The sequence below is a fragment of the Eublepharis macularius genome, chromosome 10 (assembly GCF_028583425.1).
Source record: "Eublepharis macularius isolate TG4126 chromosome 10, MPM_Emac_v1.0, whole genome shotgun sequence".
Lineage (NCBI taxonomy): Eukaryota > Metazoa > Chordata > Lepidosauria > Squamata > Eublepharidae > Eublepharis > Eublepharis macularius.
The window spans coordinates 53,636,041-53,897,842 of record NC_072799.1 but is presented as its reverse complement, the minus strand read 5'-3'; the positions used below and the strand labels follow the sequence as shown (position 1 = coordinate 53,897,842).

Here is a 261,802-nt window from a genome sequence, read left to right as displayed (position 1 = left end):
ATGTCAGATTTGTGTCCATTTATTCTTTTGTGCAGAGGCTGGCTGGTTTGTCCTATGTACAGAGCAAAAGGGCATTGTTGACACATAAGGGCATATATCATATTGGAGAATGAACAGCTGTAAGAGCCAGAGATTGTGTAGTTGACAACATTGGGTCCTGTAATTGTATTTTCTGGATTGATGTGTGGGCAGAGTTGGCATCTGGGTTTGTTGCAGGGTCTGGTTCCTGTGTTGGTGACTCTGTTACCAAGTTTATGGTTGTTTGTGAGAAGTTGTTTAAAGTTGGGAGGTTGACTGTAGGCAAGGAGAGGTCTTCACCCAGAGCTTGTGAGAGAGAGGCATCGTTTTCCAGGATGGGCTGTAGATCGGTGATGATATGTTGAATAGGTTTGAGCTGGAAACTACAGGTAACAACCAGTGGTGTTCTGGATCTAAAGAAATCCTGTACTCCTGACTGAGGTGCCTAGTCAACACATAGCCGTGTGTGTTTGCTTCTCTTTCTGTCTCTTCTGGAATGTAAACTGCACTTATTTTACATAGACACCCACCTGTCCCTTTCCTTCAGCCAAGGAGGACGATCATCTCCTCCAAGGCCAGAAACAGCTGTAGTTATTAAGGAACATTACCATTATATTGTCATGGGCTCGGATTTATATTTATATTTATATTTATATTTTATTTTATTTTATTTTATTTTATTTTATTTTATTTTATTTTATTTTATTTTATTTTATTTATGCATTTACTTCATTTATATCCCACTTTTCTTCCCAATGAGGACACAAAGCAACTTACATCATTCTCCTCCATTTTATCCTCACAACAACCTTGTGAGGTAGGTTAGGCTGAGAGTGTATGACTGGCCCAAGGTCATCCAGTGAACTTCCATAGTAGAGCAGGGAATCGAACCTGGATCTTCCAGATCCTAGTCCAACATTTTTATCACTACACCATACCTTTCCACCCAATTAGGCAGCAAAGAAATAAAAAGTCATTACACACATTAATTTGCACCAAGAATGAGATTTTAGGCCAAGACCCTAGGGTAGAACCATTCTCTGTAAATTTAAATCTCATAAAAATATATAGGAAGGCATATGCACAAAATAAATAATGGCCATGGTTTGTAAACAAGCATAGTGAATTATTTGCAGCCTTAGCTAACATAAATGGCCTCAGTCCAGAAATCTTGGAGTACAGCAGAAATATACGTGCTGGCTAGTCGTTCAAGGCTCACGCCTGAAGAAGGGTGGAACTGATGATCAGCTTTGTCACCTATAATCATCTGTTATGTGGAAGGGAAAGTGGTATTGGATTCAGCCCAGTCCCCACCTTTCTTCTCTTTCCATAACAGATTATAAGAGCTGTCCGAGCTGACCGTATTTATCATTTTATTTGCCAGCATCTGTGCAGTGCTGAAGTACAGTATCCACACCAAGGTGCTGGAGGTTGGATTCCTACCTCCACATTCTAATCCAAGCAGAGAATATGCAGGAACGAAAATATGTTTCTGCTCATGGGTAGCTTTGCTAAATGGTAAATGAAAGGTATGATTTCAAGCTCATATCTGTTACAATGATATTTCATTGGTTGTGGATACAATGTAGACTATTAAAACACTAGAAAATTGCCCAGGTTTATAATTAATTGTAAATTATATAAGTCTGTTTCAGGGCCTTGGAAGAAAGCTAATGGGTCAGATCCAGCCATCTTTTCCATACAATTTCACCTAATTTCTCTTCTTACTGCAGCTCCCATTACACGTGACTTTTGAACAAGCAGATCCTGTGATTCCCCATGTAGCCTGTTTTGATTGTCAAAGGGGATTCGTATTTCCTTTTTCAGCAGCAGAAAAGCTGGTTTGATCTAACGAATCCATTGTCTGATCAGTGGCCTATTACCAGAAATCCTTCAGTCATGTTTTCAATTATTGAATCTAATATACTATTCAACTATCCTTTTCCCTCCCAAAATTGATTATCTGCGCTACCAATCACTTAGATTATCTTGTAAACTGCACATTATTTATCTTGTTTTTAATATCTTCAAAATAGAATTGACTTTAAACAAAGCAATATATTGAATTTTTGATTAAAATACTATAGGTTACATTTTTTGTATGACTTTAAAAAAATCAGGTTTTTGCTTTGTTTTTGTTAGACTTGTCTTATGAAAAATATAATATTTTCTGTTATATGTTATGTAAGGAGGGACAGTGGCCTCTTGTCAGATCTCAGAAGCTCAATAGGTGTTACCCAAAGAGCAGGTCTCCTTGTGAGCAGGGGGAATTAGCAACAAGGAGAAGCTTGTGAGAGGGGGATAACTGGGATCTTTTGCGCCAATGTATACGAGGATCCCTTCCTCCTGAAAACCCTTTCAATAAGCAGGCAGATGTTCCATTCAAAAGGGTTTTTTTATTTAAAATACTACAGATCATTGCACACAAAACACACAGCACACACACAGAGCTAACTAGAAAAAAAACAGGGAGGAAAGTTGGAGAGAGTTGCAGAGTTGGCCTTATAGTTACCAGGTCCAGAAGACTGAGGGTGTCCAAGGGAGAGCAGCTTCAGTCACAGTACTTCATGGCAAGAGGGAGAAGGGCTCAGACATGCCATCTGAGGGCATGTGGAGGGTCCAGAACACACACACTGAGCACACGGCAGAACAGTTGGATATACTGTGTAACATGCCCTGAGGCAGGACTCAGAGTCTCTTCCCTAAAACAATGCCTTAATGGTTCTTCCCAGGGTGGGACAAAGGATTGGGAAATTGTCTCCAGGGTGAGACAATAAGGCTGGCAAACCGTCTCCAAGGTGGGACAATGAACTAGGAAGGTTTGATTTGGTCTTCCTGAGAGGAACTATAGGTGTAAAATTATGATTTGATGACCCACAATGGCTGGATGGGTAAAGCTATAGTAGGAGAGTGGGTAAAGGGTAAAATTGGCAAGGTGTGTGAATGGATTCATTCAAGTACTTCTGGAGATCTCCATTGTTCTATGATTATGCACAAACTCTGGGGTGTGGGGCTAAGGGCCAAACTACAAGTGACACCTGACACTAGTTGAACACGTCAGCTTCCCTCAAGTTTTGATGGGAAATGTAGGCGTCCTGGTCTTGCAGCTTGGCTCTCCGACTGCTGTCCAATGGACTTTTCAACTGTCACTTGTCCAACATTCCGCCAAGCTGCCTACATTTCCCATCAAAACTTGAGGGAAGCTGACAAGTGTCCAACTAGTGTCAGGCGTCACTTGTAGTTTGGCCCAATGTCTTACTTCACTTCTCAAATTCCAGTACTTTTCCATCTCCTGCCTAGCCAGGTAGCTTGTCTGTGTTTTAAACACATGAGTAGAGAGGCTTATGATATTGCCATATTCATGAGCCTTAATATCATGAGGGCAAGTATGACCACTTACATAGGGTCTACTCCTGTAAGTACTTGAATGGGTGGCCGCCAAAGAAGACTGGGGTGCTCTGCAGAAGAAGGCAATAGCAAACCACCTCTGCTAATCTCTTGCCTTGAAAAACCCCTGTTGGGGTTCTTTTAAGTTGGTTGCAACTTGACAGCACACACACGCGCACGCACACACAAGCACACACACGCACACATCATGTAATTAGTTTTGTTTACTGTCACTATACTTAAACATATGACAATCAAAATAAACTCTGTTTAAAAAGCCATGGAGCTTTCAGTGAGTCCATGACAAGTCACCTGCTCAGCTTACTGCTTTCATTTTTAAGGGGGTAAAATAAGGTAAGGGAAGTCTTGGAACTAGACAAGAATTACAAGCTAATCCAAACAAAAATATTGAATAAAGACAGTATCAGGAGGACACAATGGGCATGTGGACATCTTTGTATGCAATGAGCTGCTTTTTCATTTCAACTGAAGGGCCATCTCCAGAATCAAAAATGAATGTGGAAGTCTTCAGTGACACAGCAAAGCATACACAGGACTTTGTCTCAGGGCAGCTAAATATTTGCCCACCACTGTTCTATAAATATAGATTTTTTAAAAGTTCCATGCCCAAACCACGGCGGGTTTGTTTTGCAAAGTATTTCTCACTTAAATATTGCAAATACAACAATTTCTCTTCAAATTACCAATTTTTCACAAAGTTTGTTCCCTTCAAAATATCAAGATATTTTCCGATCTCTACAGGGACTTGGTATATTTGCTTAACATTCATAGTAAGTGTCTTTCTGACTTCCTTTGCTCATGTTATTCTCAACATGAATCTCTTATAACTAGAGCTGAAGAACTAGTATGGCTGGTACTTGTAATGCTGAGTTTCTTTTCCAAAACGTCCTCCTTGTCCAATGAGGTTTTGAGATACAATTTTTGTTAAACTATTATAAAATTAATTTAATTAATTCATTAATTTATTTTTAATTTAATTTGATCAGTTGTCAAGCAGCAACTCAGTACCTTTACTGGATCGCCAGGGGATTTGGATAGTGAGATATAGAGCAGTGTGTGAGTGTGTGTGTGTGTTATGTGCCATCAAGTCGTCTCCGACCTATGGCAACCCTATGGATGAAAGACCTCCAAACTGTCCTATCGTTAACAGACTTGCTCAGATCCTGCAAACTGGAGGATGTGGCTTCTTTTATTGAGTCAAGCCATCTCATTTTAGGTCTTCCTCTTTTCCTGCTGCCTTCCACTTTTCCTAGCATTACTGACTTTTCCAGAGAATCTTGTCTTCTCATGATGTGACCAAAGTACGATAGCCTCAGTTTTGTCATTTTAGCTTCTAGGGAGAATTCAGCCTTGATTTGATCTAGTACCCACTTATTTGTCTTTTTGGCTGTCCATGGTATCTGCAAAACTCTCCTCCAGCACCACACTTCAAATGAATCAATTTTCTTCCTGTCAGCTTCTTCACCGTCCAACTTTCATATCCATACATAGTAATGGGCAATACCATAGTGTGGATTATCTTGATCTTGGTTCCCAGAGAGACATCTTTATCTTTAAGGATCTTATCTAGCTCCCTCACAGCTGCTCTTCCAAGTCTCAATCTTCTTCTGATTTCTTCACTGCAGTCTCTCTGTTGGTTGATGATTGAACCAAGGAATAGAGCTAGAGCAGAGTACCATCTGCATATTGATGACATCCAGTTCCATACCTACAAATAATTTATCCTGAAGGCTTTACATAGAAGTTGAATAACATAGGGGATAAGATTGCACCTTGTGGAACCCTACAAGATAATTCCCACACTGAAGATAGCTGATCTCCAACAGGAACCCTTTGAGTCTGTTTGATGAGAAACAACTTAAACCAATCCAAGGCCCTTCCCCCAATACCTGCTTCTGCCTCCAAATGCCTCAGCAGGATGGCATGGTCTGCTGTATCGAAGATTGCAGATAGATCCAGGAAAAGTAGCAATGAAGCATGGCCTTTATCTATATTCAGGCAGAGGTCATCTAGAGCCACAGAGCCATCTCTGTTCCATAGCCTGGCATAAACCAGCCTGAAAAGGGTCTAGACTAGAGCACAAGAGCTGTCCAATAAGGCCTTGAGCTGGTCAGTTACTGCTCCCTTAATCATTTTGCCCAGAAAGGGCAGGTTAGAGACTGGCAATAATTGACTACATCATTTTTGTTTAAGGATGGTTTTTAAAGTAGGGATGGATGACTGCCTCTTTGAGTGGCTGGGAGAAGGTATCCTGAGTTAGTAACTTGAATGCTGGGCGGTAATGTTATTGGCCGAAACTTTTTAAAAGCATGTTCATGTGTCAATGAATTCAGATGAGTATTGATCACATGCTTAAATTTCTGTTAAAATTGATGTGACATCAGAGTGCTATATTTACCTTACATTTTGACTCAAGATTTTATAAATATCTATCCTATGTTTATTTTTCAAGTATGGATTGCTTTACGGTCATTTCCATTCACAATAGCTTTGGGAAAGCATTCACTTACAGCACAATCCTATGTATGCCTACTCAGAAGTAAGCCCTACAACATTCAGTGGTACTTACAAACCAATTTTGCATAACATTGCACCTTTATATTCCCATTTCACAGGTGGAGAACTGAGGCTGAGAAAAATTGAATTGCTGAAAGATGAGTTGATAGTTCAGGCAGAGCTTTGAATCTTTTATGTTTCATTTTCTTTTTGGAAAGTCATTTCCAATCAATTTATTGAAGGCAGGTAAGCATTACCAGAGGCCTGAATGGTGCAAGACAGAGACTGATACATTATTTATATTTTTATTGCTGCTCAAAAAGAATTTTCCCATCAGATTCCTTAATAGTGTGTATAATAGTTGAATACTGTTAAAGCCATTTCCTAGAGGCTACATAAGGTTTTTGTGTTTTGTTTTATATGTGATCTAAAGATGAAGAAACAGGTTAAATTATTGTATGTCATTTCTTTTCAGACTGGAGGGCTAAAGTCAAAGGCAAAGGGTAATGATTTACTGCATGAACAAGTTTAAAATGTATGCACTAATATATTATATTGCAGTGTATATTCACGCTATAGTCCTCTGGCTCTTAAACCTCTCTCTCTCTCTCTCTCTCGCTCTCTCTCTGTGTATATATATATATATATTTAAACATCTCTCAGAATTCAGAAATATCCCATGCAAAATTGCCTGAACCAGATAATAACAGAGTTAAGAGAAAACACGCGCACACAATTTTAATGTAACCTCACTGCCACTGTGTATCTTTCTCCTTCAAACACAAAAGCAGAGTTCTTATCTCCATATTTTCGTAATGAATGCTCCCCAAGCACAGGCTACTGTGGCAGATTTACAACCTTTGAGCAAGAGAACTGACAGGCATTTTAATATGAAAGGAGATATGGTGTCTTTAATGTACAGTGATGTCACTTCTAACAAGGTGTATGTGGGGAGAGTGTATTGGTGGGGCTTTTAAATTTGTTGTTGTTGTTGTTGTTGTTGTTGTTGTTGTTGCACAACTACAGTCACCAAAATGAACCTGCTTGCTATGCCAATGACCTTTTTTACCAGAGAAAGGTCACAAATAATTGATCTTTTCCAAAGAGAGCAATTCTGCTTATCCAGGTGGAAGGAACACTCTGAGGTAAGAAGACGAGTAGATGTGCATGAACTGCAGGATGCTGAAGTCAAGAATACTCTACAGAACTAACCTTGGGAGCATCCAAAAGCAAAACATGATACCAAACTGATAAAGGATATCCTTGAAAGAGAGTTTAAATGAAAATCCGATTGCTTGTTGACCGTCTATTCCCCCCCACCCCATTTCAATATCCTTGTTTGGATCTATGAACTTGAAAGTGAAATGGCTGATTATCCTCTGAGAAGGCAAAATACAGATATCTATAATATTTTCATTTGTAAAACATGGTTAAAAGATTTAGACTCTAATGGTCTTTTTATTTACCCAGAAAGGTGGGGGACTTAAGCGTAATTGCAATAATACTGCAGTGCAGACTTACCTTCTTTTTAGTAGGGAAACTTTTCATACCTCTGTATTTACAGATGACTGTGGGAGCAATTCTAGAAGGGCGTACTCAGAAATAAGTTCCATGTTATAAAATATGGTTTACTCCCAGGAAATTGTACCTTTGTTCTGGCATTCAAAAAAACTAGGGATGTTCTTTCTGTCATTGTGATATTATATAACAGGCTAAGTATAATATAAAAGAGGCAATAAAATTATGAAAAAAATCAGTCTCAGATCTTTCTGTACGATAGTGCAAAATCTCTATGATCTTTCAGAGAGATGAGACACAGCAAAATGGATATAAGTATATGGTTTCCTGTGACAGTCCTATTGCAAAGAGAGAATTAAACCGTAAAGAGAGTTAAACACTGCTAAGCCCATTGACTTCAATGGACTCAAGGCCAAATTATTTTTGTGCTATCAAGTCACAGCCAACTTATGTCAACCCTGTTGGGTTTTCAAGGCAGAAGATGTTCAGAAGTGGTTTGCCATTGGCTGCCTCTGAGTAATGACCCTAGACTTTCTGGGTGTCTCCCATCCAAATACTGACCAGGACCAACCCCGCTTTGGTTCCGAGACCTGAGAAGATCAGGTTATCCAGTTCAGGAAAGGTAATCAGATATGTCAGGCTTAAGAGAATTTACAAAACAAAGATTAATTTATAGTTTAATTCTAAACATAGCTACATCTCTCTAAGATAATTAACTTCAATTGCTTTAGAATGGTGTAAGTCTGTTCAGGATTGAATAGTGTGGTGTTTGTTTGTTTGTTTGTTTTTGTTTGTTTTTGTTTGTTTGTTTTAGTTCCTCATAATCCCTACTGTGCCACAGAACCTTGCTAGGAGACCTTGGGCCAGTTACACGTTCTCGGCCTATTTGAGGTAGGTTATGATATGAAAGAATGACTGGAACAAGGTTACCCACTGACTTCCTTGTTTCCACCCCAAATCTTTTATGTTCAAGTCCAGCACTTTAACCATTGTACACATGTCCTTTAATGACCTTTTATGCCACTAATTTATAGGAAGGTCTGTCCTTCGCGGAAAGATAGCTTCTTTTTTCAAACTGATCTGCTATTCTTGAAGATTGCTTGATCAATTTGACTGAAATATAACCAAGCAGTATAAACTTCCTCTCTTGAAAAGAGAGAACTTGCTGTCTAAAAATGACTCGTCTTTCTTCAGTGAGTTTTATATTTTCCTAACTCATCTCCCTACCTGTGCTTTTGTACCTTCCAAAATCATGAACACTCTTGAAATTATGGGAGATAAATTACTGTTACTCCTGGAATTTCGGGAATGTTTACATCATTTTGGATATCCCTGAGCTAAAACAAAACAGCTAATTACAAGTGTAATTACAGCTTGGCTATATCTGGATGAACACTCGTATAATTGTCCTGGATTTTGGAGTTTAGTCATCCAGAGACGGCCCCACAGTATGGCTCGAACAGCTCTCCACCTCCCCCCTATACCCAGATGACACTGACCTGGGGTCCAGCCAGGAGATGCCCGGGCTTGCCAGGTCAGTCTTGGAAGAACAATGGCGAGAACTGGCCCAACAACCAATGAAGGGAGAGCACTGAGGGAGTATGCTGACAGGGAAGCTAGGCCACCTGAGGGGCAGCAAGACTTGGCAGCCTGGGGGAAAGTCCCACTGGGGCCCCAACAGCGCAGGTGCCTGCCCCCGTCAAGCAAGTGCAGCTTCAGCCTGCCACCAGCCTCTGACAGGAATGTGGCAGGACCTGCACTGCCCAGATGGTGCAGCAGTCTTGGTGGCTGGTGCTCCTGGCCTCCACTCAAGGACATGGCAGGTGTCCTGCAACAGTCAGCAGGCCACAACCACTTCCAGCCCTTGACAGGCTATGGCCAGCAAGGGGCTGTACGGCAGGGGCAGGAGGCAGCCCCCAATAGTTAGTGAGGACCAGCAGGGGCAGGGGCAATTTTATTGACAGAGGACAGTAGTAAGCATAATCTTAAAATAATAGTGGAAAGATATTTTTCAAGAGAATTTGGATGTTTCTATTTTACACACTCTTCATTGGGAAGCAATGAAAGTGGTGGTGAGGAGATCATGCATTAGGAATTTATTGATATTTAAAAAACAAAGAAGAAAATAAATTAATGATATGGAAGCTGAAATTGGTAGTTTAACAGAAATATATAAAAACAGAGAATAAAAATTGCTGGAGAGGTTGTGGTGAATTAGGCATGTTTCTACATATGTGGTGATCTTGTCCAGTTATAGAAAATTTTTGGAAATTAATATTTACAGAGGTTGTTAAAATAACCTGGGAACAAATAATACCTACTGTTGAATTAACTCTGTTCAATTTATTTGCCAATGAAAACTCCCAATGTAAACAAAAGACACATTAATTTTCTTTTAGTTGTAGCTAGGATACTCATTGCTCAGTGTTGGAAAAATACTAAAGAGATTTCCTTGGATAGGTGGTGCAGTAAATTAAGAAATATAACAGCACTTGAAAAATTAACAAACAAGATTAGATTAATTAGAGAAAAAAGAAAAATAATTTCAAGATAATTTGGAATAGATTCATAGTTTATTTAATGGAATTTCCGGAATATAGCTCTTTTAAAAACATTCTTTAATTGGATAGAAACCCGTATCTGAAAATTTGACTAAGGTATTGAATAATGATATTAGAGGATATTATCATTCAGAAATGTATTTAATATTTTATGTTAATTTATAGCTATTGGATGGATGCTCCCTCTCTCTTCTTTGTCTTTTCTTTTTTGTGTTTGGTAACAAATTATATAAAATGATGGCATTAACTATTGATTGGATAGGAGGTTATCAGATTATTGTGGGGGGGATTGGTGCAGTATTTGTTGTTGAGTGTATAATATAAAACAATTTTAAAAATTAAAAATAAAGTATTTCTGTAGTACAGAAGTGATCTTTGATGGTAGTGTAAACCTTTTGATGGAGTCAAGGACGCAGCAATACACAAGTCACACAAACAAAAAAGAGAAGGTCTTCTTGAGATATAAGCCTGGGTAAGGTAGAGAAATAGCCCTATGGTACAGAATCAAGGTTGACTCAGCCTTCTGTCCTTCTGAGGTCGGTAAAATGAGTACCCAGTTTCCTGGGGGTAAAGTGTAAATGATTGGGGAAGGCAATGGCAAACCACTCCACAACAAAAAGTCTGCCAAAAAACCGTTGTGATGTGACATCCTCCCATGGGTCAGTAATGACTCGGTGCTTACCTAAGGTAGAGAAAACCTGAAGTTCTGTGTGAATGAAAATTTTTAAAGTGTTGGTTGAGACTAGAGCCCTCCTGAGATACATGTTTAAGGTAATGTAAGGAAGAGCTGAATTTACAGTCCAAAGCCAAAGGTTTAAGAAAAGGTTTAAAACAACAGGGCAAATTATTACAATATATTCATTTCAAAATGGTTTCTGTCCTACTTTCTATCCCACATTAACAACAGTCCTAGGGGGCCAGTGTGCCAGAAAGCCAATGTGGCACAGTCATTAGAAGGTCAGACTAGGATCTGGGAGATCTGAGTTCAAGTCCCTACTCTGCCATGAAACTCACTGGATGACTTTGAGCCAGTCATTCTTTCTCAGCCTAACCAACTTTATAGGGTTGTTGGGAGGCAAATATCAAGGAGAGAACCGTGTACATCACCATGTGTCCTTTGGAGGAAGGGCAGGATAAAATGGACTTCACAGATAGAAGAGAGGCTACATTTCCCAGTGTAATGCAATGTTTGTAATTTCTCAATATAATGTTTGAAATTGTTTAATTTCAATGGGACCCTAAGAATATTTTCAGGTGAATTGTATTCCACACAAGCTGCAGATACATTCAGAAACTATATATTCAGTGTGCTGAATCTGTTTGGCAATTAGGGTGTCTGTGTTGACAAAAAATGCAGAAAAAATGGTAAAACACAGCTTCAGAAGAACATATTATTAGCATTAACCTTAGCACTAGGTCATACATCATCCCTTCTAATAAATGATGTTAGGGCTATTCTGACAAGCTTATTCCAAGCAGAAGAGTAACGTAACCTTTACTGTCTAATTATGCCAGGAGGCATATATGAACTGCAACAGGCTAGACAAGCTCAACCCTATATCATAAAGAATAATTTGATTTCCATTCTGTTCCCCTCTCTGGCCTTTGAATTTCCTGCCAGCAGCAAGAGTACAATCCTATATATGTTTGCTGAGAAGTGAAGTTCTACCAAGTTCTTAATCTGAAGGAGGTTTCCACTGGATTACCATTCTAGAATACACGATCATGTAGTGAGGATTTTAAAAGACAAGGTTAGGTTAACAAACAAAAAGATACATGCACTCAAACACCTGCCCAGTGCAGAGAGAAATGTTTTACAATAGGGACTGAAAGGTCAGGAGCCCTGTATAGGTATGGCCCAACTCCGGCAGGCTGACAATCACCTTGCATGACCTCAGCACATGTAGAATAATTATTGTTTATAACGAGGTCATCAAGCAATGGATTATATTTACAGAGGTGAACTGTGCTTTGATCCCATTCATATCAGCATGCTCATTGATTAAAGAATTGACTCTTGATGACTTAAGCTGATCACATCATCTCCTACATTTCAGCCATTGGGAAGTCTTCCTTTATTTTTTAATCTCCCTTGTAAAATGTTCCCTTCCCACTGGCCCCATGTGGGTGGTATGTACATCTGAGTGTGCTCATGCACACATATTCTCTCTGACCTTACAAGAAGACTGAAGTCATGGGTCAACGTCTTTTAAGTATACAAACTTATAGGAGGAGTAGCTTGCATGGAAGTCACTGCAATGAGGCAACAAGTCCCTGCCACTAATTAATTACTATGGCCCATTAAACTGTTGCAGATTAGTTTGGCTCTATGTTGTATTGCTTTGATTTTTCAGTAAGGTTTTGTTATGTCTATTCTGGCAATAAACAGAGAGTACAGTGTTACCCAAATAGGAGGTCTCCTTAATTAGTTGGGGGAATTAGCATTAAAGAGGTAGCAAGAGGGCGTAACTGGGATTCTTCACCTATGTCTATGGAGATTATTCCCTTAGCGAACTCTCAAATAAACAGGCAGATGTTCAACAGGAAAGAGTTTTTTTTAATTAACAGAGAAATAAAAGGCAGGCATACAGAAAACCACAAACGTTGTACACACAGCGAAGTAACTAAGCTAACTAAAAAAACAGTGAGGAAATGGGAAAGCAGTTTCAGGAGAAGGGTGATAATTACCAGTCTTGAAGAGGAGGGAGTCCACAGAGAAGCAGCAAAACAACCAGCGTTTCATGGAGGGAAGAAGCCCAAATGGATTGGAGGTGCATGGACGAGTACCAAGGCACAGAACACACTGAGCACATGGCTAGGAAGCCTAATTATAGGGCAAAATGTTCCCTGGGTCAATGCTGATGCCTTGCTCCCCAAAACAATGACTTAATGGTTTGTCTAGAGGTAGAACAATTGGGAGAGGTTTGATATTGACTATCTGGGATTGTCTATAGGTGAAAAGATTGCTAGATGACCTGGTAGGTACCGTATGGGAAGGCTACCAGGTGTGCTGAATAGCTTTGGTTAGGACAGATGGATGAGAGGAAGCAAAGGAATCTCATTGATGAGATCAGGCGGGGAGTTTTCTCAGGAAGCCTCGTTATCTCTGTTTCTCACCTGGGGCATGGAGGCCATCAGTCATCCCTCCTCTGCCTCACATCTTGGTAATGTTCCAGTCTCCAGGCCAGGGGCATCTGCTTCTGATCAATGCCGTCCATTGCCTAGGCAGTGCCTATGACTGATGGCAAGGGGTATATGGTATTCCATATACATGAACTGCCCTTTCAGTGTGGGGAGGGGTCTGACTGCTAACAATTGTACATATGCAGATGAGCATCACTCCCTCTGAATTGCTCTCATTGAGCACCTGATCAGAACTGTCAGCAATGTGTTGGGTTCTCTAACAACAAGTTCTGATATTATATAAGATAAAATCCTGCAACTCAACGAGGCTCGCCAGCCTCTAGTTGGCGCTTGGAGATCTCCCAAAATTAAAACTGATCTCCATGCCAGGCTTCCTCTGGAGAAAATGGCTGCTTTGGCGGGTGGAATCTATGGTGTTATGCCCTGCTGACGTTCCTGTTCCCAGGCTTCACCCCCACATCTCCAGGAATTTCCTAACCTGGAGTTCACCACTTTAAGCACTACCTTTAATTTGGTGCAATTAAATGTAAGTATTAATAAAAGCAATGCATTGTTTTCCTACTAGGACAATATGCTGAAGGAAGGAATTATAGTAAAGGTTTACAAAGCAATAGGAACTAATTTAGTCTAGTAGAAGTAGTGATGAAAAGCAAAAGAGAATTCGTATTTTCTTTCATTGGTATAATTGTGTCCATGTGTCCATGTATATTCCTATCATGATATATAGCTATGGCATCATGTTTGCAAATCAGTAAAAATGGAGGGAAATCTGGTATAGTAAGAGGGTCCGTTCTTTCCTTTCTTCTCCCAGTAAATAGAATGCATTCTAGGGCAAGTGTTTCTTTTTAGCATGCTGATAACTAAGCGAGACACTAGCCTTCCTAGCTTGTCGTGATCTCTTTTTGGTCATCAGCAATTGATTCTAAAGGCTGCTTATTTTCTGTAGTGCTAGGATCGCTTTGTGTTACAAAGCATCACAGAGACGCCTGTCCACCCAGTCCCAATAGTGACAGCTATATTTCAGATACCCTTCTTAATCATTCATATCCAAACGGGAAAAGGCCTTTGAACTGCCTGGAAGGGACAGCATGATTGGCAGAAAGTACAGTAGAAGCCTGTCTTCCACTAAAACTTTGGTGGTGTGTTCAGCATAAAATCCATTTTGATCAATGCCATCCATGCATAACTATCAATAATAAAAGCAACTGAAGGCAGAAAAGATCTACTGTTTTATATCACAAAGTAGATCTTGTTAACACAAAATCTTTGGTCTTGGATGTTGGGCAAACAGGCCAATGGAAAAAAGTGAAAACCACTTTTTATGCCTGCTTTTAATGTAATTGCCCAGTATGTTAAACCCATTTTACTGTATATTTGGTTAATTTGAAATATTGACTTAAGCATTTGCTTGTATAGCTCTGGTCTGTAATGCAGACAACTATACATCTAAATGGGCAGTTTTTGCCTTAGATCATCCTTCAGAACACCCCCTGAGAGAGGTGCTTTATTCTGTTCCATATCAATACCCAATTTCAAGCTGCATGCTTGGTGGTAATAATACATTGCTTCTTTTACAAAAGTCAATAAATGGCCTGCATTGCATAAAATTTATTTATCAGCTTGGCTGATTATACTGGGAACAGAAACACCCTGAGATGCAGCTCTGCTTGTACCATTTGGTGCCTAGATCCAATATATATATATATATATTAATCTAAAATTCATAGAAATCTAATGATTTGATGTTCTGTTTCACAGATTGTTGGCTAAAGATTTTCAAAGATTAGTTATGAGTGAATTTTAGACTTGAGTTCAGAATTGCTCAACAAAAATGAGCATGAATAACCCATTTATTTATGTAGCCAGCAAAACATTCAATGTATTTGGCAACAGACTAAATGTTTGAAAAACCAAAAAGTACCATGCCAACAGAAGGGATATGTGCAAGAAACCAATTGTGATCATTGAGGTTTGTAAAGTAGGGAATCCTGTAATATTGGAAATTGAGGGACTTGGCTGAAGGGTATGCTCTTGGGGAGAAAGGGGAATTTGATTTTATGGTCCCAGTTTCATCAACTGAAAGATGGAGTTAGTCATGCATGCGTAGATATATTACTGTATTTTGTCGATGGAGAAAATGGAAACTAAGACGTCATGTCTGATTTTATAAATGTGATCCTGAGCCATATCTTTATGGGAAATATAATCCACAACTTTGCCTCAGCCAGCAGCTTCTGTTATATTCAGGAGTAAGATAACAGCAAGCTTGGTATTTCATTTTGAAGTTAATATCCCTGCCTCTTGTAATGGAGAAACCAGAATAGGATGAACATTGCAACAGATTTAAACATCTATAGTTAATTTTTTGTTAAAAGATGAATTGCCATGACCCAAGAATCTGTGAGACGATATGCACAGTGGAGCCATTCTCTTCCATATACAGTCGGGAGCTCCCACATGTTCCCACACCAATTTCTAGGACTTTAACATGGGAAGGCCGCATCTGCATATTTTTGCACTATCATTGCACTATAGCAATGTTTCGTATCTGGATTATCCTGTGTGGACAAGCATATGGTTGTGAATTATTGCTATAGCATCAATGACACCATATTATCACGTGGTCTGTAGACGCAGCCTAAGATTCTGGCCATATTTTGTTTTGTTTTTTAAATGATATATGATCAATAATTTCAAACAATAAATTAAGTGGCAAAAATGCAGCAACTTTCCTCCCTCTAATCTGGATAATGAAGTCGAGGGTGACAAAGAGCAGTGAAAAACAGGTCTTCTGACGGCTTCATTTTTGACTAATTAGAAGTCTGCAAAAAAAATGTTTTGGCTCAGCTCTCAAATGCAGCAGCAAGCATCCACGCTTGGTTCAAGTTCAGTTTGTTCTGGTGAATCAGCTCAGCTGTAGTGTTTCCTTTGATAAGTGTTGTGGCCATGAACTTTTCATCAATTATGGCTATGAACTTTTTCACTCAGTCTGGGTGCTTGTATATATTCTGAAGCAGTTGTTCCCTAGTTCCGTGAGAATGGGGGTGGGGGAATGGAAGAGGTGGAACAAGTTCATCTTTGCCTACACCTACGATTGACTCATTACAACTCCTTTCTGTCACTCTGCCCTTACCCCTTTGGGTCTGTTTTATGCCCCACCTCAGTTTAATGCAAGCTCAGCACAACCCTTCTCAAGCCACATTCAGCTTCAATAATTACTTTGCCATTTAAACTTTGTGGACAATCATACCTAAAAGTCACTCAAATCCTGATCCCCTAGGCAGGCAAGAATTAAATACAAGGGGGGGAAAGTGAAAGGATTAGAAGAGGAAACCAACAGTAGGGTCTGTGTTTAACTTCAGCCAAAGGATAACCACACTTAAAAACAAAAACAGGAAAAAAACCCAGAAAAGACAATAATGTGAAATAAAGTAGATTGAACAATTACTAGAAATGGAAGGGGAATAGTGGACTGGATCCAGACTAAATTGGGAATTTCCACTGATTCCCTCTCCTCACTGAAATCTCCCTTCACTTTGTTCATCCAGGTTCCGTATCCCCCAGGAGTAGAACTCCATGGAGACCACAAAGCTGCAATGGGACACTGAAGTTAGGAACGTTCCATTCCACTGGTGGAAACTTTAGTCTGAATCCAACCTAGCAGCAGGAACAAAGAAAAGTATGAATATCTCATAGAACATTTCACATCAAATTACATCCTTCCAAATGTCACAATAAAATCCATGCATGGGTGCCACAATGCTATGTCATGCAGGCATATTGAAATTTATATTGTTATGAATTTGACATTTGCATTGGTCACAAGAAGCAACCTAGTGCTGAAAAAATGTTTACACTAATAATAATATTTAGCATTTAAATGGAACTTGGGAGTACTTGGAGCGCTTCATATGCTTCATCTCAAGTGAAAGTGTTCAGCTTGTACATGATACAGTCGTTTCCAGAGCAAGACTTTCTGATCCTGTGCAATAACCAGATTAAACTAACCATTAGGCACTATTTAAAAAAATTAAGAACTGATGCCTCTGGTCTTTTTTCAGCAGGAAGCTCCTTATGCCTCCGCTCCTTTAGCTTGCTCAGCAATTTCCTCTGGATAGATTTTTTTGCATCAGGTTCAGCAGCAGCTCTGTGGAAAAAAAGCTTACTCAGAGGCAACAGACAAGCAAACACTGCAGCTCGCAGAAAAGGGGACAGAAGGGGGAAGGAAAGCTCATTTTAAGTTAATCTGAAAGCTTTGGGGAAAAATGGTAAGAGGATTTCAGTCAGACGGTTCAATGAAACAAAAGTGAAGGCGATCTGTGATCAGGTCACTCAGTAATGCAGTCATGGGTGGATTATATGGAAGTAAAGTCAATGGATTTGAATGGGTGCTCCAAAAGTAATAATGAAATGCCGTCGTTATCTACCTGTTTCTGCCAATCAAAACATTATCTGACAAACAGATATGTGGTTGCATCCTGCGAGCCTTTTGGATTACAGCTGGTGACGAACTGATGTATTCTATTATAATTAGTGTTTCGAATCCAGTCAAATTATGGATTTTTCAAATCAGCAACACATGGTGACAGTCTTTACCAGTCAATTTCTTTTTGAGTATTTTAAAACTGTTCCTTGAAAACAGGCCAAGTGCCCAGATTCCCTGGGACACGTGAGTAATCGCTGCTGTGTCCATGCCCTGTGCCCTGTCAAGTAGACAACAGAATCCATGTGGTTGGGTTAATTAAGAGATCTTGGGCCCTTCCTGTTCATTTCAGTAGGATTTGGGTGAAGATGTTCCTACTAGACTGTTCCTTGTCTTGAGATCCCTGAAATATCTTTTTAAATGTTTTTAAAAAATTCTAAACAATAAAGGGGGTACAGAAAAGAAAAATAAGGAAAAATAGGAACACACATTACACTAAGGGAAGATTGTGTTGGACTTTTTGCAAGTGTCCTATGCTCAGTCATGAAAGAGTTAAATTGTTATTCTGTTTGTTTAATCAGATAGCTAGTTAGCATAGGACTATTTAGGCTTTGAGAGACGTTCCCACCAGAGAAAGTGGGTGTCTTTAGTCTTAATGAGAGAATCTAGGATTGTCTATTGGATGAGCCAGTTTATTGGGGAGCAATTAGCTAGCAACATATACTAAGGTTTTATTGCTCTTTGTTCAGTCGTCTGCTACTACAGTCCACTTCTACTGCTTCACTAGACCATGCAGTCTAAGCTTTTCTCTCTCTAGGACCTAGTTGAAACTATCAAGATGTAGTCAGAAACTGTTTGTTGTTTTTCCTACCAAATGTACCCTTTTTACTCTATTATGTAGTAAAGTATTTTTATAGAGCTAGAATTAGAGATGGGCACGAACTGCATTACGAACTTCAAAAACCCACGAAATTGGCGATCGCCAATTGTCCTTGTCCAACGAACTAGCGTTTGGAAGAAGCCTGGTTCAGTGCTTTCGGCCGCGGTTCAGGAAGCCAGACAGTCAGGCGCCAGCAATCAATTCCCCTGGAAATGGAGCCGGGGGAATGCCTGAACTCTGTCTGCGCTCCTTCTGTCACCCTGGAAACCCCTAATGGAAGCCCAGCTTACCTTGATCAGCAGGTCTTCCTTCCAACCACGGAGCTGCAAAGCGGTTACAAGTTGGGAGAAGACACCCAGGGGAGGGAGGGGGGAGGGGGTATTCTGTAGCCATGGGCACTCCAATCTCATCTCTGCAAACCCTGATAGGCAGCTCTGACGGCCAAACACAGACCTCTGGCATTGCTCAATGGGACCTGTGCTTATAAATAGCCGTGGGCTCCCAGGCTGGGTTTCATTTTCAGCGAGCAGTGGAGTGGGACAGAGCTCTTGCTTGCCACTTGCTAGCCTTTGGGGAGAGAGACTGAGAGTATAATTCATCTTGGATTTGGGGGATAGGGATCTATCTCCTCTGGTGCCAGGGCTGCTGCCAGGCCCTAGGGCTAAGCTCAGTGGCACCTCGGCTGAGGGCTCACATTAGTGCCTGATCTGTTCAGGTCTGTGGGAGTGGTGGGCTAGGGCTCTAGTCCCTCCCTCCCTCTGGTGCCAGGGCTGCTGCCAGGCCCTGGGGCCAAGCTCAGTGGGTACCTGGGCTGAGGGCTCACACAATGATTCTTATTATTATCACAATCCTTATCATTTTAATTCTTATTCTTATTATTACTATTATTATTCTTAGTCTCTGTACCTGTTCTGTCCAGGCATCTTGGTGTGCTGGACTATGGCTGTGGCCCCACCCTCTGGTTCCAGTGCTGCTGCCAGGCCCTGGGGCCAAGCTCGGTGGGCACCTTGGCTGAGGGCTCAGTGCCTGAATTGGTGGTCAGGCATCTTGGTGTGCTGGGCTAGGGCTCTAGCCTCAGCCTCTGGTTCCAGGGCTGCTGCCAGGCCCTGGGGCCAAGCTCAGTGGGCACCGCAGCGGAGGGCACACAGAGTCATCTCCTTTCCTGTCCTCCTTAATTCTAGTTTGGTGGCAGAATGAGTCTTCCTCTTGTGTTGGCCGCCAAGGGTGGTTGTGGGGTGGTGCGATGGCAGTCCTCCTGGTTCAGTTGTGGTTCAGTTAAATGTTTTTCGTTCGTGCCCATGTCTAGCTAGAATCACAGAAGTCTGTCTACTTATTTCCATTGTGCTTTTATCAAACTCTGCAACTCTGCAAACTTATATCTAATTGCTGTGTAACCGCCAACAGTTTGATATACCCATTACATAGATTATTTAGAGTACAATAACCATATATCATTTAGATATCATATTCAAATTCATAACAACCATTCTCAGAGACATTTCCTCTCTCTTTTACTATGTCTCACTATTAAATCAAATATTAAAAATACTATATTGTATTATAAAATATTTTCTTACCTCCAAACTAATTGTATAAAACATATCATGGTCTGTACATTTTTAATACTAGCAATACTATACTATAATGCAACAAATTGTGCTAACTATACTAAAATAGTTAAATTAAATAATGTATGTTTCTGTTTTGGAAAATTTGAGATTTAAACAATATTTTTATAAACTGTTAATCTGAGCTACTATCCAAATTTACATTATTTACATTATTTATTCCTATCTTTTATTTCTCATCTTTGAGCAGAACCACAAGTGACAAAAGGCACAGATTGGACACTTGCCTGCTTCCCTCAAGTTTTGATGGGAAATGTAGGCAGCTTGGCGGAATGTTGGACAAGTGACAGTTGAAAAGTCCATTGGACAGCAGTCAGAGAGCGAAGCTGCGAGACCAGGATGCCTACATTTCCCATCAAAACTTGAGGGAAGCTGACAAGTGTCCAATCTGTGCCTTTTGTCACTTATGGTTCTGCTCTTAATCTACTCTAGGCAAAGTAGTTTTCCCATTTCTTTTTGAATTTTCTGATAGGTCTTCTATTTATATAATTTGTTATTTTTGCAATTGCCACATATTCTACCATTTTATCTTTCCAGCTTTCTCAGGTTGGGCATTCTTCGTCTTTCCATTTACTTGCCATACTACCCTTGCTGCTGTTAGCATATACCTCAAAGATTCATGTAGTATTTTTTCAATATTATCTGGCATTATTTCCAACAGCATAATCTGGTTTCATTGCAAAATCTGTTTTAAGATCTTTTGAATCGCCACATGTATTTCTTTCCATTTTTTTTGGTTTTTTGCATGCCCACCACATGTGGTAAAAGGTGCCTTCTACTTCTTTACACTTCCAACGCATCCTTCTTATCCTTTTTTGCAATATCTTTTGGAGTTATATACCACTGATAGAACATCTTGTGCCCATTTTCTCTTAATGATTGGTTTTCAGTAAATTTTATACCCTTCATCTATAAATTTTCCCATGTCCAAAATTCTGAATCCATTTTGACATACACATTTTAACTTGTTCTGTTTCTGTGTCATATTGAAGTAGAAATTTATAAATTTGCCCCAACATGTGGTCTTTCCGCTGAATGATTATCTTTTCAAAATCTGTTAGATCTCTTAATCAGCCTTTGTGATCTTTGACTGCTCCCTTTAGTCTGGAAATTGCCTGAAGATATACCAGCCATTGTATCTTCTTCTTTCTTCATTAACTGATTGCCACGCTTTTATTTTTCCTTTTTTAAAATCAAATCTTCATAAATTATGAATTCATTAGTTTTCCTCGTATGTTTATCGCAGAAGGCATCTATTGGTGACATTATTGGTGATATGGGTGGACTAATCCTCATTCTCACGGAATCCTAGATTTTAAGCAGACTGTCTCTAATTACATGACTTGTGTGTTATATTTTTAGCCTTTTCTTTAGCCAGAGATAATTATGTAGCCCTTCTGTCAGATCTGCCACTTCTGTCTTTATTAACCTATCATTTGGATGAGACCCTGAAATATGTCGACACCTTCCAAGAAGTCAGAAACTGGCCAGTTTGGTACAGTCTTTTCTTTGCACCACGGATATTGACATTGTGCTTTACCTTATGAAAGAATCATTTGCAGCAACTGGATCACGCTATGATGGAAAGGAATCTCATTCAATGGATCCTTCTATTTATTTTACATGGCTTTCCTGTTTTGTCAGTAATTTGCATAGTACACTTGGATTTGGTATTCAGAAAAATGGGTACAATCACTTACCCATGTTTTATATGACAATGTTCAGTGTATCTTACAGCACTTGTATCAATGGCACAGGGCTTTTTTCCTGGTGGCATGCACTGGTATGCAGTACCTGCACCTTTTTGGATGGTGGGTTTAGGCCTCCAAGGTGAAGGACATCATGAGTACTAGCAGCTCTTTTTTTAAAAAAAAGAAAAAAAGCACTGCTTGTATCTGTATGGCACAACCTGCCTATCGGGATTAGGTTGCATCTCATTGGAGAGAAACAACTTATTATCAATACTTGAAATAGCCATTTCAGTTTATTTCAGTTGTACCCCTTCCTTTCTGGTGAAAAAAATCTCTTCTTTCTTGTGATATTGGCATTATTACTAGTTCAACAGCAGCCTAGAAAGTACGACCACTTCTGCAAACATGAATCTAGTAGGCTCACCTTTCTGGTTTCATTCTCCTCTTTCATCATTCTTCCAATAGCTTTTTGCTCTTTTTTTTAAAAAAATATTTATTTTAGGGGGGAAATAATCACAAGCAAAATTATCAATCTTTTTTTAAAACTATGTAGCCAAAACAGGGCATGCAATAGTTCTCAGGTTCAAGGTTTTTTTAAAAAAGAGAGAAAGAAAAAAAATCAATATCTAAAGGTAGAATATTCATAAAAATGTAAAAATGAAAATGCTGATGCCCCATGCTCCAGAATACGTTTGTAAGAATTTGCATTCCACTGAAATGAACAAGATTTCCCTGCTTGATAGCATGTTTGGGTTGCTAATCCAGTGCAACACACCATAAAGAGACTCATTTGAATGTATTACATATTAATATCCACATACTATTTCTCAGAAATCGTAGAAGACCAAAATCAAAATCCACATAATACTTTACTAGCCCAGGGCCCATCTGGATGAAAGTCCTTATTTATTTTCATTTTCCAGTTGTAGCAATAATATAAATCAACAGCATTCCTGAGCGACCAGGGTATGATGTAGGAGAGGATACAGGCCGGTACTGAAGGAGCTCTCATGCTAGTAACCTCTCTGCTACCCTTGGTGGGTTCCAGCAGGCACATCTGGCTAAGAAAGAACAGGTTATTTCATAGAGTAGGTAGAACATCTAGGGAGTTGTACATAACTGCATTCAAAATGGATGAAGAGGGATGCATACAAGTGCATGAAGTGTATTTATTATTATACCCACCTTTTCCCCTAATGGGGTCCCCTAATGGGGACCCAAAGTAGCTTACATAGTTTTCATCTCCTTAATTTTATCCTCACAACAACCCTTTGAGGTTGGTTAGGCTGAAGGTATATGGCTGGCCCATGGTCACTCAGCAAGATTTCCAGCAGAGAGCCAAACTACATGAGACACCAGGCATGTATTCTTCACATGTCGGGTTCCGCAAGGTTCCTGGATAGCGTAGTCTTACAAAGAACAGCCACTCAATGCAATTCTCTGCCGAGGGAAGAGTGATGGGAGGGATTCTCTCTCTTGCAAAAAGCCTCGACTCTGGTTTTCCTCTGGGAGCTTGTGGGGTGGGGGGAGAATATAACAGGTGACAGGAAATCCAGGCCCTAGATTTCCTGCCCCGTGTTATGTCCCTCCCCTACCCCCCTCTGTACATTAACAAATCTATTTGAAGAACATTTTGGGGTGGATTTTTGAGCACCCCCAAAATCCTCAACAAGGGATCAGCCATTTCCCATGTTCATTCTTGCTAAGCAGGAGGTGCAGAAAAGTCTGGGCAGAGAAAACAGCAAGTAGTATGGGGGAGGGGTGGTGGTGGTGGTGTTATGAAGCTAGCCGGAAACCAGAGATTTATTGAGTTTGTAGGGAGAAGAGAAGGTACAGGAGGCAGTGTAATCCTCACACTGGAACACAGACCCTTTTGAAAGCATCTCAGAGCAGATGGCTGCCTTGGGTCCCCACTGTTCTGAACTAGATTGTAGAACAAAAACAGAGTCCAGCTTGGAATATAAGTGTGTTCTTGCCCACAACAAGCAGTCTGTCTATGCCCCTGCAACATGCCCATTTTACAGGGAGCTCAATGGAATTCTTTGAGAGGATGCCAGTGTGAAGCCTAATCAGTTATCCAGAAATCTTCTGGACGTTCCCTGTGATCTCAGACAATCTAGCATCAAACTGGAGAAGGTTCAGAAGAGTTATTTACTCAGGAGATGGTAACTATGGATCAACAGCAGCTGAGAGCCCCTTCTCCTATGATTCAAGGTAAGGAAATGTTTGCCCATTGCAGAACACCTCATATTGTATTCTGTTATGGGTCCTAACCATGTGCCCTTCTCTGTTCCCCTCTAGCCATGGTGGAGAACTGTGAAACTACCATGTCCCTGGAGGGGAGTCTCGATGCTGTCACAGATTACCAGCATTATAGATTATGGTGAGCCCTCCCTCATTTTCAGGTTTTAATTTAATTTAATGGGGGTGGGTAATGCTATTTTGCCTAATGACCACTTAGTTTGTTCCCAACATTTCTATTTTTCCCAATGACAGATCAAATTAAGTGTTTGGGCAGTTGACCATTTCACAGCATTACAACAACTGTGGTACCTACTGCAGTACTGATTAATTAAACAGTCACCTGATATATAACAAAGATTACTGTATTGTGCCTTCTGTGATGCTATGAAGCCATAAGACTCAACATCAATAAAGCTGATGTTGAGGGGGATGCCTTAATTAGAAAATAATTAAAAGGATAGCAGATTTGAGAATGACGTCCAGAAGCACAGTTCTGGAATTACATCAGGAAATTGCTCAACACAAGTGGGGGCAAAAGTCAAAAACTACAGTAAGTGTGGAAACGGCCTAAGACCTTATAGTTAGAGATAATGGGGATTGAGGTTGGGAACTTCTGGATGCCAGTCACTGAGCCTCTGCCATTGCCCTCCTATTGCCATGTGCACATTTCTGTGTACCTAACTATACTTTATGTTTCCCCAGAGACATTTCTCAGTCAGGTGGGGATGTATGTCCTGAAGTTCTACACATCTTAAGGATGGGGTAGGGGGTGCTTATTCAGACCACGATCGTGGTGTGCAGAGAAAAGGAGCTTAGACCTTTGCCTTGTGGCATTTTCCCAGTCTTAACTGGCCTTGTTTGTGCAATTTGTCCCGTTGAGGAAACATAATATGTAGCTCCTTGGTTCTAGAGTTGCCAACCTCCAGGTGGGTCCTGAAGGTCTCCCAGAAATCTCGCAAACTACATATGTCATTTTTCCTGGAGATAATGGCTGCTCTTGAGGGTGGACTCTGTGGCATTTTATCCTGCTGAGCCCCCCCCCCCCCCGCCAATCCTGTCCTCCCCAGGCTCTCCCACCACATCGGCAGAAATTTCCCAATCCAGAGTTGGCAACCCTAGTACTCCTTTAGTGTGCAGTGGGGCAAATACCACCTTCTCTGGGGCTGTTTCAGGTTGGGAAAATGGCATGGAGCAAAGTTTGAAGCCTCCTTTCTCTGTGTATCATGGTCCCAATCCGAATCAGACTGGCACATCACCTGAGAAACATGGAATATCACAACATTCCTCTCCATCTGGCTTGGGGATGTCACAGAATCACAGAGTTGGAAGGGGCCATACAGACCTTCTAGCCCAACCCCCTGCCCAATGCAGGATGAGCTTAAAGCATCTCTGACAAATATTCATCCAGCCTCTTCTTGAAAACTGCCAGTGAAGGGGAGCTCACCACTCCCTAGGCAGCTGATTCCACCTTTGAACTACTCTGACCGTGAAAACGTTTTTCCTAATATCCAGCCGGTACCTTTCTGCATGTAATTTAAGCCTGTTGCTTCGGGTCCTATCCTCTGCTGCCAACTGGAACAGCTCCTTGCCCTCCTCCAAATGACAGCCTTTCAAATATTTAAAGAGAGAAATCATGTTCCCCCTCAATCTCCTCTTTCTGAAGGCCTTCAGCCTTTCCTCATAGGGCTCAGTCTCCAGACCCCTGATCACCCTCGTCGCTCTCCTCTGCACCCTCTCGATTTTGTCCACTTCCTTTTTGACGTGAGGCCTCCAGAACTGCACATTGTACTCCAAGTGTGGCCTGACCAAGGTAGTATAGAGGGACTATGACCTCCTGTGATTTCGATGCAATGGCCCTTTTCATACAACTCAAGACTGAGTTTGCCTTTTTTGCCACCGCATCACACTGACTGCTCATATTTAGTTTACAGTCCATTCTTATCCCAAGATCTCTTTCACTACAGTCCACTCTTACCCCAAGATCTCTTTCCAGTCCTCTGGAAGAAGATAACCTGTAGTTAGGCCCTAATTAGTCAAACAGATAAACAGGAACCCTGAACTGGGATCCTTCTTTCGAGTGCTCAACATTTGGGATGATGTTTGTTTGGCTATGCTGTCTGTAGCTGTCACTCAACTTGTCCTTAAGTCTGTTATAAGACAACTAACCTGCTTGTTGTAGTTGTTTGCTGACATTCCCTTTATTGTGAGTTTTTAAAAAAATACTAAGTACAGTGATACTCCATTAGTGTTCAATTCAGTGGCACAATTACAATGACTCTGAAGTGAAGGGACTGCCAATTCAGTCATTACTTTAAAAGTCATTGTTAGCACTTTTAAGTGCACTATGCAAATTGCTAATGCACATCTTATCCAGGGTCAGAGTTTATTTTAGGCCATACATCTGAAAACTAGTTAGATCTGTGCATCAGATATTCACAGTTGCATCTTCTGGAGGGACAACTGATTCTTCCATCTGCACTAACCACTAAACAGTACATGACAGAATGAGCCCTTGGTATGCGTGTCGTGTCCCTTTCTTATTCTCCTTGATCCCTACACTTGTGTAGATTTGAACCTTTCTGTATTATGCGATAGACCAGAGGTCACACATGTTTCTCTGCTTTAAATAATACATCTCTATGAAGTCTTAGTATATTAACTGTTGGAAAATTTGTTTCTGTCATTTTAATATTTTATCATTTTTGTCCTAAGTAGATGACCTTAACTGGTTGCAGTTCATTTCATTTCTTTTCTACTTAAATATTTTAAAAGACCCAAAGTACAAATATCAATCATGCAGTGTATAAGAAAAATGCCTAACTTGAGTTTTGGGTTATTTAATTATAATTGTCAAGACAGGTTTAAATTATTTCTTCTCTTTTTCTTCTCTCTGCTCGGTTTTTATTCTCTTGCCACACGCTTTTCAGCCTTTCTGCTCATTTCTTACACTCTCAAAAATAAATCTCACCTACCAGTCATAGCATCCTTCACCCAAAACTACCAACCTGCTTCCTCTGACTTTCCCCCTGGTTCTAGCATCTTGTGTGGTCAAGAAGACCTATAGCAAAGAATGGGAAGATAGCGTACACAGAGGCTCAGAAAGAAATACAGGCTAAGGATCCTGTCTCACTTTGTGGTAGTAAGAGTGCTTGTTTCATTTATCTTGGGTCTTCCCTACAGGAGCTATTTCCAAATAGCAGGCAAATAGCAGGCACCAAGAAGGCCTTGGTGCCTGCTTTTGTGGCAGGTGTTTTGTGGCAGGAACACCTGCCACAAAAGCAGGCACCAAGGCCTTCTTTTTCAAGGTGCTTACGTAGTGAAAACTCCCGTCCACAGAAATCCCTAAGACAACTGATTTATTTAGGAAATGTGTATGCTGCCTTGTCAGAGACCTGCTTGAGATGGCTTACAAAATGAAACAATACAATGAAATCTTAAAACAAAGAGCACAAAATCAAGACATAAAGATAAGCCAGGGTATAAAAACAGCACAAAACCACACAGGAGCTTAAAATGGCACATCCTCAGGTTAGAAGGAGAACCTAAAAACAGCTTTAAAAGGAGGACCCCCTATAGTTAAAACCTTGGTAAAAACTTTTTGTTTGTTTATTTTATTTACTTTGGATTTTTATTCCGCCCTCCCCATGTTTTCCTCTTGTACCTAAAGGAAAGTAAGGTGGAAACTAGGTTAGTTTCTAGGGGGAAGGCATTATAAAGGTGAGGTGCTACCACTGAAAAAGTCCTGTCTTTGGTCACCACTCATCTCACTTCTGAAGTCAGGGGCATAGTGAGCAGAACTTGAAAAGAAGATCCTAACTGGAAGGCTTGACAGTACAGGAGGAGGCAGTCCTTAAGGTATCGAAAGTAAGAGCCACCACTTTGAATTGCGCCTGGAAACAGGTGGGTTTTTCAGTGTAGAACTTCCAGCACAGGGCTGGTGCATGTTCTGTCTCCAGCCCCGAACAATATCTCGGCCACCACATTTTGGACCTTTTGAAGTTTCCAGATACTTTTCATGAGAAGTGCATTACAGTAATTTAACCTGGATGTGATCAGAGCATGGATCACCATGGTCAGATCACACTTTTTGAGGAATGGTCAAAGTTAATAAAAGATGATACGTGCCCTGAGGGAGATCTGAGCTTCCAGCAATAGGCCAGCTGAAACTTGCCCAGCCCAACTGTTCAAGGTGGTTGATTATGATGATCTGTTGACACCTTGATCTGACCTGCTTGTAGAAAATAATTTGATTCAATGAAGTTTTTACAAGATGTTTTTCAATCTGGCCTGGCTAAGATGCCAGTTTATATACAGATTGGTTGTCAGAAGTATCAAAAGCTCCTCCTTGTCAATTTTCTATGGATCGTTTTGGACTGATCTCCCTACTGAAATGGAGAAGGTTCTTGGGTTGTGAAGGCCACCACCTGGAAATTGGATCCTTGCCCATCTTGGTTAATTAAATCTTGCAAGCCTAATTTAGCAGTGCCACTGGCTTGAATGATAAACTCTGATTGAAGGGAACTGCTAAAAGCTCTGAAGGAAGCTGATGACTTTTTATAAATACAAATAGTGTGTTTATAAATATAGTGTCAGACTGGGATCTGGGACAGACTCAGGTTCAAATCCCCATTCTGCCAAGGAAGCTTGGTGACCTTGGGCCAGTCGCACACTCTCAGCCTAACCTACCTCACTGGGTGTTGTGAGGATAAAATAGGAGAGAAAGGCAGGGTAGAAATGAAGTAAATAAAAATTACAAATAAAATTATAAAGGAGAACACAATGAGGTAATGTTCATTAAAATTGGATTTCATTTATTACATTTTAGGAATGAGAAAGATGCAAAAAGTGATGCTGCAAATCCATACACTGTTTTCAATGCTGTGACTTATAGAGCAGTATTTTAAATTCGTGGAAAATCTTGCCGTTGCCTGCCTGATTCCTTGACTGTTTTGTTTGATTTTTATCCCTGGAATAGTGTAATGAGGAATAGCATGATGTATGTAATGGCAACAGAGCCAGCAGCGCTATTTCTTAAACCACCTTTTTTTATTCATCTACTTTCCAAAGTAAATAATTCCACGATCGCTTCAATGTCAGAATAAATATTTGTGTTATCAGTGTTTTCAAATTAGGCTTAAACAATCCTTTCAGTGTTTGCACGTTACTCAGCAATGGCTTTCCATTTACCTGTTGAAAATCTCCAGTGTTTGCAGAATATGGACTACATTGCTCTGTGGCTCCTTTCACTTATTTATTTGGATTGATTTCTGGCCTTTCTGTATCCAAATGCTTGGGGGTGTGTAACAATGCTGAAATCATAAAGCCCATGGGAATCATTAAAACCATCATTATTATACCCTCCCATCATTCTGGTACCAAAAGCCAACTAAGACAGCCTGTTGCAAATACTCTGGAAAATGTTCCACCTTTGGTTAGTCTGTCTCCAGGGAAAAGTGTTGGAAGAGGAGGATTCAGCACTGTCCCTTTCCTCAGGACAAACCAAAGAGTTAGAAAGGTAGAGTGGTCAGGGCACTCTGTTTACTGTTTACTGCTCTGACTGTCCTTTAATACGTAGATTGCTATTATCAGGATTTCCTCCTTTGACTTTCTCCCTCTCACTTCTTCTCTTCTTGGCATTGTTCCAGGCAACACCTCTCTCCTTCTTCTCCCTCCATCTTGGCAGCATGGATGCAAGACTTGTCCTAGCATCCATGTCCATCCTTAGACTAGATAGGCAGTTAGGATCTATCTCTCCTCCTTTCCTATCAGAGAATGGAGTTCCTGCAATAAAGAACTCTTTATTTCTTTTCTAAATAGAAAGCAAGTGTATGATTTATTATTTTCTCTCCTGCACACACACCAGCCAGCAGAATGAGCTCAAAACCACCTATAATCATACTTCCTATTCCAAACAATAGACTCTGCTAATTGAATCCTTTAATTAGGTTTCTGGGGCCTACAGAACGATTTATTTATCAAAAGACTACTCCACAATGGAGGGCCCCTTCTGAAAATGTTTGTTTGCAAGCACTTGAAATTTACACATGCTTTGCCGGAAGTCCTTCAACAAGACAGCTTAGAAGGCCACACGAGTTTAGCTTCACCAGTAGAACTGATCAGGCATCTGATGAAGAGAACTTGATTCTCGAAAGCTTATGCTATAATAAAATTGGTTAGTCTTAAAGGTGCTACTGGACTCTTTTTGATTTTGCTACTACAGACTAACATGGCTAACTCCTCTGGATCTATGACCAGTAGAACTGGCTTTGTCTCCTTCAGACCATTCCCTGGGCTTAACAAACAACAGGTTAGTCTTGATCTAGGGTTCAAGCCCCACCTAGGGTTGACAGTCTTCCACTAGGGGCAGGGGATCTCCCACTCCCCCTCTCCACCCCCTGCACCCCGCTTACCTGGCCAGCTGGGGAGGAACGCATCTCCTGGGGGCGTGCTTCTGGAAAACTCTGCGTGTTCCTGTGGGCCCAATTTGGGCCCGAATCAGGCCACTGCAGAGCCTGATTTGGGTCCAAATTAAGCCGGATTGGGCCCAAATTGGGGCCCCGTGGAGCGTGGTAGCACTCCAGCGCTCTGCAGCAGCCTGATCTGGCCCGATTCAGGCCCCTGGGGAGCACAGGAGCACTCTCAGGGGCAGCTGCAACCCGTGTGATGATGTCACTTTCTGGAAGTGATGTCATCACACAGGCTGGGAATGCATGGGGAAAGGTAAGTGCTGGGTCCCCCACCTCCTGCTGGGAGGACAGGGGAACCTGGCAACCCTAAACTCACCTTTGCCATGAATGTACATGGTGAGAGTAAGCCCCTACCTTGAGCTCAGTCTCCTATCCTTAAAATGGGGATAACTGGCCTAACTGAGATGGTTATTACAAAGTTTGATACAATTGAAAGTACTGTGGTGGTGATTTTTTAAAAATTATAGTACACCTTTCTCATTGGGCCTCAAGGGGGATTACAAGTATGATACACACTGTTCAGTCAATTGGCAAACAGACTGCAAAATACGACAACAGCACAGAGTTTTGTTGTAGCATTTACATCACCTGCATGACATAAGCAAGGGCACCTTTTAATTGATCAAAAGGGTTTACTTCCAGTAATCTATCAATGAATCAATTAACAGTTGCAAAGTTACTAAGAACACATGTAAAGTTCTTTGAAACCTTGAAATGCACGGTATAAATGTTAAGTGTTTTATTAGCCAAAGATTGCTCCCAGTATCTATTTGAACATGCAGAACATGCAAAGTGTCTAGTTAATACGAAACAGATGCAAAGTACTTTTGCTAGTGCATTTTGTTTTTCAAATATCTGCTCTATCTTGACCTTAAATTGTTTATGTAGTCTTCTTGCTTCAGTTTACTGCCTGTAATCATGGCTCTGAACACCTCACTAGTCCATGGGAAGGGATTTTATTCAGGCTTTCAACTTTTGGACTTTGAATGGTCTTGGACTTTGAATTGTCTTTTGATATCAGCTTGTCTACGAACTTTCAGATTTTTGCTTGTAGTAGGAAGAACTCTTTTGATGCAGTGTGTTGTTGCTGTTATTAACATATGCAAACAGTACCCACATAGCAGAGGGTAGAACAGACCCATACTTTTGACAGGAGTTCAGTAAGGGACATGGCACTAAAGCTGTGAGGAATTATCTGTTAGGCACAGGACACTTTCTGTTAATCTACAGGTGACCGATCAATACACCAGCCACTCACATTTGTTTCTGCACTGAATATACCTAAAGCCCCTGTGTCAGGATTTTAATAAATAATAAACGGATGTGATTCTCTTTTGGTGTATCATGTGGACAGAGAAAGACAGAATAGTTGAAGTCAAATCCCAGTCTTCAGATGAAGTCCATGTGCAGAGTTGACTGGGAACTGTGGCATCTTTGTACATGCAGTTACGGATCATTAGTGCAGGACAATTCAATTAGCCTTTGGTCATATTCTATCATGAGTCTGTGAAGTAATTTTGGAATACTTTAGGGACTGTTGTCAAAAGAACAGAATCTTCTAAATCTATTTAGTGTCTTGCTGGGGCAGAGCCTTTTTAAAAATGTGTCACAATTTAACCTATATTTATGACACATCATGAAAATGCAACTGAAGGTACTCCATGGCTGTGGGTCTCCTTTGGCCTGTCCACTGATGCCTCTAGCAGGACACGTTTTATTAAAGTGCAAAAAGCAAGCATCAAGATCTGTAGGGAAAGCCATGTTACTGAAAGGGTCTTGATTTTACTGAAGCATAGCAAATAAGTTATTTGAAATTAGTATGGGGGGCATCACATTGAGTCAGAGTCACAATCAGTTTAATAGCCATGATTACCTGTGAATCAAGCAACTTTTTTGGGGGCCTATCTACCATCTGCCTTGAATGTCTCTCAAACAGCTTGGCAGCTGTGTAGTAGCTATGGTGATGGAGTTTAGTTTCTTAGCTTTGTGGGGGCTTTTGCATCTGAGCAGTCAGCAAGATTACTCAACCCAGGGTCATGAATGGGTCAGGTAATTAAAGGACATGACTCCTCTAAGGCTCCACAAAAATGTACATGCATGAAATAATGTTGATAACTCAGAATTAAATGGACATCATGAACATCAAGCAGTAAGACTTGAATATAGTATTTGTTTATAATCAATGGCTGACTCATTGACTTGCCTGCTCTTGATTTATGCAATTGACTGCCAAGCTGTGTGCAGCAACAACATGTCTGTGGGGAAGGGCAAGGAGGGAAAGTAGGGTACCTTTCACACTCGGGTTTTAAAGTGTGTCTGTACCTGTTCCGCATCTCATGTTTGCAGGGGGTTCACACTTGCAAGCTAGTCATGGGATGCGGTGCTGCTCTTTCCCCCCATTACCCGATTCTTCTCCCTGCGGACATATCACGATGTTAATTTTTAATCAACTGCTCAGTCAGGGCTGGCCTGATTAATGCCAGTGTGAACACCTTTGCAGCACTCCCCCCCTCTCATTTTCTCTGGGAGCTGATTGGTTTGTGTGGAATTAACCACACTCACCCAAGTCAGCTCTCTGAACTCCTTTTCCACCATTTTTTTCCACTCTGCAGCCCTCCCGGGCAAACTGAGTGGGCTCGCCACAGCTCAGCTGGGGCAGCCACTCTCCTCTGCAGCCCTCCTGTCAACCACCCGCCCCACCCCACCCCACTTTTCCAAGTGGTAAGGCAGGACTTCCACTTGCACGTCACTTTTTTAAAAACTTTGAGCATGTGTGGTAATGTTTCAACGTTACTACATCTTCTGACCAACAAGGCCTGGGAGGGCTGCGGAGCAGAAGAGTGGCTGCCCCAGCCGAGCCTGACTCAGTGCATTTCAGCTGAGCTGGGGCTGGGTACAAGTCTGCTCCCCCTCCCACCGTGCCTTACCCCTGGGAAGGGAAGTCCTGCCTTACCCCTTGGAAGAGTGGGGTGGGGGCGGGTGGTTGAAGGGTGGGTATGGGGGGGCCTTGTTGATTAGAAGATGTAGTAACATTGAAACATGCTCAAAGTTTTAAAAAATGGTGACGTGCACTTGAAAGCCCCTAAACACCACAACCAACTCAGGGCTTCGAAGTAAGTATGAAATGAAACACGGGACACCAATTCAAAGCTTCAGCTGAAGTATGAAATGCACAGGTGCAAAGCTAAAGCTACAGCAATTGCAGCAACTGCTCAGAAATGGCACATTAAACCTGTGAGTGTGAAAAGTACCTAGGATTCCCATCAGGCTGAGAATTCATGTGTGTGAAGCACTGCCAACTGAACTGCTCTGTGATGAACTGTCTGAATATGTGAAAAGTAACCCAAGTAAGAGCTCTAACTTGTTCACAAACAGTTGAACTGTTCAGTAAAAAATCAGCTCCCAGCTCACAACTGGCAAACCATGTGAGCTGAAACATTAGGTATTTGAACATCCTAGAACTGATGCAGATGAGTTCCTTTAGCCTCCCACTGTTATGTCACACTGGACCATTGCAAGCAAGTTCCTCTCAGACTTTTACTGATCTTCCTTCTGTTCAGTGTCTGCCTCGAACCCACAACCATGTATGTACAACACCACCTGCACAGAGTCAGGAAGGATATGTTCTTTTGGTTGTTGTGGGTTTTCCGGGCTGTATTGCCGTGGTCTTGGCATTGTAGTTCCTGACGTTTCGCCAGCAGCTGTGGCTGGCATCTTCAGAGGTGTAGCACCAAAAGACAGAGATCTCTCAGTGTTTTTGCCATATATCAAAGGAATTACTGATCAGATGGGAAAGCTTATGAAAAAGCATAACCTTCAAGCAGTATTCAGACCCACCCGAAAAATACAACAGATGCTACGATCAGCAAAAGACAGTAGAGACCCCCTCACCTCTGCAGGAGTATACCGTATACCCTGCAGCTGTGGACAAGTTTACATCGGGACCACAAAGCGTAGCATCCAGACAAGAATAAAAGAACATGAAAGACACTGCAGACTTGGACAACCTGAAAAATCAGCAGTGGCTGAACATAGCCTAACTCAATCAGGGCACAGTATCTTATTCCAGGACACCAAAATACTGGACAACACTTCCAACTACTTTGTCAGACTGCACAGGGAAGCCATTGAAATTCACAAGCATAAGCAAAACTTCAACAGGAAAGAAGAAACCTTAAGAATGAACAGAGCATGGTTTCCAGTTCTGAAAAACACCAGGCTAACAAAACACTCTATACCCGACAATAGCCCTGCAGAGAAGATTAGCACATCAAGCACCAATCCATATGCAAAAGAACCTCCTCAGGATACAGTGAAGCCTCCCGCCATTAGCATTCCACACCCTGGGAAACTCTTACAGGATGACTCAGCTCAACCCCACCCCTCCTGAGTAGATATAAATGACCTGCCAACATCCTTTCCACACTGTGACACTGAGAGATCTCTGTCTTTTGGTGCTACACCTCTGAAGATGCCAGCCACAGCTGCTGGCGAAACGTCAGGAACTACAATGCCAAGACCACGGCAATACAGCCCGGAAAACCCACAACAACCATCGTTCTCCGACTGTGAAAGCCTTCGACAATACATCGATATGTTCTTTTGAAAGCTTGGGAGCTCTGACTCTTGGAATCTCACTGGACACGAATATTGCTCTTAATAACAACAACAACAACATTCGATTTATATACTGCCCTTCAGGACAACTTAATAACCACTCAGAACGGTTTACATGGTATGTTATTATTATCCCCACAACAAAACACCCTTTGAGGTGAGTGGGGCTGAGAGAGCTCCTAGAAGCTGTGACTGGCCCAAGGTCACCCAGCTGGCTTCAAGTGGAGGAGTAGGGAATCAAACCCGGTTCTCCAGATTAGAGTCCCGCACTCTTAACCATTACACCAAACTGGCTCTACTACAGAACAACATGACTACCCACCTGAAACTATAGCACAGAGTCAATATTTCATAGGTGACCTCACTTTAACATCCCATCTGATAAAAATACATTTGCATCCAAATGTAGAACTATGTTAGCAAAATACCTAGAACAAAGGAAAATTATACGAAAAGGCACTACTGCAGGACTTGTGAAATTAGTTACTGTAAGTGCTGTACACAGAGAAACATTCCATAACTCTTGTCGGGGTTACGCCCAAAGCAGGACCTATCACTCAGCGTTTATTAAAGTTGGGCATGTGTGCCCCCTCCCTTAACACCTTACTTTTGTTATGATTGGTCCTAGCGATTCCAGTATAAAGGTGGGAGTGACATTCATTTACCAAACATTCTTTAATTACAAACCATTTACATTTCCCCATAGAGTTTAATCAGATCTACTGATAATGCAAGTTATTTCTTCAGAAGCCCCCCTCAGTGGCTTCTGTCTTTGGTCATACTAGAGCGGAACCCAGTAACTGACTTTTGTGTACATATTATACAGAGAACCAGCTGAACTGTACCAAAACAAAATATAAACTATTTCTAGCTTGTATTTCTACTTCTAGGTGAACGGTATGTTCGTTTTTTACCTTCTAGCTTGCCCAGCACATCAAGGGCTGGATTTTCTCACAAAAAGGGTCAAACCAGATATGTCTTAGAAATCCATGATTAGGAACTCTAATCTTAGGCTTTAAAAAAAAAAGCTAATTACCCACAGGGCTGCTTTGAAGATTGGGAAGGGTTTAACCCTTTCCTCTCTTCAACTATTTGAATTAATAGTCTGAAGCTACAAATAGAGAGAGACATTAAAAGAGGAAGCATTTTCACTGAAGTATTTTTGTCCCTGGTGAGCAATCATGATTCTGTTCAAAGCTCCTTGTTAGAATCCCAGCTTTTTATCCCTAAAATTGTCCCTAAGATTGGCATTCACCTAAAATCTGGATAAAAGTAGTTTCCATTTCTCCTTTGTGACCCAGAACTCAACTCCAAGGCTTCTCCAAAACCAGTTCACACCAGTTATACTGTTTCTACAGACAAACAAATATCCCTGTAACCTTTTCAGGATGTGGGCCAGACAATGACTTCATCTTTGCTTTTCATATGCAGCCTTCTTGTCCACCTGCTCTGTCAGGGAAGCTTAACATTTGTGAGGTAGTAGCTAGAAATTCAGGGAAGGGTGCATGCCAAGAGCACGGAGTGGACAGATATATACCCTTGTAAAGATGGCTTTGAAATCTTTGAAGTATAAAAAGGAATATAAGGAGAAATTCTGACTGACATATTCATCCCCTCTACTTTAAAGGTGGTGACCAGCATGCAAGACAGTCCCCAAGTACATGTCAAAAACTGCAAGTGACCCAATCATCCACAGGCTACTGTGTAGTCATGGTCTTAAAAACTGATAGCTGGGTGGGAGAGATATTGGGTTTTAGTTAAGGCACGTTAACTAAACAAACTGCATGCAGAAAGCTCTCATCCAAGTTAGAGTACCAATAACTGTTTATTTATCTAAAGAAATATATTTACATAAGTTTAGTGGAGAGAAAGAACTAGTAACTGATCTAACTAGCTAGGATGGCTTTAGATTGAAAGTAGGCCATCTCTCTCAGGAGGAGACACCATGCTGCCTCTCTTTCTGCATGCAGGGAAGAAGAGAAAGAGGAGGAGGAGAGAAGGGACGGAAGGAAGTTCCCTTGGCAGAAAGGAAACTGATAGCAGCCTATCTGACTCTATGGTTATTGCCTTCCTTCTTCTCTGCTGGCAGTCTAGGGTTACCATTGCCCCACTGGGGGCAGGGGATCCCCTGCTCCTACCCTTCTTCCCCCCGCACCCAATTCCTTGGGTGGCGGGGGTGTGCTCCCCCGGGGCGCACCCCCCCCCGAGCCGAGCGGTGCCATGTGACCTGAGGCAAGCTGCATGCCCCGAGCTTAGCCACGCTGCACTGTGCGCTCCAAGCCGAGCCAAGCCAAACCATGCAGTTCAGCTTGGGGCACACAGCGTACCTCGGCTCAGGGTGCACAGTGAGGCTTGACTCAGGTCGTGCGGTACAGCTCAGCTTGGGGCGTGCGGTGTGGCTTGGCTCAGTGGGCAGCGGCGGCGGCAGCAGCAAGAGCAGGCCGCTCTTGCCACCACCACTGCCGCCGGTGCTGGCTCTCGCCTCTTGCTGCCATGGCCCCTGAGATCAAGCAAGCGAGCAAGTGAGAGGGCGGGTGGATGGACGGCGGTGGCGGCAAGCAGTCGCCATGAGAGCTGGTGGCAGCAACAAGGGCCCCCTTTGACCCAGGTCCCCCTTTGACCCCATGTGATGACTTCACTCATGGCAGTGATGTCAAGACATGAGCCGGGAGCATGCGCTCATTGTGCACGCACTCAGAGAGAGGAAGCCAGGGTAAATACCGGATCTCAATCCCCCGCCAGGAGACTACAGGGACCTGGGGATCCCATGTTGAGGGACTCCAGGTCCCTGGCAAACCTATGGCAGTCCTAAAGGCCTGAGCAAGAGACATCACCAGTCCCTTCTTCCAACAAGAGAGAGTATCAACTTCCCAGCTAGTTGTGCCTAAATAGAGACGGCATTGTTGTCCAGAGTGAGGGGAACAGAATGATGACCATTTAAGCCAGTGAAAGTGGGTTAAATTTCTTTAAAAGAATTGACCATTCAACATTCTGAAAAATAGGTGTGTGTGTGGGGGAGGTATTTTGATGAATATGCCACGTTGATGGCTAATGCACTGTTTGCATGAGGTAATCATTCCCTCCATTGTATATTATATATCATAATAATATTCGATTTATATACCGCCCTTCAGGACAACAACGCCCACTCAGAGTGGTTTACAAAGTATGTCATTATTATCCCCACAACAAAACACCCTGTGAGGTGGGTGGGACTGAGAGAGCTCCTAGAAGCTGGCTTCACCCAGCTGGCTTCAAGTGAAGGAGTGGGGAATCAAACCCAGTTCTCCAGATTAGACTCCTGCACTCTTAACCACTACACCAAACTGGCTCTCTTCTTTTTGAACTCTGTGTTTCTTTCAACTCTATGGCCTTTACACGATCATAATCCATCTTTTTGTACCTTTACAATTTAATATATTCAGTGAAATGTTAAAAGGGGAACTACTTTTGGGGAAAGAATGGCTAGATTTATGGACAGAGTATTTAGAGATCTGATAGAACAGAGTTGAAATCCAGTGCAAACCTGATTAACTATTCAAATGATCTTCTTGGATAGAGTTCAAAGCTAGTCCAATTAAACATACAATCCTGGCCACTGAACTATAGAATAACAGGTCTGGCATGAAAGGTATTGAATCAAAATCTTGAGGTTAAAGGCTTGATCCAATGCCTAGTAATCAATGGCAGCTTTTAAATAATTACATTGAACTGATGCATTTCAGGGCAATGAAAGTCCACACACACATGCACCCTGAAGTCCTGCCCTACAGTAATGATTTTATGACTATGTTTTAGATGCTGTTGTTGTCTGTAAGTTTATCAAACAACTGTAACAGACGGCCTCTCAACATCCATTCTACTTAGAATGCATTTTAAAATTCTTCAAGGACACATTTTCTTATGCTTTGCCTTCTAATTCAAATTGTGGCCAAGACAAAACTTAGTTAATGGCTGCTGAGAAATCACAATAGTATGTAAATCAAAGACTGAAAGGACTCCATGTTATCAGGCAGGTAGACTGCTATAAGCCAGTTTGGTGTAGTGGTTAAGAGTGGAAAGACTCTAATCTGGAGAACCAGGTTTGATTTCCCACTCCTCCACTTGAAGCCAGCTGGGTGACCCTAGGTCAGTCACAGGCAGCTTCCTGGTGCTCTCCCCAGCCACATCACAGGGTGTTTGTTGTGGTGATAATAATAACATACTTTGTAAACCGCTCTGAGTGGGTGTTAAGTTGCCTTGAAGTATATAAATTGAATGTATATAAATCAAATGTTGTTGTTGTTGTTATAAAACTGCTCACAGAAAACAAATAAAACTGACCTTTATTGGATTTGTTCAGAGATCAGTAAGTATAATTTCAAGCTGATCCCCCCCACTGAATATATATAAAAATGAATGAATATGAAAGTTATATTTATTTCACATCACAGAAGCAAGTATCTAGTTTTGAAATGGTAAATTATTGTATACATGGAAAACTTAGAACAGTATTGGCAAGTTTTGAAGGCCATCATATGATATGGGTTTCAAAGAAAGATACAGAGATGGTTTACCATTGCCTGCATCTACATATCAACCCTGGATTTCATTGGTGGTCTCCCCTCCGAGTACTAACCAGAGTTAAATCTGCTTAGTTTCCAATAAGATCAGGCTAGCCTGGGCCATCCAGGGTAGGGCCCTTCTGCTGTCATGACTAGGGGTGTGCACTTCGGGTATCCGATTCAGGTTAAAAACCCAAATCAGGCCCAATTCGCAAATATTCGGTATTTCCGAATCAAGGCCAGCATGCTGGCCCTGATTCGGAAATACCGAAGCGGGTATTTCCAAAATGATTTGGATCGCTTTGGAAATATTTGGAATTCAAAGAATCACCAATTTGCTAGCCGTTTGCATTTGCAAACAGCTCGCAAATTTCTGCAGGAAGCAAAAGCTTCCTGCTGGTTCTTTGAAGAGGGAAGGGGGGAGAAGGGGGGAGGGACTCACTACTTCCTCCTCACCCCTCCCATCTTGCTAGAAAAGGCTGGAATCTTTGCTTTGCAAGCTGCTTACATTGCAATGCAATGCAATGCAAAGCAAGCAGCCAGAGATTCCCACCTAAATTTCAAGTTGGGAGGGGTGAGGAGGGATGAGTGATAGATTAGGAGTACAAGGGGGAGGAGGGAGGGGATTGGGCAAGGGAGGGGGAGTTAGGAGTGTCCAATCCCACTACTGCATCCTCCTTCCAGCCAATGGATTCTCTGGAAGGAGATGCAGCAGGGGATTTAAAATAGAGGCTGCACTTTGGGCCAGCTTCTGTTCCTGCTGGAGAGAGACTATGAGAGAGAGAGACTGCTTTTTCTCACTGTCTCTGCCTTGGCCTGACCTTCCTGGACTGGACTGGAGTGATCTTCTGCCTTCTGCTGTGGATCAACTGACTCAGTGCTGGACATCAGGAGAGGACTGGTAGGAGAGATTTTTTATTTAGGGGAGAGGTGGGGAGGAAGGGAAGTGACTGTGTTTGTTTAACTTGATGCTGGGCCACCCTGCTTGCCTCTGGTTAAAATGTTTTGCTGTGACAATGGCTTTGTCTTCGGAGTGGGTCTTGCTCTTAAGGCCTGGATTATTTTCATTTTTTTCACTTTTTGGGCCAGGGCAGCATTTAACTGGAAGATGGGCCACTGCTTGTATGTTTACTCTGTTTGACTGTGTGGCCTACCTTTGCACAGTGGGCCTGGGCCTTACTGGGTCACACCAATGCCAGCCAAGGTCTGGATTTCCCCCTCACTTTTGGGGGGAGTGCAGTTTATGGATTACTATACTAACCTCCCACCATTCTGTTCTTGGTCTAGAGAGACTGGAGACTCTTGGTGCTGTGGCTTGCAGAGGCTCTCGCCTGCAGCTAAGAAGGAGAGGACTTTCCTTGGAGGATTCCTGCCTGCCTGCCTGCCTGACCATTGCTGGACTGCAGGACTGACTGCAGGACTGGTGAGAGAGTCTGTGACTTGCTGGGTTTTCCATTTGGGTGGGGAAAGGGGTAGGTTTTTGCTTGTTTGGGTGGGGGGAGTTACATATTCCACACACCACATACACACACACAACAGAATAGTTTTCCTTTTAAATAGTGTCTTTAGAAGGTAGGCCAGTTGTAGGCCTTCAGTGACTACTTGCCCTCTACTTAACTGATAGAGAACCAAGGGTAGTTTATTTAACCCAGTAAATAGGGATCGGTAGGAAAAGCAGTAGTTAGAGTTAGGTTATCTTAAAAAAAATACACACACACACACACACACACACATACACATATATATTTACACACATATGCTGGGCATACTAGTTTTGTAATAGGCTAAGGCTTTCCTTTTATATTGGGCTTTAGGGCCAGCTCAATTCCTGAAGAGGAATTCAGCTGTTCAGTAGGTTTAGGTTCCCAAACATAAATAGGGTTGTCTGAAAAGACATTTGACTGACCACCTCCAGTAGTGATAGACCCACAAGAAGCACAGATTTAGAAATAGGTAGATAGCTCTTGAAAACAAAGTTTACCTTTGTTTACCTTTTGTTATAATTCCCCCCCCCCCAAAAAAAACTTATCTACAGGAGTAGTCAGTGTAGATTCCAGGAGGGGAAAGAATGGCTGATAGGAAAGCTGAGAGGGGCCCTGGGGGAAAGGCCAGAGGTAAATCTAGAGGGGTGGAGAGGGAAGGGGACTGCTGCAGCGGCCCCCTCATCTGAGTGGAGGAGGCCCTCCCCTGTGCTGCTGTTCACCAGCCTGGCTTCTGGTGACAGGAAGAGGGTTCGCAAGGCCCTCTTTCCTGAGGCAGCTGCTGGAGGGCCACCCCCACCACAGGTGTCTGAGGCAGGGGCTGGCACTGGGCAGGGGCCTGCTGCTGAGGCTCCACCTCCTCCAGTGGTTGAGACCCAGCTGCTGGAGGAGGGGCAGCATGTGGTGTCTCCTGGGATGGACGTGGGGCACATGACTTCCCCTGTGCTCCCACTCACCCCAAGAACCTGTAGGACGTTGGAGGAACTGCCGGAGGAACCCCTAGCTGGGCGGTCCTCCCCTGTTTATATTGAGGCCAGCAGCAGGCCTCTCATGGCTGTGCAGGAGGAGAGGGTGCTGGAAGAAGAGGAAGAGACTGTGGTGGAAGAGCCCACATCTCAGCCCCTTCAGCCTCATCCATCCCCAACTGCCCAGCCGAGTGGGACACGGTGTGTCCAGCCTGAGCACCTCACAGAAGGTGTCTCATGGGGGGCCTGTGAGTGCCTCCCCTGGGAGTCATGGGGCCCCCATCACTTCCAAAATCTGGAATCACTTCCAGAGAATGGAGGACCCCCGATTTGCCCAGTGCCTGCATTGTAGGCAGCGTATCAGCCGTGGTGAGATGTGAACCATCTCTCCGTGTCTGGAATGAGGAACCACCTGAAGAGGCAACACCAGACGGTGCTTCTTCAGGGGGAGAGTTCAAGTGGCATCACACGGCTGCCAGCTAGCCAGAAGGAGGCAGGCTCCTCTGGTGCTCTCCCCCCATGGGTTTCTATAGGGCAGGGATGCCAAGCCTCTCTGACGGAGATGCTTGGTAGGCAGGGCCCTAGTGTGCCCAGAGAGGGGATCCAGAAGGTGAGCCGGTGCCTCATGTGCCACATCATCAATATGGCTGCTGTAGACGGTAGACCGTTCTCCATAGTGGATGAATTCGGCTTCTCAGGGCTGCTCCAAGATTTCTTTCCCTGGTATGCTGTCCCTGCTTGCATGATGTTGAGCAGATCAGTGGTGCCCTCGTTTTACAGGAGTGCCAGGGACCCATGAAGGCACGGGGAGAACTGATTCGTTTTCGTTTTCGCAGCCATGTCGGACGCTCCTCTCGGCAGGTCCGAGAAGAAGCGGCCGAGCCACCTGGCTGGGCGGCTGATCTGTAAAGGTTAGCCCCCAGACTCTCAGGCAGGGAGTCTGAGTCCGGGGCGCGGCGGGAAGAGCCCTCTGACAGATCGAGGCAGGGGGTAAATCGCCCGTTTGTCCCTATGGAGGCCGGCAGACGAGCGCGGCACCAAGTGTGCTGCCGGGCTATGGAAAACGGCAAGGAACAGGATTAGGCGAAAGCCTGGAAGTAAGCGATTCCCTTCTGTTACTACAAGCGTATATGAGGAGTGGTGGGGTCTGAAGGTTAGAAGACTCGGATTTCCCCCCCCTCATAAAGTCTCGGAAGATTGGCGGTTTCCCCCCCCCCCCTAAAATGGCAGCGAAAAAGCAGAGTCCTGCGCTTGGCAAGTCAGTTACGGCGGCCTTGCAGAGGGGCGAGACGCTTGAGGAACTGGTTAAAAGAGCGGTTATGGAAGCCATAAAACCCTTTGTTGACAAGCTGAATGAAACAGATCAAAGGGTGGGCTTAACTGAAAGCGATGTGAAAGCCATTAAAGAAGCAGCGGGGGGGGGCAGAGAAGTCTGCCCGGGAAAGTGCGTCACTTACGAGAGCAACGAACAGGGAATTAAAGTTGGTGGAAAACCAGCTGATCGGACTGCAAGTGGAGCGAACACAAACCATTTTGCGTCTCCAGAATGTTAAAGAGGAGGAAAACGAAGATTTGTGGGATCTCGCCTCGGAACTTTTAGCGACACCCGCGAGGGCAACTAAAGAAGAAGTGAAAAGCGCCATTTTGGGAGCCCGTCGGGCATCTTCAAAATATGCAATAAAGCGGCAGCTGCCTCGCGAGATTGTTATCGAGTTTTCATCTAGGAGGGTCCGGGACAGTATCCTATATAACTCATACAATACGGAATTGGACTTTCTGGGAAATAAAGTCAAGATATTGAAGGACGTTCCATTTTTAGTTCGGAAGAGAAGATTTAAGTACAAGAAATTGGCTGCTCTTTTGAGGGAATGTGACATAAAGTACAAATGGCTACTCCCGGAAGGAATCGGGTTTAGTTATAAAGATCAAGCTTACAAGATTAATTCGGCAGATCAGCTAGGGGATTTTGTGGATAAAAATCCAGAATTTGGACCAGACACCAAGCAAAAAGAAGAGGATCCGAAGCCTGAAGGGAGGGGGGAGGCAATGAGCGCTCCGGCGGTAGCTGTGCAGAGGAAATTGCATCCGAGGCCCAGGGGAGGGAAAAAGATTTAATTTGAACTGTAATTTGTAATTTGTATGATCAACCACTCCGTCATTATTTTATTAAGCTATTTTTTTTATTATGGCAGTATGAAGGGAAAGCATTGAAATGTAGCGTCTAGTGTTTGTAGGTTACCTTCCCCTTTTCTCCACCCCCTCCCTTTTTCTTTTTTTTTCTCCCTTCTTTCCCTTCCCTTGTGTTATTGTAGTCTTTTGTAGTTACTGTTATTGTAGTTATTAATAAAAAAAAATAAAAATATATATATATAAAAAAAAAGGCACGGGGAGAACTGTGCACTTCATGTCCGACATCTGGACCTGCCCAAGTGTGCAGCAAGCGTACCTCTTGCTTACTGCACACTGGTGGGAACCCGAGGACCTTCTGGGTGGGGGGGGGAGGTGTCTGGAGTTAGGTAGGGAAGTATGAGAGACCACCAGGCTGGCTACCGCAAGGCCTTGCTCCACGCCAAGGTTCTCGATGTGTTGCACGTGGCGGCTAACATCGTTGCCACCCTGAGGAGACAGTCAGAAAAGTGAGTAGGCCACGGCCCCACCACCATGGGATGCATGGTGACAGACAGTGGCAGCAACATGAGGGCAGCAGCGCATCAAGTGAGCCAAGAGCGCATTTACTGTGTGGCCCACAAACTTCACCTAGTGGTGAGAGACGCACTTGGGTCGGGCTCCACTGCAGAACCCCGTGATCCCGCAGCTCGTGACTTCCAGTAACTCCTCCAGAAATGTCGGAGGCTCGTGAGTCACTTCTCATGCAGCATGACAGCCACTCACAAACTGCGCCAGAAGCAGGCCAGGACAGGTGTGCCGGAGCAAATACTGTTCTCGAACGTTTCCACTCACTGGAACACCACCTGTGCCATGCTTGAGCGCTTGGTGGAGCAGCAGGCCACACTCCACACGTGGCTCTCCAAGAGAGGTGGTGCGAGTCAGGTGGGTGAGTTCAGCCAGGAGGATTGGCTCACCGTCACCCAGACAGTGCAGGTCCTGAAGCCCTTCAAGGACTTCACTATGGCAGTCTTGTCAGACACGATGACCCTGGGTCTGGTCATTCCTCTGGTACACATGCTCCAGAGGTCTCTGGCCCCCTTTGTGGACCCAGATGCACCTCATGCTGACACTGTTCCAGCAGTGTGCATGCTGGTGAGAAGGCTGCAGCAGGGCATAGCTGCCAGGCTAACGCCTCTCACGCAGAACGAGTCATACATGTTGGCAACCATGTGCAACCCGTGCATTAAAGGCACTTTTGCCGAGCAGGATGGGAACCTCACCCAAGCCAGAGATGCCCTCTGTGCATGGGTGAGGCACAGGCAGGCCAAGAGGGGATGCCTGTCATCAGAGGGGACAGGAGAGGGGCCCTGCTGTGCGGGTCCCTGTCATACCCCCTCTGAGCAGGCTCCCACCATGGCCACTGCCAGAATGTACATGGAGATGAAGATGCTCCAGCAGCCCCTCGGCCCCTCAGGGATCGTAAGTCGTGTGAGAGAGGATTCGGCGAAGGCAGTGGTCAGGGACTACCTTGAGGAGTCCTGCGAGTTACTGTCCACCGATCCGCTCAGCTACTGGACCAAGAAGGAGGTGGTCTGGCCGGACCTCTCCTTCAAGGTGCAGCAGCTGCTCTCATGCCCTCCGACGAGCATGGAGAGCGAGCACGTCTTTTCCCATGCAGGCGACATTGTCAGCCCACATCGCTCTTGCCTTCTCCCATGGAGAGTTGAGCAGTTGACCTTCCTGAAGGTCAACTCTCGGCTCTTCAATTTCTCCAGACTGGACTTCCAGAGTGAATGAGATGAGCCCTCCTTGTGGCCTGTATCCTCTGGGGAATCGCGATCTTCCCTAAACAGACCTGTAGAAGTAGGTAAAAATGGCCAGCAGAAGGTGAGTGGAACTCAGTGGCAAAGGGAATGCACCCTGCAATTTGGGTCCATTCCCCCCAAACAGGAATAAAAAAACTGAACCAAAACTGTGACAGACCCTATGGGACCAAATTTATTCTGAAAAACAATAACATGCCCCAGAAATGTTGATTGCCACTGGAGGGAGAAACAGGTTAGATAGGGACTGGTTATGTTAGGGATACTTTGCACCTGTATACTGTTTACTGTTTTTTGATGTTTTCCAATGCTGTTTAATGTTTTCTAATGTTATTGCATGCTGTTAAAATGTTCATGTTGAAGGGGTGGGGGTGGGGGTGGGGGCAGGTGAGGACAATGCAAGAGGCCAGCTGATGATGAAGGCAACATCACTGTGTCTCACAGATGTTTGCCGGTACAGACTGAACCTGGCGGGGGGGGGGGGAGACCTCTGTAACTGTGCTCTGAAAATGCCATTGTGTTGTGCTTGTGGCTGTGCACAGTTCTGCTCTGTGGGGTTTCCCCACTGGCTGAACTGAGAGCACAGCTGCAGGAAATGACAATGGTTCTGCTGGACCAAGTTGAAAGAGTTTCCCCCCTTTCATTATGGTTTGGGAGGGGTGGATACTTGCCCTCATGCTGTGCTAAGAAATAAAGTGGTATGGAAAGAAACTGTGTTGTGTGTGGTTTCTGTTATTATGACCCTGGTTTCTGGAATAAAGCCTTTCAACCTAGAACTTCAGTTGCCTTGAGGTGAGGATACAGAGGTTTGCCCCCCATGGCATGATTACCTAAAGTGATAGATTCTCTGATGTGAAGTGAGCCATGATAAAATTGTGTGGGAGACTACTGTGATGCCCTGTGTTGTGCCCTCATGCTGTGTAACCTAAGGGTGTGAAAGAAATAAAGTTTTTGGCCTGCAATTGTGCTTTTGTGATTCTCTGATGTGAAATGAGCCATGGTAAAATTATGTAGGAGACTGCTGTGATGTTCTGTGTTGTGCCCTCATGCTGTGTAACCAAAGGCCGTGAAACAAAGTTTTTTGCCTGCAATTGTGTTTTTGTGATTCTCTGATGTGAAGTGAGTTGTGTTATTTTTGTGTGGGAGACTGCTGTGATGCCCTGTGTTTTGCCCTCCTGCTGGGTAACCTAAAGCACTGAAAGAAATAAAGTATTTTTGACAGCAAATGTGTTTTTGTGATTCTCTGATGTGAAGTGAGCTGTGGTACTATTGTGTGGGAGACTGCTGTTGTGATGTGTTACAATACTTTGCCTTTACAGCTGTCATTTGAAAGTTAGAAAATAATTTTTTAAAAACTTTATTAAATGTGTGCTTGTGTGTTGTTCTCTGGTGTGCAGGTTAGTTCTCATCATAGGGAACAATGGGGAGTGGCTGGACAGCCTGCTTGAGGGGGGGGGGTAAATTTGGGGAGGGTGTCTGTGATTCAGGAATGCTTTCCCAGGGACAAGCTTGCACTCAGGAATGTGCCCTCCAATGTGGCACCCCTGGCCTGTGCATAATTGCCCCGGGAAAGACAGTTTAAAAGTTCCCATCATAGGTAGCAATGGGGAGTGGCTATGGCCAGCCTGCTCTGGGGGTGGCAGGGAACTTTGGGGAGCATGTCTTTTGGTCTGTGGGGATGTTGGGCGGTAGATTTAAAGGGGGGTTAGGCCTGTGGCTGTAGATGCCACATTCCATGTGTTCTTGCTGTGGAAGTCTAGATTTTCCCATAACAAGAGCTAATGGAGAGTGGCTGGCCAGTAACTGCAGGGGAGTTTAGGTTTGGGGTGTGTGTGTGGTTCTTCTGTGATGGGTTGCTTGGGTGTTTGTGTTGTGGCCAGACTGTGGCTGTGGCCATTCGCAGCACCAATCCATGTGTTTCGGCTGTGTGGATGGAAGTCTTCCACACAGTAGAAAGAAATTGCATGGTGTGGGTCTGGGAGAACCACCTTTGGGGGGCCAAATGCAATCTCCATGAATCTCGGGGGAAGGTGGGAAGGTGCTTGCAAAATGCCACCCCAAGCCAGAAAAGCCTGCTCTTTTTTCCCCGTAGAGAGTTTAGTGAGTGGGGGAGGAAAGGAGCACCTTCTTTGGGGGTTCATCACATGGCCCCCCAAAGTGCAATCTGCCATAAACTTGGGGGAGGGTGGGAGGACAGGTAGGAGCAGGTCCCCTGAAAGTTGGGTGCATTTTGCTTGCAAAATGCCACTCCAAGCCAACTAGAAAGGTTGCTTGTTTTTCCCTATAGGGAATAATGGAGAGCGGAGGAGGATGGGGTACCTTCTTTGGGGGGCCATAATATGGCCCCCAAAGGCCAATCTTTCTGAAACTGGGGGGGGGGGGAGTTAGAGAATAGTTAGGAGAAGGTACTCACCAAGTTTGGTTTGCTTCCTAAAGAAAATGCCCCCCTCCCAGGCTCCCAGAAAGCCAGGAGCATTTCCCCCATAGAGAATAATGGCTGAATCTTTAAGAAACAAACCTGAATTTTTCCGAATCGGGTATTCCAAAGCAGATTGCCACTTCGGAATTCCCTTTATTCTGAATCGGTTTTCTGATTCGGGTAAATCCCAATCAGGAAACCCGAATCAGGCTGGCCCTGCACACCCCCAGTCATGACCAGCTAACAACTATAATCCAAAATCCGGGCTGCTGACATGAAGTTTCACAGTTCCAGTCTTGTGTTTCACAAGTGCCTACATTTTGTCTGTTAGAATGTTGCCCCCACCCCCCAAAATCCGTCTTTGTAATCAGTCTTTGTAATATCAAGTAAGATATCAGAACTGCACCCTCATCTTGTCTGTTTCCAGTGACACACACAGCACTTACTTCCCTAAGTCTAATAAGAACCAAGGGTTCCCAAAGTTAGAAAGACAACAGTGCATGTATCACTCTGTCTAATAGTAAAATGGCTGGCCTATACATGTATGTTGAAAGCCACAGGACTGGGCTATTCAGGGATGTGGTATATTTTTTGCATACTTGGGGAGTCCCCCCAAGTAAGCAGAAAAATATGACTTTGCAAATCAACCAAATAAAAACATTCTTTTTTTAAAAAAAACCCAGCCTGATGAGTGAAAATGCACCAGAAAGGACAGACTGGTGTGAACAGGTGAGTGTCAGTTAAAGAGAAAAGGGGGAGACATTTGGGGTGAGTGGGATGAGATTTTTCCAGACTTCTCCCTCAATGATTCCCCATAGCACCCAGTTGGTAACACTATTAATATTGGAGGCATTATCAACATCTTTCTGTACTGCGAGAAGCCAAACATTTCTGGAAACAGACAGAAATATCTGAGTGTCTCATCTCCACCAAGGGAGATTTGGATGCCTCATCTGTTAACTGAATGTAGTAGCCCACATGCATATACTCATACAAGTGTGATTAATTAGCTATGGAAAGACTTCAGTCATTCAGTTATATTAGGCTACCATGTTAATATGTTGTTCCTTGTACATTAAAAACATCAATTTGAGTCATCAGGCTATATGACCTCCAGACCAAGACTGAATGAGAGTTCAAACCAGTAGTGTCTTGCCAAAGAGCATTGGAATACGTCTTGACACACTGAATGGGACCCTGCCTAGACCAACCCACCTCTGGAAGGTGTCCTTTTAAAGAAACTGGCCTGTTTGGCCAAGGAAAAGTTAGGCCTAAGGGCAAGAACTTGGATGCATTATGGGAAAGAGTTGCTAGTATGAGAACGAATCCACAGTTTTTCAAAACTGGTGCTGTAATGAAAGTCTTCAAGGTTAGTGGGGAGGCAAGAGTGACATTATTGCAGAACTTCAACTTCCCATGTCATTGCCGAGCCCTGATTTTTTGATGAAATCACCATAGGTTGCTAGGCAAAGGGGCATAAAATGTAAAAAAACAGTAATGGATTTTGTTCTTGGCCTTAGCTTCTGGTTACAGTCCTTGGCTTTTGCCTTTAGCTTCTGTGTCCTTATGAGTCCTCGTTGAGGCCCTTATGGATTACAACTGCATTTGATACCTTGGACTCTGAACCTGGTTGCTGACTAAGAATGCTGTGTTATACCTGCAAGTTACCATTACGGCTTAGAATGGCAAAAGACTCTACCAGTATGTATAGTGTAGGTTTTAGTTAGCTTTATTGTTTTACTTATCCTTTTGCACACTTTCTAAAATATAACTTTTTATGCACAATTTTAATAAACAAAAATATTCTTCATAACTGTGTGGTGTCCCTTTGATTCCTGGTTTCAACTTAAACTGGTGCCCAGGTCGGTTAGCTCCACTACCTTTGTAACTTTCGGTGGGAGGCTCAACGGAGCTGACTCACAGGTAACATCTAGTAACTCCAGAGGCTCTGTGCTAGGAGTAATTGTGGGAAATGGCGGCAGCTCTACCCCTGCTGTGTTCAGAGATTCTCTGTTAGGACCGGGATTTTAACACCCTGGTTCTGCTGACCTCCCCTGAGCAATGGGCTTCCTTTGGGTTCCCTTTACAGCCTTGTTCTGAGAGAGAGACAACATCCTCCAAGTGCTCCATTCTGGTAATGTGGTACTTCTGTTCCAGCAATGATATAGTGGTGTCATCTGCATTCAGAGTGAGACTTACAAATACGAGGTGGTACCATTCAAGAGGTGGCACCATTTTGGAAAGCGTAGTCTCCATTAAAATATGCCATCCAGTTATTCAATAAAAGCCAGACAAGAGCACTCTTGAAACTACTTTCTTCAGAAATACTAAGATGACACTAGTCTCCTTAATACCATAGCTCTAGACTTGAAAACCTCCAGTTTGTACATCTCTTTTAAACCTTTGTAAACATACTAAGGGCAACTACCATTAACCTCTAGGTCATCGTGAAACTGACTGTATTCCATTGCATTATTTTTACTTTATAGCAGCACAATTCTTACTTACTCATAACCATTTGGAACCAAGTAACATTGACCTCTGGATGGTCTGAAGAGCACATTGTATCTCATTATAATAATCTCAGCTCTATTCTTTACTCAACATTAATTATTTTCCATTCTAAAACATTTTGTGTTGCATGACAGCACAACTTTAGCCTATCATTAGCTGTGGGTCATTTTACTCCAACCTTCTTATTCTCAGTTATGAAGCGATTCTTTCTTACCATCTAGAATAGAGTCATTCTAGTTTACATTTTTACCACCTGTGAATGATGCTAATTAAATGTTTCTAAACACCTTCAAGGCATCATCACAGCATAGAAAGATGGTGCTTTTTCTTTTCTTGTTTTAATTCCAAGCAATTTAAGGAAAGGTTATTATGGAAGTTCAAAACCAAGTTGCATATGCACCTGCTCTCCCTCCTAGCTAGATCTGACACCAAATTTCATCTCAGGCAATATTTGAAAGGCCCTGGCCTAGCAGCCCATCTGTAGAAGTTTCAATGGAAGGCTGAAGAACTGTGATAAAATAAACAATATTTCTCTGGACACTTTTGCTTTCTAGTGCTAACTTAATCCCCTTTAAAACCCACATTCTATGAATGTGTTATTGTAAATAGCAAGGAGTCCTGGAAAATAGCAGCAGGAGTCATGGGAATTTGATTTAAAGCAACAGTGAGACAACTATTTTTGGTCAGGTACTTGGACTTTGGGACTTTTAAAGCCAGTCTGTGTAGATATTAAAGAACAAGGTTTTAAACTGCTCTGTGCTTTCGATGGTACTTAATACTAACCAGACAAAAACATGTAACTGGAATGGGCTCAATGTTTATGTTGAAAAAGATGGGGTCAAAAGGGAACTTGCCTGCTTCGTTGTTGTGTCAAACCCCAACATTCAGTACTTTTGATCTAGAATTCTACTGTATGTAATTTCATGGATCCACTTCTTTTACAGAAACGGTTTACTAATGTGGTTATGCCTAAACTACACAAAAAAGTCAGCTTCTACTCAAATAGCAGCACAATGAAAGAATAGGGGTCTGTCTTCATTTTGGAATTGATTCACCAGGGTATGAGACATGCTGTTTATGGGTAAGATCTCCATGCGGTGTGGGCCTCTCATTTCCGGTAGTGAGAACCAGCCTCTCTAAGAAGCAGCTCAATACCCCTTTCTTTGGTGTTATGAATGCTGATGAATAGCATAAACCAATTCAGAACTCACTTTTTTTATAAGATCCTTTACACTTTTAAAAATAAATGTGGGTTATTATGATGTTTTAAAAATTAAAATTAATTACTCCCCTTCCCTTCTCCCTTTCAGTTCTAGTCTGGTCCATTGCAGCCACTTTTCTTGTTCTCCCATTTCGGTCTAGCCTTGTTTGGCTTTACTCCAAAGTCCTGTTCCTGATTCTTCCCTCTCCAGTTTGTCCAGTCAGCTGACCAATTTTCTAGCCCTCACCAGAACATATTTTCTCCCCACTGCTCTATCTCCATTTCTTCTGCTTGGGGGACCATACATACATCCACAGATGGGTTCAACTTGGACTAGTCATTGGGTAGAAATACACATTATAATACACATAAAATACACATTACCTAGGGATGCTCAAGTGAACCTCATTTCATGTGTCCCCTCTGCAACTTTCCAAATGCTTGCACAGTCACACTTCAGTTTGCTCCATGTGAATACATTCATGCATTTGATATCAGTTCTTCCTCAACTGCTAAAAGTATCTCAGTTTCCCCCACCTCCCACCTCCACTCATTGAAATGCAGATCTTGACACTTTCTCACAGCTTAAAGAAATGCTAATTGGCAAGTCAAAGGAACCTACAGTACTTCTTCTCACAGTGAAAACAGAGCTGAATTGGCACTCTGTTCTCAGGGCAAACTTGCAGATGCATCAATCACATACAGGAAGCTCCGTGAAAATGGCATGCATGTGTGCCAAGCAAAAACAACCTGCATGTGAATTGAGGACCAGACATAAAATCCTGCTCTTGAGCGTCGCCAGGTAATTCACATTGTGTTTTTCCACTCATTGGGGGACACATCTAGCTAAACATGACTGCTTCCGCTGGAACTGATTGAATTACATTCCCAGTTTTATGTAACCTTTTGAAATCTGCCTTTGCTTCTTGTCTTTCTGTCAATCACTATAGCCAATAAAGATTGATTTAGTCCAACTTAGGGTCTATTTCTCATATTTTTCTAAATACCAACCCAACTGTGTGCAGATTTAAGGAACCATATGAAAAGGCCCTACACATGTATGCCCCTCAGACAGCCCTGCTAACAGACCTTATCAGATCATTAATCTATCAAGGTCAATACTGTCTACTCTGACTGGTAGCAGGTCTCCCAAGTCTCGAGTAGAGATCTTTCACATCACCTGATTCTTTTAACCAGGGCTTTTTTTCTGGGGAAAGGGTGGTGGAACTCAGTGGGTTGCCCTTGGAGAAAATGGTCACATGGCCGGTGGCCCCGCCCCCTGATCTCCAGACACTCTGCGGCGTGGAGGGCAATCTCAACTCCCCTCTGTCTGGAGATCAGGGGGCGGGGCCACCGGCCATGTGACCATTTTCAAGAGGTTCCGGAACTCCGTTCCCCCGCATTCCCCCTGAAAAAAGCCCTGCTTTTAACTGGAACAGCTAGGAGTGAACTTGGGACCATTAGCATGCCTAGCAGAAGCTCAGCCATGGAGTCAGGGCCCCACTCCAAACAAATGATCCTTAAAACAGCTGATAAAGTAAAAACATCAAGCACATAACAACTAATGGTAATAATAATAAATATGAATAACATACAAATTACAATTAACCTGCAAGAGACAACATAAGACTAGAAGCACAACAATCAAAAATTAAAACATTTTATTTAAGTCTTCTTAACTGCCCTTCTTAAAAAAACCCAGCGGCTTGGATCTAGCAAGCTTCCTTTGGGAAGGCATTTTCATAGAAGAACCTGGGGGCCTGAGAACTAGTTCTCAAAACCCAGGGTGGGGAAGCTATGAGAGAAATCATTCCCTTAAATACTCCAGCTAACAAATAAACTTAGGTTTACTTAATCTATATGCCTGTGACAAGGTGTTTTTATTACACAAGTATATTGCTGGGGAAAAATCACTATATTTTTGCTTCAGAAACATGAGGAGGCACTGTATGATTTAGCCCCTTGACACGTTTCTTTTGTTTTGAAGAAAAGTGTTTCCTTTTACGTGGAAGAAGAAATGGTTCTTGTTACATACTTAGGCTCAGTTAACAAATAAACATTCCAGCTAGGATATGGCAATGAATGTTACCACAGGGCCTAAGTGCTCCAATCTAGTAACCAAAGAAAATTTATTTTTGTAGTATTCATGGCTTAACCTGAGTCAGGGCTGAGCCATAGAACCTATTGTGAATGCCAGGACTTGGCCTTGGAACATATGAGCAATAATTTTGAGGAGGCTCGGAATACTTTCCCCTCTACAGACAGAACCACCACAACAGTTTGCATATCTAGAATTAGATTCTTCCAGACAGGCACAAGTCCCGGAAATGTTCCACTTTAGAAATTAAACATTGATCGTGTCTTTTTTCTCCCTTATAATAAATAGTACTCATGCTCAGTTATGGATCTACACATTAATTAGAAAAAAGAGTTAGGATGGGTTTTTGGAAGGCGACTATTGTAATTTTAAGAAATGTGAACTTTAGGAGTGAGGTCTTCTCTGGAGAATATCCTGTTATGCGCACAGAAGCCTCAGTGCAGGAAAACGTGTGAGCTGCTGCGTCTTGGGTGCCTTGCCAAGGACTGCTTTGGGAGCCATGAGTTATTCCACACTGCTGAGTCTCAGCAGTTTAGCAAGTCGACTCTTGGACTGAAGACATTAAACAATGCAAGGCAGCACCCTCCACCCCCTTCGAACCAACCACAGGCTATTCTAAACTTGATACAGTGACTTGAGGGAGCACGCCAAGGAGAGAATGGTGACACAGACACAAGACGCACAGCCGGGGGGGGGGGCAGGGCAGGGAACACTGCCAGCTTCCTCTTCAACTGACCACTCTTAAAGGGAAAACACATGTGTCTTGCTTATGCCTGCCAGCACTCTGCTAACAGTCATTTATGGGCTTTGGCTCTTGATGGGAGCAAAGCTAAAGAAATCTTACCTAACAAGCCAGCTAAACACATGCAGTACTTTGCAAAAGAAGAAATCCTCTTTCCTGCACAAAGGTAGGGAGTACGATAGAGAACAACCTCTGAGAAATGAATTTATGTTCCACAAACTGCTCTGTCAATTCAAGCCCAATTAATCTCAACCAGTGGAAAATCAGATCACGGGCAATGGAAAGAAAGCAATTAATATATTCTTGTTGTATTAGGCCAAAAAGATGAGCCTCCCTAAGCTCTGTCCAATTGTAAAAGATGGGAAGTTGTCCTACTGAGCAATAGCAGCATACATAACACACACTCTCTCTCTTTTCCTCTTGCTATGCACATTTACTTGGACACATTCTAAAAAGTAGGGGTGAATTCTACAGATACAGGAGTAACTACCACTTGCTAGTCCCAAACAAGAACTAGCTGGAAAACAGGAAAAGTACTACCCTAAACATCGATTTCTGCCCATCAATTTCTTCCATAGCCCTATCCTCACGCTCAGAATGGGTATCGGGGGCGAGTGGCAGTGCATTGTGGGGGGAAAGTTTGCCTCAGCCAGGCTGCCTAATTGGCTCCAGGTGGCTGATGAGCCAAACCAGAAGGTTTAGGCAGCTGAGTAAGGCTGCGCCACAAATAAGAACAGTCTGTGGTGGCACAGAAAAAGGGAACTGAAGAAGAGAAGTCTATTTCCAGTTATTCCTGCAAGAAGGATGGGATTGGAACGGCCATGGCAAGGCATATTCGTTCGCTGCTGAAGGCTAGCGTGGAATAAATTCCACAGGTTGCTGTAGCAGTTCTTTAAAAAAAAAAAAACAGCAGTTAACAACAGTAGAGAGACATTACAAGTAGAAAAAGCTTTTAATCTGCAAAGTGCTGTTAAAGGCACGGAAGCAGAAGGCCTGGCTGGATGTTTTTTCCTGATCAGTTGGCAACTATAAATGACAAGATTGTTTGGACTTTTGAGTAATAGAATTAGGGTTGCAGATTATCCGGGAAACTAAATAGGGTTGCCAGCTCCAGGTGGGGCCTGAAGATCTCCCAGAATTACAACTGATCTCCAAAACTGCAGAGATCAGTTCCCCTAGAGAAAATGGCTGCTTCGGTGGGTGGACTCTATGGTATTAAACCCTGTTGAGTTCCCTCTCCTCTGGAAACCTTTGCTCTCCACCCAAAATCTCCATGAATTCCTCAATCTAGAGTTGGCAACACAAGAACCAAAGGAGACTGGCTTGTTCCAGGGCCTTCAACAGAATTTTGAAATGTAGAAATCAACAGGCAAAACTTTTAATGACTCATTGCTGAACATGATCAACTGTTAATTGTAGAGGATCACATTGCTTTTACAGAGACCACCACAGAGACTAATTCAAAACTAGCAACTGAATTTGGAGCCCAGGTGTACTTTAGGGTTGCCAGTTCCCTTGAGTCCCCTGGCAGGGAACTCTGTGGTCTTTGAGCAGAACCACAAGTGACAAAAGGCACAGATTGGACACTTGTCTGCTTCCCTCAAGTTTTGATGGGAAATGTAGGCGTCCTGGTCTCACAGCTTGGCTCTCCGACTGCTGTCCAATGGACTTTTCAACTGTCACTTGTCCAACATTCCGCCAAGCTGCCTACATTTCCCATCAAAACTTGAGGGAAGCTGACAAGTGTCCAATCTGTGTCTTTTGTCACTTGTGGTTCTGCTCTTTGTCGTCTCTTCTTACACACGTGGAAAATGACATCATCATGCGGGTCAAAGGGCGGCCCAGCGTGCACTCCCACGCTCGCCAAAGGGCTGAATCACTCCCCCCGCTGGCCTGATTCGGCCTGAAACGGGTCCATTGTGGGGCGCAGGGGTGCACCGCACCGCCTGGGGGCATGTTGAACCACTGTGGGGGCATTTTGACCCGCTCCAGGCAGGGGAATGGCAGCCCTAGTGTACTTACATCAACTTCTTATTGTGAATTTTACCTGAAGTTTACAACTGTAAATGAGCTTACCATGTTAAAGCTTAATTCCATTAGTCAGCCAATATGCTACTGATTTTATCCACACATTCTCTTATAGCTTGGTTCTAAGTATGTTTGTTTGGATGTAAGCCCTTTTGAATTTACTTTTGAGTTAACCTCTTTAGGATTTGGGATATAGTCAAACAAGCTGGCTGTTGACTTCAATAAGGGAATGAATCATCAGGTTTTACTGAATATGCTGCACATGCGCAAATGGATTATATTCATTGGTAGTACTAGTGAATGACTTCTTCAGCTCCTGAATATAAACGATTGGATAACAGCCAGTTTACAGCCAGTTTTTAAGTAATAGAAAACGTGGTTTTGTTGCTGAAGAGTATTAACAGCTTGTTTCTGAACAGGCTATCTTTTTTGGGGGGGGGGACTCAAGCTTCTATACAATGCCTTTCTATCCAAGCATTTATGATGCCACAAATTGTTATTCGGTTGTTTCAAGGGAACCAGACAGCTTTCCTAGGGCAGTGCATTTGTTTCAGGAAGATCAGTTTCCTAATGGTCAAATTGCAGTATGTTATGAATGGGAAAATGCACTTTCTACATCCAGAAGTTCCATTGTGAGTGCTGCATGTTTTATGGATAATTTTATACGTCTGTATCACTTTTTGTTTTTCTGAAACTTTATATAATCTAAAAAAGTTAACAAACAAGAAAGTGAACACGAGCAAATATTCTCCCCCCTTTTAATTATGTAATTTATTTATCATATAGGCCACAGAGTTCCTCAGGTGAGCTACAATTAAAACACTAGAACCAGTCAATAAAATTACAATAAAACCAATTTATTAATATAGCAACATAAAACTAAAAAGGAGAAGCACAACAATATATAATATACAAGCACAATATACCTGCACCAAGGTTCTGGGACCAAGCTCAGGGGATTCCTTGGCTGAGGGCTTTTCTCATAGCACCATGAGGGTAGGAACAAGGAGAAAGGGAAGTTGTAGAGGAAAGAAGTGCCAAGGTTGTTTTGTTTGCCCCTCGGTGTCCAGCACCAGCAATACTGGAGATTTGGAGTTCTCAGAGGCAGAGCTTCTTTCTATGGATCCACTTTTGGAGATCAAGGAGAAAACAGGAGAGCTCTTAGCATTGCCAGAGGAAGAGCAGCTGCTAAAACTTTTGAGGAGGGATCTCAGGATGCATCGGGAGGTCTTGGAGAAACGTTCAGCCCTAGATGTAAACTACAGGGCGTCTGAGGGGCTCAAGACCCCCAGATTTGACTGGGGGGCTGAGCCCCCCCAGGCAGCCCATGATATACATGGGGGCTGAGGGACTCAAGCCCCCTCAGATTTGGCTGGGGGGGGGCAAGCAGTGACAAGCTCACATGAGGGCCTCAGTTACAATGGCAGATGAAGCACAGGACTGTCCACCCTTCCTGTTGTATCATATTACAATTTCCATGATTCTTTGGGGCTTTGTTCCTGTTTTTTGCTTGTATGTATTTGCATGTTTATTAAGAATTTATAATTTAAAAAGGAATTGCAGGTTATATAAACAATTTACAAATAAATGTTACAGAAGAATTTAGAGACTATGACAGAAGATATATGATTTTGAAAATCAGGCTCCTAGAAAGCAAGATTTACACAGTAGCAACAATATATGCACCAAACAATGCAAAAGAAAATATTTATGAAAATGTTTTCCAATCCATTTTTGATTTTCAAGAAGATGATAAACTTTGGAGACATGAATAGGGTAAGGGATCTAAAAAAAAGATAGAAGAAAAAAACCAAAGAAGGCAAACTTCTAAAAAATGTGTTTAATTATATGGAAATGTTACAATTGGAAGATGCTTGGAGGATCAAAAATCTGAATATTAGAGACCATACTTTCTTTTCTGAGAGACACCAAACACATTCAAGGACAGATAAGTGCTGGATATAAAAAACCTGAGTTATTTATTTTGTTTATTATATGTTTACTTTTTCTTTTCTTTTTCTTTTGATGTAGTTATAATTGTGCTATCATTTTTATTTTCTTTTTTCAGTTCTGTTTATATTTTTTAAAATAAATTTTATATAACATATTATACACTCTTAAAATACCTATGGCTATGGCCCACACTCTGTAGCTTAGTCCTTCACCCTGGCTGGCTCCACCCACTTTCAATGTAGCGGCAGTCAGATTGCAAGGCCTCTGTTGGACATAATTGCAATATAATTGCTTGGCTACAATTTACATTTGGGGAATGTTAGAAAACTCCACTTCTAGCACTCAGGTTTCAGAGCGTGAGAAACCAGAGAGTTAGAAAGATAGACAGGTGTTGGCATCTGTTTACTGTTTACACCTTTACTGCCCTGAACTATCCTTTGATGTGTAGATTGCTAATCTCAGAACTTCCTCCTCAGGAATAGATTGGTAGCTAAGAATCTCTCTCTCCACTTTCCTATCAAAGTATGGGGTTCCTATAATAAAGAACTCTTACTTCTTTTCTAAAACTAAAGCAAGTATAAGTTTATTATTTCTTTCATTCTGACACCAGCCAGCACGCTCCAACCACCCATCATCATGTTTTCTCTGCAATCAATGCTACTCTGTTAAGGACCAGTTTCTGTTTCTTTTAATAGGGAAAAGTGACTCTCTGTTTTATTTTACTTTTCAGTTATGTTATCATTACATTGTATTTTGGAAATGGAATATTGGGAAAGGGTAGGCCCTATGTTCCCTTGTTGAAACAGCTATGTTTGCTTGATTGCTTGCTTGCTTGCTGCTGCTGGTGTTTTGTTTTGTTTTTTTTTGCTAGGTGTGGGAGAACAGTTAATTTTTTCATGGTAATATGAGTGCGGGGGCAGGGGCTGCTTCAGCCACTCCTAAGCTCCTCTTTCAATTTCCATTCCATTTTTAAATGGAGAGGTGGTATCTATTGCAGAAAAGGACAATTCCTAAAATTGAGAGCTGTCTCTCCGAAGCAATGAGAGACCCCATCTGCATGAACAAGATTGGGGGGGGATGGAGATCAGAGGCCTTTTAAAAACTTCCTTTTGCCCTGTGTGCAGCCTGGAGAGAACATTGACAGGGAATGTGCACTCTGTACCTGTTCATGCTCTGCATTTTTCTGGTACCTAAAATGGTGTGGTACAGTTTCAAAGGGGTGACCAACTAGCTAATGCTTAGAGAAGAAATTGAAAAAACAGTTGAGTAGCACTTCCAAAACTACAGCAAATATATTGCTATAGAATTTGGGGATTCTTTCAGTAGACAGATATTTTGTGTCTTCTTCAAGCCTGTGATTTTCTATGTTTGCTGAAGTGGATGCAGAACCAGATCCTTTTTAAAGTTAACTAATGGCCCCAGCAAACCTGTTAAGCATTCTTTTTAAAATGTCTACACTCTAAAGAGTTGATCAAGTAGATGTGTATTGACAGTTGTTCACCAACTAGTCAGCTACAGCTAACATGAACTGGTTTCAAGCGTATAACAGTATGATTGCATTGTGGCTTACTTTGCATGGTGGTTGTTTGGATAAAAAGCTATAAAACACTTTAGTAAATTTGAAATGCTATTACCTAAAAGTTAGAAGCTGCAGGGATTACACCCTGCCTTCACAACCCAGGTAAACCTGTCCCAGCAGACATTCACATATATTTGCCAAGAACCAAAATAGAATATCTACTGTGTACAGGCCAGAATATTCAGACAAGGAAAATGTCTGCATCAGCAGCTACTACTAGAATTAGCTAAACTTATCAGAACAGGCCATACCATACCTGTTTCTTCCTGCACCTCAGAAAGGTCATTCTCATGTCTTTTTAGATACCACTATAACCACTGGCCAACTCTTACCTTTTCCTAAGTTTGGCCCAGCCCAGAGGCGTTGTTAGGGGGTCCCCATGGGTCCCTCTAAATTTGTGGGGAGCTCCTCCCTAAATCCCCCATGACCCCATTGCTTCCATGGATGGTAGCAATGGAAACCCCTCCTTGTGATGGCATTGGCTCCTCCCTGTGTTGTCACTGGGGCCCGGTTCTTTTAAGGACCTGGCATAGCAATGCCTCTGGCCCAGCCCCAGCCCCCCCCCCCCCAGAAATTGGAAAGTCTACGCCCCAGCATCCAGCTCCTCCACATCCCAACCTCTTGGGGCTGCCCCTGCCTGCACTCCATTCTTCCAGTCCAGCCCTCACCTCAGTGGTTAAGGCTCCATCCTCCTCTTGACCCTCCAACTCCCAGTCACTGTTTCAGTCCCACACTTTGGCAGCACTTCCTAACTCTCCCCAATTACCCCTGTTTGGCGTGTTGCCAGACCAGCAATACCCTGGTGCCTAGGGGCTCAGACCCTAATCACCTGCCATCCAGTGTCCTCTGGAGCCATCTGAAGAGGCATCACCCGAGCATGGTGCCTTAACAAGAACCATCCGGGGGGGGGGCAATAGGGCTTCTGAGCAGGGAGAAGGGGGAGGGGAATAGGAGTCCACCCTGAGGGAAAAGACTCGCACTGAGGGTGCTGTGGATGGGAATAAAACTTTCAGGCAGGCTACCCTTCAGGAGGTTGTTCCATCAAGGTAATCTGTACCAAGCAAAGGATTCAGGGGGAGGGCTCAGGAAGCGGGCACTTGTGTACTGGCTGAGATTATAGCCCTGGATGGACTACCTTTGTTCGTGTTGGAGGGTGTGGGCTTTCACCAGGAACTGCATCATTTTGCCCCCTGGTTCACAATGCCCTTGTGGCGGACCGTAGGCCAACAAGTCTTGCCAGTGCTCTACAACTGTGTAGCAGAGATGGCCAGGAACCAGTTGGCCAGAGCACAAGAGTGGACTGTGCACTTCACAGTCATCATGGCTACCTCACCATCACTGCCCACTGGTGGAGAAGGGTCCTTCCAAATAGGGGAGCCCAAGTCTCCTTTCCCCAGGTGTGGGGAAGGGACTTTTCATTGCAACTTTTTGGTGCTGCAAGCCAATGCAAGTCAATTGGCGTTTGCAGTTCCTATTCTATCTACTGAAAGTTTTTTGGGGGCAGCCACTTTGGGGGTCTGTAACGTGAACCTCTGAAATGCAGTCTTGGCCAAACTTGGAGGGTGGCTGGAGGAGAGCCTAATGAAGACTTGCTGTGAGTTTGGCTTCTGTCAGTGCAAAGGGGGCGGCCCTAGGGGCCCCAAAAGTGATGGACCATGGACCAACAAACTGGTCCATGAACTGGGGCGAGTCTGTGAATGGTCTGTGGTCTGTGAAAATCAACAGATCACAGACCGATGGTCTATTTTTTTTCCAGTCCATGCCCATGTCTAATAAGTAGCAAAGAAGGAATCAGTAGCAGCCCATCCAGAAAAAAACCACTAATACCCCCACACCAACTGAACAAAACATCAACAATCTGCAGAAGCTCAGGCAAAAAGGAAAGGTTTTACTTGCCCCTAAAAAGTCATCAGGTTTAGCACCAAGCACTTGTACTTGAACTCCCATTGGTTCAGCTCACATCCTGTTCACTAGTCACAACCAGGGAATCACATGAAGTTGCTTTATAGTGAATCAGACCATAAGTCCATCAAGGTCATTATTGTCTACTCAAACTGGCAGTGGCTCTCCAGGGACTCATCAGGCAGAGGTCTTCCCCATCACCTACTACTTGGTTCTTTGAAGTAGAGATGCTGGGGATTGAACCTGTGACCTTTGGCATGCAAAGCATATTTTCTACCACTGAGCCACAACTGTTTGGCAATCAGTTTAGATACACCCAAATGAATTTGGATGTGTCTTTTTACAAAATGGTAACTATTTTTCATGTGATTAGACTTATTTACTGTACCTTCTCTGGCCGCCTGTGTGCCACTGCAACCACCTCTAATATTTAAAAGTGCACAGTTAAATTGGGGGAAAACCAGTGTGAGTGAGTGCGCCTCCCGCAGTACTGGGTCTACTTTCTGCCATTGTTGCCCACCTGAGGGAGCTCCCTCAGCCTCAGATGTGGGTTGGGGAGGGGGTTTACAGCAGCCTCCTCCTCCTCCCCTTCTGGGCTCTGACTTCCCTCACTCTCTCTGTCAGGCCAGCCATCTCCTCCCTGGCATCCCTGGGAGCGCCTCTTTTATTCTTCTTCCCCCACCAACCCCACCAGTTCCTGAACCACCCTGATCCCAGGCCTTGCACATGCCCAGGTGGACCTCTGGCCGTTGGCCCTCATACTGGCTCCTTTCTCCCTCTGCCCTACCCCCTGGCTCCCTTGGCCAACCCTGTGCCTCCTTCCCTCCCCACCTCCCTCCCTCGGGGATCTTCCCCCATCCCTCCCCCGGTCCTGGCCAAGCCTATCCCACACTGCCTGGGCACAGCCTCTTCTGGCTAGGCCTGGCGTCCGCTGCTGCCGAGGAGGCTCGATCCCGCCAGCTCTCCTCCTTCGGACAGTGAGCAGCCCCGTCTGTCTGGGCCCAGGACACTGGCAGCAAGGGCCTTGGGAGCTGCTGCGGTAGCCGTTGGGGTTGCTGCTGCACCGCCATGAACATCAGCTGAGCAGCAGTGGCAGACAGCTTCTCCCAGGCCTTCCCCCATTTCTTTCTGCTCCATGCCAGCCATGCCTCTGGCTGCTGGGGCCCCATGCCCTGCAGTGGGTTTGCCCACCCCCAGAGAGTAGGGCTGCTGAGCTGGGGACCCTTGGGGAAGCGATCCTGGGCTGGGAGGCTGGCAGGGAGGGTTGCCAGGAGGTTGGCTCCAGGGCAATGTCCAGCAACACTGGACAATCAGCTTGAGATTATTTGAGTTGAGACTTACTACATAGTATTTCTGGGTGCTTTCAGTATGCCCATGCTCTCAGCTAGGCTTATGATCTGTTCCTGAAAGGATACTGCTGACTTCACTTCACAGGCACAAAAACAAGCTGTCAATACAACCTAGCTGATGTCAATCATTTAAAGTAAGCATGTCACTGAGCAGCTACAAAGTGTGGTTGAACAGCAAGCACTTCTGTGCTTTATGGTAAATGTAATGGTCTGAACTACCATGGTTTTGGGGATACAGCCTCTTCTCCTGTAAATAAGATGATTTTGTTCAAGTAGGCAAAAACAGCTGCAACAAGTGCAAAGCTATTTGGCATGGTCCTGTACTCGAGATGAACTTCACCAGGGAACAGTGAGACAGTCCCATCAGGGGCTCACATCATGTACAACTGAAGGAATTCAAACTAAGTATGTTGACCAGCTGAGCATATTCATAGTGCAATTCTCAGCATACCTAGAATGAAGCAAACAGTTACAGGGAGGGTATTGTAATACTAAGGCACCGCAACAAGAAGGCCCTCTTCTTAGCGGCCACTCACCTCACCTCTGAGTGCAGCCGCTGATACAGATCTTAGCTGGTGAGCATGCTACTTGCTAGTTATATATTTTCCATTTCATTGACATGGGCTTTTGTTTGTTTTCCATATTAATGTTTTAAAGGTTGTATGTTCTGCCTCACCAGAACTGCAGCATATGATGTTTAAAAGAACCTTGTCAATTCTTCTTCTGTGCTTTTGACAGTAGAAATAAAGTTGACAACACATCAGTTATTTCAAATATGTTAATTAGTTCTTTACCCACTTCACTGTCTCTTGGTAGTACACTCTACAAACTCACTGCTACTACAGTATGGTTGCAATTCTAAGCAGGTCTCCTCAGAAGTAAGTCCCATTTTGTTCTCTGGTACTTACTCTCAGTAAGTGTCTTTAGAACTGCAGCAAAAGTCAACCAACTGGTGTTGAAGATGGATGTCATACTAGAACTAGCGGTACTACTAGTATCAGGAGTAGTTTACTGGATTATCTCATCCAGCTCTTGCACAGCCAGTGCCTTTATCATCCACTGATATGCAGTAGTTAGCAAGTGACCATTCTAAGTCCATGATTCAACCAGCTTTGAGGCTGGTTGGAAAGATGGCATCTCTAACTGTGTGCTTCTACCGATAGGTTTCTATCCCAAAATGGTGGCACCTGTGTTAGCCATTCGCCATTATTAGTCCTTGGTCCTAACAACAACAACAAAATATGGTAACATATATTGCTTTAAGGTTTTCTATATAAGTTTATAAAATATTTTAAAAGAAGTGTAACCAGAGATAGTCATCATTGCAGAAGTTGAGGCCTTATCATGGAATGTGTTACCTAAATTTTAATAGCAGGCATCTTTTAGTCTTGTACAGAAGTGTTGCTGGCCTACTTCTGGGGGAAAAAAAGGCTTTAAAAAGTTTCCTGCCTTTTAACCAGTTTCTGGCCCACAACAACACTACCCAGTGCACTGCATGACAACTTGGTATATTTTATGAGCCTCTTGTGAGGAACTTGTCATAGGCTTTTTGAAAGTCCAAATAAATTATGTTGTTCACTTCTCCTGCTATTGACCACTTTGGTCATATTTTCAATTTGTAACAAGTGAATGATTTTTCCTTTACAGGAGAGTTCTCAGTTTTCTGCCATCTCTTCCTAGACATCTGTGTAACTTATTTTCCCCTTCTCTCTGCTATCTATTGTGTAATATAAAGCAGACACAAAATTTCTCATTTTTGAACACAGAAAAGCTACTCCCAGCTGTAGGGTTTATGGGAAAGGAGGACCAGAGGTGGGGAGGTGAGGACTGAAATCAACAGGTAGAAGTTCAGTCTTTAGATATGGGTCTAGCTGATTAAGTTTAGAGTAGAGCTCTGTGCTATTTGTTATTATTTATTACATTTTTATCCTGCTTTGCAGGTAAGAAATGGTCTCCCAAAGGGGTTCATAGGAATTAAAATTCAATTCAAAGTGTTAGATCTAAGACACACAAAGAGAAATAAGAAATAAAAGAAATGAAACAAATGAGAAATATAAACAGAAATTAAAAATAAGATACCAGTTTTTTTGCAAGATACCAGTTTCCAGTGACTCTCCCTTCCCCCGTCCCAGAAGCTCTTGGCAACCCTACTGCCAATGCCAGACTGAGCAGTGTAGTTCTTAGGATCTGTTCTGATCTTTCCTTACTGTATTTTTCTAGAGTGGGAGGGAATATAACCTCTCAGGGTCCTCCTTATGTCCATATATACTGAAGAATAACATATATACTGCATCACGTCAGATTGGTGTGTGTGTATGTGTGCACATGCGCATACTCTCTTATGCTAAAACACTCTGCAAATAGAAAACTAGAACAATGAGCAAAGAGAAAGAGTTGAACTCTCCCCCTGCTGGGTTACTTTTCAGTTTGCAAGGAACTTTTTTTACATGGAGAAACATTTTTAAAGCTGGAGTCTATCACCCTCAATCTGGACTGCAGGTGGTGTGTCACTCTTCTCGGGCCTCGGCCTCTGCATTGCCATGACATTTTCCAGTATGTATGGTTAATGGCAGAAGTCCAAGGATCTTTCCCCTGACAGTTGGAACAGAGCTCTTTTTGGCAGAGAGGGAGATAGCAAACTTCCTGCAGTCGCTGCTCTCTGGCTGATGGTGAGCTGGAGGTGGACTAGTCCTTCCCTTGTATTTTCTTGAGAAGGAAGGGGTATAACATCCAAGAGGCACATGGTCATCCTGCTGGCCAGAATGCCGCTTCCTGGTATGCCGTTCCAAACACCACTCTATGATAAAAATAACAAATGAAAGGGAAAATGGCACAGACCTGGCTTCGATGTCCATGCCAAATCAGTGCCCATTCCAAATGCCCAGAATCTAAGGCTTGTATTGCCGTCAGCCTTTCCTGCTTCGCATAATTACTGTGATATTTAAAAAAGACTATATGATAATCACTGAGATTAGGTCAGTTTGGCTCTCTGTTCAGCTTCTTGAGAAAGTGTTTCTATTAATTTCTCCTTTTCAAGTTTCTATCAGATACTGTTTGCCACCACTATGTCTGGCTGATCCCTGGGTAGATAACAAAAGACTCACAATGTGGCACCCGCAGACAAGAGAGTGGTCTCTATGTACTCTGCAGTCCATATGGAAATGAAGTTGGTTTAAAAACCTCAATATTAACTATGATTTGTCATAATGCAGACATTATGTCTTAATCCTGACTTATTCTCCGGCAATGCCTTCACAGGCTACAGAGAGAAGGCAATGAAACCAACATTTGCTGAGGCAAAGTATCTTTGAGCTGAATCCTGGTTTCACAAATGAACCACAGCAGGGCCGATTCCAGACGGCCCTCCCCATCCCGAAACATCGTGCGTCGTCGCACGGAAAACGCAAAATATCACGTTTTCTCGCGCGAGTTTTGCGCGATGTTGCGTAAAACTTGCGCGAGAAAACCCGATATTTCGCGTTTTCCGCGTGACGACGCGCAACGTTTCGGGATGGGGAGGGCCGTCTGGAATCGGCCCAGGATTTGAGTCCAGTGGCACCTTAGAGACCAACAAGATTTTCAAGATATAAACTTTCGAGAGTCAAAGCTCCTTTCTTCAAATGCATAGTTGAACAAAATCATGGATTTCTGTTCTGTCCGAACTAAGCAAATTTGGATTCATACTAGAGTGTAGTTTTGTTTCCATGGCTGTCTTTAATAAATGCAGTCGTATGCACACACAACTTCATACCTTGCAAACCTTGAGAAGAATACAAGGCAGTGTGGCTAGAGTTGTCTAATTCTTATAAGGTAGGTTAGGCTTTGAAATGATTACTTGCCCAATGCAATCTCCATTGCATTCTTAAGCAGTTACACTAGGGTTGCCAGCATGAGACTGGCAACTATCAGGAGACTGACTTGTTTAAGGGGACGGGGCTCACCAGTGGTGTAATGATGTCACCTGTATCACTTTCTGCACAACCGGAAGTGCATCACTGGCAACATTCTAGCATTCAGCTCTATGATTCAACCATAGAGTTTTGACTAAATACTAAAGCATCACCAGTGACAAGATGATGACTCTTCCAGGCATGGTAGAAATGATGTTATTGCATCAGGATGTCAGCAATTGCCCTCCCCATCCCCCCTTTCCCACCACCACCCAGCTGAGCAGTGGCAGGAAGGCTGGCCAGGGCCGATTCCAGACAGCCCTCCCCATCCCGAAATGTTGCGCGTCGTCGTGTGGAAAACGCGAAATATCGCGTTTTCTCGCGCGAATTTTGCGCAACTTCACGATGCACAACGTTTCGGGATGGGGAGGGCCGTCTGGAATCAGCCCAGGAACACAGAGATTCCCCCCACATAAACACACTCAAAGTGTGAACCTAGCAAACCTAAATTACACACTTTAAAATCCATTGTAGTCAATGGGATTAAAAGGTTGTAATTATGTTTAGGATTGCATTACTATTGAGCTTTCTCAGGATTTGATGCCTAAGACACTCCACTCCTACATGCTAGCCTCTACATATGCCACGCTGTCTCTGCACACCGAATGAGGAAAGGAATCAACATCATCAGAAAAAAAGATTTGCAATTGTAGCAGAGAGAACTTTAACTGAATTCAGCAAGGGAGAGAGATAATAGTCAGAGATAAGTGGTCCACATTATTTAGATAAGGGCTTGAAAACTATGGGAGATGGTGCCAAATGGCAAACAATCATGCTAAAGAGCAGAAAGACATTGATGTGACAAACTGAGCATTTTAGACACTTGTACTGCAATGCCAGAAGAAGTTAAAGTAATGAATAAGAGGAACTGGCTGCCTTGGCACACAGTCAGAATTATGACCTAATTAGTGGAGATGTACAAAACATTGAAAGGGAAGAGGGGCAGGCAGAGTAAGGAATCTCTGTTCTTCCTTGTGCCCCACCTTGATCCCCTACCAATAAATATGGGGTCAGAGGTACTAGTGGGGTGGGGAAGGGAGGAAAGGGGAAAGAAGATGTCTGCTTTGCCATCCTCTGTAGTGATGTTCACACACACACAACTTTTTATATCATAATTCTGAAAAATTAATCTAGATTACCAAATCCTCTTGCTTACTTACCTTCCTTGCATATGTCAGATCCCCTCCTTTTTGTCCCTCTCCCTTGAGAGATATGGGGAGGGGCAGTGCGGAGGGAGAAGGTATAACTGCATTTCCCTACACCAACCTCCCCATGTTCTTTAATCAAGAGGATATTGCCCTGATTACATTTCAAATTGACTGGTTTTGCTGTTGTACTTAAATTTTGGCAAGCTGTATGATTGTTAAGTATTGCTTAGTTGCTTTACATCATTTTAAATGTTGTAAACTTCTTTAAGAACTTCTGTAAGTAGGTAGAGTATTAATATTTTAAATATTTGCTCTCTCAGTTTTGTTCATAATTTTTTAAATGGCTGGTGCTTGGTTGTTGATCATGGAGCATTGACTGCTGTTGCTCTGATTGAGGGAAGAGTTTATACATTTTTAAAATGTTACTTTTAATTTGTTTATGTTTATGGTTTAGGATAGCATGCTCAAGCACTCGCTGGTTCAGTTGGCTTGATGACTGGGTGTTGTGATCGCTGGAGCTGAATCTTCCCTGGGCACTTCGCCTTTGGCTCAATCTGCTTGAACCTGACAGGATAGTTGCTATGTTTGCTCATTCACAGAAAAGTATTATCTACATTAACCCCCACCTCTGTGTTCTGCGGTGTACCAACATGTACTACGTCCAGTTGCTTAAAGAAAGAATTATTAAGAGCGGAACTACAAGTGACAAAAGGCACAGGTTGGACACTTGTCAGCTTCCCTCAAGTTTTGATGGGAAATGTAGGCATCCTGGTCTCGCAGCTTCGCTCTCTGACTGCTGTCCAATGGACTTTTCAACTGTCACTTGTCCAACATTCCGCCAAGCTACCTACATTTCCCATCAAAACTTGAGGGAAGCTGGCAAGTGTCCAACCTGTGCCTTTTCTCACTTGTAGTTCCGCTCTTGATAACATAGAAATAAAGAATTTCTTAGGAAAAAATGTGGCGTGTATGTGTTTTTTAAAAACTGGTTATTTGTCTGAATCTGTCCAATAGCCTGAACATTAGAGACTGCTAACCAGGCCAAATCTAGAGCAGTTCATTCACATGTATTCTCACCCAGCTTCACAGAGTCATAATTTATCCTCTCATTCAAATAAATTGTTTTAACATTTTTTAAAATGTAAAAATAAGAGGAATGTTTTGTCAATAGAAGGCTATCATTTAAATTCTTTCTCCTGGGCCGATTCCAGACGGCCCCCTGCCTCGCGAAACGTCGCGCGTCGTCGCGCGTCGTTGCGCAGAAAACGCGAAATATCGCGTTTTCTCGCGCGAGTTTTGCGCGACGTCGCGCAAAACTCGCGCGAGAAAACGCGATATTTCGCGTTTTCTGCGCAACGACGCGCGACGACGCGCGACGTTTCGCAAGGCAGGGGGCCGTCTGGAATCGGCCCTGCACAGTCACTAACAGGGGCAAACTAAGTTATCTGTGACCTTTAATGACGTGATCTAACAGGGGCAAACTAAGTTATCTGTGACCTTTAATGACGTGATCTGACCATGACTGGGGGTGGACATGGGTTTAACCAACTGCGCAGGTACAAATGTGCCCACAAGACATAGAGAAATGAAACATCAACCAGGACTACTGCACAGCCCAGATCAGTGCTCAAGTTAGTACTCAACTACTCAGTGAGACAAACTGATATAAGGCTAGACTCACAAGTAGATTGCAGCGGTTGAATGAGGTTTGTTGTGAAGTTCTCAGCATGCCTAGAAAAAGATTGTATTTTATTTTTTTCACAAACTTTTCCCACAGCCTTGAATGCATTTTCAACTGAAATGAATGAGATTAAAAACAATATCCCACAAAGAACTGAGGAAGAACTTATGAGCATTTGAAATAAGTTAAAAAACCTCTGGTGGAACAGTTGGTGAAAACACTATGAAACCTTTGAGGTTCCAAGAAATGTATCTAGTGAAATTGCAAAATTTCACAATCTTTCCTTCACTCCGGCAAAGATATTTTACTCCAGAATAAGCCACTTGCTATTGTCTCACTGCCCAAGACTTGTATACTAGGTTTTTAATGAGGAAAGACCCTAAGAGAAATATCAGCATAAATACCAACAGGACTTGCGTTGTTTTTCAGCTCTGTGCAAGGATTTGTTATTGGGCAGATAATTTTAACATCTTGAAAATGTGCATATATACACACACAGAGGGAAAATCTGCAAAGATTGACTTGAGGGTGTATGAGAAACATCTGTTGGAAGTCAGAGAGGGAGTGGGGCAGTTCTCAAGGATTTCCAGAAGTTATGGAGTGGCTTCATTCCTGCACCCTACAGAGCTTCTTGCTTATCTCTATAACTAGCAGAATAAAAGTAAAACTTGCAAAATTATATATTAGTTTTTTTAATACTTTAAGCAAGAGGCAGAATTCAGCTTTAAATTTTTTAAAGCACAGAATATTAACCAATGTAGTTGACTTGGCTTAATTGATTCAGATTATTGGTCCATCTTGTTCAGTACTGCCTATTCTGACTGAGAACAGTTCTCTGGAGGACAGAGATCTTTCCCTGTGCCTGTTGCCTGAGATCCATCTAGCTGGAGCTATTAGGGAATTGAACCTGGGACTTCGTATATATAAAAATCAAAAAGAGTCCAGTAGTACCTTTAAGACTAACCAATTTTATTGGTTAGTCTTAAAGGTGCTTCACTTTCTTTAGGGTGGATTTTGCTTTAATCTTTCCCTTCACACCCTCTGGGTAGTTAGCTGCCACCAGGAATATTAAATTCCAATATATTTTATTTAAGTTTTCCCTTTGGTAACGTGTTTATGCGTCAGGCTCCTTCGTGGTTCTATGTGGCCCTGAGGATAGGAATGGGAGATAACAATGACTGCTACTCTGGGATATAACAAAACAAAATAAAAGTTTATTTTTTAAGAAGCGTATTGGTTACATAAAAGTAATTCTTAGTTCTTCTAGTTGCTTCATCCAAACTCATTCACACAGATCCCTTGTAAGGCTTCACACACAGCCTCTTTCTCTAGGCTCTATTTCTCTCACAGAGAACTCCTCAGACAGCACACAGCTAGCCTGTTTTCTTTTCACTCTCAATTCTTTCTCTCTCAGGCGCACACACAGTTTGCCTGCTTCAAATAGAGTGAATATATAGTCTCACAGACACACTCAGTTCAGGCTTCCACTCAGGTTGCCTTTCCCTCACAAATACATGAACACACTCAGGCTGCACACAGCTCGCCTCTCTTGCCCTAACTGAATCTTTTTTTCTCTCCCTCAATAACTGAAAACTGCCTTCACTCCACCCACTCTCTGTCATCAACCAATCATATCACTCACTCATCTCTCTCTTTCACCCCCCCCCCACTCTTCACCTATCTCACCAAACATTTAAAGACACACGCACCCATTTCTTGAAATCATTACAGTGCTACTAGACTCTTTTTGATTTTGCTACCACAGACTAACACGGCTAACTCCTCTGCATATATATAAAGTGTGAATGTCACCACTTAGCCATAGCCTCTTATCTGCACACGAAGGAACTCTGAAGCCATGGGTTTTGGTAAGAATGCTGCAATGTGTGTATCCTTCTCTTGCACCCATCCTTCCAAATTGTAAGTACATGTTTCAGGAGGACTTCACATAGTCATATTAAGATTTGTACATGGTCTTGTACATTTATGGTACTATATACATCATCACTATGATATCATCATGAATTATACATAAGCATACATATCAGTGGAATTGATACTGGAGATATAGATTTTGGATGCAATTTTTTAATGCTTAAGGCCAAAAGAAATAGTGATCCTTAAATGTCACAACAGTCAAAAAATTAAGACTGTCAGCAACTTCCTGTAACTTGAAGAGTCTATCTAATTCTAGCCATAGGTACCTAGAAGTAAGCTATGCTGAAACTCAATGGAGCTTACTTCCAAGTAAGCATAGCTGGGGTAGCAGTGTAAAAAGATCAAAAAAGGCAGCACTTGGCTTTTCCAGTCATAGTACTCCAGTGACAGGAAAAGCAGTTCCAGATGGAATATTCCCTCCTATGATGACTCTTAATGGTACAAAACAGTAAAGAGTCCAGTAGCACCTTTAAGACTAACCAACTTTATTGTAGCATACGCTTTCCAGAGCCACAGCTCTCTTCGTCAGATCTGACTAAGAGAGCTGTGGTTCTCGAAAGCCTATGCTACAATAAAGTTGGTTAGTCTTAAAGGTGCTACTGGACTCTTTACTGTTTTGCTACTACAGACTAACATGGCTAACTCCTCTGGCTTAATGGTACAGGAACCCTTTCGATAGTAATGCTATCAAAGCATGCTATACACATACACAAGCATGCCTCCATCCTTCCTAGTTTGACTTAGCAGTCCACATTTTGTCCTTGGTTTCTGAATTAACCATCCCAACACTTTTTATACCTTGACCTGCATGGCCCAGGCTAGCCTGATCTCAGATCCCAGAAGCTAAACAGAACTGGTCCAGGTTAGTATTTGGATGGGAGAACTGCAAGGAAGACCAGGGTTGCTATACAGAGTCAGGCAATGGCAAATCACCTCTGAATGTCCCTTGCTCTGAAAGCCCCACGGGGGTCACCATAAGTTGGCTGTGATTTGACAGTGCTTTACATACATGTACTATTCCCACTTAGGAGAGGAGAGCCAGTTTGGTGTAGTGGTTAAGTGTGTGGGACTCTAATCTGGAGAGCCGGGTTTGATTCCCCACTCTTCCACTTGAAGCCAGCTGGGTGACCTTGGGCTAATCACGGCTCTCTGGAGCTCTCTCAGCCTCACCCATCTCACAGGGTGTTTTGTTGTGGGGATAATAATGACATACTTTGTAAACTGCTCTGAGTGGGCATTAAGTTGTCCTGAAGGGCGGTATATAAATCAAATGTTATTATTATTTTATTGAATAAAACATCTATGATTTTACAGTCTATAGGAAGATGAATTATTTTTTTTCATGATCATTTTTATAGACAACAGAATTTTAACACCAGGGCTGGGGTTAAAGTTGTCAGCTAGGCGGGGGGAAAATGCCTTGTCTCTTACGTAGCAGCCTAATAGACAGAAATGGGCAGCTGAAGCTTTTCATGGCATGGAGCTAAATTACACCATCTGATAATTGCTGCAGAACAAACTGAAACTAAAAGGGCAGCGAGAGGGACCAGTTTAAAAGCTGGCCAACCAGCTGGAGTATAAAGCAAAGGGAAGATTTTATGCTATGTGTATTTTGAAACAGCCACAAATCCTGTTTCCTTGCCAAAACACTTCACATTGATTTCCTTGATTTTCATCAGATTCTCTCATGGTTCCACAACTTTTCCAAAGTGGATTGTATTTTGCATTTTGTGACTTTAAATACTGGTTTTGTTTGACTTTATTTTATGCCAATAAAAGTATTGACTGACTGACTGAACTTTTCCAAAGAAGCAATTCTCTTACTGTGTCTTTGGATGTTACTACCACATAATCTCCCTGAAGAAAGTTTCAAATAGTGGAGATGAACCAGTGTAGTGTAAATTTAAAATGAGTACTGAGAGTATCCGTGTTAATTTATTACTGAAATCAGTGGGAAGTTGAAGGAGGCAGAGATACTTGTGCCCAGGGCTTTTTTCTGGGAAAAGAGGTGGTGGAACTCAGGACTGCACAATGACGTCATTTTGGGTCAGCTGGAACAAGGCAGGAGTTTTTTAAAGTTTAAATCGCCCTCAGAGAAAATGCTCCCATGGCCGGTGGCCCCACCCCCTGATCTCCAGACAGAGGGGAGTTTAGATTGCCCTCTGCGCCATGCAGAAGCCTCTTCACAATTTGGAAGAAGTACAAAGAATACCTACAAGAAGGAATTCCCTCCTGGGTGGTTCCATATGAAGTAATAGATCCAAGAACGGTCGATAATGAACAACAGTGTTTAACGTATAAGGAGATAACTCAAATAGAATTCTCTAAAATAAGAATAAGAACGCAACAAGAGATGTCTCCAAACTACGACTGGTTTCAATATAGACAAGTTAGAGATCTTTATTACTCAGACTGTGCGAAGGGAGGGATAAGGATGGAAGACTCAGAATTAGAGAAAGTAATTTTACAAGAAGACCAAAAGGAAATTTCTAAGGTTTACAAAGTGTTGTTAAAATGGTATACTGAAGATGAGACAGTCAAAGTGCAAATGGTGAAGTGGGCTATAAACTTTAACAAAGAAATAACAATGGAGGCGTGGGAATACTTGTGGAAACATACATTGAAAATCACGACATGTACCAATATTAAAGAGAATATTTACAAAATGATTTACCGTTGGTATCTGACGCCAAAGAAGATTGCGCTAGGGAACTCGAATATGTCTAATAAATGCTGGAAATGTAAAAAACATGAGGGATCAATGTATCACATGTGGTGGACTTGCGAGGTAGCTAGGCAGTACTGGGGGGAAATAGTAAGAGTAATGAGTGAGATTTTACAATTTCAAGTTAATAAGAACCCAGAACTCCTGCTACTGAACTTGGGAATGGAAGACATCCCAGCACAACATAGGACATTGATATTCTATATGACGGCAGCAGCCAGACTTTTGTATGCGCAGAAGTGGAAAGTACAAGAAGTGCCAACTACTGAGGACTGGATTTACAAATTGCTGTACATGGCGGAGATGGACAAAATGACAAGAAAACTGAGAGACCTTGATCCAGGGCAGTTTAACACGGACTGGGGAAAGCTGAAACAATATCTGGTCAAAAAATGGGAGGTGGGAGGAGAACTGTGGCAGTTTGAAAATTATTGAGGTACACAGGAGGAGAGAAGTGACTATACCGAGGGGGTGGAGAGTTAATGGAAAAATTCTAAGCAACTTTATATGATTTTTAAGTATTATATTAAGTAGCAATAGCGTTGATACTATGAGAATTATTGGGACAGAAATTAACTAATCTATATTTTTTGGAAAGATAACCGTATAACATAGAGTGAACATATACATACATACGTAAATTTAAAGATAGGTCTAATTGTTAGACTTATGGTATATGTATAGATAAAGAACAACATATAGAACAGAAGCTTAAGTAAATGACAATAAGTGTGTATAATAAGTATGTGTATAGAAGTATTGGAATTGATGTATAAAGGGGGGCAAATTGTTTGTCCCATATTGAAGAGAATAGAAGGAGTAAGATAAAACACAGGTTATCAAAATGAATATTATTAGTAGTTTTAATGAAGAAGATAGATTAAGAGAATTTTATTTATATGACAATTTATATGACAATTTATATGTGAAAGGAAGTGGAAATAGTGCTTAGAAGAATCTGAAAGTATATTATAATAAACAAATAAAATAAATATGAAGGAGCAGAGGGAAAGTGGATAGGGGGTTGGAAAACTGTTGGAAGTCAATAAAAAGGGGGGGGAAAGGGAGGGGGTTAGAATTAGAAAAAATTAAAGAATGTGATTATAATTGTTATTATATGTTTCTAATCCAATAAAAATTCTTTAATATAAACTGCCCTCCGTCTGGAGATCGGGGGCGGGGCCACCAGCCATGTGACCATTTTCAAGAGGTGCTGGAACTCCATTCCACCACGTTCCTTCTGAAAAAAATCCCTGCTTGTGCCCAGGCTTTCCTGAACCACAGAAAGTCCTTTTTTGTCGACTCCCCCTTGGGACTTAGAACTAACATACTGGTGCCAGGCAGCTCTGTCTCCATGTCTGAATCTCAATATTGTAGCACAGCCTTTGTTTAAATAAGGTGGTAACATCTGGGCCAAATGGCAGAACAAAATCAGAAAATTTGTACAACTCAATTAAAATGCAACATAGACTGATAAAGCGATATTGAAACATTATTAAATCAAGGGGCATAATGAACTCGGAAAATGTGTATAGCCCAGTTAAAATGCAGTATGGATTGTCTATCATGTATTTATATAAGGTATAGGTATACAGCTCAATTTTTATCTATAGACTGCTATAACTTTCCAAATGCAAAGTTTAAATCTGAAAATGATGTCAAGGAAATTGTATAGGAATAAAGCATGACCTAGCATAAAGGACCCTACCAATGACTAAAAGCCAGGCTACCCTAAACAATATTTTTCTCTACAATTGACTAAACTACACGTGCCAACGCTTGTGATGTTCAAGTGCTGGCTTGTTTAGCTATAACGTAGTATGCTAATTCTTAAGTACATCTCCTGCATATTGAAAGTGTCGAGTGCCTGTCTATGGGGATGGTGGCATCACTGTATTTACTTCCACAAGACTACACAGAGAGATTCTTAATCCTGAAAATATCTTTTGGGCTGTTTTTGCATGTCTACAATTAGCACAGAAGAATGCCAACACAAGGTACTCAACAGCATGAGCTCTGATTCTCATTGAGGGTTGCCAACCTCCAGGTGAGTACTCAGAGGGGGGGGGGAAGGAAGCGTGCCACACAATGAGGGAATAACTGAATTCTCTAAGGAAACTACATAAATTTAATAATTCAACAAGTGAGTTATACCCTATGTGGTAAATATCCACTAAAAGTGCTAAGTCCAAATAAAGTGAGAGTGTACAGTCCCAGAAATTGTATAATTCAAAGTTCAGACGGCTGTATGTTGACCACGACGTCGCGTAGTCATGAAGGGAAGCACCTGTAGCAGCGGCAACGAGCAGTACCGGTCCAATCCCAATTGGCTCGTTTCAGAGGTACTCTTTCGTCAGGCCCACATTCTACAGGTACAATATCAATTTTTGTAAGCACATGCATTTCATACAATTCATGAACAATTACAAGCATATTAAAAACAACTACTTACAATTTACACTTCCAACATCTGATACAAAATACAACACCGTCGGGGTAGCTATTCACAAACAGCAAAGTCATTCAGCATCAAGGTAAGGGTGGGGCTCATTAGAGTTATTTTTAACAGCACCAAGGCGGTTCCTAATTGGCAAATCTTAAAGTGGCCATGGACCAATAAATTCAAACACAGAGCCCTTGGAGGTAGACCTACCTATAATTAATAGAGGTGTATTTACAAGTAATTATATATGCAAAAGAACCTCCTCAGGATACAGTGAAGCCTCCCGCCATTAGCATTCCACACCCTGGGAAACTCTTACAGGATGACTCAGCTCAACCCCACCCCTCCTGAGTAGATACAAATGACCTACATCTTTTCCACACTGTGACACTGAGAGATCTCTGTCTTTTGGTGCTACACCTCTGAAGATGCCAGCCACAGCTGCTGGCGAAACGTCAGGAACTACAATGCCAAGTCCACGGCAATACAGCCCGGAAAACCCACAACAACCAATTATATTGCACTTATCCCATTCAATAAATAGATAAAAATACATCATTAGGAAAATACAACATTAGAAAAATTCAACTCTAAAAAATTTAAAAAATACATTTCTGAAAATATATATAGGAAATATATATACCTCTATTTACTTAAAACCAATACACCTCTATTTAGGATCGTACTGAGGAAGCTAATGGACTCTAGCAGAAGGAAAGGGGGTTGGTTATACATTTGGGAAATCTATGTATGCTCAGAGGAAAACTGAAAGATCCACCTCATTATTTAAACCCTGTGGAACAATAGTTTTTAATCTGAATATCCAACGTATTTCCGCTTGTAGCAGAAAGCAGTAATTATAGCCCGGGTTGTTTACCACCTCCAACACTGAGTATTTGAAAGTCCTATTATCACCATGCACCCCCCAAAGATGTTGGTAGAGATGCATGTCCTAGTTATGAGTTCTAACTCGAGACATATGTTCCTGTATTCTCAGGCGAACAGGACGGGTGGTATAACCAATGTATATTAAAGGGCAATCACATTGGAGAAGGTACACCACATTATTACTGCTACAGGTGGAGAAAGATTGTGAGACTAGTGGTCGATTTAAAGAGGGGCATTTGATGACACTCAGATCTGCACAAATCACACATACACTACAGTGCTCGCATGGAAAATGCCCCTGTGGCAGGTTCAATCTCTTTTCAGTCGATTTAAAATCAGAGTGAACTAGTAGGTCTTTAAGATTTTTTGTGCGACGGTAACCAACCCTCAATGGGGTTTCGCACCCGGGTAGGTCTAAGAGGATGCTCACAATTTGCCCAGACAGAGGGGAGAAATCTACCACCCACGCGATTCCCCTAAAAGCTGCATCGTGTTGCCTATAGTCTAATAATTCGGAGCGGGCAGTAGTCTCTGCTCGTTTCCGTGTACGTGAAACAGTCCACTCCGGGTAACCACGTGCCTTAAAGGCCCTGGTCATTCTGTCTGCCTCCTTATAATAGTCATACCTAAGGGATGCATTCCTCCTTATGCGGAGAAACTGACCTACCGGAATGTTCTTTTTAAGAGTAGGGCGGTGATGAGATGTGTATTGTAAATAAGCCACCCTATCGGTAGGTTTACGAAAAGGTCTCACACCGAGGGAGGTTGTGGAGCATTTAAAGACATCGAGAAAATCAATACTAGACAAGCTGCCCTTAAATGTAAACTGTATATTGTGATCAATGCTATTGAGCCAGTTTAGTCTTCAGGAGGTACATTGATGACATTTTTTGTATACTGCACAGTTCCGAGATAGTACATGATTTTGTAAACTGGCTCAATACTTTGTAAACTGGCTCAATAGTACATGACTTTGTAAACTGGGGTGGACTCTATGGAATTATGCCATACCAAGGTCCTTTCCCTCCCCCAAACCCCACTTTCTCCAGGTCTCTCCAGGTTTCACCCCCCAGATCTCCAGGAATTTCCCAACTTGGAGCTGGCAACCCTAGCCAGGACCCTTTCCAGGCCTGCTTTGGACTTGGCAGGCCCAGCGGCTCTCTACAAGTCAAAAGCAACCACTGCACAAAAGCCAGTGTGGTGTAGTGGTTAGAGTTTCAGATTAGGATCTGGGAGACCCATTCTGGCATAAAGTTCACTGGGTGACCTTTAGCCAGTCAATCTGTCCCAGCCTTACCTGTCTCAGAGGGTTGTTATGAGGATGAAATGGAAGATGGAAGAATATGTAAGTTTCTATGGGTTGACATTGGTTAGATAGATGGGGTATAAATGAAGTAAATAAGCAATAAATAGAGCTGAAGATGAGAACAGATAAAAGGTAGTTTGGTAGGTGGGAATTAGAGAAGGAACCAGGGAAAGGTCAGGATATAAATGTTACCAGGAGGAGGGAAAGAGAAAAGAGTGTGGGGAAGGGGATTCCGAGGAAAGTGAAGTGCCTCCTGCAAGTACTTGCAGGTTCCCGACCACATGACTGTGCCCAGCTTGGTGGCCACCACCACCACCTTTCAATTGGGTCCAGATTGGTAGCTGGAACCACACAACTGGGCCATAGTTTTCCTGGGTACAGGCTGCCGGAGAGAAGGATGGAGGGGAAGCTGAAGAGGGAGGCAGATAAATGTAGGTTGGCTGGTGGGTACGAAAGATAAAGACACAGGAAAAGGACGGAGAACTTTCATGGAAGGGAAAGAGCAAATGGGGGAGGGAGAAATGATATGCCTCCCACAAGTCCTTGCAGATTCCCCACTTGTTATCCTTAAAATGCTTTGGATATTTTAAATTACAATTACCAATCAGAGGATAACCAGGGATTGCTGTTCGTTGTGGGGAGAAGACTATCCCCTCAGTTTCAATGTCTTTCCCATTTCCCCATATACCTTACTCTCTCTCTTGTTCACCCCTTGTGGTGGCTGTCTCTAATTAAATCAACAGTCAAGAAGTTATAGGTGTCCATCTTTGGAGGAACAGAAATATGAGATAGGTATACACTCAGATGCTTCACACATGACGGTTTTGCTATGTATTGAAACAATCTCAGTTTAGGAAAACCAAGTGCACTTTTGCTTGTGAAGTGTGATGCAAATATTTATTTTGGTGTGGATATGTGAATATAAGTTGTGTACAGGCTGCAATCTCTAAGTGTGCTATACTGCTCTTACTGCAGTAAGGAACCAGAGGGAGCAAGGACTGTATAAGCACAATGTTGTTATGGGGGCTTTGACCATTGACCACAAAAATGGCAGAGACCAGCATGCAGGTACTTCTGTGAATCAGGGCTTTTTTTCAGCGGGAACGCAGTGGAACGGAGTTCCGGAACCTCTTGAAAATGGTCACATGGCTGGTGGCCCCGCCCCCTGATCTCCAGACAGAGGGGGGTTTAGATTGCCCTCGCGCCGCTCAGCGGCGCAGAGGGCAATCTAAACCCCCCTCTGTCCGGAGATCAGGGGGCGGGGCCACCAGCCATGTGACCATTTTCTCCAAGGGCAACCCACTGAGTTCCCCCATCTCTTTTCCCAGAAAAAAGCCCTGCTGAGAATTATGCTGAAAGGAAGCAAGTGGCAGGAGGTAACAAAAAAAATTGTAGGAGCACCATACACGAATTGTAAATTTGGGGGCAGATTCCTGTTTACATACATAACAAATAGGATCGTCCTTCTTATAGGATGTAACCTCTGGAATCTATGATGCAAGATGATACCAGTAGATACCATTTTGTTATGATACAATTCCAAAGGAAATTATTATCAAGTAAGTGCTTATTTGTGCAGTGTAACATGAAATTCAAAACTGCTTTTGATGTTTCTACTTCTGTCTTGCTCCATCCAATCCCCAGTTGTACATTTTTCAGACTTTCCTCATCTTAAACTGGACTCTGTGTGAGTTTATTGAAATAAATTGGACAACTTATTCTGAGCTCAGTATCAACCGATGATTATGGCACTGGGTTCCTTCTGGATGAAAGTAGCAAACAAATATTTTAATTAATATAATGCTGATAAATCAGATTTCTGATGAACCCCTAAAGGGCATGAGACTCCCAGTATACTTGCTGCTATTAGTCCAAAAGAAACTAAAGCAGAACCGAAGGTAATTTTTATGAGAATTCTTTGACCATTAGAAAATGTTAAGGAAGCATCTGACAATCGAAACCTATACACAGTTACTCCCTTGAAATCAATGGGCGCAGAAAGGCAGAATTCTGCTAAGGATTGCATTGCGAGTGACCTCAGCACATTAGGTTTGCTTGGGCTGATTCAAGGAACAGAAGGCTGCTTATGATCCTGAGTATCAGAGGAGCCATGACATCATTAACATCATGATTGTTACTAAGTTAACATGTCAGATGCATGTACCACAAAGGTAAATTGCACCACACCAAGACTGCTTTCACACATCATTGGATAATACACCTCAATGCAATATAGCAATCAGTTGCCATTGGATTCTTCTGCATGAAATAGGAAAATCCAGTGGCAAATGATTGCTACGGTGCATTGAAAGTGCATTATCCAATATGTGTATTAGTTAGTTGTAGTTTGAAGAACAGAAGAGTCTTGTGGTGCCTTAAAGACTAACACATTTTTTAAGCCATAAGCTTTCATGAGTAAGAGACCATTTCATCAAATGCAAAATTATTTTGCTTTCAATTGTATGAAGAACTTCATAGACACAACATGGCAGGGGACACAGTGAAACAAGTTTCCTCAAAAACAGAGACTTCCAACTAATTTGTTGTGATGTCCAGATCTTGCAGAAGAGTTACCGAATCGGTCCATGCATACCCTAAGTTTTAGTAGTAATTAAATTAGTAGTAGTAATTATATTAGTAGTAATTAAATTAGTAGTAATATGAATCAGTATTAATAATTTAACTGCGTAATAAGTATTTCATTTTATGCTAGTATTTTAATTTTATGCTAGATAACATACAAAGAACCATTAATGGTTAATGGTTAAGTAAACCATTTACTTAACTAAGAATAATGTTTATTATTTGGAAGAAAAATGTGCTTAAAAATATGGTACTGTTAAATATAGTACTGTTAAAATACTTCATTTACTACTTTTTGACCCATGGCACTTTTTAGCTTGGATTAATGCATCAATATTTGGAGCAAGTTTTTGTGCAGCAGCAACCATGAATATTGTATTCATGAGTGTCAGTAAGCTGAGAACACAGGTTTTAGCTCATTATTGACAGAGCTGTATTACACATCTATGCCATCCCAAACATAGAATGTTTAACGCAAAAGTCTTCAATTAGGGAAAATTTGGCCTTAGATATTGATAAAACCTACCAATGGCAATATCTGAATCAGCAACATGAGGGCTATGCAACAGAAAGCATTATTAATCAGTGTACATAACAACAGCAGCAGCAGCAACAACAACTGGTAGATTCTTGGATAAACAAGTTGGTGAGGGACCAAAAATTCCAGCCCAAACATCTAGTGGGCCATGGAAAATGGAGTTAACAAGTGGGGGACCCACAAGTACTTGTGGGGAGCATCTCATACCCCCCCTCCCACACAATGTCCTCTTTCCCTTCCCTGCTCCCTGTAGCTTCTCCCTCTTTCCTGCTTCCTTTTCTCCTTCCCACCCTTGTCTGTCCCCCTGTTTTCACCTTTCCCCCAAGGCAGCCTCTCCCCTATGGCCCAGTTGCATGGTGCTGGCTGAACGAGGTCCAGTCGCATGGTGAAAGGAACCTGCAAGGACTTTCAGAGAATACTTCACTTTTCTCGGTATCCCCTTTGCCACACTGTTTCCTCTTTCCCTCTTCTTGGCAGCCCCCACATGTTCACCTTTCACTATGTGCTTCTCTCCTTGAAACCCATTAAACAACTTACCTTTTATCTGTCCCCCATCTTCATCTATATTTACTAATTTACTTAATTTATATACTGCCTTTCTCTACAGTGGGGACCAAAGCAGCTTACATCATGGTTCTTGCCTCCATATAATCAAGGGATCCAAGGTCCCCCGGTGGGGCCAGAGGATCTCCTGCTCCCACCCTCCGCCCCCCCCCACTCACCCAGCCAGTGTGGGGGAGACATCATTGCTCCATCCCAGAAGTGCTCCCGTGCCTTGCAGCGGGCTGATTTGAGCCCCAAGCAGCCCAAATTGGTCCCGTTTAGGGTTCAAATTGGCCTGATGCAAAGCATGCACAGGCCTGGAAGTGCATGTGCAAAAATGTGAGTGCCAGGTCACACACACACACACACACCCGCCACCAGAAAGGAAAGGGGACCTAGCAACCCTAATATTGTCCTCACAACTACCCTGAAATATAGGTTAGGCTGAGAGTGTGTGACTGGATCAAAGTCACCTAGTAAGCTTCCACAGCAGAATAGTGATTTGAACTTGAAACTCTACTCTGAAACTCTAACTACTATACCACAGTGGCTTTCAGGGGAGCAGCTGTTGTGTATCAAGCAGCTGGACCTGGGTGAGTCATGTGAGTCATATGTTATGAAGTTATGAAGTGGTAGTTTCTGGGCCAGGCCCCAATGAGTCCTCCCTCAAAGGCCAAGACTGACCTGGAAAGGGCCCTGCCCCTTTCCCCTGCCTTTCCTGACAGAAATCAAGCCTGAAATACTGGCTAATGGTTGCCTAGCAACAGCCACTGAGTGCTCCTTTTACCATTTTTTTTTAAAAAACCCAATGTTTTTTAACCCAATGTTTTCTTAGATTTTAGAGTTTTCTGCAAATCTGGAGTACTTTTCAGGTGTGTAGGAAGATCTGTCTTGTCCATTCATAACTCGAGCTTCCAGATTTAAGTATCCACAGATCAGGGCCACTTTGCTATTAGTATATAAGATAGCAATATTAAGGAGGCGGCGGCAGAGTATTACTCTTACTGAAACTGATATAGGATCTTAAAACTTGCCGTTCACCTGAGATAATATTTTTCCTGTCCAGTCCTGAGATAATGGCCATGCACCACCTCTTCCACACATGGGCATTCTCTGCAAGTCTGGTCCACCCAAACATGCCATGCACTGACATCCTTCCATATGGCAGCGGTGTCAACTAAGCAGTACTGGGTAGATGCTCATTGCCTAAAGAACAGAGGTGGGAGAAGGATCAATCTTCTGCTTCAGGATCAGGATGCTGGATTGGAGCAAGCACAGAGTCCAGACAGAGCAGCTTCCTTCTAGACTTCCTCACAGTAAGTCCTTCACTTGTCCCCCGCCCCAGCTGGAGGCAAATAGACGCCTCCCCAGATGGCTTGAGGGTTGGGCAGGAGCCCAAGGCACCTGACAGCAAGTCTGTATTGCTCTGACAGCACCCACTGCACCTGTTCTTCTCGAGGTTCCCAATCCTAAAGCAGAAAATTGATCCAATTCCTGAAGCAGAGGATCGGGAGGTGTGTGGGGGCAGTAGGTCCGGCCACAAGGGTTACTTACAGATAAAATTGCTATTAGTGGCCTTGGGCTCCTGCACATTGCTTCAGCCTTTTTCCCTCAGTGTTCCCACTGGTACCCTATGTTTTCCAGAGGCACCAGTGTGATGGGCTGGATGAAGAGCATTTTGCCTGCTGTCTCTAAGACAAGCAGCATTAGGCCCGTGTTCGCCAAGTTGCCTTGTTGGGTACAAGAGACCTTGGTGGGCTGAATGTGGCCCATGAGATGTAAATTGGATGCCCTGAAAAAAGCATTCACTCTGTAGTTACCATGTTTTCAGATAACCTGGTGCTACTGGAAACGCACCTTGCCACTAATGTGAAATGTAAGAAAAGATTATCATTTTGATTTAAATCAGATTAAGTGATCCACTATTCTCTACCTCAACTGAACACACAAAGCTTGTAGGTTCTACATGTTCAGATGGATGTGTGAATTCCCTTAGAACAGTTTCACACACTAGTTGTTTATGCACTAGAAATGCAGTATATGTGCATGATATAACATGATGTTAAATTATAAGATAGCAGTATGCTAGTCATTGCAACAGGTGTGTGTGTGTGTGTGTGTAGGACCTATAAATTGCAGGAATCCTCTGGGAGGGTTCAAAGAAACCGCCTTATGGAATGGATGCCTGAGGTCAGGAAAGCTCTCACTCTCCTGGTTTCCCACAAACTATGCAAAACCGAATTATTCAGGAGGGTTTTCTATCTAGATTATAGAGCTGTATCATAAGAAGTAGCTCAGAGAGATGCATTGGTAGGGGCAGAGACTATGCACCACCCTGTTGGGTACTGTCTGTTGATATGGACATGCACTTACTAGGGAGTTTTCCACATTACAAAACATGTCGTGTAAATTAGTTATGCATTTTCAGAAAGATTTCATCTCTGTGCTTGGCTTTATGCTTGTTCTTCACATTTTCGGGCTACCATACATTTTTCACCAAATGTTCTGTTGTTCATTATTGTACTTTGCTAAATGAATGTCCTAGTTGTTAATTATATTGTATTTTCACTTGCACTGTGTAATCCACCTTGGATCTCAGTGAGAAAGGTGGATATTAGAAAGGTATACATTAACAACAACTACTGCTACAAAGTCTATAGCAACATATTTTTATGAACAACATCTCAAATGAACTGGATGTTCGCAGATACTACAGTAGCATTTCTAGCACCTGAAGGCAGACCCGGAAACCACTATAAATCAGATCATTGGCACTGTATATTTCTTTGATGCCTGTGGGAACACCATAAACCACCTTAGTGTCTGTGTGCACATGTGTGTGTAAAGGACACACACATATTGCAAGAATCCTCTGGGAGAGTTGATAGAAACACACTCTGTTGTATTCCTGAAAATGAGAGCCACATTACCTTGCTGTAAGGATGGATGCCAGCTTTTACCCATACCGCACATCCTTAAGTATAGTACTTCACCTTTTCTCTATAGAAGTGAATGAAAACCATTACTTATATGGGAGAAGGCAATAAGGCACATTGACAGATCTCACTGGAGGGGCGGCTAATGCTGTTTCCTGCACCTGGTGATCCCAAACAGCATGAATTGAGCATTCTCCTATTTGCATAGTTCTATCAGTTCAGTTTCTTTGTGCTTGAGAAACTCTGAGTGCTGGCTTTTCTGTCATGTAGATGTGCTAAAGTCTCTGTGTAAAGTTTAAGCTTAAGAAATGCATCCATTTATTATCCTTTAAAGCACACAGGTGTCTGCACTTCTTCTGTTCACGCTTCATTAAACTGAACTTAGGTTGCCTTCACAAAAGATGAAATTCCTATACAGGTGCCATTTCTAAGCAGGAATAAATTGCAGGTATAGAGGGGGTCATGTTTGATGCTAGTACACCTATGGTGGGGAACCAGGATTGGCCGTGGCCTCCCAGTGTGTATACACTGTATGTACATACTGCACAAGACACACGTGAAATAATCCAGTTTTGTGAACAGAGACGACTGATGTAAATCTTGTCAGTCTCTCCAGAATACAGTAGCGACTCCTTATTGTTCTCTTTCTCTCTCTCTCCACTTTTGTACAACAAATGATGTGCTTTAAGGCTATCAGGACTAAATATAAAGTAGTAAAATGATGAGTACGGTTACCAAAAGCAAGAAAATAAAAAAGGAACTCACGGCAGAACAATACATTAAAAATACTCTTTACTTCTTAGTCATAATTCATGTTATGTCTTCTACTAACTTCAAAGTTTTTTTTTCTTTTCACACAAAGCACCAGCTCTATGAAACAAACTGCGCTTCAAATCATTCCACTTCAATAGTACTAACAGGTTTTAGAGTTTAAATCACTAACAACCTCGGAGTGAACCTTTATCCAAATGACTGCAAGTCACAAAAAGAGCACTTCTCTTTCACGGAGTACCTTTTGTGCTTTAGTGAGCCCCAGTCCCTTTCCCATCTTTCCCCCTCTCCTTCATGTCTGGCTTTGAAGAAAGATGTGTGCTTTGTGCCAGTAATGAAAGCAGGTATCAGTTAATGACAACTGCAATCCTGGGTTCATAATGCATACTGGAAATACTTCAGGAGAAAGCTGCCCATACCTCTATTTATGCAATAATAAAGTCAAAATTCAGAAGTCAGGATGGCTATGAGCCCTGTAGGGGCATCATGTAGCACTTAAACCAACTATTAAGGGTGACCTAATCTTGTCCCCCCCTTCCACTCTTTATATCAAGGACATGGTTTTTACCCCCCCCCCCATTTCATCCCCCCACTTTTAGCTCCAGTAAAGAGCTCTCTGTTATGATACTCTACACAATCCAACCCAGTTATTCAACGTTTTAAAAAAATCTTCCCTACCATCCCCAAGGCAGAAAAGAATTTCCCATTCTAAACTCTCAAATTGTAAATTAGCTGTCACTACGTGAGGTCATCCCCCCACCCCCCAAAACCCCCACGCGGCACTGATCCTTAATCATGCTCTCTTTCCGCGACTGTACAATGGTCGGGGGATAGGAGAGAGACTTGCGAAGTCCCTCCCTGCCTGCCTTTGCCTTTGGCAGCGGCTCTGCCTTCTCCCGGGGCTGCCCCTCTGCCTTTGTCCCCCCTTGAACCTTGGCGACGAGGAGCGCTCGCAATCCGGTGTGTAAAGTACAGCCTAGGAGCCCGGGGGCACCTTCCTCTTTGCTCTGCCTTGCGTGCGTGTCTCGCCTCTCTCTCTCCTCTGCCTCGCCGCCTCCCTCCCTCTCCAGCCTGTGTGTGAGCACTGCTGCCGCCGCCGCCGCTGCCCTTTGATCCCTGCATTAGTGTTAGTTAGGGGCTTGGAGACACGCAGGGAGCAGCCATCGACACCGCCGCACCAGCCCTCATTATTGACACCGCATATGAGCACACACTCTCTCCCGCGCCCATTAGCTCCATTGCCATTGAAGAATATTGCGACCGGGGACAAGCCAGGTGCACGACCGGGGGGGAAAGAGAAAGGGGGAGAGAGGGAGGGCAAGGGGGAAAGAAAGAGGGGGCGAAAATCCCCTCTTCTTCGCGGCTCCGAGAAAAAGCCGCTTGCCCAGGAGCAGCAGCCCTCCTGGCCAGCCCCCCTTGCCCCTGCTCCGTGCCCGCCTCTGCCCCTCCGGGTGTGTGTGGTGCTGGTTTTTTTTTTTTTAATTTGGTCTCCCATTAAACCAAGGAGGAGAATGTGAAAAGGGGGGAAAATGCCCAGGAGGAAGCAGGAGCAACCCAAGCGCCTCTCTTCACGTAAGTGCTCCTTCTTCTTCTTCTTGCCACCCCACCCCCGGTCTCCCCTCTGCCTGCCGCCTTCCCCTCCGCAGCCTCCTCCGTTGTTTTGTGCCTTAGTTTAGGGTTACAGAGGTGACGCCTGACAAAGACACAGCCCGGGTTATTCCTCTCTTAGGTCTGAGCAGAGGCAGCCATGTTGGTGATGAACAGCCTTGTGCCCTTTTAATTTTTTTCCCTCGCTCTCTCCCTCAGTGTGTCTCTCTCCCTCCCCCCGCTTTCTTCTCCCCTCCCCTTCCTAGCGATTGTGCATTTGTGTGTGTGTGTGTGAAGGGCTTTCTCTTTTCAGGGTGGTTGTGGGGGGGCTGCTTTCTTGGGGTGGGGAGTCGCAATTGAAAGGGGAAGCGGCTTTGCTGGCGTCTTGCGCGGAATCAATCGCGAGGTCCGTCTCCGGCTAAAGGTTGCGGCTGGGCTCGGCGGCCCCGGAGCCGGGGAGAAGGCGGAGGCGGGAGGAGGAGGAGGAGGAGAAGGGAAGGAGCGGCGGGGGAGGGCGAGGTAGGGAGCGGCGCGGGTGGCGGCGGCGGAGGCGGCGAGGGGACGACACACGCAGACACCGGAGGCCGCCACGGAGGAGCGCGGAGCCGGGCGGCGGGGAGTGGGGGGGGGGGGCGGCTCGTGGCACTCCGGGTCCCTGCAGAGCGGAGCGGGGGCAGGCGAGCTCGGGGCTCTAGTGGCCGCAGTCGCACGGAGGGTCAGAGGAGCCCCAGCCCGGAGCAGCAGAGCGCAGGGAGGACTCCAAGTGCATCTCAGCCCTCCTCCCGCCGCCTGCAGGCAATGCACAACACATTGACACCGCAGCTCGCCCTCCTCCTCCGCTCCCCCCTCGCCCACCCCGTCTTCCTCTTCCACCTCCAGCCCCCCCGCCCGGTGTCCTCCCAGTTCTTTGCAAAGCGGCTAACTTTTTTCCCTCCCCCCCTCCCTCCGGCTCTTCTCTGATCTGCCTGCTTTCGAAAGAGGAGAGTGCAACAATGCAAAAGATTTTTACAAAGATCCCAGCGCTACGTTGCCCCCGTTGCTGGGGCGAGAGAAAGAAAGAAAAGGCAGGCAGGCAGGCGGCGGAGGGAAGGGTCATCCGCTCGCTGGCTCTGCCCGCACATATGCTCGGTGCCTGCCGGCCGTGCGGCCCCTCCCCGGCTGTGCCCCCGGGTTCAGCGTCGGCGAGCCGAACTGCTTATGTGTCAAAGCCATGGTCGGTCACCTGAAGTTCACCGGGAGGGAGAGGAGCAGAGGGCGACGGCTGGAGCAGGGGGGGGAGCCTTGCGGGGGGGGGGCATTTTCTTTTTCCTTCGCCGCCGCAGGGAGAGCGCGATCGATCCCTTCCCTGTCTTCAGAGTTATAAATAATATTTCAATAGCTTATAGAAGGGAAAGGTACCGATGCCGCCCCCCGCCGCCGCCACACACTTTGCTTCCCGCCTTTCCACCCCACTCCCCAAATCCCGGCACACAAGAGCAGCCTGGCTCATAGGAGCCAGAGGGGGAAGGAATAGCACTTGGCGATGGCACAAATGCTGCTCCCTTTCCTGGCCGCCCAAGGGGCAAGGGGCTGGGTCGAGCCTTGCGATCGCCCCCCCCCCCGTATAGTTTTACCCGACGCCCCCCTCTAGAAGCGGCCGCTTTTGGAATGCACAGGAAGGGTTTTCTGTATTAAGAAACCGAGTGGAGGGAGCTTGCCGGAGTTCCTGGAAGTCGAGAGGGGCTGCCTTCGCCCGGTTGCTGTCGCTGCTCCCCCACCCCAGTCACTTAAAAGAGACCCGGAGGGGGGACTCGAAGAAAGCAACCTTTCCTTTATCTTGTCGAAGGCTTTCACGGCCACTAACCTTTCCTTTGTTTTGGATTTCATATGCACGAATCTGAGAAGGGGTCGGTGTATAAAAATGCGCGTAGCCAAAATAATATCGAGATCAGTGTATAAACAAACGGGATTTTAATTTTTTTAAAATCTGAAAGGGTTAGTTGTGTTTGTGTGTGTTCATAATCTGGATCGCGAGTCTGGAAAGCGCGTTGTGCAGGCGGTTCAAGATAGCTTTGGCGAGCAGCTGCAGACTGCCCTGCTGGTGACCTTGACCCGGACCTGGTGCTGTTGCCCTTTCTGTCTGTTTCTCTAGGGCAGAGATGAAATTCCGTCTCCATTTTAGCTTCCTCGGGTGGATCTGTTACACAGAGGCTGCTTTGCTTTGGTGGTTTCTACCCTACACGATTGCAAGTTTTATTACTTGTTCTCCCTGTTGCTTGTGGGAAAATAACGTTTATTCAGCTACAATGGGCAGTGACAGTAGGCTGTGAAATCCAGTTTTTAAAAGCCAGTGTCCTGTTTCTTGGATGTTGGGGCTTGGTTTTAAAAGGCTCTGAAGCTTTTCTAATACGTGGGTGGGGGTCCTACTAAGTATGCTGGGGGGGGGGCTACTACACTAGTGTAAAAGGCTTGTGAATTAGGTCTTTGTGTACTTTTAACACACGTGTTTAAAAAAACTTAAAACATGAACATGCTATTAAAGGCATTTAACCCTTTGACTTAAACATTTTGACACTAAGCATTTTAGATGCAATTTATCTTCACTGGAAACTACATTCATATTGTAAGGCCCTGAAACATCTTCAAAGAAGAACATCACTCCAGAGTTCAGTATTCAGAGTGAAGGAAATTAAAGTGTTAGGATGGTACTTACAATGTCAACATTAGCTCTGCCCCCCAAATGCAGTTGTATAGTAAAGTCCCTTCATGTTCTCATTAATTCTTAAGTAATGCATAATAATAAAATGCAAATGGAGCATGCAGCAGCAGACACTAATATATCTTGCGGTAGTATTATACTAGAATCAGTACAAGTGTGCAGAATTCATTGTTTGCGAAGAATGCCTTTTATATTTTCAGAAGCGACAGGTTTACTATGAGAAAATATAGTCTGCTTCTAAAATTCTCCAATATTAGAAAAAGGCTACAATCCTAAGCATTCTTTTCAGTAAGCAAATCCTGTTGAACTCACTGAGTCTTACTCCTGAGTAAATCTGTTTTGGCTGGAGCTACAAGTAAATCTGTGCGTATTTCTAAGCAGAAATTATTGATGCACCTGCGCATGTTAAGCACCTACATGTGTATATTAAAGAGTGATAAGGTCTTTACTAATGAACAGTCCTATAGAACTCGCTGCTATTATGATAACCTTTAATATTTGAGGCTTAAACTTTTATTAGCTTCTCAGGTAATTGCTTTTTTCTGCTTCAGAAATGTGATGCTGATTGAAATAAAATAGTGTTACCCACCCTACTGACTGTGTTCGCTACATTCAATTATTTCCAAAAGTTCGTTTCAGTGGGCCTGCTTGCGTGTGGGATAAATACATAGGTAAGGAAAGTCTGATTTAAACACATGCTTCGAGAGAGAAAAGCTATATACAAGATAAGCTTGACAATTACAGTAATTAAAATAAGTATAGGAATGGAGAAAATTGTGTGCTTTTAAGAAGCAAGGAAGAGCAACTTGATATGAATTATTGCTACAAAAAGAACTTGGAAAGATTAAGACTGGGATCTAGAGATCCTGAGGCAGATGTAAGTGCTTTCCAACGCATAGCAAGGGTTTCCTGGTTCTCCCTCTCCCTCCATCCACGTGGTCTGAATTGGAGGCCATTTTCAAAAAGCATGAGCTTGGAGATGGGTTTGTTGGCCAGCCGTAGAGGAAAGGAGAACTTGCTTTTGACCAGAAGCCTCAGAAGGTCTTCAGCACATGATAAAAGCTTTCTGCTTGGCCCTCTGAATTCTGGCCTGGGTTTGATATAAGCATTGACAGAGGAGGTAAGATTAATAAGAGATGTTGATGACCTTCAGTTCTGTGAAGCCAGTGTTCTTAGTGCTGTCTCCCCTTCATTTTTCAAAAGGGAGAGGATGTTGAATGACTGGGCCAGTTCTCCGTCTTGTGAATCGCAAAGAATTATCTGGCATTACACATTTCTTTAACCTTTCCTTTGTTTTTGAAACTTTCATGTATACAAAATCAGGAAGGTTAGGAAATTAGTGTCATATTACCCTTTTGTAGATCTTTATGATGTTTGTCTTGACTCAGCCTTGTATGATATATCTGTTTTTGTCACCATACTGAAGATGGAGGGTTGAAGTTGAGGAAAGATGCCTTGACTGACACCTGGTAGTGAATTTGTGGCAGAAATGAATTTGGAACCTAGGACTTCCTGGTTACAGCTATGCTGCTCCAGTATCATTGCATGGTTGATTTATATAGCTATCTGTTTCAGTTTTTATCTTGCTTTTCATCCAAGGTGCTCAAGGCAGCATATATAGTTGTCTCCTCACATTTTATCCTCATAACAATGCTGTGAAGTTGGTAGGCTAAGAGACAGTCAGTGGCACAAGGTCACTCAGCAAACTTCATGGCAGATAGGGATTTAAACATGTTTCCCATCCCAATTTGATATTCTTAACCACTGCGTCACATCACTTGGCTGTCTTAAAATAGAGTTTGTGTCTTTTCAGAAACCGTTTAAAAGAAAAACATGTACATGCTTATGGGTTTACAGCAGCAACAACATCTGAGGCAGGTGCATTGAACCTGTGCAGTGTCTACATGTTAAGGGTTTGGGAAGTCATTACTTGTTCTATTATTAGTCTAAATTATCTGTGTTGAAGAATCTACTTGATACCATGCTAGCATTTTTCAAATTTAGGATGGGCTCCAAGGGAAATATGGGATTACCAGTATAAGACACTAGTAATTTAAATAGCTCATTGTAACAATGCTCTTAATAATAGATAATAATAGCAAAGAAGTGGGATTTTTAAAAAAATGAAGTGCTGCCACTAGAAAGGGAAGAGTAGGGTCACAGATGCCTGAGTGCTGTTGGATCTACTTATCTCATGCTGGAGATGAAGTTTTGCAGAACTGTGTAGAATCACTAATGGAAGTAAGTGTGTGTGTGTGTGTGTGTGTGTGTGTGTGTGTGTGTGTGTGTGTGTGTGTGTGTTCAAACCTCTGTGAAAGGAAGCTAAGAGCTAGGCAAGCAAGGGGCAGAGGATGCTGGAGGTAGGCAGATATATTTGGTGAAGCTTCAAGGCTGGGAAGCTGTGAAAAGTCTAGCAAAATTAAAAAGCGGCGTGTTGAGAGTTTGTGGCATGCATTGATAAAAATATAAGGTGCAAACTCTTATGGCTGAACTTCAGATTGTAAGTTTACATTTTTGTCCTTTTGTTCCTGGTATAAATGGGGTCCCGCAGGGGGCAATACTCTCTCCCCTGTTGTTCAATCTTTATATGCTCCCCCTCGCCCAATTGGTGCGGAGTTTCAGACTGGGTTGTCATCAATATGCAGATGACACCCAGTTGTATCTGTTGATGGGAGGCCGACCTGATTCTGCCCCTGACACCCTGTTGAGGGTCCTAGAGGCCGTGTCTGGGTGGGTAGAATAGAGCAGGCTGAAGTTGAATCCTGCCAAGACGGAGGTCCTTGTACTTGGGCCGTGGACTGTCAGAGGCAGGGATCGTTCTCCCGACCTTTTGGGGGGGGCACCACTTGTGCCTGTACCGTCAGTTAGGAGTTTGGGCTTGATTCTGGATTCCTCGTCTATGGAGGGCCAGATCGTGGCTGTGGCTCGGGTGGCCTTTTTCCACCTTCGGCAGGCCTGGCAACTGGCGCCCTACCTCTCGGCCCAGGACCTAACGACAGTGATCCATGCAACAGTCACCTCCAGGTTAGACGACTGTAACTTGCTCTACGCAGGGCTTCCCTTATTATTTATTTTATTTATTCATTTTATTTGACTTATATCCCGCCCTCCTCATGAATGGGCTCAGGGCAGCTCACATCATAATTAAAACACAATAATTTAATAGTCAACTTTAAAAACTTATATTAAAATACTCTGGCACCATTATATATAGACTACTTTGGATACTAATAAAAGACTTGCATAGGTCATAGCTGTGGGTAAAACACATAGCCGAGGGCAGTCAAAGAAGAGGTAGTGATCTTAGATAGGATAAAGGGGGACACCCGCTGGTCCTCAACCAAAGGCCGGGCGGAACATCTCCGTTTTACAGGCCCTGCAGAACGGTAATAGGTCCCACAGGGCCCGGATCTCCAATGGGAGAGTGTTTCACCAGGCTGGGGCCAGGGCAGAAAAAGCCCTGGCCCTGGTGGAGGCCAGCTGGATGTCCCTTGGGCCGTGGACCACCAGGAGTTGTTTATCTGTGGAGCATAGCACCCTGCAAGGGATGTAATGGGAGTGGCTTGATCCAGAGACTTCAACGGGTCCAGAATGCTGCTGCGCGTGTCCTAACTGGAGCTTCTTGTAGGACACACATTACACCTATCTTGCAGCAGCTTCACTGGCTCCCAGTAGAATTCCGGATCCGGTTCAAGGTGTTGGTTTTGAACTATAAAGCCCTAAACGGACTGGGACCAGCATACCTAAGGGACCGTCTCTCCCTGTATGTGCCCCAGAGAGCATTTCGTTCAACCAGAAAACACCTTTTTGGTCCTGGCCCCAACCTGGTGGAACTCTCTGCCTGAGGACACTCAGGCCCGCCAGGATCTTGTATCATTTAGGTGGGCCTGTAAGACCGAGATGTTCCACCAGGCATATGGTGGAGGCTAATTTTAGCCCATCATTGCCGAGCCTTCCACCAGTCTCCTTCTGTAAGGGGTATGGAGAGTCCACTCATGCTGGTTGCCCCGAAAGAGGTACAGTATTTTATCTGTTTTTATGATTGATTTTAAGTTGTATTTTAATCAATGTTGTACCTCGCCCTGAGCCCGCTTGTGGGGAGGGCGGGTTAAAAATAAAATAAATAAATAAATGATGGGGGATGCGCAGGTATGCATACCAGTTGAATTGTCTTAATTTTATGGGAGTGGGAAGTCTTAAGTGATTTGTTGATCATAGCCTAGGTTTTTAGCAGTGGCACACCAATAATTTCCAAGTGTCTACAATTCTGACCACTCAAATTCTGTTTCATGTATCTCAAGTAGTAATTCTTCATGGATGCATTAGGCAAAGTGTCCCACTGCAAACGCCTGCATATTTTGCACAACATTTTCATGAGTTATGTAGGTTAAGGTAGGTAGGAGCATCATCCTCAACAGTTTAAAATTGCTAGCACTTTCAGTCAGATTTGGGGAAGTGTGGACTGTACTGTTCCAGTGGAAGCTATCTGGCACATTGCGAGTATAATCACCAAATCTAATTTTTCTATAGAATTCTTATCCAATGTCTCTTTATTCATTATAACTTTAGAACATAGTGTACAATTTTATATTAAAGCTTACTATTTTGGATTGTTATTCACATATCTAGAGTATCCTCTCCGAATCTGAAATATGGGTAGCATATGAAATGCGTTTTTACAAGAAGAAGTGGCAGAGTTCTGGGGACATGGGATCTAGAAGATGATGATGTACAGAATTCGGAGACTATACAGCTAGGGAAGACTTACAACCTACTCCAAAGAAGGAGGCATCATTGTAAGAGGGTTTTTTATGGTACTCAAGGCTGAAATACGCAGTTTGCTTGGGAGTTAGTTCCATCCATTCATTATACTTGCTTGAAAACCTACATAGGTTTGAATTGGAAAAACATGAAAGTGGAAATGGTGAAGTTTAGTCATAGGTAATACTCTTGCAGGGTTCATATCATGTGACGATGTTTGCGGTCCATCCCACATTGTTACCCATCATGATTGACATGTCAGATTCCTATGATCTTTTCATCGTGTTGAGTGTATGTTTCTGGGGATTTGTGAATAATGAATTGGTCTTAAACATACTGAGGATGCAATTCTGTTTTGAAAAATGCTTTAAAAATTAGGCTGAATTAATTCATGGTACATTGCTGATTCAGCATGACACAAAACATCCACAGGGCATCAAAATCCACTGCCCATTAACTCACAGCATCTGCAACATCTAAAATATGTTGTTTGCTTCAGCCTTAGCTGAAAAGTGAGCTTGTTCACATGGGGGTAATTTATGTTTTATTCTTCAGATGTTCACCTGTGGACAAGCTCACCACAAGTGTGTCAAGAAGACCAAACAAGGCACGATGTGGATTTGTTTTCTTAGGAACAAGCCATTTGGGACTGAGTTCTAAGTCAAGAGGACAGTCTGGGCTTTCAGCCTTCTAATTGGTCAATTGAAGTCAATGGGCTTATAAGGGTTCTAATTCTGCTTAAGATATTATATGCTTGGCATGCAGAAGTTCGGTACCGTATGCCTCATTTTAAAAGGATTTCAGATAGCAGGGCTAGGAAAGCCTGCCAGATACCTTGGTAGAGCTGCTGCCAGTCAATGTAAAGAGTACTTGTTTAGAGAGACCAATAGTCTTGAGTTAATAAACGACATCTTTACATGTTGGTATGTTCACTTTCCAATAAGGGAATGTGCCCATAATGACTGTTGAAGTTCTGATTTTCTTAAATGGCTTCCACAGAAAGCAGCCAAACACAACCCCTTTTCTCACCTCGTGAAAAAATCAAAGAAACAATGGAAACTGAAGTGAGGATGAAAGAGAAGGAATAGGACCACAAGCCAGTACAGTGTAGTGGCTAGAGTGACAGACTAGGATCTGGGAGACTCCAGGTTTGATTCCCCGTTCTGCAATGGAAGCTTGCTGGGTGACGTATTGTCAAAGGCTTTCACGGCCGGAGAACGATGGTTGTTGTGGGTTTTCCGGGCTGTATTGCTGTGGTCTTGGCATTGTAGTTCCTGACGTTTCGCCAGCAGCTGTGGCTGGCATCTTCAGAGGTGTAGCACCAAAAGACAGAGATCTCTCAGTGTCACCTCAGTGGTTCCTGCGCATTCCCCCTCAAAATGAGCCCTGAGTATTTGAAAAGTGTTAGGGAAAAAGAGCACCAGAAAGGCATATCTGGCTTTACCACTAGTGACATTTGGATATCATATATTTGGAGCTGTGTTGTTGTGCTCTCAGTTTGGCTTCACCTTCATATATATCTTTTGGGTTGATAATAGCTTGTGGCCTATAAAGTTTATACTTGCAATAAAGATGTAGTTTGTCGTATGATAACAAGAAAGGTTTGAGAAAACTGAGCAGCATAGCAATGATGCTAATTCTTGTCAAGAATTTATACATAACTTTCCTTGATGAAAACCCCATTGAATAAAATGGGACTTACTTCTATGTAGACCTGTTTAGGACTGCTGTGTAACTATTACGCCCTTCTAAGCCTATTGATTCAATGGATTTAGAGAGGTGTACTTTTGCTTAGGATTGCACTGAAATCACTGCGATAATACTAGTAACTGCTATAGATATAAAAATGCATGGAATGCATATTTCTGACTTAAAATTGGATGCTTACAAAGCAAGAAATTAACAATACAAGCTTGTCCCATGAATGCAATAGCCAAAGAAGGTAAACTCAGAAATAGAAATTCCATGGGACATCATATTGAACCAAGCTGATGTGTGTATAATGAAGATCAGGGCTTTTTTTCTAGGAAAAGAGGTGGCGGAACTCAGTGGTGGAACTCAGGACCGCACAATGATGTCACTTTGGGTCAGCTGGAACAAGGAGGGAGTTTTTTAAAGTTTAAATCGCTAGGGCGAAAATGGTCACATGGCCGGTGGCCCCGCCCCCTGATCTCCAGACAAGGGGAGTTTAGATTGCCCTCCATGCCGCTCCAGCTGGAGCGGAGCGGAGGGCAATCTAAACTCCCCTCTGTCTGGAGATCAGGAGGTGGGGCCACCGGCCATGTGACCATTTTCAAGAGGTGCCGGAACTCTGTTCCACTGCGTTCCTGCTGAAAAAAAGCCCTGATGAAGATATATATATATGTGCATGTATCCAATAAACATCAGATTATTATGCAAAAAATTGGACACAAAAAATGAACAAGTATTCCTGGGTCCAAAATGCACTTATAAGAAGTTTTTTGATGCTTTCCTCTTTTTGTCTCTTGACACCTACAAAGTCATAATGGCAGGTTAATAGTACAATGCAAACAACAAAGATGTGATTGCATCTCTGGTAACCATTAAAGATGCCCACTAATTTGTGGAATAGCTAGAATCTGATTTTTTGAATTGGATTTATGGTTCTGTCCATAGAGAATTTTTTCAAATCTATGGATTTATAGAACTTGGTGGGGGCGTGCCATGGATCTGAAATCTTTGTTGATTATATTGACTTACTCTGTGTAAAACACAAAATATATCTAATAATATTGTAAGCTTTGGTGTTCATATTACAGGTTTTTGTGTGCCAGTGTGCCCTGGTAATATCATTACTCCATGTCAGTACACATTGCATGTCATGACTTACACTGACAGTACAACTGGAATCCTTTGGGTTCTTGTACATTCAGCAGTAATTCTGGAGTTTCAGATGGATTTGTCACGAATCACGATATTTTAGCACCGCCAGTGGGATGAGTTTGGGGCAAGAAAACCAAATGCCACTCAGGCTTTCTGAATCAAGAGATAAACAGCTTCAATTCAGACATTCAATCAGTAGAGTTTCAGTCTCAACAACTCACCTCAGGTGGATCCAGTGTGCAAAGGGGATTCAATTATTCATGAAACCATGTAGATTATCAATCACACAGCAATGAATTTTGGCAACATCCACATATTTGATGAATTTGACATGTGAACTGGACGTTCATCATTGAAAGAAATCACAGCTCTCCTGATATGATTTTTATTTCTTTGAGAAAGATTTCTTCGCTCTCTAAAAACTAAGGTTCTATAGAAATTAGTTTCAGTTTGGAATAACGCATTCATTTTCATTTGGATTAACTACTATCATGCATTATGGGGGCAATTTTCTATGGATTCCCCATTACTGAATATTGCAGAGTTACCAATAAAATGCAGGGCAAATAATACTATGTAATAATTAACAGTCTTTAATACCTTGCTAGGAAATATTACAGTGTACAAGGGGAACATTTAACACAGTTCCTATTTATTATTTTTAACCTTTCACTGCTATAGGGGGTCATGATCTAGTTCATTGCTGACAAGAAGATCCATGTGGGGAAAATTATTATTCTTAGTCTGAATGAGTTAATAATTTTATTACCATCATCATTACAGTCGTTTTAGGAGCCTGGCAGGTTTTTTTCAACTTGTGCAAAGGGTACGTGCTGTGCAGTACTTTATCTAAAATGATTGGTCTTCATTGTCCCTCCTCCTGCTTCGAGCGTTGAGGCTGATATAAATAATACATAGTTCAAACCCACGTCCGCCAACCCCAATCTTGTTTATTTTGTAAACTGCAAAATGTTTCTCCATATTTATAAGTCTACATTGTGGTCATTTTTGACTTGACAAGGTTGCGATGGTATACAATGCTGTTTGGATTTTGAACAGCCGTTTAGATTCACCATTTCCTTTAAATGACATTTGGGACATAGTAGGGATGCAAATTGAGGTAAAGTTCAAGTGCAGACTCCATAAACAGCACCACCAAGAGGAGCAACCGTGTCCAGGGAAACAGAGAACAGAATGTATTCTTTTAACGAATGACAAAATCATCACCCAATTTGTAAAAGTGATTCCCTCCCCAACATGCCAAAGGCAGCAGTGGACAGAGGGATTAAGGATATAAAACAGAAGGATTAGGAAGAGTTGATCAGTTTAGAATGAACTATTAGTAATTTTCTATAATTGAATCTAAACAGATCCCAGTACTAGATAATGAGAGCATGACCTACAAATGAGGACTTTTGGAAGGCAAAAGGGCTTCTAGCATGAGGCTTCCACAAAGCCATGTGATGTCAAACTCTTCGCTTATTTTGTGAATAATGATGTTGTGTCAGGTTTCTAGCATGCCAGCTTCCCTCTGCTTAGTTTGTCAAGTGTAATATTTTAAATCATACAATTTAGCTCTAATTGTGCAAAATATTTCCAGATTCTAAAGAGTATGTTGTAAAATAATGGAGTAACAGGTAAACTTGTCCCGTAGCATCAGTTTTAAAGAGTAAATTATAGGTGCCCCTTTGGAGCATTTGCTTCTCTCTCTGTCTCTGTCCCTCTGTCTCTGTAACAGATTTAAATTTTCATTCTAAGATTGCAAAGTAGTTTTTATGATGCCAAAATACAGAACATGACTGGGATGTAAACTGAAGGGTCTTGTGTAAGTGACAGTGTTCTTTACAATGTTTTTTTGAATGAAGTTTTGCTGCCATGTAATAGTTTAATAAAGTAAAATAAAACTTAAGGTTTGATACTTTAAAAACAGAATCAATGCATATAAAAGGCTAGTTGCCTAATTCGCTGTTGTTTTTCTCTAATGTAGACTAATGGGGAAGTCATCTTGATTTTTATGTGTCATGGTCTTGTTGTCCAGTGCCCTCCAGCATGGTGTAGGCCTAGATTTTCTCACCTTTTAATAATCTGTTTGCTCTTATACAAAGACATGAGTGAGTTGTAATGGAAAACCAAGACAGTCCTCCAGCTTGTGTGCACCTTCCTTGCCCTGCCTACAGTCTGCTAATGACGTGACTTCTTGTTTCCTGACAAACTATAGATCTGAACCACAGATCATGATTTTCATTATTCTCATTATGGATTATTTTCATTATGGATTTTCAGTAGCACACAGACCAGAGAATCTCCCACTCTTATTCACATGGCAGAAAAAACTATGGTTCTTAGTAATGCCTGAATGATGCCAAACTAAACTGGAATCTGACAGGAAAGCTACCTGTTTTCACCAAATTTCATATATATGAACCAGGTGTAGATAGCAGGGTGGGGCCATGTCTGGACCCAAATCTAGATCTGGGATGGGTATTTTTCAGCCCAAGTCCTTTGATGTTCATTTATAGAATCAGAGCTAGAGACAGGGCAAACAAAATATATTGCTCTGTAAACAACAAAATGCTGTATTTATACCAGATCTGGAGAATTCAAAGAATTCATATACATGCTAACCATAGAAGCTAATGTGTATCTGTATTCCTTTTTTGGATCAGTAAAGATCAGTAAAAAATGTTTTGTCTGGCCTTCTCAAAGTATATAATGGGGATATCCTGTGCACCTCAGGTGGCAACTCATTGCAGAGGGTAGGAGCTGTGGTCCAAAAACACACACACCCATCAAACATGCTTATTAACCCCAAGCAATACCACTCTGAGAGCACAATTAGTAGATTTTGAAGAGCAAAGTGTAAATGAATCATGCCCTAAGATGCCAATTCCATATTCTGTATTTAGCAGTTATGTATGAAAGATTTTCATCTGCTGGCAGGGAACAAACAGCATTTTTTCAGAAGAAGGCTGTGGGTAGGGTTTGGTTTTCATGCTTATAATCTGTCTGATCACAAAATACAAATTAAGAGTTATCAAATGATTGTTCTCCTTGGTTGCCCACAGGGTTCTCTAGTACGATGCCATTTTGTTCTCTGCTTATGAGCCCTTGAGAGACTTTATGCCCCTTTTAGCTTTCAGGTTCTGTGAAACCATCTTGTCTGCTTTTAGGAGTCCTCTATTTAAGCTTATTTGAGGAGTCTTTAGAAAGTGCGGTGCATGGATAATATCTTCTACAAAACTATGCCTGCAGTTTATTTTTCTAGCATTTTAAACAGGGCAGAATGTGCTTTTTACAAACCTGACAATCTAGGGACTCTCCAAGCTTTACATTCACAATAACCTTGCTTTTGTTGTCTTTGAGGGGCTGCAGAAACTGGGATTGTGGTCCGCCAGGTGCTTGACTATGTGTGACTGGTGGGATCACATGTCATGTAGGGCCTTCTGTATTGTGACATCCATCCCTTTTGTTTTTCTTTAGCAGAGAAATTCTATGTGGGCTCTTAAAATTTCCCATATTTCCCCCTTCTTTCATGAAACATAGTTTGAGGAAAGTCTTTTCTTCAACTTCTGTACATTGGTTATATGACCTTTGACCCTGTTGTGGGTCATAAGCTGGGGCACTGTCTTGAAAGGACTCGTCTAAGAGCAAGCAATGCTTTTTCCACATGGAGTGCTCTGTTTTACTGCATTAGCCTGGACGTACTGGTAGTTTCCTAATCCTCTCTTGTTTGACTCTGCTTGTTAACCCCAAGCAATCCTCTCAGGGGCTGAAAAAACAGCTGTCTTTGGTGAAGAAAACACAGTGCAACAAAACAAGTACCTTTTGAAGCTTCCCTTTCAGGGTTGTACCATCATATCTTTTTTCCCCTCATAAGTATTACTAATATACAGTAATTTGTGGTAGGAGCATACAGATGATTAAGAGCTAGATTCCTGTGACATTTCTAGGATAGGAATCAAAAAGGAGGAAGACAGCCGAAAACCTTTTCCTTGAACCCTTGGGAACACTGCCATCTTTAAAAGTACATTGAGTGAACAGAAGATGGAGTTCACATAAGCATTGTAAATGGTCAATCAGGTGCACAATACTTACTAAATATAGCTGTGGGCATTACAGCACATCACAAAACTAGGCACCAACCAATTAAAAGCCATAATAAATCACCTTTGTTAGATCTGCTGTTCTGATGTCACCTGTTATGCTTGAATGCTGCCAGCACAGATGATATGTGAAATCACCTTTTTCGGTCTGACCCCTGACGTAAGTGCAGGAAGCATAATTAAGGACTATAGAGCAGCTTGAGCTGAGATTTTTCTGTTGTGATAAGCGCCCCCCCCCCCCATGGCAACCAAATTGCATTATGTAGGCTACTCAGAGAGTTTAGGATGGAGCAGGATATAAATCAAAGGAACAAATGAACATAAAAAGGATTTTCGTTTTAGTTACCAGACCAGTTGACAATACAGAAGCTCACACGATTTTCAGCAAGAGGAATGTGACCATTGTTCAAGACCTTATCTAGACCGTTCCCAGATACAAAAATAACACTTTCTTTAAACTCTTGTGGCACAGTATCTTCTGCATTTATTGCTACCAATTAAATGGTTTCCCCACAACCAGAATCTGTTCCATAATTTGGGATTCACTGTAGCTGGGGAGGGGGAAAGAGGAGTAACCCGCAGCCATGTGCCTGCCAGATGTGTGCCTGTAACAGAATTGTTTCTAGCTATTTCCTGTTATGCCAATCCTTTATCAAAACCTCAAATCCATTTTTATATTTCCCTGAATTTAAAAATTGCTTTTTGGGTTTGCAGTTGGTTAACTGCAGAAGAGGAAATGGCCAGTAGACCTTTTGGCTTGTGGGCAGTCCTTATTCCAAGGTTTAGAATTGTGACATTTTTAAAAACAAAAATCCAGATTTTTGAAAGAAATTTTGAAAATTATGACCACAAATAATTAATAAAGCTTGCTTTATTGCACTGTGGAGTTGTAACTTCATTGCAGAATTTTAAATGTATTTTGTTCCTTTTTTCCGCAATGGGGAAAGGAGGATTGAAACTTACAGCTCACCGTTTGTGCATAGGAAAGAAGATAGTAAAGGAATGGTGGGGGGGGGGCGGCAGGGAGGTTGCATGGAATGCAGAAGTCATACTCTGACTGCTAGGATATTTCTTTCTTAGTTTTGCCTCTATTTGATTTCTAAAACAGAAAGGAAATTGCCAATATATGTCTGCAGTTTTTAAAATGAAGACTGATATTTCAAATTACATTATCTGTGCATGTGGCAACCAGGAAGGCTAGAAGTTTCTTCAAAATATGTTAACAAAGAAGAAAGGAATTGATGACCCTATCTTTTGAAATATCAGTACTGTTCATATTACTTAATATTTTCTGATCTTCAAAATAAATTGTCACTATACTCCAAACTATATTGACTCCTTTGTCCAGTGAATGTGTATACTGGGCAGCAGATTTTACGGTTATTCTCTAGTTAACAGAACTTCCTCTTGTATAGGTCCTTGACATTCTTTTTTTTGTCTTCAGAAACATATTAAAGCATTTTATTTAAGTTGGCAAAAAATTACTGTAGAAGGACACTGTTTACTCAACGACAGACAGTACAGTTATCCCAAGATTGCAAATCACAACCAGTAGACCTTTGCAAGGTGCGATGCCTTTGGATCAAACATTAGGGAGACATAAATAGTTCCTTAGCAGCAACTGTAGTTACATAAATTGTATAATAGGATGCTCTGTGAGTTTCATAAGAACATCTTCTAAGATAAAAGCTATACAATGGTACCAAACTGAATATGATAAAGCACTGCTTAAAATATGGAAAGCAATTTCAACATAATACACTACTATTTTTACCATTTCATACATTTTTTTCTTTTTAAAAATTGGAACCGAAAATTCTGCCTGCTTCGTAACAACAGGAAGCTATCATATTTCTTTCAGTGAAAGATCAATATTCTTTAGTCCAGGTTGTCATGTCAGGTCATCAAATCCAGATATGGGGTCCATCTATGAAGCACGTATAAAGTTTAAAGGTCGTAATTCTGGAACTAAAACCAAAATGTATAAATTCAATAGATAGTATCTAGCCATTTGCCCAGAGGGGGTGGGGGTGGGCGGAAGATCTTAGAGACATTTGTATGTGATTTTGCATATGACATTTGGGTGCTTTATGGTATTTTTTGTAGGGGCTCATTGATATTCCAATTGTTTATAGGTTTTCTGTAGCCAATATGTGCGGATAGAGGCAAGGCTTTACATCTCAGAATACCTGAGTTATGCCAGCTGGGCTGGATATTCCTACAACTGCTTGCTTAATGCTACATCAGCACAGTTTTTCTTTTGTGGCATGGCAGTTACCAGTAGAAGAAGGAAAACGGAAGGAGTTTAGGGGTAATTGGGGGGAAAGCGTGGAAGATAGTTGGAATTGTAGGCTTGTTTAAGGGACAGTCCTTGCCCTCTTCTTGATGCCCCTGCACCATTGCATCTGCAAAACAGTTGCAGACAGTTTTTAAAAAACCCTCCTATTAAAGTCTAAGGGGAATGTCCACCTCCAGGCTGCCTATGTCACGGTGGAAGATGGGCTTTCAGTTAACTTTGCAGCCAGTCATAGAATATATATAAGTGAGTAAAAGCTAGCAAAGGAATCATATGTATTAAAAGAGTTCATTTCTTATATATCAAGATGCATGGCATTATGTTACTTTTCCCCTCTCTAGTGTGCTAGGAGAACAGAGGTGAATGAATTTGGTGATGGAACACTGCACAAACAATACATTCCCAATAGACAAGGAGAGCAAAACAAAAATATAGGATGGATTGCTAATGGTTGTGTTCTTGGAAACTTTTTAGGAATTGTCTTTGTGGATGCATTATTAATTCCTTATGGACCTTGGCCAAATCCACACTCACTCACCATTTGCTTATCTTGCACAGTTGTGGCAATCGGGTCCATTCCGCTACCATGCTGTGCATCATCACATTCACCCTTCCAGTGCGTCTTCATGGCACAATCCACACGCCACTGAGTAAAGCGTTACAGTGGGCAGTTCCATCATCCGCTGTCAGAATTGATGGCGCACGTCACTTTCCTTTTTTTAAAAAAAAGGTCAATTTTCCGGTATACCGATATTCCAACTTTCAAGAAATGGCAATGTACCCTCCCCCTCATCTTTGATTGGCTCATTTTTTGCTTGTCACAGACCACTTTCTAACAATTGGCTGATTGGTATGGTGGGCAAATTTGAAATTAGATTGTCACATTAAAGGCATTGTCCGGAAATTCTGTTGCTCAGAGTGGTTTTCTGCTTTTAGTAGTTAATAACATGGATGCTCAGAGTGTGATATTTGTGATGATGGCTCAGATTGTGGTTGGCATGCTTCTCAGCACAGCCACGCGACACCACTAGACGATGCATTCTGTCTTTCGCACATGGTAGAATCTCCCACCTGCGTCCTAAGCTTTCAGGAATATATTTGTTTTTCGCATCTGCCGTTTACTGGAGACTATTGTTGTGGGAAATACAGGATTGCTCGGCTTGGCTCCTCGCGCTCTTAAAAATGGCGGGACACAGTAGGGAAACGGTCGCAGTGTGACATGCGCATACTCTGGTGACCGTTTCTTTTCCCGCGCAAACCGCTGCTCACTACAGTTGGTTTACCGGTATACCAACCTTTCTGCACTGTGCAAAAAAAAAAAAAAGGCGAGGAGAAAACGGATTTCTGCCACTATCACTTGGTTTGGAAGGAAGGTGCAATTGTGGTGCGGTGATGGCGGGGAACATGCGGAATGGGAAAGCGTGTGAGTATCTGCATGAACAGCGCACCGCTTGTGAAAAAGGTGCGGAAACAAAAAGGAAGTATGGATTCGGCCCTTGTCTTTGTGGGTGTGTTATTCCCACAGAGGAACTTTATCCCTTATAGTAACTTTTGCATTTTTCAGGTAGACCTTCTACCTCTAGTGTCATACACACAGGGTGGCGCAGTGGTGTATGACTTCCTGGGTGGGTATGGAGAGTGTAATGTCCTGGGTTGGGTGATATCTTGAAGTTGTTTATTTTAAAATTTTAAATTGGACTGAAAGTGGTTGTTTGTCTACCACTGTGCATTGGTTGGTTCCTTCCATGTCTAGCTTTGTGATGTGCAACTTGATGAATGATGACAGTTTTGAGGAGACACTGGAAGCATCCATCAATTTTGTTGTTATTTTTTAATTAGAAAAATTTTATACTGCCTGTCCAGGGAACTTGCCTGAGGTAGCTTGCAAATAAAATTTAACAAAATGTAAAACATTATGAAGTCAATAATTAATTAATTGATAATTAAGTTATTAATTAATTCAGAAGTTATTAATCTAGAATTTTAAAAACACAAGCCAAATATATATATATATAATTGAGCAGCTTCAAATAACAGTTTTCAGAATAAAAGTACATTATAAAACGGTATTCAAGGATCAAACCTTTAATTAAAAGTCTGAATGAACAGAAATATTTTGGCCTGACACCTAAAAGAGAGTAATGTAGGTGTCAGGTGAGCCTCAAGGGGGAGGGCATTCCGTAAGCAAAGTGCCACTATTGAAAAAGCCCCGTCTGTCGTTGCCGCTCGCCTTACCTCTGAAGATGGGGGCACAGAGAGCAGGGCTTATGAGGCAGTTCTTAACTGGCAGGCTGGACAATAGGAGAAGGCCCTAAGCCATTTTGGGTTTTAACGATAAAAGCCTGCACTCTGAATTATACCCAGAATCAAATAGGCAACCAAAGCAGATATATCAGCACTGGAGTGAGATGATCCCTATACTCCATCTCCAGTAATAGCCTGGGTGTTCATGAGTTTGAACTTCATCAGGTAATGGTTGGTCTGCCACAAGTGCAGTGTGGAAAAAAATCCCCCCCCATTACCAAACCATGCATTTTATCCCCAAGGAAAACCCAATCAAATGTATGACATGTGATGATGACTGTGTTTCTAGTTCACAGATTTACAACTATTATGCTAGCATTAACCCTGTTGTCCAGCATATCAGGGCAATACAAGTACCCTCTTAGTCACTCACTGCAATGGAAAACCATGGTATTCTGTTAGTTAACTGAAAATAAATGTCTTATGTATAATGTTTTTAATTCACGGGTATAGATTTATTTTTATAATCTTTTTTTAATATGCCAGTTATAATCCTTTTGAGGCTGTCCTGGTAATTTACAGCTGCCTTTGTAATGAAAAACAATGGGTTTGGCAATATCTTCTTGTAATAGGTATTGATAATGTTAGCTAAAAACCATTTACAGAAGATGAATAAAATTCAGGGAAGGAGATAATTGACTGATCTATTGGTCTTAGAAAGTTGACTATGGAATCTTTGGTTCCGATTACTTGTGGAAATAGTATATACCAGAGAGGCTTTCCTTGCAGATGAGTAACCAGTACGCTTGTGTTTGCTGGATGACTCTTTGGTCATCCTATGAAGTAACCTGATTTCTGAAAGGCTTGGTTCAGATGTAACATGAAACCATGGCTTATTTTTTCTGTGGTTAGTGAGTGAAACCAGATAGGGAATCAGCTTTCTTCAAGGTGGTCAGAACAAGCCTTCGTTCAGAAAACCTTTAAACAACTCCCTGGACACAATCAGTCACACACGCCCCTTTCCAGTAATGTGTAGTAAGCCAAGATGAGTAATGGTTGAGACTCGATCTCTCCAAATAACTTGTCCATATTTTCATGCTGCAGCAAATACAATCTCATCCATGCAATTGTGACTGGACTCTATTCCAATAATGTTTTGTGACTAATTTGTAGAGGACTGGCCCAGTTTGGAGTGAATTAGAGTAATTTTATCTGTGAACTGTTTTGCAAACATGGTACCGTATGCTTCCAAGCTGTCCTCTTGAGAATTCAGAGGGAGAAGATTCTCACAAGTCAAAAAAGCTTTGTCAGCAACTGAGCCCTAATGCAGTGGTGATGGAGAAGTAGATGGGACTAAGACTGATCTTGGAATGGGACTTTTTCTGATGTTGGATGGGATTACATTTCCCTGAGCACCTGTTTATTGGCTGTTTATTGGAACTTATACTTATAGGCTGAACTCTGTTTTTAGACAGTTATTGGAAGTGGCCAGAATCCTTACCAACTAAGACTCATCTGCATCCTGTAGTCATACCTAGAAAAAGCTTATCTGACCATAATCACACATGTTGTAGTAACATTCAGACTTGACTACTATAACATACTGCAGGGATGTTGAATATAGTTCAGAAACTTCAATTGGTGCAAAATGCAGCAGCCAGGGTCCTTACAGAAACTTACTTGAGTATTATAACATCTGGATCGGCTTCTTACTTGTTTTGGGCTCAATATAAAGTTCTAGTTTTAACCTTTAAAGCCCAAATGACATAGGACCAGAGTTTCTGAAAGACCATCTCCATCTGTATCAACTGATCCAAGACTTGAAATTGGTTCAGAGAGCCTTCACATGGAACAGGGAGAAGTAAATAAGCTACTGGCGCAGCTAGAACCTCTTGCTGGAATGCTTTCATATATGCTGTTTTGATATGGCTGTGTATGTATGTGTGTGTGTGTGTGTTATATACACATATACATATATATACATATATATATATGTACACACACACACAACCACTTGAGAACCTTCAGTTGAAAAGCAGCCTATAAATAGACTAAATGAATAAAAATAACACTTTGCTTTCATCATCCCCACAAAGCTGGCAAAAAGATGTGTTCTTCTTGGTATTCAGACATGGTCACTCTGGATTTTCTTTTATCTCTACTCTATTTGTCTCCTTACCTGCTTTGTTGTGTCCAGTTCTTCAGTGAGTGAGTTAGTGTTTCTGTAACAGTAAGAGCATTGGACTGTGATCTGGGCAACCCAGATTAAAATTTCCATTTAACCATGAAGCTTGGATGACCTTGGGCCAGTCATTCTTGCTGAGATTTACCCTGCCTCAAAGGACAAAATGGTGGAGATAATGGCCATGTATACTACCCTGAGATGAACACCTTGGAAGAAGATACACAGAGAGTAAACCAAGTTGCTAAATGACTTCAGTCAGATAGAGGTAGCAAATGAGTGATTGCATTGATAGTTTGAGTCATCTCAGAATTCCAGAGTTTGACTAGGGCTCCAATAGGAGCATTAACCATGTGTATGGGTGATTCCCCACTAGTGGTTTTCCGGTTCAGCTTCCAAATGACCTCTATTTTTTGGTATGTTTCCACATGTGAGAAGGCGATCTTAGCAGCAGCTTCGAAGTCACTGCAGGTTTTGTCTGGTCTTTTTCCTTCCTGCTTTTCCCTGACTTATTTGTCTATTTGCGGCAGATTAGGGACTTTAATCGTGCGAAATTCTTTATCTGATGTTCTCCTCACCCTTGCCCTTTTCTCCCGCCCTTCGAATTAACTAAATGTGATTGGTTGATCACATTTTCCAAGCCACACCCACTACCCTTTCCCTTCCCCTCTTGTTTCTCACTCTTTAAAAAAAAAAATTATAAAAAATGTTGCAACGTCTACATGTCTATGCAGAAACATATCCTGTGTCATGTGATGACAGCTGCCCAATAACAGGTCCGTTTTTCAATGCGCCAAATTTGTTACTTGTTGCTCGCTGACAGCTGACAGCTTCTGAGGCAGAGGGAAAGCAGGGTCATCAGTAACAATTTCCCCTCCAAATGTCAATAACCAATACTCATTCCACGATATTGGCAGGAAATGCTCTGACCTATCAGATGTGTTTGTTTGATGCAACGTTTATAGGTAGCAACGTGTGTTTTGAGAAAAATTTTGATGTGTTTGTTTGATGCAACGTTTATATGTAGCAACGTTTTTTTGGGGGGGAAATTAAGAAGACACACATCTGTCGAGGAATCGATTTTTATACTGGCAAATTCCGCACAATGGACTTTGAGCATGATGAAATGAAATGTCAATGCGAAATAAAAGCCTTAATGTAGAATCGAGGAGCGGTGGATTCGTACAACTCCACTGCAGCATGACTGCTCAGAAAGTCCGATCAAAGTCGATCATGCAGAATCCCCCTATGTGTATCTTCCAGAGAGAGGTTAGAAAACTATATGGATCCCTTGGAGGCGGACTGTGTTAATCAGTCCCGCAATCATGCAGAGGTTCCATATCCCTGTTAGCCTCTGTCTCAGGTAGTGGTCTGCCCATGACAAGAGAATAATCTAAATATCTCCCATCATCCAACCTTATGATGTTTGGTCAGTCAGTACACAAAATGAAAGAGAGTTTATGGCAGGAGTGAATAACATGTTTTGGAACAGCCCCATGGTTTTTCATGGCGAATATGAAATTCTGTGCTGTATCAGTATGACATCAGAATGGAGGACTAAAAACCTTGGGAACCAAAACTAGAACTGAGACTACCTTACACAGTTCAAGCAGGTAGACTGTTGTCTTGTTTAGCCAACATGGGGTACATACATTTGTACAGTGTCTAAGAAACCAATGGAGTAGGTGATGGTTTTGCAAAAGATCACAGCAACATTTGCTCTCATTTCACCAAGTCTAGGGCAATTCTCCACCAACTACTGGATAACACTGGAATAAATTAACTGCCCCAGATTTATCCAGTCAGCTTTGGTTATACATGCCTGGTATGCTTCCTCTTTCAATCCTGTATGCTTGCCTGTGTACAAAACTGACATTCAGCAATGACACATTTGGACTTGATGGTCTGTTGACAAAGCAATCAGAGTAACTCCATTTGAAGGAAAGATGGGGAAAGTGAACAGATGGTACTTGGCCGATCAAACTTTCTCTTACTCAGCATGCCATTCTCCATTGTTGCACAAACCTCCCTGCCTGGAACCAATAGTGACTCTCCTCTTCTTGCCCCCTAATTCTGCAGCCATGTGAAGGAGGAGGAGTTACCTTTTCTTCGAAGAGATCAGTGATAGAATGTTTGCATGTACAGGTTCTCAGGTTCAATCCCTGGCATTTCCTGGTAAAAGATCTCAGCATCAGGCCTTGAAAATCACTGGCAGTCCCAGTAGACAGTACTAGGCTAGGCTAGATGGATGAATGGTATGGCTAAGTATAGGCCAGCTTCATATATTCTGTGCAGTTTGACCCCTGTGCCCAAAGCAGTAAATGGGCACATGTGATAGTAACTGCAAAGCAGCTGGCTCAACCAGTAAGACAATTTACATTTGAAATATGTTTCTCCCAGAACTTTAAAACAAATTGTAATCTTCTTCATCTTTGTTTTCAGCTGGATGTGAATATGCCTTTCATAGATCCTGCACAGTTAACTCTTCAATTTTGCTGAAAATTGTTTATGTGTGATGGCACATTCTTGTGCATTCTTCTTACAAGTCACTACTCTCTGCACCCTCTTTCTCCTCTGGAAAAGAGACTGCAATCTGGTTGCCTTGGTGACCCTGGCAGGTTTAAATGAGTAGCTGCACTAAAAATTGTTGCTTGCATCAAAGTGCACTGATGTTTTAATCTGTGTAGCCTTAAAAAAATAAAAAAGCATTGTACTCTTCATTGCTCAAAATTATTAGCAGGTTGAAGCACTCTTGTGCTGGCTCTAAGTGCCCACCAAGGCTTTCAGTGCAATTCTGATGATGAGGAGGCTCTTTGTTTCTCTTGGGAGGGGAGGCGGGAGTTGAAGAAGCTGATTACAGGACAAGGGCAGGTTAGGTTCAGGCCATAAAACTGATTAGAGGCCATTTAATTGATTAAACCAGAGACCTATCCATTTCTTATTGCTGTAAGTATAAAGTTAAAATAGACTTTCAAGACAAAGTTTAACCATCTATTTTGGTCAGTTTTGCCTTTTTTATTGTAAACGCAAAGATGTTTCCATGTTCACACTTTACTGTTTTCCATGTGTCTGTCTGTTGCAGTGGTTCCCGAGATATAATATGTGGGCCATGGTGAGAAGTGTGACATCATACACAACACCTTTTTGCTGAGCCTTTATCCATTAAAGAAGGCTTTCTTCCTGTGGTCCCTTCAAATCCATTGGCTGCAGAGTGCTCCCAGCTCTCATTTAGAGACAGAGATAACCTGAAATTATAGATAGTAAGAAAATACAGGTGCATGGAGAGAAGCTTCAGCCTTTTTTTAATGACTTCCTCTTGCAACATTCCTGCAGCAATTAAAACGTGTTAACTTGTTGAAGCACCTAAAATATGGCTAAACAAATATGTTCGGAGTCACAGTAACTGAATCTGACTGAGCTAAGCTGTATGTTTAATCAAGCTGAAGGTTTAACTTGAAGATACATTTCTTGTGCTTCTTATCTGTTACCACTTTATATATTACACCATTGGCATCATATTAGTAAAGGTTCTTATAAAGCTGGGGCTCATGATTAGGCTGATAAATGATGTGAGTGATTAGCATGTATCCTATTGTTTATTTATTTAAAATCCAGGTAGAAGTAGCCGTAACCTTGGTATTGGTGTTTTCCCACAGGAAAGGCCCTTGTGTTAAGGCATGCAATTTTGCACACTAGTTTGCAAGCTCATACCCCTGATCTGTTGCTTTGTTGCCGTTTTTTATTTCTTCCATGATGTCATATTCACAATGAATCGGGGACTCTTGCTTTGGAAGTGCTGATATCAGAGAAGGCAAACAAGTAATAGTAATAGTAATAGTATACCTCCCTTCAGGACAGCTGAATGCCACACTCAGAGCAGTTTATAAAGTGTGTTGTTATTATCCTTGTAACAGTCAGCCTGTGAGATGTGTGGGGTTGAGAGAGCTCCGAGAGAGCTGTGACTGACCCAAGATCATCCAGCCAGCTTCAAGCAGAGGAGTGGGGAATCAAACCTGGCTCTCCAGATTGGACTAGTCCTGTCACTCTTAACCACTACACCAAACTGGCTATACCAAAACCATTCATTTTGTCCTATCTCTGAATAGTTGATGGTCGAGGGAAGATAGCCTTGTTTACTAGGTATCTGCATTTCCCAGAGTGCTTTAGGTATCTTGTGTTCTTACATTCCAAAACAGTCTGACTAGTGAACCAGGGAGCATGTCGTTGAATATTATCATGCAATTATGCACAAGTATGCTCAGCAGAAGCCTTGACAGACTTTGGGGATATGAGGGAAGAATTTGCCACCTGGTTGGTTGGTTTTTTTTTTTTTTTACTATTGGTTATATTCTTGTGGGACCCCTCAATTGTAGTGATATTTTTTTAGTTTTAATATATAATATTGTTTTAATGTTTAAACTGCTTTGGGCTTCATTTGAGGGAGAGGCAGTATAAAAGACAGACAATTTAAAAGAAGGTGCCCGATGTTGAGGTCACAATGTTTGCAAAATCAAAGTGCTTGCTGTAGCTTAGCCCTCAAGAAAAGATTTCACAACAATTAGGAGTAAAACTGAAGGGGTTCCTTACACAGCTTCCTTGCAGGTCAATTCTATGCATATTTAGTCAGAAACCCAATGGAATTTGCTCCCAAATAAATGTGCATAGGATTGTTACTGCAGAAAACTTCTCAAACTATTGTGAGCAAATGAGATCTGGGGATTCTCAGATGATACATCTTTCCTTGATTCCTTTCCATCTGGCCTCATCTATCATGGGACACAGATGGTGTTGGTGAGAAGGCTCATAAGCAGCATGCCTCCTTATGGATCTTGTTGGCTTTTATGTAGTAAAATAGCCATTCTTTTGGCTTGACTAAAACATCTCATAGGAGTCTAAAGGAGGGCTTTCTAATGGTTTTATTACTTTCTGAGGGGTTTGGGACTCAGTGGATTGTCTTTGAAGAAACTTGTCAGCTCCCTGAACCCTGTTCTGTGGAATACACCAAGGCTCAGAGCCAAGCTACAAGTGATGCCTGACATAGGTTGGACACTTGTCAGCTTACCTCAAGTTTTGATGGGAAATGTAGGCATCCTGGTCTTGCAGCTTTGCTCGCCATTTAATTGAAGTTTACAGAACCCCCCCGACACACACACACCCAGCAGAGGGGAAGGGGGGCGCCCAACGAGAGCCTGAAGTCTGCACTCCCCTCCCGACTGCATGTTCTCCCTCCCATAGACCGTCAATCTGTAAACTTCAATTAAATGGAGAGCCAAGCTGCAAGACCAGGACGCCTACATTTCCCATCAAAACTTGAGGGAAGCTGACAAGTGTCCAACCTGTGTCAGGCATCACTTGTAGCTTGACTCATAGTGTTACTGTACTGTTCCAGCAGCAAGCTAACTATATTAATCAATATGTACCAGACTAGAATGTATGCCTATAGTTTTAAGAGAAGTGCATCTTGGGAGTTGTAGTGCCTTACCCCACAGGTTCAGTTCCTGGGGCATTCAAAGCCTGCCAAAACTTGTTAAGGCCATTTCCTCTTTTGTTCATTCACACCTCAGCAGGGAGAGGAGCAAGTCATCTCTCTTTTTTCACTATTCCGAAGCGAGGAGGGAATCCCAACCCTTTGTCGTCAAGTGTCAACGCACACGCATGGGTTACAAACTTAAATAGTTTTATTTAACTTCTTCATACATGTAAGGAATCTCTACTCACAATTCTTCTAAATAATGAAAGGAGAGAGTGCATCTTTCATGCATAAAGGCACATTCATTGGGTCTACAAAGCTCCATCAAGTGCCTTTATGCATGAAAGATGCACTCTCTCCTTTCATTATTTAGAAGAATTGTGAGTAGAGATTCCTTACGTGTATGAAGAAGTTAAATAAAACTATTTAAGTTTGTAACCCATGCGTGTGCGTTGACACTTGACGACAAAGGGTTGGGATTCACTCCTCGCGTCAGAATAGTTACCATCGTTGTTTAACATCTGTAGGAAGTCACTGAATGAGAACAGCCATATGGATGGAATTGACTGTTGTTAATATGTTGGTGATACTGTGCACTGTATTTCATTAAGCATCCAGGAACAGACATAACTGTCCTAAACAAGGACCTTGAAGTTATGGTCAAGTGAATGATAAAACAAACTTAAAACGAATCCCACAAGAATGAAGTGATGTTGGTGGGAACACTTGTCATCTGTGTGGGATGGATCTGCCTTTGATAAATGGGAATTTGTTATCAGGTAAAGACCCCTAGGATGCTCCTGCAACCAGCTTTGGACTTGTTAGATTGGCCTTTTGCCATTTGTACTTAATGAACGTGCTGAAGTTTCATCTGAACATTTCAGACCTTGCTATATTGATGCATGCTTAACTTCCCAGCTTCTTTCCAGCTGTTTGTTCTGTGTATGGCTTCCCTTGAAGACCGTTTGGAAGTTTCTGTTGGTGGAGAATGTAGCTGTGCACCACCTGGAAGAAACTGAGAAGTGTGATCATCTGTGACCTGTTTTGCATATTGATTTACATTTGGACTGAGCCCAAATGAGAGCTGAATAAAAACCTATTTATTGTTAAAAAAAAAGTTTTACTTGCTTGCTTCAGAGTTTAATTCAGAGTGCTGCTTCTAACCTTTAAAGCCCTTCGTGATCTGGGAGCCACAGATAACCCTCTCTGTATGCACTCACAGACCAATTAAAGTCAGGACAACCGGCCTTGGTGACTGTATCGTGACTGCACCAAGACAGTGGCAACCCAAAGCACATTTTCTGTAATGGTACCTACCTAACCAAGGGACTTTTCTAGAGAAATCCCAAGCACAGTTATACCTTTCTAAGTCCATTGAAGTCAGTGGGTAACTTTGTTTAGGATTGCACTGTTATTCTGGAAAATGTTCAGAAAGCAACATTTTATACCCATTTTTGGAAAGGAAACAAAATATTCCTTATTTAGAGGGCAGTTGAACTATTGCAGGGAGGAGGTTGCTTGTATTAAGTTCTGGGGATTTAAATATGTTGCATATGTTCTTACTGCTTTATTTATTTTTATATTGATACTATTTTATTGTTATGTAAAAGCAGTATAGAAATGTGTTATTATTTTTCCCCATTCTTAGCTGTAATGTTGTGCAGAGCTGAGCACGATCCATTTGATTTTAGTAGGTTTAAAAATGCCTCACTCTCCGTAGAATCAAGCCACATGTCTATTATTAGATCCAAAGCAGCATGTTTCTAAGTAGTAGTAATTCTTGCAAGTGTTAGACGTTTGGCTAACCCAAAGCAAAACAAACAAATTCTTTATAAGGGAGTTTTACTCTAGGACAAAATATTTAACAGTTGCAAAAATTGTGAGGGATTATCAGATTGTGGGTTTTTTTGAAGACAAAATTCTTCCCCTATCCCCAGTATTTCCCTGAAGACTAGATATGATGCATATTATACTTAGGCGAATTTTTAAATAGGCGTGCTCATCATTTTGTTTGTTTTTTGGGGGGGAAAAACACAAATTCAGATTAACATTAGTGGGGAGTTCCACTTCAGCCATTTCTGATGTTTAGTGAGTTTGGTGGAATTAGATAATGATTCAAAGTATAATTTCTGTTTGTGCCTCTATCCAAGTAATTGGAAGTCCTACCATTAACATTACTAGAGTCAGTCTTTTTTTAGTCAAAGTGCTTACTGTATAATCCCATCATTCATGCAATTAGATTCCCCCGCTAAATATTGTTGGTGTTTCACTGTAGCATGGTATTTCTGGGATCCCTTTAGCATGATGGGATATCATTTTTAAATGCCGTTGTACTAATAATGATAGCAGAAAGAAGATACAATGTCCATTTACTGTTAACCTTGCTATTGTTCTTCACTACATTTTGACTGGGTAGTCTGTTGCACAAAAACTGTTCTGGTCATGTCTGTATCTCTCTCAATGCCCATTGTGAGCAAGAGCAATCCAAGGTCACTGCCCTTTAAACACTGCCAGTCAGATCTCAGGAGAGAGAAGATATGTTAGAACTGCCAGTGATGAGAAAATGTGGTTAAGAAAGCAGAGTCTTCAATTGAAAAACTACAGTTCTGTTGGAACTCTTTTCATTTTAACTTTTGCCTTTAGAATGCAATCTTATTAAAGAATGATTCTAGTTGTATTCCAAGTAGTTCACATTTTTTTATTTTTAATGTGTTTTCATAACTCAGATGTTTAGAAAAGATACTTAAAATACTGAGAAATACTACTATGTAATAGATACTGAACATAATGTAGGATTACTACTTCTTAAAATTACTAAAAAGGCTCAGCTGTGTTTATAAAGCTCTTTCACATGTTCTTGGGGAAGCAGTCCCCTTACACATTACTGAGTGTGATCTCACAGTCTTTGAGGAAGGCAAAAGGATGTGATTGGGAGAGGGACATGAAAGGTCTTCATGCAAGTTATTAATAACTTTATGTGATGTGTTTGTACCTACAATATGCCCAGTAAACATATTTTTGCTACAGTTTCATTGGGGAGGGAAAAGGTGTCAAAACAATAGAAAATATTTACAATTTGTGTGTGTGTGTGTTATAAAGTGATATATAAATACTGAAAATAAATAACTTGGGTAGAATTTGAAATAAAAGTGAGTGTTTTTGCTATCCTCAGATGGTACTAAAGAAGAAGCAGAAGGTGACATTAGTGAGGAAGAGCATTGGTTTGGAAACTCTTCCGAAACTCCATCAGAAGCATCCTATGGAGAAGTTCAGGAGAACTTCAGATTATCCTTTGAGGACAGGATACAAGAACAATCCACATCTCCAGACACTTCCTTGGGGAGTGCAACTCCTAGCAACAACACATTGGAGCTGGCAGCTGTTGAGAATGAGGCCATAAGGGACGTGTTACAGAATAAAGAACACCTATCCCCCGGTGTGTCTTCTATAGGTGAAGATGACACTCCTGGCTCCAATAAGCCACTGAGTAGTAACCTAAGGCGTCTGCTGGAGGCTGGTTCTCTCAAGCTAGACGCTAGCGTCACAGTTAACGGCAGGGTTGAGTCCCCTGTAAATCTTGGCTCAAATATCTCCTTTTCTTCACCAACACATCATGCTCAGCAGCTAAGTGTCCTTGCTAGAAAGCTTGCTGAAAAACAGGAACAAAATGACCAATATGGGGGAAATAACCGCTTTATATGGAATCAAGGCAAATGGTTGCCCAACTCAGCACCCTCTTGCGGTTTGTCTCCAGATTCAGCTATTCTAAAATTGAAAGCAGCAGCTAATGCTGTTCTTCAGGACAAGTCACTTTCCCGGACTGAAGATCCTATTAGGTTTGAATCTTTTTCTTCTCCGTTTAGTTCACAGTCTGCAAGCTCCACCTTAGCCGCATTATCAAAGAAAGTCAGTGAAAGAAGCATGACTCCTGGGCAGGACCACCCACCACCAGCTAGTTCGTTCCTTTCTCTCGCCTCAATGACTTCTTCAGCAGCCCTGCTCAAGGAGGTCGCTGCAAGAGCTGCAGGCAGTCTGTTGGCAGAGAAGAAAAAGTCACTGGTTGCAGAGGAGCCCCTGCAGCTTTCAGACATGAAGCAAGAGAAAGTAACTCCACCACAGTCTTTGGAATTATTGTTACTCCCGGCTCCTAAAGGAAGGGCTTCTAAAACCACCAATCCAGGTATGAATTACCATTTTGCTATAAATTGTGATTATTTTACTCATCTGCAGTTCCAAACATTCCACTTATTAAGAAAAAAAATTAAGCAGCAGTGTATGAAACTGATAAGAACTTTTTATGTTTTAAAGGAAACTGATTATTAGTATGATTCTGTATTTTGAACACATTTTCCACATCATATTTGGGACAGGTCCATTTTAGATTTTTTTAATAAGAGAGTACTTAAAGGGGAACTTGTAATATTACTGAATGTGTTATTTTTTCTTTGAATTTTGGATTGGGGTACATCTTAGTCATATAGCTGTTATAAATTCACTCTCTAGAAAACTTGTCCTAAGTGAAGATACTATGCTGACAGCTGCCTTTTTATAATGATTCTGTATAAAGGTATAAACATATTTTAGAATTCACAGATGCCCTTCCTCTAGCCATCAGCCACCTTTCAAATAGTCCTAGTCAGTAAAGTCCCTGGGACAGGGCCTGGATATCTTCATGCTTTCCTGTCCAGGCACCCTTTTCCTTCTGCTACCATCCACTCTGTGAGCTACTGCCACTGTTTTCCACAAACCCATACCTGCTTTGTTCCTCTCTCCTACCTTCTCACCCTTTTCTGGTTGTTGTTGTTGTTCTCCTCCTCCTCCTCTTCCTCCTCCTTTTTCTTACAGTGGTTCAGTTCAAAATATACCCTCTTTTTGACCGAGATCCTCAAAGCAATAAAGTAATTGGTAATATTGCTAGCAACTTCAGGATATACTTTTATTTATGCTCTAAGCATGACTGGTTGGGCCTCAGCAATGGAGTGCGGGATAAGAACTTCTGGTACCAACTGCAGAACTATGGGTCCAGAGAATGTGTGGCGAAGAGGGATCTTAGCACCATCATTCTGGGTATTCTATTTAGAAGTAATGAGATGAATTATCTACCCAGATAAAGGATTATTAGATTCATTCTCCATTTCAGTAGACATCTGAGGATACAGAGTATATCTGGTAATACCCAGCAACTATGGAATGTATAGGCGTCTTGAGATTTATACATTGTATTCTTCAAAGAGAGGGAGTCTAATCTGCATATTATGCAAACTGCTAATTATGCAAACCAAGCACCATTAATTGTGTATTTTATCAGCTTTTTAAAAATAAGCTCCTGGCAAGAGTCACAACAAGTCAGGGGAGGAGCTGTGGCGTTACCTTTTGACTTGAGCAGTTGCTCATGCAGGAAAATGGTGGTCTCTCTCCTCTGTCCTGTCTTTCTTTCCCATCTGAGAATGCAGCAAAGCATGCTGGGGAAAATGTGACAGACTGCTATGTTCTGATGTCGCAGCTCTTTCTGCTCCACCTCTTCCTGGTTAGTGTAATGTGAAAGTAGATGTTCCAAACAGAACGTGGAGCTCTGTTTATTTTCCCAAGTCACCTGTATACGGTTTGGCACAGGAACTTCTACAACTCATGTTGCTCACCTTCAGTGCAATTAGTGCAGTGGCCCTCTGGAATCTTTTCTAGCTCAGATTTTAGTCTCCTCTCTCCTACTTCCTTTAACCCATGCTGTGGCAATTTCAAATACTGCTTTCACCAGTCTTTTCTCCCTGTCACTGGTGTCTGGAACACTTCTGACACTAAGGATCTCAGGCAAACTGAAAAAGCTAGATGTTCCTGAGTCCCTGGCGTGGGGGGTGGAATGTCTCCCTCCCTTCTGCTGTTCTAGCAACAGCTACAGCTGCTAGTTAAGCTGATTGGAAGTAGGGGTGTGCATGGAGAAAAGATTCGGTTTTCCGATCTGGAATACCCTGAAACCCGAAGTGGGTTCAGGTTCCGGAAATCGCTTTGGTATGCTTTGAAAAGATTCAGAGCATACTGAAGTTAGAGGTTTCCAACCTCCCCTGAGCCCCCCTTCCCCACTTACCTTTAAGGCCAGAACAGGCCTTCTGTCGCCGCCACAGCGGCCAGCAGAGCGGTGGGGAAGGCTGCAGCCGGTTCCCTCGGCTGCCTGCAGCCCGCACCACCGCTTCAGCCTCTGCGTCGACCAGCAGCAGCAAGCGCCGGTGCTGCCGGCACCACCGTGGAGGCCTCTGCAGTGGCGGTAGCCAGCAGGACGGCAGTGAACACCAGCGCCTGCTCCAGCCTCTGCGGCGACTGGCAGCAAGCGCTGGTGTCGGCGGCGCCTGCACCACCACAGAGGCCTCTGCAGCAGCAGTGGCTGCCGGCACGACAGCAGCAAACGTCGGCACCTGCACCACTGGCGCCGCCGCAGAGGCCTCTGCGGTGCCCAGCAGGGCAGTAGCGAGAGCCTGCACCGCTACAAGAAGACTGCCCCAGGTAAGTGAGGTGTTGGTGGGAGGACGGGCACCCCTTAAGGCCCCGAAGCATTCTGAATGCTTCGGGAATCTTTTGCTTCAGGATTTCCGGATCGGGGCCAGCATGCTGGCCCTGATTCGGAAATCCCTAAGCTTTCCAGATCGGGTCTGATTCAGGTATTTTACCCGAATTGGATTCCCAAAGCACACACCCCTAATTGGAAGACTCAAGAGAGAAGAGTTTTGGGGTTCTTGGAATGGCCAGAGATTGCAAATATATTTAGAACGTCTGTGGGGGGAGGGAGAATGTTTTTCTAAATGTTCTTTGTTTATTTTATTTCATGTAAACCACCTTTTCACCCAACATTTGTATTCTACCTTTCTACCCAAAACAGTGTCCTCAAAGGCTATAGTATGACCTGTTTGGATGTAATTGCCATTCATTTCAGTGGAAGCCACTTTTATGGACCCCAAATTAATAAGGCGCAAGTGAACACAAGCCAATTGCAGAAAGAGATATGGGAGTATTTGGAGGGTACAGCATGATACGGAATCCCAGGTGGAAAATATTTAAATTGAGCTGCATAAAATGAGAATGTTTACAAACCAGATAGTCTGGTTGTAGTTTTTTAAATGCAGTTGGTCACTCCTTCAAAAACAAATCTTACTTGGAATATTTAAGTGATAATGATGGGTATGGCTCCACAGAGTATGCAGAATTCATTTTCATCACTACTGTTAACGACACTTTTAAGAACTTGATTTTCTAATACATTAACCATCTAAAGGGTTGTTAGTCACATCATGTGCATCACTATGCTGACCCGAGCTAACATCTTAGCCAAGTTGATTTTAGAAAGCAAAAAACTGTTGCTATATTTGACAAGGAGGGTTGTCCAAAACCTGATGGTTTCTTTATCATTCATCAGCTGTACAATTGGGGAAAATATGAAACTGAATATCACCGCTTCTTTTATGTATCCGTCGTCACAGAGATAAATTAATGAGCCAAAGTAGTGGAGTGGAAAGAGTGTTGAACTGTAATCCAGGAGACCCACATTCAAATCTTCACTCTGCCAAGGAAGCTCCTTGGATGTCTGTGAACCAGTCATTTCCCCTCAATCTAACCTGTCGCACAGGGGTTGTTGTGAGGATAAAGGGGGAAGAGAGAATGAGGTACACTGCCCTGAGTTTTTTGAGGAAGGGTGGGATAAGAATGAGCTAGCTAGCTAGCTAGATGTCTGCTCATGTCCTGGAAAGCAGAAGCAGGTTTCCTTCTTACTGAATGAGTGAGCAGAATTCTGCCTATGCAGTTTTCTGTGTGTATCTAGGAGCACTGTTTTTTGTAATGAAAGCCCTATAGTCCATATGGCAACCCAACCAATCAGTCCACTTTTACCATCTGAATTTGGCTCCTCGGCAGTTGGGCCACTTCCCCACCAAAGGCACCCAGTTGAAAATCTCTGAGTTCCAAACAGTATGTGATATCCTCCTTTGCCATTCAATCAGTCTTTTTTTGTCCTAGAACATTCTTGTCTGTTGGCAAAGCTTAAGATTTAAACCTCATAGCTATTGAGGCTTTCTATTTTTTAAGAATAGAGCATTTGCTTATATCTTAGTAATAACACAGCACATACTCAATTGTTGAGAATTGGTTGACTTTGTCAGGTGCTCAGGATTACCTGTCATATTCAATACCCCCCCTGCAGCTGAAGCTGATGCTGTTGGGGTGATTCTGTTATTTGAACCTGGGGTGGGAAACTGGGAATGGGAGGTGTTTATTCTTGTTGTAATGTCTCCTGAGTCTGGGAGTCTGCTTGACCTTGAGCAGTCCATATATCACACAGCCTGTTTTCCTGTCTGCAGAGTTAGAGGACTGTTAGGAGAAAGGAGGGGAGGAAGGAAATTAGGAGTAGCCTTGGGGAACCTATATCTGCTTGATACTTGTCTGTAGCTGCCAGTCCTAGCATGGATGGCATATGTATGATACTGGCATTTTATCAATAGAGAACTTTTACTCATGAACTGGTCTCTTGAGAGTTGCCTAGCATCCTTAACAGATTTTTAGGACTGCATTCCTTAATCCTTGGACCTAACTCACCATAGACTCCTAACTCTGAGACATGGTGACTGAGGGAGGCAAGGGGACCAGTGCAGCAGAGCTGACCAAGGGAAGCCTTAAAGACCCTGCCAAGGAGTGTGGGCCCAATGCAGAAGCGTTGGCTGGAGGTACTGCATCGACCGAGGAAAGCCTTAAAGACCCCGCCAAAGAGTGTGGGCCCAACGCGGGAGGATTGGCTGGAGCCGGAGCTGGTGCAAGATTCTGCACAGGTGTTTCCTGGCAGTCTATCGACTACAGAGTTTGGATGGAGGGGACCCCAGTGCAGTGGACCATGCAAGTGGCATCAGCCAGGAGGAAGGTGGACCTGAGAGATCGTCGGAGGGCTCAACTCCACAGACCATCTCTGATCCAATGGGATGATTTCCCGAAAGGAGGGGAAGATGATGAGGAATCCGGAAAGCGGGGAACACTGGAATTGCCCTCCGTTGATGAAGTGCAAGAGATCCGAGCTGAGAAGTCAAATTTCTTAGCAGATGCTCTGTCCTGCCTCCCTCAACACGAAAGTCAGAGAGAGAAAATTGTTGACAGTATCTTCACACCCGCACAGATGGAGGGGCAATGATGACGTGTAGGCAAGCACAAAAACTCCTTGTTTCTCCATTGAACTCCTGGCTGGAGACAGTCAAAACAAAACAGGAAAAGGAGGGGAGGAGGGTTTGCAAGATTCTGGAGAAGGGGGAAGATGCTTGCTTGCTGATACCGACAGGGCAAATTGTACATATCAGCAGCCCTGAGGAGGAAGGTGTTGAAAAAATGTCATGATGACAAAACAGCAGGGCCCTTCGGGTTCATAAAAACGTTGCATTTAACACAGAGGCAATTCTGGTGGCCAGGAATGAGGAAAGACGTATGTGTCCAGTTGCTCCATTTGTTTGATGGGAAAAGACGGGAAGGCGGAAGCTTCCAGATCTCTTACAACCACTAGAAACCTCCTCCCCCGTGACCTTGGTCTACCATCTCCATGGATTTCATCAGTGACCTTTCCCCTTCTAAGGGAAAAACTGTAATTTTAGTGGTGGTTGATTTATTCTTCAAACAAGCATATTTCATCCCCTGCTCCAAACTCCTCACAGCAAAGAAACTAGCCAACCTATTCATGCAGAACATGGTACGTTTACACTTTTTCCCAAACAAGATAATTTCTGACTGGGGGGGGGGAGGGGTCAATTCGTTGTCAACTTTCGGCGAGAGCTCATGAAGGTAACAGAAATTGAGCAGAGTTTAAGCTCCAGTTATCATCCAGAGATGAATGGAGAAACAGAATGTACTAATCAGATACTGGAACAGTTCCTGAGATGTTATATCAATTATCAACAAGATGACTGGGTGGAGTTCTTGCCTTATTCATAATACTGCTACAATAATAGTATTTATAATATTTCTACAAATATTCCCATTCTGCTTCTGGTGCCCCCCTTCCTTTTCCCCAGGAGCTGATTGATCTGTCCACTGGTAACCACACCCACCCTCCTAAGCTCCTAAACCCTTTTCCACCATTTTTTTGTTTAATGAAAGCACAGTAATGCTGCAATGTAAACACAATTAATCACTAGATTTGAATAAACTTCAAAAACGTCAACGTGAACTTGTTGTTACAATATTTTAGCTACCCAGGTGCTCCAAAGTTACTGCCTTCAAACTGAGTTCTAAATTTTGTTTTGTGCTGCCATAGAGCGAACGCAGCGCTTGTGGTTTTACCTCGCCCTTTTTTATTATTATTATTAATCAAATCAATGCTGCTGTGTTACTTCATTGTATCTGAAAAATCTTGTTGATTAAATTGTGTGTTCCATAAGTAGTGTCCAGCATTCCTAATCATTGTTCTACACATGGTTTTTATTTCACTTATTTCACAGTTAAACAGTAGGGCTCATGAAAGGTCTCACAAAATGGCAGTCGGAGCATTCATCTACTTACCCTCACCTCCCACAACTGCCCCATCCCTGGTCACGTAAAATGCACAATTTTTTTTAAAAAAATCCCCAGCCAATTCTTGGCACGGAAATGTTGGCGGGTGGAGGAGTGCTGTTGGCAGGGTAGGGGAATGACAAACAGCTGATGTAGTAACGTAGCAACATTACTATGCATGTGCAAAAAAAAAAAAAGAACCATCCCCCAGAAAACCCGAAACTACACCAATGTTTTCTTTTACATGTAAAATAAAAACAAGAGACCAAATTGCAGCTGCCTCTGACAGTGCAGAACACAGGAGAGCCATGCCAATTTCATTTCAATCAGAGCGATTAGTCAGAATGACCGGTTTAAAGTGTCCATAGGTAAAACATGTAATAATGGTGCCTTCATTCCAGGGTGGATTTGATTTAAATCAAACTGATTTAAATCACGATTTAAATCACTAGTCATTAAGGCTTGATTTAAATCATAGTTTTCTACATAAAGACTAATTCCTGCTGGTATAACTTTAATATGCAAGTAGATGCCTGCCTTACCGATAGGTAAAGGAACTTCATTAAAGTATTCCCAAACTGGGTCTCTTTTACGGCCTGCTGCCATTATAGGTTTTTTCCTCCAAGGAAAGAATGTGATAAACCTCAGGTCATACACACAAAAGATCCAAAGACTTGTGCAGTATTGTGCTCAAAAAGTTTCACTTTCATTTTGTACTGCTTGCCCCTTCCTCCTCACACTTAGTTTCTTCTTGTGCAGATCTATTCCACTCCAAACAATCAGAAAAATATTGTTTCTATTCATTGAACTTCTTGAAATTTAGCACTGAAGGGGTTGATTCTGTCTTCATAGGTTTGTAGAACAATAGGATTAAGGTCTTTTTCTCAACTCTGTTCATGTTATAACATTTTTGCTGTGAAGAAGAGGCATGTGATCTCTGCTGAGCTGACACAAATTCAGTTTTGAGAACTGCAAAACCAAGCATCTGTGATAATATCTTGTAGGCAGAGAAACTGCCCAATAATCTTACAAAAACCTCTGGAAGAGCATGTCATTGTGAATGGATTAATGGAATTTATTTACCAAAAAAATTAAACATACAGCCTTATTCTACATAATTAAAAACTAATCTTTATTTCATGATGGAATAACCTTTGGATGGTAATATATTTTCCTCAAAAAGCATTTTATTTAAAAAAATCCGATTTAAATAAAAAAAATCCGATTTAAATTTAAAAAATCTGATTTGTTTGATTTTTTTAAAAAAACCATTGATTTTTATCCACCCTGCTTCATTCTGTGCAAGGGGTTTATGTATCAGTGGAAGGCTGTTTGTATCATGATACAACTCTCTGTTACTATTATTATCATTAACATTGTTATTAAGCAGCCTTTTAAACAAACAGTATTCACGCTGTAGAGCCTTTTAAATAAACAGTATTCATGCTGTAGAGCCATCTCTGTGCAGGTTGCTTAAAAATCTGTATCTATGATTCTTTGTTGAGGTTAGCTCACAGCAGTGCTCAAAGGTAACAGTAATGTTAGGGCAGCAGGATTTGAGTCCACCTTAGAGACCAACATTTTCTGGGTATAAGCTTTCGAGAGTCAAACTCCCTTCCTGTACCAATAATACCAGTCATGTTAGGTAGTCAAGATTTGCGGAAAATGTTCCTGCAAGAAATGTGGTCTAAAGAAATGATTTGATCCTCCCAGCCATGCCCAGAGCACCCAATACAATCTGTAGCATGTGCCACAGGTAACAAAATATGGCAGACTAGATATAAGGAAACAAAGAGCGCATTTAGTAAGCAAATGAGTTATGAAATAAGAGGGCAAATTCCTTCTTCATCCTGCAGATCACCCCCATGATAACTTGCTAGAAGAAACATCCTTTCTGGTCCACTTCCAGAGAAACTGTTCTCTTTTGTGCAGGTTCACATCACACTGTTTACACTTTTGGAGACATCAAAGCCACTTTGGTCCCTTCTGGGCAGAAAATGGGGGAGATAAATATAGTAAAATAAAGACAGCTATTTTAATAATAGGAAAGTGGGCACAGAGAATTCTTTCTGGCCTTAGTAGACATGGGCACAAACAGAAAACAAACAAACAAACATGGTATTCATTATATTGTCGAAGGCTTTCACGGCTGGAGAACGATGGTTGTTGTGGATTTTCCGGGCTGTATAGCTGTGGTCTTGGCATTGTAGTTCCTGACGTTTCGCCAGCAGCTGTGGCTGGCATCTTCAGAGGTGTAGCACCAAAAGACAGAGATCTCTCACTGAGAGATCTGTCATTTGGTGCTACACCTCTGAAGATGCCAGCCACAGCTAGGAACTACACAGCAAGGAACTACACTGCCAAGACTACGGCTATACAGCCCGGAAAATCCACAACAACCATGGTGTTCGTTGTTCGTTGCCATCCACGAACAACGAACATGATCTGTACACGAACATGTTCGTTGTTCGTGGGGGCCAGCAGGCTCTCCTCCAGCCATCAAGATCCCTACCACACCACTCCCAGAAACCATACCTGAGCAGGCAGCAGGAAAGTTACCAGTAATAAATAATAGCTTGGCCCAGAGTCTGGCAGCAGCCCTGGAACTTAAAGAGGTAGATCGCTATCACAAAGAAAATTCAAGCTCCAATATACTCTCCCTGTCTCTCAAAATGCCAACAGCAACTGTCTCTCCCTCACTGTCTGGGAGCCCCCTCCCCCCTGCTCTTTGCTTCCTTGTAACAGATTTGGAGCTCCACACTTGAAAGGAAGACTGCCTATCAAGCTAAATTGGGCTTAGATTGGGGTTTTCAGGGCAACAGCAGGAGTTCAGACAGAGTTCAGGCAGTCCCTGCCTCCGGTTGCCAAGGGAATTGATTGCAGGTGCCAGACTGTCTGACTTGATGAACAGCAGCAAACAGCAAGGCTTGCAACGACCACCTGTTCATTTAGAATGGGGCCTCAGGAACAGCTTGTTCACGAACAGCTGATTGGGCTGTTCATGGCTTTTTTTAGTTCGTATTGCTGTTCATGCCCACCTCTAGTCCTTAGTAGGCTACTATGAAGCATCAGATTTTAAGCCTAATTTAAAACACGTATAACTGGTGCTCCTCTGGAAATATCCCACACAGAAATGTCACTGGACACCTTTATTTTCCTTTGGGGCTGGAAAATAATGTTGGATGATAATGAGATGAATAGTCCAGTTTTTTGAAGGAAAGAATTGTTTTTGAAATATGTGGGGCATTTGCCTGTGCTGCAAAGAGCAAGAACATGCAGAAAGAAGTCACTGTTATACATCTTTTGAGTAGCAGAAAGCTGAAAGAAATTGAGCTGACTATGGAAGTTGATGTATATTTGCTATGAAAATAAATCTCACACATTCCTTTGATTCTTTTAAGAACATAAGAACATAAGCATAAGCAAAGCCATGTTGGATCAGGCCAGTGGCCCATCCAGTCCAACATTCTGTCACACACAGTGGCTAGAAATCCAGTGCCATCTAAAGGACTGTCAGTGAGGCCAGGACACCAGAAGCCCTCCCACTGCCTTCCTTCCAGCACCAAGACAACAGAGCACCACCTCCCCACAAAGAGAATACCATCTATCTCCTGTGGCTAATAGCCACTGATGGACCTCTGCTCCATATATTTGTCCAGTCCCCTCTTGAAGCTGGCAATGCTTGTAGCTGCCACCACCTCCTGTGGCAACGAATTCCATGTGTTTATCACCCTTTGTGTAAAGTAGTATTTTCTTCTATCTGTTCTAACCCGACTGCTCAATAATTTCATAGAGTGCCCACGAGTTCTTGTATTGTGAGAAAGGGAGAAAAACACATCTTTCTCTACCTTCTCTAACCCGTGCATTATCTTGTAAACCTCTATCATGTCTCCCCTCAGTCGTCTTTTCTCCAGGCTAAAGAGCCCCAAGCGCCTCAATCTTTCCTCATAGGGAAAGTGTTCCAACCCTTTAATCATTTTAGTTGCCCTTCTCTGTACTTTTTCCAGTGCTATGATATCTTTTTTAAGGTGTGGCGACCAGAACTGTACACAGTACTCCAAATGAGGCCTCACCATCGATTTATACAGAGGCATTATGATACCGGCTGATTTGTTTTCAATCCCTTTCCTAATAACCCCTAGCATAGCATTAGCTTTTTTTATGGCAGTCGCACACTGTGCTGACGTTTTTAGTGAGTTAACCAGTTTTCATAACCAGTTTATGGCGCTTTGAACATAATATATTTCATTTTATGAAGTTTTGTATGTTATTTTTGTAGGCCTCTTGCTCATTTAGACATGTGCCCTGTCCAGTTGCCAATAAGATAAATGTGATTTCCCTCAAGAAATATATTGGCAGCATTTCTTATATACTGTATGGGTGGGTAAAGAGTGGCTACTCAGTTCTCAGTTCTCTCTACATGATTCATTAGCTTTTCTCACCACAGTCATCACTCCACATACCCCCTGAGGGCTGCTTTGCATGTTCTATAGAATCAGTAAGACAAGAAGCACCAGAGACTTACCATTCTTCTCAAACTTCGTCCAAGTCTATAGAATATGTATTGTGCCAATTACTGAAGCAAAAAATGAAAGTAAGACAGGAAATGGTGGAGGCAAGACCAGAGATGACTCATTATAACGTAACAATGTTTTAGTAAACCCTACATACCTGATATACTGCTTTGAGTATGAAGCAGTTCATACTCAGCTTCTTTCATGAAGAAAGTAGATTTTCAGAGATGATGTGAGGCCACTGTTATAGGCCCTAGTGAAGTCTAGTACAATATTCCATACTGTGTCACAACTTGACTCCGAGTTTGGAAACAACTGGGTAATCAATTAAAAATTAAAATTGCACTAACTGTAGACTGTATGATGATGACGTGTATTTGATTAAAATAAAAAAAAATAAAATGAATTTTAATTTTTAAAATATTTGCATTGTTTTCTCTAAACTCAGCACAAGTAAAGGTTAAAGGAGACCCCAGTTTAATAACATCTGGGAGGCTGAGCCCATCCAGGCTTGCCCTGAAACCCACCTCTCTGGTGGGACTTTTAACTGGTAAGCAGCGTATCTGAACATTCTGCGCCACTTGCATCAAATAGGATGTTGCTGTAGCTATATCAACACAAACCTTTCTCTTTACCTTCTACCTTTGTAGAGTTGAGTTGTCCATTATTGTTCTAGTTAAGGCCACCACTGAGGTGGGAGGTACAAAATTCAGAGGGCTCAAGTTAGCTTGAGGGTCTGTGAATCATGCTGCATTCAACAAATGCATTGCCATTTGTTTTGCTTTCAGTCATATATGTAGAGTTGTCAGCCCCGCTTACTGTCAAAATGGGGAATAAGGGATTACTAGGCAGGCGACAGGGTGTGTGTGATTTTTCTTCTTTTGTGCTCCGATAACATCACTTCTGGTTGAAACAAGCTGCGGGATCTCAGTGAGGCCAAAATTGGCCCCAAACATAGCATTTCCTCTAAGTTTGGGGCCGATTTGGCCTTGTTGAGACTTCCTAGCTTCTGATTTTTGATCAGACTTATGTCATCAGGGGTTCTGGTGTGTGCAGGCACACCATTTTGATACATACTCCAGTGAGGTGCGTGTGCGCTCCCCAGCCTTGTGCAATGACATCATTTCATCATGCCGGTGCAGGGAGCATCTCAGAGCACTGGGAAATTAAGCACTGGGCCCCCCCTCCCGCCAGGAGGGTAGGGGGATCTGGCAACCCTACTTCCCCCTCTTTCCCCTGCACCAGACAGATAAGCAGAGGCAGGGAGCAAAAGGTCAGTGGGGGATGGCATCACTAGTTATATGGGGACCCAGATGGAATTTTGTCTGGGGTGCCCATGGTATCTCTCAGCAACCCTGGTTCTACTGGTAGCTCAGAGCAGAGAGATTAAACCAGGACTGGCAAACATGGAGAGAGGAAATGTGAAGTTGCTGGTGAATTCATCTACAAATCTTGAAATTTCATATACACTATTCCAGCATATCGATAAACATGTTATGTTAAGTGTCACACATTGTTGGTCAGGCTTCACAATTCCAAAGAAAATTCATCTTGCACGACATCAAAAGAGACTGGGGAGGATCATTCATCAGATCTTTTCCTACAATATTTTTATGAAATAGTTTAAAGATGGAAGATACTTTTTGTGTTAAAAATAAGGAACATGTACTGATTTCAAAAGAATTTGCTGTGAATCACAGTCAGAATCTATTCAAGAAACATTTTTATTACAATTTATACTTTTCTAAACGTTTAGTTGGATATGATAAAAAACTGATTTTTGTTTTTCTAATTCCATATTTAACAGAATCTGAGTAATACAAAGGATTGATTCTGAATATATATCATTCATACTTTAATAGTAAGTAAAGTACGTGCCTTTTCATTCAAAACGGTTTCTTATAGTTGAGCTAACGTATGAGGTGGAATTTGTCTCATAGGCCTCTTGCCGTACAGTGAGTAATTGGAGGGAACCTCCCATCGGCAAACACATCACATTTCTTTGGCATTTACAGTATTTGCTTATGGGGAAAGCAGTGTTTTCTCATATGGAAGCTGGAAATGGTGCAAAGAAGGAGGTGCTATCTTCTACACAATCTCTTATCTTTCTGTCATCTGAGAACTTTTGGTGCATATTTTTTTAAACAGTATTTTATTGAAAGATTTTTAAAAACAGAAATTTAAAAAAAGAAAAATATAGGAAAAGCTTTTGATTTTTCTCTACCACAAATATTAACATGATTACAGATTTCACACTTGATTTATTGTTATCAGAATAAAATTTCTAATTTTTTTATAATCCTTTTTTCCTTCTTACTCTTCAAAACCAAAAATCATTAGTTCATTTTTCTTTCAGTTTCATGCAAAAAGTCAATAAGAGGTTCTCAGTTTGCTATAAATGAGGATAATGTCTTCTCTCTAATCAAAGCAGTAAGTTTAGCCATCTTGGCTAACTCCATCACAGTCCACTCCTCTATTGTAGGCAGTGGCGGATTCTTCCATTTTTGAGCATATAGTAGTCTTGCTGCCACTGTCATATATAAAAACAAAATACCATGTCTGTTTTCTAGCCAAATGTCCATTAATCCCAACAAAAAGGCCTCTGTTTTTAATTGTACATTAATCTTCAAGTTTTCTGTATTAGCAAATGAATTTGTGTCCAATAATTTTTGGCTTTTTACAAGTCCACCAAAGATGATAAAATGTCCCTTCGTGCTGTTCACATTTCCAACATTTATTCAAAATATTTTTATACATCCTACCTAATTTTTGTGGAGACATATATCAACGATACATCATTTTATAAAAGTTATCTTTGAGCATAGAACTCAAAGTAAATCTAAGACCCTTCATCCACATATTCTCCCATGTTCCATTTGTTTATTATACCCAAAGTTTTTAGCCCATTTTATCATAGAATCTTTCACTTGCTCTTCTTTAGTCTCAAATTTCAACAGGAGTTTATACATTTTAGCAATAACGTGATCATCATTTGTACATAATTCTGTTTCAGATTTTCTGCTGTTGGTTCAGCTGTTTGAGTGGTTTTAGCTATTTTCTTGGTTTTACAGTGCAATCCTAAACAAAGTTACACCAGTCTAATGCTATCAATTTCAGTGGGCTTAGACTGGAGTAACTCTTCTTAGGATTGCACTGTTAATTGATTTTATATTCTGCTGGGTGTTTAGGGATTTATGGGAGCAATTCTCAGCAGTAAATCCCATTTTATTCAGTGGTTTTTACTCCCAGGAAAAACCATTTACTCCCTTATGAATGCCACCTACATTATTTGTATATTTCTGTCTCGCACATATTCTGAGAAGTGGTATATAAATATTTTAAAATAAAAATAAACATATAAATTCTGCACCAAGGTGTTCTGTACCTACCAAAACAACAACATTTGGCATTGTGGAAAAGCAAGATATAAATATTTTAAATATAGTTTCAATAACTTTCTCACATTATGTGAATTAAACAAATTTGCATATATTTTCTTCTTTAATTTATTTTTAGGGGGAGCAGGCACCTGCCGTACAAGGCAACTTCTCAATCCGTGTTCTTGATAACTAAGATTTAAAATAGCCATGAAAGTGCACAATCAAAGCCAGAAGGTCTGAAAATTTAGTTGTTCAAATATCTATGCAGATATTTACAGTATTTTGAAATCTTCTGTTTGACTTTTTTTTTAAAAAAAATCTGTAATATTCCTCCACCACCACACTTGGAATAATCACCAGAAATCAAGCCAAATGTGTTTGTTTACTTTTAAATGCAGAAAAATCTTTCTTTGTGCCTTCTGCTATACTAATCTGTATGCTGAATAACTTCCTGCTTTGTTTAACTGGACACTTAGGGTTGCCAACTCTGAGTTGGTAAATTTCTGGAGGTTTGCAGGCAGTCCCTGGGAAGGGGGAAGTCTGGGGAGGGCAAGGAGCTCAGCAGTAGGTTTACTATTTCCCTGGTACTAATGGGGACGCCCTGGTACCAGCTGGCACTGGTAGAAAACTGGGGAGAGGACAGGCAGCATTCCGATGCACTCATATCACTCTCTGTGCACCCAGCAGTGATGGCACTGCATTGCAAGGGAACACCAGAGATGTGCTGATATTTGGGGAAACTCTATGGAACCACAGAATTTTGTCCAAACACCTAAGCGTCCCTGGCATCCTCCAGCAATATGCTTATGTCACTTCCTGGAGCATGTCGCTGGAAATGTAGTGACATCACCAGAAAGCCCCCTGTGACCTGGCACGTCCTCCCCCCATTCCCCACCAGTTGCTAGAGGGACCTGGCAACCCATAAGTCAGCAAAGATGTAATGGCATAAGGTCTGCCTCTCCAAAGCTGCCGTTTTCTCCAATTCAAAAATTGTAATTTATAATTTATAAATTTTAAAATTATAATTTTTGCATTGTGTGTTCTATAAACAGATCTTTCAAACAAACAGGGAAACTTTATTGAAAGTAACAAAAATCAACAGCATGCAACATGCATTCAAGGCTAACTAGGTAAAGGAGTAAAAGTCAGGGCTTAGTTACCATCCAGACATCCAAGAGAGAGAGAGAGAGAGAAGGAGTGATGAGCGGCTGGCACTTCAGGGCGGAAGGGCTCGAACAGAGTTCGAGGGTGGGATGCTGGATCCAAGCATGCACACAGTTTGGGGCTGAGGGGCAGCCTGTCTTATACCACGGATCCTACCTTGGGCTAGATTGCACCTTCTACCCTCTCCAAAAAACAAAGGATTAAGTGGTTGTTCCCAGGGCGGGACAAAGGATTGGAAAGTTGTCTGTGGGGTGACATAAAGAGCTGGCGAACTGTTCCCAAAGTGGGACAATAAGTCAGTAAACCATCTGTGGGATGTAACAAAGAATTAGGAAGGTTTGATTAAGTCTTCCCGAGCAGAACTAAAGTTATCAAATTGTGATTGATGACCCACAAGGTGAATGGGTGAGGCTATCAGTCCTCTGAAATGCTTAAGAATAGGAAAGTGGTTAGGGTGAGATCAATAGGGTGGGATGTGTTGATTAACTTTGGAACTCTGGGAAGGCCCTATTGTATCAGGATCCTTAGCATGCCTCCGGGGCAAGGGAGGGGGGTCAAGGCTGACCTGGCCTTACCTATTTGCACATTCCGTCTCCTGGGTAGAATCTGGCTTCCTGCTTGGGCAGCAGCATCCATGTTTTCTGCCTGCCTGGGCAGTAGTTTTAATGCCAGAAGCATATTTAGAGAAGGGGTTCATGGCATATCCATGATATGCCATGAATATCCCTAATATTATGGGGGCGGTTCTAACTGCTAACAGCCCCTCCCTTGCCAGACACACACAGGCAACACTCCAAATTCCACCCCACTACCTGCTGTGAATTTGAGGGGGGGGAGGGGGGAAGGAACCTGGTTGGGTCTGGAGCCTCCAAGGTGCCACTGGACATGTGCTCTTTTTGGCAGCAGAGCAACACAAAGGCATGGAGGCACCTGGAGCCTCTTTGGGGCCACTCCATCCGTACCAGTCTGGAGCCAGAGACCATTCACTGGTATTTGTGAAAGGGTAGCACTGCAGGAAAATGAGGGTGAGGGGCTACTGTCCTGAACAGGCAAGCAAACAGACAGGGAGGGAATTGTTGTTTGATACAGACTTGATTGAACTGCGCAAAGTGAAGAGGATGTCTGCACATGTGTTGCCAACTTCCCTCACCTGGGTAAAGAACTGTGCCTATTAGCATGGCAGTCGGGGCCAGGAGAGCCATTCCTTGTGCTGCTTTCTCTGGAGTGGGGTTGACCTGTGGGCTGCCTGGGGAACTGCACCTGGGGCTGGCTTGAAGGGCAGTTGAGAAGGATTACTGGGGGCTGGAAAAGCCATGCCCCTCAGCCTCCCTGACAAGTCACGACTTGCCTGAAAGGGTTCCCGGGGGCATTCTTGTCTGGGGGTCCCTCTGGTCGCTGAGTGGTTCAGGGCGATAGTTGGTCCACACAGGCAAGAAGGGGGTGCGAGCTAGTACAGTGTATTTGTAGTTCGGTCCATAGGTCATGCACTAAATCAGAGGGTCGTTACTAGAGCAGGTCTGAGGTGAATGCAGAAGTTGGAGGTTAGGAAACAGTCTGAAGATGAAATCCAGGGAACAATCTGAAGTCACAGGAGCAAGGCAGAGATATGGTTAGTAGCAGCTGAGTCAAGAGTGGTTTTGACTCATTGCTTCCACAGCTGGTCACTCTGGTTCTCTGTCCTTTATAGCTGAGATACTTGTTTCGCAGCCAAGCTGCATGTGGCCCATGTACTCTTCCTTCTCAATTAGATCTAGTTGTCTCTGAGCTGCTAGACATGCACTCCATCTTCTTTCTAGCGTCTCGTGCCAGAACCTCCTCTGTCTGCACTCCAGCTACAGGGAGGAGGCGAGGTGGGTGATGGGGTGCTGCTCAATCCCAACTCAAGGGCTTGAACACCTGGAGTGCTGACACAGATGGTAGCACTTCAGTGGACAGGTGATAACAGCTCCTTGTGGTGGGCAGTCTGTAGCTGGCTGTGGGCTGAGCCCTGCTTCACTTGCCCCACCCCCTTCTGCCAAGTCCTTTGTCTCGTCCGAGCTGACGGGGTCTGGCTAATCCATAACAATTGCTGGGCCCGAAACAGCTTAGGGAGTTGACTATCTCGCGCCCCATCTCAGACATGCTGGTGCAAGGACTTACTCTGTGGTTATGCCCACAGCCCAGGTGGAGTGGTGCCAGGTTTACATAGTGGCATGGGAGGGGGGTTACATCAGCAGAAATCTGGGATACACTGGTGTAACTCCTCGTCAGCTCTCTGAGCACTTTTGCCCCCGCCCCCTCAGGATTGTGCTGTAAGTGCAGGGAGAGACAGAAGGAATTCCACAGTAAGGGGGCAACTGCTGAAAAGACCCTTATAGCAGTGATACTCCATCCACAGCTTGCCGAGTACCACATTCACAATACCATCAACCCAAAGAGCCACAATTACTTCCATCCCTGATGTGATGACTACACCTCAAGGTGGCTTGCAGTTTACTTGTTCATATGGTGCCTATTATTTCCAGGTAGGAATCGGTTTCCATCCCCGAGCCCCACAGATCAAAGACTGCGGCCACTTTCCTGAAATACGAGGCAGGTGCCAAATTGGGGAACAGTGCTCAGAAGAGCCACAGGTGGCATGACAAAGCCACAAGTGGCTCTTGAGTCACTGAAAATCACTGCGTTAAAGTATCACCCTCCTCATCTCTGAATGCTGGGGGATATTAATAAGGGGCCAAAAAGTAGAATCCTGTGTCTATGCAGGACCATATGGTCCCCACAAGTATTTGAACCCAGTTAAGTATATACAATCTTTCCAGTAAGACACTCTGCAGTCTGGTGAATTAATCCTGTCTCTTCACAGAAGGGGGGATTATCACACCAGCTTTATCACTGCATTCCCTTTCACAGAATGTACTGACACTTGGAAACTCACACCCTGGAAATTTAGTTGGTCTCCAAGGTGCTACTGGACCTGAATCTTGCTCTTCTATTACAGACCAACATAGCCACCCACCTGAAACTATTGATACTTGAGTTATTCAAGACATAAAATAGAGTCACTGATGAATACATTTGGAAGTGAGTTGTAATATTCTCAAAGTAATCCCCAAATATCATGAGACATACGCTGCCGACTTCTGCAGTTTTGAAAATAATCAGATACTCTTTCAGCAGTCATGGAAATATTTTGTTTCCACAGTTACACTGTAAACTTTCTCATAACAGGTGTAGGAATTTGCACTGTAATGTCAGATAGTTGATTGTGTCAACTCAGTGGGCAGAATCCTTTCTCCCTCTTAGCAGCTAAGATTTAACTTGATGATTATCCCTTAAAATGATAAATTCTCAACAATCTTTACCTTACCTTGGGTGTGTATATTTCTATAATGACTGACAACTGCATTGCTAATCTGTCAGATGTTACTGTGCAAGTCTGCCTAGAAGTTTCATCCTTTGAACAAGCCTTTCAATTCTGTGCGCTGGTGGCAATGCCTTTAAGATAATATGCTCCGTGCATGTTCAGAGACACTTCCTCTCAAGTTAGGCCACAAATGCAAAGAACAATATTCACAGGTCGTAGCAGCTAAAACTATTTCCAGGGATCCACATGAGTGGAATTAAGTGGAAATCAAATCTTCTGCAAATAGTCTTATAACCATGCAACAGATGTTGTGAGATGTTGTGTTCCCAGCCTAAAATGATGTGATTCTAGACAATATTCAGAATATAGCCATGAAATAGGAATAGCAGTTTATAAGAAAAATATCAATAGGAACCCTCCTTTAGAGAGAGGAGCCATATTCAGATTGTTCACTGAGATCAATGGTTCTTTAAGTGCACTCCACTTCCCCTGATTGCTCACACTGAAAGCAGAGTTTTTGAGATGTGTCGTGCTTCCTTTGGCTCAAATGGAGCCCTGCATCAAACCCATTACGTTGGGTGTAATGTACTAACAAGCTGAGGAACAGAGCTGAAGAGAAATTGAATAATGACCCCAAATAATGATCAGTCCATTAAGAGGCACGCATATTGACCAAAGTCTAGCTTGCAGTGGGATTCCCAATGCACTGCATCGTAGGAATGGGGGGTCCAATAAGAATGTGATGAATTTCCCTGCAGCTTTAATCTCCAATGAAAAACAAACAAGCCGTCACAAGACAGAAGAACCTTGATATGTATAAATGAAAGGAAATGCTTTCTCTGGAGTGGGGTTACACAAAAAAAAGTATACTGCCTCTGAAGTGTCACCAGTGGTTTTCTTGAGTCAGAACAGAACAGTCTCAACAGCAGTGACTTCATAATCATGCATTGCTGGGAATGGAGTTTGTCATGTTCACAATTCCAGCATGGCTTCCAGTCAAGAGCCGTGGATTACTGTGTCCATAATCACTTAACTTTCCCATGCATATTTCAGCTACAAATAAAGAAAGCAAGTAAGCAAGCGATGAGCACGTTCTCTGTACTACATAGGTCAAACAGCAAAAAAATTAGCCACAAGATTATATTTATGTGCCTAAGTAAGGCACAGTAGCATCCTCTACTGGTTGTCCACAGTAAGATTGGGTCTCTGACCCATCACTTCATCATCACTTTCACTTGTAGGATACCCATTTTGGGGAGGGGAGGGCCTGCAACAAGGGTTCTGTATGCTAATATTTTTTTACTTAAAAGAGATTAATTCAGACGTTAAAGAAACTTATCCAACAGGTGTTCCTGTGGAAGAAATACTGAAGCTTATAGACAGTGTTTTGCTACGTAGAAGAGGGAAAGTGCTTGATGGCTTAATGGAGTTTTCTTTCTCTTCTTGACCTTTGTTCTAAGCCTCAGAAGAAGAAGGTGGGAAACCTTTCCAATGTCCAATCTGTGGCCTGGTTATAAAAAGGAAGAGCTACTGGAAACGACACATGGTGATTCATACAGGCTTAAAAAGTCATCAGTGCCCTTTGTGTCCATTTCGCTGTGCACGCAAGGACAATCTCAAATCACACATGAAGGTAAGGTCATCAGATTCTGGCAATGAAGAAATCTGGCCCATAAAGCTGTTGTTGAAGGTTTAAAATCTGCTCCTAATAAAATCCGGTGTGGCTTTCTGTAGTGTGCATATCAGTGTTGGGAATTCGTTTTCACCGCTGGAAGGGTAGACAGTAAAAGCAGTAGCCTTAGTGATGTCTGTAACAAATGTTTTCACTTTTTGGCCACAGTCCAATGAATCAGTTAGCCTGCACACAGGGCATTGCTTGTAGTTCCCTTCCTCCTGTACTGCCTAGATTGTGGTTCTGTGGGATGTGGTGTCTGTGCCCAAATAAACATTAGAAGCTTGACAATGCATAGTTCTTCTGGATCATAGCCAGTCAGTGCAATCCTAGACAGAGTTACACCCTTCTAAGTCAGCTGAAATTAATAGAAGGGTGCAACTCTGCTTAGGATTGCACAAGATGGGTAACCATGTTAGTCTGCCTACAGCAGTAGAAAAGAGCAAGAGTTCAGTAGCACCTACAAGAGATTTCATGAGTCACAGCTCATTTCTTAAGATACAGCTAGAATGTGAGTCCATCTGTCCTTATATCTTGGGAGAGTGGAGTGATTTCAGATGTTGAATGACAGTAGCGGTGAATGACAACTGCAGGCAGGTTTGGATAGGGTGGGATATGCAGAGTAGTAGTAGGTGTGGAGAAATTTGCATTGGTAACGAGACAGGAAGTCTAGGTCTCGATTCAGTCCAGGTGGATGCATTGTCTTGAGTGTCATTATCAGTTGCAATTCAACTGTCTCTCTTTCTAAACTCACTGTGAAATTCCTCTGCAGGTCAGCAACTGAATGTCCTGGAAGGTTAAAATGTTGCCCCACTGGTTTTTGAATGTTGTGGTTTCTGATGTCAGCCTTATGTCAATTAATTCTTTGTCTAAGGGACTAGCCAGTTTGTCCAATGTAGAGGGTGGAAGAACATTGCTGACACGTGATGGTGTAAATCACATTGAAGGATGAGCAGGCATATGAACCTGAGATGGTATGGCTGATGTTGGGTCCACTCATGGTGTTGCTAGGATCTATATGAGCTAGCAAACAACAGGCTGGGGCATATTTGGACATTCTATGATTGTATGTGGTTATCATCCTGTAAACAAGTACCAGAGCACTTTATAATAATGCACTTCGCTTACGATTGTTTGCTTATGAGTATTTCCCCAGTGAGGTGGTCTCTGTTTTTGCCAGGATCTGTATGAGAGCAAAGTTGGCATCTTGGTTTGTTGCAGGCCTTCAGTCGAGACCTAGGTTTCCTGTTTCATTACCAATGCTGGTTTCTCCACATCTACTGCACCTCTGCATATCCCACTGAATCCAATCATGCCTGCTATTGTCATTTACCAGCTGTTGTCATTCAGCATCTGAAATCACTCCACTCTCCAAGATATGACAGATGGACTCACATTCTAACTATATCTGAAGAAGTGAGCTGTGACTCATGAAATCTCATATCCTACTGCAAATTTTGTTAGTTCATAGGTTATACTGGACTCTTGCTCTTTTCTAGGATTGCACAGTTAGTCTCATACAAGTAGCTGTCTGCCTGTGGTAATGTGCTTTCTAAGGAGGGAAATGTAGTTATCCATACAGTGCTCTTGCAAGGAGAAAGCAGCTGGGATGGGGACGCTCCAGAGACATCTCTAATACAACCAGAGGAGTTAGCCGTGTTAGTCTGTAGTAGCAAAATCAAAAAGAGTCCAGTAGCACCTTTAAGACTAACCAATTTTATTGTAGCATAAGCTTTCGAGAATCACATTCTCTTCATCAGATGCCCTCCATGCATCTGACAAAGAGAACGTGATTCTCGAAAGCTTATGCTACAATAAAATTGGTTAGTCTTAAAGGTGCTACTGGACTCTTTTTGATCTCTAATACAAGGCATACAGTGACTAAAAGAAAGGAATTCTCATCCCTATTAGCCACATACAGCAAGGGAAAACAAAAGCCTGCAGCAACATCAAGCAGACTCCCTTTAGGGGGAAATAAATTAATAATGGTTGTGCTTTCGACCCTGTGAATGTCAGAAACTTCCTGTGATGGACTTCTCATTCTACTTGATATTGTTTGTGATGCCTAAGACTCAGAACAGATAATAGATTTCCATGAAGGTGTTGACAAAAATATTAACTATGTGGTGTTTTGTCCCCTTACCCAAGGATATAACATGAAGCTGGTGGAAATCAGGTGGAAAGTCTCCACGTCTTAACCTGTAATTAGTACCAGAACCATAAATTGAAAACACAGTCTCTGAAACAGAGATTTATTTCTAAGTAAATGTGCTTAGGATAGACGTTTGTTTCACTGATAAATATTCAGTGAATGGGCTGGTCCATTGGAACAAAAATAGAAACTTTCTAGGAAATATTTGCTTTTGGAATTGAGTTGGGAAACAATATTCTTTTAGTTTGATATTGAATACCGCTGTGACTTTCAGCTAGTGACCTCCAATAAGGATGAAAATCCTTATTGTGAACTGTTCACCATTAAATTGACCTTTATAAAGGGAGTGCCATTTTGGGTTCATAATACAGATCTCTTCTGATAAAGTCTTGAAATGTGAAGGCTCAAAGAATTCTGTGGCTTAATTATAGCTGTAACATGAACTTGGGGAATCCTTGGGAATGTGCACTCTCTCCCTCCTCCTCTCACATATAGCAATCAAATGGCTTGTATACACCTTTGTGTCATTGCAACTGATCCCAATAAAGGTATTATGTGGACAGCAATCAACTGGAAAAATTCCTGATTTGCAGCAAGCAGTAGTTTGTTGTTTCATCCAAACCACAAACTATACGTTTCATTGTTCTTTACAAACTAGGATTCCAAAACAACTAAACTAGGTACAGGGCAAGTCCAAGGATGCCCTGGACTTGTTCCATAGCAGTGTTAACAACAAAATGATTCTGATTCAGATGCAGGAGGCAGGGACAAAGCCCACAGAATGTATGTATAGCATTTGTCTGAAAGCCGTATTTTTTATTGTCGACAACTGAATCAGGTTCACCAACACCAGGATCGTGGAGAGACATTTCAGTGCCAGCTTTGCCCATTTACCTCCTCTCGCCACTTCAGCCTGAAACTCCACATGCGTTGCCATCAACACTTCCTGAGGACAGAAGCCAAAGTGAAGGAAGAAATCCAGGAAACAGATGTCAAGGTGTCACCACAGCTAAATGATGACTCCAGAATGGGACTGCAGATGGATGGGGGAGCTGACCACGCAGGGGCTGCTGCAGCATCAAGAACACCTGAGACAGCGGGACAGACTAGTGCTGCCATCCCACCTCTGCTGATAAAAGAAGAGCCCAAAGATGATAACAGCACCCCCTCCCCATCCTTTGCTCTGAGTGTTGTTGACAGAATTGCCAACAGTACAAAGCTAAAAGACTCCATTGACTTTGTGACCAATACAGCGTCAGCACTTTTCAGCCAGGACATCTCTGTCAAGATGGCATCAGATTTTCTCATGAAGCTCTCAGGTAAGTGGGCAGCAGCTTCTTTTCCTCCTAACATCATGTCTCTTTGTATCCATAGCTCCCCAAAGTCTTGTATTGGTTAGTCATTCATGCAGGGGGAATTGGGGATTGCAGTTGAGTCTGGCAGGATGTGGCGGGGGGGGGGGGAGTAGGGACGATCAAAGGCCAAGAAGCAAGATTAAGAGAAAATACCAACTTAGAGTATAAAAAATTCCCAAAGTGAGCAACATGATAGGAAATTGAACACATGCTGCAAAAGAACTAATTCGATATTCAGCATAAAACATACTCACACATATGTTACTTCCTGCTTGTGTTTTTATAACATAGATTGAACAAGGCAGTAATCTTTTAGTATTTTAGACTGAGAGATAAACTTTGGGTCTCTTTAACGATGGCCAATCTCTAACAAGTCTGAGTCAAATATGGGAGAAAAGAAGCTCTTTTATGCATAATTATCAGCAATGAATAATAGTACTTGGACAATGTAATCTCTACAGATAGATATTTTTACACATACCCCCTTTGGATCAAGCCTACATGTATATATGGGCCTTATATGTGAATAAAATGCGCTTCTGCATATTCAAAAGGGTCTGCAATTCTGTGTATTCCATTCAAGATGCATCCCCCGACTGCTCCCAAGTGTCACCCAATCGTTTACGAGTGACAAAGCAGGCTACAGGAGACAGGGAGCAGCAACAACGATCATTCTTTACAAAGGACTCCCACTTATGATTTGTTAGATCTAATGTATCTAGATATTTAGCTATTTCTGTGCAGCTACACCGATGTGTAAATGTCATGTGAACCTAGGGTTGCCGTTCCCCCAGTGGAGGCAGGGGATCACCCACTCCCACCCTCTGCCCCCACCACCACTCACCTGTCTGGAAAGGGGGAAGGCAGGGGAACAGGCCTCCCAGGTGTGCTGCTGGGGCAGCGCAAGGTTGTCACTCTCAGAAGTAAGAGTAAAGTGAGTGCCAGGTCCCCCCCTCCCGCCAGGAGGGTAAGGGACCTAGCAACCCTATGTGGACCTCAACAGTAGATGAGAAAACCACAAATGGGAACGACAGTTATTTATGTAACTGTAATTTGTGTATTGTGATGCTTTGTGTAAAAAATTAAAATTGAATTCTATGTCAACACTCCATGGCCCTATTGTGGTATGGAGGAAATGGAAAAGGGTATTATACCCAGATGCTTCCCCATTGTCTCCCATTTTGTATCATCCAAATTAGTTTCAGTTAAAGGATATGGTTCATGCGCAGAGACTCTTTTCTTAATCAAATAACCTTTTCCAGGTAGTTGGCAACCTTAGGTAATACAAAGCCATCTTGAAAGAACAAACTTCAGTTTCTGATTTGGTGTTTGTGTCGCAGAATTAGGATGGTTATTATTAAACTTTTGGAGAAGTTTTAAACTTGATGAGAATAGGAAATGTGCAAGCAACCCTGGCCTGTCCTACATGGCATTGACAATCCCCAGCATAATTAACAAATGGCACTTCACTCTCTGGAGACTGACAGTGCCCTTTTAAATGGAGATTAATTGGTCACTGACTTCCTTTAAATGTAATGTGAGTTGCATTTCAGTAAATGTCGTCATTGGCAGGTGAGCAGGGGATCAGCACTGCCATAATGACTCTTTGCTTGGTGATACGTTAGTCATGCCTCTTGGACTGGCTTATTGTCTTCATCTGCCCCAAATCCTTGTAGTTCTGGGACTGAAAAAACTATAACCTGCAGATAGGGAAGGGAAAGAAATGTTGTAGAAGGAAATCGGCAGGAAAAGAATCTCAATGTATGCAGTTTTAAGGCAGTTAAAAGGATGGATAGCACATTATTTCTACTCAAGGAATGGGTAGATTGTTTAGAATTAAGAGCGTAATGGTTTTTCCTATTAGCAATTATTGATCAGGGAGATAATTAATTCTGCCTGGGATTCTGACATTTTTCAAAGCCAAGCTCAAAAATCTAACCTATTTGTAATTCCATTCTGACAGCATAGATTAGTGTTGTTTAAAAACACGTCATTCGTTCACTCAGTAGATCAAATCAAGCCTGAATCCTCCCTAGAAGCTAAAATGACAACATTAAGGCTATCGTACTTTGGTCACATTATGAGAAGACAAGATTCTCTGGAAAAGTCAGTAATGCTAGGAAAAGTAGAAGGCAGCAGGAAAAGAGGAAGGCCTAAAAGGAGATGGCTTGACTCAATAAAAGAAGCCACGTCCTCCAGTCTGCAGGATCTGAGCAAGTCTGTTAAGGATAGGATGTTTTGGAGGTCTTTCATTCATAGGGTCGCCATAGGTTGGAGGCGACTTGCACGTAACACACACACACATTCACTCAGTAAATGTAGGCATTGTCTGTAATGAATTGAAGTTAAAGGCTATTTTTGCCAAACCAGAGGCAAAATATATATTTGGAGGGAAGGACCCCCCTGAAAACTGAACGTGCCATCATTCTTACTGTCTGTATTCACAAATGACAAGTATCTCTAGTTTTTAGCAGATAGGAATACTAAGGACACAAATGATCATTTTCATGCAAAGAGGCCCATGTGCTTATTTCACAGTGTCTTAACTAAAGGTTCTGAAACCTGGCTTGTGTGCACTGTTACCTAGCAACATGTTATAAAGTCATTGAAGGAGCAAGATATATCTCTTAAGATGAAAATGTAAACTTGGTAGATATGTCAGTGCCACACAAGGGAAAATACGTTAAAAGAAGAAATTAAACCCATTGATCAGTGAGACGAGTATTCAAAATAGCATGTTGACTTGCACATTTGATCAGTGCTGTGATGCTTATGGAGTTCTGGCCCATAAATTGACAATGTTTTATTTAGTACTTTGCTGTAAATTTGCTAGCCTCATTTTCAGAAAACATCCCCATTTATTAAAATCTGTACCCAAACTGAGTGGGAGAATAAGGATAATTCTCATCTTTCCCTTCCTCACTTCCTCCCCCAGATTTTTTCAGTCCAGATATATGTACTGCAGGCCACTCTGATAATGAACAAAATTGAAGGGGCAATGAAAAATATGGAAAAAGGGAGAGATGCCAGGGCTGCATGGCTGTATGTTAGATTAGTACAGTCTGCTTTAGCTGCCATTGCTGGCAATAACCAAGGAGTCTATTGGATGGGCAAGTCCCCTAAATTATTCTGTGAGAAACTTTCCGCTTTTGACTCAAAGCCTGTGAGAGTTCTAATACGAGGGTAGGCAACCCTGAGTGCTGAAAAAATGCACCATCTGTCTGTGAACAGTTTGGTGTTCTGGCCGATAAAAAGATGGAGGTGACAGGAGTTGTACTTGGGTGACACACTGTATTTGTGGTATATAGTTATAATTTTTCTTGCACAGAATTAAGGAACTAAAGTAAGGCTGGTTTAGAAATGTCAGTATGCAACATCATTAGTTTTGCTTTCCATGCATACACTTAAGAATGTGTTTGCAGTGGATGATAGGTGTAACATAGCTGATCTGAAAAGATATTTGTGAGCAAGAGTTTATATTGAGCCCCCCCCCCCCCTTCCCAACAGTCTTACATTCAGGCACATGAATTTCACCTGAGAAAGAGTGGTGGGCTGGAAGGGCTTGAGGGGCGGCAGGGTGGAGTCCCAGTAGAGGTGGAGTCTCAGTAGGCCATGGCTTCGCTGCCACACCAGGCAGCCTCAGTCCCTGCTGGCCACACCTGAAGGACAGGCAGTGGTGCTTCCCTTCCTCAGACAGGTGATGGCAACACATATGAAGCCAGCAGCCTCTCATACCCAGCTCACGTGAGTTCTCTGAGCAGCAGTGTTTGCAGCTGCACAGGACTGCACCAGCTATTGGCATGGGGCTGCTGGCATTCAGTGGAAACAGGGCCAGAAGAAGCTCCAGTGGTTGATGTCACTGTTTCAGGTCCCCCCAAATCCTAGTTTGACTAATGATCTGCCATGTTGAGAGCCTTCTTCACGTAGTTTTCTTTTTGTTGTTCTTTTCCTAGTTACATTTGTTTTTCTATCCTTACACTTTTTCCCTATGTGCCCTGTCCTATTTTGACAGGGATCCTTACGCGAATTTCCTATTTTCTTTTCATCAGAAAATTTTAAAGCATTATACAAAAGAACATTTTAAAAATTACAAAAACAGTTTAAAACGTCACATTAACATGATGCATGTTTGAGCCTTAATAATCTTTTAGGACACATTAAAATCTGAGTATAGGCTAATTCTGTGAGCTGTGTGATAGTTTCTGCAATTTACATTTGTGCTTGCAAATATTTTGTTGGAAAATCATGGCATGTCTCTTGAGTCTTGACTTCTGCCCAGTTATTTTTTCTGAGTGAAGGATTCCCTGTCCCATGCCTTCTGTAACTGCTGATGGAGTTGGCTTTTGCTGTCTGACCATACGTGACTTACTTTATTAAATCTCTTTTACCTATTCTCTTAACAGCCGCAAATCAAAAAGAACCTTTGACGCCTATATTTAAAGTGAAAGATGAACCTAAGGATGAAGAAAATACAAGTTCCACTTTGCCTAAATCCAGCTACATTTTCAGCCATGAACCTGAAACTTGTGCCCCAAGCATCCCTGAAGAGAATCTCAAACCACAGGAAGTGCCAGCAAATGTATTACGACAGGACATGTCAGTCAAAGCGGCATCTGAGCTTCTCATGAAACTATCAGGTAATTATACTCAGAATTTTGTTCTTACATTCATTTATGTTCTAGCATTGATAGGTGAGAAATTGCTCTCTGCTTCAGGTTGTTTGTTACTTACTACTACTACTACTAAGTTGCCAGAACTCCAGTATATAATTGCAGCAGAAGTGTAAAACATTACTTCTTCACGATATACACACACCCAGTTCAAGACTTTATAGACCCTGTCAACAGCTAGGGTCCCTAAGCTCTAAGAAACCAAGGAGGCATTATCCCCACCCTTCACATGTGCATTGTTGCATCTAATTCATGATGCAGTTGCAGTCAGTTCATATGCAGCAATTAAATATTACAATTGGGAACATTAAAATATTCCTTGACGTATTTTATTTTTATTTTATTCATTTATGCCCCACCTTTCTCCCCCAAACCCAGAACAGCTTAAATTACTTTTCTCTACCCTGTTTTATCCTCACAACAACACTGTGAGGTTGGTTAGGTTGAGACTGTGTGACTGGCCTAGGGTCACCCAGCAAGCTTCCGTGGCAGAGTGGGGATTCAAGCCCAGGTGGTACTGACCTTTTTACAATGTGGATTTCTAGTCATATGTGTCTTGCATTTCTTATTTTTTAAAGCTACTTTCAGTGATTGCAGTAACCTTGGCCAGAGAGGCCAGTGAGCTTTCAGATTTGAGGTTGAATCTGCATTCCAGAAAGTGAGTCATAGTATAGGCCTAAAGACTATTAAAAATTCAGGATCACAGCTAATCTTTTTTTCATGTGTCATCTGTACCACTGTCCTTCAGCATTGTAGGAGATCCAGCACAATGGGTCAGTCACAACTTCTCAGAGCTCTCTCAGCTCCACCCCTCTCACAGGGTGATTGTTGTGAGGATAATAATAACACACTTTGTAAACCACTGTGTGGGGCATTAAATTGTCTTGGAGGGCGGTATATACATTGAATGTTATTATTGTTATTATTGTTGTTATTAAACAACACACCTCTGTTTACTAAATATTTTCTGTCATTGTGACAGGGATGAGAAACCATGTAGCCAGTTATCTGGTTGGTCATGCTGAGGGTCGGGAGAGGAAAAGTTTTTCTTAGCAAAGGTCTTGGCATGTCATACACTGTCTAATCTCTCCCTGGTCTGTGGGCATATAGTCTTGAGTCAAAGTTTTTACGTTGGGATAAAGTCATCGTTTATTCATATGTTCATATCACTTCATATCTATGGGACTGCTGCTCTCCCTATGCTCTGCCACTGCACTTTTGCTCATCTGAATAGAGCCTTCTGCTGGTACTAACCTGCAAGTAGGCAAAATCAACAGCTGCCTTTACATGCTCATATTTTGTGGTCGCCCCCACTTTATGGAATGGCCTACCTGAAGCAGTCAAAAAAGTCTTTATTGGATTTCGGCTTGTTTTCAAATTCTTGCAACTCATAAGCTGTTGTATTGTTTATTGAATGTCCCAGCTGTTGATCACATTAACTTACATTATGTAATCCACCTCTGTGGAAAAGGTAGATTATAAATAATGTTAAATAAAAAGTAAGTAAGTAAGTAAGTAAATGCATAGTTTAGGGCTTTGCATCTGTCATAGTCTGGCAATAAGTACAGTGCCTTTCCCAATCTGTATTTTCTGTTTCTGAAAGTGGCTAATAGTATTTTTGGCACAGAGATAAAATAAAGACTAAAATGTCATGGTGCCTGGACATCTGGTACTAAATTAAATACTTTGATTTGCCATGAGTCTCCACAGAAAAAAGGGTTACTCTGTTTTGGCAATGGGACTATAAAAGCTCTCAATTTTGGCAAATGGATAAAATACAGGATAGAAGAACAATGCTTTGAGTTCTGTTAGCTGTCCACTGGGGGAAAAACCAGGCTATAAATATCTAAATAAATATAAAATAACAAAAGGGAACCCCAAAATTCTACTTTCAAGCATCAGACCAAGGCTCTGTAATTTTTTTTCTAGTTTTTGAATAATTTAATTTTTTCCTTGTTTTTTTCTCCTGCTGAAATACTTTTATGTGGAGCAGGCAGGCAGTCCATCTCTCCTGTTTGTGTGTCTGCTGGGTATCTTAAGCTTGCACATCATACAATAACATATGTAGATAGCATGTTTGTAGTGGTAAGCTACAGGTGACTGAACCCTAAATGCATCTCAGGCTATTCAGAAAAGAATATACTGTACTCTGCATAAAATATTCAGTTAAGTAGAGATTTTGAGAAAATTTCCAGCAGCTTGCAGGGTAACACAAAATTTATTTTCACTGATCAAGCACATGTTCTTATGGGTATTGTTCTGGGTATAAATATTTGTGGTGGTGAATAAAGCATGTCTTCTTCCTATTCTCATGAATATTAAGCGTGTGTATATATCTCTGTGCTGGGAGAATGGAGTGGTCTGTTATTAATTACTGTGCATTCAGTTATAAAAAAAGAAAAAGCTGTACTTAATGAACATTTTTAGGCATCCTAATGATATGTGTAAGAAGATACCCATCGCAGACTCATTGATACAGTCACTAGGGGTAACCAGAAATGTAATACTGGTGACCAGGGCAAGCAGAGTCTTCAGTATGCTGTGGGAGTAATAGATTTTTAAAAGCTGCTGGCAACACCAGGATCTGGGAGGTGCTTCTTTCAAGAGATTGTACTTGTGCTGGAATACAGTGTCTATCGGTATGAGTTGAAGGGAACGCCTAGCCAAACATCAGGTACAAAAAGGATGCACTAACTTTGTTGAGTAGGATGGAAGCAAGAAAATCAAGCCTTAAAGATAGCAGGTGGCTGCAAAGCTTGGTCCTGATCTATGTGTGGTAGTACTATACAGTACTATATGGTTGTTTTGTATTTGTATTGGTCATAATAGCTTTATTTGAAAAATCCACTTACCCGCTATGATGGTTTCTTCATCTTTTTACATCGCTGTTCAGATGAAGTTGTTGAGAAGCCGCCCGTTAAATTCTCATTCCTTTTTGATTTTTGAACTTACTATGTTGAATTAATGTGTTTGAAATACATTAGGAAACAATTTATTTTCTCTGTGTTTGTGTGTGTGTGTTTAAGTAATCTAGTAAAATTGCTGATGTTGGTGTTTTAGTTCATCAGTAAGACTGAAAGCAAGGCATTAATAGAGATAAAGGCATTAAAAGAAACCGCACAGTTGATCTTTCTGTTCTGGCCAGCATTTGGAATTACATTAGCCTCATTCTTTAGTTCTATATTTATTGTATTCTGTACAGTTATTTATTCTGTTCCCAAACTCTTGGATTTGTTTGAAATAGCATAGAACATAAGGATGATGTATAATATCTTCTGAATGAAAAGACCTTGTCTAGCTTATTTCCTGTGTAATACCATTGTTCCCAGAAACACTGAAGTAGATGTCGCTGGACAGCCCTTTTAAATAAACACATGAGTTCTGTTCATCCTGAGCAAAATCGTTTAAGACTTGGTTGCAGGTTTTGCCAGATGTACAACACTATGCTTTTGCTGTTTGCTAAGTTGTAGCTTTAGTAGAGTAAGTGTTCATGCCTTAGCATACTTGGTAGTAACTCTGATTTGCATTACAATCTCTATGAAAGTTTAGACTATAGTTTTTCAACCCGTGCCCCAGTTTCTGGGTTTCTTCTGACCATCTGAAAATGCCTCTGAAGTTTCAGAAGCTATCTTCCGACTCCAGGTGCCTTGTGTGCTCCAAGAAATCTTTCCTTTCTCATTCTTTTTCATCTTTCTTTGATCCGAAACTGACGCTACAACAGGCCACAGTTGTGGATTTGCCATTTCTAAGGCAGAGTCTTCTTCTAGCATTTTGCCCTGAATTTAGTGTTTAATGTTCCGTATATTGATAGCATTGTCTTCAGTGCTTCCTGTCTATCTTTTACCTTACCCTCCACCCCCATCCCCAATATAATTTTGCTTCTGGCTCAGTCCCTCTTTGTCCAGAATCTCTAAGCAGAACTTTGCTGACTGTACTTAGACAAATTATCCAAGTCTTAATTGTGTCAGACCCTAATGTTTGGCCCATCTAGCTCCTCTGCCTAAATCCTCCTTTTTGAGATAGCTCTCCTTCCCAAGTTCACAAAATGCAGAGAGAATGGATATGCCTAAACAACTAATCAACCCCCAAACAGAAAAAAACCCTCTATTATTTAATATTGTTATTACAACTAATCTGAACGGAAAAATTAATTGCAGGAGGAAGTGCTCATACGTTTTCAGATGTGGCCATTTTGCTGCCTGGCTATCTGACTTAATTAGCTCATGGAAGCCTGAGTGAGGGGAAGTAATTTCTGACAGAGTTACGCAGATCTTGTGACTCAAGAGGATCTGTCTTGCCAAAGTACTGACTCACTGAATTGGGGAAGGATTTGATTCGAAGTAAGTAGTAGCTTCTATTTGCTGGAGCTATTCTGTTCTCTGGAGCTGTTATGCCCAAATGGCATATATTTTGCACGCTGAGTGTGGGGCGTATGCGCAAGAGAATGCTATATTTCTCCCTCTTCCTTTTTCCATAGGCAAACTGAGTGGACGGTCAGATAAGCTGCACGTGCATACCCACATGCATTTACTATCGTCACTCAGTGAGCAATACACAGAGACTACAGTCCCATTCAATTGCAGTTCCATTCACTGAAAAAAAATCAAATTCCAACCATGGTAAGAATCCTGGAAACTAGTAGAACTGCTTATAGTCCTGCCCTAGGCAGAAAACGTACATCTCTGATACAGAGAGTAGGCAGAAGAGTTGGTACACTGAAAACTGTACCCCTGCTTGATCCCATTCTGTGCATGCCCACCATGTTTCTACTGAATGTGTTGCTTGCCCTGTGTTATGTTTGTTTATTATGCATGGCTTTGCCATACTATGTGCTCTCTTGGGTTGCTTTGTCAAGCACCCCCTTGGTCTTACCATATTTATAACACAGGGAGACTTTCTTCACTGTGCCTGGAATTTGGGATAAATACTTCTCCCTTGTGGGAGAAGTAAAATTCATGAGAATTTTGGGGGAAAGTTCCATGCAGAAATGTGTTTGCCTTTAAAATTAGGGGAAATGAACAACTATAACTAATTAGTTTTAGTAACAAATATAGCAAAGGTAAAGAAAAAAAATAGAAATTTAGAAAGAAAAAATATTTTTTAAAATTGTCTCTTCCTCAGAGGCCCCAAATCCTGCCCCCGCTAAAATCCATATGTTCTCAGCAGCCCCCTTGCACCCTTTCACAGGAGTGACCTTGCTGTGGGACATTCTTTGTGCAAAATAGGTCAGTTTGCACTGCAATGAACTGACAAAACTGCAGGGTTCTGCCTCAGGCCCTGCCTGGCACCAAAAATGTTGATTTCCAAAGCTGGCAAACCTAGACAACCTTTCTACCCCATAAAAATGCAGGATGGTTCTACCGTTCTTCTCTCTTGCATGTTTTTTGAGTTGGACTTTTGATAAATCTGAAATACTGTTTTTTAAAAAAAGGTATGTACACACATAGCAAGAAGCAAAGCAAAAAAGGAAGTTTCTCATGATTAATGTTGTGAAGGAAGACAGCAGTCTCTCGGTCATGTTGCTTAATACTGAAATTATATTTAAAGCCGTGGTTCAGTTTGGTCAAAACAACTATTTGTCCCAACATATATACATATGGTAAAGATTAAGAAGGCAAAATTATGTAACTACTGAAAGTTTTTTCAAGTGCACATTATTTATCAGACTAGTAAGTAAGGTAAAGGAAAATACAGGAGACACTTCAGTATTTATATAGTAGCATTTGGATCTCATAATTTCCATTCAGATGTGTAATGTGATCCCGTGTCTCTGTTACTGTATTAATGCAAGCAAGTATAGTGCAACAACATATGTTATTGTCATGTAATTTAAGGGTTTGAATAATTTTAAATACCTCAGCTGCATTTTACAATCCAGTAGAATCCACGAGAGTGGTCCAGCTCTCCCTTACCCAAACTGGACTAAAAAGGTTACTGCACCAACTAGGTGAATAGTGCAAAAAGGAGGCCCTCAAAATAAATTATGTCAAGACCAAGGTCATGGTGTTTAGAAGGCGGCCCAGAAGGACTACTTGGAGTATTCATGGAATTCCCATTGAACAGTGCAGCTCCTATAAGTATTTGGGAGTGACCTTTAATGAGACCCTAAATTGGAATATACATCTGGATATTGTCAAATCCTCCACTTTAAAAATAATAGGGGCAATTCTGAGATTTTATTACACCAAGGGTGGATCTCTTGTAGACCCTGCAATAAAACTGTATTTATGTAAGGCAATCCCCCACCTCCTTTATGGTACAGAGGTCTGGGGTTGGAAAGAACATATCATAACCCGTCTGGAATCAATTCAAAATCTTTTCATTAGATGATTGCTTGCACTACCCAGGGGGACCCCTGCAGCCCTAATGAGGGCAGAACTTGGTCTGCCTTTAGTTAGAGCTAGGGTTCATTTGGCCATACTTAAATTCTGGAGCAAGGGCAATACTGTTATTACCAACACTTTCAGCAAGCAATGCTTTCAGCTGATGACACACAGTGACTCACCCTGGGCAGTCTGCTACAATAACATTCTTGTTCATTATACCATTCCAGATGATTTGTTGGGGGTCTTAAATAATGGCTCCAACTTACAAAATTGGGTCTACAGACGTGATGCTCTTTTGGACAGTCTTACAATTTCCCAGTCTAGATCTTCCCCCCTGGTTTAAACTGATCAAAAGAGATCATGTTAGATCTCCTTATTTAGTGAATATCACATCCCAAAATCTCAGAAAATCATTTACCTCCCTGAGCTTTCAAACAATGCCGACAGCTTTACTTACAGGAAGATACCATCAAACCCCAATGGCTCTCTGTCTCTGCATATGCGGTGCCTCAGTTCCTGAGGATCTTCTACATTACACCTTATTTTGTCCCATGTATGCAGAGGTTAGAGCTAAATTTCTTGCTAACTTGTTAGTGGGGCATAACTTTACCTCTGATATTGACAAATTAGTTTTTTTTGTTATCTGATACTGATTCATTTGTCACTAGCAGAGTATCCCGGTTTGCCTTAGCTGCAAAAAAGATTAGGGCCAAGATTGTTTCCTCAGAAACCTAACTTTTCTCATAACTATCTGGTATTTATTAAGGTCCCATTTTAATTGTATTTTATTTATTTTAATAACTGTATTTTATGCTTGTAAGATAGATTTCTATTTTTACTGTTTTTAACTTTGTATTGTGATGGCCTTTGGCCATATACAATTAAACCTACTACTAGAATCCATGAGAGAGAGAGGGAGAGAGGGAGAGAGAGAGAGAGAGATTCTCTCCCAGTATGTCTACACAGATCATTCTCATTCAGCATGTGTTTAGCATAATACAGTAAACCTCGTACCAGAAATACGTTTGTATTTTCTGTCCCCCAGAGAAAGTTTCCTACTAATATTCAGTGTTAAAAAATCCTCCCCAAATGAGATGTAAAATAAATATTTTTTATGAATCAGTAAATTTCCAAATATTATGAGCAGCTCAGATAAGGAACCCTTTTTCATTATATCCTTCTTGTATTTATTTTGCCCTCATCATTTTGACAGCAAGAAAGTTTTCTAGCTACGTATAAATAACCCTCTGTTGATTGTTCTGTAGATAACTTTTGAAATGTTGTGCTTATATAGGACTAATAAAAATTACAGATCTTTTTCATTTTGTTTTAAAATCACCTTTCATTCATATTCAGATCCTGCGTAACTTCCGTTTTACTTCTTAAGCAGATGGAATGTTTATTTTCTATTTGTTAAACGATGAATCCAAAATCTATAACATTATCATTTTAATACATGTTCATTTCATACACATTTGTCTCCTGTTATTTGGCAAATTGCTGCTAATCGCTTCCACTTCAGAGGCTTGTGATCAGATACTCTGGCATATTCTCTAAATGCACTGTATTCATTGCACAAAAAAAGAGAGAGGTTGTTTGAGTATAGTGGTTTTGCAAAAACAGTGATGAAATAATTTCCTGCTAAGATTTTTTTTCATGTTATTGCTTTGAAGCAAGCGTTACTGGTTTTCATCTAGAATGGTTTAGAGGGAATGTCTAACATTTTGCCGTATCAATCTTACCTCGCTTAAAACTTTTAAAGGGTAAGTAAAAACTGACTCATATGTAGGTTTCTGGGGCAATATGATACACAGTCACTACATCTATATTTCACATAGTGGCATTTATCTGAATTTGGCTGCGTATGTGTAACAGTGCACAAGAGAAATGTCTAATGTAGGAAAGACTGCCATTTTCATGAAGTGTAGACCTGTCATGTCAAAACCCTGAGAGGACATTTGCACCTTCAACTGTTCTTTCACCTAAGGATTTCACTAAGCGTGGAGTAATTCCACAACTGGTGGCGTTTTCCCTTTTGTACAAACTTCTAAATGCATGTCCCAGAATAGTGCCTAACAAATCTAAATGCATCTTTCCAGCGCTGCTTTCTCATCCACACATTGAGACCCCTAACCTGCGACTGTCTAGCTGACCCTTCACGTGCAATTGGTAGCAATTCTGAGAATGCTACCTTTGAGGTCATGACATTCACCTGTCTGCCTAAATATTTCCTCCAGGATCATATGACTACATTTATCAACATTATTGATGCCAACATGCACCATGATCTATCATCCTATCTAGACAGCATGTGATGTCTGCAACTTTCACGCCTGGCAGGCAAGTCATTGTGCGGTCAAAAACCCTGTCACACACTTCATTGTATATATTCCTGATAAGTGAATCACGTACTACCAAAAGCCTGCCTTCCCCCCAAACCCCAGGCGGGTATCCTTGGTATGAGAGGATACTGGTCCGTCATCTGATGAAGGGGTCACATGTAGACATGGGCACGATCTGAATTACGAATTCAAAAAAACCCCAATTTTGGCGTTTGCGCCATCGTGACTCAGCTAATCGGTTCCGTCCATGGCAACCGATCCAGCAGTCGGGGGTTTGCTTGTTCGGGACTTGATCGGATATATTGGTTTCTGTTCAGAATTGCAGACACTCTTGCGCCAGTAATTTATTCCCGGGGCAACGGAGCCAGGGGAATGAGCTGTGTTTGCCCTGCTTCTGTCGCCCTTGAAACACGAATGGAAGCCCAGCTTTCCTTGATTAGCAGGCTTCCTTCCAACCACGGAGGGAGGGGGAAGGGGGTGTTCTGAAGCCATGGGCACAAAGGAAAGGCAAAAGGCAGCGCGGGAGGCTGGGAGGCCGCCCATGCTGTTCGTCTTTCCCCAGGACAAGGGGCGCGTGGGCAAGCCAGCCGCCCCTTGTCCTGGGGAAAGGCAAAAGGCAGCGCAGGAGGCTGGGAGGCCGCCTGCACCGTTCGCCTTTCCTCAGGACAAGGGGCGCGCGGGCAAGCCGGCCGCCCCTTGTCTTGCGGGGCAGGTGAACAGCGCGAGCAGCCGCCGAGCCACTTGTGCTGCTGCCAGCTCCGCAGCGCACCGGGACAGCCGGCTTGCTGCGTGGGTGGGGGGGGGGGCGACCCAGGAACGCGCGCACATGCGCACGCAAGAGCCTGACTACGGTTGCCCTGGGTGCTGGCAACCATAGATCCGGCCCTGGGAATGTCCCTTCCCTGAGGGGAGGTGGCTCGTTGCCGGGTTAAAAACTACCCCCCCTCTACACTAAGTGTGTGTGAATGTCCCCTCCCTCCCTGAAGGGAGGCGTCTCATCGACACTTCCCCTGCCCGCCGGGCCTGGCGGCCACTGCCACCAACCGCCATTCCTATATTGCTGGAAACAGCGGGGCGCCCTCCCGCTTTGGCCTTCCCAATTCCGGATCGGAAATGGGACTTGATCGGTTAGAATCGGTGGCCTGGGTTCGGCAGCGGCCCGGATCCACAAACGGCTTAATCGGTATTTTTTTGGGATCGTGCCCATCTCTAGTCACATGTAAGGGAGCATGTCCCTCCTCCTCAGCCTGTTGCCCTCCAACCTTGAGACTCTCAATCTGCACAACAGCAGAAGAGCTATTAGCTCAGGAGTGGGACAGTTCTAGCAGGTCTCTGAAGGTCTCGTCCACATACACACCCTCTCAGCTTTTCCAGGTTGGCAGCCCTAGCCTCAAGTGAACAAACTGGTTCCCTGTGATCTAAGAGCCCCATTCATCAAGCACAGCGGGCAGATAATCATACATGTGGCACTCCCTACAAAACACTGGATACCCCACACTCCCCTGCTAGCTTTCTACCTTCATAACCAGTTTGGTTGTTCAAAGGTATTTTAGGGTTGAAAAAGAGTGCTTACTCAAATTTGTGCAGATTACCACAGTGGGAACGATATTGTAGGATACTACCCTCCTTGCTGATGTGGAGCTTGGATGCCTTTTTCAGGAAATTCAGACCAGCGGGGTTGTTTCCTGCTCCCCCTTGACTTCCTTTGCTGAACTCCCAAGCTCAGCTCCCCTGTCAGAAGCCCTGTTCAAAAGCACTGGATACAAGCCCTGGGATGCAGCCACCCAGGAAAACTTGTCAAAGCTCATCAAAAAGTTAATTAATTAATTAACTTAAAATCAAAAAGGTGGCAGAGCAGTTTTTAAACTAAATGCTAGGGGAAAGCCGACAAGAGATAAAGTGTCTCTGGTTCAGGATGGTTCATCTCAGAGAGATGAAGGGCTAGGTATAACACTTCTACAGGGAGATAGATTAGAGTTGTCAACTGAGATGGAGACAAACAGTGCAGATGACCTAACTACGTCTCGAGGCAAAGTGTGCCGGGGAAGTTACAGGTGTTTATATACAAATGCTAGAAGTGTCCGAGGTAAAATTGGGGAGCTGGAATGTTTAGTGTTGGGCGAATCCATAGACATTGTGGGCATATCAGAAACTTGGTGGGATGAGGAAAATCAGTGGGACACGGTGATTCCTGGATATAAATTATATCGGAAGGATAGGGAGGGAAGGGTTGGTGGTGGGGTGGCTCTATATGTCAGAGAAGGTATACATTCCAGTAAGATTGAGAAGGTAACTGAATTAGATTCGCTTCTGGAAATGCTATGGGTTGAAATTACGGGCCCAAATGGAAACTTAACTGTGGGAGTTTGTTATCGCCCTCCAGATCAGAAAATAGAGGAGGATTATAAAATGATGACAGGATTAAAGATGGCTGCTAAACAAAAAAACTGTGTTGTAATGGGTGATTTTAACTACCCACACATTGACTGGGCCAATGGGTGTTCGAATCGGGGGAGAGAAAGTGAGTTTCTAGACTGTCTCAATGACTGTGCTATGGAACAGATGGTTACAGAACCTACTAGGGGAGAGGTGAGCCTGGATTTGGTCCTCAGTGATGCTGAAGACCTGGTGAGAGATGTAAATGTGATTGCACCACTTGGGAACAGTGACCATAATGTTATTGAGTACAACATATGTATAAATAGGAAATTGCCAAATAAGACCAACACAGCCATGTTTAACTTCAAAAGGGGTAACTTTTCTGAGATGAGGGGGTACGTGAAGAAGAAACTGAAAGGGAAAGTAAAAAAGGTCAAAACACTTGGGGAATCTTGGAGACTATTTAAAACTACAATCCTGGAAGCTCAAATTAAATATATACTGCTGGTTAGGAAAGGCACAAATAGGTTTAGGAAAAGGCCAGCATGGTTAACAAGCAATGTAATAGAAGCTGTAAAAGGTAAAAAGGATTCTTTTAGGCAGTGGAAAACTAGTCGGAGTGAGGTTGATAAAAAGGAGCATAAGCTGTGGCAAAAAAAGTGCAAGTCTGTGATCAGACAGGCAAAAAGGGAATATGAGGAGCATATTGCAAAGAACATAAAGAAAAACAATAAACAATTCTTTAAATATATTAGAAGTAGGAAACCAGCTAGGGAGGCCGTGGGGCCCTTGGATGACCAAGGCGTAAAAGGATTACTAAAGGGTGATAGGGAAATGGCCGAGAAGCTGAATGCGTTCTTTGCTTCTGTCTTCACTGTGGAAGATAAGAAGTGCATGCCCACTCCGGAAGCACTGACTTTGGGAGGGGTTTTGAAAGACCTGAGTCACATTGAGGTGACGAGAGAGGAGGTTATGCGACTGCTAGATAATTTAAAAACTGATAAATCACCGGGCCCAGATGGCATACATCCAAGAGTTCTGAAAGAACTCAAGTGTGAACTTGTAGATCTCCTCACAAAAATATGTAATCTGTCATTAAACTCTGCATCTGTTCCTGAGGACTGGAAGGTAGCTAATGTTGTCCCCATCTTTAAAAAAGGTTCCAGGGGAGATCCGGGAAATTACAGGCCAGTCAGCCTGACGTCAATACCGGGTAAGTTGGTGGAAACTATTATCAAAAATAAAATTAGTGGGCACATTGATGACCAAAAGCTGATGAGGAAAACTCAGCATGGGTTCTGTAAGGGAAGATCTTGTCTCACCAATCTGTTAGAGTTCTTTGAGGGAGTGAACAAACAAGTGGACAAGGGAGACCCGATAGATATTGTTTATCTTGACTTCCAGAAAGCTTTTGACAAAGTTCCTCATCAAAGGCTCCTAAGTAAGCTCAGTAGCTATGGGATAAAGGGCCAAGTCCTCTTGTGGATCGAAAACTGGCTAATTAATAGGAAACAGAGAGTGAGCATAAACGGGCACTTCTCACAGTGGAGGGTGGTGAGCAGTGGGGTGCCACAGGGGTCGGTATTGGGTCCAATGCTTTTTAACTTGTTTATTAATGATTTGGAATTGGGATTAAGCAGTGAAGTGGCTAAATTTGCAGATGACACGAAATTGTTCAGGGTGGTGAAAGCCAGAGAGGATTGTGAGGCACTCCAAAGGGATCTGTCGAGGCTAGAAGAGTGGGCATCCATGTGGCAAATGAGGTTCAATGTAGCCAAGTGCAAAGTAATGCACATTGGAACCAAAAATCCAAAATATAAATACAAGTTGATGGGGTCTGAACTGGCGGAGACTGACCAAGAGAGAGATCTTGGAGTCATGATAGATAACTCACTAAAAACGTCAGCACAGTGTGCGACTGCCATAAAAAAAGCTAATGCTATGCTAGGGGTTATTAGGAAAGGGATTGAAAACAAATCAGCCGGTATCATAATGCCTCTGTATAAATCGATGGTGAGGCCTCATTTGGAGTACTGTGTACAGTTCTGGTCGCCACACCTTAAAAAAGATATCATAGCACTGGAAAAAGTACAGAGAAGGGCAACTAAAATGATTAAAGGGTTGGAACACTTTCCCTATGAGGAAAGATTGAGGCGCTTGGGGCTCTTTAGCCTGGAGAAAAGACGACTGAGGGGAGACATGATAGAGGTTTACAAGATAATGCACGGGTTAGAGAAGGTCGAGAAAGATGTGTTTTTCTCCCTTTCTCACAATACAAGAACTCGTGGGCACTCTATGAAATTATTGAGCAGTCGGGTTAGAACAGATAGAAGAAAATACTACTTTACACAAAGGGTGATAAACACATGGAATTCGTTGCCACAGGAGGTGGTGGCAGCTACAAGCATTGCCAGCTTCAAGAGGGGACTGGACAAATATATGGAGCAGAGGTCCATCAGTGGCTATTAGCCACAGGAGATAGATGGTATTCTCTTTGTGGGGAGGTGGTGCTCTGTTGTCTTGGTGCTGGAAGGAAGGCAGTGGGAGGGCTTCTGGTGTCCTGGCCTCACTGACAGTCCTTTAGATGGCACTGGATTTCTAGCCACTGTGTGTGACAGAATGTTGGACTGGATGGGCCACTGGCCTGATCCAACATGGCTTTGCTTATGTTCTTATGTTCTTAACTGGTGATGCACATCAAACTTCCAAGTGAATAATCCATAAAGGTAAAATATCAGAAAATGGTTTGCCTAGTGATACTCCTCTACCCTCTGCATTTGAATGACCACCAATCAAATTATGAAATAAAAAGGATAGAAATATAATGGAGTATGGAGAAAAGCATTTTAGGCAAAAAGGGTGCTTGGCACTAATACACAAGAGAACAAAAGATTGATATAGACACTCATGTTGCATACTGGAAGAATTCCATTTGTCACTCCAGCTTCCAGATCAGATTACACATATGATGAGTTTACTTCTCCTGATTTCATACCATGCTGTTACTGGAAATGTGGAACAGTGCCACGGAGAACCTATGTGGCATTGCTGTACCCTCTGTTCTCTTTCTGTTCATATGAACAGGGTAACACGTTGACATTACATGCCACTTCTAATCTGTGTGTGATTGATATGGGTGAGGATGCTAAACTTACCATATTGTAACCTATCAATTTTTGTAAGGCATTTGGAATCTAAAAATAAGTTATGCTGAATATTGTTTTGTTATGTAAATTCCATAATCCAATGACTGGAAATAATCTGAATTGTTTTACGGTTGATATTTTCATAGAGAGTTGCTTATGACTGGATGAGATCATTCTTGGGAGAGGGAACACAGCTTCTAAAAATATAAAATGTTGGCATTTCTGCTAAGAATTTAATTGGTAAAAAACTAGCTTGCAACCTTTTTGGCATATAAATGACAGTACTGAGAAGTATTGCAAGCAATAGATGAAACATGCTGATCTAGTAAATTAAGAATATTGCTTTGAGTGTCACAAGGATATTGCTTGGGACATCTGAGAGATTTATATGGCTGAGTTGATCCTTGCTAGACCAAGAATGAGATGGTAAGAATTTGGGGAATCTGAACTATTGCAGTCTTTTCACAGTCCAAATGTAGAAGGGCTTGGGGACTGTTGTGGGTTAGTGGTAGAGTATTTGCTTTACATGCAGAAAGTCCAAGATCCAATCCCTGGTATCTCCAGTTAAAGCATCTCAGGTAGCAGGTGTTGGGAAAGATGTAAGATCCTGGAGATCTCCTGCCAGTTAGTGTAGATAATGCTGAGCTAAATGTACCAATGTTCTGCCTTCGTATAAGACAGCCTTATATTCCTGATGCTCTCTTTATTCATTCATTTTCTGCATGATCTAGTTAAAGAAGCACATGCTTAATTTTCTCAATGAACTCAATTATCCTTATAATGCTTGATCACATCCATTATGGTTTGATCTTCTAACACCATCGTTGAATCAGATCACTTTTCCCCATCAATGTATCTTGTATGACTGGTAATTTCCCAATCTGTTGGTAACTCATAAAGTTCCCTGGTAAGTGCTGTTTTTGTTTACAGCAATACCTAATTTTCAGAGAGTTATTACTGGAAAGAGCCATAAGGATTAAGAAGAGGAAAACCAGATGAGGTAGAGACTCAGATTGGTTTATCTCTCACACACACGCTCAAGGAACACACACACAAATTGATTTCTGTTTAATTAACTGGAAAAGCCATTTGGGGTAGAGGAGACAGGGAAGGATAAGTACTCCTTGGAATGGATCCTCAGATGGGAGCAGAGTTTCAGGAGGACAGGTTAGTCCACAGCAAAAATGTTTCAGGCCCTGAAGGAAAGGCCTGGTCTGCAGTTTGTTCAGGATTAAGAAGTTCTGGGTGTGAGTATTGCAGGACAACCTCCTGGGACAAAGAAGGAAAAAATAGGGCTCTCTGTTTAAGAATGTAAAGGCCAATGCTTAATCAAATGTCTCTCCAGCAGAAGCCTGAACATAAGAGCAGAGGAAAAACATGGTCAACTTCATCATATTAACAAAACTGGAGATTAATTTAGAATTATGTACTAGATGCACAGAAGCATTGGCAGCCAAAGTTGGTTATATTACCAAGTGGTTGAAGGGCAAGAAACCCATTGTAAGTAGGTCTACTTAGAATCCCACTGAAGTCTACTGAATGGGGCTTCTGCCCAAGAAAGCCTTACGGTTACACTGTCATATCCCAGATCTCTCTGATGGTAGAATCTCTTCAGTATTATCTGGCAGATGTTGTAGGTAGCAACCCTGGTCCATAGAAAAGCTAAAAAGAGCCATGTAATACCTTTAAGATTTACCCACAGTGCACAAGCTTTCAGATTGAATGCCTCTTATCTTTCCATCAAGCAATGAGAAAATCTTTATTCTTCTTCCTTTATTGCAGATATTTAAGAAAATTGCTGTCAAAAATAAAGGTTAACTTTAATATGATAAGTCTTTTAAAATTTCTGAAGTAGAAGAAGAGAAATAAATATTCTCTGAATGCCTGATGGAAGGAAGAGAGTCATTATTCCAATTTGAAAGCTAAGCATGCCCGGTTCCTCCAACTTAATATGATATACATTCCAAGCCCATTTTCAGCATTCTTCTCTTGGGCCTTCTCCAGTTTTCAATGTCATTGAAATGTGGTATTTAAAGTCAACCACAATATACTAAATACAGCCTCACTAGTGCAGAATAGAGTGATGCTATTCAGATACTGGTTGAATTACACTTACATTGTATGTGATGGTTATTATTATGTTCTTCCTGCCTGAAACCTACAGGCGTTCCAATGTAAGTTTTAAAGAAATAGCTATTCTTTGAATGATTGTGTTCTAGAATGTACAGCAAATGGCAAAATATTTAATCCCTTAGATGCTCTTCCACTTTGTTTAATTAACTGAGGTATTTTGAGATGGAAGGAACTTTACAGTACAAAGTGGTTATTATTTATTGTTCTATCTTCTATGGAAATCAGTTTAGGTACCTGTATCAGTTAGGGAAGGTAAGTGCCAGCTCATTTATGGATGGCCATTTATGGATGGCCCAAGCTAGCCTGATCTCGTCACATCTTGGAAGATATGCAGAGTCAGCCCTGGAGAGTATCGAATGGGAGACCACCGAGGTCACTACAGTGAGGCAGGCAATGGCAAACCACCTCTGAACATCTCTTGCCTTGAAAACCCCATGAGGAGTTGCCCTGAGTAGACCACAACTTGACAGCACTTTACACAAACACAGAACTGTTTTATTCATAACACGATCTGAAAAAGACCTATGAATTATGATTTCTCAGAAATTGGATTGATCATTTTTTGCTTAGCTGACTGGGAAGGCATTCCTTGTAACACGGCACTTATGGAACATAGGAGCTCTTTCAGGAATTTGCTCATTTTCTAAGCAAGATAGTCATGTCTGTCTGTTGTAATTAAAAATAAAAAGAAGTCTCATGGCATCTGATAAACAAACAAGCTTATTGCAGCATAGATCCACTTCATCAGAACCTTGACATGGAACTCTCACTGCACAGCTCAAATAGCCCAGTTTAGCCCAAGCTTACCAGAACTTGGTAAGCAGGGTCAGCCAGCCGCTCACGCTCCCCCCACCCGCCCCCATTTACCTAACTGGTGGGGGGCACGCACCTTCCCTGCGGGCTCTCCCATGGCACTGCACGCTCCTGTGCACAGCAGCCACCAAGATCAGGCCCGTTTTGGCCCGGATCGGGGCTGCTGCAGAGCATGGGAGTGCTCCTGCGCTCTGCAGCGCCTGAAAACGGGCCCAATCCGTGGCAAAACGGATTTCGATGCGAATTGGGCCCATTTTGAGGTGCTGCAGAGTGCAGGAGCGTTGCTGCGCTCTGCAGCACCTTAAAAACGGGCCCGATTCAGCGCGGATTGGGCCCGTTTTGAGCCCCTGCGGAGCCTGGATGTGCTCCCAGGGGCTGCGCGATGACGTCTCGTGCCTGTGCTTTGCGTGCACGCACCCCCTCTCCCCCAGGTAAGTGCCAGGCCCCTATACCCCGCCCAGAGGTTGAGGGGGCCTGGCAACCCTACTTGGATAAGAGACCTCCAAGGAAGACTGGGGCTGGTCACTACACAAAGGAAGGCAGTGGCAAATCACCCCTGCTTGTTTCTTGACTGGAATGGCCTGTTGATAGGGTCGCCGTGACTTGGTTGTGACTCGACAGCACATTCTTCTTCTTCTTATATACACAAGAGGAAGAAAAAAAATTGAACTGTGGGGATAAAAGGTCATAAACTGCAAGAAGTATAACCTGAGGTATTTCTATGGAAAACTCAGTAGCATTCACAGTGATCGTTCATAGCGGCTATAATTGGTGAAAAGAAAGGCTACCTTGCTTTTTGTGCCACTGTTCTCTGCAAGGAGGTGGGTGGCCATGCAAGACAAGAGTCTTTCCGGTTGCGCACTGCGATTATGGAATACCCAATTATTTGGATGGCTCCACAAGTTACTGTTGCCTACCAGCTAAGATGCTTTACTTACACAGGCCTTGTGGATTTTTTGTTTCTAAGAGTTTTTATTTATGTCCCTGTATATTTTTAACATCTTTAAATCTCTATGCTACGCTTTTAATAATTGTCTCTGCTTTAAATTGTTGCTGCTGATTATTTTAGTGCCATTTAATTTCAATTGAAATGGCTGTTTCAGGTGTCTTATTTTAAATTTTATTTCTGCCATTATTCGGAGGCTGCTAAGAAACTTACTGTATCTGCTGCTGTTTCAATATGTGTGTTTTATGCTGGCATTTTAAAAAATGGTTCATATGTCTTTAATTGTCTTTAAGGTTCCTTGACTGCCTGATGGAGAGAGCAGGAAGGAACTTGCGTAAATAAATTTTTAAAATATATAGATACATAAATGAACCAAGCACCTAGTTAACGTTAAAAAAAGACCTTAACGGTGCTGTTGACTAAGGAAGTTGTTGTGTCTGTTTTAAGGTCTAGTTGATATAGTTAAATCTGCTGATAAATTCTAATTTAGCAATTTCATGCTCGAATATTCCTTTGAAATTCCTTTGATGAAGAATGATGACTTTCAGGGCACAACTAGACATCATGGAATTATGCCCTGCCAAGGTCCTTTCCCTTCCCAAACCCCACTTTCTCTAGGTTTCTCCCGGTTTCACCCCCCAGATCTCCAGGAATTTCCCAACCTGGAGCTGGCAATCCTAATCACATACCAGAGAGTCTGCTCTTTAATTAAGGGAGTTCTTTTGGAGATACAATAAGTTCCCAACTCCTTAGAAAGAAAATCCTCCAGATTATTTTGAACACTTTGGTAATGACATACATTTACATACAGCATAAACTCTGAGTTAGTGAACGTAAATTACATTTATACAAATCTTAACATAATGAAACAGTACTGTCATGATTTACTGAGAGAAGTAGCTGAGAAGATCTCAGACTGAGTTTTTATAAAAAGTCAGAACTTTTCCAGTCTAGAATCAAAGGATAGCAGTGTCAAGGCTAGATCCTTCCCCCTATGCCAGTTTTACACTGAAGAGCGATATAGTAATTACATGGTATACAGCTACCATCTTATACATTTAAAGCATGACCTGTTTTCAACCTTTTCCTGCTAATGTGCAGAAACCAATAAATACATGTCAATCTGTTAGTTTACCTGAATATTTGTGATTTTTAAAAAATCCTATTCAAAATAGAAACATAATAATGCCATAGAAAAATATAAAAATAAAATACTGGTTTGCTTAGTTGTCTTGTTATATTGCAGTTGACATCTGGTGACAATTAAGCTGTGCTGTATGGCATATCTTCTTTTCCAAGTTACTTGTGGAGATTTAATTAACCTGTTGATGAGCTACATTTCCTAAACAGTATATCAATTTAGGATGTTTTTTGTGATTTGGTCCAGGAAAGGGCATACGGCAAAAAGTATATTTCAGGTATTTAATTTAACTTAACTCTTTTCATGACGGCGCACACACACACATGGGTGTCTATATACACAGCCATATAATCCAAAGAACATGAATACCTGTGAAAACCTCTGCAGTCAAAAGCCTGGGTTCACATGCCTTTTCATGCATGAAGCTCACTTTGGCCAGTTGTCTCTGTCCAAACTATTTCACAGCATTGTAGCAACAAGGAACCTCTTGAATGAAGGGTACGATACAGTTATACTAAACAACTATTGTTAATATTTATATCTACTAAAAGTGGTTGGGAGGGGGAATGGATAGCAACAGTTGGCTAGGGTTACCAGTCCCCCAGTGGGAGCTGGATCCACAGCTCTCACCTTCCACCTTCTGCCACCGTTCACCTGGCTGGCAGGGGGTGGGTGCTGGAAAAGGCCTCCTGGGTAAGCTGCTGAGCGGCACTATGACGTCACTTCCCGGGAGTGACGTTAACAAAACACTGGGTTAGATCCAGCAAGAGATTTCTTCTAAAAGGGGGTGATTTTCTCTGATTTTCTCCCGCCACACACACACCCCTTCCTCAGAGGTATTGCAAACTTCTGATTGCTTACCTCATGCTGTTCTTGGGGGGGGGGCATTTCAGAGAGCGTATCGGCTACAAGGGAGGCAAAAACATTCTGATCTGCTGATGGAAATTCCTCCTATCAACAGAAAAGTTTGCTGAATCCAGTCATATTGTATTGGTATATATTCTACTGAAGCAAATGAGCCTTAATAATTTAGCAGCATTTTTGTATGTATATATTAACATGCAAGGCAAAACTAATTTGCTGATCAGGAATCTTGAAAACAGAAACCAATACAAAAGAGGCCTTTTTATCATAAGAACATCACACAAGAACATAAGTGAGGCTGCTGCATCAAACTAGTGGTCCATCTATTTCAGCATACTGTCTGCTGTGGTTGGCCAAACGGCGTATAGAGACTAAGGCCCTCCCCTGTTGCCTCCCAGCCCTGGTATTCAGGGGTTTACTGCCTCTGTGGATGAAAACTACCTTTAGTCACCATGACTAGTAGCCATTGATGGACATCTCTCTACAGGAATCTGTCTAATCCCCCTTTAGAGCTATCTATACTTGTGGCTAGCCACTGGCCTTCACTGGCAGCGAATCCCACAGTTTAATTTCTCATTGAGTTAATTATTTCCTTCTATCTTCCCTGGACATATTTCCCAACAGCTTAACTTGATGCCTCCAAGTTCTGCTACTATGGTAGATGGAGAAAAAGTTCTGTCTCCCTATACATAATTTTATAAATCTCTATAGTGTTCCCCCTTATCCATCTCTTTTCTAAACTGAAAAGTCCCAGGGTCTTTAGCCTTCCCTCATAGGGCAGGTACTCCAGTGCCTTAATCACCTTGGTTACTTTTTCTGTACTATTTCTGCAATACCCTTTTTGAGATATGGCAACCAGAACTGCACATGGTGTTCCAAGTGAAGTAGCACCATAGCTTTATATAAGGGTATTACAATATTGGCTGTTTTCTTTTCAATCCCTTTCCTAGTAATTTCTAGCATAGAGATTGGTTTTTTCACCTCTGCCATACACTGAGGCCACATTTTCATCAAATTTTCCACTCCAACCCCAACATGTCTTTCAGTCTCAGTCTGATCCAGTTCAGACCCCGTCTGTACATATCTAAAGTTAGGATTTTTTGTTCCAACATGCATCACCTCACACTTACCAATATAGAACTTCATTTGCCGCATAGTTACTCACTCATTCAATTTAGAGAGATCCTTCTGTAGCTTTTTGCAGTCTGCCTTGGTTTTCACAGTCATGAAGAATTTGGTGTCATCTGCAAATTTGGCTTCTACAGTGCTAACCCTCAGTTCTAAATCATTTATGAACAAATTAAATAGCTCTGGCCCCCAATATTGATCCTTGTTGGATCCTACTGCTCACGTCCTTCCATTGCAAGAAATGTCCATTTATTCCTGCTCGGTGCTTCCTGCCATTTCACCAATTTTTAATCCATAACAAAACCCATCCTCTTATCCCATGACTGCTAAATTTACTCCAGAGTCCTTGTTGATGTCTCTTATCAAAAAACCTTTGGAAGCCAAGTGTATAATAGCTATCATTTGAATTTCATCTGGAAGTGGCTGGTCACATTTTCATATCTTCCATTGAAAATCTGCTTATGGTCTTGGATGCTGCCAAAAATCTCAGTTTCTGTCAATATAGTGCAACTTCTTAGCTTTCTGCTCCTGATGTAATCTCCAAAGTGCCCAGGAATTCTGCTCCTGAGGGATAGGGAACTCCCAGGAACAGCATGAGGGTGACCTTGAAGGTCTACTGAAAGAAGGGGAATTGGTGTGACCGCCCCCCCCCCACTCATGTAGAAATGAACAGCAGGATCCAGTCCACAGTATCATTAGAGTAGAATCCTCTGCTCTGTTTTGTTATGTATAGAAGCAGCAGGGATATATAGCAACACGGCTGTTCCAACATGCATCTGTTCCTGTATGATAAAGCACCTCCTTGCATAGAAGTTGCTCGGAGTAGGGCATCTCCCTTTTTTTTCCACCTCATTTATGGACCACCAATGCATCTTAACTAGTAGGACTGCTAACTTTTGAAAGACAAGTTTCTAGAACCTAGGCCCAGGAGTAGAGGCTAGTAGAAGTAAAGTGGACATCCGAGGAGGTGTACATTCTAGATGACTAATCTAGAATACACTCCAGTCATCTAAGGTTGACAGCTATTATAAGTGTTTACAAATCCTCTTCTGCCATTCATACATAATATCACCACATATCAATCTAACACAGTCCAGCACAATGCAGCTTATTATACATCACCTTTCTCCTCAAAGAGGCTTACAATGCTCTCCCATTCCAACAGCCATATGGGTGGCCCCAGGGCACCCAGTGCGCTTCCATGGCAGAGTGGGGATTCAAGCCTGGGTCTGACAGAGCTTAGTCTGGCCACTATACCATGTTGGCTCTGTTAAGCATTTAGAAGACATCCTAGAAAATACTCCACTTTACAAATGGGGAGCACTGAAACTGATTAGTCCTAAATGCAGTGAACGAATCCATGACAGAGAACTCAAATGGCAGCAGAGCAGATTATTCAAAGTCAAGGGGTGATACTGACAGTGCACTCCCCCCCTGCCCCATAACTTCATCTGCTGGGAAGCTCCAGTGACTAGACATGGGCACGAACAGCATCACGAATGGAAAAAAACCACGAACAGGCCGCTCGGCTGCTCGCGAATGGGCTGTTCATGATGCGCCATTCCAGCCGAACAGGTGTTCGGCGCAAGCCTAGTTCGTTGTGCTTGGCCGCCGTTTGGGAAGCTAGACACTCAGGCGCCTTCAATCAGTTGCCTTGGCAACAGAGGGGGGGAGTGCCTGAACTCTGTCTGCACTCCCTCTGTCGCCTCGGACACCCCAATCAAAGCCCACCTTAGCTTGATGGGCAGATCTTCCTTCCAAGCGTGGAGCTGCAAATCGGTTACAATTGGTAACGTGGGAGCAGACACCAGGGGGGAGGGAGGGAGGAGGGGGTGTTCTGTGGCCATGGGAACTCCAATCTCATCCCTGCAAGCCCTGTTAGGCAGTTCTGACTGCCAACCACAGGCCTCCTGCGTTTCTCAATCCTCAGCTTATAAAAGGGCACTGTGCTCCCAGTCCTGGTTCACTTTCAGCAAGCAGTGGAGTGGGACAGAGCTGTTCATAGCCTTTTGGGAGAGAGAGAGTGCATTGGAGCTGGGCTTTTTTCTGTGTGTGGTGGGTGGGATAGGGAGCTATCCCCTCTGGTTCCAGCTCAGTGGGCACCTCGGCTGAGGGCTCACCCTGATTAGTAGTGCCTGATCTGGTCAGGTCTCTGGGAGTGTTGGGCTAGGGCTCTACCCCCTCCCTCCGGGAATGTATAACTCCAAGATCCATACTGCAATCTTGACCAAACTTGGGTGGTGGCTGGAGAAGAGCCTGCTGCACATTCCCTGTGAATATGGGCTCTCTAAGTGCTAAGGGGGCTGCTCTGGTGCCGATGAACACTGAACATGTTTGGCAACGGGACATGTTCGGGTCCGGTCGGCTGTTCATGTTCGTCGTCGGGAACAAACACCGAACAGCCTGTTTGGTTTTTTTTTCCCGTTTGTGCCTATGTCTACCCGTGACCCCAGTCTGCTGCGGTCTTCTCCTTGTGTTGCTGGCTAGCATTCTGCTATACTGGTGCTGTTGCTACTTGCTGCTCATTTCTGGACAGGGGCTGCATCAAGTGAACAAGCAAACAGGTGGGTGCAGGGATAGTGACTGCTGGGAAGCTCTCGGGCAAAGGCCAGGGTAGAATAATACAGATGAGAAGATGAGAGCCTTCAACAGTGTCTTCCTCTCTGTTTGGCAAAGGGACGTTTTTGCCCAATAGAGTCTTGAATCCTGCGGAAATAACTGATTTTTGTGTTCCTCATTATATATCTGAAAGGCAGTTGTTGAGGGGAAATGTTCATATTCATACTTAAGTAGTATTTTAATCACACTGCAATGTATTTTGTAGTTTATTAGATTTTGGTAGATAATCTGCCTTCAAATAGCTTTGAGATTACATCAAATAGTTCAAATGACCTTCTGCCTTTTTATATGTTTATATCTAATGAAAAACATGTTAAATTTGAAAGATGAGATCATTTGAAATAACGTTAAAGGGCAACAATTTAAAATGTATTCCGCAAACTTTCAATGAGAAGTTTATGCTAACAGCAATGACCCAATACATTGCTTTGTTGTTACAACTCTTTACTAATCCTACTCTAAGGACCTTCACTTCAAAGGTGTGGAAATGTCCATCTGGACTGAAGTCTTCTTGGTACAAAGAGAATTGTTTTCTGCCCACCAGTTCCTGGAAAGAGAAGTATTTGGGGTTTGGGAAATTGTGCTGTCGTGATGGATTGCTTTTGGCAGGGCTCATCAGGCACTTCAGTTTCCGAGGTGAAATTGTACGTACTGGATCCTGGCCTTTGTGAACTGGTAGGCCTCTTCTCATCCTCATACTTAGCTCTTCGTCTGGTTGAAGTCCAAAGGGAATGCTTTTCGCATAAGTCTTTCCCACAGATGAGCATAACTTACCATCTTTCCTGACAGGCAGGCCGGACCTCTTTGTTTTGGTGTGTTGCTTTCCCCCCTACCTATGCTATATGTAGCTCTCCACTCTTCCTTACAGAATCTCAGGTATCTTTCCTTCCTTCAGCTCTTAGTGCTTCTCTATTCAGGTGCAGAACGCACATGTATACTTACACAGAGACTATGAAGAAGAATTAAAAGTGTTTTCCTCTTCTGCAACAGAAGGTATTCTAAGTCCATATAGTGTATTCTAAAGAGTGAGAAATTAGAGCACTGTGTTGGACAGACGCTAAATTGATGTCTGAAATAGGTATCCTTATTGTTGGTCATAGAATCTCACTGTTGTAAAATGCATCTTGGTGTCCTCCTCTCTTTCTAATTACTTTTCAGAACACTGTCAAAATTATGGCCGCCTCACATGCAACATTTTTCCCAAATAGGTGAACATATTCCCCATTCACCCACCTGGGTAAGGAAATTATGCATAAAGAGATACTTGGAAATGATATTCAGAGCTAAATAGTGTGTGAAGCTGTGCACTAACAATGTGTATAACCTCACAGGTTTTTGCATGAGAACATTGAATAGAATGGTTCTTTAAAAAATAAAATGCATGTATGTGTGTGTGTATATATATATGTACGTACATATGTATGTTTAGATAGAGTACATGCATAAACTTTAACGTGCATTAAATGTATATGTCACAAAAAATATAGTGCCTTCCTCAGACAGAGGCTCTTTTCGCACTTACATTTTAAACCACCATTTATGAGCACTTGCTGCGATCGCAATAGCTTTGGCATGGCACCCCCATGTTCCACACTGTCCAAGGCAGTTTTGATTTGGAGCTTGCTTTTCATTTTAGATGGGCTGTGATGCCTCAGTGCAGTTTCAGGCTTTTGGGGCTTTGCAGTTCATGTCACAGGTGTAGTAATGTTGCAATATTGGAATCCATCCCCCCCCCCATATTTGCTGACTGGGCTGTCGCATGCCCACTGGAGAGGCAATTGGTGGCGGAGTTTTGGGGGAAAACATGTTCTTTTCATGCTTGTTCCACTCTATTTTTTTAAAAAAATCCAAGCCAGGAAAGGTTAAAATGCTGCTGCTTCATCCCCTATTGGCAGTTTCCCTGTCACTGCGTAAAATGTGTTTTGCTGTGTAAAATGCTTATTTTTTTTTACTCTTTGGCATTAGCAGAAGACACCAGGGCTGATTCCGCACACGTTGGATAATACACTTCCAATCCTCTTTAGAGATCATTTGGAACTGAATTTTTCTAGTGTGAAACAAAAAATCCACTTCCAAATGATAGCTAAAGTGCATTGAAAGAGCAGGCACCTCCACTGCCACAGCGGTCAGCAGGGCGGCGGGGAAGGCCACAGCTGGAACTAGGATTTGCCAAGACAAACCAAGATTCACTGATTTCAGGATTAACTGAACCTCAGTTAAAATGAGTATTGGCTTTGTATTATATCTGAATTAATCCAGAATCTCTTTTGTATTCACAGTTCTTTATTAAAGAGGGTCTGTCTCTCTGTGTGTATCTGTCTATCTTTTCCCCCAAAGGGAAAAGTGTACACACCCACATAACAGGACATAATACCTGTGGGACAGCAGGTATTACTTGGGTTTCTGAATTACACCACTTGGGTTCATCAGACTATTTCCTGGCTTTAATGTTTTATTTAAGCTATCTAAGTGCACATTTATGTCCAGCAAATCAGAAATGTTCACATGATAAGTACCTTCTTCATCCTACATCATGACCTGCTACTTAATAATAGCTAGTTGATAATGAAAGTGAATTAGCAGATTTATTTATTACACTTCAAAGGAAGAATAGTTGTACTTCTCAAAATTGGGATATTTGACAGGCTTAATGCTTTTTGTTATGAGATATGAAACTTCTAGGTTTGAGGTATGAGTTCTAAAAATGAACTTCTGAAACAAATGTTAAAATAATTTATTTTTCTACACTTACTTTTTTCAACCATTTGCTTTTATTTCAGCATTGGAAAGTCATTGGGTTTATAGCATTAGTAGCAGCACTATAAAATATATCGTTCCCAGTGTTCTTAATATGACATATGCTTGAACTTCAACTTTGCCACATGGAATGAAAAAAGTAACTGTTAACTGAAGTGCTAGATGGTAAGCTGGCTGGAAACTTCAGGAAAATGAGATTTAAGCAGTCTGTACTTTGGATCTAAAGTGTACCATTATTGCCCTGAAAATCACACACAACTTTGGTCTTAGTTTAATAGTGTTGTAATTACGTGTTAAAATCTTATCTTACTTTAAAATACCAAAAGATTTTGCACATTTTTTTACTTCCCTGTTCAAAACAGAAGTGTGAATATTTGTCAGCATATCCTTTCTCCGCACAGAGGAAATTCCTGCAGGAAGTCTGGGACAAGGCAAAAAATTGAAGCAAAAGGAAGAACCTGGGGGGAAATGGGAAGGAAATAAGATTCTATTTTTATATGCAAGAGCTTTAGAAGCCAAGCGATACTTACAATTTAAAGCAAAGAATTTAGAGAAAACTAGTACATGTGAGCAAAGCCATGTTGCAAAGGAAGCTTTAAAAAAATCATAATCATAATATTTAATTTATTCTGCTAATACACTTTCATATCCTTGGTTGAAAACTATACACAATATAATTACAAATTATCTACTGGCTGATAATGATGAATGATATTAACTGTCGTATAATGTAAAAAAGGGAACTGAAACCTGCAATCATGTCAAAAAGTAGAGGAACAAAATAAGTTTTAAAAATATCTTCCCACCTTATCTCCTTAGACTCAAAGTACCTCTCAGAATTCTCTATGGGGCAAATTACATGAGACACCCGCCATGTGTTGAACACGTCAGATTCTCGCATGTTTCCCTGGGAAGTGTAGTCGGGACCCGCCCTCAAGCTCCTGGAGGAAAACCCAAGTGGGCTTTAAATGTTCCTGTTTAAGTAAAATCACTTACTATCTAGGAGTCAAGCATAATGCTACAGCATCAAGTTGGCTTGTAAATATGGAATGGGGGGAGACCTGTATCCCAGTATGGGAGAAAGCCCTCTGCTCCACTCCGCTCTGCCCCTCCCCTGGAGTAAAAATTGCTTGCCATCAAGGAAAACCTGAGCAGAGCTCAGCACCAAGTTGGCTTGTAAATATGGGAGGGAGATTCGCATCCCAGTATGGGAGAAAGCCAAGCTACTGGAAGAAAACCCTAGCGGGCTTTAAACAACATTCCTCTAAGTAAAATTTCTTGCCATCTAGGAGGCAAGCATATGGCTGAAGAATCAAGTTGGCTTGTAAACATGGGGTGGGGGAGAGACCTGCATCCCAGTACAGGAGTAAGTAAAATTGCTTGCCATCAAGGAAAACCCAAGCAGAGTGGATCTTTGCAAGCAATTTTACTTAAAGAGGAATGTTGTTTAAAGTCCGCTAGGGTTTTCCTCCAGGGGCAGAGTGGAGCAGAGGGCTTTTTCCATACTGGGATGCAGGTCTCCCCCTCCCCCTTCCATATTTACAAGCCAACTTGATGGTGCAGCATTATGCTTGACTCCTAGATGGTAAGCGATTTTATTTAAACAGGAACATTTAAAGCTTACTCGGGGTTTCCTCTGAGAGCTTAAGGGTGGGGCCCAAGCACACTTCCCAGGGAAACATGCGAGAATCTGACATGTGTAGAACATGTGCCGGGCATCTTGTGTAGTTTGGATCTAAGATACAAAGTATGAAATGCTGCTGACAGAATTGCTCCTTGTCAACCTCTCTCGCCCCTGGAGTGGAAGCCAGCTCTGGGAGATCTAAAGAGACTTCTAGAAAGACACTGGCAGAAAACTCACACTGACTCTGGCAGTGCATACTATAGAGCCGATTGAAAGACCTATGAAGCAGTTATGATAGTAGCAAAGAAACGTTATTTGTCTGCAACTGTTGCATTAGCTAGTTCATGACCATCCCAGTTGTTTAAGGTATACCTGGTATAGTTGCATGTGACTTTTTACTGGTACAAAGATAGCATGCTCAAGGCTTCTAGCTGCTTTTCATGGGTGGCGGCACATGCTAAACAAACATCTAAGCCTGTGCAAAGCTCCACAGGAAGTTCTTTGCCTCATCAGTGTCACATTTAAACTGAGCCTTAATAAACTCAAGTGATGCCATTTCAGAGTGCCTAAGTTCTACCCATTCCAGTTTGACCTTACTCACATAGTAACAGACAAGAGAGCTTTGATTCTCAAAAGCTTACATCCTAGAAATCTAGTTGATCTCTAAGGTGTTACTGGACCTGAATCTTGCTCTTCTAGAACAGACCAACATGGCTACCCACCTGAAACTATCTTCATAGTAATGGACAGTATTTTATAAATCTCAATAGTCTATAGAGTGATTCTCCTAACAAACTTGTTTTTTAAAAAAATGCCAAGAGGTCTCCAGCAGATCCTTCAGCACAGATCTTAAAACAATTAAAATAGTCAACCCCCCAGAACACAGAATTAGTATCAACCTACACTACAGCACCACCAACCTCTAACATATTATTTATGAAAGTGCATAATCTTGTCAGCCAAAAAGGTTTCTGAGTGTGTCTTCCCGCTCTAATTCTATATTTATAAGAGAAACCCTTGTCATTGATAGCTTGGGGTTCAGGGCACCTTGCCAAGTCTGTTATGGGCATACTGAGGGTTGGGGGCAGGGGTGTTGCCTGCAGTATCACATTAGTATTTCCTGCCAATTCCTCCTCAAAGATTCTCAGAAGGTACAGGGACCTGCAGTGACATATTGACTATACCTTCCTTTCCTGTATTCTTTTGAACGTCTTGCTCATACTTTTCCATCGATCCCCATAGTTTCTTTCAATAAATTGGTGTACCAGATCTCAGTGTACTACAAAGGGGTGAGAGAGGGCCTTTCTTTATCAGCAAGTCTACTTACTTACAATTCTAAGCAAGGTTACTCCAGTCTAAGTCCATTTACTTCGGTGAGCTTAGACTAGAGTAATTCTGCTTAAGATTGCACTACCAGTTTCTAAAGCACTGTATAGGCCCCTTCCAAAAAGGCATGAGGACTACAAGAATGGTGACTGCTGGGTCTCCTACCTCTCGCCAGGAGGGTAAGGAGACCTTGCAACCCTAAGCAGAAGCATAACACAGAAATAGACCACTAAGTTATTTTTGTCAAGGACTACACACATCACTGGACACTATGCTATTGTTGCATCGTATCGATTCGTCATCTCCTAGGTTGTCTTGTTCATGCAGGAAAATCTGGTTGTGACTTTTTGCTGTAGTGCAGTAATGTGGGGATGTAGACATGGATAACATTTCATTAAGCCTCAGTTAAAGGGACAGAACATTTTTATCCAGACAGTTGACAACTCTATAAATGGATGTATGGGATCCTCTTAGTAAAATGCTTTGCTTTTAATAAAAACACTTTTAGCATATCCTTCCGCTTTGAATTTTTGGGGGAGGTGCATCAGGAAGCATTCTGAAGTGGTACAGTCAGTAATTCTATAGTCAGATCAACCTGCCATCTCATTCTGCTGCATGGGTAGACCTGGCTTAATGCCTTCTTTGATTTTGGAAAAGAGCAGCCACTTACTGAGAATTTGTTGTGAAACTGTGGGCATTTCACTTGAGGCTGCTCCCCTTGCTCTTTCATTTGTTTGTCTTGAGTTGACAGACGGTGGACTGTACTACTTCAGGTATGCTGTTTTTCAGTGCTCCCCACATAAATAAGTAACCTCCCCCCTGATCATCAGGGAGAAAGATTCTATGGCACCTCTTTTCCTGCATGCTAGTTTTTTATGTATAGAGAATTTTTAAAAACAGCTTAGTAGAACATTCAAAAACTTGATTCCCCCCTTATAGTCTGAAATGGTACATTCCATTGTACCTTCTCAGAATTCTACCATTAAATATGCTGCATATGCTGATCAGATCTTAGATGCATAGAAGTGGTTCAGGATATAAAAGTCTCAATTGACCTAAAGAAAAATATTTCTTGGTGTTATTACTGGTTGCCTCTACCCAGGACATATGTGCCAGCCAGAAGGGTTAGCAGAAGTGTTAGCATGGAGCAGAAACAGAAATAGAAAGAATGTTTTTAAAGAAAGGCAGAGCAGAGAAGGTCATCTTGACTCCTGCACCTAAATTTGGAGTCCAGTGCCGGAACTCTAGAGGTCAGACATCTGAGGAACACATTTGTTCTCTCTGTGATCTGAGATTTTCATAGATAAAGATACCCAGTGCATACCTTTTAAGAGCCAAGTTAATGCGCAGCATTTAGAGGGTTTGCCTTTCACCCTCAGCACTGTTGAGAGACAATCATGGGAAACAAAACTAATAGGCAGAAAAAATATGTTTCTAAACCTAGATCTCAGAATAAAAACCTGTTCAAGATTGAAATAAATCAGCTTTTAAGTAGTGGGGATTTTTTCAGTGTTTTGTGCAATGTTTTACAGTCAAGGTTTGTCATAGCAAAGGCCAGCAGCCATTTTTTTTGTCTTTTTACTCACGTGGATGTATGATCTTGGAAACTGGAAAATGAAAAAAATTAAGCCAGTTAAGGCAGAGTTCTATGCAACACTTACTTGAGTATAAGTCCTGTTAAACTCAGTAGGTCTTGTTTCTAAATAAACATGCATATGATCAGGCTACCTGTCAGTTGGAGTTACAATTTCATTATTAACTTCAGGGCTTTTTTTCAGGGGGAACACGGGGGAACGGAGTTCTGGAACCTCTTGAAAATGGTCACATGGCTAGTGGCCCCGCCCCCTGATCTCCAGACAGAGGGGAGTTTAGATTGCCCTCCGCGCCGCTGAGTTCCACCACCTCTTTTCCCAGAAAAAAGCCCTGATTAACTTTATCATATTATGATATTTACATGAACTGGATTCTGTTCTGGATGTATTTGTAAGATTTTTATTCTAAAACAATGTACAAAGTCTATGATGTAAAAGGGATGCTGTGCCATTTATCACAAGGCATGCTCTTAAATATTATGTCCTTCACAGATAATATGTGCTGTAGCTTGACATTTAGCAGATGGGTGAGAATAAAAATGGAAATGAATGAAAGTGGCACATTAGTATGTTACCAGTTTAATTGAGGCAGAGGTGAAGTGATGGAGAGCTGAAGTTAAAACAGGGAAAGCAGTAGAGTTCCAAAGCTGTCTAAATGTCTCATCATTTCACAGACAAGATTAAGGGCTTCTCCACACACAACTATTTCTTCCATCGATAGCTTTTCTGCACTGTCACACACAGTGAATGAGCATATATCTGTCTAGCTGCACATATTTGTTACTGTGTTGAAATTTTAATTTGCAAAATAGGAGTCCCTTATAAGTGTTATGTCCAGGAACTTGTGAGCTTATCATAATTTCATTTATCAAGCATCTTTTTACACAAAGTAGTGGGATGTCCCTCAAGTTTCACCCTTCTAAGAAATCCTGTGCTTCACATATCTGAGTATTATGCAATTGAAAACATAAAATTAGAGCTCCAGCAGAAGAAGCCATATTTAGTGTAATCCACTGAAGGCTAATTCATAGAATTTACACATACCAAGGCTGTATAGTAGAGGTAGACAACAAAATACAACTTTCCTTTTCAGCGGTCAGAATTATGACTGAAAAACTGGCAATTTTATGTGCACATAAATGTGAGTGCACTGTATGTGTCTCTAATAGATTTTTTCCAGTACAAAGCAAACCAGTTTGCTTTTCCAAACAGATACCCAGTAGCTAGATGTGCTACACTTCTTGTCACAACCAGTGGCACGCACGCGCACACGCACACACACAACTTTTGTTTTCTCCCATTACTTCCTTTCTCTTCCTTTTGTGGTAACATAAAAAGTGTCTGCCTCTCCTGCTTGAAGTCCATGAGATTAATTGGCTGCCTCACAGCCTATCACCTGTTGTCAAGCAGGATGAGGCCAGTGAACTGATATGTTAGCATTTGACCTCTTTCAGTCAGCCTTGAAACCAGGTCACAAGGTTGTAAAGCGCTGGCAACATGGATGGACAACTTCATGGCATGCAGTAACAGTAAAACAAATGAAGGTGCTATTTTATTTGTCAGCTGCCTTTGTCATAATAAAAGCACAAGTGATTCCCCAAGCTGAAATAATGATTCATTTGCCACCATTTTTTTTTTAAAGCCATGATCGGCATCTCTTCCTCTAAATGCTGTCATTTAAATATTTACAACGCAAATGACCATCACAACTGTTGCTTCACAACTTTATAAAATTCTGTCTGCTATGAGGATAATAGTGGCATGCAATATTTCTTTTTCTTCTAAGCCCCCTGGGTATACCCCTCGGTATTGCAGAAGATGCAAAAAAAACCCGTTGGCTTCAACAATTAAAATTATCTTGAAAAAAACACAGAAGACTCAACTGAATCTAAAAAATGAATGACATTTTAATTGGAAAAGTTATTGAGGCTGCACTCCTAAGGACACTTTTCTGGGAGTAAACCCCATTGAATAACATGGAACTCACTTGTGAGTCGACCTGTTTAGGATGGCTCCTGAGCAGCTGATGAATTGTGTTTCCTCACTCTGATTTCTAGTCGTTTAAATGTTCTGCATGCTCAGACCATAGGGGTCATTATTAACACTGCTCATTGGGAACAGTGGTAGTCATCTTTAGGTCCAGTTCACACATACGTGTGCATTACTTTGCTACTAAATGTTGCATCAGGCAAATACGTGCACATATGAATCGGTCCACAAAGATCACTCACTACACAGAATTTTCATATCTGTTGTCAACTTGAACATAATAGAAAAGAGCAAGAGCCCAGTAGCACCTATATGACTAACAAAATTTGTGGTAGGGTATGAGCTTTTGTGAGTCATGGCTCACTTCTTCAGATCTGAAGAAATCAAATTTTGTTAATCTTATATCAAATAAGATTTTTGATTTTGCTACTACAGACTAACACGGCTAACTCCTCTGGATCTATGTTAATCTTATAGGCGCTACTGGACTCTTGCTCTTTTCTACTGCTACAGACTGCGTAACATGGCTACCCATCTTGATCTATCTCCTTGAACATAATAATTTACTTTGGAGACCATGTTTGTTTGAATCAACAAGATGTCATTAAGGAGGATATCAACTGATGAGCTTGATGTGTAAGCTTTGGGATTATGCCATTGGATAGATAATCTGGTGACAGAGTGATTCTTTTACATGATATCTCCAGCTCTGAATGATGTAACTTATTTTTTTGGTTCTCCATAACCAGCTCCATCCTTCTGAGCATCACAGCAGGTTTCTTCAGGAAGGGGAAAGTAGAAAAGATCTGCTTCCACCAGCACATTCTGTTTGCAGTTCATAGGATCTAACCCATAGTGGTGCGTGCCCCCCAAAGAAAATTTGGCTCCCAAGCTTCATTCATTCATTCATTCATTCATTCATTCATTCATTCATTCATTGCCCATCTTTCTCATGGAGATTTAAGTTGGATTACTAATATTGTATTCTTTTGTATTCTAATATTGTATTCTTTTGTATTCCTTTGAATGCATGAACCTATATGCGTTTGTTTTCTGTTTTCGGATTATCAGTTTTGGTTAAATCAAAAAGAGTCCAGTAGCACCTTTAAGACTAACCAACTTTATTGTAGCATAAGCTTTCGAGAATCACAGTTCTCTTCGTCTGACGAAGAGAACTGTGATTCTCGAAAGCTTATGCTACAATAGTCTTAAAGGTGCTACTGGACTCTTTTTGATTTTGCTACTACAGACTAACACGGCTAAATCCTCTGGATCAGTTTTGGTTGTGCTTTTAGATTTTTTAAAAACTGTATTTTTGAGATAACTTGGGAGCTATCTGAGGGTTGAAAGCATGGTGTTCTATACAGTCTTATCCTATGCATGGATACTCAGAAGTAGAGATTGGCACAAAACGAACCATGGAACAAAATTCCAAATGGAACAGCTGGTTCGTTTTCAAAGAAACGTGTTCCGTGGGTCCATGGTTTTATGGAACAAAAGACTTTTCCTTCCATTCTGTTCCATTGCTGGTTTGGGAAGCCAGACACTTTGCGCCATTCAATCCATCACCCAGGCAACGGTGGCAGTCTTTTGTTTGCCCCCAATCTGAGGCCTCCATGCTTGATTGGCAGCTGTACCTGCAAACTAGAGAGCTCCCACTCTGGCCCATCCAGCCAGGAAAAGGGCCAGCCCCTCAAAGTAGCTGCCAGCAGACACTCCAGTTTTTGCCACTGCGAAGAGAAAATGACAGGAAAGGGGGGAACCCATGGATCATGCCTTTCCTGGGGTTCAATCTCTCTGACACTTGGGGGGTCTTTAGAGGACAGTGAGGACTATGTCCCATGAAAAATTGGTGGGTATTGGACATTGGGAAAGTCAGTTTGTAGCTCCTCAAAGTAGCTTCCAGCAGACACTCCAGTTTTTACTACTGTGAGGGGGGAAATGACAGAAAGGGGGGACCCTTGGATCATGCCTTTCCCGGGGTTCAGTCTCTCTGAAACTTGGGCAGTCTTTAGAAGACAGTGAGGACTTGGTCACCTGCAAATTTGGTGGGTATTGGGTATTGGGAAAGTATTGTTTAGTTTGGCTGTGTGCATGAAGGTGCCCGTTGTGGGCTTCCTCGAAACTCGAACTGGTTCGGAACCGGCTCAAGTTTGGCTAATTCATGGTTCATGTTCCATGAAAATGAACAAACCACAAACCATGTGGTTTGATTTTTCCCCTGTTCCGTACCTATGTCTACTCAGAAGGAAATGCCACTGTGTTCCATGGGTCTTACTTCCAAGTAAGAATTGTAGCCTAAGTGTCATATTTCTTTAAGTGCGATTGATTTGCTAAAAACTTAAGTAAACACGGATTTATGTGAACAGAACCCAGGGTTGATAATAATGCTGTCCTAATAAAGAATCACACAGCTAATACATACACATTTCTTTGTGCTGTCAGACCCACATTAAAATTTTCCTACTGAGCAATAAACTCTGTAATAGGATAGGGCTGAACTGTCTACAGCTGTTTGGCCTTGAGAAAGAACAAGTCATGGCAGCTAAAATTGACAAAGCTCAAATATAGACCCAAAGACACTAATGAGAGTCATTATCAGCAACAGAGCCACAGCTATGGAATTACTCAGTAATGATAATAAGGCACAAAGTTGAGATTCTGTGCCACCTCTCCCCATTCAGTGTTTCCACTTTTGCATCATGCCTAGAACAATACAGCTTTTTCAGTCTAGACAGTGCAGCAAAATAAACATCACAATATAAAACAAATAACACATATGCATCACCTGCTGCCCCAAGATACTTTTTCCCCTCCCAGACCTATTGATGTAAAGCTGTAACAAACAAGATTCATCTATGTATGAGGAATAGAAGAGCGTACAGAAAAAAGTGCCAGATGTACTTAGCAGACTTCGGGAGCTCTGTGCACATCTCTCTCTTGCCCTTCCATATTTTCAGATTCCTCTTTACTTTCTACTTCTTCTTCAGCTCCTTTTAAGTGTTGGTTTTTAATTGACAACATTAACAGGGATCTTGACTTGGACCCTAGTTCAGATTTTTAAAGTAAAGTTGCATTTTAGATTAGACCACCTGCTTTGCTAGTATTTTGTGTGTCAGGGTCAAGTTTCCTTGAAGTGCAACCTTTGGCATCTCTTTGAAGAGAAGAAAAACTAATACTTCAAATACCGCAGCATTTTTCAGTAACAGAGAAAAAGAAGTGCAGTGGGCTTGTAAAAGTTCTTTTAGAGACTTCTGCATTTGTTTCTTGATCGAAAAAGAGCAGTTTTTGAAAATGTTATGGGGAAGCCTGGTAGAGGGGAGTGTAATGATGCATGATAAGAGAGTCAAGTCACAGAAATTCATCAGCTGTGTTACAGTTTTAAAAATATTTCCATTTATAAAATATTTAAAAATAGAAAGAAGACTCTTAGAATTTTTATTTTTAATAGTAAATATTAATGGCATTTTTAAGAGTTTGAACATACATAAATACTGGCTTAGACTATTGGCCTATTAGTATTGTCTACTCTGATGGGCTAGCATCTCAGGGAGAGATCTTTCTCATCACTTGGTAGCTAATCCTTCCAAGCGCAGATACTAGGGATTAAACTTGGGACCTTCTACCTGATAAACAGACGTTCTGCTACTGAACTACAGCCCCTCCCCACCTAGTATTTTCACAGCAAACAAGATGTATCCTTTATTGAGTCTGCTGTACTTGTGTGTTTGTGGCAGATGCAAGCTTTCTTAGTGTTGTGAGCCATTTTGCGCACTATGGTGAGAAAAGCTAAAGTTGTTCTGTTAATATATTTCAACTGGGAACTGGTGTATGGTTTTGATGCTGTTACCTATCTTAAAAAATGGGCTGGCTAGGTTGACCTACATTTTAAAAATGAAAAATCCATATGGTTTTCCAATTTCTGTAAAGACAATTTTTTTCATTGAGCCTCCAGGAATTCCCACTAGCAAAGCTTTATTTGTAGTCATTTTCGTCAAAAATGCAGACTTCCTCTTACGGTATATAGTTATGTTTTAAAATTTTAAACCATTCCAAAATTCAAACCATTCTTAAACCGTGGAAACTTATGTTGTTCTGCATTTCCTTGGTTTACAATAATATGTATTTCCATTAATGTTACATCCTATTATTGCACTTGTAAAACTTGGTAATATGCTGCTCTTCAGTTTAATTTCATAGTGGACCTAGACCAAACGTTAAGTGATCATACGGTGTCTCTTTTTCAGCTGAGAGTTACAAAGAATCTCAGACAGTAAAGATTAAAGAAGAACCAATGGAAGTTGATATTCACGATTCCCAAGCCTCCACTTCACCCAGCCAAAACATCAGTTATAGCACTTTACTCAGGCAAGAGATATCTGAACATATACAAAAGATACCAGAAGGCCGAGTACTCCCTGAGAGAAATCTCTTCAGCCAAGATATATCAGTGAAGATGGCTTCTGAGCTCCTTTTTCAATTGTCAGGTAAATAAAGCAGATGGAAACTGACAGTACCTTTTGCTGGCCTTAATATTCTGAATCTGTATGTGTTAATCTGTTGCTGAAATCCTAAAAGTACATTATGATGTCTCATTAAACTCAATGGGATCACACTATTAGAAATTTACAGTGCAATCCCTAAACAAAGTTATACCCTTCAAAGCCCAAGATGTCAAGATGACAAAAATGCATGCATGTTAGAGACTGACTCCAATGCATTTATTTAGGAGAAAGCCTCATGAAGAATAGGTGTTTACATTGGGTTTGTGGTGTAGGCCAAAGTGGTTGTAATGTCCACTTCTGCTTCGTGCCAATTCATTCCATGTTTTTAAAAGTTCAGAAGCATATTTTTGACCCTTCTTGCCATGCTGACCCTGTGGCTCCCCATCGAAAGGCATGGTCATAAAATTTTGTCCTTTGTTCCACTATCATTTGGAACACAGAAGTTTTAAGTCATGGCTGGACTGAAACATTTCAGTTGAATGTGGAAAGTTAAAAATTCCCTTCTGTGTTCTAGAAAAATAATGAAATCATTTCTGCCAGCTGTTGTACTCACACTGGAAAAAAAAGTTCCATCCTTAATATTTTTCTAAGCAATCTCCTTTGTAAAAAGCCTGTTCATACATTATCCAGAAACAATGAAGCATAGTTTTTGCTCTTTCGCCATTTCTTCTGTAATGTATGGACTCGGTCTTGTGAATCTTATCTGCAATACAAGAAGAGATGAGCCATAGATTACATATTGTGATGCTAGTTTCTACTGCTCTAGGTAATGTATGAATAGACTCTTAGCATCAATTTGTTCTAACTCCCTAGATACCTTAGTCTGTGTAATAACTCACTTTCAGTCATACACAAGAAAACCCATTATATTACAAGCTTAACTCATAGAGGTTGCCATTCCAGCTTTAAAAAAACAACAGAAAATAAAGTTTTGGATCATGCCAAAAATTACTGCTGATGTAAAGATTTCCATCAGTGATGTGAAACTTCCTTACCTTCCAACTCCCACTGCAGCTCAAAGTGCCCCCTGAAATGCAGCTTTTGGGGAATGGGGGACCCTCCCAGAACAGTGGGGGGGGGGTCCAGAGGTCTGAAGCAAGAGGGAGCATCAGCAAAAATACTCTCCCTTCCACTACTGGAAATGTCAGGTGGAATCCAACCCACAGTATGAAAATTTTTTAGCAAGATAAATACTGGTATTTTTTTAATAATTAAAATCAGATGCAGGAGGGAATATTGGAATATTAAGCTAATAAATTCGTACAAAAGAGATGTTCTCCTTTTAAATAGTCACAACTAAAAGTGGGGATTTTTATTGGTTTGGATTTTTAAAACAATGATTTATTTTTCTACAGAAAAGGTAAGCAAAGAGCACAATCACTCTAAAGATAACACCATGACAGCTACAACTAGGTAAGTAATATCTATGATATAGCATACTGTAACATGATCACTATATTATACATTTGGCTTAAAAATTCTGCCCATTCCCAATTGTTTGAGTTCTGAGAAGGGTTACCAGTCCCTCAGTGGGAGTGGAGAATTCCCCCTAGCCTTTGCCCCTCACCACTCTCACCTGGCCATCAGGGGGGGAAAGGTGTGGGGAGTGGGCCCAGGAGCCCTGCAGGGCACTTCCATGTGCTCCAGAGCACTTCCTTGTTGTTCTGGGAATGATATTGCTTCCAGAATAACATCCAGGAATATCAGAAGTGAAGGCCCACCCCCTGGGTGCAGGGCTGATTTGATAAAAATCAGCACCTAACACTAGCCTAGTTCTGCAATTGTCTGGAAAGAGGGGCTTTATTGTGGGAAAGCATCCTTTCAGAAGTGCAGTTGCTTGGTACCAAAAGTTTAGAACTCAGGAGGTATGATTGATCCCATTGCCATAGGCCTTCTGGCACAACTTGAAAATATGCTTGTCCCAGAGAAGCTTTGAAGGGAATACTATTCATTGGGAAGAAGGTATTAAATTGTTGATCCTGTAATTCGCTATCTGATTTTAATAAGGTATTGCATTTTATGTTTTTGTATGGTACCTTGAACAGACTATGAATGGAGAGGCAACTTAAAAAAATAATTAATAATTGAAAATCATTTAAGGCACGGCCCAGTCAAAGTTAAGTACTTTTAAATCTCTTAGATTTCAAGGGAATAATTAAGAACATATTTAAATCTTTCCTTCTGAAATCAACATGACTGATATATTTCAGTTTGAATCATGATTAAAAATCCATTTAATCAATAGGGAAGCTAAGAAAAAAGTATAAAATTGGAATTGATATATTCATGAGATGATTACAAACGGCTTTTTTTCAGCTAGAACATGGTGGAACGGAGTTCCAGCTCCTCTTGAAAATGGTCACATGGCTAGTGGCCCCGCCCCCTGATCTCCAGACAGAAGGGAGTTTAGATTGCCCTCTGCACCACTTCGGTGCATAGGGCAATCTAAACTCCCCTCTGTCTGGAGATCAGGGGGTGGGTCCATGAGCCATGTGACCATTTTCGCCGAGGGCAATTTAAACTTTAAAAAACTCCTCCCCCTTGTTCCAGATGCAGGGGGGCAGGGGGGTAGTCTACCCCCGGCGCCACCAGGGAGGGGGCGCCGGGAGCAGCTGCCAGCTGCCAGAAGGCGCAGGCAGCAGCACGGGCAGCCTCGCAGCCCCCCGCGCTGCCTTTCGCCTGCCCCGCAGGACAGGGGGCGGCCGGCTTGCCGTGCACCCCCTGTCCTGCAGGGCAGGCAAAAGGCAGAGCGGTGGGCTGTGGGGCCGCCTGCGCCATTTGCCTGCCCCGCAGGACAGGGGTGCGCGGCAAGCCGGCCGCCCCCTGTCCTGCGGGGAGGCGAATGGCGCGAGCAGCCTCGCAGCCCCCCGTGCTGCCTTTTGCCTGCCCTGGAGAGCAGGGGGTACCTGGCAAGCTGGCCGCCCTCTGTCCTGTGGGGCAGGCGAAAGGCAGTGCGGGGGGCTGCGAGGCCACCCGCGCCATTTGCCTGCGGGGAGGCGAATGGGGCGGGCAGCTTCCCAGCCCCGCACGCTGCCTCCGTCCGCCCTGTGTGATGACGTCACCTAATTCCTGGCAATTCTAGTTATAATGGTAACACATACCCCCTGCAATCAAGGATTTCACCCTTTCCAGCACATGCATGTGGTTATTAACTAAGATACGATTCTTACCCTGCAACCAATTAACTGTAATATAGTTTACCACATATTTCAAATTAGACAGTGCAAATGGCAAAAGCAAACAAGGTAAATTATGCCATGGTATAACATTCAGATTATTCAAGCAATCAAGCTATACCATATACTAATAGAAGATCATTGGTATATCAGTCTGTAGACAATGTGGCTTGGGTTAAAATCCTTCCCTGATCCTCAGATATCACATGCAGGCAAACCCAAGTTGTGCATAATACTTCTGGGACAATAATCTTATGTTTCTTGACCTATTTTATTCAGATTCTATCTTGAAATGTTTCTCAAATACTGTTTCCACCACCTTACGTCATTGCTTGAGCTGAAGTTAGCCTGTAGCCTATCCACATACATCCTTCATCATGCAGGTGCCAATTGTTTGGCTGTTTGGTTGACTGTTTTGGTCTAAGTACTAATTAGTTCAGTAAAGAAAGTGGCATAAGGTAGCACACAAGCTTTCCCATTCTTAGATCCAGTGCTCCTAGTCGTTCTTGTCCCTATTTAAAATGGCTTCTCCGATTAACTAATGGAAGCTGAACTAAAGATGAGCAAATGGCAGAAGAACTGTGACAAGAACTCTTAGCTTTCTCAAGGATAATTTACATTTTCCTGAGAATATTAGCCTCTCACTAAGGCTCACTGGAAAAAACATTGTCCTCCTTATAGAAAACTATTCAAACAGGATGTGTCAGTCTTCACGCTGACATTTACTGTATCTACACCAGCTTGAATTAACTTGGCCTATGCTTGCTGCTGGCACATGTGTTTGAAGTCTGAGTACTTTGCAATGTGGCACCCCATAAAATCTGATATACTGTGCCTTGTCCTGAAATTCCTTTGCAGAAATGCCACAGGGCTGCATGGACATATATGTCTCCTTAAAACGTCACCGCCAGTCCTCTTTTCTGAAGCTAGGCATAGCCAGGAAAGAAAATATTTATTCATAAGTCACGGCAGGAACAATGTGGACATTAGGCTACAAAATTATATATTATAGGGTTAGACGTTATGTTTATTTTATCACTTACCTCAGCATATTTCTACAAAAAGTCTTTTTAAAAATTTTGGTATATAGCTTGATGCACAAACAACTAGTCCAGAATCATTTTGCAAAAGTTTATATTATTTATTTCCACATGTACTAAAAAATTAATTGAAATGGTTAACGAAGAAATCAGCTTTTACTTTAAGGTTTAAAAAGCTTGACTGTACATCACTGAGCAATGAACTCATAATCAGAAGTATCAAACTTATTTGAGTATTCATTACCACCTAGTTAGTATCTTGTCTTGTTTTTTCCGTAGCCCTTTTTTTTCTGAAGATACATTTAGACAATCACCATTCACTTCCAACTCAAAAGACCTCCTGTCTAATGAGACTGCGGTTCATGGAAGGACAACAGTACCAGGTATGGAACATAATTTCTTTAACAAAAATAAGGTTGAAATATTTGATTAAAAGGCCCCAGTTGTGTACATCCAGCGTAAATAGTGCAGTGCTGGAACTGAAAAAATTATACTGCGTTTAATTTCCCAATGAAATCTATAAAAGTAATGACTGACAAGGATGGAACTCTTAGTTTTTTAAAAATTAGTGTGAATTAATGTAACTTTTCAATAGCCTGGGGATGGATTATTCAGATAAGAAAAAAAATAATTTTCACTTATTCCAGACACTCACGTACTTTAAAGTAGCTCTTTCTGATCAACAACAATACATTGAGCCTAGAAAAATACTATGAATTTTCAGCTAGAGATTTTTCAGTTCATAATGGGTTGGATCCAGTGAACCATGAACGGAGTTCCACTGGGGAAACAGACCTTTCCCACTTCCTCCTGGTAATCTCCCCCCTCCCAAGCTGCTTCAGAGTGTTGGAACAGTGTGGGACATACCATGGGAGGCTGCAGCTAAAGGGAAGATCTATGGAAAATGACCAAGCGTAAGTGTCTTCCACTGGTGGAAGGGAACCTTTGGATCCAAGCCAATAATGTAGAAATAATACTCATTTATAACAGTTACTTTATTCCTTAGAGTCAACCTATATAAATCCAATTGCAGTTTTGTCATAAGATAAAGGTTGCTTTTAAAATGATGGTTAAACCTTTTAAAATGTTTCTTTGGTTTTAGAATGTAAAAATCTCAATTTCCTTAAGGAATTCCAAGCACCCAAGATAATGTACAAAACATTTTATGAGCAATGTTCAAGTCCAGTAGGCCTTCTTGACTTATACCCTAGAAACTCTTGTTGGTCTTTAAGGTGCTACTGGACTCAAACCTTGCTCATCTACTGCAGACCAACACCTAAAACATGTTATATTTTCCAGTTTCCAGTTTTCTATATGGCCTTTAAATGTTTTCTGATCCAACCCAAAAATTACTCTTTTGGATCAGTTCACTGTATATCTCAAACTATTTCCAAAGACATCCAATAAATTGAAAATAACTAAAATTAAAACTTTCTGGTTTTGATACTATTAATAGCATATCATCTGTGTAGATAAGCATCTTACTATTGTTGTTGACTTGTAAAAATTTGATCTCTATATGTTTTTAGTAGCTAGGATGGCTCTGGCCATAAGCACTAATGTTTAAATCAAATGGTAGGGAATAAGTGGCAGCTTTGGCAGATGTTTCAGCACAACTGAAATGTTTCTAAGGCTGACCACATTGTGGTTACATTAGAAAAGGAGTGATCATAAAGTAATTTAATCCATATAATAAAATATGGCCCAGGTCCAAATTCTTCAAACAGAAAGGCTATATCAAAGTCTTTCACATTTTAAAGTGAGCCTTGCTATAGCTCTTTAGAATCCCTTGTGGCTGCTAAAATATTTATCAGCCTGAGCACATTGGTGCAGCTCTGCCTACCCTTTCTCATTCAAGAAGCAGGAAGTGATCGTCATCTGTAATTTACCTAACAATATATATTGTTTGCCTACCAAGCATCTAAGATGCTACTACAACTTTACTCCAGTTGACAGTTCAGTATGAGAAATTCTCAACTCATATATGTTGAGAGATTTCCAAGGATCTTGGACAAGGAGTTCTTGATGTTAGCAGATTTGCAATTCCAGTAAAGACGAGAACTGTTGCTTTGCTTGTTGTCCCAAACAATCCATTTTTTAAAATTAAATAGCATCTTTTTTATTCATCAGTGCCACCTGCTTCCAAAAAATACGGAAACAAAACTCTGGCAGTGGGCTCCGTTCTTTTCTGCCCGCACATTTGCTTTCTTCTTGTCCCTAATTTGAGGGGGGAGGAATTCACACATAAATCAAAATAGATATGAATTTAAATCAACAGTAAAAAACAACAACATGGTATTCACAGTGATGCATTCTAGGACCCTCCTCCAACTACCACCACCACCACTGATACTCAGAGGAGAAAAACAGAGATAGACAGTTCTCCACAAGCAGCACAGGCTGATGCTCAAAAAGTATGTTCCACTAAGTTGTCAGCATACTTCAGCATTGATGGCTAACATAGTGTAGTGGTTAGAGTATTGGACTAGGGCCTGGTACAGCTGGGTTCTGGCCCCATTCCGCTGTGGAAACCTGCTGGGTGACTTCAGGCCTGTCACAATATCTTAACCTAATCTACCCTCAATGTGTTGTTGTGAGGATTAAGTGTAAGAAGGGGTAACAATTTGAAAAGGTCCTTTGGCTCTCCGATTGGGGAGAAAAGCTGGATATAAATAAAAAATAAACATAAATCATATAAATATTTACAAGAGATGGTTGTATTCATTGCAAGGTTTACCGTGTCAAAATATGTAGCAGCCAGTTTTGTACATGAAAATACTGTATATAAATGCTTTGCATGGCTATTAAAACTGGGGTTCCTGCTTCCTTCCCCCCTTCCCCTGTTTGATGTGCATACAAATTTGGCATCAGTGGAGTGTTTGAAGGTTAATACTGCTTTTAATTCATGTTCTTTGCAGAAGTAGAAATTTAATATATGATATGTGAGCCCATCAAAAGACTCAAACAAAGCATTAGTTGATATTATCATGGGAAGATTAAATTATAGTCACAAGATGAGGTCATAGCTTGATGTTAGTGGAACTACAAGAGCTCAAGTCTTTGACTGATGGTCTTATTTTTGAACATTGTATAAACTTCAGTGCTTTAAGTGAAATTTTTAATTGGGAAAGAAGAATCTTCATTGGGGTAAAAAAAAATCTCACCGTTGCGAGCTGCCAACATACAAATCCAGCTTTCATCAGACTAAATGCAGTGCTGGGGATACGTTACATGCAGCTCATCATGTAACAAAGTCAAGAAAATAGCCTCTCAAAAAGCCACCATAAATAGGAACAATTGTTGAGGGAAGAATGGCAAACATCAGGTAGCAGGAAAGGACACTCGTGATCTATGCAGAAGGACATAAATCTGCTGATGAAAGAAGACTTAAGAAAACCTGAAGAGGAATCAGAGGTTTCGTACAAAAGAGGTTCCATGCCATCTACCTTCCTTAGAGCAGGAGTGGAAGGAGACGTTAAAATCAAATAAATGCCAAGCGCCAGCATAATATGTTGGAGCTTAAAGAGTTGGCAACTGGGACAGTCTGCTAGGAATAACATCTCAGACTATTATCTTCGCCAACAGTGACCAACGACATGCTCAGAAAGTTTCACAAAAAAGATATAATAATGCATGAGTTACACCCTCTAGTGGAGCTAGTAGATTTTTTCTCTGAAAATTGAGATTTTACTTTCGGAAACCATGCATAGTGCCATCACTCACACATTTATCAAATCCTGTTTAAAAGGACTGGTTGTTGCAATGTGATGCATAGATTGATTATTCATATAATAAGTTTGTCTTAAACTTGCTGCATTCAGTGTCAGTAGATGAGTGGGGTTTTTTTTAATCTAGAGAGAGTGAACAATACTTTTCCTCGCTCCAAACCATTAGTGTTTTTATGAACATCCTGGGCTCATTTCGAGGGGGAACATGCATGAACGCAGTTCTGGCAGTTCCCCAAAGAGGTCACATGTCAGGTGCCCTGCCCACCTGACTCTCGGCCAGTTTGGGCCCGTTTCAGCCTGGATTGGGGCAGAAATGGCCCGGATCGGGCCTCTGACAGGTGGTGGATCACTCACTCAGCAGCAGCCCGATCCTGACCATTTTGGGCTCTTTTTTGGCCATTTTCAGCCCCTTTTTGCCATTTTGGGCCCAATTTCGGCCCTGAATGTCCAGGATTGGGTCCAAAACATCCAGGATAGGTGATGTCAGGGGGTGCAACACATGCAAATAAGTTATGCTAATGACACACTTCCGGCGATGGCAAGGGGTGTGGAGTTCCTCCAGCTCTTTTTCTATGAAATGACCCCTGTGAACACCACTCATGTCTCCCTTGAAGTAATCTTTTGCTGCTGAAAAGCTTCAACAGTTCCTCCTCAGAGTGATGTTCCTCTAGTTGTTTCACCTTGTTGCTGGCTTCTAGCCCGTCTGCTAGCTTTCTAGAGCTGGGGTAATACTTTCATACAGTATCCCACATATGAGTGTACTACAGATATTTAATGACTTGGTTATGCTATTTTATTTCAGTCCCTTTCCATGCCTAACACTGAGGATTGCTTTTTAAAAAAAATTGTTTTGTTTGCTTTTTTACTGCCATAGCATACTAAGCTCAGTAAACTCAGTTTTCAGTAAACTATGTAATAGAGCTTGGCCCTTTTAAAATAAATTCCTGTGGAACCAGTAACAAGAGCCTAAGCAGCCCTGAAAGCATTCCACACACCGGGGAATATGGCTCATTGCTTGAAAACCAATATAGCGATCAATATGAAATATAGTTGATCTCATCCCAGTGACAGAGCTACTGCTGACAGCAACATAGCAGCTGACTCTCCATTTCAGTGTGAAAAGAAATGCAAGTAACCACATGCAAACAGAGGCTGAAGTGCCCTTTCACTCCATAAGACATCATCCTGAGGACAGTGCTGAGGAAGCTGTCAGTGCCAATAGACACATAATGCCTAACATCCTGTGAGCGATGGCATACGTGCCTCTTTGCTCTTACGACAGCTGCTGATCGGTGTAGTTGAGAGTCTGCCAGCATTTCTCACTTGGTGTGTGGACTGGCTTGAGTTCTCCAAGAGAGCTAAGAATAGTAAAAGCAAGTTCACCTGAGCAGGAAATGAACAGCAAAAAGTGACCAGATAGATATGAAAAAATACAGTGAAAGGGAAGTGTGCTTTAAAAGAAAAGAAACTGCTTTTTAAAAACGGCTTTTAAAACTTGCATCCTGCCCTCACGGTGACCAAGATAATCTTTGATTGGACGTTTGGTGTGTCACTGTGTGTGTATGTCCCACCGCTCTGTCAGCTTTTATGTTCTAGTAATTCTCAAACTGTATGTCAGGACTAGAGATGGGCACGAACAGCAATATGAACTTTAAAAAGCCAAACAGCCCAATCAGCTGTTCGCGAACAAGCTGTTCGTGAGGCCTCATTCTAAACGAACAGGTAGTTGTTGCAAGCCTCATTTGCTGTTCATTGCTGTTCCTCAAGCCAGACAATCTGGCACCTGCAATCAATTCCCTTGGCAACCGGAGGCAGGGACTGCCTGAACTCTGTCTGAACTGCTGTTGCCCTGAAAACCCCAATCTAAGCCCAATTTAGCTTGATAGGGCAGGTCTTCCTTTCAAGTGTGGAGCTCCAAATTTGTTACAAGGAAGCAAAGAGCAAGGGGGAGGAGGGCTCCCAGCTCTGATTTTGCAGAAAGTGAGGGAGAGACAGTTGCTGTTGGCATTTTGAGAGAGAGACAGGGAGAGTGCATTGGAGCTTCAATTTTCTTTGTGTGTGGTGAGATAGGGATCTACCTCTTCAAGTTCCAGGGCTGTTGCCAGGCTCTGGGCCAAGCTATTATTTATTACTGGTACCGTTCCTGCTGCCTTGTTTGTCTTGTTCATCAATGTTCATTGTTCGTTGTTCATGGATAGCAACGAACAACGAACACCATGTTTGGTTTTTTTTCTGTTCGTGCCCATGTTTCATCTCAAGACTGGGTTGTTGTAAGGCCAAGAAGGAATAGAAGGACTGAGGTGCGCTGGATCAGGATCTCTGGGAGGCTCAAGGGCAAATTTGGTTTGCCTCTGCAAAATGACTAAGAAATACAGGCTGGTGCTCAGTAAAGTTAGGCAACACTAAACATAAAAAATATATTATAAAATTGTTCAGTGTTGCTGATGATTTCTGCATTTTATGTAGGGGTGGAATAGTGAGGAGTTACTTTGTAAGTGGATCCCCAAAAGCATAGTCAGAGAAATAGATTCCACTTCAAAAAGATTGAGAACTGCTGCTTTATATGTCTGTACCTGTCTACCATTCTTACCTCTCTTTACTCCGTTGGTACTCATAAATTTATCTGTGCCCCAGTGTATAGTCTTGTCTCACTGTATGTAAGCACTTCTGTTTTCTTCTAAGAGTGTCTATAATTTTTGTTGGCAACAGAGGTATGGAGATACAGCATAAAATCTCTCTCTTAAACTCTGTGTAAGAGCCTTCTTTAAAGTAATAAATGCGGGTCCTTGAAAATCATTACATGGAGTTCTGTAATGTCCAGAGACTTGGTATAGGTACAGCCCAAGTGCCACATAGAGAAAGATGTTGATCAAATAAAGGCTGGCTGCAGATACCATGGTTTTCAGGTTCCAGAGGGGTAAGCAGTGTTAGTGTTAGTCTGTTGCAACATAAACAAAAAGCCTTGTGACACCTTTTATCCAAGCTTTGTCAAAAGCTTTTGCAAACTAGAGCTCACTTCATCAGATGCTTTGAATGTATCCTCATCTGGCAGATGTCAAAATTGACATAGAAGAGAGAAAATGTAAACGGTGGGGTCAAAAGCTAAAGAAACACACAAAAAACCTCCTGTCATTTTTCTGTGGTTCTCAATGATATATAATTGACACAAGCAGAATGACAGTTCACAATAGTAACAGGTGAGTATGCAATCTTCAGAGACTTGCTGAATTAATTTAACTCCTGAAGAGTCATAGTAAACCATGGTCTTTATTGAGGTGAAGTGTGATATAATTGTGCTTCCTGATTAATTCTAATTAGACAAGAGCATGAACACAGGGTGGAAAACGAACTCACTGTTCATGGTTTGTTGTTGGCCATGAACAACAAACAGCAAACATTAACGAACATGATGCTGTCACGAATATGTTCGTTGTTCATGGGGTCCTGCAGCTCCCACCCCAACCCCCCCACTTAGCTCCCCTCCCGTCTAATCCACTTACCTGGCCCTTTAAAGATCCCTTTAAACTATCAGCTGGCAGACAGCAGGGGGGGATTCCCCCCTGCCACCTACCAGCTGATAGTTTAAAGGGCCCTGTCCTGCCACTTGCAAGTGGCAGGGCTCTTTAAACCCCCAGCGCTGCCGGGCTGCTCCGGTGCGAGCAGTGTGGAGATTCTCCCTGTCCTGCTCGCACTTGGCAGGGCTGGCGCCCCGGGGCTGCTCCTGCCCCATGCAAGCGGGGCAGGGAGATTCTCCCTGTCCTGCTCGCACCTGGCAGGGCTGGTGCCCCAGGGACGCTCCTGCCCCGTGCAAGTGGGGCAGGGAGATTCTCCCTGTTCCGTTAACACCCGGCAGGGCCGGTGCCCTGGAGCTGCTCCTGCCCAGTGCAAGCAGGGCAGGGAGATTCTCTGTATCCCACTCGCACCCAGCAGGGCCAGCGCCCTGGGGCTGCTCCTGCCTCGTGCAAGCGGGGCAGGGAGATTCTCCGTGTCCCGCTCGCACCCGGCAAATCTGGCACCTCAGGGCTGCTTCTGCCACATGCGAGCGGGGCAGGGAGATTCTCCCTTTCCCTCTTGCACCGGGCAGAAGAAGGCCTGCGGCACCAGCTGTCCCGGTGCTAAGAGGGGCGGGGAGATTCTCCCCATCCCTCTCGCACCAGGAGAGGGGCAGCCAGCACTCAGTCACTCGTAGGGGAAGCCCCCGATGAGCAGTTGATTCAGGGGTTTAAATGCTCCTTGGGGCATTTAAACTCCTCTTTGATTCCAGGTTTCTAGGGCAACAGCAGGAGTTCAGACAATCCCTGCCATGGGAGTTGATTGCAGGTGCCAGACTGCCTGGCGCAACAAACAGCAATGAAGGAGGCTTCCAACGACCACCTGTTCATTGGAATGGGGCCTCATGAACAGCCTGTTCGTGAACAGCCGAACGAGCTGTTCATGGGCTTTTTTGCGTTCATAATGCTGTTCATGCCCACGTCTAATTCTAATTAGCAGTTTCACACAATTCAGCATATCATACAACACATTGCCTACTGCCAAGTTTTATGACACAGCTGCTTTTGTTCTGGATAGTTGTCATGATAAATGAAATACTGATCAGTTGGCGGTATATTGCAATATATATATTGCATATCAACTATAATGTGAATTAAGTCTTTTAATTCAATCTCTGGCCCAGCTTCCCAATAAATGTTAAAACATTTGATTCACAGTGCATACACCATGTTTTTTGTACCTGTTAAGTAATCTAATTCATAATTCCTTAGAGAAAACAGTAGATCTCGTGTGACCCAAAGTAGCTATAAAAACCTCTGCATAGATTCACGCAGGCAGAAGGAAAGAAAGACGGACCCTTCCCGGCCAAAGCGGAGCGGCTTGGACGGGGGCCGCATTTGCAGCCCTGCAGAAGGAAAAGCTGACTGTGTTTTTCCTGAGCATATGGGAATTGTTGGGGGGGGGGTCCTGAGGGAGGGAGGGAGGGAGGGAGGGAGGAAAGAAAGAAAGAAAGAAAGAAAGAAAGAAAGAAAGAAAGAAAGAAAGAAAGAAAGAAAGAAAGAAAGAAAAAAACTAACTAACTAACTAATTAACTAACTAACTAACTAACTAACTAACCAACCAGCCAACCCTGAGGGCTCAAAACAACCTGTAATGAAAGAACTTAGAAGAATTAAATAGAGCAAAGAGAAAGAGTCAGGTGTTTTAAACAGAAATGGAATAAGAAAGAAAATATTAAAAGAATTGCTTGGAAAAACAAAGGTCAGCAGAACCAGCATAACAGCCTTCTAATAGATAGGGAAACCCATGAAATAAGATTGAATTGTTAACGGCTGCTTGAAATGTGTCTGGAGATTTGAAAGTCAGAAGGATGACTATCAGTTTCTCATCCAGATAACGCAACCCAAGCATATTGATAATTTCTGCTGAGTTTTTATATACCTTGCTGATGCAGAAAAGCATGTGCCAACAGCCTATTTGGATGCACTGTGCTCCTGACAGTATAGGACATATCAGCACACTAGCCTGAAAAACTCAGTGCTCTGATGGTGCTTCACTTTATGCTACCTGACATAAACATTGCAAACATATAAACCAGAGCAAATATTTTGTGTTTTGGTTCCACTTATCATTTGCTAAACTTTTCAAAACTTTTCATTTTACATCTTGAGAATGTGCCCGTGGAAGAAATGTGTGTGTCAAAAAAATCCAGAATCAGATACCTCTACCTATATGCAAACCAAATCCATAGTGATGGAACATTTAGACCAAATCGGAAAAGAAAGAAATGTCAGCAGCAATTTAATTATAGTCCTAGAGAAACCCAGCTCTAGTTCAATCTGCTAAAGAAATTTTAAAATCACATCAGAAAAAGTGTGCTTTCCTTAAAGATGCCAGACAGATCTTGATGATTTAAAGGAGGAAGCATTTACAGGTGCCTGGATGTGGTCAAAAAGAAAGGAAAATTTAGAAATATTCATTAGTGTTTAAGGTTGTGTTCCTCCTCTTCTGCAAACTCCAGGCGCTGTAAAATAAAATATGATGAAGACTCACACAGTAGGTCAAAGCTGTGTATCTGATAATGTCTGAATAGAAGGGCATAAGCAGAATTGATGACAAAAAAAAAACAAATTTGAGGCTACATTTGAGACTAGACAGTGCATTAATATATTTCCTTACGCACCATCATGTAATGCCAGAAAGACCAGGAACAAAGTTAGTCTTCCCTTTTGTTATGATCTTTACTTTCCTTGGGGTAGATGTTTCTTCTAATCTTTCCTTTTCACCCTTTGGGTAGTTTGCTGCCACCAGGAATATATTATTCCAAGATATTTTATTTAAATTTTCCCTTTTGGTAACATTCCTAAGCGTCAGGCTCCTTTGTGGTTCTATGTGGCCCTGAGGATAGGAATGGGATATAGCAATGACAGCTACACTGGGATATAACAAAACAAAAATAAACTTTTATTTAGTCAAGAAGCGTATCGGTTTCATAAATGTAGTTCTCGGTTCTTAAAGTTATTTCATTTACTCTCATTCACACAGATCTCTTCTAAGGCTTCACACACAGTTAGCCTCTTTCTCTAACTCAATATTTGTCTCACAGAAATGCTTAAAACTCCTCAGGGAGCACACAGCTAGCCTGCTTTCCTCTGACTGCTATTCATAGAAATATTAAACCTGCTCAGGCAGCACACAGCTGGCCTCTCTTTCCCTGACTGAGTGTCCTTTCACAAACATGCTCAGTTCAGGTTACACACAGATTATATTTCTCTCATGAATATTTCAATATACTCAGGCAGCACACAGCTAGCCTGCTTTCTTCTGACTCAACATCCTATAGTTTGCAGCTGTTCTCTAATAATACAGTGTTACTGGAATGGTATATCAGACAGAATCTGCCTATCCTACAGATTAGTTCTCACCATGGGAACATAACATATTCTCTAGGTAAGGTTATGTTGCCAGGTCATTTTCACTGCTAGAACAAAAAACTGTTTGGATTTAAAATATGAGATGGCTTTCATTGAAGCCCAGATTCTGTTTTTAGAACTGTCTAGAAACCAGAACCAGGAACCTGAGTTTCCCCTAAGATGCATTAGTGTGATCTGTTTTTCTCTGCACCTGAAGAATGGTTTGGGAGGAGATTACATCTGAAGATATATAATGTGTCCTATACCCCAGCCTTCCCAATAAAGTTAGGCCTTAATATATGTCTCTTTAGAGATTAAGCATTAAATCATTCATATTTTCTTTATGTCTAACAATACCTTCTGCACTCAGATAAATGCCAGAGTACCAGAGCAGTTTAAAAAAAGCTTTCAATACATTTCATGTGCCTAAAAGGAAGAACTTACCTAATTTTGGTATTAGACACTGCAGCACCAGTAGAACCATCCCCCATTAAAGGGAGTGGCAGTGTCTTTCCCAAAGGATAGAAGTGGGCAAGCAAACAGTGGCATCCCCTGCTTTCATCAGTCACTCATCTAGACAAAGTAGTGAGCAGCAAGGATACCTAAGAGCAGTCATTGCTCACTTACCTCCCTGCTTGCTCATGTTCTATGAGGAGGTGGCCGCCAGTCCCTTCAAGTTGCCTGCTGATGCCCAGCAAGAGATGGGCAGGTGAGCCAGTGGCAGTAGCTACTTCTTAGTGTTTTATTATTGCCAATTTGTTTGCAAGTAAATGAGTGACTGAGGAGCCGAGGTGACTAAGAGCAACCATCGCTGTTGTTCAGCCAGTTCTCTTCCTCAGCGCAGTGGTTGTGTGGTGGGCAATCCACAAGGAGCCATCCTTCTCAGTGCTGTTGAACCCTGACACCAGCTATGGTGCAAATAAATCTGAATGGATTTCATTATGTTGTAGTGGATGGAGGAGAAGAATAAGAATTATATCACCCTAATCAGCTATTCTATAGTCACTGGCACAGTTTTAAAGTAGTATTTATCTGAGGTGTAGATACTTTAAAAATCTAGAATAGGAAGTTAGGGCTAGTGGTTTTCTACAAAAACAAAATTATGCTATGGGAGGTGGGGGAGAAATGGTTCCCCAGATACAGCTACAATGTTTATTTATTTACTGCATTTTTATCCTGTTTTTCTGTCTAATCCGGGCCACCAAGATGGCTGACAATTAAAACAAGCATAATACAAATATACCATAGAACCAAATAAAAAACAGAGCTAGCTATAGACAACAGATTAAAACAGTACACATACACAGTTTACATGCAGAAGATGATGCTTGCTGCACAGAGCCCAATGAAAGAAACAGGTCTGCACTTTCTGGATGCTGACACTTGCACATGGCTGAGTCAGGAGGACCAAGTTCATAGTAAACGGATTTTTACAAATTGTGTTTGATATAGGCCTGATCCTATATGTGTAATGTGTTCTAGTTGCTCTTCTACTCTTTACTATAGAGTGGGGATACACTACACTCTGTGTGTTGTATTTCTGCACTAGGAACACTTAGATTGATAATTCCCTCAGTTCTGAAAGTGCCTGATCACCTGTCAAACTGGGCAGCAGGAGGAAAAAATGCCTGAAGTACCCTTTGCATCCCTTACAATTATAGGTAAAACCTATAATTGAGTTGATTGTACACCCGCTTTTAAAAGTTCCCTTCTACTCTCTATCCTGCCCTAACAAAAATTCACATGTCCACAGAAATGGGGCTCAAAGGCACTTTTAACATCTTGAGAAAGATGCTTGAATATAGTAGCTACTCCTACTTTTACCACCTTGAGTACCACACAGGTTACTGGCCATGATCAACAATGTGGGAACGTTCCAAAATTACATCAGTCCTTTAGCTGAGTCCCTCAGTCTGGGCCTTGTCCATTGTGGCTCCTACTCTGTGGAATGAGGTCCCTGAAGAGGTGAGGGAAACTCTGGAGATGTTTAGGGGGTGCTGCAAGGCCTGTTTCTTTTGATGGGGTTTAAATGACAGACATCGGGAGGGGGGATTGAGGGGTTGTTATTTTATTTTGATTTAACTGTAAATGTTTTAAATCTATTACTGTATGCTGCCTTGAACTACGAGGAAAGACAGGTTAACAATATTTAGATAATCAAATAAATAAATATAAATTGCACAAAGTTGTTATATGAGACTGATATATTTTCTTCTTTTTAAAGAATACACATTAGAACTAGGGATCGTAGAAATTAGAACTAATAAAATAAAACATCTGCAACCAGGAGACTTAAAGTCAGTGACTACAATGTGCACGTGAACAAATTGCACTATTGTCTACAAAGATCCTATATGGATTGGGATAAAAGTACAAATAAGCAATCCCAAGCAGAGCTACAACCTTCTAAATTCACTGAAGTCAGAGTGGTGTAACTCTGTTTAGGATGGCACTATAAGAGCTCAATATTATGCAAGGTGGTCCTCAAACCCATTGAAACTATTGTGCTGAAATAAACCTAAATTGACATTGCCTGGCAGAATATGGTGTTTGGAACTAATGTGAGACTATTAAACTATATTTTGAGATTTAACATTGGACTAGGATATATCTAGAATGAATTATACCACCCTAGGTGCTGAAAGCTCTGTCCAAATACAGCAGGATTTCCTAACTCAAACATGGACATTGCCTTCTTTTAAAGCTTTTCTGTAACCATAATGCTTAAGAAATTAATTAAAAATGAAAACTGGGGTGCTCAGTAGTCTGTTGAATGCAACAGCAGATTTTTTGTGATTCACAACATGACATTAACTAGACAGTTTTTCAGGCCCTGTGGCTCCAATTGTTCATAAAGGCAAATAATTACTTTATTTTCTCCACTTCGTTAAAAAAGAAAAATGAATGTTTTCAAATTGAACAAGCATGGAGAAGGATTCTACCACAGAGCATTCTGTGCCTGATTTTGTCAAGAAGTACTCTAGAGTTACGGGTGTAATTCATTATTGGTCTAGAGATCTGTCAACAAATTAAACGTTCGCTTGTCAGTTGCCTTTCTTGGCCCTGAACCAACTTGCCTTTCATTTAAAAAGTTCTTTATTACCCTGCTTTCACATCTTGTAATTCAAGCTGAGCTCCTGATACCTAGATAAGTGATTTCCTTTGTTTCAGCTTACTGTCCACTTTAACAGTGTGCCTGATAATTTCAGCTATTGTCAGGTTTAACCTTCCTTTAGTTCTGAGTTTTGTTGCATAGTGCAATGAAAGATTCATTATTTTCAAACTCATTCATTATAGCTGAAGATGATCGACCTGATTTTCTCTCTTCATTGGAACCAAAGTGGCTCTTTTAAAAAGTTCCCTTCTTCTGTGGAAGAGAACTTACAAGGTAGCTCTATACCAGGAACTAGGATTACTTTTGAAACATCTACTATTGGTGTTTCATGTCCATTTTCAGAGACAGAATCCTGATCTGGGATGGGTACCGGTCAAACCTGGTAGTAATTTTAGTTCTCAATGGGGAAGATCCAGGAAATTTTGAGAACACTGCCAGCACGACTATTGCTATATATCTACTGAGATTGTTGTTAAATTATTTCATGTTTCTTAGGCTAATGCCTAAGGGGTAACAGGAAACAGAATGGTTTCCAGTTGGCGAAGGGGTCAGACAAGGGTGCATATTATCTCCCTGTTCAACCTTTATGCAGAGCATATCATAAGGAAAGATGGATTAGGTTCAAAAGAAGGTGGAGTGAAAATTGGTGGAAGGAACATTAATAATTTGAGATATGCAGATGACACCGCATTACTGGCAGAAAATAGTGAAGACTTGAAACAACTATTGATGAAGGCTAGAAGAGAAAACGCCAAAGCAGCATTACAGCTAAACATCAAGAAGACAAAAGTAATGACTACTGAGGACTTACACAATTTTAAAGCTGACAATAAGGAAATTGAAATGGTTCAAGATTTTCTATTCCTTGGCTCAATCATTAATCATAAACCAAAAGGGAGACTGCAACCATGAAATCAGAAGAAGATTGAGACTTGGAAGACAGCCGTGAGGGAACTAGGAAAGATCCTTAAAGAAAAGGATGTCCTCTGCGGACTGAGATAAAGATAATTCTAAACTATGGTATTCCTTATTACTATGGATGAATGTGAAAGTTGGACAATGAAGAAAGCTGACAGGAAGAAAATTGATTCATTTGAAATGTAGTGCTGGAGGAGAGTTTTGCAGATACTGTGGACAGCCGAAAGACAAATAAGAGGGTTCTGGATCACATCAAGCCTGAATTCTGCCTAGAGGCTAAAATGACAAAACTGAAGCTATCGTACTTTGGTCACATCATGAGAAGACAAGACTTTCTGGAAAAGTCAATAATGCTGGGGAAAGTGGAAGGCAGTAGGAAAAGAGGAAGACCTAAAGCAAGATGGCTTGACAATAAAAGAAGCCACATCCTATAGTTTGCAGGCTCTGAGCAAGTCTGTTAATGATAGGACGTTTTGGAGTTCTTTCATTCATCGGGTCACCATAGGTCCGAGGCAACTTGATGGCGCATAAGACAGAGGCTAATGTGTAAAATCCCATTAAGATATTAGCTATAGTTGACCCCCCCCACCACCACCACCAAAAGCTACACATTCCAAACTTAAATTTTGTCCTTTGTGCTTCTTGAAGCAACAATCTATTATTGTGCATCACCCTGAAGGTCATCAGAATGAGTTCAGGGGCACAGCATGGTTGCAGTCTTGTACCTTTAGTTTGGGAACATTTATGGGTATCTTAGGAACTTTCAATGGCACTGATAGGATGCATTTACAACACTGGGAAACTGTTTGCTCTGCTCCAGCCGAAGCAGCCCTTAAGTTGAACTGTCCCGGGACAATAATACTTCATGTTTATTTATATATCAAATTCCATGTTTGTTGCTCTTCCAAATGGTGTTGTTAATTGCATTCTGGCAGCAGAAAGACAACTTGGCAGTTTTGGGTTGTAGGGCTGTACTTGAATTTAAGGCCCAGGGAAGAGCTGGCAAAGCTTTAAAGGATTTGGAGAATAAATCAGTATATTTGTGAAATAAATCAGAATATTGCCTCTGTAAAACGATGCACTGTAAGAACGCTGAGTTGCAGTTTGCTGTTCTTCTGCCTGGAGTAATCCCATTGAGATAATGTGAACAATTCACACTGTACCTTCCATTGTTAACTTTCGCCTGCCCAAAGTCTTCAAATATAACTTCATCCGTTTCTGTTCACTTTATGAGGATTTCCTTAGCAATTGTAGCGAGAACTATCATATTTCCAAAGACCGCGTTCAGTTCCTGCCTTGTGGTCATATATCATTATCCCAACATCCATAGGACTGTTACGCAAACTAGAATTTTTAAAAACAAGGATTCTTTATGTATTTTGATTGAATCTTGATTAGATGAAATATTTGTTGTGTTTTAACATAAAAACTGCCTTGAAATTGCCCCTTGATGAGGAGGCTTATTCATACAATGCAAAATTAATTTATTTGCTGCGCTACTTTAGGTAGCTTTAAAAAGAGGATTAGAGAAATCCTGTTCATGGAAGATATCTCTGTCTACATTGATTAGCCTTAATAAATCTTTCATGTTCAGAGGCAATAAACCCTTGAACACCATTTTTTGGGCCACAAAGGCAGAGATGGTTATTGCCTTCTTGCTTTTCTTGTGGGCTTCCCACAAAAAAGTGGGAATATGGGGAAAATGCAGACTAGATGATCCTTTATCTTAAATGTTTTGTTCACTGATGGTTAATTTTGAAATACATACAGTAAGACAAACTAGGAAAAGGTGATGGATAGGTGGCTAGATTTGCTCAGGAGAGATCAAGAATTTGATCATTTCATTCAGTAGTACATTTTGTGATGTGTACTGTTTTGTAACTGGTTAAAATTCTAACCCCAACATCCCTGTTTTGGACAAGTCCAGGGCCTAATTTTTGATGGGAGAAACAGGAGACAAAGTTCATGATGGATTGATTTACTTCAGTTATAGCTTGCCTTTCTCACTGGGACGTAAGCTGGATTACAAAATAAGAGAAAACCATTCAGTGAGATAGCAACAGTCTTCAATTAAAAATGCAGTAGGACCACATAGCCAAAGAACAATGCAAGCAAACAATGGTTAAGGCAGGACACACCATAATGCAGAAAGTGAGCTACAAAGACAGAAGAAGGTGATAAATACAGTAAACATCACAATAGACTACAGTCTTATCCCTTATAAAAGTGGTTACTTTCAGAAGGCTCAGCTGAGCAAAGCTATTGTGGTGGAGCATAGCAGGAGAGGCAGTCCTGCAGGAATGTGCGTCTAAGACCATTAATGGCTTTGTAGGTGATAACCAGAACCTTGAATTTAATCCAGTAAAAGTAAAAAGAGGGAAGAGATATAAGGGTAGGAGTCTTACATTTTCCTGTTGTGTTATCATATAATAGTAATGTGCTTCTTATAATTAATTCTCACTAATACAGTGAAAGCACCTTTCCTGAAACCAGTAGGAAAGCTAGTGCATACGACCACTTACTTTGGTAAAGGAACAGGAACTGTAGACGATACTACTAGGTACTGTCAGTTAATATAGATATGCTCCTACTGGGTAGTTCCGACATTGTTAAAGATGTCATGTTGAATTACTTAAGCTATGTTTCATCTCTGTATTTAGATTTATGCTTGTTTACAAATTTCTGCAACCCTTACCCTATTGTACTTGTTCACTCAATGTCTTAGCTGTTGATTGTATTGCTTTTAAGGTGTAATACATCTTGAGTCTCAGTGAGAAAGGCAGACTATAAATAACTAAAATAAAATAAAATAAATATACAGATTAGGTGTGTGTACCAAGAAAATTCATTTTCAGTTCCAGGGGTACCAGAATAACTCCATACCATTACTAGTTTGTTCTGGTTGGGCTGGTAGCAGCTCAGATCTGATCCATTTGGTTCCCCCCCCCCCTGTTTTCATGAGTTTTGGCCCATTGCATGCACACTGGCTGCATGTGCGCAAATATATGCTGCCCTTTTCAAGGGGTGGGAAAACAAGGCTCTGGGGCAACTGTTTTTATGCTTAACCAAAAACCACATCAACCGTTATTCTCCCTACTAGGCTAAACCATTGATCCTTTGAGTTTTTCCTCAAGTACAGTAACACGCACACAACAATGGACCCATAGAAAGTGAGTGTCGGCGGGTGGGGCAGCAGCAGGGGGCACTCCTAAGAAAGAGAGCCTTCCAACCAATGCAGTGCAGCAACATTAAAAGCAATCCTGATTCATGTTCACTTTTTTCTTGTTCTGTAGGGCCAATAACTCATTACCTTTGCATTTTGCTGTTGCCTGTTGCTGCTGTGTTTCCTTGTGCTTTGTACTTTTGTTCCCACAATGAGGGGCGAATCCAAATCCTTCCTTTTGATGCTCAGCAGTCTTCTGCAACAGGGTGTTTTCACTGCCAATCTTCTCCATCACCCAAGTACAAGCAGGCAGGCAGAATGATTGTCTCATACACACAAACAGTCATATTTTCCCCATAAGTTTTTCTTTTGCTGTGGGGGCAAACAGGATTGTTTTTGAAAGGGTGTAGGTACATGTTTGCCATTTTACTCAGGAAAAGAGAGATCTCTGAAAGACTATAGAAGCAATCCTAAACAGGTCTGCTCAGATGCAAGTCCCATTATTCAACTACACTTACTCCCAGGGAACTGTATTTTGAATTGCAACCTGTGGGGATCCCCTCTGAGGTCGCCAGGGCCTGCAGGGGGCGCTGTTGCCAGTGTGGTCCCTCCCGGCTGGCTGATGCCGTGGGGCCCGGGCCTGGGGCTGCCTCCTCCGGGCGGGAAAGGGGGCTAAGCAGTCACCCCCCCCTTTTGTGCCCCTGCAGCCCTACCCTGCTGCTCTAAAGAGGAGGGGGTCTGCTGCACCCGCTTCCCTCTCTCTCTCAGTCCCCCATACCCACCTGTTTACCACCAATGCCCCGCCTCTACCCCTCAGCCCCCTCCTGCCCCTGTGCCAAGCGGCCCCTCCCTGCCTTTGGCACTCACCCTATTTCTCTCGCTTGAGCATGTGGCGGCTCCTTCCCTAACTCTCCCGTTTCACTCGCCCTGCTTCTCTCGCCAGAGCTTGTGTCCGCTTCTCTCTCTCTCCCTGTTCACTCGCCCTGCTTCTCTCACCAGAGCTGGCGTCAGCTTCCTCTCAATCTTTCCCTGTTCACTTGCCCTGCTTCTCTCTAAAGACCCTGGACCTCCCCTCCCCTTTCCATCCACCGCCGTGCGAGCACACGCACACCCCTGCTCTCAGCGTCCTGCCCTTTTATTCCCCCTTTCCGGTTCCTCCCCCCATCCTTGCCTCGCCTCCTCTGCTGACGGGCATCTCTCTCCTCCTCTGGGTGCAGTGCATGGCTCGCACTCCTGCCCTGCTCCACCCAGTCCTCCTCCTCCTGGGCGAAGCAAAGGGCTGGCTGGCTCTGCCCACTGGAGCTGCTCACGCTGCGGCGCCAAGCGTCCACTGCGCCTGCTGGGCGCCCCACCACCGGGCTGAAGTGTCTCCTCTGTCGTTGCCGGTGCGTAAGGCGGGGCGAGCCCAGCCTCGTCCCGACACAACCTATGATTGAAATCTCCCTTCCAAATATTTCCAAAACTGATAAGAGGGCTGGGGGAGGGGTCTGTCCTTGAAATGTCTTGATTGGCGGAGAGGGAGATAATGCCATTTTCCAGGTAGCGATGAGGAGATCACCTATGCACCTTAGTCTTATTCCCCATTCCCACTGAGTAAAATTAATAATGTAAGGCCTCTCTCCCCTTGGGATCTGATTAGTGAATGCAGTTCAGGAAAACAAGCTGCTGCCCTGCGAGGTGAGCCCTGTCCCTGCCTGCTGCTGCTGGAAGGTACAAAATGAAACAAAAACTTTTTGGTGGGAGAGACTTGTTACATTTTAGTTTCCTAGATTTGGTTCACCATTCTGGAAGTTGCTTTAATGAGCCAAACCAGCAGTTCTATGTATATTTTTGGCAACATACACCCAGAATGTCTGTAGACCTTTTGTTGCCATGGAAACCCCAATCTTAGCCCACATAACCCTTGACAGGCAGCTCTCTCCGCCAACCTGAGATTTCCCATTCTGTTCTATGAGCAACGAGCAGGAGGGAGATGGGTCTTCTGTAGCCTTGGGAACACCAATCTCATCCCTCCAAACCCTGTTAGTCAGGTCTCTCTGCCAATCAGAGAGCTCCTGTTCTGCTTTATGTGAGTGTTTCTTATATAAGGCACAGCTCTGTGCCTCCTGCTTTCAGTTCCAGTAGACAGAGAGTGCAGGGGGGGGGCTGTTGCCGGGATTTGGAGAGAGAGAGAGAGAGAGAGAGTGGATTTGGGAGCTTTTGACTGGATTTGCTTCTGCTTCACAAGAGACTGAAAAGACTCTTTCTTATTTTCTGCTCTTGTCCTTGTTGGAAACGTTGTTGGGTGAGGGTGCCTTTGAAGTCTCCCTGCGAGTTTGGCATCTTTGAGTATGTGGGACCCTGGGATCTGACAAATCATGAACCTAACGAATCGTTTCACAAAATGGGACAATTTCATGGTTAATTTATTACATTATTGTTTATTGTATGTTGATTTTAGAATTGTTGTTTTCTTGTTTTTATTGATTTTAACTTGTTCACCGCCCAGAGCCCCTGAGGATGGGCGGTTTATAAATTGAAATATAAAAATAAAATAAATGAAGGTTTGTGGTTTGTGGTTCATGGAACGTGACAAACCGCGAAACTCAGAGTTAGTTTTTTTCTCATTTTGTGCCCATCTCTAAATAAGACTCATTATAGATTGGAGAAAGCTGGCCCTGGAAAGTCAGTTTGCTTGACTTGTGATGGAAACAAACATGTTCACAATAATACTTAGTTTGGAGACTTTGATTAACTGTATTTTTGTTTTCCAACTTGTTCATGCAGTAGCAGTGAGGTCTGTGCTTGCTTTAGCACATTGCATTTACTCATTTTGTCCCCACTGTTTTTTATCTCAAAAATTCTCTAATTAAATACCCATCATGTATGTAGTTTAGTATTTTTATTGTTCCATTTGGTTGCCAACAAATAACTGGCACAGGATGGTTTAATTGAATATTATTCCTAGTTTCTCTAATAAGGTCATAAGAGAACTTAGGTTATTATTTTACAGCCATCTTTTCCTATAATATACTTTCCATATAACATGTTATCGAACTTGTTAGCCTTTTAAAGCTGATGGAAATGTCCTCGTCTAATAATTAATCTCCAGTAATGTAAGTGGTAACAATAGCAGCTTTCTGGGTGGCTACTGTAATAATCATAACTAATGTGGCATCTGCAGACTAATAATTATATAATGTATTGATGGGAAATTCTCCTAAGGTGAAAGGAATAGCTGTGCACAAGAAAGTATCCTGCATAAAAGAGTCACAGTGAGTGTCTCTTTATGAAATGAATTGACTTTTTATGACATAGATATAGAGGTGTTCTGTTTAAAGTGCATGAGTATGCTAACCAAAGGTACAAAGAAAATACAAATTGGCAATTTAATTTAGAGAAGAGAATGGTACTCTACAGATAACACGCATCGCCCTAAGGATTGATTCACACAGCCCATTGGATAGTAGCAACTGCAGGAAAACCACTTCAACTATGTTTGTGTGCCTGCTTGTGGCCAGGCAATTATGTGGACCACTGCCATATTCTTCAAAATGGGATGGGGGGACAGAAGATGTCACTGGACCTAGCAAATAGGACCCAGTCATTCTTAATGCCGCTATGCTTTTCATCAATTCCATTCCAAACACTGGGTTTTCAACATATTAAACAATGCCACACTTTCCCCATAAATAGGGAAGGTGAGGGATAGGAATTGAAACTGACATCAAAAGCACATTGTAAATGCTCCAGAAAAGTTATGATGTTCATATGTTTTTCAGGAGACTATTGTGTCTTGTACAACACATGACATTTCTCTGCTTTCATTTCACTGGAGTTTGGAAACAGAAATCTTCTCAAACAGAATGACCTGCAAGGGAAAGCCCGTTACTCTGACAAATAGGAGCATCTTTTTTAGCATTTCTGACTTTATGGAGGCATAAATTTGAACCAGTTGAGTCAGCTGTTTAGTTGGGCTATAAGGCGGAAAGACAGCACAGCTGGTGGAACAACCTCCATTTACCTTCTTTCTGATGACTTTTGTTTCATAATTTTTTTCACAGAACCTCAGATTTAGAAGAGGGTTTCCTCCAGTGTTGATGAATATTTTATTTTTAGAATCTGGTCCCTTTCAGGGTGTTTAAGCTGCTCCGTAACAGCTGGTTCTTTCCATTTAAACAGTATAAAGTGATAAAAACAATTGAAATCTGGACAAGTTGGATCTTCACAAAACAAAAATAAGGAAGTATCAAGCTCTTATGGTGAAGTTATTTTTGAAATTCCTCAGGGATATTTTTGTATGTGCCTGCCAATAGGGCTGCCATCGGGCACTCAGGATATTGTCTACCAGACTCATGCAGAGCTTTGGTTCATTCCATTGGGTTTGGCACAAAGTGATTCCTGGTTAGTTAGCTAAAGTGTATGTAGCGGAGTATTTATTTAGGCCACTCTTTCTTTCTATCTTTTCTTATTGTCTCCTTTCAAACCATAATCCTTCCTCAAAAAACTACACAATTTAAAGCATTTGTGTAAGGATAGAAAATTATCATAATTTACCCTTTATATGATGAATCCATTGAATGTATGCGACACATTCAAATAAATGGAGAGCCCCATGTTCCGTATTTAAATTTTTGGTTTTGAGTGAGACCAATATTTAGTTTGATTCTTCTTACTACACAAGTAGTCTGGAATAAGGAACTAATACTGCATAAGAAATTAATAAGAAACGAATACTGTAATATTCCTTAGTACTACCAAGGTGTCACAAAGCTGGTTTTGTAGAAATTATTATCAGGGTTTCTAAAAATATACAGAGCATTTGGGTTTTCAGTGATGTCAAATAGGTCTTTTGCACATAATTGCATAGTGGTGTGCAAGCACAAAGCTACTTCTTCCATAGCAATAAAAAGGAAATACTGCACATGCAAGTTCTTTGTATGCCTCACAGTACATACAGAGCTCTTGATTAGGATACAAATGTACCATTTCCCATAAATGGCAGAGACTAGGCTGTATGCTTATACTATCTCTTCCATTGGATAGCATGCACTAGATAAAATGTGTCTGTCTTAAAACATGTGAATTGCCATACTTGGAAATATATTGGAAAAGAAATTCCCAGAAGTTTGCACCTGAGCAGTAGACATTTAAAGAAAAATAAAAACAATAGTATTGTGATCTTGATGAATGCAAAGTAAGCTTAATAAAGGTCTTGTTTCAACATCCCTGGGAAATCTGAAAATAGTTATTTTCAGTTTCATATGCAGTTTTGACTGTTGCCTAATTTTACATGAGAAATGCAGTTTCTGATGTTAGCAACTTTAATATAACAAGAGGACCAATTATGGATGCTGAGAGGAATTGTTAAGAGACATATTGACTTCTAATTGAGTCTGCTTGTTTGCTTTGTATCTAAATTAATTCAGTTTTGTAGTGGCTGAGCTTTAAGAACCAGCATACACTTGACATTTTCTCATAAGCATTACCACATTCCTCTTTTGAAGCACTGTTTTGATTAAGTGCTCAGAAGGCTCTGCTAAAACATCTATTGTTGTTGCAGAGTCAAATGTCCGTTGTCTTGAACTCAAGACTAGTAATTGAAAGAGTGATTTGCAGTTGATTTCAGGGAAGTTAAAAGTATGATACATACTTCAACTTGTTCCTCTCCCTCTGCCTTTTAAACTTTACAGAAGGGCTAATTTAGCAGAAGCGTGAGTAATCACACATTAAGGATAATTTATATTATTGTAAAACAAATAGCAGATAATGGTAGAACCCAGAGGGCACCCTTCAAGTGTCAGGCTTTTGTTGTCCCAGGTGCTGTGTGAACTGTGGTTTTAATGGGGAGGTGTGTCCCCCAGTAAATAGTGTGTTGTGATGGCTGCATAGATCTCTGATGCTCATTTGAGCTGGGTTCCAGGATTTGCTTCAATTAATTACAATAATCACACTTGCACTCCTTGATTGGCACTTTGTCCAGATTTTTCGGTCATTATATGGAAGAAGTTCAGTTGCTGATAGTACTTGTACAATGACTGGAAAGGTGGGATGAGGGGTGGAGGCCGACCCTGGCTCATCAGATTCATCACTAGATGGTGCTTCAGAGCCTCCTGCCGCCTATGGTTTAAAGAACATGCTGGTCATTGAACAACAGAGTTGTATTTATTCGGTTTTTAGCCTGCCGGCCCTCTAGGGAACTCAAGGTAGTATACATGGTTCTCCACCCCCACCCCGTTTTACCTGTTCTTTCCCTATCACCACCATTTTGTTTTCAGTCCACCCCTATCAGGTAAGGTAGTTGTAGAAAGAGTGACCGGCCCAAGGTTACCCAGTAAACTTTGGGGGCATCTAACACTGTAAAGAACTGGCTAAAGAGCCACATCATCACTCTGGCTCTTTACTTCTACATTATGAGCTGTAGCGTTAACACCAGGCCTGTTTAAGCTTGTGACCCAGCAGTCTGGCTTAACCAGAGAGTGTGGGCTGCCAAGAGGTTGGAAACCATGGCTTTTTTGTCCTAAGCAGGCAGCAAAAACAGGTTTGCCAAGGCCCTGGCATCCCCCCATACTTGTCCAGTTGGCTAAGTTTGGTTCAGTAGGTCCTAAGTAGTGTAGGCCTGGGCCACAACTTTGTCAAGTTGGTGCAATTTTTTGGTACCTTCTGTATTGAAGATGATTTTTAGTAGCTTTATTGAAGAGGCTGTTCATAAATATGCACTACAGCTAGATTTTTTGGTCTATTATTTATCTGTGGGGACCCCAAAGCAGGTGGTCATGGAATTAATGGGTATAATTAATGGGCTCCCTTTTAAAAGACAGTCAGAGACGTATATATTTTCTATGTGACAAAGTATAGATTTATTTCAGGATGTTGAAGGCTTATCTTCCCAAACAGAAGAACAAGAATCAGGCCCAGTAGCACCTTAGAGACCAACTAGATTTCTAGGGTGTGAGCTTTGACTCGCAAAAGCTCACCCCTTGGAAATCTAGTTGGTCTCTAATGAGGCCCTGGATCCGATTCTTGCTCTTCTACTACAGACCAACGCAGGTACCCACCTGAAACTATCTTCCCAAATAGAATTCTTTCTAATGAAGCAGAAATCAAGGTAACTTTCAAAGAAGCACAATAATAAATATAAAAATGTCACAGATTTGTAATTCAGTGTTAAACAATGCATAGCAACTTTTTAGTCACTTTGCATGTTGCAGGTTAGCTGAAGAGGTCTCATAGAGAGCAGACTCTGTAGCCATTACTCTTTGGGCAGGCTGGGTTTTTTACAAGTGCCTCAAAGAGAAGTAGCTACATACTCCATTTTACACTGGGTCCCTTTAGATAGCTGAATCATACAGCTTTCCAAAGGCTTTTGTTGTAAAAGTCACCGTAGCGTAGGAAGAATGGTTGTCTGAAGTCAACCCAAGTCACAAAAAGGTAATCATCTTAAAATTGGATAGTTGTGGGGAAACTTAGGGAAGAAAAAGAGTAAGCACACTGTTAGCTGTGGTGGTTTTTCACTGCTACATTAAATCAAGTTAGACTCTTTCTCTTTCCCCAAGATATGCTGCAATTCAACCAGAACTTATGAGTTAGATGCAGGAATTACTAGGTGAACTCTTACAATAGTTTTTAAGCAAAATGTCAGGTTTGATTACCATAATGGTTACCTTCTTGCTTTAAAAATTTATGAGTCTATAAATGATTACTTTAGAAAAGCAGATTCACAGATCAGTAATTTGCCTCATTCTGTTTTGCTTTCCTCTGTTATTTTATGGCTTCAGTCCTTCAGCTTTGCACATTTTCTGATAAGAAGTGAATGCACAGGCAGCGCTATAACTACTGATATCATGAAACAGAACTCCTTTTGTAGGTGTTAAAAGCACAGTAATAATAACTGTGATCGACTGAATTCACACTAACAGAACCATTGGTTTCCTGTGCGAACTAGCTTGGAAAGTAAATCTACTACTCTAGGGTTTGCACCTTACCAGTAGTAGTATAGTGTTAAATCTGATTTAATAAGTGTTTGAACATTCAGCAGTTGTCCCAAGCACCCCAGAGTTACAGAAAAGAGCTAAGATAGCTAAGAAACTGACTTTTTGTCCTCCTGAATTACTGTATTTCAGATGTTCTATACATCATACACATTGCAAGGAACTATGAGACAGCTACAACATTTTTCTCAACATTATTTGGAGAGAGGTAAACAAGAGGACAAAAAATGGCTAAAATGCAGTAGAAACATATATACTGTAGAAATGAACTAGCTCATGTTATTTTCCTTGTAATCTGTTAGCTAAAACGAGAAAAAGCTAAAGAGCTTGGGGGCAGTTCACTGTAATAAATGACTATTAAATGAGGATATGATAGAGGTTTTTGGTGTGGAGAAAATGGACAGAGAAATATTTTTGTCCCATTCCCTACATAAAATCAGGGAATGCATAACAGAGTTGATGGACAGTAGATTTAAGATAGTCAGGAGAAAGTATTTGATCATACAAGAACGTAATTACCTTGTGAAACTCACCACCCCAAGATATAACAGCTACAGTATATAGTGATGGACACAAATGAGTAAGACTAAAAGAAGTTAATCACTAGCCATGGTAGTTAAATAGAGCCTCCATGTTCAAAGAAGCATACCTCTGAATACCAGTTGCTAGAGGGTAGCATTAGGTGGATGTTTTGGCCTCTGTGTCCCTCCTTTCAGACCTCCTCGGGCATTTGGTTGGCTGTTGTAGGAGAGGAATGCTGGACTAGGTGGGTCTTTGGTTAGATCCAACAGGGTTCTTCTTATGTTACTATAGGAGTAAAAATTAACAAAACACAGATCATGTACAGGCAAGTGCATACAGACGGAGAGCCTCCATTTTCTTTGAAATTGTCAAAGAGGCTCTAGATCCGAAGGATAAATATAAAATATCTCTGATAGCATCTTGCTTTCAGAGTCTTGTAGGTGAATATGAAATTATTCTTACTAGCTTGCTTTACCATGTTACGGAGTCATTTATAGACTTGTCCTTAAAATGATTTCTAAAGAGGTTCCTGTTCAGTCTGAACAAGAAATTCATATTAGTCCACTTTGTGTAATATGGGGATACTAATAGAGAAGGCTGCCTTTTAGCATGATCTATGGCTCAAAGGATCACATCCATGTGCCATGAACTGTGGGACAGCATCATTGTATGGCCCATGACAAGTCACATATGGAATGCATATTCATCCTTAGCATGGAATCCAGGAATGCTTCTGAGTTGTTAATATTAGAATTGTATTTTCTCCTTTTTTGGGGACTAGAAACAGAGAAGATAGGGCTGGAGGCTGGAAATGGGTTGCCATCTTGGAAATTTAATGACCAGCTCTTTCCCTGTGATGTGTGTGGAAAAGTGTTTGGCCGACAGCAGACGTTGTCCCGACATCTCTCCCTGCACACAGGTAAAACTTTTTTTGATAGTGTTGGGCAGTTTCACTGTAATTCAGTAATTTTTTCACGGGAATAAGAAACATCTATTTGCATGCAAAAACAAAAAGAGTGGATTGATCCTCCCTTTATACTCATTACAATAATAAACTTAGTTCATACCAAATCATGGTTTGGCACAATGTGAATGAGCCTGGACTGAGACTCAGGCTTAAAACTCTTTGCTTCTCCTTCCTAGTCCCCTTTCCCCATATCCACTGGGATTCCCTCCTCTCCCAGTTTGTGACAACTCATAGTTTGCTGTTAGACCCAAACTTAGCAAACTATGGTTTGTGTTTGACTTGCAAATCAGAATTGTAATCTATCATTTGATCTTGGTTTAAAGTTCTGCTTTGGATGGCTGTTGCGAATCATAATTTGCCAGTTCAGAACTATAACTTGTCAGTAACCAGGAAGGTAGGAAAAGAAATGCAGAAAGGGGAGGAGGCGGGAGGGAGGGAGAGACTAGAAAGATAGCTGGCAAGCCCAAGGCTTGTTCCAGGCTTAGTCCATAGCACCAAGCCGTAGTTGTGATGAATGAGGCTTATGGGATTCTGGCTAAACTCCATAGCTAAAATGCACCAATGACCTACTTTCCCTGCTATTGTGGAAAGGCCCTAAATAGGAACCAATAGAGGGTCTGGTCAAAGTACATCTCCTGAGGAACGCTAGCTGGCCCCATGTCATTGGCAACTGTCAGACCAGTTTAGGGGGTCGAGGTTGAAGTTGGATGGCACCAACTCTCCCTTCTCACGTCTCCAATTTAGGAAAGCTAGTTGCTCACTAGGACCCAAAATAGTGGAAGCAATATGTGATTTATGGCATAATTACTAGAATATCCAGTGGCCTATTCTGTGATCCTGTGAGCTAAACACTTGGATCGTAAAGAGGCCATTGCACACGACTGCTAATCCCTTGGGAGGGGGGCAAAAATTCCTGGATGAAGTCCTGTGTCTCAAGTAGATAACAGTCTTTCTTAATTTGGTGTGATCTGAGTGATGCATCTGCATTACATGCATGCTGCTGGATGTGAGTTGGACCATGTGTCATTCCCTCCCTGCCCCCCTGGTAACAGCTGCGGTGCAGATCTCAGATTACCTTTGCTGAATTCAGCCATTCAACGAGAGTTTGATCCTATCAGAATGTTTGGGCTTCATTTGTTTGGCTTCCCCCCCCCCAAAGAAAGAGCCACAGGAGGATGCTTCCCCCCCAAGCATTCTGTTCCTTAAAGGTGCATTCACAGAGAGCCTGGCCTGGCTTTCATTGTAACATTCAACCAGATTTTCCAGAAAAAGTATTGCAACCAGTAAATGTGCAAAAAGCCATATAGGAAATATAGGAAAAAGTCAAAGTCCATAAATGATACCATAGCTCTGCTGAAATATGACTCTTTGCCGTGGTAAATAGTAATATACCTTTTCTACAGAAGAAAGTGGGCAGGTTTAGTACGGAGGTCAGCTAATCCAAGTTCTTCTCCGTCTTACACTCTTTTCTGTCTCAAGGCAACTGTTATAAAATACCAAATGTGATTGTATGACCATAGATGATCCCATTTTTGCCTTGGGCTTCAATGCCCAACAAAAGATCCTGAAGGATTTTTTATTATAGAATAATGCTTTGACTTTATTTGTTTTTAGTATTTCAGTTAGAGAACCAAGTCTCCTTTGCAGTCTCTAGCATAGCCATGTTGTATCAAGAAAAAAATAAACTTTTCTTAAGCAGTAATTTTTTAAAGTTAATCTACAGACCTGTGAAACCTGATTTTGCTCCATTGATTTTAAGGGTGAAATTAGACAATGTTTTTTTGAGAGTTGAGTCCTTTAGCCTCAGGTCACATTGCTAAGAACTAACACATCATGGGATGAGGAGAGAAGGGATACAGTCTCTCCCTATGCTATTTGCGCACCTGAAATGGCCCCAGGTAGCTCTACGTGCCCCACTGGAGGGAGGAATTGCACTTTTAGCCCATAAGTACCCAGTGCAGCTCCACAATGGGGCAGTTTCAGGTCAAGAAAATGGAGAAGCCAGACCTGACACTCAAAAATTGTCTCACCTAGTTCAGCCCTAAGACTGTATTGTTAACTTCTACATGAAAGACTTAGAGGAGTTCAAATGTATTGGCTAAAATACAAATTCTGAGAGTTTGTAGGTTTGCAGTCTCTGAATATAATGCGAAGCTATTCTTACAATGAGTTACCAGTTTGGGTACCAAGAGTTAATACAAATAATTGTTAAGCATTAAAATTGTGCGAGTTCAACCTTTAATGTTTTTAGGGGAAAGATAGGCAAAACATGTACAAAGCAGTGAACCTACCTGGAAGCGTTCTTGCTGCATTCAGTCCAAATGTGTACCATAACTTTCCAGGATTGAGCACTGAAGGGGGAAAAAACCCCAGCTTTGCAAGATTTCAGCAGTGGCTAGATGTGTGTAGTGCTGATTGGCTGACTCCTTATGATGTCATCAAGAACATCACACCTGCATCCCCAAACCCCAAAATAGCTGCTTTTGAAAAAGTTAGTAATGTGACAAATGCATCAGTGTTTGTCTAGCACTTCTAAGAAACTAAAGGATGGGTGGCCTATGTGAAACAATACTGATAACTGAACTAATGTTCAATTTGATGGCATGTGCAGCACACTGCAGCTGAGGGGTGCTGTGTTAGCTCTTTTTTCTCACATCTCTTTTAGAAGGGCTTCACTGATTAACTGCAGCCTTCTGTGACCAGGTTTCGCTACACAACAGTTAAACACTATGCTTTCACACAAATCTTTCTCAAGACCAGACTCTTTGGCCACAAGTACGGTGGCATTCCAACACAAAATGGATTAGACCCCTGAACTTGTATTTACTGTTTGAGAGCCTGCTAAACTCCTTGTGCGAATTACTGAGTTACTGTAGCCTAGCAGTTTAGTGGTTGGTATGCAAAGTCAGCACTCTGCTGGTTCGAATCCCACCACTGCCGTGAGCTCAGTAGGTGGCCTTGGGCATGCCACTCCTCTCAGCCCCAGCTCCCCAGCTGGATTGTGGCTATAATAACACTGACTTTCTTCACTGCTCTGAGTGGGGCACTAACCTGTCTAGAAGAGCAGTATATAAGCGCAGTTATTATTATTATATACTTTTAAATATTATCCCACAATTATTTTTAAGGCTGGGGCATTTGGAGCTTTCCCACAATATGGGGAACATGTGAAAACGGAAATGGAATCTCTTGCTGAGCCAAATAGTTTTAAAGTTTTGCAAGCGTTCAAAGCCAGAGGGATAGAGTTAAACAATTAGTTTAATAAAAAGTAGCATTTGATCAGTACAGTTGGTTTAACAATATAATACACAATCTAAATGCTTCCCGTAAACTTGCTGATGTATAAGTTTTTGACATGTTAAACAGAAGGCTTGACTTCGCCAAAATTAAGGTCTCTTAAGCCACAGATTTCATGGGAGAGTTTTAACTCTCTTTCAATGAAGTCAGCAGGGCTCAGAAGTGTTGTTTAACTTGTCCCCAGTGTTTGTTTGGGATGATTTTGTAGGATCCAAAGATGTTTTTAAATCAAAAACATTTCTGTATTAGAAATGGCATTTTAAAACGCGTATTAAAGTGGCAATGCTTGTGCATTTGTCATTCCCCCCCCCCCATGTAACAATCCACAGCATGCAGATAGACAGACCTGCAAAGGGGGAGACCATGTCCTTTTTTTCAAACCTAGACCTCTGCATGCTGTGCCAGCGAACTCTTCATGTGGCTGGAGATATGCAATGTGTCCCATGTTGCACGTGTGCTTCTCTGTGCTATGGAGAGCTCAAAACATACCTGTTAAGCAAGTATGAATGCTGAGGAACACAGTGGAAGCTGCCTAAGCTCCTACATCGAAGAGTGGGATACAGTGCAGTCCTATCCAGAGCTACTCCAGTCTGTATCCATTGGAATCAGTGGGCTTAGAGTGGAGTAACTCCACATAGGATTGCATTGTAAATTTGTGTGCAACCTACACTCAAGTTCTTAATATTTCTTTCCAGAAGAGAGAAAATACAAATGCCATTTGTGCCCCTATGCTGCTAAGTGCCGTGCTAACCTGAACCAGCACCTGACTGTCCATTCCGTGAAGCTGGTGAGTACAGACACTGAGGACATTGTCAGCGCTGTCACTTCCGAAGGCAGTGATGGAAAGAAGCACCCTTATTACTACAGGTGAGGATCCAGTGGAAAGCCAAGCCCAGAGACCAGGCTCCAGCTGCCTTTGCTGCCTGTCTGTGTTTTCAGAACAGAGAACAAACCCTGTCATGTTAGCCTGAAGCAGAGACTGACAGGTGTTCTTGGCTTACCTACATTTGACTTCAGCAATGACACCAAAATGGCTGTGAATGTCCACACTTCTTAAGAGGAGTTCAGAGGTAAAGGGGCCTTCATAAGCATTAACTGTGACTGCAGGTGTGGTCAATATCGAATAATCTCATATATTAGTCCTTTTCAGACATCACCATTGTGCACCACCAACCATGAAGAACAGAAACACTGAACCCATGATCTTCCTGATCCACGCAGTCATCATGCTGTGTGAACATGGGCAACCTGCTTATTTACCATGCTCATAGGGCCTCAGTATGCATGAAGATGAACCCTGCGTAGCAAGGCTGTACATACATGCATATGCATTCGCACAATATGTCAAACTCACCATTAATGGTGGTTGGTAGGCACCTGGTATATGTGATTATAATGTCTGATTGTTTGTATGCAAGTAGTCCTTTGATGAAATGGTTGTAACAAACATCCAGAAATCACTAGGATCTCTCATCACTACCACACTAAACCCACTACCACACTTTCATCCAGGGCTTTTTTTCTGGGAAAAGAGGTGGTGGAACTCAGTGGGTTGCCCCCGGAGAAAATGGTCACATGGCTGGTGGCCATGCCCCCTGATCTCCAGACAGAGCGGAGTTTAGATTGCCCTCCGTGCTGCCGAGCGGCGCAGAGGGCAATCTAAACTCCCCTCTTTCTGGAGATCGGGGGCGGGGCCACTGGCCATGTGACCATTTTCAAGAGGTTCCAGAACTCCATTCCACCACGTTCCAGCTGAAAAACTCCGCATTCCAGCTTTCATCACTACTTCCCATTGCTCTGATACCACATCATGAATCACTTGACTTTCTAGCATAGGCACAACTCTTCTGCTGAGCTACTCTCAGCTGCGTTGCGCCTTGACGCCACTTCTCTGTACCAGCCACCTGTCTTCTTGAATATGGTTCATCCTCAGCAAAGAAGATGCCGGCGTCTGCCCCAACTAATTCCAACTGCTGACTGTTTTCCCCAGTAGAGGGAGGCGGACCGATTGGAAACTGAGTTCAGCTCACCTAAAACAAACACTTAAGAGTCCCTAGATGAGCTGGCATAGTCCAAATGGCAACACCAGCTGGTATCTTCCTTTTCTTTATGACTAGTGAACTACAACCAGTCCCAGTACTGTTCCCTTGTCTCCAGTGGCAGCTATGTTGTATTCAGAGCTTACGGCTTACAGGGCCTGGGTCACAGAGAACAAGTTGCATAAGGATGCAGTCATGCTCTCGCTTTCTTGGGAGCATCCAGACTGAACTGATTGTGCCTTGCTGTTGAGTAATCATACTTAAGACTACATGTGTAATCTGTTAAACGGCCTAACCTGACTCTGTTGCCCGTGCAGAACTGATCTCTGGAATGCTGAGCAAAGCCATGTATATAAACAGGCAATTAATCAAGATGTTAATCAGATCATGTAATTAATTGGAAGTGGGAGGGAACTCTATGTATGCCACCCTAAGCTCCTAGAAGAAAGGATGGTATGAAATATAAAAGTGAGGGTGCAAAGATTCAAGTAACAAAGATCAGATTAATGATTTTACAATAAAACCTTAATGTTACATGCTCCTAAAAACTGGAAGAAATTCATAATTATAGTCCTCTGTCTTGATTCAGCTGCCAGAAAACAGAGCTGTACATACCTGTTCTACTATTGTTCTTCGAGTTCTTCTGTGCAGGCACACATACCCTCCTTTCTACCCCGCTGTGAACTCTCTGGGGAAACCCAGTTGTGAGTCGTGGAGGCTGAAGAGAACTGAGGGAAGGGGCTGTTGCTCTCCATTAGTCACATGACCGTTTGGGCAGGAAACGGGTTGCCATGTGGCTTGAGGGCAAGAGCCCCTAACGGAGCATTAAAGAAGCATTGAAGAATTGTCTGTCAGTAGGCCTATGCATGCGCTGTCCCATGTGGGACTGCACAGAAGAACGAAGATGAAATGCCACTTTCAGCTTACTACATTTCCCATCCTGTACCTGAATTCGCCAAGCTCTGTATCTGTGCACCTCCCATCAACTTCCCTTTCAAGAACTGGAATGGCTACTAGTGCAATCCAAAGCAGCGTTACAACCTTCTAAGCCCATTGACTTACATGGACTTGGAATCGTGTGACTTTGCTTAGGGTTGCCCTATTACTGAGATTCTGGTTTGGCAGGGACCATAGCTACTCTGTATGAATGAGTGGCTGAATAGGTGAAATCTTCTCCTGGAATCCCTTTTGAAGTATTAATTGAATCAAAATGTGATAAGCTATGATCTTACTATGTGACTGTGTCAGAGCAGTCACACAAGCTGTTGCCAGAGACTTCTCCATTCCATTTAATAGTCAATCCACCCTGTGAAAAGGACTGGTGCAAAGAAACAACTTGAAATCCAGATTATGCCTAGGCCACCCCACATGAGCATTCATGTGTAGCAGCCTGCCACACCGATCTTCCACGTGCTATGGGAGCCATATTACTGGTTTGCAGCAGCCTGGTAAAGTGGGCAGAACTGCACACAAGTGGCTGCACAGAAATGGCTTCTCTTTTACACCTCTGAGCTTTCAGTGGCCATCACAGGTCCAATTTTGTGATATAAGTATTAGCTGACTAGCCAGCCATATTTCAGAAATCGTATACTGATAACTTACTTGGAATGTAAATGTATTTTTCAGTGGTCTTTTTAAAAATAACCATGGCTTCAAACAGTTGAGAGATTCTGTAAAGAAAGTGAGCCGTGGGTTCCGTTTTCACCAGTTGTCGACATTTCCAGAGCTCTCTGCTGTTTGGAAAACGTCTCTCAGTACCCACTTGTGTTTGCATAGCTGATTAACACTTTCACCCTGTCAGGCAGAAGGAATCCTGAGCCCATTTAGGCTAGCTTGTGCTGGCTTTGCACGCACAAGATCCCAACCTGATAGGGGACTGTTTGCAAGGCTTGGGAGCTCATGGAGTGGGCAGGCGAGCTCTCCATTTGTCCACATAGCAGCCTGACTAAACATCTTGGCAAAGCTGCAGCACATCTTATTGCCCAAAGGGATTGGCTAGGTGATGTGCAGCATCTGGAACCTGTAGTTTTTAATTAACTTTATGATTATTTAGCATCATTATAGCATGTTCGGGATTGTTGCCTTGTGCCTGCCCTTAATCAGTTTGGCAGAGCTGTCAGTTCTGAAGCAGTTCAGCAGGCAAAAGAATACCCCAGTGCTATTGAAGCAGACCGGAGAAGGCAAAGTTTGTAAAACCAGGAGTTTGTCAGGTTGAATGAAGTGACGTGGTGTGTGCCGGTCACCAAGGGAGGTTCGATAAATGCTGCTCCTTAATTTGTCTAACTCTCTCCTGCCTCCAGTTGTCATGTGTGTGGATTTGAAACCGAAATGAATGTCCAGTTTGTCAGTCATATGTCGCTTCATGTGGATAAAGAACAGTGGATGTTTTCTATTTGCTGCACAGCCTGTGATTTTGTTACCATGGAAGAGTCAGAGATGAAGGCTCATGTCACCACCAAACATGCAGGTGATAACCTCTGTCTGGATCTGGAGTTGTCCCGTGCTTCCCAACTTCCCCACTGAATTGTTTTTCTGATGCTGGCCCCACTGGACACACACACCTTGGCAAAATTCTCTTGGTAGAACTCTTGTACATAATTAGGACCAAATTGGTATTAACATTCTTACCCATCTCATGTGTTAGAATTACATAGTTTATCATTGTTCCCTTTTTAAAAATTTAGTGTCTTACTTAAATGGCCATGGCTGTTGCCGAAAGAGTTTTGAAGTGTTAATTGTTTCCATTAGATAAGAGAAGGTAAGAATCTACCAGAGACCTCTTCACACTTCCTGTGTGTGACTGTATTTGCAAATGCACTGTTTGCTGTAATGTAAGAATCTGCCCAGATTCTTTGCACATTCTCATAAATGCAAATAAATAGCGCTGAGTTGTAGACTCATTTTCATAACACACTAGACCAGCATGGACTCCCCTTGTCCTCCCATTATTTGCAGTGCCCAGAAAAGCTGCATTGTAGGTAGGCAGGGATATGGGAACATCAGAAAGGACAGAACCCAAGAAGAAGCTTTAGTGTAGACTAGAGATGGGCACAAACCAGAAAAAAATGAGCCATGCGGTTTGTGGTTCATCATGTTTCACAAAACATGAACTATAAACTTTCATGAACCTGCCCCCGGTTCATGAACCGGTACGTTTGGTTCGTGAAAACGTCACTTCCGGGTCAGAAGATGGTCACCTCCGCGTCAGCAGAAGGTCTGCAGACTAAATGGTCACAAAAGTTAGGCTATAATATTGATTCAGCAAAATGGAGTAAATTGTGGAAAATAAATATTAAAATAACGAAATCGGTTACTTTTAAAGAGAACTCGTATAAGATGTTTTACAGATGGTATCTAACACCAGTTAGATTGGCTAAAATGTACAAGAATATGTCTAATAGATGTTGGAAATGTGGAAAACATATAGGAACATTTTATCACATGTGGTGGACTTGTCAAGATATACATAAATGTTGGGTAATGGCGCATACAATGGTCCAAACAATTCTACAGATGCCAATACCTTTTGAACCTTAGTTGTTTTTGTAGAATTGCATTCCAGATAAATTTAATAAGGATCAGAAATATTTTATAATATATGCAGTAACGGCAGCTAGAATTCTATTAGCATATTATTGGAAACGTCAAATAATGCCTACTCAAGAAGAACTAGTGGCAAAGATTATGGAGAGTGCAGAAATGGACAAATTGACCTCAATATTGAAAGGGCAAATGGAAGAGGACTTTGCTGGGCCCTGGACTTCATTCTGTGATTGGGTTAAAAATAAGCACAAAGACTTGAGTATATTAAGGATATAACGGCTCGAATATAATTTGTTTTTATCATCACAGTCTACCTATTTGTAGTATCAAATGATATGTAGAGTAATGTTGCAAGCAGACTATTTAGTGTGTTTGTTGATTTCCCCCTCCTATACCCCCTTTCCCCTTCCCATGCCCCTCCCTGTCCTGACCTTGTTCAAATATACCCCGTTGCTTAGGAAGCTGATTGATTGGTGCCAAGCTGTCTGCAGTGACAAACTGGAAAATGAACCAAATGAACTGCCCAGATTCATGCCGAACTTTGGTTTGTATTTCAGTTTGTGCCTATCTCTAGTCTAGACTTCTTCTCCCCACTGATCAGTGGAAGAATAGGGAGCCCTTGTTGATCTGAAATGAAGCTCGTTACAAAACCCCATTCCTCCTTCCTGTCTCTGAAATAAAAGAGAGTCCCATGATCCAGAGTGGAAAGAGGTCCATCAAGTACAAACCCATCCATGATCTTTGCCCAAAAAACACCTTGACCCAAAACATCCAGACCATTGGGAAACAGGGCTTTCCCAAATAGCGCACACAATGCAGAGTTCCAAAGCTGAGCAGTCTTACAGACATGTCTTTTAGACGTGTTAATTTCTTAAGCAAAAGCAGCTTCTCTAAGGATTTTTCTTGGAAAGAACTAAGTGGCCACTTTGTGATGGATGTGTAATGAACCCTTGCTCACTTTCCTACTATTGTATGTGGAGTGATAAAAGAATAAAATAATGAAAGAATGAAAATAATAATAAAGAATAAAATAATCTCATTGTCCCCATTGCATACATGCAGGTGACTGAAACTAAGAATGCGTTACAAGTCCCCAGAGACATCTACAGAGACATCTCCAAAATGTGTCACATCAGGCTTTCCTCTTTAAAGGAAAAAATTACTTTAAGTGTTAAGGCAAAACAGGGCAGCTTGTCTTGCTAGTTAAGGGCATGAACCTGATACTAATAAGCAAGGCTTAATGTTTTAGGCTGATTTGTTTCTTTTTTTTCTGCATAGGTGATGAAAGGAAGACACCTAGTGACTCAAACAGTCCTTCTTCTTCCTCCCTGTCAGCACTTAGTGATTCTGCCAACAGCAAAGATGATGTCGAGATCAGCCCCAGACCCAAGGGTTCAAACAGCCTGTTAGTTATTTCCGTAGTGCCTGGTAGCCAGACCTTATTAAGTACGGAAGAGAAGTCAGAGAAAGGTAAAAATATGACAAAATAGATACAAAGTCTCATCCTCCACTTACTCGAGGCTGAGATTTGTGACTTAGGTAACAGTGTCTGTGGTTTCCTTTTGCAGGTTTTGAATGTGTTTTCTGTAACTTTGTCTGCAAAACAAAAAACATGTTTGAGCGCCATTTGCAAATCCACCTGATCACACGGATGTTTGAATGTGATGTGTGCCACAAGTTCATGAAGACTCCTGAGCAATTACTGGAGCACAAGAAATGCCACACTGTCCCCACCGGTGGGCTCAAGTAAGGAAAGCAAGTACAGACATTTTTACTGTGTTCAGTACCTCAAATATTGTGGGAGCGGAAGTAAACCTAGAGGGGATACATTTTGGTCAGAGAGTCAAAGCGTGCAATGTTGACTCTGAAGATTGTTTTAAACTTTCACTTGTTGACTAAATGCTAGTCCCCTGTGGCAGAGGAATCACAGGGCTGAACAATAATTGACACAAATGCTGGCAGCTTTAGTTTACAAAGGCCTGTGTCTCCGTTAGTGCCTCTGCAGCTAAAGTAGCTCCTTAGTCAGTGAGTTTTTACTCCTTACATGTAGATCTTTAAAACAAGCATCAATTCTACCTACCCCTGGTTAAAAAAGTGACAACTCGGACTCAAACTCATGCTCATTGCAGATCTTTCCCACATTCCCCTCCTTCCAGCAGTTCTTTCTGACCCAGGGAAAGTTTATTTCCAGGATTGGGACCCACCCGGACTAACAGACAGGCAGGTCAGGTGAAACTTTTATACATGAAAGCTGTCCCCATCAATCCAGTGGAAGGGGCAGATTTGCACACAAAGGGATGCATGTCTGGTTCTGCCTTTAAAATGAACAGGGCAGTTCTTATAGGTAGTGAGGAGTTCCCTCACATGTAGGAGATTGCTGGATCAAAGTATAATTTTGTTTATATCCATAACTCAGGCATTAAGAGCAGTTGCTGCTACTCTGTTGCTGTTTATTGGCATGGCCTATATTGGCCTCACTGACTCAGTTTTTTGTTGGCACTTCAAAGGAAGATGACTGCTGAAGTATAATTCTCCATAACAGTTTTCTCTCTCTGCTTCTGTTTTAACTCTTCTTCTATGTTGTATTTTGAAGGACATGAAGCTTTGGCCTTCTTCAGAATATTGCCCTTGATAACTTGTCTCAAAAATGTACATCTTACTGTTAATTATTAGTCTCCAACACTTTTGTCATTGTGCCAAGGCATGCTGATTATTAAGGAAGTTTTGCTTCTCATTGAGAGCTGAGATAAGGTTAAATTATGAGATCCTCCTTCAAATATTAAATATTGGAAACTGTTTCTCGCTAGGGTTGCCTCGTCTCCTGCTGGGCAGGAGATCTCCTGCTGCCAACCCCTGCTACCTATTGCTGCCCTGCTGGCTGGCGTGAGAAAAATAAATTAAATTACCATTTGTGCAATGGGGTTATGGCATTTCTGCAGCTCAGAGAGATGCTTTGCTTAGGACAGGGACTATACGCTACACTATTGAGTACTGTCTGCTGATGCAGCTGTACACCTGCTAAGAAGTTTCCACATTGCTAAACATGCCATGTAAATTAGTTATGTGTTGTTTCAGAAAGATTTAATCTCTATACTGAACTTTATGATTGTTTTCAAATTTTCTACTACTATATCCTATTGCATCTCTTTCACTGAATATCCTAAGTGTTAATTATTGTACTTTGCTCAGTGAATGTCCTAGCTGTTGATTGTATTGTATTTTCACTTTGAAATCTGCCTTGGATCTCAGTGAGAAAGGCGGACAATAAATCAATCATTCAATCAATCAAGTCATTCCACCATAAAACTATGAGAGTTTCTGGCAATTCCTAGAGCTGTGTGACATCACTTCAATGTGTTCCCTGGAAGTGATGTAACACAGTTGCGCTGATGGCTCCCTGCCCCCTCCAAACTCCCATCAGTTGCCACTGGATGGCAACCCTATTTCTCACTTTATTTATAAAACATAGACATTGCCTTTCAACAGTGCTCAACTCAACCTTACATCTACAAGTTACATGTCAGAAAAGGAAGGCAGATTTTTTTTAGAATTACTGTCACCCCACCATGAGCTCTATAAGTGGTTCATGAACTATGATATCTTCCTGGCAGTACCTCAACGCTGACCCAGTTCTAGTTGTGCAAAACAAAGCATTGCATACAGTTATTTGCCTCAGATGAAAACGATTGTCCCCTTCACATAACGTATCCATTTAATTCTGTAGAACCTGGATAAGTACCAAGATGGGGATCGCATCTGCATTGCAGATCTCCCTTGCTGGATCGAGGTGTCTGTGGGTGGGGCAAAAGGGCCTGTAATGTTTCATTTCAAAGAATCCAGCATTTGTGTAGCTTACCACTGTCCTTTTACGACTTCGTCATCCTGAAACTAAGTTTGTGGCTCTGTACTAAACCAAGCATGCCACATTCTAAGCATATCTTGATTGACTGAAATGAAATTAGTGAAACTGATACTGAAAGTTTACCTAGAATCAACTGTCAGTATTTCTTTGGGTTTTAATAGGTGCCCATTCTGCATTTACTCCACAAACCGTCCAGCAGCAATGGAATGCCATTTGAAAACCCACTACAAAATGGAATACAAGTGCCGGATTTGCCAGGCAGTGAAAGCCAATCAGCTGGAGCTGGAAATGCACATCCGGGAGCATCGCCTTGGCAACCATTACAAGTGCGACCAGTGCGGCTATCTTTCAAAGACAGCCAACAAGCTGATAGAGCATGTGCGCGTACACACTGGGGAGCGCCCTTTTCACTGTGACCAGTGCAGCTACAGCTGCAAACGCAAAGACAATCTCAACCTGCACAAGAAGCTCAAACATGCTCCACGCCAGACTTTCAGCTGTGAAGAGTGCCTCTTCAAGACCACCCACCCTTTCGTCTTCAGCCGCCATGTGAAGAAGCACCAAAATGGGGACTGCTCCGAAGAGGAGAAAAAGGGCCAGGGGGCAACCTCCAAGGAATCCAGCCCTCTCCTTGCCACCAACAGTTCCCGAAGCCTCTTATCACCTCTCTCAGTGATGTCTGCTTCCCAGGCTCTGCAGACAGTGGCCATGTCGGCTGCTCACAGCAGTGGGACTGAGCCAAATGTGGCACTTAAGGCCTTGGCCGTCAATGGCACTTCTCTGTGTTTTGACAAATATCGAAACTCTGAATTTGCCCACCTCATTCCCTTAACCATGTTTTTCCCCAAGAACCACTTTGATATCACATTCCACCCACCCAGACCACAGACTGTATGCCTGGGTGACTGTTCGCCGAAGCACTCCTTCCTTGCCTACCTGGGACTAACAGAAAGGGCAGAAACTGTCTGAAGATGGCCACGTTCTGTACCAAAAATATCCTCCTTCCCACAACAGACATCCAGCAGGTATATGCATTGCTATAAACCGTACATCCAAGAGATAGGACTGGCTGAACATTTGTACTATAGATCATTAGTAGTAAGGTATAGAAAAAATGGCTGTCTGTGTCTCCTTAATGCATTGACATGAAGGCTGCTTTATTAAAATCTTCAGAGAGGTGACCTCCTGCATACTTCTACCTTCAGAGGCATGTTCCCAGTACTCTTATCTAAAAAACTCTTTTGTCTTGTTTAAGCTGAACGAGTGTCCTTAATGGCAAAAGATGGCATATTGATGCATTTTCCTTTGGGTTTGTGAGCGTGAATGTGTCTGAAAGAAAGTCTGTCTGGAGTGTGCCACAATATTGCTTTTGCACATTCTTTTGTACTTTATTTAATAGGAACACATGAAGCTGCCTTATACTGAGTCAGATAACTGGTTCATCCAAGCCAGCATTGTCTACTCTTGACCGGCAGTGGCTCTCCAGGGTCTAAGGCCAGCACTTGCTATCTGAGATTCTTTAACCAGAGGAGGCAGGGACTGAATATGGGATCTTTAGACATGCAAAGCATGTGCTCTAGCAGTGAGCTATGACCCCTCCCCCCAACCTTTGCAATCATGATTGCAATTCTCCATGTTCACTTCCTTGCCTACTTTTCTTTGTTTTTACAATCATTGGAATGTGGAAACAACAGCTCTTGGTCTGTGAAGAAGGGGCACATCAGACAGTACTGTTTGGAACTGCAACATATAGTTGCTGCCTTGGCCTCGGATCAAGGTGGAACCAGAGATGGAATTACTTTGAATCCTGCAAAGTGAGGGACATTTTATGTGTTACATTTTTCCTTCCTGGAACTGATGTCCATGTGCACAAATGCATGTACACGCTAGAGTTTGGCTTTTTTCAGCTGTGTTCACAAATTGGGCTCCTGCTATTTGCGTATGCACTGCCCAGAATTAGCACTCCTGCTGCCCTTAAAATGTCACAGTGAACACACATGGAGATTATCCCCATGAAGGAAAAATGTGAAGTGTGAAGCAACCCTGAACATAATACAGCAATGACCCACATGAGAGTAGAGATAAACCTGTAAACAGGAAGTGTATTTCATGCATGCACAAGGTCATTTTCTTCCATTATATTCATGCAACTCAGGGCCACATCTTACAGTACCTTTTGTGCTTGAGTACAGATACCAGAGTACAAAATGCACATGCCAAACATCCATTTTAAAGGGCAAACATGTGTTGCATTGAAATTGTGCTTTTCTTAATAAACTATTTGGCTGCAGGAGTTCGATCATTTTCCCAACACCGTTCTGTCTAGTTTGCCAAGAAAAGAGGTGATTTAAATGCAATTGCTCCATTGCATTTTGCAACTGATGCAAGGCCAAGTACAAAAAGGTATTAAAAGAAGCAGCCCTCCAATCAGGTCTGGATCATGGCATATATCAACCATACACATTCTCAAACTGTATAAATGCAGTGGTTAACTTGGTTTGCAAGAGTGTACAAGTAAAATTCTATGGTGATTAAATCCAGGAAAGGGGATTTTAAAAGAGTTTGGTAAATTCTGGGTATAAATGCTCAGACTAAATAAAGGCAGGTTTTGCACAGTGCTTGAATCTTGCACTAGTATGTTTCTCACTTGCAAAAAAGAAAGGAAAAGAAAGTGTAGAAGATGCAAATGTTTCTTCTGTGGATTGAAGAAATATCAGATTGTATATTTGAAAAGTTAACAGTGCGTTCTTTTAAATGAAAAGACAAAAAAGGTGCTGTTTAATCAATACGGTTCTCTTTTATATGCCCAACTTTCCAGCTATATTTTCAAATTTTGAGTCTCTATACACATTACGTTACCCTTCATGTTATTTGTAATCCTTTATATCATTTTGTTAATACCTACTCAAGTATACTCTTCTAGGAAGCTAACTTTATATTTTCTTAAAGCTCTTACTTTGTGGTCATTAAAATGACATAACTATTGCACTTTATTGCAGTAAGAAGCAAATGTGGCATTCCTAATAGAAGATCTAAGTCAATTGATATCTTTTCCTGCCGTTTAATTTTTTCTCATCCATGCACTGATGCTTATTGTATATTGGTATCACATCCAGTTTCTACCACTAAACACATATGTGGGAAGAAATCCAAAATTGTGTATATGTTACAATACTAGAAACTGTTTACAATGGAGGACAAGAAGGAAGAATACCTAAATATTAAGAAAGTGTAATGTTGAAGCAAAAGAACTAAAATCAAGGTAATAAGTCCATACAAGAATGTAATCAGCATGTTGCCTCACCTGGTTAATTTATTACAGTAAAATGTCATTATTTGAGTTTCCCTAGTGCATCTTGTTAATTACTCTTGACTTGATTAAAACTGCTTTTGGGTACTCATCATATGAGTTGGTTGCTCTGCTGGCAAATAGGTGTTTAATATATAAGGTCAGGTGCTGTGTCATCACTTGAGACCTTAGAATGGCATTCCGTCCCTGGGTCTGATGGCATAGCAGTTCCTAGTAATAGTCACCCATCACTGATGTGGCATAGCGTTGTCATGCAAATTCTGCTGCCTGACACAGGGCTAGGTAGAGAAGAGGGCTATGACAGAGGAAAGGCTGGTGACCTCTCTGCTACACAGCATAGCATCCAAAGGGAATAGCAAGCATGGTAGAACCAGCTGTGTCAGATGCTACTGTGAGCTGTTTCAACACAGTAAGGTGGTGGTCTGCATAATACATCAGACGTGACCGGCTTCCCTTTTCCAGAATGCTGCTGAAGCTAGATTGGCATGCACGCAAACAGCTGAGCTACATTTCCTATCTGTTGGGTTTATGCAGTTTTGGGGGTACCTTTTTATATAGTCTTGATCCATTCACAATTTCAGTATTGCCACTGAATAGAACAGGCTCAGCTGCAGCCTTTGCTAGGAATTTTTAAGAGGAAACGAAGGACTTGACCACTAGAAAACTATTTTTTTAAAAGGGAGTTCAAAATTTTTCTGGTTGACTCTGAACAATCAAGCAGAGACCTTATTAAAAATGAAAATACTAACTAGTTTGCCAGCAGGTAAGCTACACATATATAGGAATGTTAAAGAAAGATGTTCTGTAAACCAAATGGTGCAATATACATAGGAACGTCAAGGAATGAGCGTATTATGATGCTGTAAGCAACTTAATGCCTTGGGTTTAACCATTTTCCTTTGTATTTGTCTGTCATGGTTATGCTTAATGTAATTGGGCAGCTTTATTTAGCACTTTGGACACTGAATTATTTCTGGAAAGTTAGTTATACATGACTTCTGAGTGAGAAAAAGAATGCATCTGGAGGTGTTTTTATTTTTTTAAGAAAAAATATACAGTATTTATAAAGGCCCTTGCATATACAACAATTGGTTTCCTGTTTGACACTAAAGAAAGGAATGCTCTCTATAGATCTCCTTTGCTTGTTTAATATTTCTGATCAGTTCTGTCAAGACACTCACTTTGTATCCGCTTTTTCCACTATGCATTCTTTAAGATAGGCTCGTTTCTTGTTTTCCATTGAGTAGTTTGGTTACCTTTTCCCAGCACTTTTCTTGCTTCTTCCTGTCCTTTTTAACTTGCTGTATCATATTCAAATATCACATTGTCAAGGTTGTGTACATTAATGGAAATTTGTATTGTATAAAGCTTTTTTTGCATTATAAGGCTGTACAGGGTCATTTTGACAGTTAACTGGTATATTTCTTTGCATCTTACGTTGCATTGCCAATTTCTAGTGTATCCAGTTTGGAAGTATATATACTCTAATTAAAAACAAAGTTGGCTATACTCTGGCATCATTTTTGCCTCTCTTTTCCATTGTTTTGTTATTTGGCAATCATAGACAGACATTTATCTAAAATACCGATGGGAGACTAAGGAATGAAAACGTAAGTAAAGGAATTGAACAGACTGCTTCTTAACCTTTTCTTTGCAGGATTTTTTTTCTATAAATCTCTACCATGTCTAAGTTGATCTGTTTAAAAGAACACCTCCTATATTCTATTACAGTTTTCATTGCATCTTGACTCTATGCCAAGAAAGCTAGTGTGGTTTAGTAACTTGTATGCTGGCTCTAAATGTGGGGAACCCAAGTTCAATCCCCTCTCCCTCATCTTTGGAGAGTCACTTTCCTTCAGCTTTACATACCACACAGTAGTGTTGTTAAATTAAACTGCCACTCTGAGCTCCTTGGAGGAAAGGCAGTTGTAAAATGCAACTGATTCCAAGTAGAAAACACATTTCAATTTAAACATTCAAACAGCAATGTAAATAAGACTTGTGAAGAGATATGTAGAGAAAGGGATCAGAGTATTTTAAAATACTGAACACAAAACATCCAAAGACAACTATGTTAACAAAAGCAACACCCCACTCGTGGAAACATTTCATCCCACTGGAGATGGAGTAGGGAAGAAGTCAAAGAGGCAGCCAGAAGCAGGCTGCGCTTGGCCCAAGGGCAGCTGCTCTAAAATGGCTGCCATGAGGGAAGAAGCATACATAGGGTCAAGGTTGCCAGATTGTAAACTGGCCCCTGTAGCTGTTCTTTTACTACCAGTTTGATCTGTAGCAATTATCAGGTGACACTCTCTAGCTCTGTGCCAAGAAAACTCAACTGCCCAATTCTGCATATTAAAGCTCTGTTAAAGAGCCAGGGCACTCTTCCTGGCCAGTCGGCATCCTTAGGCCTGAGTCCAGCTAAGCTATATACAGGGATGTGATCGTTGGTTCCCACAATACTAAAGGTCTTCAGTAAGGGAAAGAAAAGGCTAGAGAACATACCACTGAATTAACTGCCGAAACCCAGTAAGGGCTAAGAAAGGGAAAGAAGTTTACACTGTATTTTTAAATTATTATAAGCCACTTGGAGGCCTCTATGGTCAAAAAGCAGTATATAAAGCAAATAAATAAATGGTATCTTACATGCCTCTCTTTATCTCTTGGATTTCTGTACTAGGCATGGCAGCTTTCTGTAGCCTGGGTTTAGCTACCCATTCCCCCCGCTCCCCCCCAACCCAGTGATTTTTATATACATGCAGGAGAGCTTTTTGGCCTTTGAGACCTACCCTTGTTCATTTCAGCAGGGGATTTGCCCATACTTTTATTTGCCTATACAGATTTCCATTGAAATTAACTAGGTGCAGAAGAAATCTGTGTGTATCTAGGAACACAAATCTCTAGATTAGGATGAAAATGCTATGCTGATACTATTTTTGCCTTATACATATTTTTAGAGTCAATTGTTGCATCTCCAAAAACTTCCCACACTAATGGTGTAATCCTAAAAAGAGTTACTCCAGTCTAAGCCCATTAATTGGGGTGGGTTTTTTTTCCCATGTTTTGGTAACTGAATCTTGCTACTACAGCAGTTGGTAACTAGTTTCCTGGAACTCCATTTCCAGCATAGTCTCGAGTTCAGACCTCAGTTATAGCTGAGACGACCTTGAATCACTTTCTTCAGATTCGCTACTCCTGCAATGGAAAGGAAAAACAACTCTGCTTGTCTTATTTCTTGAATTATATCTATAGATGCTCAGCAGAATTCAGAGCATGGCAGACAAAACAAGTTTAGACAAGTCCTTTACAGGTACCTGTAAGACTTTGCAAATCCCCACTCTGCTGTAAACTCACTAGGTGACCTTGTGTCCGTCATCTTTTACAGCCTTAGCTCACAGGGTAATGAAACCTGGACTGAACCAGCATGGCGGAGTGGTCCAAGTGTCAGATTAGGATCTGTGAGGCTGAGGTATAAATCCCCACTCTGTTGTGGCCACTCACAGGTTGTCTTGCACCAGTTCCAAACTCTCAGCCAAGTCTACCTGACATGGTTGTAAGGATAAAATGGAGGAGAGGAGGACAATGTATGCAGCCCTGATCTCCTTGGAGGAAGGGCGGGATTAACGTAGTAAATAACAAATTCAAATTAAGGATAACAGTAACATCCTTAATACAGATTGAGCCTTTAATCCCTCATTTAAAATAGGGCCAAACAAAGAGGTCACTCATTCCCTCCTTACAGTGGCGCCCAGTGGGGGCTTGAACCTCCTCCACTTTCAGATGCACCTTGAATGGGTATATTTAAGCACAGACATGTGGAGAACTTCTGGTTTGCCTCCTAGAGACAGCATGGGGCACAGGAGCGTCTAACAAAGTCAGCATATCCAAGACACAACAAAAGAGCTGCTTCTGCCTAGAAATTCTTTATTGTGCTACTGGACATTGCACAAGGATCTGGACTAAGCAAAGTCCAATTTAACATGCATGTAAGATCTAGGACACACTCCTACCCTAGTCCAGCTGCTTGTAACACAAAGGCCACAATGGTAATGGAGGGAATTCTGTCTTGCAAACCACAACAAACCATTTCAAAACTACCCATTACACTAGAGTTACTGAATGCAACTACTGCAATGCTGGGGATGAGACCAACACACGCAATGAAGTGTCACAAGTGTGGGGGCCTATTGGGAAATAGTGTGGGCAGAGAAGCACAAAGACTGAAGTTACACAGCCTTGAAAGGCTGTTTGCAATGAGGAACCTGGTGGGAATATCCTGGTTGTTACTAGACAGCATTGTTTACGTTTCCTCTGCCATTTGGTTCCCTGAGATGAAGAATAAAGAAAAGGAGAAGAAGCTGAAAATCATTCGGAAACTTTAAATTTTTGTGCTGCAAAAATAAAGAAAGGTATCTCAACGGGAAAAAAATGCAGAACTCAGCTCACCACTTGCATGCCTTTTCCAGTGCTGAATTGCATCAAGGGGAGTTACTGGTGATACAATAGTGACTGTGTTATGATTAATCTATCGTAAAAAGGAAAGAAACAAATTATGGTAAAGATTGACAAGTTAAAAATGGTACAATGCATTGCTTACAAATAACATGCTTGAATAGAAAGCTGGAGAAAGTAATGACTGTAACCTTTTGATGTGCCATGAACTGTCTTCTGATCGGTATTGAGCTAGAGAACCAGCCACACATTCCTCCATGGGTTAACTCCTGTTGTTAATTTTCCAGAAGGAGAGGCATCACAGCACAGCCTTGGACCTATAAGCTCCGCTGCTAAATCCCTGAGGTGAAGTGACAAGCTGTGTTCTATGTGCACAGAGAGACAGAGGTTCTCTTTTGTTACTTCACACAGTCCAGGAATGAGGCCTGGCTCAACATAATCCATAAAAATCTCACTTTCTCAGAGAAACTACAAAACCCAATAGCTGAACTCAAAAGGCTATGAATACTGAGCACAAATACAAGGCATTGTGTCTCTCCTTTGCTTCCTCCTCTCAAGTAATAAATAATAATTATTCTCCTTGCAGAAACACCCTCTCTGCTATCAGAGATAATTTGAGACAAGGCTCACTAGAACATACTCGTAGAATGTGTTTTGTCTGCCGGTGTTCACGTGCCTTGCATTGATATGTCCTGCTAAAGGACATTTTCCAAACACTGCTTGATATCAGGGCTTGAAGAGAGAATCCTCCGCCCTCCCCCAGGCCCATGGGAGCAGTTTTCCTTTTGCACTAACAGTAGTGCTAGCCCCAATCCTGCAACAGCCATTTTATCACTATACACCTTAACTGGTGCAGAAGGAATAGCTTTGCATTAGGGAAGAAAGCTTTTTTCTCTCTAAGGGTGTGCATGCATGCATTCACATATGCACTAAGTGCTGGAACCAGAGAATGCGCATTCTGCATTTTTTTTTAAAAAAGATGTTGAAATAGCAAAACATTGTTGGGAGCAGGACCCCGGCACTAGTTTTAGAATTTAATAAAATACAACAACATTCAAAGGACTCCAAAAGTTCTCATGGGATAAGGTAGGAAAGTGCCCATCTTTTATCAAACTAATAAAGACAAAAGGCAGATAACTGTATTGTCAGCAGTGATGTTACAGGCAGCATCCAACTGGTGCATGCAGTCACTGAAGAATAGTTCTGGTGGTACTCTTATGAAGGGCTTTCAGATTTCAACTGAAAATCTGTAAGGCTCTGTGAATATATGGAAAAAAATGTTTGCTGGTGATTGATGAGCAACAGGAAAAAAATGCTTCCACAGCTCAGAAAATGTATCTCTGCAAATCCTTAAAATACTAATCACAATTTTCTTAAGGTTAGTGCCCAGCTATATGAGATTTATATACCCTCCATGTCTAAGTTGTGTATCAAGGTCATTTTCACAACTAGAGCTATAGAAGGTAGAATACCTGTGAGCTAAACATAATAATACTTGCACAGATGCTGTAGATTCACTAATATTCATCATCCCATGGAGCTAAGTAAATATTATGCAAACATTAAATGGAAATTTCAGTTCCATGCACCCCACCAGGGACAAGCTATCCCCAGTCTTTGAAGTTACTGCATGAACTTGATCCAAAAGCCTTTCTAAGTCCCTTATCTAACTACCCATGTTTGCAGACGGCAAGAAGAAACACACTTTGGATTTCTTCTGCACTAAATATGCCATGTTCTGGTTTCTCTTCACTTTGTTTTTTTTCTTTTCTTTTTAATTGCCTAGTGGCCACAATCAGATAACCATTATTTCAAGGTAATCCTGCTGGAGTCAATAGGATTATTCTGGAACACACAGCTAGAAGATTGCAGGCTCAATCTTGCTGCTCTCGCCTATGCAATTTCCACTAGCTTATCTGCTTCAGAATTCGTGGTCCTCAAGCGAGCATGCTTCCCAGTGCAAAGCCAAACCAATGCTGGAAAGAATGCGACACTTAATGTGCTTCCTGTGCATGTTACCTCTTTCATCCTTACAAGTCTTTGGCAAGGCATTAAAATGCTCTCCTATAAAGATAAGGTCTACAGATCTAAAAGAAGTGGAGCAGAACCACTCAACAGGCAAACACAAACTCAACAAACCTTTGACAGTCTTGTTTTCTAAAGGAGCCCCATGAGAACTATTTGGAAGAGAGAATAAGCAGAGGGAGGGGTGCTTAACCCCTAGCTACTGTACACCTCCCCACCCACCTCCCAAGCCACTTCCTGCTCCTTTCACAGGTTTATGGATGTGCATTTCCCCTCAAAACCATACTTGGAACTCTTATTGGAAGGAGATGCTTTCAATGGAAAAGCAGCAAAGGCCAACAGTACAATCCTAAGCAAAGTGACTGCTGCTCAAGCCCGCTGTCTTCAACAGACATAGAATCGTTGGTTTGTATTGATCTGCAAGTATCATTCATCCACCACCTTTGCTCCAAAGCACCCTCTCCCATACCCACTTTTCCAGAGAAGAGCTAAGCAGTCAGGGTTTGATACAACATTTGATTTAAGATATGATACCACCCTCAGTCACAAAACACATCTGAACCATTATGCTTACTTGCTGTGGATGGAGTTGAGATTCCCCTAAATGATATGGAAAATTGCTGGAATCTTGTAAGTAACCTGGAAATGCATAACAGCTCAGATGAATCTGTTACTTCTCTTCTTTAACCACCTGGCTGAGTCCATGCCATTGTTTGGAAAACCCAGCAACAAACAGCCCAAACAAAATACTTTGTTTTGATACAAAAACAAAATCTCTATTATGTTTTCTGTGCTCTGGATCCTTTCAGAGATTTGAGTTGGCCATTCAGAAGAGTTCAGACATCTTGATCCAACAAGCCTGCACTGACAACCCCTAGAAAGGTGCAGGGGAAGCTTGTTGGTTTGCGGCAGGGGGAGGGGTCCCGTGCTGATTTGGGCCTACAACGCCTTCCCACTTACCCACTTTCTGCCTGCTCAGCCTAGGCATTTGTAAATAGATAGATGCTACCACTGATGATACTGTCCTCTGCACCCTCCCCTAATATCTGCACAGATGCTCATAAGGCAAATGCATATGCAAATGCCAGGAACAGAGTGGACCGTAGCAGGTGCTCCTGCAATGCTTAGTCACTAACATGATAATGAACTTGTACAAACACTTTTGAGCTGGACCAGCTTGTAATTCTGTGGGCCATTCTAGATCTGGGTAGGTTATCTTAGAGGGGTTTTAAGTGTTTAGATCACACAGCTATTCCCTGCATTGAGCTCCTTCGATGAAGGGTAGGATACAGATGTGCCTGGCAAATAATTAGTGAAGGCAAAGGGAAGCTCTTGGATTTCATGAAACACTTTTCACTCCATAAGAACTTGGCGCCAAGTCACAGCTGACTTATGGAGACCCCCCCCCCCCGTGTTTTCAAGGCCAGAGGTGAACACGGGTGGTTTACCGTTGCATGACTCGGCATCATGACCATGGACTTCCTTGGTGGGCTCCCATCCAAGTGCTGACTGTGGCCAACCCTGCATAGCTCCCAAGCTCTGACAAGCCTGGGCCAAGCTGGGCTACATGGGCTCCGTGAAGCTTAAAGGCCTGCACATAAAATTATCATTTAACCTACTTCTGCTATCTTCTAAGGCTCAGATAAGGTGACATCTCCTTGCCTAATTATGCCCAATCTACAGATGAGCATTAGTGAGAGTCAGGGCTGCAGAGAAGTAACCCAGAGGTTGGAGAACATCGTCGTCTAGGGGCTCTCCTCCTGCGTTCTCCCTCCCATGCAGTCAGCAGATAACACAGTGTATTTAAGTCCATGGAATAGCAACAGAATATGTGTATTGTACAGTATGAAGCACTTAATAATGATACATTCATTAATGACCATGAATGCTGATTCACTGGACAGACTTCCTGTGTGACTCTGTGAACCACTCTCCTGAAGGTCAGAGGTCAGGCGCAACTTTAGCACTAACCTCAGGCAATATGAACTAAATGTTAGGGGCCCTCTGCCTTATAGAGCAGATTCTCCCCCTTGGGGGACCCCTGCTGAGAGTCATCTACCTGCTTATGACCCATCCAGTGAATCCCCATGCTAAACCTAGACTCTGAATCCAGTTTCCATAAGAGTTCATCTCACTATGCACAAGATTGCAATGACTTTCGGTATTACTTTAAAATTAAAATTTAATTCAATTTTAAATCCACAGCTGTCCTGCACCTGGTCGACTGGACTTCTTGGGAGTCAGTCAGTTGGTTGACTGGCCTCAGAAATAAGAGCAGCTGGCACTGAAGCACAAGGTTCGCACCTAGTGAACCTGTTGATCTAGCAATGCAGCCTCCTCAGGCCTCAGCCTAATAGGCTGAGAATTAATCTGCTGGCAGGCGTTGGAGCTCAGGAGGCTGCATTGTGCTCTGACCAGGGTCCTGCCAGAACTTGCTGTTTTCAGCACTCTGCTCTGGGGTCACCATGAGGTTGTGTGCAGCCAGCCTGGCACTTCTCTTCCTGTGTGCCGCCTCAGACTGGGCCCACTGCTGCCACAGCCGTTTCTACAAAGTGTTGGGAGGTTCTGAGGGACTACAGCCTCAGTTACATCTCGTTCCTGGCAGGGGCCCAGAAGCTGTTTCTTGGCTGGCAGTGTGGGCACTCTGGCGTTGGGTGGCTTCTGGTAAAGCTGGGCATGTGCAGCAGATGTCTCTGCTGTGTCAAGCCCTTCCTCATCCTGCTGGCCCGCCTGGTCCAGGCCTTCGGGAATTTCTCAACACCCTGTCAGGCCATTCTTGGCTAGAACCCTTGGGCTATCGGATGTTAGGATTCTCCACATTTTTAAAGGACTAAAGCAACCAGAAATGGGGTGGGAACTAATTTTCATTATGGCTGCAGCACTTGGGGAAGAGTTGTGTTAACCCCTTTCTCTTGCACGGCTTCTTAATCACAATCCTCCCACAGCTGCTGTCTGCAACTTCCTGGGAGAAAATATAAAAGGCATGGTTTCTCCCCATGAGATTAATAGTGGATGGGTTATGTGAGGTCAAGAAATGACCAAAGGGTTACACACAAACACCCCCCCCCCCCCGCAGTGCACAGTAGAGAAGAGTGTGGGCTATGGAGCAAAAAGAGCTGGCTTCTCTGTTCAGCTTTGAAGCTCATTTAGGTGGCCTTGGGCTTCCTTTGACAGGTTGCTGTGGAGATACAATGGAATAAACTCATGTTTGCCACCACCCTGATCTCCTCAGAAGAAGAAAGGGTAAAGTGTAAATGTAGTAGATATGAGAACATGGTTGTTCCTAAAGCTTTTCTCTTGAACAGGATTTTGGCTTGATTTGAAAAGAGTATTGCTCTACAGCACCATCTAGAGGTTGTATGTAGGCACTGCACTTCAGACCCTTCCAGCAGCTATTACCAGTTGTTACCCAACACTCTTGTATCTCCATAGTCAACTTAAGTTTCCAGCTTTACCCTCCACTGTTCAATTATCAACGGCTATTTTAAAGTTGTAACTTTTACACAATCACATCACTCACTACAGAATGTTTTTTGCCTAGTTACTCCCAGTGAACTTCAGAGCAAAATGAGGAATTACACCCAGGTGTCATTGGTCCTAAACTGATACTCCAACCACTGTCTCACACTAAACTGTACAGGTTATTAATTTCTTTTTACCACTGTCAGCTCCTGCAGTTTTTCTGGCATTGCCATAGTGTCCAGGTATATAGTGAAGCTGGTTTACCAAGAACACTCTAGAAAAACACAAAAGGAGAAATTGAGATGTTGCGAAAAAGTGGTGGAGGGAAAATTCATTCAACTTACACAGCATTTAATTATTTATTTACATTATTTACAGTACACCTCTTTCACTGAGACTCAAGTGTGAGTCAGTACAGTCCATATCAAAGACATTTCAATAAACGTGTGTGTGTGTGTGTGTGTGTGTACACATTTGCAAATATTTAAAAGCCAGCAGAAATCCAATATAGAACTGAAGAAATATTGAAACAGAGCATAAACAATTCTACAACTGAGATATTAAACAACATAGGAACTAACCAACAGGACCATGCTTAGAGCAATAATAGCAAAGTCTATGGTGCTTTGATATTTACAGCAATAGTAGTAAAGTCTGTGGTCCCTCCTTATCCTTCTACTGATAGGTTCCCTATCCCTTTACTGATGGCTCTCTTGAGACCATTTCCTTACAGTACAGCAAATCTTTCTTCGGTTTTAGTCATACAATAAAGAGATAAAGGAGAGATTTACCACTTTCACTAGGTACTCCCGAACTCGTAAACAGGAGTAAGGGCCTATTTCACAACAGAGTCAACAATGACTGTGTCCCAAGGATAGAAGAATTATGTTGAAAGCTAAACCCCAATTATTACTTACTATATGATTTGTTTGAAAAGACATGTTATAGCAAACACTGACCACAAAATAGCCTGGAATATGTTTTCCCTGTGAATTACCAGTTCAATATTTACAAAAATAAGGACCAACCACACAAAAGCGAAGTTCTCAGAAGAGGTGGAACAACAGAGGAGGCAACACAATGATGTAATAAGAAACTGTCCATCTTCTACATCCCAGGATACAGGGCTACTAAGGGGACAGGACAAGGAGGAGTAATATGTTCGCTTCAGATCTGGAGACACTTTTGACATGTTTAAATCCATGCAACAGGTTATCAAAATCACTACAGCTCCGCAATTGTAGTAACACCTCCTGTTCCATTCAGAGCTGAATGCTTGTGGAGCTGGTTTCTAGAAAGACAATCATTGGTGTGAACTGTCCCTACCTCCCTACCCCTAATTAGATCATATACACAGACTCCAACTCAGCAAATGCAGAGGGTCAGACTGACTGTAACACAGCAGCATTTCCCTAGAGAAGTGTGCGTAATTGTGATATTCCAGAAGCAAGGGAAATTAACGATGCTCCAGAGAAATATGGATTTATGGCCATCCAGCAGCACTATCTCCCCATTCATATATTGCCAGAGCAGCATGGAACCTCCTTTCCTGGGGTTCAATCGCAGGCAGTTCAAGTAATACTTAATGAATGGAATCACATGGGATGGACAAACATCAAGGACAATTTCCATGTTAGTGCAACCAGCCACCAGGAATGTGCACTGCCGCTACGGGAACTTTCCATATGATCTTATTATTCCATATGATCTTATTATATCCAGAGCAGCATGAGATCTGGCTACAATAAGGAAGCCGCTCCAATGCCACACTAATTCTATATGAGTCAGGCTTCAGTCTCCCCCTACCCCACACCCATTTGACTTCAGGACTCGTCAAGGCCAAGATGAGGCAGAACCTTTGATGCTGGGATTATAGAAAGGGGATGTCAGAATCTCAGCCTGTCTGCTGGAACTGTGCATTGACTTCAAGGGGCAACTTCTGTTTTCTGATCAAGCCATTCACCAAATCCTGACAGCTGTTTTTCATCACTAACCAAAATTGGGATAAACAATGAGATCATTTTCTCCTCCCTGACAGCATGCAAATAACCAAGGGGAATTAACTGTATTTTTACTAACCAGAAGGGATATCTAAGTGCAACAATACCCTTGCTCTGACCACCCAGAATCTTCTCAAGACTTCTGGAGACTTGTCACATGGCTGGTCAGAGTTTTAAATATGTATTTCACAATAGTCAGTTCTTTATTGTAAGCATAAAATGCACCACAAGCATTTCTATCATTTAAGCAGATATGATACACCTAATTTTCTCAACATCTTTTCTACTGTGTGGGCAATGTTCACTCATCTCCTAACAAATTGTATGCTATTACACTGTACATGATTGTGACCACTTTTTAAACACTTACAGCTTTTTGCAATCCACCTGAATTTATATCTACAGGTTTGCAGTATATGCAGTTATGAGTAACAAGCTTCTCAGTGCCTAATATTTTCAGAACAGATTATGACTTTTAGAGTACCACTAAGGGACAGCAAATTCAGATTCATCTGTTTAGTTTATATATGTTTTCCAGTGGAGACACAATTTGGATTTTCTGCAAAGGAACACTCAAAGGTGGAAGCCAGTCCATTCTATCACCTCATTCTCCTGCATGTGCGAACTAGGCCTTAAGAGTTGATTTCTGTACTTCTAAGATATCTAGAGAAGTCAGCAGTTGGCCGGGAGCAGTTTTAGTTCTTCAATAAAGGGCGGGGGGGGGGGGAGGGAATGGAACTAAAAGCTAAGTGAGGTTGAAAACAGTGATACTGCTCTTTTAAATTAAAAAAAAACATAATGCAGAGAGAACTGTGATTCTCGAAAGCTTATGCTACAATAAAGTTGGTTAGTCTTAAAGGTGCTACTGGACTCTTTTCCATTTTGCTACTACAGACTAACACGGCTAACTCCTCTGGATCCAGTATCATTTTGTAATTCTTTTTGTGATTTTAAGAAGCCTGGTCAGGAAAAAAAAACATAGACAAACAGGAAAATCCATCCGTTTTGAGATTCTTAAACCATCATAAAGTACCTGATCTTCAACACTAAAGCACTGCCTCATCATTTTCTAGTAAACCATTAACTATTTTTGTGCTCCCTCCAGCATTCTTGAGTATTCATTTGCAATGTGCCAACAGGAGAAAAAACTGTAAGAGATGGAACTTCTTGTTTCTTTTCCAAAGAGTTTTCCATCTGAAAGTGTGGAAGTTGGTATGATTCAGTATCCAGTTGAAAACCGACAGAGATGCATTACCACTCTCTCCAAACTGCAAACTGTGCCCTCAAAGTTCAATTTTCCCTATTCCTGAAATGGAAGTGCATCATACAGCAGTTTTAATTAGAATCTAATTTCACAAGATTCAAAAAGAATGGCGAGATAATACTTTTAATAACCAAAAGTCACTGGTTAAAGAGAATGCTTGTTTTTAAAGCTTAACTTTTACTACCCCGCAATATACTGTAAAATAAAATCATTTCTATTACTGAGCCAAGTAATGTTCAGAACATGGGGTGCAACCTTCCAAGTTACACAACACTCTTCAGGCAACAGCTAGTCAGGAAAAAAAAACAAGGACAAAGTGAAGGAAAAGAAAGAGGTAGACAGATCTGGGTTTGTGCTATCCCAATGAATTTAAGAGTCTCTTAATACAAAGGGGTAGGTTGGTTCGAAGATAAAATAGAATCCCATGAGACAAGAAAGGTTAATAAACTAAGAAAATTTTGAGAATGTTGAACACTTTCATTCCTTCATGAGCAAAAGAATCTATTCAGGATAATCAACACCCTAGTACTTTACTAATACAAACACTCATTTTTAATCTAGTTTTTCAAATGACAAATAATTTTGTGAGGAAATGTACTTTGCAATCTTTGCTACCTAAAAAATAGCCCCAGCCATAACCAGCTCTGTATCCACACTTTATGTGGAAGCCAGTGTGCCGTAGTGTCAGACTCGAATCTCGAAGACCCAGGTTAGAATCCCCACTCTGCCATGGAAGCTTGCTGGGTGACCTTGGGCCAGTCACACCCTCTTAGCCTAATCCCCTTCACTGGGTTGTGGTGAGGATAAAAATGATGGAGAGGAGACCAATGTAAATCACTTTGAGTCCCCCCCTTAGGGAGAAAGGCAGGGTATAAATGAATAAACAATTTTATTACATAGTACCCACTGACCATAGCACCACCCTGACCAATATTGTAAGGAGTGTTGATTCAAAAACAACACCGGATAAGACAAAGAGAGGGCTACAAGAGCTCCAGAATAGTCCTCGCCTGTCCTCTTTGATTTCACTACCTGACCCACATTTCCACAAAGGGAGGGGGAGGTAGCAGAGTCAGTTTCATGGCACCTCCATTATCCAGTGTCTCCTGCAAGCCATTCATTTTCTTCCAAGGCTTATTTCCCCAAGATCTAGTCTACCCAAGAAAATGCTCACGGTGGTGGATGAGGCTTGTGTATTCTGGTAGGAGAGGAGGGAGCCACATGGCAACTGGTGGCTGCATCTAGTGCCTTATTTCCATAAGCTCCACCATAGGTCGAGGCACAGTTCTTGTCTGTCTGCCTGAGCTGTTTCCAGACCTTGCCAGCACAGCTTTTGATCTCTTCAAAGGCTTCAGGAGAAAGAGGGCTGAAGGGCAAAGGCACCCCGGGAGCCAAGAACAGATACTTGGCCATGAGGACATGAGCTGTAAAGTAGCAATTTTACATAAGTCTGCTGATTGTTTCCTTTCGGTTGTTGCCGTCAACAACTTAGTCTGCTGAACTTCTACAGAGAGGAAGGGAAAGGGAAAGGCCTTGTCAGTTGCTCGCCTTCATCAATGTTGCTAAGCAACAGGTCACAAAGTCAGCAGCATTCTAAACATCATAAAAAGAAAGGCAAAAGGGCAAAAATGAAAAGGCGTTACAGGTATAACCTACAAGTAGGAGGAACTAGTGGCTTATGGCTTTTTAACTTCTCCAGTTTATTATGTTATACATGTATTTAAATGTTTTGTATGTGTTACTAAAAGTATGTTGAAACAAAGAAAACGCAGGGACCACGACAACCAAATCCAGCTTTTATGTTCCAAATTGTAGAACTGAAATATACAATGCACTGGAGCTTAATATATATAAATATTGAGTCAAAAAATACCTCCAAACCTCCCGGCGGGAGATGGCAACGGGCTTGCCGGCTTGCAATTTTCCCGTTTCGCAAGAGTTATGCTTCTTCCAAAGCCACAACTTTTCAATACACTTGCAAAATAAACCTTCAATCCTTTCTTTTTTCTGAAGTCAATCTGTTCCGAACTCTTTTTTCGAGCGTTGTATATTTCAGTTCTACAATTTGGAACATAAAAGCTGGATTTGGTTGTCGTGGTCCCTGCGTTTTCTTTGCTTCTGCATTGACTTTGGGACGTCCCCCCATTTTTTCTTTCTTTCCACTAAATGTATGTTGACAATTAACTATTCATTTTACTGCAATTTTACTTATTTATTTGAGCATTTTTACTCCACCTTTCCACTTAGTTCAAGGTGGCTTATAAAATGATTAAAAACTTTCCAAATTAAATCCATGATAAAATCTCCCTCCCCAAAAGATGCCTGCCCATCTCCCATCTCTTCAAAAGCCCGGGCAAAAAAACATGTCAAAAGCTCATTCTGCTGGACAGGGCCCACAATGGAAAAGGCCAAGGCTGTGGTCGATGCCAGATGGGCCTCCCTAAGAGGTGGGACAGCCAACAAATCGCTGCCTGAGGATTGTAGTTGCTGCCCTGGGACATATGGAAGGAGTTACCAGATTCTGAGGCCAGTATTTCTATGGCCTCTCAATACTTCACTACTAGTACCTTAATTGTATACTAACTTGAATTTACAGCAACCTGTTGGTTCTTGTCTATTGCTGTCATTCTTAGGGAATTAAGTTTTTGATGCTCTTTTATGACTAATATTTTATTAACATTTGCTGGAGCAAAGTATTTTCTTTTCTATACATTTGCTGATTTTTTAAAAAGTACACCCTACATTTTTATATAGATTTAAATACACCTAGCAAAAGATAATTTTGACTTAATAACAACAGTGTGCTTATATACCACACTTCTATACAGATTATTGCCCACTCAGAGCAGTGAACTTAGTGTTATGCCCACAATGCAGCTGGGGAGCTGGGACAGAGAGGAGTGGTTTACCCAAGGCCACCTGCTGAGCTCATGGCAGGAGTGGGATTTGAACCAGCAGAGTGCTGGTTTGCAACCCATCCACTTAAACCACTATGCTTCTGTATTCAAACGCGTCAATAATCAGCTCATTCACACAGTTCACCCTTGCAGCTTCTAGATAATCCATTTGGAATCATCACCATCACCACACCCATACTCAGACAATATGCAATCCTAATCTCATGGGCCACACTAGTTTAACATGGGTCCTCATAGGAAGAGGAGCCTGCCCCAAGCCCCTCCTGTGAGGCAGGTCCCTCGGAGTCTTTCAAAGTGATCCTGAGCCAGCAAGGCCCTAGTGTGGTCCCACCCGCTGCCATGTCTGGCATGGTCTCCCAAAAGACCCACGAAGGCAAAGACTAAGACAGAGAAGGCAAATGACTAGGGCACAGGCCTAGACCAGGCACAGAAGTGCATGCTTGACAGCCCAAGGCCATGCCCCTGAGCTTGTTTCCCACCTGGTGAGCAGGATGCCTAAGTAGAATTATACCATTTCAAGTCCATTGACTTAGAGGAGTGTAACTCTGCTAAGGATTGCATTCTGAGTCAATTACATTAGCTGAAATCTCCAGATCCTACGCATGCACTGAAAAGAACTGGACCATTCATTAAATACCTTAATTATTAACATGATATGGAAATTAAAGAGCATTAATGTGGTACTTAGCCTTTTTAGGACTTGATGGAAGAGGTAGAGAACCCTTTCAATCTTAAACCTCAGAACTCAAACACATTCAAAAATATCATCATGAAAGTCACGTGGGTGAACAGCTTATGAATAGTGTACCATGGTTAACTGTGCACGTGTGGAGAACTACAGCAAAGCTGAACCACTAAGTTTGGGTCTGTGTAGTACCCAAAGCAAGGACCTGACTTCTCTGACCACATGTAGTAAATTGAACCAAATAATATCCTTCAATTTAATTTTTATTTTAAGGAACTTTGTTATCCATTTGTATTGTAGCAGTGTATATATACGGCCTTGAAGAAACCCAAATATCAGGAACAGGTGCAAGTTAGGGCATATGGGCAACCCAAAAATGTAGAACAAAGAGGATGAAACAAGGAAAATACCGTATGAGGCAGAGGAGAACCATATGTGCTGCCTCAAGGTTTGTAAAGGAAGTGTGGGAAAAATGCTTTGCATTAGAACATATTGTGTGTTATGTGCCATCCAGTCTCCTCCAACCTATGACAACCCTATGAATGAAAGACCTCCAAAATGTCCTATCATTATTACTGAGTTGTTTTCATCGAAATGATCTGCTGCCCTACTTTTTGATTTTAAAAAAGATTAAGAAAAAAAATAATAAGAAGCACTCTTATGACTAATTTGCAAAACTGCAAGACCAAAAAAATTTAGGTCAATTTCTCTCTCTCTTTTTTTTAGAAAGTTGCCTTGCTTATTGTAGAGCAGAACTAGAAAAACAGTTCTGTTTTGCTAATATTAGGATAACCATACAAAGCAAGATTGACTTCACGGGCAATGAGAAAGGAAAAAAGAGCATATACACAGCAGCCCTACAGAAATAAGGAAGCAACAGGCAGAAGGGCTAGACCTATTAAAGGCTACCCAAGCTTGTATTACAGGAAGTAATGGACTTAGAAAGAACCAGTGCTGATTAGATATACTTCCTAATGAGAGAAACACTTACAATGGAACAGCCAGACAACAGCAAATCATTCAAGCAACTTTAGTGGAAGGAGAAAATCAGGTTTGAGGGGTGCAGCCTTGTCCAAAGGGTGGCAGGAGGGGAATTCCAAGCAGAGTTCTAAGTCACCTCAAATCAATGGATTTAGAAGGCTGTGACTCTAGTAGTGTTAGAGCCTTTTCTTATCTCTGACACCAGGTACTGTATTCCTGGGGAAGCATTTGCATTGTGAGGCTTTCCTCATATTCTTTTAAATCGCCTCCTCTTCTTCCTCTTCTTGCAGTTAAACTGAGTCACTCCCTCCAAGGTTGTCGATGAAGTTTCCCAATTGGCATTACCTGTATGTTGGCAACACGACAGACATCCCACAAATCAGAGTAAACAGTTACAGACCAATCCTATGCACGTTTATTCAGAAGCAAGTCCAACTATGTTTTGGGCTTATTCACAAGTACACATGCACAAGGCTACAAACGTAACATGAACCGAAGCCTATACACTCATACCTTGATACAAGTAGAGCCTGTCCCCACAATTTGTGGCAGAAGGTACTAAGCAAGGCATATTCACATAAAACAGAGACATGGGGCTGGATCAAGAACAGAGGAGGAGGAAATGGAAGGAGCTGAAGATTTCCTCACTCGAATTACTTCATTCCCTCTAATAACGGTGAATAAAGTCATATCACTGCCCCCCTTCCATTGAAGCTTACATCAACAGAAGAGAGAAAGAGAGGCAATTCTCTACTAATCCTCAGAAAGGACTCTGGGGACCAACAACAGCGGGAGGCTTGAGGAAGGGAAAGGCAGCAAAGATCCTCCCCACCAACACCTTGTGTGAACTCTTCTGGTGGCTCCAACCAGAACAACATACACAGGATCAGGGGCTGCTACTGGTTTGAGGTACTTCTCTGCAAAACCACTTTATTATGTTGTTGAGGTAAAGATTTGGACCACCCATTTTTAATCCAAATTACCTTATTGGAGCTGTATAAATGAAACTGAAGTCTTGAATTACATGAAAGACAAACCAACATGCAATTCACTCTACCACGTTAATAGTAAATTGGAATTGTACAAATAGCTGGGGGAGAGGGGAGAGCTAACAATAAAAACTGCATGACCAGTGCTACGCTATGTCACTTGTCATAGTGCCAGTTGTCAGCCCGGGGCAAAAATTTACATTCTTCAGTGGTCACTAGTATTCCCTGGCAAATTAACCGTGACTTCCAATCAATAATGCAATAGCTCCATAAAGCACAGTATTGTGACACATCATGGTTTAAGAAAACAGGAATGACTTACATTTTCAGATCAGTTTCTATCAGACAAAGTGTGAAGTTCATTGAAGTATAAATTAAGATGCCTTACAAAAAATTATGTTGATATTTGATATCAGCGTTAGGATCTCCCTTTAAAAGCATTCAGCAATAGGTCTGCGGCCAGCCCTGGAGACAGGATCCCACTGACAACCTTCTCCTCCAGAAGCGGAATCTGATCTCTCACTGCCAAGTGACTCCGGAAATGGTCCAGTACGTTTTCTTGGATTACGTTCCACATCCACACTTTTTGCTGTCTCCGCCGTTTGGTGATCAACTCACCACTTGCAAGCATGAGCTCTCGGAATTCTGTCATCTTATCCCACATGTCAGAGATGCCTTCTCCAGTCCTGGCAGAGATACGCATGACCTGTTAGATGAAGAACAATATTTTAAAGATATATAAGGCAAAATTAAAGATATTAGGATAAACTGATTTGGCATAAATATGCTTGAAGAAATGAGGTTAAGAGTGCAGCAAAGCAAGCACGGTATTTAAGCCTTCAAAGATACTACAGGAGCTGTGGTTCAGTGAGGCAGCATATGCTTTTCATGCAGAAGGTCCTAGATTCAATCCTCAGCTTCTCCAGCTAAAAGGATCGGGCAGCAGGTGATGTGAAAAGTCCTCTTCCTGAGACCCCAGAGAGCCACTGCCAGTCAGAAGACAGAATACTGACCTTGAGGGCGCAATGTTCTGACACAGTAAAAGGCAGCTTCATGTGGCTATAGATATTTTGATACCACAAATGCTATATATCTAAGAAAGGCTTTTAAAATCCAGGTGCTACCTGGGATTGGACCTTTTACCCTCCCTATACACTGCTGTCATTTTTTTAAATTATGTGGAACTGGATTTAAAGATGGCCTGAAAACTCCAACTGATTCAGGATTCAGCTGCTGCATCACACATCCAAAACAAGAGTCTGGGACTATAATGGAATGAAACAAAAGTTTAATCCAAATAAGACTAAGGTACTACTGGTTGTCAATGATGGACTGGGGAGTCAGCCTCCTTTGGATGGGTAGCAGTCCCCTCAGAAGAGCTTGGGGGTGCTATTAGATTGGTGCCTACAAATGAAGCCTCAAGTCTCCACTATGGCTTGTAGTATCTTTATTCAGTTTCAGTTGGTGTGCCAGATGCAGACCAAGAGAGGCATGATCTGACCCCTATTGATCACATCCAATTAGATTATTGGAATGACTGAGGTCTCTGTGGGTCCGGCTTTGAAAACTGCTGGAAGCTTCAACAGATAGAGAAGACAGCAGCAAGACTGTTGACTAGTGCAAGATGTAAGGTATCTTTCTCTCTCCAGTTTTTTAAAAAACTAAACTGACTGCTAATTCATTTCCAAACACAAAGTGCTGGGTCAGTTACAGCCCCAAACAGGTGGAAGCAGGGTACCTAAAGGACCTCCAGCTCCATACAAGCCTGCCCAACAACTAAGCTCTTTTCTTTGGTTCTACCACTGCTGCTCAAGCGCGTAGAATGTTTGGTTTATTTGACATTTTAGGTGAGTTATAAAATGTTATAACAATCCTGTTATAAAATGTTTGACTGCCTTTATTGGTTTTTGTTTTCTTTCACTGAAAGACAGTATACAAATATTTTATATAAATAAAATTAAATTTTAACCATTGGGCATTCAAACCGGCGCAGGAGTGTTAGAGATCAGTTTACAACTTTTAAAGAGGCTTACAGTCAAGATCCTAGTATCTAAGATCCCTCTCAAATTCCCCACTTAAAGAATTATGTATATCATTCATCATCACATGATACTGTGAAAAGCACCTTTAAAAGAGACCTGGAGAACCAGGTAGGTTCTGTAGTATAAAAATGAATACTCTCTCACCTAAATCTTATATTTTTCCTTAATAGCAAGGAAGAGAGAAAAGGTTTATTTCAGATGCACCAACCTTTGGGCTCCAAATCTTGGAGCGCTTACGAAGTAATTTCAGGGCACTGATGTATTCTGCTTGAATTCTCCGTGCTGGCACAACTAAATCTCCATCAGCTTTGGTGACAGCAACAAGATCTGCCATCTCAATGATTCCTCGTTTGATACCCTGAACCAAATAAAGGGAAAAAAGAAAAATGGAATCCACAGAAGCACAATCATAATCAGTAATCATCTCCTTCCACAGCCCCACAGCAATGCTGAAATTAGGCAAAAAGCCTTTTTGCTGCCTTTCTTCTTCATCTTAAGAGTCGCAATGCCAGATACCTGCAGAAGGGTAATTTATAGCGGAAACCTTTGCTTGCTTTTCAAAGGAAATCCTACTTGCTTGGACCACTGTGTTCACAAACCCAGGACTGTCAGGTATGCATTGGAATGACTAGCATCTTATCTGACTATTGCAAGATTAAGGGCCCTGTGGTGAAGGCATATTAACAAAGGGCTTCAAAGGAACAACCAGTGCCAAAGTCAAACTCTACATTCAAAGTAATTGCTAAAAATTAAAATGGGCAATAAATTCCACGTATTATGGCTGCTTAGAAGACACATAACCAAGACAGACAGCATTACAACCCACCCTCTTAGAACTAGCAAGTATTGCCCACATTAGCATCATATTTTGTTGCTAGGAGCAGGCTGAATATTTTGGGAAACCTGTTATTTTCATATATCAAACTTCACTTCTTGTGAAACTGAAAAACAATCAATACCTGCAATTCATCACCTCCTGCTGGTGGCAACAGCAACACAAACATATCAACCATATCAGCAACAGCAAACTCTGACTGGCCCACGCCTAAGAATGGAAAGCAGAAAATAAACACTCACTTTGGGTTCTTACAGCAACCTCACAAGGCACTATCTTAAAAAAAAAGCAGACTTCTGTAAGAAGCGGTTGGTGTGAGTGGGGTGGGAGGACACATGAGGAAAATGTTGAAGTAGAGCAAAAACACAAAAACAAAAAAGCAAACAAGATGAATTCAGAAGTTTCACCAGAATAAAGAAGCGAAAGAAGTCATTGCACATTAACATAGCCTAGTTTCATATGCTTCCATATGCATGCGCTGAAGAGCTATTGTGCTACCAGGAAAAACATCCAAGTGGCAAACTGCTTATCTCTAAAGCAGGAGGCACTCTTTCTCTTCTCACTTCTTCACTAGAGAGACATTCAAATTTAGTGATAAGAGGCATTGTGATAAGAGGCACTGCATTCCTGAGATCAACACATACGAAGCTGCACTGTACTGAATTCTTTGGTCCCTCAAAGTCAGTATTATCTACTCAACCTAGCAGAGGCTCTCCAGGGTCTCAAGTGGAGGCCTTTCAGATGACCTGCTAATAGATCCTTTTTTCAAAGATAAGGGTGACACATTTCCTCTGGCAGCATTCTAGTAAAGGGTTGCGACACTGATTCAGGGACACATGAGATTCAGAGTTTCTTCCTCTTCCAAGCCTCAGCAGGCCAGAGGATCATGCAGAGCCACTGAGCTATGTCATCAGAAACCATGATGTGGTCAGCATACACCCAAGGAAGATTTTCACTGACCTACTGTTTCTACGAGAACAATGTCATAGCCTCCTCCTTCACACAGCAGAATGACTTCGTTTGTGGTCCGTGTCACACCACCCAGTGTTCCTCTGGTTGGGGATGGCCTGATGTAAGCATTCATGTCTCTTGACAATTCAGTCATTCGGGTTTTATCACCCAAGAGTGATCCTTCAAACGTTAAGCAAAGATAGTTTTGCAACAAATACAACAAACTTTGTCCCAAGATTCAAGTCAACGCAGGCTTATTCAACTAAATGGAAAACCTGCCTGCATCTCAAGCATGCTGTCCTTGGCTCCTGTCACAATAAACCTTACTGCAGAAAAGAATATTTAGGAACCCCTGAGTGCTTTACCATAGGAAGACAAGGTGATGCCCATATGGGACAAGAGCACAGGACATTAAAGTCCAGGCAATTCCACAATGCAGCTATCTTAGATGATTAGACACATATACCTAGCATACCATGACTATGAAGCTCCAAACTTTGAAAACACACTAAAATCCAAGGGTGAGTATCCTTTAGAATTACTTTTATTTATGTTAGACTGAGCTGGGCAGGCAGGCAAGATTTAAGCAGATTGGGGAATGGTGGTCAGAAGAGCCACATGTGGTCTCCCAAGCTACTGAGTATCACTGGGCTAACTAACTATGTAATCAAAATAACTAAATTTGTGCTTCTAAATGAATAGATAATTAATACTTCCACAGACATACTCACCACCACTTGTACTAGAGGAAGGGTCCACTGCCAATACAGACACTCGGTGTCCTCTTTCTGTGAGCATTTTCCCAAAGCATTCAATAAATGTTGATTTCCCGGCACCAGGAGGGCCAGATAACCCTAGATATTAATAGAAACATCCCTGAGTCTAGGGCAACATGCAATCACATTTAGAACTGCAGTACAATGTAATCTGCATGCTATGCAAAATCACCAAAGTAAGCATCTCTAACACAGTATATTTATAATGTAAACTGGAAAAAGAGGCTGTCATCTAAAACCAATTAATTATTGCTATCAACATCCTTCCAGCCTGTCTTAATTGCAACCACTGCCCTTTCCTCCCAAAGTTACAAGTCATAATCTTGTGCCTTTTCTAAAATGTAAAAGATTTTTTCTTTGCCCAACACCTGCATGTTGCTACTGAGAGCTTACATATACATATGACCTTTGTTGCCTAACAAATCTGTTCCGTAAAAGGATTGCTTACTCTTCCAAAATCAACTCAGTTTTGACTTCTTTTAACTTTTCTCTATCACCCAATCATATTGTGTAAGCAAATCTATGCAAATTAGGAACATCATTTACTGCTTTTTAAAAAAATTAGCATATTAAAGAGCACAACCAGAATATTCAGGGAAGCATTAAGAGTTCATACAGATGATTTAGGTGGCACATGAAATTATCAAGACATTTTCTCTTGAACAGGCAAGTTTCATAGGAGAAGCAGTTCCCTCATAGATTTGTTCACCAATGCAAATATAACAGTACTTAGACATAAAACAACTCATCATAATGGGTTACAGCTCTTTTGTAAACTTTAAGAGTTAAATAAAAATATTTCCTTAAAAGTGAAGCAAATCAAGTTGTGCTAAATCATCATAATAATCATGCAATCAAAAAAGGACTGACCCACTCTAAAGGCTAGCGGCTTTCCTTTATTTAACTGTTCTTGTTCTCTGTGGTAGGATAGTACCTTCTGAAGGAGCACCTGTGCAATCTCCTTTTTCCTGCTGTGTGTGGATTCTATGAGAGTAATGGCTTCTGCCAAGCAGGCCCTGTGCCCATGGATAAGCCCATTGTACAGTTTATCTAAAAGTCTTTGCTCCTTAGCAGAGAGCTCCTGCATTTGTTGATCTACTGTTGCTGGACAATACAGGCCAGTCTTCAAGCCCTTTGAAGATATCATCATTTGCCTTGAAAAACGAGGATGTAGCAAATTAGCCTGTCGGCCATATGGAAAAGTAGATCCTAGAAGGAATCTCGAACAAAAACTATTCAAAGAAGATTTCTTAGTAGTCTTTAAAAACTGGTAGGGAGGAAATCGTAGCAGCAGTGATGATGCATTCATTTTGTCTTAAGTCAGGGAGATCCGTTTTTAGACAGCCTAGTAAGGGAAGAAGAAAAATCCATTTCTCTCCAACATAAATTTTAATTATAAAATGCAGCATATGAACACACACTGCAGTCAACTTGCTAGATATGAAGCCATAGTTAAGGTGAAACTACATAAAAGAGCAATAAATGCTTGAAGGTGGGGGAGTTGGAACTCAAAAGAGGCATGTGGGGAAAGGTTTCCCATCACATGAGCCATATAACATGTACCGTAAAAGTGCAGCTCCCAGGCAAGGTAGCTCCATTCCCGCCCCAGTGTCTGCAGCCTAACACGGAGAAAGCCCACTGTCAAGCCAAGTCACTTATGCAGCAGCTGTGAGAAGGGCAGCCGTACCAAGTGGAGGTGGCACAGGCTGCAGATCCCAGTCTGGTCCTGGGCATGGCCACCGCTCACTCTTGTCACAAGGTAAAAGCTTTGTTAACCAGCTTATTTGTTCCCTATGGGAACAAAGCTCTTACTGTAGCTAGCCCCTACTAGAAATGTTAGAAAATATTAGTGACATAGTTTTCCATTCCAGTCTTTTTCCCCACTTCTTTACAATTTCTATCAACCTAACCCACATGCACAAAACAGAAACATTCAGGAGGGCTTTTTAATAAAAGGATTAGAACTGTAGTATAATGGAACAGTTCAGGAGGCCAATTTTCTTAGAGAACAGGATTGTCATCTACTGCAATGTTTACTGGATGTATCACCTTCCTTTTGTCTTCCTTTGCAACCTACTTGCTGCATTATGGCATTGTCATGCCTTAGACTTTTTTGGTTTGGTTTTTGTTGTTGTTTGAGTCATACTGCATAGTTTATTTGGAGGTCCTTGCTGCTTGATCACATTTTAAAGTTTTGTAATCCTCCTTTAGTCTCAGTGAGAAAGGCGGGCTATAAATTAAGTAAATGAACACAAGGAATAATAATCCATAAAGTTCAGCAAGCCAGTTTCCTACATCCAGAACACACTCTAAGCTTACAGGTTTGCTAAACCATGAAGTTCAGCTCAGCTCTTTTTTTATCAAGCAAGTAATTTTGTTCAAAGCTAGATGCAAAAATTGGCCTGTAATTGTGTGTAACCAACAAAGTGCGTAAGAAAATTGCAATCCGACTTTCAAATCTTCAACAAGCTAAACATTCTGTCATGAAGCTAACACAAGGTATCGATCCCAGATACAAAGTAAATTATGGTATTCTACCATGAACAAGTTAAGTGCACTAGAGGCTCTAGCCTACATTCATTTGTGGTAAATGTATAAATACTGGTGTCAGCTTTTATCTCATATGGATATTACGATTCCAATGGAATAACACTGTGAACATATTACTCCCACTGACACCAATAAACATATTTAGGATTGTGCAAAAAGGATTCAAAAGTACTATGGAAGATTCTATTGGGAATACTTGTACATGCATGCAGGCCTGTTTGCCTACAGACATATAACAAAATCACATCACAGACAGCCCCTGATCACAATCCTCAGTGCTGCTAAATTCCTATGATCCTTGGCTGCTTTATTAAAGCAAAGAGGCATAATCTAAATCTCTTAAGTAAATACTAGAAAGCTGTAAATCGGTTAAAAGTCAGTTCAGTTATTCGTACTTCTCTATTAGGTCACACGAAAACCAGGCTCCAGTGTAAAGGGGGCTTTTTATTATTCCCAGGACCTAAGCCTACACAACGTTTATTGACTTAAAACAAATTTAGATTTGAGTTACCATATGAAAAACATAAACAGTGTTACAGTTTAAAATGCAAAGGGTCTACTCCTAGCATGGATTTCTCAGCAAGCAGACTTTGCTACCCAAATCTTTACCTGACTCTAGGCAAAGGAGCTGTGTATATTACTACAGCCCGGCTGTGCTCCAGTGACTTTAATTACAACTCAATTCTATTTTCCATAAAAAGAATGTTAAAAAAAAAACCAAAACACTTAAAGGAAGGGAAGAGCAGGGGAAGATTCAAAACAGAGATAAACAAAAAGAATATGGGCGCCGCCCCTTGCAAGGGAAAGAAATTCAACATTCGCTAATAACTGAAGGGTACTGAAAGATTTAACATATTACAGAGACCTATAGCACATGAATGCATTTTTTTACAGCTGCGTTTCCAACTGCACAATCCGCACTACGCTTAACTCAGCTCCATGGGGTTTACTGCTGAAGCGAATGCGCCTGGGACGCAAGTCCTTTTCGCCTTACACCAGGCAGCTTCAGCTGTGTTAACTTCTGTGCTGAGCTTATTCCACTCACAAAGGAGCCTTTTCTTAACAATAAGAAAAGTGACTTGCGCTTCTGCCATAGTCAAGGGACAGAGAGCAGCACTTCCTTTACGAGGCAGCCAGAGTAACCAGAATAAATCCTACAGTCCTCCCCCATCCCGAAATCCAGTCAGGCTCTGGGCTGCCAGGCAACCTTCAAGGCCAACGAGAGGAAACTCCCCCCTCCCCACCCCGACAAGGGGGAGGCAAGGAAATGACCTGGGCCGCTGGGAATCTTTTACATCCGGGACACCTCAGCGCACACCACGCAAGACCGCAGCCCGCTCTCCTTCTGACCCCCGCCCCACCTGCTCGGCGACAAAGCCTTTGCGCCTGCGTAGAAGAGAAAAGAGTTCCAACGCAGACGCAGTTGGAAGCGAGGTGTCCGTTTTCGTTCGTAGGTTGGAGTAAAGCTCAAAGTTGGAGCGAGTTCTTTTGTCTGCAAAATGGACCCTCCTCCCTCCCCCCTTTTAAATTATTGGCTACCGTGGCAGCTGCTCATAAGAGACAGTAGAGATATTCAATAGTTTGCTGTTGCAGTGATTTGATGCCTAAGAAATAAAAGACACGCTTTCAAACACAGGTCTTGGCTTCCGAGAAAATGGGTGGCACGTTTAAAGAATTTTAAAAATCGTATTGGAAATGGTTTCTATGCCAGGAAGAGAGGAATAAGTTTACCAGCCCTGCAGTGCAGTCAGTGCTCTTTCTGTACTGGGGTGGCTGACGTATATGTGTGGTCCGCTGTTGCCATCTTTGTGTTGCAGGTTTTTGAAGGGGGAGGGGTGAGGTTTTAAATACCCTGTACTATAATCTTCACTTCTCATATCAGGGCTAAAGTTGATGATGGCCAGAAACAGATTGGTGCCCTGAATAAGGGCCAAATGTATGTCCCAGACGTGAAGCCTTACAACCCTATGGCAGGTGTAGACATGCAACAGTCTCTCTCTACACAAGACATCTTAAACGGGGACACTCAAGTGTAGGGAGATGCAATGTTAGCTGGGAAGCATACTTTTAAAAGACAGAACCAGAGATCGCTCCTCAGAGGGTTTCTTAATTTCATCTTCACCTCCCTTAAGGCTATGTCAAATTAACAAACCCTCAGGAGCAATCTCCCACAGGCTCTGTCTTTTAAAACTATGCTTCCCAGCTAACATTGCGTCTCCCTACACTTGAGCATCCCTGCTTAAGATGGCTTGTGTAGAAAGACAGATTGATGTGGTAGAACAGACTGTGCCACTTCGGTAGAAGAGACAGATCACATTTTTCAAGCCCCCCCCCCCACGCACCCTAGTATTAATAATTCACTATGTGGAAAACTAGTGTTGCATGCTAAGAACTAATAGCCATTCTTCCTTATGTCCCTTTTTTATTTGCAAGGAGTTTTTATGTGGGAAAAATTTAAAATCTGACTCTACCTACCTACAATCTATAGTAGTAAAGCCCA

The 261,802-nt window shown here is 42.0% G+C and overlaps 2 protein-coding genes across 6 annotated transcripts; one reads left to right on the top strand and one right to left on the bottom strand.

The window, feature by feature from the left end:
• Positions 1 to 88,753: 88,753 nt before the first annotated feature.
• ZNF827 (zinc finger protein 827) lies at positions 88,754 to 234,874 on the top strand. Its single transcript, XM_054990598.1, has 14 exons — positions 88,754 to 88,824; positions 118,610 to 119,617; positions 139,802 to 139,974; positions 143,004 to 143,484; positions 147,924 to 148,157; positions 185,563 to 185,802; positions 187,176 to 187,233; positions 190,316 to 190,419; positions 217,139 to 217,276; positions 221,317 to 221,488; positions 224,961 to 225,127; positions 227,482 to 227,673; positions 227,772 to 227,949; positions 230,227 to 234,874. Exons 1-14 carry the CDS (start codon positions 88,782 to 88,784, stop codon positions 231,032 to 231,034), a joined length of 3,996 nt encoding a protein of 1,331 aa, XP_054846573.1. The 5' UTR covers positions 88,754 to 88,781; the 3' UTR covers positions 231,035 to 234,874.
• Positions 234,875 to 247,348: 12,474 nt separating this feature from the next.
• MMAA (metabolism of cobalamin associated A) lies at positions 247,349 to 260,652 on the bottom strand. 5 transcript variants are annotated; one of them, XM_054989555.1, is made up of 9 exons: positions 260,575 to 260,652; positions 257,623 to 258,097; positions 256,708 to 256,830; positions 255,986 to 256,156; positions 255,150 to 255,235; positions 254,399 to 254,548; positions 252,471 to 252,854; positions 251,170 to 251,504; positions 247,349 to 248,079 (listed from the first exon to the last, which is right to left on the bottom strand). In XM_054989555.1, the coding sequence occupies exons 2-7, from the start codon at positions 258,059 to 258,061 to the stop codon at positions 252,567 to 252,569; spliced, it is 1,257 nt and encodes a 418-aa protein (XP_054845530.1). In that variant the 5' UTR covers positions 258,062 to 258,097; positions 260,575 to 260,652; the 3' UTR covers positions 247,349 to 248,079; positions 251,170 to 251,504; positions 252,471 to 252,566. The 5 variants fall into 5 exon arrangements, with proteins under 5 accessions (XP_054845530.1, XP_054845527.1, XP_054845528.1 ...); XM_054989552.1 differs by having other exon boundaries at positions 251,170 to 252,854; XM_054989553.1 differs by lacking the exon at positions 260,575 to 260,652 and adding an exon at positions 259,698 to 260,526 and having other exon boundaries at positions 251,170 to 252,854.
• Between the last annotated feature and the right edge of the window lie 1,150 nt (positions 260,653 to 261,802).

What these genes read in the sequence shown, in the direction of transcription:
- ZNF827 (XM_054990598.1), top strand. Translation starts at nt 88,782, where the DNA reads ATGCCCAGGAGGAAGCAGGAGCAACCCAAGCGCCTCTCTTCAC. An exon ending in GCTCCTTTTTCAATTGTCAG is followed by an intron (nt 185,803 to 187,175) that starts GTAAATAAAGCA and finishes ATTTTTCTACAG; the next exon opens with AAAAGGTAAGCAAAGAGCAC. An exon ending in GGAAGAGAAGTCAGAGAAAG is followed by an intron (nt 227,674 to 227,771) that starts GTAAAAATATGA and finishes TTCCTTTTGCAG; the next exon opens with GTTTTGAATGTGTTTTCTGT.
- MMAA (XM_054989552.1), bottom strand. Translation starts at nt 258,061, where the DNA reads ATGAATGCATCATCACTGCTGCTACGATTTCCTCCCTACCAGTTTTTA. An exon ending in TTCCTCTAGTACAAGTGGTG is followed by an intron (nt 256,157 to 256,707) that starts GTGAGTATGTCT and finishes TAACGTTTGAAG; the next exon opens with GATCACTCTTGGGTGATAAA. An exon ending in TGTTCTCGTAGAAACAGTAG is followed by an intron (nt 255,236 to 255,985) that starts GTCAGTGAAAAT and finishes TTCCATTCTTAG; the next exon opens with GCGTGGGCCAGTCAGAGTTT.